General features: G+C 36.0%; 1 protein-coding gene across 7 annotated transcripts; it reads left to right on the plus strand.

Moving 5' to 3' along the window:
* Positions 1-56,831: 56,831 nt before the first annotated feature.
* Positions 56,832-220,477, plus strand: EPHA7 (EPH receptor A7). Of its 7 annotated transcripts, XM_065888512.1 has the most exons (19): positions 56,847-56,943; positions 61,317-61,381; positions 65,090-65,759; positions 115,681-115,836; positions 116,653-116,988; positions 190,327-190,451; positions 193,459-193,642; positions 198,464-198,572; positions 199,220-199,275; positions 201,979-201,985; positions 202,899-202,900; positions 203,661-203,786; positions 204,610-204,795; positions 205,376-205,437; positions 206,939-207,148; positions 207,865-208,014; positions 216,410-216,603; positions 218,067-218,222; positions 220,363-220,477. In XM_065888512.1, exons 1-19 carry the CDS (start codon positions 56,847-56,849, stop codon positions 220,475-220,477), a joined length of 3,006 nt encoding a protein of 1,001 aa, XP_065744584.1. The 7 variants fall into 7 exon arrangements, with proteins under 7 accessions (XP_065744589.1, XP_065744584.1, XP_065744585.1 ...); XM_065888517.1 differs by lacking the exons at positions 201,979-201,985; positions 202,899-202,900 and having other exon boundaries at positions 56,832-56,943; positions 193,459-193,627; XM_065888513.1 differs by lacking the exons at positions 201,979-201,985; positions 202,899-202,900.
* Positions 220,478-288,358: the final 67,881 nt, after the last annotated feature.

The raw sequence follows: 288,358 nt of genomic DNA on the forward strand, positions 1-288,358 counted from the left end.
CTGTAATTTAAAGAACTCCCTACAAACAAAAGTCCAGGACCAGATGGCTTCACAGGCGAATTCTACTAAACATCCAAAGAAGAACTTTTACCAATCCTTCTCAAACTTCCAAAAGACTGAAGAGGAGGGAACACTCCCAAAGACATTCTATGAAGTCACCATCACACTGATACCAAAAACAGATAAAGACACTACCAAAAAAGAAAATTACAGGCCAATATCTTTGATAAATATAAATGCAAAAATTCTCAACAAAATATTAGCAAACTGAATCCAACAACACATACAAAAGATCACACATCATGACCAAATTGGATTCATCCCAGGTTCACAAGGATGGTTCAACAAACACAAATCAATGTGATACACCATATCAACAAAAGAAAAGACAAAAATGACATGATCATCTCAATAGATGCAGGAAAAGGATTTGATAAAAGTCAATATCCATTCATGATAAAAAACATTTGTGAAAGTGGGTATAGAGGGAACATATCTCAACATAATAAAAGCTATTTATGACAAAACCACCGCCAATATAATACTAATGATGAAAAGCTGAAAACCTTCCTGCTAAAACCTAGAACAAAACAAGGATGCCCACTCTCACCTCTTCTATTCAACATAGTATTGGAAGTCCTAACCACAGCAGTCAGACAAGAAAAAGAAATAAAGTGTATCCAAGTTGGTAAGGAGGAGGAAATAGTGTTTATATGCAGATGACATGATACTATACATATAGAAAATGCTAAAGACTCCACACAAAATCTACTAGAACTGATAAACAAATTCAGCAAGGTAGCAGGATACAATATTAACATAAAGAAATCAGTTGCATTTCTTTACACTAACAAATATCAGACAGGAAATGTTAAAAAAAAATCCCTTTTAAAATCACATCAAAAAACAAAATACTTGGGAATAAACCTGACCAAGGAGGTGAAAGACTTATACGCTGAGAACTATAAAACATTAATAAAGGAAACTGAAGATGATTCAAAGAAATGGAAAGATATCCTATGCTCTTGGATTTGAAGATATTGTTAAAATGGCCATACTACCCAAAGCAATATACAGATTTAATGTGATTCCTATCAAATTACCCATGACATTTTTCACAGAACTAGAACAAATAATCCTAAAATTTATATGGAACCATAAAAGACTGAGAGTTGCCAAAGTAATCCTGAGGAAAAAGGACAAAGTAGGAGGCATAGCCCTTCCAGACTTCAGACAATACTACAAAGGTACAGTAATCAAAACAGCAGGGCACAAAAACAGATATATGTATCAATGAAACAGAATAGAGAGCCCAGAAATAAACCCACACACCTACAGTCAATTAATCTTTGACAAAGGAGGCAAAAATATACAATGGGGAAAAGACAGCCTCTTCAGCAAGTGGTGCTGGGAAAGTTGGACAGCCACGTGTAAATCAATGAAGTTAGAACATCCCCTCACACCGACACAAAAATAAACTTAAAATGGCTTAAAGACTTAAATATAAGGCATGACACCATAAAACTCCTAGAAGAGAACATAGGCAAAACACCATCTGACATAAATTGTACCAATGTTTTCTTAGGTCAGTCCACCAAGGCAATAGAAATAAAAGCAAAAATAAACAAATGGAACCTAATGTAACTTATAAGCTTTTGCACAACAAAGGAAACCATTAAAAAATGAAAAGACAACCTATGGACTGGGAGAAAATATTTGCAAATGATGTGACTGACAAGTGCTTAATTTCCAAAATACACATACAGCTCATACAACTCAATAACAAAAGAACAAACAACCCTAACAAAAAATGGGTGGAAGATCTAAAGAGACATTTCTCCAAAGAAGACATACAGATGGCCAATAGGCACATGAAAAGATGCTCATTATCGCTAATTATTAGAGAAATGCAAATCAAAACTACAATGAGGTACCACCTCACATGGGTCAGAATGGCCATCATTAAAAAGTCTACAAATAATAAATGCTGGAGAGAGTGTGGAGAAAAGGGAACCCCCCTACACAGTTGGTGGGAATGTAAATTGGTACAGCCCCTGTGGAAAACAGTATGGAGGCTCCTCAAAAAAACTAAAAACAGAGTTTCCATATGATCCAGCAATCCCACTCCTGGGCATGTAACGAGACAAAACTATAGTTCGAAAAGACACATGCACCCCTATGTTCATAACAGCATTATTTACGATAGCCAAGGCATAGAATCAACCTAAATATCCATCAACAGATGAACAGATAAACAAGATGTGGTGTGTGTCTCTGTGTGTGTATACACACACACACATATATACACACACACAATGGAATACTACTCAGCCACAGAAAAGAATGAAATAATTCCATTTGCACCAACATGGATGGACCTAGAGATTATCACACTAAATGAAGTCAGAAAGAGAAAGACATTTGCCATATGATATCACTTAAATGTGGAATCTAACACATGACACAAATGAACTTACCTAGGAAACAGAAACAGACTCACAGACATAGAGAACAGATTTGTGGTTACCTACCAAGGGAGGGGGTGTGTGAGGGAGGGATGGATTGGGAGTTTGGGACTAGCAGATGCAAACTACTATATATAGGATGGATAAACAACAAGGTCCTACTCTATAGCACAGGGAACTATATTCAATATCCTGTAATAAACCATAACGGAAAAGAATATGAAAAAGAATATATACATATGTATAATTGAATCACTTTGCTTAACAGCAGAAATTAACACAACATTGTAAATCAACTATACTTCAATAAAATACATTTTTAAAAGCTTAAAAAATGGTTATATTCTTATAGAAGAATAAATTTGACTATTCTGAATATTAACTCTCTTTCTAATCATTAATTGAACAAACTTGGTCTCTTCCATTAGGATGCATAATCCATATTCTTGAATAATATACCTAAATGGCTACTCAGCATCTCTACTTGCATGACCAATATGCATCTCAAAATCAGTAAGTTCAAAACAGAAATCTTCACTCAACCTTGGCCTCAAACTTACCCTACCCCCAAGCCACTTCTCCTTTTAGATTTCCTCATCCATGGTCAATGGTTCCTAGATGAGCACACCTAGGCAATATAAAGTATAAAAGGCAAAATTAATTCCTCTCTTTGGTCACCTCTCACATCCAACCCACCAGAAAGACCTCGTGCCTGTACTTCTCACGTATATGCCAAATCTGACCATCTTCATTGAACACTAACCACCTTGTTCATTACCGTCTTCTCTCAACAGGAATATTGCAACAGCCTCCTAACTCATTTCCAAGTTTCCATCATGGGTTTACACGTGGCACATTTTCTACATGCTAGTTGGGCAAACTTTCAAAAATGTAAATCAAACCATGTTACTCTTCTGATTAAATCTCTCCAATGTCTTCCCACTGAAATTAGAATACAATTGAAATTTATTGTCTTAGCCCACAACACACGGCTGGATTTGGCCTCTCCCTGCTTGTCTAACCATTCACCACACTCCAACCAAACGGACCTTCCTTGCCAAGCTCATTCTCTCATCAGGGACTTTACATATTCTGCTTAAAATGTCTTTGTTCTAGTTCTTCAAAAACCTGGCCCTTTCTAACAATTAAGGTCCCAGCTCAAAGGTTACCTCCTGAAAGAGATCTTCCGTGGCTATCTCATATAAAGCAGCTCTCCCTCCTGTTTCTATCCTAGCCACCCCTGATCCCAAATTCCAGTTTTCTTATTACAGCACTTATTACCATACAAGAGTGTCTTGTTTAGTTATTTGCGTATGCATTTACATCTGCTCTCTTTTTTGGAAGGTGATACCCACAAGAGAAATTACCTTTTGTGACTTTGTACACCACCTGGTGTCAACTACCAGACATTTCGTGAACACTCAATGAATGTCATTAAATACTTCAAAAAAGCAGAGGGCAGCAATAAAACAACAAAAATATGTGACAACTGTGGGAAAATGTGCAAATAGTCACAAATATATTTAAGTGTTCTGACTGAAATAGAGAAAATAAAGTGAGATAATTACTTTAAAATTCTAAAACTGTGGAAGAAATGTTAGTATTTTGAAGTATTGATTTAATATCCCTATTTTCCTTTCTAAAATCCTCTTTTCTGCACATTGAAAAATAGTACAGAATCTAATTAGTAATAATGAAGGTATAATATTAGGCAATGGTAATGTAATTATTATGATTTGGTTTACAAAAGAAGAAATATAAGCAAAATAACATCCCCTACTAAAATTTTAACTCACATAAACATTTAAAGATCCAAACAACCATGCAGTAGGCTGATTCATATGAACAGTATGGAGTAATTCCAGCATTAATAAACTAATAATAGTCATTACCTTTAATGAAGGTCATACAATTTCCTTTTTCAAGTCAACATAATTTTGAAACTTTTTAACTCAAGGAAAAATTATATGAGGGCTTGAAAACTATTCAAGCAAGTCATGAATAGCAAGAGTACACACTTTACTCCTGGAAACTTTATCAGTGTAAAATGAACATGATTTTGATTTGTGCAGACTTGTATTTGTGACGACTCCAATGTTGCCTATTAATTCTTAGAATTTTATTAAATATACTCAAGGAAGATTGGATAATATCTCTTGAGATTTCCATGAGAAATAAATGTCTTTTTCATTTGGCTAGTCAGGTGGGAAAATATGAAGACAAAGTCTATACTAATTTACACCGTATACTCTGTTGTTTCCAAAGAATCAAGAATATGCATTTTTCCGGAGAGTAATAATCCCTTCCACTTCATAGTCTGCAAATCACACCACATACATTATTACATTTGAGCCTCATAAAAATAACTATAACGGTGTATTATTTCATTTTCGTATCAATAAATAAGAGAAAACATTTACATAACTTTTCCAAATGGCATGGCTAGAACACGGACAAACCAACAAGAGCCCAGGGTTGAAATTTTCATCCTACCATCCTCCCTTGTTAATTTCTTGATAGGTAGGGCATAAAGTAATTAAAGAAAAGTGCTTTCAGCTACTGCTACCCAAGGAAGTGTCATGACATCCACATTCCCCTGCAACAGGAGAACCAGTTCTGACTCCAAGCAGGAAGTAACTCTTAAAAACAAGGGGCTTAGGGCTTCCCTGGTGGCGCAGTGGTTGAGAGTCCGCCTGCCGATGCAGGGGACACGGGTTCGTGCCCCAGTCCGGGAGGATCCCACATGCCGCGGAGCGGCTGGGCCCGTGAGCCATGGCCGCTGAGCCTGCGCGTCTGGAGACTGTGCTCCGCAACGAGAGAGGCCACAACAGTGAGAGGCCCGAGTACCGCAAAAAAACCAAACAAGGGGCTTAAAAACCCCTCTTGCATCACCAAAGTAAAGAAGAAAACAGTAATTTTACGAAGAGAAAGCAGCTGCCAGCCGACACAAAGGTCTTAGAATAGAAGGGCAGAGAACAGCTGGAAACTACTCCTAGACAGCAGTTTCCAAAACATATTAAAGTGAAGCACCGCTTTCTGTAGAAATCAATTGATAAAAATCCAGTGCTTAAAGATTATACTTTGAGGAAGAAAAACAGAAAAAGACTGACACTATTACATTAAGGAGGCTGAAGCTAGGTCAGGCAGATTTGGGCAAGAGAAACTTGAGAAAGATCAGAACCCAGATGGGACCGTATCACATCGTTGAATGAATATTACAAGTCTTATGTGAGTGGAATTTGGGAAAGTCAGAACCTCTGTTATGCCTATTATAGATCTTACCTTACCACACTGTAAATTGTATAACACTTTCCTTTGGCTTATGGGCTCAGTTACTCTAGACAAAGTTGCTACTGTCATTAAGTTTCAGTATGAAGAGACTTCTCTGGATATGTTTATATGAAGATACCTAGACAATGCAGTTCCTATTAGTGTTAAAATTCTGGAGCCCAGATTAGATTAGTCAGTGAACCAACTTTATACCTTTTTTAATGAGGTTATTTCTGTCTTAGGCTGTGTTCATCCACAAATGGTTCTCTCTAGGACAAGATTATACATGACTGTATCCCTCAGGCTCCCCAAACTTCTTCCTCCCTTCTTCCTCCTGGGCCTAAGTATGGTAATAGTTTGTTTGCTAATATACCCAAGATTACTGCAACAGTCTTTGTGATTACCATAGACCCACACCTTTATAATTAGTATCTCTGTAAATAAATCATTCTAGAATTAACCTATTTCAGGTGTGCCATCCATTTCCTGTTAGTACTCCAGAAGATACAGATTCACATAGTACAAGACTCTGTTACCTGGTTCTCATCACAACCATGACAGATAATGAATTCTAGTATTTCCTACTGACACCAGTGCAACTCGGGGTTATAAAGTAATTTACCTAATGTCACACAGATAGTAAGGTAGCACCAAAATCTTGAAATAGAATAATCTGAGCCAAAACCTCTGGTATTTCCACTGTACTGCATTGACTCTTGAGTTTATTATATATCTTTCCACATATGTATACCTGATTTCTAACAGAATTTGCTATAAGGGGACAGGATGTTTGAGTGAAATAGATAGTACAGATAACCTATCTTAAAAGCTTTATAAACAAATGAGGTAAGAAAACTGAGGAAAATGACGTAATTTGCTCAAATTCACAAAGGTACTGACTGCCAGCCAAATTTCCCACACATTCTTTAAATAAACAGATAAGTGCTATTCAATGACATACTGATACAGACAGGTGACATGACTTGCCAAAGGTGATATACTCAAAGGTTGAGACATGTTTCTTATTCTCAAGCATCTCTTATAAGAGTTGTAGGGGGCTTCCCTGGTGGTGCAGTGGTTAAGAATCTACCTGCCAATGCAGAGGACGCGGGTTCGAGCCCTGGTCCGGGAAGATCCCACATGCCGCGGAGCAACTAAGCCCATGCGCCACAACTACTGAGCCTGCACTCTAGAGCCCATGAGCCACAACTACTGAAGCCCGAGTGCCTGGAGCCCGTGCTCCACAACAAAAGAGGCCACTGCAATGAGAAGCCCGCGCACCGCAACAAAGAGTGGCCCTGCTGCCACAACTAGAGAAAAGCCCCACGCAGCAATGAAGACCCAACACAGCCAAAAATAATAAATTAAATAAATAAAATTAAAAAAAAAGAGTTGTAGGGCAGAGTAGGTGCTCATACCTGTAATAGAGAGGAAATCAATATTTTTAAAACTGAAATATCCATCAATTGCTTTATCTAACCATCTTACAGTTTTGATTAGAAATAACGAATCAGTTTCTGAAGGAAATGGTAATCTGGGGAGCATATTTGACATTTTGAAATGCTATTATTATTATTATTATCCTCATAGAGTATTTACAGAATCACTATCTGGTCAAGTGAGGAATAATTCTGATATTTTAGGCAATTTTGAATAAACCTTATTACTAGCTTTAAAATATAAAATAAATTAGCTAAAGCATAGCTATCTCATACTAAATATAAAACACTAATAAAATCAGGGGTAAAAAAAGAATTTCTAGCAAAAATGTTATAATTTTCATGCCTTTGCAAGTTCTAACCAATACAACTTATCAAAAATAGAAGTTAAATAATAGAAGTGAAAGTATGGGGAAAGAAACAAAATTATCATTTTTATGGATAATACGACTGTATAGCTAGGAATTTCAAAAGAATGAAGAGAAACTACTAAATTAACACGAAAATTCAATACGGTGGCTAGAAACAAACAAAATGACATAGTTTTCTTGTATATCAGTATTAAATAATTAGAAGTATAATTTAAAAACGTATACTAGTATTCAAATATAAGGTACTCAGTAAGAAAATGAACGAAAAATATATGAGATCTACATGAAATCAACTACAAAATTCCTGAAAGCCATAAATACGTTAAAAGTCATGCACTATTTCTGGATCAAAATACAAATTATATAGATATCTAATTGTTTCCAAACTTCAGTAAACTTATAATACAATTTTAATAAAAACTCTGAAGAGATCTTATCCTAATTAAAAAAAAATAATTATAATGTTCATGAACAGACAATCAGAAATCAAACAATTTTGGGGGGGAAATTTACACAAAGGAATTAGTTTACATAAAGGAATATATGATATGGAAAACAATGAGGAAATAATAGATTAATCGACCAATTATCTGGAACAAATGGTCAGCTAATTTAAAAATATCAGCTAAGATTCTATCTTTATAATACATGCAAAAATATAGTATAATTAAAAATTTAAATATAAAATATCAAGCCATAAAAAACAGAAAATATTAAAACTTTCTACTTTTAAAGTCATTGGAAGTAATCATGAAGGATACAGTTAATATACTGGCAAAATAAAAATATAAAACTGAATGTTGAAAGTATTGTAAACATTAAAAGATAAACTGAAAAAATATTTGCAATAGAGAAAGGGTTAGTGAATTTAAAACATAGAGTTTAATCAAGCAATTAAGGAAAAATTTGAGACAATATGTAAATGAAAAAAGGATATGAGAGAATTCATGAAAAAGAAATTTTATGTAATAAATATATTTTAAAAAGGCTGACAGTCAAAAGTAATGAAAGATACTTTACTTAAAATAAAAATCAATTTTTCGGGCTTCCCTGGTGGTGCAGTGGTTGAGAGTCTGCCTGCTGATGCAGGGGACACGGGTTCGTGCCCCAGTCCGGGAGGATCCCACATGCAGCAGAGCGGCTAGGCCCGTGAGCCATGGCCACTAAGCCTGCGCGTCCGGAGCCTGTGCTCCGCAACAGGAGAGGCCACAACAGTGAGAGGCCGGTGTACCGCAAAAAAAGAAAAAAAAAAATCAATTTTTCAACAAGTAGATTTGCAAAGATTTTTTTAAAAGTTAGTTTTACAAAGTTAAGTTATGTACATAGTACCATGTTTGAAAGTATAATGATATAGCCAGTAATTTCATCCTTGGTAATCCATAACAAGGATATATCCTGAAACACAAATATTTATGCACTAAATTCTTCTACACTGCATTAGAGTAAAAACAGCATTAATTTGCATATGGGATATGATATTAACTATGTTCTACCAGATAGGAAAATAGTAGGAAGTTTTGTAAATTGTATTTCATGTTGATTCTTTTTTCCCTATTTTATTGAGATATAATTGTCATACAGCACCGTACAAGTTTAAGGTGTACAGCATAATGATTTGACTTACATACATCATGCAATGATTACCACAATAAGTTTAGTGAACATCAACCATCTTATATAGATACAAAATTAGAGGAAAAAATTTCTTTGTGATGAGAACTCCTAGGATTTCCTCTCTTAACAACTGTCATATATAACATACAGCACTGTCAATTATATTAATCATTTTGTACATTATATCCCTAGTACTTATTTTTTAACCAAAAATTTGTACCTTTTTTTTTTTTTTTTTGCGGTACGCAGCCCTCTCACTATTGTGGCCTCTCCCGTTGCGGAGCACAGGCTCCGGATGTGCAGGCTCAATGGCCATGGCTCATGGGCCTAGCCGCTCCGCAGCATTTGAGATCTTCCTGGACTGGGGCACGAATCCGTGTCCCCTGCATCGGCAGGCGGACTCTCAACCACTGCACCACCAGGGAAGCCCAAAAATTTGTACCTTTTGATCCCTGTCATCCAATTGCCTCTCTACCTAACCCCATCTGGTAACCACAAATCTGATCTCCTTTTATATGAGGTTGTCTGTTTGGGTTTTTTTTTTAAAGTATGATTGATCTATAACACCATGTAAGTTCCTGGTGCATAACACAGTGATTCAATATTTCTATACATCGCAAAATGATCAACATGATGTCTAGTGTCCATATGTCACCATACAAAGCTATTACATTATTATTGACTACATTTCCCACTCTGTACATTTCACTCCTGAGACTCATTTGGTAATTTAAAGTTTTCACCTCTTGATTTCCATCATCTACTTCACTCAATGATCTGTGCCCCTTTCCTCTGACAACCACTTGTTTGTTCTCTGTATCTGTGACTCTGTTTCTGTTTTGTTTGTTCATTTGTTTTGTTTTTTTAGATTCTACATAAAAGTGAAATCATAGGGTTTTTGTCTTTCTGTCTGACTTATTTTACTTAGGATAATACCATCTAGGTTCATCCATGTTGTCTCAAAAAGAAAGAATTCATTCTTTTTTTTACAGCTCAGTAATATTCCATTGTGTGTGTGTGTGTGTGTGTGTGTGTGTGTGTCACATCTTCTTTATCTTTTAACCTACTGAAGGACACTTGAGTTGCTCTCATACTAAGGAAATTGTAAATAATGCTGCAACGAACATAAGGGTGCATATATCTTTTTGAATTAGTGTTTTTGTTGATTTCAGGAAAAAAAAAACCCAGTAGTGGAATTTCTGCATCTTATTGTATTCTATTTTTAATTTTTTGAGGAATCTCCACACTTTTTTCCATAGGGACTACACCAATTTACATTCCCACCAACAGTGCACAAGGGTTCCTTTTTCTTCATATCCTTGCCAACACTTGATATTTGTTGTCTATTTGATAATAGCCATTCTAACAGGAGTGAGGTAACATCTCATTGCGGTTTCAATTTGCACTCCCCTGATTATCAGTGATGCTGAGCATCTTTTCATGTGTCTGTTGATCATCTATATGCCTTCTTTCAAAAAGTGTCTACTCGGGTCCTCGGCCCATTTTTCCATTGGGTAGTTTAATTTTTTGATATTGAGTTATATGAGTTCTTTGTATATTTTGGATATTAACCTCTTATAGAACATGTCATTTGCAAATATCTTCTCCCATTTGGTAGGTTGCCTTTTTGTTTTGTGGATAGTTTCCTTTGCTATGCAAAATCTTTTAGTTTGTTGTAGTCCCCTTTATTCATTTTTGCTTTGTTTCTCTTGCCTGAGGAAACATTAGAAAAAAATATTGCTTAGGCCAATTTTAAAGAGCATATGGCCTATGCTTTCTTCTAGAAGTTTTATGGTTTGGGGTGTTACATTTAAGTCTTTAATCCATTTTGAGTTTATTTCTATATATGCTTAGAGAAAGTAGTCTATATTGATTCTTTTGTATATAGTTGTCCACTTTTCCCAACAGCATCAATTGAAGAGGCTTTTTCTGCAGTAGTATATTCTTGTTTCCCTTGTCATAGATTAATTGCCCATATAAGTATGGGTTTATTTCTGGGCTCTCTATTCTGTTCCATTGATCTATGTGTCTGTTTTTGTATCACTACCACACTTTTGATTAGAGTAGCTTTGTAGTATAGTTTAAAATCAGGGCGTATGATACCTTCAGCTTTTTCTTTCTCAAGACTGCTTCATTTATTTGGGGGTCTTTTGTGTTTCCATACTAACTTTAGATTTGTTATAGCTCTGTGAAAAATGCTATGTATACTTTGATAGGCATTTTACTGAATTTGTAGATTGCCTTGGGTAGTACGGTCTTTATAACAATACTAATTCTTTCAATCCATGAGCACAGTATATCTTTCCATTTGTTTGTGTCCTCTTCAATTTCTTTCATCAGTGTCTTATAGTTTCCCTAGTACAGGTCTTTTACACTCTTAGATTTATTGCTAGGTATTTTTTTTGATGCAATTATAAATTTCTCTAATAGTTTGTTGTTAATGTACAAAAATGCAACAGATTTCTGCATGTTAATTTTGTATCCTGCCAATTTACTGAATTAATTTATTAGTTCTAATAGTTTTTTGGTGGTGTCTTTAGGATTTTCTATATATAGTATCATGTCATCTGCAAGCAGTGACAGTTTTACTTCTTCTTTTCCAATTTGGATTCCTTTTCTTTCTTTTTCTTGTCTGTTTGCTGTGGCTAGGACTTCCATACTATGTTGAATACAAGTTGTAGGAATGGTCATTATTATCTTATTCTTGGTCTTAGAGGAAATGTTTTAAGCTGTTAACTGTTGAGTATGATGTTGGCTATAGGTTTGTCACATATGGCCTTCATTATTTTGATGTATATTCCCTCTATACTCACTTTATGGACAATATTTTATCACAAATGATGGGTGAATTTTGCTCAAAGATTTTTCTGCATCTATTGAGATGATCATTGGATTTTTATTCTTCAGTCTGTTAGCATGGTGCATCACACTGACTGATTTGCAGACACTGAACCATCCTTGCATACGTGGAATAAATCTCACTTGATCCTGGTATATGGTCCTTTTAATGTATTGTTTAATTCAATTTGCTAATATTTTGTTGAGGATTTTTGTATCTGTGGTCAATAGTGATACTCTCCTGTAATTTTCTTTTCTGTGGTAACAAGAGATGAAGTGGAGTGACGGAGACACTCCAGGCTAGGACTCTGAAATATGAATAAAAATATCTATAATAATTTGTATTTCCCTAATGTCTAATGATGCTGAGCATCATTTTGTGCACTTATTTGCCATCAGTATACCTTCTTTAGTGAAGTGTCTTTTCAAAACTTTTCCATGTTCCTATTGAATTATCTGCACTTTTATTACTGAAGTTTGAGTGTTTTATATACATTCTGAATTACAGGCATATAGTGAAGTACCATTCCACATCTATTAAAAGCTATAATTAAAAAAACTGACTGGGCTTCCCTGGTGGCGCAGTGGTTGAGAGTCCGCCTGCCAATGCAGGGGACACGGGTTCGTGCCCCGGTCCGGGAAGATCCCACATGCCGCGGAGCGGCTGGGCTTGTGAGCCATGGCCGCTGAGCCTGCGCGTCCGGAGCCTGTGCTCCGCAACGGGAAGGCCACAACAGTGAGAGGCCCGCGTACCGCAAAAAAAAAAAAAAAAACTGAATGTACCAAGTATCCGGAAGATGTGAAGGAATTGGAACTCTCACACACTTTTTTTTTTTTTTTTACTTTCGGCTGCGTTGGGTCTTCATTGATGTGTGCGGGTTTTCTCTAGTTGCGGTGAGCGGGGGATACTCTTCATTGTGGTGCGTGGGCTTCTCATTGCGGTGGCTTCTTTTGTTGTGGAGCACGGGCTCCAGGCATGCAGGCTTCAGTAGTTGTGGCTCACAGGCTTCAGTAGTTGTGGCTCGTGGGTTCTAGAGCGCAGGCTCAGTAGTTGTGGTGCATGGGCTCATTTGCTCCGTGGCATGTGGGATCTTCCCAGGGCAGGGTTCAAACCTGTGTCCCCTGCACTGGCAGGCGGACACCTAACCACTGTGCCACCAGCAAAGTCCTCTCAAACACTTCTGCTGGTAAGATGGTATAACCACTTTGAAAAGCAGCTTGGCAGTTTCTTAAAGTATCTACTATATAATCCATCCATACTACTCCAAGTATCTACCCAAAAGAAACAGAAGTATATATCCATACAAAGACCTGAATATGACTGTTCATAGAAACTTTATTTGTAATATCCCCAAACTAGAAACAACCTAAATGTCCATCAACAGACCAACAGATAAACAAATTGTGGTAATTCCATACAATAAAATACTATTCAGCAAAAGATAGGAATGATACTACTTACTGATACATGCAACAATATGGATGAATCTCAAAATAATATGCTGAGGTGAAAGAAACCAGACAAAAACTATGTATATTCTATGAATCCATTTCTATAAAACTCTAGAAGATTCAAGATAATCTATAGAGAAAGCAGATGAGTGGCATGTGAAAACTGGGAGAGAGTGAGAGGAGTATGAAAAGGGTGCAAAACTGGAATTACAAAGAGTTATGAGATTAGTTTAGGGAATGAAATTTACCAAAATGTACATTTTGTATATGTAAAATTTAGTGTATGTCATTGTTACCACAATAAAAGCTGTTAAAAATTTACAGTGACCACGTGTTACTTTTCATATTTAAATTATTTTTATTATTGTGAGTGCATTATTCAATATTCAGATTCTGATCATGTAGTAGTAACCTAGTGGGTGAAGAGTTTCCCTCAAGGGAAAGGTTTATGGAGGGAAGTCCTGTGTGGGCCAGTTAGGCAGGGAATGTTATATAGATATCTCTCTATGGTATAGGAGGGAAGACAGAGAAGCAGGAGGGAGGACAGGCCAGAGGATAAAGAAAGATGAACGTGGCCTAGTGGGAGGAAATGGGTTTGAAAAGGTCCAGGAGGGCATGAGGCCAAGGTCAGCAGGTGAAGAGCCAAGAAATTTAGGTGACCAGGCTGGTCACCTAACAGGTACAGTCTAGAGAATCTACTTAGATTTGGGGGACAAGCCTAGCATATTTCATTAGACTAGGGTAAGACAAGTGACATATCTATTCTAAGCTGGGTAATGAATTCACTGGTTAAACAAAGAAGAGATCTCACAGTGATGCTCTTTCAAAAGAAGAGAAGTCTCCATATTTGACTAGGAAGAACACTTCACATTATGTAAAAAGGACTGTTGATGAAGTTGGATTGTGGCTGGAAAGTAAGATATGTGAACACTTTCATTTCCTACTGTGTATATAAAATAATTGCTCTTTGAAAAAGTAAAATCTCAATTTAGTGATAATGCTTAGGGATTAAGATGTCCTTGTTAATTGACTTTTTTATTTATACAATCATCGATGACAATCATAGAATTTCACAGCTGGAAAGGACCTTGGAGATCCTTTAGTCCAACCTCACTTTATAGATTAGGTAACAGAGGACCAAGAGGTTAAGTAAATGGCCCGAGGTGGCAGTCAATTAGTGACAACTGGGATTATAAGAGAAATTTAACTAGAACATGCTTTTGTTTCAATCCTTGTGATTGAAACGTTTTCTTCAAGAATGCGTTCATCTATTTAAATGTTTTAATATGGAAATACAGGAACTCTGAACCTACAGAGAGGTGTGCCTCCAATTTCTACTTTTATCAATTGGTTTAACTAATATTTATTAAATTCCTACTATGTTCTGGGCACTGATTAAGTTCTGAGACTAAAGAAATAAAATATAAATAAAAAGAGCTCATAGTCTAAGGTGCTGACAGAAAGTAAATGTGATTAATGCTATGACAGATGTAAGCATAGGGGCTCTCAAACCACACCAGAGGGATGTCTGCTGGGATGGAAAAGAGTTGTGACAAGTATTGCATTAATACAAACAATATATTAATTAGACACACAAAAAAACATAAGAAAAACAAGGAAATAATTATCACAAAATTTAGGATTGCAATTACCTCCAGGATGGAGTAAAGGGAGGCCATTACCAGAAGCCCATTCAATTATATTGGTCGTGATCTATTTCTTAAAATGGATGGGCGCATGTATGCTCATTCTAAGTGATTTTTCTAAGTAATAATATATAGTTGTTTGTACACAGGCTACGTTACACACAGAAAAAATCTTTTAAGCAACTGAGAGCTAGAGAGAACGAGAGTAAGTGAAAACTACAGTCCCTCTAATGGTGAAAGGAAGAAAGGACTTTCTATAGGAGTTCAAGGGGTATGAGGGGGGAAGAAATAAAGTATTTCAGCTTTTCTGCTGGCCAACAAGAAACAGATTGAAAATTACAGAGGACTATATCAATACATATAATTATGAAAATTGGAGAATGTAAGTTTTGCTTGAGAAAAGTGGCAAGCACTTTCTTCTGTCAGACGAAAGAAAAAGGAAAATTAGTTAACTGTGAGAAACATTAGGAGCAAATAAAGGCATTTCCTGAAGCTCCTCTTGAAGGCTCATGGTTTTCTTAGCAAAAGTTAAGGATCTTATTCCTTATTTGCCCAGAGAGTAAGGGCAAGAGGTGGTAAGGGAGGGATAGGGGAGTGGAAGGGGTAGAGACGGGGAAGAATAGTTCTCAGAAGCTGGAGGGAAATGAAAAAGTATGAAATGGCCTCTAATGAATACAGACATTACCACTCAAGTCTATCTGAGGAGTAAGAGTAAATCTGCAGTTGATTATATTGGCAGTCTTGTGACTTTTTTTTTTTTTTTTTTTTGCAATGATAAGCTGGCTGCAGAAGTAGAGAGCTCAGGTGGCTTAGAATAACATAAAGTGTTCTGTGGACTTGATTGAGGCATCAAGGAAACATAGGGTGTTGGGACATGTCATACATTGGACTGGGTTATGAGATGTAGAGCTCCAAGCAGGCAAACAAAAGAATGGAAAGGATGAAGCCATTTGGACCTTAATCTAACCCCACCAGGGCAGAACAGGTATGGAGATTCTGCTTAAGATTTAATAGTTAAGGTTTATTGTGAGCCTAACTACAAAGTGCAGTTGAAAGGGGAAAGGGGTGTAGGAGGTTGTGAGCCATGTACAAAGAATGTGAAGAACTCAATTTGGATTCAGACAAAAGTCAAAAGGGGGTTTGCAAGAGCAGGTGTTAGGTCCCAGCAGGAAGGCAGAGCACAGCTATATAATCTGGTTGATGACCCAGGAAATTTAGGAAGAAAAAAAAGTCACTATTCAGAACCAGGTCTGTAGATGGAAAATAAAGGCCCATTTAGTAGGTGGGTGTTTAGAAGCAACACTTTTGTACTTCTAGAAGGGAGTAGAAAAGGAGACAGGCTAAAAGGAACTAAGTTACTAATTAGTCATGTTCTGGGAACTGGACCCCTAGAGATAAGGGTAAGTGTGACTCTGAAGTCTATATATCAAGAGTCTTTGGCTGGAAGAAATGACCAAGGCTAAATGTCTGTTGGATTGGTGTCTTCAGCTGTTCAGTCGTTCTTTCATAAGTCAGTTGGTCTTGGAACTGGGGGAAAAGAAAGGTGTACTGAATGTATAAAAGTGGACACAGTTCCATTAGTGGAACTTGGAACAGTAGAGTCAAGAGAACTGAGGTGGAAGGATTAATTAGGAGTTTGGCGTTAAAATATACACACTACTGTATATAAAATAGATAATCAACAAAGATCTACTGTATAGCACAGGGAACTATACTCAATAACTTGTAATAACCTATAATGGAAAAGAATCTAAAAAAGAATAGATTTGGGGGCTTCCCTGGTGGTGCAGTGGTTAAGAATCTGCCTGCCAGTGCAGGGGACACAGGTTCGAGCCCTGATCCGGGAATATCTCACATGCCGCGGAGGAACTAAGCCCATGTGCCACAACTACTAAGCCTGCGCTCTAGAGCCCGTGAGCCACAACTGCTGAGCCCTCCGTGCTGCAACTACTGAAGCCCACATGCCTAGAACCCATGCTCCACAACAAGAGAAGCCACCACAATGAGAAGCCCGTGCACCACAATGAAGAGTAGCCCCCGCTCGCTGCAACTAGAGAAAGCCCACACTCAGCAACGAAGACCCAACAGCCAAAAATAAATAAATTTATAAAAAAAGATTTGTATATATGTATAATTGAATCACTTTGCTGTATACCTGAAACTAACACAACATTGTAAATCAACTATATTTCAATAAACTTTTTAAAAAAAGAGAACTGAGGTGGATATTTTCAAAGAGAGCATGGTAAAAAAAGGATTAACATCAGGTCTAGGAGACTGGCTGAATCTGGGCCCAGATGCTGATGAGATTTCTCTAGGTGTGATTAATACACTATGTTGGTGGACTTCAGGTTTCCTATTAATTCGTATCTGTACCCAGACCGTACCAAATGATTTAGAGTCACCTGTGTTTCTTCTTATAGATGGACTTCAAGATCACATTCATCAGACTGTCAGAGCATGGGTTAGTGTTTTCAAAGACTCGCGTTATTCTTTTTTTTTTTTTTTTTTTTTTTTTTTTTTTTTTTTTTTTTTTTGCGGTACGCGGGCCTCTCACTGTTGTGGCCTCTCCCGTTATGGAGCACAGGCTCCGGACACACAGGCTCAGCGTCCATGGCTCACGGGCCCAGCCGCTCTGCGGCATGTGGGATCTTCCTGGACCGGGGCAGGAACCCACGTCCCCTGCCTTGGCAGGTGGACTCTCAACCACTGCGCCACCAGGGAAGCCCTCGCGTTATTCTTAGGAAGCTTGAGGTGTTGCCCAAAATACATGAGCACCAGTGCTGTCAAAACTTCCGCAGTATATGGAAGTGCCAAATACACCTATACAACACCCCGACTTCACAAAAAATTTAATCAAATTCACCCATAAGCCATGCTTAACAGAAAAATGACAAGCCAGAGTTGCCACCCTTGAGATTGTGGAATGTGGTTAATCATTTGGGAAGGTTAAAAAGAGAAGGGTGGGCAGAGGGCAGTAATACTTGTGAAGACGATTCGACGTGAAAAACAAAAGGAATAATGCTAAAGAAACGTAGGAACAAATACTCAAACAAAATAGAAAGGTGAAAGGTGTATTTTCACTTTAAAATTTTTTCCTTGTTAAAGGAAAGTTACTTTACTTTAAAGTTACTTTAAATATAAAGGATTGAATCTTAAGGAGCTATGTATGGAAACTTCACTGTGTGACTCTTCACTTGGGAACTCTTCATTATAGGAGATTCAAGTCTATCTGGGTATCAACTGGAGAATAAGTATTCAATAAAATACCCAGAGGATCGCAAAATTACTTCACTAAAGGCAGTCTCAAAACAGGAAACGAGTATAGTGTTTTAGCAAAGTTCCAGTATATATTTGTATTTTAACCCTTTGGAATAAAAACTAGAATAATTTTCTCAGGAATTAAAACATAGAACTCTTAAGAAAAACAGAAATAGACTCACAGACATAGAGAATAAACTTATGATACCAAAGGAGAAAGTGTGAGGAGGAAACTATTTGTACTGTATGTATAGCACAGGGAACTATAGTCAAGATATTGTAACAACCTATAATGGGAAAAAAATCTGAAAAAATATACATATATATATATATATATATGAATCACTTTGCAGTAGAAACACTGTAAATCAACTATACTTCAATTTTAAAAAAACCAAAAGACAAAATATAGTACTTTAAGAATCTATGATGAGAATGCTAAGAAGAAAAATCTCTATTTTATTTTCCTAAAAAATAAGGAATACTTTATATCACTATGAGTAATATTTTTAATCTTCACTTTTTAAAAACATACATACAAATATTTGAAAATTATCCAAACTTTTAATATCTCCCTTACTGTTGATTTTAATTGTTACCCACAGAAAGTTTAAAATTAGGTTTTCTGTGCTTAAAGCACAAAACTTTCATGAAAGCTTTTCTCAACCTTATTGACCCTGAGAAATATGTATCTTAATTTGATTTATGCTCTCGAATAAATAATCCACTTAATAGGGAATTTTTCTTAAAATGTAAATGCTATTCAACTTCAATACATAAATTTTTAAACTATTGTTCTGCAATAAAGATACATTTTGCAAAAACATGCCATGCTTATTTTTCAGTTCATTTTAAAATTAATCTTGCACACACACACACACACACACACACACACACTTGCTTAAGGGTGAACAAAACTTATGGTTGTACAATGTAGGGCAAAAACAAAAGGGAAAAAGTCATCCTTATTCACTTTGAATTTTATCTATAGAATAAGCAATCAGAGAAGTAGAAGAGAATTATATCTGTCATGTTCCCAACAAGAAACAGATGTCACACTCAAATTAGGATAATTCAACAGACTACCTGGATATGGGGCTATTTACAGAGATGGGAGTGTAGGGGAACCACAAAGTAGATACAGCAGTGCGGGCTTAGTAGTAACTGTGGAGCTGAGGCCCCTGACCCAAGGGAGAAGGGAGGGAGCGGTTATTGGACCATTGAAGAGAGAGCCAAGAGAACACATACCTGCTTCATCCTCTACCTTCCCCAGTGACCAGACCCAACCCGAAGCCTCTGGGCACAAGAACTCCATGGCTGTAGGGCAAGTTGTTCCCTTTCCTCAGACAGAGAACAGGGTAGAGAAGGGAAGAGAACAGAAAATCCAAAGGAATGAACCAACAATGTCAAAGCCAAAAATATATAACCATAGCAAAAAACTCTTCTCCTAAACTAATAGATAAGATACGTAAATTATAATAATTATTGAATAGTATTAGTAATTACAACCAAGCAGCACATGGTTGAATTGCTTATAATTTCCATTACCATTAATGACTGAGTTCACAATCTGGCCTAACACAAATCCCATCACTAAATCATAGTTAGAGGAGACACGGAGACGCACGCACACACACAATGTAATATATTCAACAGCTAGGTTCATCATTCATTCTTTCAGTCATTAACATGTACTCTGCTAGGCACTAGGGATTAAAAAAGGAGATCTCTGCTCTCCAGAAATTCTCAGTGCAGTGAAAAAGACAAATTTAGCAAGTAATTAGGAGACAATAGAAGTGAAAAGTGGTAAAGACCTCAGAACAGGGAAGCCTTCATAAAATGCTAACTTTTGACCTGAGACTTGAAGGAATAATTACTCTAGACAGGGGATAAAGCTTGTACAAAAGCATGGAGTGAGAGGGTTTGGTATGGTTGGGAAACCAGAAAAAAAAATTCAGAGTGATGGGGAACAGTGTGAGTGGGGATGCAAGATGCATATGAGATAGAAAAGATGAGTTAGGACCAAATTATTAAGGCCCTGTTTGCTATGAAAATAGCATAAATTTCATCCTAAGATAATACTTTTCAAACTTTTCACCATAAAAATAACACAGAGAGAAGACAGCGAACTTATGCACCCATAGGTCTGTTGGCAACATCTGCAGCAGTTTCTACTTCAAGCAAAAGCATTTTTAAAGTCCTAAACCTTACTGTGAAAACTAGTGAGAATTTTGCGTTCTACTCTTTTGTTTGTAATAACACGAAAGGGATATTTTGACACACTTAAAAATGAGTAAAGTGGATACTACAGTAAGCTCAGCCATGGTTAGTTTGGGGCTTCTAAAACTCCCAGGAATAACCTAAGAAAACACCCTCTCCAGGAAGTTTGAAAAGCAGATTTGAAAAGTCTCATGAGGCAATAGAGAGGCAATGGAGATTTTATATATATGTATACATATATATATATATAATATATAAAAATACAGACAGTGATACTACAGAAAAGAGAATGGATTCAAGAAATGCTGGCTGTAGCGTCTGGCAACACTAGGAGATGAAGAATGAGACAAGGATGATTTCAAGTTTTCTATCTTGGGTAGCTGGTCTCAATGGTAATGATATCTTTGAAAATCACAAACAAAGAGAGGAAAGTTTGTCAGTGAATGTGGCGATTATAGCTTGGGAACATAGTGAGTTTCAAGAGGATGCCACACAGATAAGTAGAGCTTTCCAGAGGAATGATACAAAATAAGGTCTAGAGTTCTAAAAATGGAGGTTGAGATTAAACGTCAAATATTAGCCACCCTGAAACCAAATCTGGTCTATACAAGTGTTGTGTTTGACGTGCATAGTGTGAAAATATGTTTTTGAACTAACATTCAAATATTTGGAGACTAATTTCAACTATTCTCAAAATACTTCAAATTCAGGGAACCCTGGACCAAATTACCACATGACAAATCTCCCACTTACGAAGTAAAGGCTGCCCCTTTTGAAGAGGTCTGCACCCTCCTCTAATCAAGGAGGCATATACACTTACCTCCATCTGCCTCACTCATGTATAGTGTTACTTGTGAGACCCTGATGATGTTTATACTTGCAGTGTCTGGTCTACGTGAAAGCTAAGCTTTTATAGTTAATGAAATCACTTGCATGAGAGAAGAGGAGGGAAAGAGAAAGGAGAAAGGAAAAGAGAAGAGAGACAAAGAAAGGAAAGGGGAGAGGAGAGAAGGAGAATGTTCTCCCTGAGAAACAGTTGAACACTTGCAAAAAGAAGTGCCAGAAAAGGATTGTAAGGATGGTCAAGCCAATAAGAAAACTGAGACTGTGCTGTCGTGAGAGCCAAGTGAGTAGAGATATCCAATAAAGAAATGAGAAGTCCCATGCGGTCGAAAGGTTCAATTCAAATGAATTTGGAATTGTGGAGGTCCTTGTTGTTTCAACACGAGTCAGACTGCAGTACATTTAGGGGAGTGGAAAGTGAGAAGAGAGATACAAGTAGCCCAAAACATCCTTTTAGTAAATGATTTTTTGTGTGTTCTTTGAAGTTTAATCCACATGACAAAGTGCATTCTAAAATGATTTCTGAGTTATTTTTTATATTTAACGGTTTGCAAAACAGATGAGAAATTAGTGTCCTAAATTATAAAATCTTTCCTAAACTTTAATTTAAATAAATTTTATTTTCAGGATACACATATCACCAGAAAAAAAGGGAGTACTGGTAAAGAGAACAATGACTTATACCGTATCTAGAACATTGCTTGAATATGAGGATAGATGAGACTTGAAGTAACCCAACTTCATGGCAAGGCTGTGGTGATTTTTTTTTTACTTGACCTTGATACTGACTCTTCTCTATTTTAGAGGAATGAAAAAATATTAATAAAATCATGTATAATGACCAAGATTTATGCAGATTATCCTCTCACTCAAATACTAACAAGTACATTTGTGGAACAGAAATAAGTCCATTTACATCCAATGACCTGTCCTGCAGGTTATGGCAGAAAACCAAAGACACGTTCAAAAGGAGTCTGTGATTGAAGAGGATTTATGGAAGGGACTGTTTTACAAAGGCTTTCACACAGTTAAAGGACAGCAATAAAGAATGGTATCAGATCCAAGGGCTCGTGACAGTGGAAAGAAGGCCAGCCCCAGGCCTGAGTAAGTAAGAAGAGGCAATATTTACAAGAACCCAGGTAAACATGTAACTGTAGGAAAAAAAGGACAGGAGCTTCCAGAGAGCAACAGCTACAGCCAACCTGAATGATGCCTGACAGGAAGGGAGCTGGAGGAATAAATATCTCAAACCCATTGTCCTCCAGATCTCCAATTTCCGGCCATTGTCTCCCATTTTCTAAACCCAGTCAGAACATAAGGGAGACCAGCTGATGTGACCATTAACACCAGCCTTCCCACTAGCAGAGAGAAGAGGAGAGAAGGGGCAAAAAGATATCTCTAGCATATCCTCCAGAAAGTAAATAGTTTTCCCTCAGGGAGTTGCCTAGACCCTACATTACAGCATTTTCTTCAACCAATGGCGAGTTGGTCCCCTTCTGCAATAACAGTGATGTTTCATTTTCTCATTGTTAGGAAAATTGCCATATAAGGCAGCGTAATGGTTAGCGCAGTGGTTTTTTGTTGTCCGCTTGTTTATTTATAGCATCCAACCCCCTTTCTTATTTCCAGAGAATCTGTCATTGTTGACTGTCTCTGTGGGGAGGTGGGGAAAGGTGCTCCTGCCTTTGACTAGGAAAGCTTGAGGGACAGCCCCTTCCTCTTCCTGCCCTCTGCCCACAAAGGCAAGTCCCTGGACCTAAGAGCACTGAATGAGATGTGTTCTCCCAAGACCCTAAATTCAGAGGAGGTAAGCAACATTAACTAGAGTTAGGATTTCTTCTAGGCAGAGGAAGCTGTGCTCATTTCCTTAGCAACGGCAGTAGCAGCCTGGCCAGGTTATTCCTGTTAAGAACACTTGTAGTACTTTCTGTACTTTTACTACTGGGAAGCACTTAGTTCAATCCATTCTGCTAACCTAGGCTTCCAGCTTCTGTGCAATTACCTAAGTTCCAAAGACCCTCCCAATAAACGCTCTTGTTGGCTTCTGTTATGTGTACTCAGAAACATCTTAACATGTATGATTACTGTTTGCAGCACTGAGTGGCCAGTTGGACGACACCAGGTTTTCCCCAGGAGCAGGTTTCCTTCACACCTCTGATGTGGACCTATCTGCATTTGTCCTATCCTCCTTACCCAGCCACTCAGTCCCCATCTCAGTACCTGACCTAGTCATTCCTTTGTCCTGACCCTGTCCTCAACTGGGGCCTTTCTCTCCCTTTATTTTAAAATTAGTACCATTTTTTAATCTTAATCCTCATCTTCAGAAATATTTTAATTCCAAGTCTTTTGATTCTGATATTTGAATTCATTTAGATGTGTATAACTGATAGAAGCTTGACAGGACAAGCAATAGATTTTCAGGTGTCAGAGGTCAGCTGTTAGTTGAGATATCTGAGGAACAGGTAGACTATCCCGGCAGTCCTAAAAAAATCTCAGCAGTTAGATGACTGACTACCCTGCTTAAAAATCTAAATGCAAGAGAAAAAGGGAAAATAACATTTTATATTTGTCTACTAAGTCAACCGCACCGAGCTGGCCACTTTTGGACATTTTCTTTCATTCTCACAACAAGAGAGTTTAGGAAACTTCCCCAAATAACTGCTATTTAGTGACAGAGCTGAGATTTGAACCTGTAACTCCTCCCTCAGCCCCTGCCACACCACCACTCTGCCTAAAAATGACAGCCACCTCTTCAAAGATTCTGACACTCAGAGTGTGAGAAAATAGTGGCAGCAGTCAGTTCAGTGATGAAGGTACAAGAGACTACATGGCATCGTACATTTCAAGATGAATTTTTGACAGCACAGGAGGCGCTTTAGAAGAAGTCATGAATTTGATTGGATTAAGCTTAGAACATCTACTAGAAAACCATTTCTTAAATTACTATTTTCTATGGTATTGATGGAAAGGAAACTGTATAATTTGCTCATGTGTCAGAGGTAGTCTGCTTGTTTACTGTTAATGATAAGCAAAATATCTGACATGTAATAATGTTCGGGTAACACTTAAATCAACCTGATTATACTGGAAACCTAATAAATAATAACTACAGAGGTTTTTTTTGTTTAATATGCCTCTGGCTGCTGAAGTACTGCCAATCTGTAAAATATTTGAATTCCAAACCACAAATGGATGTGTATTCGATTGTATAATCAAAAGAGAGGAAATAAAAAACACAGCTTTGATGGAGTAGCCTTTTAACATGAAATTAAGGGAAAAAACCTGAAAATCATAAAAGTACACTTCAATTTTGAATGTTAATTTTAGGGAATTAATAATGTTTTGTGGCCAAGATGAGTTTCTTTAGCATAATTGAATTCTTTTTGGTAATCGGGTTTCATAGGTGTGACCAGAAGCAGCTGCAAAAGCAAACCAGGTTTTCTCAGAAAGAATATTAATGGCGTTCTGAAATTCCTCATTCCCAAGACAAGAGTAAAACTTTAAGCTAAATACTTGAAAGAATACGCATTTTACATGTTTCTTTTATTAGTGATGAGAGTTGCTTATTAATCAATGTTTAACAATGTAATTACAGCTGTTTTAGTCTCACCAGATAACACAGATTAATAAATGACCTGCAACTAGTGAAGTGTGCAGAAAGGGTAATGAATTCTTTCCATCAGCACACTAATATATTAGTAATAAACAAAGACCATGATGAATTAGGAGTATTGTAGAGTTTCTGAATATTGAAATCAAATTTCCAGATGAAAGCATTTAATCACTCAGTTTTCCTTCATTTACTTCTCTTCATGTCTGATAATGGGCTGGGATTTGCTTTTCTGGACTGCATTAAATAGTGCATCTAAAGCTCATCTCTTATACTATTTTTGCAAGTTTACACTGATCCAACTCTTATTATTTTATATTAGTTTTACCTAACACTGAAAGTAGCGTAACTCTGATATCAACTAATCGAATTATTACGTTTAGAAAGTTCCTTGTTCCAGCTCAACAAGGCACTACTGGATGAGCCCTGTTTTTCCAAAACTGGCTTTAACTATGCAGAATTCTACCTGAAAAATTTAGTTGACTCAAAGGAGAAAGACACAAACACATGTGTTTTATGATAAATATCACCAAAATATGATGGGGAAGGAAAGTTATTAGTCACACACACACCCAAGAGTAACACTGTACAATGTTTAAGAGTCATTTCAAACTATTTCTTTGTTTTAACTCTAGCCTTTCTTTGTTTTAACTTCTAGCCCTTGACGTTCTGTAGCACAGAGCTGTTCGAATATGAACTTTACCTGATGGCATACATCATACTACGTGTTCCTTCAATTACATCCAATTACTACCAAATGCACCTTCCATATCATTTCTGGGGGGAAGACATTCTAAATCTGAGTTACTAAATTAGAAATGCAGTATTAAAAATATTTAGCAGCATAAGATGCCAAGCATTTTCTTAAACTATTTCAGACAAGAAATTATTAGGCCTAAAATATATATGTATGTTTTTTCTGCTGAACTGTATTTTAAGATGTAGACTCTGAAAGAAAGGTATAAATCCCATTAAGACACAGGACAAAGAGTGAGCTACAAGTGGGAAAAGTCAAAGGATAAGAATTTGAAGCAAAGTAAATGTGTGCACTTTCTGCCCATAATGGAAATGAGTTTAGTAAGAAAATTATTCTCTCCTGCTGATAAAGGCTAAATCAGGATTTTTCAAAAACCCTGAGGGTTGACACTGCTTCCTGTACCCACATATTGTTGGAGATACCCTCTCTTTTTCTATCTTGACTCTAGCCTGGTGGAACAGAAAGCTTTTTCCTTCATGTAAAGGATGCAAGTAAGCAGAGGGAGAACTACTTATACATGAGCAGGAGGTAACAGTGCTTTTTCTCCATGAAAACCTCTCAAGGAGGGTGTTAAAAGCTTCAACTTTAAGGCTGGAAAGTGTAGTGGACAATGGCTGGAGAAACTGGAACCATCCTACATTGCTAGAGGGGATATGAAATGGTTCAGGTACTGTTGAAAAGAGTTTGACAATTCCTAAAAAAATTAAATATAATGTATACAACTGAGCAAATCCACTAAGTATATACCGAAGAGAAATGAAAACCGGTACTCAAATGAATACATATTCACGAATATTCATAGCAGCACTGTTCACAATAGCTGAACAGTGAAAACAACCCATCAAAGGATGAATGGATAGACAAATTATTACAATGGAATGTTATTCAGTAAGAAAAATACATGGTACAATTTGGATGAACCCTGAAAACATGCCGAGTGAAAGAAGTTAATAACAAAACACCACACACTGTATGACTGCATTTATGTGAAATATATGGGACAGGTAAAATCCATGGAGACAGAGCTGATTGATGTTTGTCAGCTGTAGGATGGGGAGTAACTGGTTGATGGGTTTCCTTTTGAGTGAGAAAAATGTTTTAGAACTAGATAAAGTTCATAGTTGCACACATTGTGAATGTACTAAATCCCACTGAATTGACATTTAAAAATCATCAATTTTATGTTATGGGAATTTCACGTCCATAAAATTAAAAACAAACCAAGCAATAGATAAAATAATAAATGATGGCTAAATAGTATTTATTCCAGAAAGAATGACCAAATCAGGATATCTACTTAAGTAAAAAATTCATATGATTATACGAAGACCAATAAAGTTTAATAGCCAATGTTAATTTAAAAAAACCTCTAAATAGAAATAGAAGGAAATGATATAATGTTGATAAACATTAATAACAGATATGTAACAAAAACTTACCATTATAGTGAATGGTGAAATGTTAAAATCGTAACACAAAAGTCAAGAACAAGACAAGAATGCCTATGCCAACTATTGTGATTATGAAAATTATTTTGGACAATTTAGTTAATGCAACTGGACTTTAAAAATGGGATTTTTAAATATTGGAGGAATAAAAACATATTTACTTACAAAACAAATGATACATGCCCAGAAAATCCAAGAGATACCAAACTTCTAGAATTAAAAATAGAATTCAGTAAGTTGGGTGGTATCTGAAAAACATACAAAGTTCCATAAATAATTCCCAATAACAAGTTAGATAAAAGGGTTGCAAAATAAATGTCCCTGTTACAACTTTAAAAAAACTACAAAATACAATGCATATTTTTTTAAGTACAGCACCTACATAAAGGAACTGGAACACGGGGCATTCTCACCACTCTAGCCACCAACACCCTTTAGATAAGTTTGTGGTACCAGGTTCCTAGAACGTTGGGGCAGAATGGCACAGATCAACCCACTGTCCATTCCACAGAAACATTCAGGGATTGGGCTTCTCAAACCTACCACAGACACATGAGGGTTCCAGCATGGCAAAGATCTGTAACTGGTCCCAAGTGAGAAACCAGGGAGACTGGAGAGGATGAGGCTTTCACTGAGATGTTTGAGATGGAATCAGAACCTGGCAGAGGAAGCTGGGCCATGTAGCAAATTGTTCTCCATGTCAATTAGGCTGGTAAGTAATCCACAATAATAAGGAATATATATATATATATATATATATATATACATAATTTGTTAAAAGACTACTGACTTAAGTCTTTTCGCTATAAGACAACTTTTGTAAATTTTGACAAGGCACTGTGGTGAGTTATATTTATAATTTCAAATTGTTACAATTATTCTGGGAGATACATATATTTAATCCTGTTAGACAGATGAGGAAACTGATACTAAACATTTGGAAGACACCTGCTCTAAATCACAAAATGGAAAAGAATGGGGACTGGGATTTGACCATAGTTGTGTGTGCATATATCATTATGTATCATTCAACAACATAGCCCAGAGTAAGACTGTAGTAATGTCTTTGATGGTGCTTCTTGAACAGTATTTATGTCCGAGATATATGCCTGGCACTAAGAGCTGGACTTACTACAAAGATCACATTCAATTAGTGAAAAGGCACCATCAACTCTTCTCCTTTCATACAATTTTTCTAACAGTGCAGTCTTAGAACTTAGGCCTGAGTTATTGAACCTGTACTTATGGAAAACTTGAGAAAAATGGATGAAAGCAAATGGTGAGATGTAACAGAAAATTCAATTATCAACTTCTATATGATGGAAACACAGGGAACAGAGCAAGTGCTCAGAAAATTTAATAAGCACGATTTAAGGTTATGTGATGATACAACACATCTGAAAAAGGGACAAAAAGAAAGAGTTATATGGAAGCATCCTTTGAATTGAAAGAACCATCAAACAAACATAGTACTAAGAAATTTACACCAAAAAACCATAAACCAGGAAAGACCCTCTGCTGGGGAACATCACCTTAAAACATACTTGCTTCCCCAGACTGTCCAGATAGTACACATGGCAGATCATGAGTTGATTTAATAATTCCTTTTATCACAGGTGAAAGTCTCTGTCTTTAATAGACAATGATATATTGACAGCATTTTGAAACTTGCCCAGCTGAGTTCAGACAAGGCTATTACAAATAACTCTCAGAAGCTGCAGGATCTGCAACGTGTGGAGAGAAGCTGTTTATGGGTGGCTTTTGGGGTATAAAGAAGAGGATAACCTGTTACAGTCATGTAGAGTGTGTTTCTCTGGTCAACTGCAGATAGACTGGGGATGGGGATGGCTTCTGTCAAGGCATAAATCTCTGGTAAGCTAAAAGAATCTTGCTCCATCAAGCCGTGACAGGAAACGCTACTGGGAACCTCAGCCTCACATTTGTCCTTTTGAGATATTTTCCTTGCAAGAAACTTCAGCCTTGTCATGGCAGATGTAAAGGGAGTTTGTTAGTGGGATTTGACCATCTTACAACTCAAGAAGGGCTTAATTAGGACCTAGGACTTGAGCTTAATGCAATTTAGAATAACAATGTGTTTTTACTTCTGTACCTACTTTTTTTTTTAGTGGGCTGTCTTTTAGCTTCTTTTGTTTTTTGATTTATTCTACTACATGTTGAGAAGAGTGATCAATGAATACATGCATAACACAGTCTATTATGAGAGTAACTGAGCATTAAAGAGTAAAGCCAGATTTACATCACAAAGATATGCAGTCTCCTGAAACAGGTCCCAAATTTGGGCCTTGAACATGTTGCTGTGATTGCTTCATATTAAAAAAAACATTGCCCAGTCCTTTTCAGAGGGAATTCAGGCATGTACTACAACAACCCTGCTATCTGTTTTTCAGAAACACTCAGCATTTCAAACAAAAAAAAATTTAAATGAAACTCCTATAAGACATCTAGGGAGACCTTCAAGATGACAGAGGAGTAAGACGTGGAGATCACCTTCCTCCCCACAAATACATCAGAAATTCATCTACATGTGGAACAACTCCTACAGAACACTGGCAGAAGACCTCAGCCTTCCCAAAAGGCAAGAAACTCCCCACGTACCTGGGTAGGGCAAAAGAAAAAAGAAAAATCAGAGACAAAAGAATAGGGATGGGACCTGCACCTCAGTGAGGGAGCTGTGAAGGAGGAAAGGTTTCCACACACTAGGAAGGCCTTTCGCGGGCAGAGATGATGGTGAGGGGGGACAGGCATGGGGGAAGCTTCAGAGCCATGGAGGACAGCGCAGCAACAGGGGTGCAGAGGGCAAAGCGGAGAGATTTCCGCACAGAGGATTGGTGTCGACCAGCACTCACCAGCCTGAGAGGCTTATCGGCTCACCTGCTGGGGCGGGTGGGGGCTGGGAGCTGAGGCTCAGGCTTTGGAGGTCAGATCCCAGGTAGAGGACTGGGGTTGGGAACGTGAACACAGCCTGAAGGGGGCTAGTGCGCCACAGCTAGCCAGGAGGGAGTCCAGGAAAATGTCTGGACCTGCCTAAGAGGCAAAAGACCATTGTTTCGGTGTTCACAAGAAAGGGGATTCAGAGCACCGCCTAAATGAGCTACAGAGATGGGCACAAGCCGTGGCAACCAGCGCGGACTCCAGAAACAGGCATGAGATGCTAAGGCTGCCACTGAAGCCACCAAGAAACCTGTGTGCGAGCACAGGTCACTCTCCACACCTCCCCTCCCGGGAGCCTGTGTAGCCCGCCACTGCCAGGGTCCCATGACCCAGGGACAGCTTCCCCTAGAGAACACATGGCGCACTTCAGACTGTTGCAACGTCACGCTGGTCTCTGCCGCCACAGGCTCGCCCCGCACTCCATATCCCTCCATCCCCCCCACCTGAGTGCGCAAGAGCCCCCTAATCAGCTGCTCCTTTAACCCCGTCCTGTCTGAGCAAAGAATACATGACTTCAGAAGACCTACAAACAGAAACGGTGCCAAATCCAAAGCTGAACCCCAGGAGCTGTGCGAACAAGAAAGAAAAAGGGAAATCTCTCCCAGCAGCCTCAGGGAGAGCAGATTAAATCTCCACAATTAGGGCTTCCCTGGTGGCGCAGTGGTTGAGAGCCTGCCTGCCGATGCAGGGGACACGGGTTCGTGCCCCGGTCTGGGAAGATCCCACATGCCGCGGAGCGGCTGAGCCTGCGCGTCCAGAGCCTGTGCTCCGCAACAGTGAGAGGCCCGCGTACCGCAAAAAAAAAAAAAAAAAAAATCTCCACAATTAACCCGATGTACCCTGCATCTCTGGAATACCTGAATAGACAACGAATCATCCCAAAATTGAGGTGATGGACTTAGAGAGCAACTGTAGACTTGGGGTTTGCTTTCTGCATCTAATTTGTTTCTGGTTTTATGTTTATCTTAGTTTAATATTTAGAGTTTATTATCACTGGTAGATTTGTTTATTGATTTTGTTGCTCTCTTCCCTTTTTTTATGTATATATATATATTTTTTCCTTTTTCTGTGTTTGGGAGTGTGTATGTGTATGCTTGTTTGTGTAATTTTGACTATAGCTTCACTTTTACCATTTGTCCTAGGGTCCAGCTTGTCCTTTTTTTTTTTTTTGTATACTTTTAAGCGCTTGTTATCATTGCTGGATTTGTTTTTTGGTTTGGTTGCTACCTTCTTTCCTCTTTTTTCTTTTACTTTATTTTTTTTAATAATTAAAAAATTTTTAATTTTGATTATTTTATTTATTTTTTCTATCTTTTTTTCTCCCTTTTCTTCTGAGCTGTGTGGCTGACATGGTCTTGCTGATGTACCCAGATGTAAGCCCCGTGCATGTGACGTGGCAGAGCGGAGTTCAGGACACTGGTCCACCAGAGACCTCACAGCTCCATGTAATATAAAAAGGCAAAAGCTCTCACAGAAATCTCCATCTCAACGTTAAGACCCAGCTCCACTCAGCGACCAGCAAGCTACAGTGCTGGACACCCTATGCCAAACAACTAGCGAGACAGGAGCACAACTCCAACCATTAGCAGAGAGGCTGCATAAAATCATAATAAGGTCACAAACACCCCAAAACACACCACCGGACATAGTCCTGCCCACCAGAAAGACAAGATCCAGCCTCATCCACCAGAACACAGGCACCAGTCCCTTCCACCAGGGAGCCTACACAACCCACTGAACCAACCTTAGCCACTGGGGGCAGACACCAAAAACAACAGGAACTATGCACCTGAACCCTGCAAAAAGAAGATCCCAAACACAGTAAGTTAAGCAAAATGAGTAAACAGAGAAACATATAGCAGATGAAGGAATAAGGTAAAAACCCACCAGACCAAACAAATGAAGAGGAAATAGGCAGTCTACCTGAAAAAGAATTCAGAGTAATTTTCGTAAAGATGACCCAAAATCTTGCAAATAGAATGAATACAAAAAAATGAATAACAAGGACCTAGAAGAACTAAAGAGGAAACAAACAATGATGAACAAAACACTTAATGAAATTAAAAATTCTCCAGAAGGAATCAAAAGCAGAATAACTGAGGCAGAAGAATGGAGAAGTGACCTGGAAGATAAAATAGTGGAAATCACTACCGCAGAGCAGAATAAAGAAAAAAGAACGAAAAGAATTCACGACAGTCTCAGAGACCTCTGGGACAACATTAAACACACCAACATTCGAATTATAGGGGTCCCAGAAGAAGAGAGAAAGGAAGGGATTGAGAAAATATTTGAAGAGATTATAGCTGAAAGCTTCCCTAATAGGGGGAAGGAAAGAGTCAATCAAGTACAGGAAGCACAGAGAGTCCCATACACGATAAATCCAAGGAGAAACACGCCAAGACACATATCAATCAAACTATCAAAAATTAAATACAAAGAAAAAATATTAAAAGCAGCAAGGGAAAAAAAACAAATAACATACAAGGGAATCCCTGTAAGGTTAATAGCTGGTCTTTCAGCAGAAACTCAGCAAGCCAGAAGGGAGTGGCAGGACATATTTAAAGTGATGAAAGGGAAAAACCTACAACCAAGAGTACTCTACCCGGCAAGGATCTCATTCAGATTTGACACAGAAACTTAAACCTTTACAGACAAGCAAAAGCTAAGAGAATTCAGCACCACCAAAGTAGCTCTACATCAAATGCTAAAGGATCTTCTCTAGGCAGGAAACACAAGAGAAGGAAAAGACCTACAATAACAAACCCAAAACAATTAAGAAAATGGTAATAGGAATATACATATCAATACCTACCTTAAATGTAAATGGATTAAATGCTCCACCCAAAAGACGCAGACTGGCTGAATGGATACAAAAACAAAACCCGCATATATGCTGTCTACAAGAGACCCACTTCAGACCTAGGGCCACATACAAACTGAAAGTGAGGGGATGGAAAAAGATATTCCATGCAAATGGAAATCAAAAGAAAGCTGGAGAAGCAATTCTCATATCAGACAAAAGAGACTTGAAAATAAAGACTATTACAAGAGACAAAGAAGGACACTACATAATGATCAGGGTTCAATCCAAGAAGATATAACAATTGAAAATATTTATGCACCCAACACAGGAGCACCTTAATACATACGGCAAATGCTAACAGCCATAAAAGGGGAAATCGACAGTAACACAATCATAGTATGGGACTTTAACACCCCACGTTCACCAATGGACAGATCATCCAAAATGAAAATAAATAAAGAACACATGCTTTAAATAATACATTAAACAAGATGGACTTAATTGATATTTATAGGACATTCCTTCCAAAAACAACAGAATACACTTTCTTCGCAAGTGCAAATGGAACATTCTCCAGGATAGATCATATCTTGGGTCATAAATCAAGCCTTGGTAAGCTTAAGGAAACTGAAATCATATCAAGTACCTTTTCCAACCACAATGCTATGAGACTAGATATAAATTACAGGAAAAAAATTGTAAAAAATACAAACAAATGGAGGCTAAACAATATGCTACTAAATAACCAAGAGATCACTGAACAAATCAAGGAGGAAATTAAAAAATACCTAGAAACAAATGACAATGAAAAAACGACGACCCAAAATCTATGGAATTCAGCAAAAGCAATTCTAAGAGGAAAGTTTATAGCAATACAATCCTACCTCAAGCAACAAGAAACATCTCATATAAACAACCTAACCTTACATCTAAAGCAATTAGAAAAAGTAGGACAAAAAAGCGACAAAGTTAGCAGAAGGGGAGAAATCATAACAATCAGATCAGAAATAAGTGAGAAAGAAATGAAGGAAACAATAGCAAAAAAAAAAAAAATCAATAAAACTAAAAGCTGGTTCTTTGAGAAGATAAACAAAATTGAAAACCATTAGCCAGACTCATCAAGTAAAAAAGGGAGAAGGCTCACATCAGTTGAATTAGAAATGAAAAGGGAGAAGTAACAACTGACACTGCAGAAATACAAAGGATCATGAGAGATTACAACAAGCAACTATACGCCAATAAAATGGACAACCTGGAAGAAATGGACAAATTCGTAGAAAGGCACAACCTTCTGAGACTGAAGCAAGAAGAAATAGAAAACTATAAACAAACCAATCACAAGCACTGAGATTGAAACTGTGATTAAAAACCTTCCAACAAGCAAAAGCCCAGGACAAGATGGCTTCACAGGAGAATTCTATCAAACATTTAGAGAAGAGCTAACACCTATCCTTCTCAAACTCTTACAAAATATAGCAGAGGGAGGAACACTCCCAAACTCATTCTATGAGGCCAACCATCACCCTGATACAAAAACCAGACAAAAAGTCACAAAGAAAGAAAACCACAGGCCAGTATCACTGATGAACATAGATGGAAAAATCTTCAACAAAATACTAGCAAACAGAATCCTACAGCACAATAAAAGGATCATACACTATGATCAAGTGGGGTTTATCCCAGGAATGCAAGGATTCTTCAATATACACAAATCAATGTGATAAACCACATTTACAAATTGAAGGAAAAAAAGCATATGATCATCTCAAAAGATGCAGAAAAAGCTTTCGACAAAATTCAACACCCATTTATGATAAAAACCCTCCAGAAAGTAGGCATAGAGGGAATTTACCTCAACATGATAAAGGCCATACAAGACAAACTCACAGCCAACATTGTTCTCAATGGTGAAAAACTGAAACCATTTCCACTAAGATCAGGAACAAGACACAGTTGCTCACTCTCACCACTCTTATTCAACATAGTTTTGAAAGTTTTAGCCACAGCAGTCAGAGAAGAAAAAGAAATAAAAGGAATCCAAATCGTAAAAGAAGAAGTAAAACTGTCACTGTTTACAGATGACATGATACTATACATAGAGAATCCTAAAGATGCTACCAGAAAACTACTAGAGATAATCAATGAATTTGGTAAAGTTGCAGGATACACAATTAATGCACAGAAATGTCTTGCATTGCTATACACTAATGATGAAAAGTCTGAAACAGAAATTAAGGAAACACTCCCATTTACCACTGCAACAAAAAGAATGAAATACCTAGGAATAAACCTACCTTAGGAGATAAAAAACCTGTATGCAAAAACTATAAGACACTGATTAAAGAAATTAAAGATGATACAAACAGATGGAGAGATATACCATGTTCTTGGATTGGAAGAATCAACATTGTGAAAATGACTATACAACCCAAAGCAATCTACAGATTCAATGCAATCCCTATCAAACTACCAATGGCATTTTTCACAGAACTAGAACAAAAATTTCAAAATTTGTATGGAAACACAAAAGACCCCAAATAGCCAAAGCAATCTTGAGAAAGAAAAATGGAGCTGGAGGAATAAGGTTTCCAGACTTCAGACTATACTACAAAGCTATAGTAAACAAGACAGTATGGTACTGGCACAAAAACAGAAATATAGATCAATGGAAGAGGATAGAAAGCCGAGAGATAAAACCATGTACATATGGTCACCTTATTTTTCATAAAGGAGGCAAGAATATACAATGGAGAAAAGACAGCCTCTTCAATAAGTGGTGCTGGGAAAACTGGACAGCTACCTGTAAAAGAATGAAATTAGAACACTCTCTAACACCATACACAAAAATAAACTCAGAATGGATTAAAGACCTAAATGTAAGGCCAGACACTATAAAACTCTTAGAGGAAAACATAGGCAGAACACTCCATGACATAAATCACAGCAAGATCCTTTTTGACCCACCTCCTAGAGAAATGGAAATAAAAACAAAAATCAACAACTGGGACCTAATGAAACTTAAAAGCTTTTGCACAGCAAAGGAAACCATAAACAAGATGAAATGACAACCCTCAGAATGGGAGAAAGTATTTGCAAATGAAGCAACTGACAAAGGATTAATCTTCAAAATTTACAAGCAGCTCATGCAGCTCAATATCAAAAAAACAAAGAACCCTATCCCAAAATGGGCAGAAGACCTAAATAGACATTTCTCCAAAGAAGATATACAGATTGCCAACAAACACATGAAAGGATGCTCAACATCACTAATCATTAGAGAAATGTAAATCAAAACTACAATGAGATATCATCTCACACCAGTCAGAATGGCCATGATCAAAAAATGTACAAACAGTAAATGCTGGAAAGGGTATGGAGAAAAGGAAACCCTCTTGCACTGTTGGTGGGAATGTAAATTGATACAGCCCACTGTGGAGAACAGTATGGAGTTTCCTTTAAAAACTAAAAATTGAACTACCATGTGACCCAGCAATCCCACTATTGGGCATATACCAGGAGAAAACCATAATTCAAAAAGAGTCATGTACCACAATGTTCATTGCCACAGTATTTACAATAGCCAGGACATGGAAGCAACTTAAGTGCCCATCGACAGATGAATGGATAAAGAAGATGTGGCACATATATACAATGGAATATTATTCAGCCATAAAAAGAAACGAAACTAAGTTATTTGCAGTGAGGTGGATGGACTTAGAGTCTGTCATACAAAGTGAAGTAAGTCAGAAAGAGAAAAAAACAAGTATCATATGCTAACACATATATATATATATAATTTAAAAAACAAAAAATGGGTCTGAAGAACCTAGGGGCCGGACAGGAATAAAGATGCAGATGTAGGGGATGGACTTGAGGATTTGGGGAAGGGGAAGCTGGAACGAAGTGAGAGAGTGGCATGGACATATATACACTACCAAATGTAAAATAGCTAGCTAGTGGGAAGCAGCCACATAGCACAGGGATATCAGCTCGGTGCTTTGTGACCACCTAGAGGGGTGGGATAGGGAGGGTGGGAGGGAGATGCAAGAGGGAGGAGATATGGGGATATATGTATATGTATCGATGATTGACTTTGTTATACAGAAACTAACTCACCATTGTAAAGCAATTATACTCTAATAAAGGTGTTAAAAAAAAGACATCTATTGTGTGTGCATGCACAAACTTTTTCATATGCCATAAACAATGTTTGAGAGTACATATGAACATTTTTATGTACATGATGAGGATACAGTCAACTCCCCAGTAATCTTTTCTATGGATGTACAGGGGGAATGACAGTTGACCCTTGAACAACACAGGGATTAGGGGTGCTGACGTTTCTTATGGTCAAAAATCCGAGCATAACTTTACAGTCATCCCTCTTTATTTGTGGTTCTGCATCCCTGGATTCAACCAACTGCAGATGATGTAGTACTGTAGTACCTATTTATTGAAAAAACATATCTGCCTATAAGTGGCAGAACTGCCCATGCAGTTCAAACTTCTGTCCAAGAGTAAACTGTAGTTTATATATGTCAGTCCCAATCTCCCAGTTCATCCCACCCACTTCCCCGCTCAGTAACCATAAGTTTATTCTCTACATCTGTGTCTCTATTTCTATACACACTACTATGTATAAAATAGATAACTAATGAGAACCTACTGAATAGCACAGGGAACTCTACTCAGTGCTCTTGGTGACCTAAATGGGAAGGAAATCCAAAAAACAGTGGATAAATGTATACGCATGACTGATTCACTTTACTGTACAGCAAGAAGCTAACACAACATTGTAAACAACTATACTCCAATAAAAATTAAAGTTAAAAAGAAGAGTGAACTGTAGTTGAAAATATACATTAGTTGAATTAATTGTTAACCCATATTATCCTGGTTATTATCTCCATCTACTCCTACAGAGTCCCCATCTACTCCAAACTTCCTGCAACCCCCTCTTCCCAGCTACATCCTAGAACCTCCAGAGAAATGTGCCACTCTCAGAAATAAGTTCCATCCAACAAACAAGAGGGGTAAAGTAAAGACAGAGGCAGAAAGAAAGCCTTAGGAGTGATTGATTCCCTGGTTCCAGTTAGTCCTCAAACCATCCCCACTCTTCAATTCCTTATATGAGCCATATGTTTTTAGCTATTTAAGTTATGCTGCTGTCACTCCCAACCCTACAGATGCTACAGTATTGCAAAACTTATCCTGGAGTCAACTTCTCATCTTCTGCTTCTACTCTTCCTTCAGATGCTAGGCTAAGAGACAGGAGAAATTTCTGCCCTCATATTTCTACCGGCATAAAGTGCCTGTGTGTAAAGCCCAGAGCACTTCTCTGTCTTATGCAAAATCTCATTCTGCTTCACCTCTTGTCAGCATTTGGCACAGCTGACCACTTCTTGAAACACATTGCCCTACTGTATTCTAGGACATCACACTCTCCTTTATGCTTTCTTTCTCACTGGTTCTTCCACTCCTTGACAACCCCTCTATATTGGGAACCCTGTATGTCCTCTCCTATACCTATATTCTCTCGCGATGGGATTTCATCAAGTTCTAAGGCTTTAATTACTATATGACAAATGTGTGTGTTTATACCTGATCTTTCCCTTGATCTCCAGATTTGTATCTCCATTTGACTACTCAGCATTTCAACTTGGATGTATTGTAAGTATCTCGATACTAACAAGTATAAAACAAACACTGGATACTTAACACCTCCCAAATCTATTTTCCCCTAGTTTTACCAATCTTGTACAATTTCTCCTATCAAAAAAGTTATATTTGATTCCTCCTCTCTGAGCTCACTCCATACATCTACTACATTTATAAGTCCTGTTAGCTCTACTCCAAGCTGTAGTTGGAATCTGAGCTCTTCTCTTTGTCTCCCCTGCTGTCACCCTCACCCTCATCACTATCATCTCTCACTGAGGGTTCTCCAAGAACCCTCTAGTTTGCGTCCTTCCTTTTGATTTCCCCACATGTGACTTTTTCCACATATTAGCCAATGTGGTCATTTAAAAATGTGAATCACATTACTTCCCTGTTTAGAACCCACCAATGTGATCCCATGGAATGAAAATAAAAAGCAAACTTCTCATCTGAGCCTAGAAGAACCCACATGATCCAGCCTCTGCTGGCCAACCCCAAAATAGTACCAAACTATCCTGCCCAACATGAGCCACACTGACCTTCTATGTCTGATTCAAAAAGGATGTATCTCAATGACAACAAGGCCTTTACATCACTGTTCCTTCAACATGGAACACTTTGGCCCCAGATTTTAGCTCAACTGCCTCCTTCTATGTCATTAATTCAGTATTCAAATTAAATAACACTTTCTGAAAAAGAGCTTTGCTTACGTCCTGATTTAAATTTGTCTTCTCTCCTAATAAACTTGATCATAATACCAGCATTTACTAGTCTCCAAACACGTATTACTCTCTGAGCCTGTATGATTTTTAGTTGTTCACATTGTTTGTCTCCCTCATGCAGAGTATAAGTTCCGTGAAGGTAAGTATAATTTGCAATTGCTACATCCCCAGGTTCTACAACCAAGTCTTGCTAAAAAGGCGAAAGAACAGGATAAATATAAGAAGAATGAAAGGAAGATGAGGAGGAAGAAAGAGACGAGGGATAGAGGTGAGGTGGAGAAGAAAGTCAAGAAATGTACTGATAAATCTGAACCTCAACTCAGAACACTCAAATTAGCCAAACTCCAAATTTGTTAGTAAGTCTGGTACCTGAGACTCTTGAAACGAACTTCCTAATGACTTGTAGAATGCGCCAGAAGAGAGAGGTAGATGCAAGGGTATTAATCTGCCAAAGTTTGCAGTGGTTTTTAAACTTGACTGGGAAGGTGTCAGCAATTTTTAAACTTTGCTGCAGAAGTGTTTTGAACAAATGGTGCTGGAGCAAGTGGAGCATAGTCCCCCCCCCACACACCAAAATAAACCTTTACCTAAACCTCATACCTTATAAGAAGCATTACTCAGAAGAATCACAGACTTAAATATAAAACTGTTAAACTTTTAGTTAAAAACATACGGAAGTGGGAAGCAGCCACACAGCACAGGGAGACCAGCTCGGTGCTTTGTGACCACCTAGAGGGGTGGGATAGGGAGGGTGGGAGGGAGATGCAAGAGGGAGGGGATATGGGGATATATGTATAGCTGACTCACTTTGTTATAAAGCAGAAACTAACACAGCATTGTAAAGCAATTATACTCCAATAAAGATGTTAAAAAAAAAGAAAATATATCATCAATGTAAAGGGGTCAAATGAGAATATCTTAGGGAAAATAACTAGGTATAGACCCTTCATGAGATCTTTTATTCTCTAATAAGAGCAGAGCATAATCACATAGTTAAAACAACGGTAGGAAAAAATATATATATATGGAAAAGTTTTAAGTCTCCAGAACAAGCAAAGAGATTTTAGACTTGATAACAGCACAATTCATAAAAGAAGAAAAATGAAAATTTGAACCTCACCAAAATTAAAAACTTTTTCCTTGTGGAATACCTTGTGAAAAGGATGAAAAAACAAGCTACAGATTGAGAGATAATATTTGTAAACCACATATCTATAAAAGGTCTTACATCTAGAATATATAACACTCAAACTTCAACAGTACAAAAACAAAACAGTATAATTGGAAAATAGACAAAAAATACGAAGAGTCATTTCACCAGAGGAGATTTCCCCAGTTGGCAAATAAGCCTATGGTAAAATATTCAATATCATTAGATATTAGTGAAACGTAAATTAAAACCACAATGAGATATCACTACATACCTAAATTAGTGGCTAATTTACAAAAAATTGTGATAACATCAAATGCTGGCAAGGATGCAGAAAAATTAGATCACTCATACATTACTGTTCAGAATGTAAAACGGTACATCCACTCTGAAAAAGAGTATAGCAGTTATAGTTTCCCACAAAACTAAACTTGTGCTTACCATATGTTCCAATAGTTGTACTCTTGGGCATTTATCGCAAAGAAATGGAAACTTATTGTCATATGAAAACCTGTACATGAATGGTCAAAGCTTTATTTGTAATGGTCAAAATCTGGAAATAATCCAAATGTCCTTCAATGGGTGAATGGGTAAATAAACTGTGGTATATTCATATAATAAAATGTTACATCAGCAAAAAGCGTGAACTACTGATATACTCAAAAAACTTGGATGGACTTCATGGATATTATGTTGAGTGAAAACAGCCAATCTCAAAAGCTCACATACTGTATGATTCCATTTGTGTAACATTCTTGAAATAACTAGATGATAGAGATGGAGAAGTTATCAGTGGTTGCCAAGGGTTAGGAATGCTGGGGAGAGGGGTTGAGTGTAACTACAAAAGAGGAGCATGTAATATCTTAGTGATAATGTAACAATTCTGTATCTGGATTATGGTGGTAGCTACATGACTCTACACACAGGATAAAATTGCATAGAACCACACACACACACACACACACACACACACAGACATGAGTGAGTATAAAACTGGTGACATCTGAATATGCTGTGGATCGTACCATTGTCAATTTTATGGTTTTAATATTGTACAATAGTTTTGCAAAGATGTTAACATTGAAGGAAACTGGGTGAATGGTATGCAGTCCCTCTGTACACTTTGTATACTTTGATTCTGTGAATCAATAATTCTTTAAAAATGAAAAGTTAAAAAATCAACTGAGAATCTTTTTAAAAACTCAAGCCCAGATTTCATCTTGAACCAGTTAAGTCAGAGTCTCTAATTAAGCCAGGTAGTAGTATGTTAAAAGCCTCCCAGGTAATCCCAATTAACAGCCAACATTAAAAACCAGTGTGCCAAAGTGTGGTTTTCATGGTGTGATCCCAAAATGAGAAGCAAAAAAATCATCTGGAAATCTGTTAGTCATGCACGTTATCAGGCCCCACCCTAGACCTACCAGCTCAGAAACTGCGCAAGCTGTGTTTTAACAAAACTTCTAGTTAATTTTGATGTATACTATCCAATATGGTAGCCACTAGTCACATGAGCTACTGAGCAAGTTGAAATGTGACTAATGCTACATGTTGAATAATAATATTTTTGACGTATTAGCTTAAATAAAATGTATTATTATAATGAATTTCACTATTTATTTAAAAAAATTTCCAGCTCTATTGAGGTAAAATTGACATATAACATTGTACAAGTTTAAGGTGTACATGGTGATTTGACACACACATATATATTGCAAAATGATTACCACAATCAGGTTAGTTAACACATCCATCATCTCATAAAACTGTAATTTGTGTGTGTGTGGTGAGACCATTTAAAATATACTCTCTTAACAACTTTCAAGTATATGATGAAGTATTGTTAACTATGGTCACCATCCTGTGCATTAGATCCCCAGAACATATTGATCTTATAACTGGAAATTTCTACTCTTTGACCAACATCTTCCCTCACCTATTTCTTTTAAATATTTTTAGGGTGGTTACTATAAATTTTAAGTTACATATGGCTTACTTTATATGTCTATTGAACAGCGGTGCTCTACAGCAATTATTCTCAACTCCTGTAAGTATTCAGTAGAATCACTCAAAGAGCTCAAAAAAAAAAAAAAAACCTAGTACCCCATCCCAGATTGAGCTATATAAATCAAGTTGCTAATAATGAAAACCTGGGGTCAACCATTTTAGAAAGCTTCTTGGATGATTTTAATGTGTTGCCAGGTATGAGAATCACTGATCTAAAGCTGGGTTCTGAATTTTTGCCGCTTGGATTTTCAACAATTGGATTTGGGAAAGTTCACCCAGAAAATACACATTCACAGACAATTTACATATATTTTCAAGATACTTCTAGGCATCATATAAAGTCCCCGCTTTAGGACTTTCACATGGTTTACTTTTTTTTTTTTAAGATGTTGGGGGTAGGAGTTTATTAATTAATTTATTTTTGCTGTGTTGGGTCTTCGTTTCTGTGTGAGGGCTTTCTCTAGTTGTGGCAAGCGGGGGCCACTCTTCATCGCGGTGTGCGGGCCTCTCACTATCGCGGCCTCTCTTGTTGCGGAGCACAGGCTCCAGACGCGCAGGCTCAGTAGTTGTGGCTCACGGGCCCAGCTGCTCCGCGGCATGTGGGATCCTCCCAGACCAGCTCGAACCCATGTCCCCTGCATTAGCAGGCAGATTCTCAACTGCTGTGCCACCAGGGAAGCCCCCACACATGGTTTACTTTTAAGAAATGGGTTTTAGAGAGTAACATTTTTTCATGTCCTTAGATCTAGACATTTGTTAGCACATTTTGTTTCTAAGTAGATAAACTGGAGCAAGGGTGAGCTATCCATCTTAATCTCAGAGATGATTCTTTTTTAATTAACTAAGCATGTGTAATGAGAACGTATCCTGCTTAATTCTGGTTTATTTCCCCAATAATTATCTGCTATATTTTATTATGTATAGCTGTCTTTAAAAATGAATAAACATCCTCCAACATATTGTTCCGTCTTTTGAATTTTATATATTAGCTACTCTAATGCTTTTCAAAGATTTGAATTGTTATCATTAATGGCACTGCCAAAAATCTCACCGCCAGAAACTCTAGACTATAAGAAATATCCTTGTAGAACATTTTTCTAGAAATAACTTTACAGAGCTGATTATAAAACACATGGTCAAGCTAACTGAAAACTATTCATTCACGTATTCAACTATCAAGTACTTAGTATGTATGTAAGCACTGTTCAAGGCACCATCGAAAGAAAATATTCCCTACCTTCAGGGGTCTTACATTCGAGTTTGGAATTCCAAAGATAATAAATAAGGTAAATAAAGACATGATATTTTGAGTGATGATAAGATCTGTAGAAAAAGAAAAATGGGCATAGAAAAGTCCAAGGAAAACCTTTGTGAGAAGAGACATGAGTAAACCTAAAGCAGGTGAAGGAATCATAGATATAAATGTCTAGAGGAATCACATTTCAGGCAGAGGGAATTTGAATGCCTTGATGCAGAAGCTTGCCTGGCCTGTTAGAAGAGCAAGAAATCAGTGTGATGGAAAAAAGTAAGAAAGGGGAAAAGAGGCAAGAGAGTGGCAGTCACAGGGGTCATAGTCTGCTGAGATTGCTTGGGTCATTAATGAGCTTGACTCTCATCACAAAGTGCGATGGGAGCCACTAGAGAGTTTCCAGTGGAGGAGTGATGTGTTCTGATACACGTTGTGAAAGGATCACTCTAGCGGAGGGTTGAGAATGAACTGAGGGTATGAACAATTCAAGTAGAGAGCCCAGGTTAACAGAATCATCCAAATGCTAGGGGGCAGGTGATATATTTTAAACTTAAATGCTGTATTTTATACCTGAAGTTCTAAGTTCCTATGATGACTTTATTTATAATCACTCTCAGCCTGTGTATGTCCCAGGGGGGATAAAGCAGGAAGGGGAAGAACAGGAAGCAGGAGGAATGCATGGCTCCGGGTCCTTTTCTCTCTCTCAGAAAAAAATGGACATGCCTTTAAAAGCTTCTTTATTTTGCCATAATTAATAACATCACTTGTGGCACTGCATGCTACTTCCTGTCCAGTGAAACAGGAAGAATTAAGGCAGATGAAACATCTGTGGGCTTGCCTTAAGTAAGCAATCTATTTTCCAAAGATCAGGGTAAACTTCAAATGGGCAATAACTAGATATTGTCTCAAAGTATAGAGAAAGGTTTTTGAAGTCCTATCAACAAAAATGAGATCTTTGTGAAGCCATGTGATGGCATAGAATTTTAAATAGCACATTTCCCCGCTACTCAGAAATAAATATGTAAATATTTATTCAGATTTCTGACTAACATGGTTTCTTTGTCAATAGAATTTCACAAAAACTTAGTAGAATCTTCCACACGTATAGTCATCCACCAGATTACGATCAAAGCTCTATTGTACTACAATGCACAAAAGTAGGTCTTTCCAAGAAATGATGCTAGGCCTATTGTATACTCCATGGGAAAAAAATGCATCTTGACCTCTACCTGCCACCAAAAACAAAAACCAATTCTAGATGGATTACAGATCCCAATATGAAAGGGAAAACAATACAGACTGTAGAGGAACACATAAGGAAATATCTCTGTGGCCCTGAATTCGGCAAGGAATTCTTGAGCAGAATACTAATATTACTAATCTCAGAAGAAAATCATGATAAAATGCACCATACTAAAATCAAGAACTTCTTTTTATCAAAAGATTTCATTAACAGAGTAAAAAGGCAAGCCACAAAGTGTGACAAGACATGTATACCCGACAAAGGATGCATATCTAGAAATATGACCTCCTATAATCTATAACAAAAAGACAACTCAGACAAAAAGGACAAGAATATTTAACAGACGCTTAACAAATGATGATATTCAAATGGCCAGTAAACATACAAAGATGTATTCAAGTTCATTAGTCATCAGATAAATACTAAAACCACAATATGATATCACAGAACGGCAAAAATAAAAAAACAGGAAAAATATTAAGTATATGGAGCAACTGAACCCTCATACCTCAGTGCTCTGATAGATGTATGAGGAAACATAAACTGGGCACTTTAAACTGAAGAAACTTAATTTGGAAATTAGATGCCCACAAAAATTTGTGAAAGTCCTTGTATTAGTTTTGTACAACTGCATAACAAATTAGCCCCAAAGTCAGCGGCTTAACATAACAACCAACATTTATTATCCCAGTTTCTCTGGGTCGGGAATCTCATGTAACCCAGGTGGACCCTTTGGGCCAGCGTCTTCCACAGGCAGCAATCGAGGTGCTCATCTGCACTACAGCCATCTCAAGGCTCTACTCAGAGGCTTTGCTTCCTAACTCACACCTGAGGCTGTTGTTAGGCCTCATTCAGATCTACTTTCAAGATCGTTCAAATGAAATTTCTTCAGTTTAAAATGTCCAGGGAGTTTCTGTTTTTCCGGTAAAATATAACATATATGTACCCTGCTATGCCCTTTACATATTATCTCTGCTCTCTGAAATCTCCATCCCCCCCATCACCTTCATGTGGCCAGCTATTCCTTACAACTCAAGACCAATCTGAAACACCGGTTACCGCTAGGATGTTCTCCCCATTCTGACTTACTGCTCTGAATACATCTATCAAAGCACCTATCTCATTTAAAAATCTCCATCTGTTAATTACGTTAATTATGTGTATTTCTGTCACATACTAAAATTTCTGGGGTGATATTTTACATTATACAGAAATATTGAATCATGTTGTACATCTGAAACTAACAATTTTTTATGTTAACTCTACCTCAAAATCATAAACTATGATATGCTAGGAAAAATACAATATCAAAACTAGTTGTAGCTTCTGAAAACAGTTAAAACTTCACACCATATTTCAATTCTCTCCTCCGCCGTCCCAATTTTTTGTTTGTATCATGCCTACATTCTCAGAACATAAAGCCATCATGAGACAGGCTGGGACCTGGGACCCTTTACCTGAGTGCTTACACCTGGACAAAGGTCTCCTTGAGCAACAGAATACAAAGGGACTAAAAATAACTCCCCCCGTGGGAAGGCTGGGCAATTACAAACAATAAGAAACAAAAAGGCCACAAACCAACTGCCACTTCTGAGGTGCTAGGAGCAAAGGAGGGCACTGTGCATGACCCCTGCAGACAGCACCACCAAGGGGGTGGGCAGACCACCTAAGGCACCCCACTCACACCCTCAAGCCATTTAAGGAAACAGCCTGCTCTCCTTCAAGAGCGAGCAAGGGCACCTGTTACTTGTTTTCACTCCCTCGTGCTACACCAATCCCAATAAAGCCTTGCCTGAAATCCTCATCAGACTCCAAATGATTCAAGAGTCCAAGAACCCTAATTCGTATCAATTACCTACTATACTCTCTTCTGTTTAACCCTCATTTAATCTTCACACTAATCCTTACTGTAATGTCTCTTTAGTTATTTTGATTTCTGAAGCGGGTTATTTAGTAGTCCTCAAGGAGGGCTCCTGGAACACTCTCCTGAAAACACTGTAATAAAGACAGGATCAGTACTACCGATTTTTCCTTTTGCCTAGGCTCCAGTATGGCTCCGCATCAGACTGTTAATGAGTCTACCTTTAAAAGTTTGATATTTTTCTCATCAAGGATTTTTGGCATTAAATTTGCTTTTTGAAAAATTATTACATTAAAATCTCATTTATCTTGATTTCTGAGTTGTTTGATGCCCCTTAAATTCTGTGCCAGAGACCTGTGCCTGTTTTCTTTTTTTTTGCTTCTCCTGGTTCTAGCCCTCAGTTGGAGCTTCTCTGGCTTTTGTCTTTACTGTTCCCATCCTACTTAATTTTGACTCCACTCCTTAGAGGTGATGTCCATTGTGGCATCTAGTCCCAAGGGAGCCCTGGCAGCCCAGTGTGAGAATTCAAAGACTTTCATGCCTTACTTTAGACTTCTACCTCACTCGCTGGTGGAGTCAGCCAAGTTCCTCCGCGTCTCAACTGCAGGTGCTCGCCCGACTCCTCCACCGCTCCGGCTTCTCCCCGGCTCCAGCTCCTCCACGGCTCCGGCTCTTCCAAGGCCCTGGCTCACAGCTCTGCGTCTGGTCCTCATTTGGCACCTCCACCCGCGCATGCGTGGGGCTCTGCCGCTAAAGGGGCGGGACAGGGGCGGGACAGGGGCGGGGGTGGGCGGGGGTCGGGAGCGGGGCAAGGGCGGGGCAAAGGCGGGCTCACTCTGCTGCTGTACTGAGTGTGTTCCGGGCCCTCGGGCATCCAGTTACACTGTTGCTTCCTTCTGCTTTCCCCATACTTCTGACATTGGGCAGGTCTCATGGCTGTTGTCCACCCTTTGTATCTTGGGGTAACACGGGGATACCTTGTCATCTACTCTTGTTCTAAATATTGTCCGTGGGTTTTGGTTTTAATATCTTAATTGCTCTGTGTTATGCGGGAATTGTGGAAGACACAAATTCTACGACCACTGCCATCTTCCCAGAATTCTTAAACTTAATTTATTTTTAAAAGGATACTTTAAAAGAAAACAATGAAGAGCCAAAATTATTTTTTATGTACAGAAAGCGTTAAAAAAAAAAAAACCTACATTAAAAAAACCCCAAGACGATTTTTACCTCAAGGCCTAGCTATGTTCTCATCGTTAACAAGGGAGACTACAACTGCTAGGCACGTGACAGCTCCTGGTCCAGGCAGGATGTTGAGTAGACAGTCCAAACACCCTTGTGCTACAAACACCCAGGCATGAGATGGCCTGGCCAAGCTCAGAAGAGAGGAAGGGAAAGGCCTGGGGAGTGAAGAGGGAAGGGAAACCCAGGTGCAGGCTGTGATCCAAGGTTTCAGCTGCCAGGGTCAGGGTCCTGCTATTGGCCCATGGAGCCAGGTGAGTGAATGAGTTTCACTGCCTTTTGATGGGAGAGAAGGCAGGGATCAGGGATGGAGACACACACACACACACGCACAGGCACGCACACACACACACACACACACACACACACACATAGCCAGGTCTGCTGGTGGATTGTGCCCCTAATAGAAGGGAAAACATTCTACTCATTGAGGAGGCTTTGTTGGCTGGGCTCTGGTGGAGGAAGAAAGAGACTCCCCTGAGGGGAAAAATTACTAGGTATCTGCTAGGGACTGAATATTTATGTCCCCCCAAATTCATATCTTGCAATCATAACATCTAAGGTGATGATATTAGGAGGTGGGGCCTTTGGGAGGTGATTAGGTCACAAAGGCAGAACCCTTATGAATGAGATGAGTGCCCCTTGTAAAAGAAGCCTGAGAGAGCCCCCTGCCCCTTCTGACATGTGAGAACACAGAGAAAAGATGGCCATCTATGAACCAGAAAGTGGGCCTTCACCAGACAACGAATCTGCATGCTCCTTGATCTCAGACATCCCAGAGTCTAAAACTGTGAGAAATAAAGTTCTGTTGTTTATATGCCACTCAGTCTATGGTACTTGTTATAGCAGCCCAAATGGAATAAGACAGCCTGGGATTCAGGCAGCCAGTGTCTGATTATAAGTGCTATGGATATAAGTAAAATAGAGGAAGGGGTGGAGGTGGGGAATGGGAGACATTTTGTTTTAACTAGGGTGATAAGTGAAGTTTTGAGTCAGGACGAACATTAAGGAAATGATGTCTAAGGAGAACACTATTTGTCCATCTCTATAGGGCCTGAAAATGCATTTGAGAAATTCAATAGTTACACTGTTGTGTAACTGATTAAAAACCAAAACAACACTTAAAAAAATGGGACCAAAAAAGCATATATATACATCAAAACCCCAAAGCCAGCAAGTATCCACTATCATCAAAACATGCCCTGATCTCACCATGAACAAGAGTCAGCAGATACTACAAATAGGTGGATTAGAACCTCAAGACCTTCATGAAATAGAATAATTTGATAAAACTAAAAAGAAATTCCTATAAATTGCTTGAAGACCTAAAAGATCATATTGTAACCCTAAGTGAATAAGATACTATGAAAAAATAACAGGAAACTTAGAAAAACAAAACAAGATAAAAACAATTTCTAAAACCAAAAAAAGAGTTATGGAAATTAGAATTCTATTGAATGGATTAGATAGCAGATTAACCAAAATTGAGGAGAGAATTAGTGAACCAGAATGTTGCAGAGAGGTAAAGAGATGGAAAATAAAAAGAGGGCAAATACAATGAGACATTAAAGGGGTAAATATAGAGCAATTTTTAAAAACATATTTATTGTATTTTGAGATATCTGAATACATAGAACTCTAACATTGATCCTAAGCTTATCACTGCTTTTTTTTTTTCCCTTTTCATTCAGTATCCTTCACCATCCTGTTGTGTAGCCTTAGGAACAAGTATAACTGATTGAATCACAGCTGTTATTCTCTAAAATGTACATAACTACCATTTAAAATTGATGATCTACTGGACAGTTGCCCTAAAGTATCTGAGGACATGCATGTTATTATAGTATACCTTTATTCAAACTTGGAAGGTAGTTGTTCCTTCAAAAGTTTAACTCAAAGGTATATGTAAATATATGATAAATTGTTAAAATAAAGACAGAGATGTGATTGTATAGAAACATTAAATCCAAGCTGAGATCTGAAAGACCTCTAATGAGGAGTCTCGTCCTTCTTTATTGGAATGCAGGATAAATTTCCTTTCCCTGTACTTGTGAGGTAGGTAAAGTAGGTTTTGCCTTTTAGGGTTATCATCTATCCTTAAATGAGGCAAATTTCTGTCATGTTTTTCACTTCTTTAGTTTCACACACTTTACCACCAGAGCTTGCTGGATAAAAGACTGCCAAGAGAGTGACTATCAGATATTAAAATAGTTAATTAAACTGAGATAGACCTCAGTCATTTCATCAATCTAAAATCAACTAGAGAATGTGCCAGGTTAACTTTGTAGCTTTAGCTAAATCAATGCATCTGTAAAACCAAACAATGACAATAATAACCTCATAGAATCTGAGATGGAGTATAAATTTTCATGAATTTTTTTTTATCTGATCTAAGAGCAGAGAGGGGAAAAGAAAACACCCTTGGACAAGCCAGATGATAAAATCCATATTGTACATTGAATCATCTTGCAATTTATGGCCAAAAGTGTGACTATGAAGATATCATTATTGTTGAAGTGGCCGAAATCAACACTGAGTAAAACTGGCTAGCTACCTATTTCTCTAAACATATGATTTCTCTGTTTCTGAAAGGAAACATGAGTTACAAAGGAATCCTGTTGGTGTTAGGTCTTCTGAATATTGGGCTATACCTTTATTCCTCTGAATATGCCCCCAGTGCCTTTCTAAATATTTAATATACTCAAAAATACTATTTTTAATCAAGGTTTCTATCAGTATTCTTTTTCTGAAATATTATGCTATTTAGATTGTGAACCTGTAATCTATTTGATCCACATCATCGAGGAGAAGCATAGTCACTTGTCTCTTTCAATTTGACTAGTTTAACTTAAGGGGAAATCTAGTATCTCCTTCTTGAGGTTTTCTTTTCTCCATAATTGTCTAAGAATTCCTAGTGGTACAATCAGTCCAAAGGGATCAGATTTCTTCCCAATGATTCATATGTTTAGTCCACTAGTGACTTCATTTTCCTTACTGTCATACTGTATAACATTTGAAACCTACCTTTACACAGAATTGCTATAGTGAAACCTTGTTCTGTCGTGTCACTCAACATTTGAGCTATAACGGTATAGCTCTTTTAGTTCACACTTAGATAATTAATACAAACACCATACTGCGTTGCTGGGTTCAGAGGGCTTCTGAGCCTCAGGCATATGTGTTCACCCAGCAAATTTTAGGCCCAGAATTTTCATTCCCTCACAATAAGTACTTCTCTGAGGTACTTAGGCTTATTTACTTCTCAGAGCCCTTCTAATATTTTAGAGCTTCTAATATTGTTGAAATTCAAATGGGATTGTGTTAGGGACTTAAGATACCTTTCCTCCCAGGAAGGTCCTTGTCTCATATAAATGTGCCAACTTTCCCCACAGAACACACACTGCGGGCCAAGTTAAGGGGTAGTATAAGGCACCGCCTTTGGCAGTGTGCAGAATTCCACCCTTAGTCAGTGGAGAAAGTACCCACAACTTTATATTTTATAGCTAGGACACACTATTCATGAATTCTTTTCCCCATAACATAGAAACACTATTTCTAAATTACTTTGATGCATAAAATTACTATTGTTGAGACTTTTCTTAGACCTCCTTGAGAATAGCCAGGCAAATTTTGACAGAATTTCATTTTTAGTATTAACCATGGCAGAAGACCAGGGGGAGAAGAGGTCTATAAAATGTTCCTCAAGCTAGAGAGTCCTAGGAACATCACAGGATCCTTAAAAACTCAGAACTGTCAAGTTCAAGGGAATACTCAATCCCAGCCTGGCCCTGTTTCCAGGGTAAAAGACTTTGGGTGGAAAGGAAGGAAGAGAATATCTGAGGTCTATCTGGAGATGGAGAGTTGCTCAGATGTTTGGTTTAAAAGAATTGAAGAGAGCTTTTCTGCAATATAATTCACCTTCTAAGGTGCCTTCAGAGTCTCTTCAGTTAAATATGGCCTGAATAGATTGAAATAGGTTATAAAACATCTCACAGATTTTTACAAAGGCCTTTAAGTAAGCTGGCATAGGTACAGAGTATAAGAAACTTAATAGTGTCAAAGGAACAAATAGGTACCAACTATTATATATAAAGTTATATACAAATATATATACATACATATAATTATATATGTAGATAATTTCATAATTACCTCATTTTTATTCAGTGTGGACTTCGTTGGCTAGGACACCCAGAGGTCCTGATGCCCCCTGGTGGTCACTGAATTATCACAGCTCTCCTTGACACCTGAAAATCCACTGGGTTTGAAGAGCTAAAAAATTGCAAGATGAGAAACCGTGAAAGCATGTAGAAGTAATTTGCATAATTTAAACTAGTTCTTCCTATCAGTGCTGGTGATTTATAGAAAAATGAAGTATAAGTAGTGGGAAAGAAGAGCCTCCCCGGGCAAAATCAAATTTGAAAAAAAAAAAAAATTCTTAAGCACAATTGGACATGTGTTAAGTGATTTTGAGTATAATGTGTCACATTTCTCTGCTATGTTTAGTAGTTCTCTTAATAATAGTCAAATAATAAAAGTTATTTGATTTAACACCTTTGAATATTTTAAGCAATCAGAAAATTTCAGAGTTACACCTTAGCAATATTCAATTGGACTCATAATCTTGAAATAAATTGTATTTTTATTTGTTAAGCTCTTTTGAATTAATTCAGTAATTGCAGTTAAAGGATTATAATTTTAATTTTCTAAGCCTCACCAATTTATCTGACGATACAAAAGTGAATGAACTCTTACAGAAGCACAAAATATAGTCTTGACTTATGATTTGATTTCTGAACTCTGACTTCCTGTACTGCTAGATAAATCTGAAATTTCGAAGAATAAGTAAAATTATTACTATGTTTTTTATGAGCTTAGTTTATGCACATTTTACATTGGACTGCAAGTACATATTTTATATACACTACATAAATCACGCTAATGTAAATATGTAAGTGATTTTCCTGCACAGCGGAAAGACTATTTACATTTTGACTGAAATCACAAATAGAATACCTAATTTTCTGTAATATCTATTAACTGAGACATAATGTTTCTTTTCTGTTTATAATCAGTTTCTTCTGTATGGTACCTTTTCTAATTCAGTTTAAATTACCCCCTTTTCTGTGATGAACTTGAATTTTCACATTTACCACCTGTGAATGTATTTAGATAGTAAGTTCAAAAGTAGTAGGTTCAGAGACAGCCCTTTGAGTTTGTTGTCGTTGTTAACTACTTAGTTTGGCAGCCTTGGATTTGTAACATATTGAAGTCTCAGGTTCTTCCTTTACCCTCTAAAGGCCTGTTTAACACACACACACAAAGGCTTTTATTTGAAAATGTATGGAGGTAATTCCCTGAAGTCATTAGAATTTACTCCTAAGTGACTATTTCTCTCTTAAAATCAGAAAATATCTCCCAGAGATAAACAGTGAGGTAAATATTAGTGTTGAAGCAAGTTAAATGAAGATAACAGCTATACCCTCATTTGGAATGTGTGTCTTGAATTTGTACATTTATTTTCATATATGTACAGTTATGTGTGATTATTAGTAATTAGACAGATAAAAATAACATGGTTCATAAATATTGGGCATGTCTTCTTTGCATCTGAAAGTAGGCATTTTTCATCTTTCTGCTATACAATTATGACAGATGTTTCAAAAGAGGGTCTATAAATGGTAATATTAAAGTTTTGGTCTCTTTTTTCCATTTATTTAAAATTACCTAAATATAAGTTGGGTATTATATCAACTGCATTTCACAATGAATACATAAAACTGAAAAAACAGTTTTTAAAATTTCTGCTTTGGCTTACACATGTTGGTTATATATACACCATTTGGTATTGTTCAGGAAAATGATTTCTAATTCATTTTATATACACACATACATTTACTTTTCTAAAATTTGCCTTAGAGATAATATGCACAAATCATAGATAAGAAGCTAAAATAAACCATTTAAAAAGTGATATAAAGAAATTACCTATTAAAAGTTATTTTAAAATATGAAAGTTTTGTGCACTGATTATTTTTCATTTCAGTGGCTTCACGTACAAAGAGGTTTACATGCTTTGCTGTTAGTCAAATACAGTCTAATGCCAATTTATATATTATATTTATATATTATACTATATAATACAGTATAATAAACATTCTTTTCTTGACTAGGTCATTCACTTTTTATTTAAATTCCATGACTTCTTCATCACTATACCTAGATCCAAAAGAAAGAAGAAAAGGTTGGTAAACCTAAAAATGAGTATCACTGTGCAACTCTGCAGGAAAAACTGTCAGCAGTCTGGCACATGTGCATTTAATGTGAAGCCTCTTGTCTCTAAAAATAAAAGTGAAGCTGAACATGCCCTTATGTCTGATAGAGAGAGGGGACACAGTAAGGGGACTCCTTATACCACCTACACTCATCAGAGTGAAGGATGTTACTTCTTTAGTCTCCTGGTTTAATGGAAAGGTATTTGTATTCACATCACTGAGTATTAGTCATTCAATAGATGAAAGGAATATTTTAAACTTTAAAGGCTACCTTGGTGTCATTCTAAGAAGTGGGGATGAGACCCTGGGGAAAGTGTTGAAATCCTGGAGAATTATTTTAACTATTAGAAGTGGTTTAATATCTGTGAGTATGTGAGATTAACAGTTTTATTGCCTATGAGTGGGGATCTATATTTTTAATTCTAATGTTTCACCTTACAATTTTTACTTCTTAAAGCATCTGTTTGTGTCAATACTGCTTGATCTCTGTAACAAGTGCACTCTACATCTTTTTGTCTATTTTCAAGGTTAATCTATTAAGCAGTTTACATTTTCTATGAATCCTCTAAAGGGCACTTAAGATGCTTTTAGATATAATTTCTAAAATATTTAATAGGGGTAATGGCTAGGAACAAGTAACGTTTAAGAAATAAACTACAGACCCAAAGAGAGGTTAGAGGGGAAGGAAATCCCATTTCTCTCTTCTTCGTAATTGCATTAGGCAAGTAAAAACTACAAGAGACAATTTTCCATAAGATAAAAATTTTTAAATTTGGGGATCTGTCATCTCTTTGCTATAAATACCAGAAACAACTCAATTTACTTTTCCAAATAGAAAAGATAGGAAAAGTTTGGAGTCTTAGGCAAAGTCAAACTTTTTGCCTCTCATAAATAGAGGCAAATCGTGAATGACAGATTTTTTTTTTTTAACGGAAAAAATATAGGACAGGAAGAAAATAAAGCTCGTCTTTGACATATGATCAAGTTACTCTGCTTGACCTTTGAATCTGATGATTTGGCAATTAAGGTTTTTAAGTTCTTCCTCTTATTGTACTACCCACATCTTGAATTGCAAAGTGTCAGAAACTGCCTAACGATAAAGGTATTCCTCTAGGCAGTCGTCCTCAATATTTTAGTTAGACGAAATCAACTGTCGATATTGGTAACACTTTTTATTCTTAGTTTGCCTTTGAAAGATAATTATTGAATACTTATTGAAAAGTACTCAATATTTGCGAAAGAGGTCTTGATTTTAATTTAATTTTAATTAACTTAATGCATGGTAGCATTCTTTAAAATTAAATGTAATTTATGCAGCGAAATGGAAAACGATCAAAGTGTGGCAATTCCAGGAAAATCTCAGAAAATGATAAACATGTAGGAAAAACCATACTGAACCTTCAGAAGTTTCTCTTAATGTGCTACTTCGTCCAACCAACTATCGTTAAATGATAGGGCGGGAGTGAGAGGGCACATAAAACAAAAGACTTCCTTTCTCCACTCCCTTTTCCTCTGGTTCTTTTGCCAAAGCTTGTTTCAAACTCTTGGAAACATTGTTTGAACATAATACATTTGGTTACTTTTATTCTTCCAGGGATTGTGTTGGGTGGTGCCTAGAGCTAACTGCCTTTGGAGTTACAGAAAAAGAGAAGTAGTAACCCTTCAAGAAAGAAAAAGAACAAAGTTACCCGACCCGCGGAGGTTGTGACAACAAAAAAAAGTAAAAGGCACTTTACTTAAAGGCACAGCTCATTTCACTGTCCCGGCTCCGTGCTTGGTAGCTGAGAGATGGCTTGCATCCCCTCTGGTTTCTAAAGATCGCGAGGAGCACCGCTATAAACACGACTGTAAATTGGGAGCGTTATTTAGGATTGATTCTGCTCCACGAAAGCTGCGGTTGCTAAAAGCAAAGCTCCCACAGCAGCACGCACCTCGCTTGCCCTCCACGTCCCCCTTCTCGGAGCATCCAGCGCCAGCCCGGAGCTCAAAACCTGGAGGCAATCCTGGACGGGCAACCTGACTCCGCTGGCCGCCGATTGGCCCACGCCCCTAACCCCGCCCCCAAGGCCGGGGCGGCCGTTTCGCCGGGACCCGCCCCCAAGCCCTGGGAATCGCCGCCTGGGAGGCCGGCTGCGCCTGCCACTCAGCCCGAGTGGCAGAGGCTCTCGGCTTGGAGCCCCGCCCCCCTCCCCCCTAATTGATATTATTGGAGTGTGGAGCAAGCGGCCGGTCTGCAGTCGGAGACTTGCAGGCAGCAAACACTGTGCGGACCAAAGGAGGGAAAAATTTTTTTCAAAAGCTAAACGTGGAGCAGCCGGCCGTAGATCGAGAAAGGGAATCGATGCGTGGAGCGCAATAATTTTTGTTTTATAAAAAAGCCCCACATACTCCGGAGCAAACAGCATTTAAAAAGCTGCGACTCAACTGAAACCTAAGATAAAACCTGCTCATGCACCATGGTTTTTCAAACTCGGCACCCTTCATGGATTATTTTATGCTACATCTGGCTGCTCCGCTTTGCACACACCGTGGAAGCGCAGGCTGCAAAGGAAGGTAAGGTGATGGGAAAGCAAAGTTTGTTCTGACATTTATTTAGCTGTCTACCTGCAAGAGCCGGCTGGTCCGCGGGGTTGCCGGCCGCGCCTCCGGAGCCTGGCGAACCTCCCCTGCCGGCTCCCCGCCCCCTCAACGTTCGGGCCGCTCCTGGCGGGCGGGTGGCAAGCGGGCTGCTCCGAGACGCTTGCAGCCCCGCTGCCGGGGCCGTTCGCCCGACGGGAGCGGGATTTCTGGCGCAGACTGTACAGAGGGCGTGAGCAGCAACGGAGGGCAGGGGGCGGGGGTGTGGGAACGGCCGGCAAGCTCATTCTCCGGGACCCTGGGCGGGTCAGATCTCTTCCTCTAGCCCTCTCCTCTTCCTCCTCTCGCCGTTCGTCTCCCTGGGGGTAAGCTGCGGCCGGAGTTGGTCGGAGACTGGGGAGTGCAGCCTCTAGTATCCTGACCAGCCCGCCGGCGAGCGGCTGGAGTCCGGAGCCTTTCTAGAGGCGCCGTGACTTGGGTGAGCTCCGAATGCTCGGGTTACTAATGAAGTGCTCACTACGTCCGAGGAGCCGGCGCGGGCCTGCGGCTGGCGCTCGGCCGCCTGCACGGAACAATAACGCCGCGGAGGTGAAGCAGCGGGCGGCGCGCGCTCCGCGCCCCGCGGTCCAGAGACATCTCCATTCAGCGCGCGCCGCGCGGGTTCCGGCGGCCGCAGGGACAGCGGCAGCCCAGAGGGCTCGGCCGGGCCGGGGAGGCAGGGGACGGGCTGGGTCAATGCAACTGATTACGAGATGCCTCCCGGGCGACCAGAGGCCCCCAAATCTCTGCCCCACAGTCCGGCAGTTAAGGAGTGCTAGTGGTCTAACCTTGAAAAAGACCTGGACCCCGAGGGCTAGCTCTGGTTGACTAGAGCCAGGATTCATTTGGGCAGCCAGATACGCCTGTATATGGCTATTACCCCCACCCCCTTCTCCTTTGAACCATTAACAGAAAGTAAAATACCTTTCGGTGCCTGTAGTTGGAGCTGGGGAAAAATAAATCCTGTCAATGGAAAGGTCTTGCTTCTGAGCAGTGTCACAATCTACCCACCCTCCTCCGTATCTTGCAGGCTGTAAGTCTAAGGTTGATTTCCTGATATTTAAAAGCAGACTACTAATAATTACTTGTTCCTAAAGTGTGGAGGATGGAGAAATCTGTTATCAGATTTAGGTCATGGTGGTCGGGAGTGGATACGTACCGGTACTCGCTCCATCTATCCCTGAAAACTGAGTTATTTAGTGCTGCATTTTTAAATTCTCTTCGTGGACCCTTCTTCGGTCACTCAAAACACCCTCTCCCACAGCCAAACGCCATAGTCTGCTCCTTGATCCAGCCTGACCTTCTGACCCCAGTTTCCGCATCTGCAACCTGTATTGATGCTGAACCCATTCAGAGAAAACCTTAACTTCCAGCTGTTGGTTTCGCGTTTGCTGATGAACCCACATCTGCTAGAAACACACAGCCATACAAACCAAAGCCCACACTTCTACTCGCATGACATTAGCGATTAGGGACATTGAATCCTGGAAACTTGTATTGATGCCCCTGGAAGAGCGGGACCCAAGGAAAAGTTTGCACCGCCGGGGCGAAACCCCGCGCGCGAGCTCGCACAGACCCGGGCTGGAGTTTGAGCTATAAATAACTGCATCACTAGGGGGAGAGGTTCCTGCAGTCAGAATGGCTTGCTCGCCCGCGTTCCTCTTCTGGGTGCGAAATACGTGGAGAGGATTCTGATTCTAGGAGGCCGAATTCTTTACATGCAGAAGTGAGCGGTTTAAAAGGTGGGCGGGGGTGAGGAACGCGCTCCGCTTCTCGGTGGCAACGCACCCGGCGCGCCACAGTGGCCCAGGGCTGCCGTTCTGGGAACGAGCAAGCCCCGAGACGGCGCCGCGGCACCCAGGGGCAAGAGCCGGGAAGCGCCTGGAACAGGTGCCTGGCTCTCCGGAGCGGATGGGGGGTAGTTACAGGAAGAAGGGGCACCCCCCTTTCTCCCCTTTTCCCGCACACGTTCTATCGGGGAGGTCAGTTCGGCTACTGGGAGCGCGCGTGTAAGTCAGTCTGACGTTTGGAGGCGAAGTGCAGCCGCTGTTTTTCCTTTCGTTAATGCCGTCGCCGCGCTCCCTCTGAGGAGACGCTTCCCGATAGCCCCTCTCCTCCTCCCGGTTCCTTCTGGAGCTCGGGCGCCACCGGCTCCCTGGAGTGCCCAAGTCTGGCGGAGGCGTAATGGATGCTTCGGCCGGCGGGCGCGCCAGTCTGGCATCCCCCTCCCCGCCCCGCCCCACCGGCGGCCCCGCCCCGGCTCCAGCCGCTGCCCGCCCGACTCCGGGCTGGCTCCGCCGGGGGCGACCCGCATCTTGCTCCTCACCCTCGCCCCCACCCCCTGCATCCCCCACCCCGGCCCGCGAGGCAGAGCGCAGAGTCCACGAACCCCGGCCCGCGTGTCCTGGGTCCTGGTTGGCTGCCGGGCTACGCCTCTGCGGGCGCGAAGGGCGGCTGGCGCTCGGTGCTCTGAGCGGGAAGGCAAAAGCGCGCACTTGAGGGCTGGCACAGAGAGCGGACGGCGGAAGGGAGACACGGTGAATCGTTCGAGCTGGTTAAACGCTCAGGGGCCGGTTTCCCTTTTGTTTTATTTGTTCATTTGTTCTCTCTTAACTTGTTTGCCATCATCACCGCCCCGCCGGGGTCCCTGGTTCCCACCCCAGGCTGTGCTGAGGGGTAACGGAAAAGGAGTGTTTTAATTCACCCTCAAAAACGACCCAAGAAAGTTTCCTGGGTTTAAAATTCACTTGTCTCTTGTCACTGCGGAAGACCGAAAAAAAAAAAAAAAAAAGTAATTTCAAAAGGAAAGTACCTGGAATCCATGTTGTTTGTCCACGTTGAGGACAAAAACAAAATAAACTTTAAAAGTTACTTAATGTAAGTTCAGTAATCTAAACATTTATGGCTGTTCCTAGTTCGAAGTACAACTTGGTATTTTAAAAGTGTGGTTTTGAAATTATAATTATTATTTGAAAGGGAGTCAAGTGTTTGTAACCAAGGTTTGTGCTGTCATGGTCTCCCTGAGAGTCTTAAGTATAAAACATTTTGGGAAAAATGTGTTTCTATATCCATTTTCAGTTATAGGGAATAACCTTGACTAGCTTGAAGGAGTTGAACACATAATCAACTGTTTCTTTTCTTAGCGTAACAAATTTTCGTTACCTTTCAAAACACATTTTTTTCCCTCTGTTGGTCACTGAAAAGTTTATTTAAGCATGTATTTAATTGAAGTTCAAATTTTAACATTTTGCTGAGGATGATGGTAAGCATATTTACACACTTGAAAATGTATTCACCATTGTTTCTGGACAAATTGATACATTTGCTAAAATGCTATAGAATCATAGAAATATTTTTAAAGAATACAAACTCATGTAACTCTGCAACCGGTTTGAGCAAAGAGTGAATGCTTTAGGAGGGGAATCGTCCTAAAAAGCAATAAAATATATTAAATTGGAAGTATGGTATATATTAATGTATGATATTTGCTGCATTATCTTATATTAATACCATCAGGAGCATTAATTACATTTATATAAATATTAAGTTAAGTGTATTATGCTTTATGGTAGCATAAAAGCAGAATACAACTGTTTTTTAAAAGTCAAGTCAAAGTTTAAGTATTCCATTTTGAGAATTACATACTGCTTTGAAATATTAAGAAATTAAAAAAATAGAAATATTGAAAACAAATGTTTGACTAACCCAATAATATATCTTGTAAATGATAGGAAATTTATTTTTCTCATGATAACATTGCTTAATATAGTTTTTAATTGTATTCATTTTGGCTTAAGAGAAGACACTGTGTGTGGAAAGTTTAAAAAAAAAAAAAAGGTTCAATTCTCAAAAGGCACTAGGAAGTACTTTTGGAAGAATAGTACAAATTAATGACTGGCTGAGGAGTAATAGGGAGTATGCTTTATTATGTTAATGTTATTATATTTGACAAAGTTTAGAGCAGTCAGTGGTTTACAAAATTCTTTACAATATATTGTTACTATAGAATCAGTATACTTCACATATCAATTTTTTTACCCTTGCTTTCATGCTATTTTTGAGTTTTTTAGTTAATTTTAATATTTTAATTAAAAACTATAATGCTAGTGTTTTAATATCTTTTTTCCCCTAAGAAAGTGGAATATATTTGTAAGAGGTAGGTATACATTTTGTCATTCATTAATGTAAATAACTCTTTATTTTAAATCATAAAATGGTAATTATCTTAAAAATTAGATCGACTTTAATAACTTTTACAAACATGTTTTCATTTTTCATCTGACATTTAGAAATGCAACTTTCTTTTTCAGTACTACTGCTGGATTCTAAAGCACAACAAACAGAGCTGGAATGGATTTCCTCTCCACCCAATGGGGTAAGGGCTTCTCCTCATAAAATATCAACCTTTATTTTTTTTAAGTAAGAAATAAAACCTTTTCCTCCTCCCCCAGTGGAATTATTCACATTCTTCATATTTAAACTGTTTTGATCTCCAATATCTTGTTCAATATTTTGTTGTGCTTATAATGAGGCATTGAGTTCTTTGAGTAGACAAGGTATATTTAGAACATTGGAAAATGGATAAAAAATGAGTTCTTATTGTGAGTGGGACCATACCTCAGGTTCCAGGCTATAACTGTTAACTAATTACAGAGAACATGCTTTTCACGAACTCACTTAAACCTCTTTAGTTGCTTTATACTTCCTTAGTATCATCACCAAGTAGGTTGTATGTAGTTCTTTAAAACAGTAGTTCTTTAAAACTGTTTTCCTCTTTTGAAAAACGTTTTAGCATCATTCAAAATATACTTGAAAAGATAACTAAAACTGTAATATGCTCAATATTTTAACATAAAATTTGCTCTAAAATATGATTTGGATTTTCTTAAATTTATATGTTGTGCTGCTATCTGTTGTTATTAATCAGAAGTGATGGCACAGTACGCACATATCAGAGTAAAAGTCTGTTATCATAAATGAGTGAAAGCTGTCCAATAAAATTCTATGAAAATATAAGTAGATTCTAAAAAAATTCTGACCGTTATGTTTCATATATCTGATATATTACTTACTTAAGATATATTACTAATATATATAAGATATATTACTTATATTACTTAAGATATATTACTAATATATATAAGATATATTACTTATATTACTAATATAGATAAGATATATTACTTAAGTTTAGTTCAGTGTCTATGTCTTCAGGTCTTATTTTAATTGTGAGACAGGACACATACTTCATCCCTGACTAAGGAAGGGGGCTCCAAGAAAGGTAAATGTACCCCATTGTTACTTAAGTTAATCTTTGGTACAGTAAAAAATCTGGAGTCAAAGAGCATGAAGTATAAGTGAGGATATAAAAAGTGTAAGAAACTTTGCAAAGACAAGAATGAAAGTCTGAAAGGGATTTTTGAGTATAAGAGCATCATAAAATCAATGTGTCATAAGCTAGAAGTTAAAGAATGCAAAATGTGAACAATGCAAATCTGTTTAAAGTATTTAGGTTTTTAATTAAATTAATATTTGAGAAACGCTTAAGATCATATTGCAGCTATCTGTATTGGTCAGACAAAGCTATAAAAAATGACAAATATTTACAGATTAAATATAAAAAGTATGCTGTTTGAAGTATGAATGTCATACTTTTCTTGAAAGTGGAGTAGTTTCCATGAGTAAAATAACATACACTATAGGAAGACATTCGCAATAAAAAATGAAGCACCTTTCTTGCCAATGACAGATGTGGCCCTTTTTGCACCATCCATCAATTAAAACAAATAGAGATACAGCATGGTTTTTAATCTCTAAGGGGAAGTAAACTGATATATTATTGTAATATTTCATCCATGTAATCCATAAAATGATAAATTATGACTGCCTATGTTATCTTGGACTGAAATGGACATTTTATCAGTCCAAAGTATCTTGAGTTAACCGTTAACCTTACATATCTTTAGGAATCAGCAGATAATATTAGAAAATGACGACTGACAATATATTCCATATATGAAATGGATTGGCTTACATGTGGTTAAATATCTAACTGGAAATAAAATGTTATTAAGATATAAGTGTCTAGAAATAACTTTATAAGCATACTATAAAAGCATGCTAGCCGAATTAAGACTTCTTTCCCAATGGTGGTGTTTGTAGAAATCACTGCGGTCTCTTAGAAAGTGAGATAATAAAACAAAAGTTACATTAAATGCATTTATTTCGTTTCACTCTTTGTTATTTATGCAACAGTTATCTTGAAATTTTCCCCGCAGGAGTAAATTTTTAATTAAACATTAAAATTAACTGAGTTTCATTGGTAGTAAAGTTGATTTTTCATACATTGAACAAAATAATATAATTGTTCTTGGAACTAGAAAAAGGAATTCTTGAGATATAGTCCTTTCTCATAATTAGCCTTCGTTTCTTGTAACTAGGGAATTGTTCAAAAGAGTTCATTTATCCTTGGAGCTTTTCATTTTTTGGTAGATGCTACTACTAGTTTTACTTATTTTAGTAATTTCAACCTAATTAAGAGACTAAAATCTGCTTGTCCAAATGGATGAATTTGGTTATATTTGGCTAAGGGCCATTCAAGCAAATTATAAGCAGCTAACTGAAACAGGAAACTATGTACTCCATCAACTAGTCACAAACTCCAGTTGTGTTGAGTAAAAGCTGAACATGATAATTGGTTGTTTGCTGCATTTGAGGACCTTTGATGATATGTATAATAAAATTGTAGCAAATATATAATATGTCATCATAAGAAATTTCTGAATTACAGTATATTACTAATTTGTCTGTCTTGTTTGTTTTCTAAGAACTATGTTTAAAGTTAGAAATTAATATTTCACAGAGCATTTAAGTAAATTGATTTTTCTGATCGAGTTTTACCAATAAAACTCATTACCACATGCTTATTAGTTTAAAATTTTTCCCATCTGCTTTTCTTGAAACGATAGTTTAAATATTTCATGCTATGTGACTTTGGATTAGAATACTAATATAATTTTATATTTGGCATTTCCTGTTTGGGGAATGAATATAAGTAGGTGACAATTTCACTATTAAGGTATCATAAATACAAACTTGGAAATTTTGTAATGATGGTAAGGAAGGACATAAACAACTGTTCTCTTAGGCTTTTAGGTGAAATGAATTTATTAACTAATGAGCAATATAGATAGATTATACAAGACTTAATCTTTAAATTGTTGCAAATTTGGCTAAGCTTATTGTTTTCCTTTTTTGTGAAAATATATGAGTCTGCTGTAGTGTACATTATATCAGCATATGAATGGACATTTTTAACCATCTGATATTTTTCCTGTCAGAAAGCTTATTACTGAAATATGATCCAGCATGCTGATTTGCCATGTACATTTGATTGTCTGTTGAAAGCAACTTATTTATAAAGATGTATCACACTTTTATAACTACTTATTTATAGTTATATGGCATTATGGATAGTATAGTATATAACACTGCAATAAATAAATAGCTCTGTGAAATGTTCCTCCCTTATATCTCATTTTGCAAAGATCGTAAAAGATTTCTCATTATGATTATCAACATGTTGTGGAATGCTTTTACATTTCAGAGTACTCTTGGCATTTTCTTCCCTGTGTTTTTAGGTACTCTCTAAGTTTAACATCAACACTTAAAATGTCAACGGAGTTATCAAGAATTCTGCCATGTATCTGTATGTATATGCATTAAATGGTAATTTAAGTAATTTTGTTATGTGCTTTAGTCTATAAAAATCCCAAGCTCAGTGGAGACATTGGCATAAGCAAACATGTAAAAAGCAACACTAACACACTTGCAAACAGATACTAAGCAAAATGAAAGATTTATTATATGCATAAACAATACAAGCAACAAAAATGATGTTCTGACACCGGGATGAAGCTGAACTGAGACTCTGTTCTAAAGGTTACAGTGTTCGTCAGGGTGGGAATTCACCTAGCTCTTTGAAAGATATGCATTTGTGCTACACTAAAGATTCCTCATGCACTTGCAAAAGCCAAATGTTATTTTTTGCTGAATGACTGATGACCTTTTCTAAATTTTACAGTGGGAAGAAATTAGTGGTTTGGATGAGAACTATACCCCAATCCGAACATACCAGGTGTGCCAGGTCATGGAGCCCAACCAAAACAACTGGCTGCGGACTAACTGGATTTCGAAAGGCAATGCACAAAGGATTTTTGTAGAATTGAAATTCACCCTGAGGGATTGTAACAGTCTTCCTGGAGTCCTGGGAACTTGCAAGGAAACCTTTAATTTGTACTATTATGAAACAGACTACGACACTGGCAGGAATATAAGAGAAAACCTCTATGTAAAAATAGACACCATTGCTGCAGATGAAAGTTTTACCCAAGGTGACCTTGGTGAAAGAAAGATGAAGCTTAACACTGAGGTGAGAGAGATTGGACCTTTGTCCAAAAAGGGATTCTATCTTGCCTTTCAGGATGTAGGGGCTTGCATAGCTTTGGTTTCGGTCAAAGTGTACTACAAGAAGTGCTGGTCCATTATTGAGAACTTAGCTGTCTTTCCAGATACAGTGACTGGTTCAGAATTTTCCTCTTTAGTCGAGGTCCGAGGGACATGTGTCAGCAGTGCAGAGGAAGAGGCGGAAAACTCCCCCAGGATGCACTGCAGTGCAGAAGGAGAATGGTTAGTGCCCATTGGAAAATGTATCTGCAAAGCAGGCTACCAGCAAAAAGGGGACACTTGTGAACGTAAGTAATGTGTGCTATTAAAATTTCACTTTGCACTTTCTTCTATATCAGAGATTTTAAGTAATAATGGCTATTAAGTAATAATGACTATTTGAACAAGTGAGTCTGCTGTGTACCAGCAGCCCAATTGAGTAGATCTTAAGTAAAGTCACTATTGAACTTATCAATGATTCCCCATAGTGATATCTGCACTAAGGATTCAGTAAATATTGCAATAAATATCGGCGATAATAATATTTGTTACTAAAATTTAATTGGCCCTATGCTTGACATAGAAGACAACAGTTGCACATTGGGCTACGAGATTTAAGAGAGGAGATTGAGCAGAGTGAGGTGAGATTAATCAGGATTTAATGATGTGTGATTCCTCCTGTCTTGAAACCCATATCGTCTGGCCTTGTGGATAACAGGAAAAGGATGTTAAGGGGTCTGCTAACAAGAGTTCTACTAATAGGCAAGACACATGCAAATAGATTTACAAACTTATAGAATTATTTTTTATAAGTACTAAAACTTTGATTAAAAAATCATCAAATTTCCCTTGCTAACTTTCTGAGGTTGCTTCTGCCAAAGCCATATTTCTTTCCTGGACTAAATAATTAAAGGAGTATTTCTCTGATAAGTCATATTATAGGTAGACCACATTTTTGTGGAAGTGGGCCAAAGTAAGTTTTAGTTATTGGAATACATCAGCTGGACGTTTTCTGTTTGTTTTGAAACAATAATAGCATATGAATTAGTGAACCTTTTCCTTTGTATAGTAAAACTGAATTTTCTCTTACATAGCTTTATGTGGTCATAATAATTGGCCAGTATTTTTCTATTTAAAAGTATGTCACAGGGACCTTCAAAATTAATAGATATTTTTCTGTTTGTGGATATCCTGAAAATATAATAAGGTTATATTACTTATGTCTCTTATAACTTAGAAAACATAATACATTCCCCAAAATAACTTTCATGTATTCTTTGTACCCCTAAGCCAACTGCATAATTTTAATATTTGTACATCCTAGTTAATTTAGAGGGAATTGTAGCTAACAATGATAATTATAACTAAATGTTCTTGCTAATTTACTATGTGCAGATACTCTTCTGAGTGCTTTACACATACGAGTTCATTTAATAGATAGATAACATTATCATCTCTATTTTACAGAAAAAATAATGGGGCTGTCAAGGGTAAGTTGCTTATTGCAGCTACTTTAGTAAGTAGTATTTGTCCTAGCTTAGATTCAAGCTCAGGGTGTTCTGATTCCAGAGCCGGGACTTTCGCAACAGTATTGCCCTGGTTTCCATCAGAAAGCAAGGAGAATCCTGGCAAATATTATTCTGTTTCATTGCTGAACTTAAATGCCTTGGTCCTAGTAGTTTGTTATGTAAATCACATTACTTCCCCATAAAATTCTCATTCTAGTAGAACACTTCAAGAAATAATTTAACAAATATTTAGATCTGTGTTGTCTAATAAGGTAGCCGGTGGCCACATGTGGCTCTGAGGTTCTAAAAAGTGGCGATTCCAAATTGATATGTGCTACACGTATGAATTACATACTGAATTTCAAAGGCTTAGTACAAAAAAAATGTGACAAACATCATTAGTAATTTTCTATGTTACTCAGGTATTGAAAGAATCATACATTAGATATATTTGGTTAAATAAAATATTAAAATTATTTCAACTGTTTCTTTTTACTCTTTTTTGATGTGGCTACTAGAAATTTAAGAATTACATATGTGGCTCACATTATATTGCTACTGCACACATTATTTAGGTACAGTAACTGAGCAAATATATTTTTTCTGTCCTGGTTGAAGAGTTAAATACTTCATGTGGATGGTTGCTAGCATATAAAATGCCTATGACCCAGCACTCAATTATCATTCCTGCCATAGCTGACATTGTAAAGTGAACTCTGAGCTAAACAAATAGAGATGCTATAGGTTCTGGTCCCATTGACCAGTTTAGCAGCCTCCTTTGACACTCCCTGAAGGAATCAAACCTGTCTACCCACTGTCCTCTTCTCCTTTCCTTCACTAGTAGTATTTCTTAACAAGTAGAACATCCTGCAGGTTCCACATGTGTGGAAATCAAAAACTGATGGAGATTTATCACTACTAATAGGCAGAATGCTATTCCACTTGGTAAGTACAGAAATATTCTTAATGAACTAATTAATTCAATGAAAAGGAATGTTTTTATTGACTGGAAATGTTTTTATTGACAAGTACTTGAAAATGACAGTGGATTCAACAATAACTATTATAAGAACATTTTAACAACACACTATTACACTTCAGCTGTGAAAGCAGCCGGTTTCAGTAGTATGGAGATTTTGATTGATGTGAAAGTGGAATTTTAAATGTTTGCACAATTAAAAATGGGACACATAAAAATGCGTATAGAAGGACTTATCCACAAGGCCTTTAGACAATTAAAAATGGTCTAAAAAGAAACTAGGAAATAATATTAAAAGTCCTGTTCTTTTAAGGTTTAAAAAATTTTAAAGCACGTTATAGTCTCTTTTGTTTCATTTTGTGGATTTAACTCAATTGATTTCTACATTTACTTGTTAAGAAAAACAAACAGGAACTGTTTGAGTTCTACACTTCCTAAGTATAGAAATTAGTAAGAAAAGCAGTCTTTAACTGCAGTAAAGAGATATATTTACCATGACGACTTCAGTTTCTTCCAAATGAACAAAATCATCTCATTAAATGTGGTACTATTAAGATTATTCACATTCATTTATTTTGGTTTCGAGAATTGGAACCACATTTGAGTACCAAAATTATTGTCGCCTGCAAACTGCACCAACGTACTTAAAAATGAAGTAAAATTAGTTCACTGTCATCTACTTTAATCTGCATTGGAATAGGTAGAATTAGGTATTAATAGTGAGAGTTCATTAAAAATATGTGATTAAAGGACTCAAGATGCCTCCTTATGGTTCAGCCGAAAAAGGATGTGTGCACTAATTCAGGTAAATTGTCTATCGTGTAACGTTCTTAATTTTTAACCTTAGTGATGTTGACAAAGGAATTAAATACCTTATGCTTAACTGTGGCACTATGTTCATTTGCAAAAACACTTCCCTCCTGGGCATAATTCCAACGCATTGCTGTGAGAGTACTTGCCTCTGGAATGAGTTCAGGCCTGCCTTTATAAGTATTTCTCCTGTTTCCTTTCAGTGATCCTGTTAAGAGTTTGAAAATAAATTCCAGTCCCATATAGAGGAAAACTGAAGTGTTTGGGAGAGGATGTTAGTGAGCCCCTAGCCAAATGATGGTGGTTAGCCACTTAATGGCAAGTTTATCTGGGCACTTTCTAGAATGGCAGCCCATTGTGATGTGTTAAAGTATAGTTTGAAATATGAACAACTGTGAAAACTGAACACAGTTTTGATCAGTTGATGGAAAAGCTTTTACTTCTTTGTGATTTTGGAAAAAATAACTCAATTTTGAAAACCACATGTTTGTCAAATCTAATATATAGAGAACTTCTGTCTAATTTTTTAATATAGTGATTTTAAGAAAACATCTCTTGGGCTTCCCTGGTGGCACAATGGTTGAGAGTCCGCCTGCCGATGCAGGGGACACGGGTTCGTGCCCCGGTCCGGGAAGATCCCACATGCCACAGAGCAACTAAGCCCGTGAGCCGTGGCCGCTGGGCCTGCGCATCCGGAGCCTGTGCTCCGCAACGGGAGAGGCCGCAACAGTGAGAGGCCCGCGTACCGCAAAAAAAAAAAAAAAAAGAAAACATCTCTTTACAGTCATTTAAAAATATAATTCCAGATAGCATGCTTCGATTGTCAAACAGTCCTTTTGAAAATATTTAGCATATCAGTTACATCACAACTTCTATGCACAGTACCCAATATATTTAGATAAAAAGTGTAGTCATTTTAAAAAAATGAGAGCAGATTTTAGTTTACATATATAAATATTTTTAGACTAATAAATCGTATTCTGAAATATAATTTGAAATTTTTGGAACTTTTGTACAATTTTATTCCATTTTAAAAGTAGAATAGTATTTCTCAAAATGTGGAACTTGGTATTATAACTTGGATTTGTATAACTGGTTTGTAGTTTACACTGAAAAATTATGTTCATTTTTTTCTCATTTAATCCTTACCACACCGCTATGAGGTAGAAAGTATTATTTTTTCTTTCTTTCAATTTAGGAAGAAACTGAAGCTCAGGGATATTAATAAGTAACAAAATTGGATGAGAATCCAGGATCCTGTTTATCAGTTCAAGTCTTTTTCCCCACTGCACCACACTGCTCCCTAAAATTTGTCCTGAACTTCAACCAGTGGATTTTAGTTACTGAAGAACTGATGAAACTTTATTCTAAGTAGTGTGACCATAAGTCTAGTTTGCTGGGGATAATTGTTTTGCTTATTACACTGTGTCTTTTTGCTTTCAAAAGTGTTCTGATTTGGATGATAGAATATATGGTCAACCTAATTGTAAAAAGTCCAAGGATGTAATGCAGTTTACATGCACATATATCAGAACATAGAGATGTGAGCTGCTTACATTATTTATATCACTTAATTTTAATTTTCTGGGTTAAAGATTTAGTAATTTTTTTGATGATTTCATGTAAAGGGGGACTCAAATAATCATAGATTTCTAGTTTTTATTATAAGGAATTTCCCTAATAGTTTCTTCTTAATATTTTCTATTATCGAGTTAGCAGATATATTATTACTTTAATAGTGTAAAACTTAGACATATAACATGTTATATGTTACTTCAATAATTAAAACATTCAACTTAATAGCATTAATAATATTGAAATCTGTGTGTTGATTAGATTTTTGAAAACCATGTGTTTTTTTCACAGAAAAGAAGCATGTAATTTGTACCATTACTTTTCATGATAACAAATGAGTTTTTGTGATATATAGTATTTATAATCAAATATATACAGAAATGTAAGGTACACTATAGGGTTAATAGCTCAGATGCTGGAGTCACAGAGTTTTTAAATTCTGGCTCAACAACATACCAGGTGCATAAACTAGGACAATCTCTCTAAGCCTTAGTTTCCTTAAGTATAAAATGGGGCTAATAAAAATAGTACCTCCCTCATATAGAGTTCTTGTCAGAAGTGAATGAAATAATGCATGTAGAAACCCTAAGAATAGTATCTGGGACATAGCAAATAATCAATGAATGCTTGCTATTATCTTAGTATTAATAATGCAACTAGGAGTTGGCTAAGTAAAGAAATTTCATGGCAGTGAGTGAATGAACATAGATCTCAAAGGCCACAGATAGTTAAATATCCTTTAAGTCAGTAATTTCATCCCTGGTAATTTACCAGGGAAGATATTTCAGTGAAAGAGAAGAACTTTCTATATAACTTTTTTTCCCCTCCAGCAATGTATATAATTTGAAATATTGAAAATAACCTAAATATCCAAAGTTAAGTGCGTCATCTTGATTGAACTTAGTCCTTAAAGTATCAACAATGTGATATAGGAATTTTAAAACATCTTATTAATAATTTTGAATGAAAAATAAAGAATAAAATGTATACACTGATATTTAGAATTAAGCAAAGTATGCATAGGGAAAAGAATAGATGGGAACATAAATATCGTCACAATGAATGTGTCAGAATGGTGAAATAGTGGGTGATCTTCTTTCTCTGTGTTTTTAAACTTTCTTGAGCATTAACCTTTTTTAGCAATATAATTATAAGTTTTATGTAACCTGGTAGCTCATACAAAGACAACTTGAATTGTATCTCCAAAATATGGGTTTTTAAATTAAGTTAGCATCTGTATAAAATACAGGGCTCAGGCAATAGAACAGTAGTAAATGGCAGGTATAGTTTAAATGATTTAAAAGTGGGGAGAGTCAAGGCATTCAACAAAAACAGGTCATAGATTTTGTTTGTTTTTAAATTATTAATACATGGCAAGAGCTGTTTTGAGTGTTTCACATGTGTTAATTCATTTAGTCTCACAGAGAGGTAAGCACTGTTATCACCCAGTTTAAAGGAGAAAAACATACTTAAAAGTATGTAAAACATAAATGTGTTACATTTTATATATTAAATCATATTTACATAAATGATATGTATACACATTTTTATGTAAGAAAACTAAAGCACAGAAAGGGATGGCTTAAGTACCCACAATCACCAAGAGCATAGAGTGGCCGACTGCTGTTTTATCAAGGCAGTCTGGCTCCAGAATCCCTGCCCCTAACCAATACAGTGGAACACATCTTTATAGATGAGCATATATCTATCACAAGGAATTTTTAAAAGATAAAGTTTCTTTCAGGATGTCTTCATGGTGATACAAATCTGAGCACTTTCTTTCATTTATAATAATTTCAAAATACTTATATCCCTGTCTTTCCCAACATTCTAAATATTTCATCTGCTTTGCCATTTTCTTTTCTATTCCGGTTCTTCTTTCATGGGGCGGTCAGAATGCACTTTGTAAAACACAACATAGACCCTGTTACTGTATTATTCAGAAAACTTCAGGGTCCTGATGACCAATAAAAATTCTCTGTTTCTTAGGGTGGGATTTAAATACCTCCTACTTGACCCTAGTATTCTTTTCTAACTTTGAGTTATGTAATTTATCATCCTTGAGAGCCCTGTTCCCTCTGCTTGGTACTGACTGGTCTCTTGTTCTACCTGAAGCACATCCATAGATGTTTTTATGATGCCCTATCACTCCTAAATAAACAGAAAAACAAATAAACCATCATGACAAATAAACCATCACAATTACCTATTGTATTTTAATCTCTCACATCCCCAATTTCTTCAGTGACCTCTCTTCCAAATTCTGATGGTAGATACTGGCTGTACCGTTCTCCTAGTTTTTCCCTTGCCTTACCTTCTTCTACCAGCAATGCCACCTACCCTATCTCAGGCTGTTGAAATTTTGCCTTTCCTTACATTTCAAATTAAACGGCACTTATACCTTGTTAAAAGATCTCTGTGGGTTTTTAACAATACTTTGCCCTTTCTCTCTGGGGATCTTCATATGCGATCTGATTTTTATCAATGTTTGTAATTTCCTTTTACAGCTCCTAAAGCTTCTTAACAACCAAAACTTACTTATAGTATTCTACCTACCTACCATGGTACCTAGCACAGTTCCTTGCACCACCCAAGTCTTCCAAATAAATGTTTATCAAATTTCTTAAAGACTTTGAGAAATTTGGTTATACACTACCCACTCCCAAGGCAAATATTTTCTTATTTCAAATTCATATCACTAGTTAATTCCTTGTTGTGTAAGTCCAGTCTCTGTGATTAGTCTTAAACTTTGTAAGAGAACCCTATATTGTATTTCATTTTGCTCATAGCATATAGCAAGTTGATATGCTAAGAATTAGCAAACATGAACAGGAGTCTGCTCCAGATATGAGGAATTTATTTCTATGAGAATAATGTAAATATTTATATTTATTCATTATCATATTCCCATTTTCTATTTGTCCATTGTCTTTATGTGTCTTTCCTTTTAACTACTCCATCTGCCTCTTTTAATGAACAGAAAGCCATTTCCCCCTTTACTAATGTAATATTTATGTCTTGAGAAAGAGAGTTGCAAGAGCCTGATACATTTTCTAAAATAAGAAGGTATTAAAGCTTATTTCTCTTATATGGGAAAGTAGCTTTTGTTTTAAGAGTATATTGGTCTTCTTCCAAATTATATATTGTAAATATTGTCTTGGTTTGCAAAAAAAAAACGAAAAATAAGAGAAAGAAACAAAACTGAGAAATCAGTCCCTAAACTAACATTACACTCTATTCTATAAATTGGAAATTATGTAAATTCAGTATCACATTCAAATATATTTCTGCTATTTCAGTTATAACTACATTACATTGCAATTTTTATACTCTTCTTTAAATTATTCACTTCAGAAGCTTATAATACTTGTTTTTTAAGACTTTGTGAATAGGTAATGTGCATAGATCTGGAACAAATGCCATCGCTGTGTGCTGCAGTCTCAAATATCTTTTTCCAGGAACAGCTACTGTTAATCAGTTTCTTCTGTCCTTTGCGAGATATTTGCTCATAATTCCTTAAAAAATATGGAGGGCTTCCCTGGTGGCGCAGTGATTGAGAGTCTGCCTGCCGATGCAGGGGACATGGGTTCGTGCCCCGGTCCGGGAAGATCCCACATGCCCCGGAGCGGCTGGGCCCGTGAGCCATGGCCGCTGAGCCTGCGCGTCCCGAGCTTCGCAACGGGAGGGGCACAGCAGTGAGAGGCCGGCGTACCGCAAAAAAAAAAAAAAAAAAGGAGAAGGATATTTGTGATAATAACAATCATAGCAAAATTTCCTTCTAGAACATTGTAGACTTCATTTAAAAATATACAGCTTTTTACTCATCTTCAATCAACATTGTACGTACCCATAGTACATTGAACATGATAACTATTCAAAAAATAAAGGACAGAAAGAAGGAAGACCTGATGAAAGTTAGGAAAAATGAGGAAAGAAGGAAGGCAATATGAAATTAATATGTGCGATTTAACTTCCTATGATTTAGAAACTCAGTACATGACTTCAGCACATTTCTAATTATCCTAACTTTGGCAAGTATATGGTTACCCTTTTATATTTCTAGTGGAAGTTTAAATTGGCGTCAGTTTCTAGAAGATAATGTTAAAATATAAATCAGTGATACCTTAAAATGTTGCAATTAATTTGATTTTTTTTTTTTATTGAGCTTCAAGCCATTTTCTCTAAGGTAATTATCACTAATCTACAAAAGCTTTTATTTATGATACTAGTATGTATAATGTAATTATTTTGTGCAAATAATGTTATTATTTTAATGGGAGAAATTTAACCCAGCTGTGTATTTGATATTTTTCTCTATGGGCATAAAAATCTGATGCAAGAATCAGAGAGGAAAATTTCTGACAATCCTTTTATTCTAATTTTCCTCACATTTAAGTTAATTCAGGTTATCTCATCCTATGCAAATTATCACAAAAATTTACTTTTATGGAAGCATGTCTTCATTAGGTTATCCACATAGTATTAATATGTGTTAATTCCTATAGTATTAATACATGGGAAGTAGAAGGGCACATACACACATAAAACAAAAACAACTCAACATTGAGTTTAGGTCAAATTAATGAGCTAAAGACATTCTTTTTTGTTTTCTACCTATAATATCAACTTCATTAAAAAGTTATAATCTGTGTATACACATCAAATATTAATCCCTAATAATAGCATTTCACAGGAACCCAGAATAATACATACATCAGTTGAAATAAATGTACATTATTTTTCTCGAAGTTTGTGGTCTTATAAAGAAGTATGGACGGTTTATTATTTAGTGTATTTTGTTTAGTCTGGGGTCAATGAATGACATAGAAAAGAGGGGAAAATACATTCTGGGGCATAGTAGTTTGAAAAGATTTTAACAGTTTAGGTATTGTGGATTTTGAATTTTTTAGTTTGGTTCTTTCATTTAAATTATTTACTGTTGATAATTATGTTATCTCTTGCTTCCAATATATTAGAAAATTAGGAGGCTTTGAAAGGACACATACTGTGGTTTATTTTTTGTTTCATGTGTCACCCAGTTAACATCTAGTTTAGCCCCTCACCTATGGTGGTATCAGCCTCAGACCTGCACTGAAGCTATTAACACTGAATACAGAAACCTAGATCCGGGGAAGGGAAGGGAGCACTGTGATGCTTTTATTAATAAAATATAATATTGATCACATATAATTATTAGCTAGATACCTTGTATTTGTCATTTAGTAAAGTTGATTAACAATCTGTTATGTTAATATTACCTATTGTACTTTTTAAGAAGATCATTCTTTCTAAAAGAGAGAGATCAAGAGTGGGAGCAGAAAGATGTAGAATATATCTAAAGAATCACTAGATATAATAAAAGTTTATTCTGAGAAAAATAAATTGATTATTAGTAAGTTCACTATACTAATCTATGTTTTCCGATGATACATATGTTCTATGTTTATTTTAATAGTAGTTTATTATTTTAGCTAAACCAGTTCCCATATAGGCAATGACACTTAATGGCATTAACTTACCTATGACATTAATTAATGACATTAATTTAAACTAGTAGATAGGATAAATAAGTAAACTTGATGATTTCAAAAAGTGTTTCTTTATATCTTCTATTTTTAAAAGTTGAAATAATTATACTACATAGTGTTCCCATGTTAGTTGACATTTCCTAGTAAAGTAGTTTTATCCTTGAAAAGAGATGTGAGATATGTATCTTACCCACTCAAATGTATACATTCATTATAACATAAATGTTCTGTGGACATTCTTATACTCCTTGAGGGTATAATCTCTTCCTAGACAATTAGAATCATAAATTCTTGAAGGTTGAGTGTACCTTAAATTTTGTTGAAGATAAATTAGAAGGTCTTGGGGGGCTTGTAATAAATGGGACAGCTAAGGACCTCATTTATAGTTCTAACAGTTTATTTAATGACAGATCCCAAAGTAAAATCAGAACTTAACTGTTTCCTGTTTTCTTTCCACTTCAACATCACACACACACAATACATATACATATACACACATGTATGTATATATACATATGCACACATACAGATATAGGTACACACACAGACACACTGCCCACCTCTACTCCCACCAAAAAGAAAACATGCAAGTGAACACAATGGAACAAAAAATAAAGCTTATTGTTCTCCTTGATCCATTTTTAGATTGCTAAATTGCTGTGCACTAATCTCTTAATATATAAGTGCAGAATAGTTAAGGTTTTTTTTCTCTGTGGAAATCTCAGGTGGCAATTATAAAGAGGCTGAATACTCATACAGGATATTCTTGGATTATTGCATATTTTAAAAAGAAAACACAAGACAAAATAAAGCTCGGTAATGTCTTTAAATTTTGCTTCACAAAGCAAACAATTTATAAACAGATTTTTGCTTCCTTATTTTCAAGTAGATTGTTTATATTTCCTCTACTATAAGGGAAGATAAAATTCACTTTTTTTTTAACTTACTTTCAATTCTTATAGTATTTTACCAAATCCTAAGGTAAATTTTTGCAATTAGCGTGTTTTGGATATTGTGACTATTGTAGGTAAATGTGTTTTAAAATGAGAACAGCGAACACCTCTTACATTATCAGAAACCTAGGATTTGGGAGGGAGCAGAAACTCCACTGTTTAACTTTGCAGTTTCAGTCTAGATCTCCCTCTAAGAAACCTACAGACTTCAGCTTTTCAGTCTTTTCAAGGACAGAGGGACAGTCAGACTTCAGTAAAATCTGTTTCTCAAACTGACCTCTAAAATTAACACATGCTAAGCTTAGACATTCAGCTGTGATCTGAAACTGGGAGAACGTGTGGCTCAGTATTTTAGTTTGCAAGGAAAACCTGATCGGAACTTTTAAAAAATTTGCTCTTTGGGCCATGCTTCTTGCTGTGTCTAATGTTTATTCTGCACAAACATTATGTACTTGAGCACTGTGTTTTTCAAGGTTGAACATAATGGTTTGATCATTTTACCCCTTTGTAAATCTTTCCAATATGATGACATTGCTACTCACTTCAAATTCAGACAGCCGTCTCATTGATTTTCAAGATCATTCACGAGGCCATCACTGTACGTGTAGTCATCCTTCTTTCTAATATACTTCATTCATCCTTCAGCATGGTAAAGTGGATGTTCTTTCCCATCCCAGCTCCCTCTGGTTTCTTCTTTTCTTTCCCCCCTACATCATTTCCTGTAGCAGTATAGACTTGGCAATAGCTTTTCATTTACCTCTCAGAAAATTCTACAGTATTCCCAAGTTTAAAACTCTTTAGAACATATTTTCCCATCTATTAAGTGGACTAAAATAGTGAAAGTACATCTTCCTTCCCTACTCTGTGTCTTTATTGATGAAATATAATATAGCTGGCAACGTTTTGCCCTTTTGCCTTTCTGACATGACAGTAATTCTATATAACTCAGTATTATGCATATTAATAGGCAGTTAATAAAAAGTTTGAACCTTATTAATAACTCTTTACTTGTCTTCATTGCAAAGTTTTGGTCTAGTGATGGTATATCTTTCTGTTTTGAACTATTATCCATCCTTTCACATTGCCGGTAGAATTCTTCTTTTTTTAATATATTTATTTATTTTATTTTATTTTTTGGCTGTGTCAGGTCTTAGTTGCGGCGCACGGGATCTTCGTTGTGGCATGTAGGATCTTTCGCTGTGGCGTGTGGGCTTCTCTCTAGTTGCGGCGCATGGGCTCTGTAGTTGTGGCGCGAGGGCTTAGTTGCCCCGTAGCATGTGAGATCTTCCCAGACCAGGGATCAAACCCATGTCCCCTGCATTGGAAGGTGGATTCTTAACCACTGGACCACCAGGGAAGTCCCACTGGTAGAATTCTTAATTAGGTGTAACAGGAAATCTAGTTTTTACCTCTTCTGTCATTGATGATGTTAATTATTTGCAAAAAATATAAAATTAAGCTTTTACTATTGACCAGAGGAGTTTCATAATGGAAAGGTAAAGTGGTAAATTAAAAATTAAAACCACAAATCATAATATATGGCAAAACGTTCACAATTTGTATCCTAACTTGTTGAGTTAAGAACATAAACCACACTTTGATCAATGTTGAAGGTTATAGCCCCTCTTGTAATATTTAGACTGTGAGTATCTAATTCTAGAATTACCACTGACAGGACCAAAAAGGAACTCAGTCAAGATGTGTATATGAATGCCTAATCACTTAAAAGTTCTCAATCCTTATTTTTTTTCAAAAAGCTGTAACAGTTTCTGTTATGGTATGTTTAAATCTGAGAGAGAGAGATGGAGACTTAACAGAGTGTGTAGTAATAATTTAAATAGTTTTTCCTGCCAGGAAGGCAGATTAAGGGTGAATAACAAAAGAGGAGCAAGGTTAGGATACTGACACAACTTCTTCTGATCTTTGGTTTTTTAAGGATTTTCTGTCCTATAATACTCTATTGTGGAGACAACAAACTACGTGTTAGGTCTGTAAAAGACAGCATAAATATTCAGGAGCCTGTGAATACAGCTCATTTAAGCTCATGTGATACAAGCTGAGACAGGGTTGATTTGTCGAAAAGCAAAACAGTAATGTATACCAGAGATCACATTTAGCACATCTTTTATTGCAGCCACTTTTTTTTTTAACCAATTCCTAATATATGAGATGCAAAAACCAAGTCTGCTTTTGCATATAGGCTAATCTACACTGAAAACAGTATACATTTTATTCACATAAATCGAAAGGGCATGGTTATTTATTAGTCATTAATGTCAACAGATAACTGACTATCACTTGCTGTCAGAGTGGAGTCTGATAGAATGCTGACATTGATTGATGGACATGGTCCTGAGAATCTGCATAGACAGACAGTTTAAGTCAGTTCAACATAAAACCCAGACTGGGCATGAGGAATCCTGTTAGTATTTTTATTTATTTTTTAAAAAGACATTGCCTAGTATCCAGAGCTCATTTGATTTTTAAAATTAATTTTAGATTTTTAGCACCATCATTATAAAATAAAAGTAATAACTGATTTGATTTTAAAAATAATTCAGGTTCCTGGTGCTTCTGGCTCACATCTTGGTGGAATAATTTTGATTTTGTTCAGTCTGTCTTATAGAAAGAGAAATCAATAAATAAAAATTGATAGTTGCTTTGCATATGCATACCTGAAATTATTGGAATTTGGGGGAGGAGATACTATTTTCTTAAGACAATAAAAGTTTAGAGTCATCGATGTACCATGTATATGATATTAAAAATAAAAGGGAATGGTGTTCTTGAATTTCCCCTTGAATACCTGTCAGCTTATACATTTTAAAAGCGATTCCTCACCCTAATAGGTATACTTCCTGTAGTGATAGCTGTTAATAATATATTTAGAACAAAATGTTTGGCTGCAGAGATTTTAATTGATGGTTATTTTTAAGTATATTTTCTCAACTTGAGTGAAAGCACTGACACTAAAAAATAATGTGCAGAATTAATAGTTTTTATTTTGAAGTATGGGAAAATGATCATATTATATTTTGTCTGCAATTTCACAGAAGGGTTAACTTGAGTTTGAATTGGTACATCCTTACCTTCATTGTTGTGAAATTTTCTTTTATTCTAAGTTTTCTCTTTTAGTACTGAGATTGGTATATTTTATGTATACATATATTTATTAGCTAACTGTACAATTCCAGATATGCAAATATGTTAAATTATATTTTGCATGGAATAATGTTGACAGTTATGTATAATAATATTTTAAAGCCTCTGAGTTATAAATCCATACATACTCAAAACAGTTATTTTTCATAAAATGTGTTACATGTAAATCTGCTTGTAAGAACTTTTCATCATTTATCATATATGTTTTGAACATTTGAATTTGAGGTAAGGTAATTTCTTTCAAATTATTCAAATATCAATAACAAATCTCCAACATATTAAAATAGCTCACAGGCAGGATCTCAAAGAAACATGTAATTTATAACATCGTATAGCATCTTTGTTAGGTATCAAATATTTTAATGTGTTTTTTAGTCAGGGAAGGACATATTTCACAGTGTCAACCACTGGTAGAAGGCAAAATAGAGTTCTGAAAATTATGTAGAATATTTTCAGGTACATATGTTCTAAAATATGGTTGCCAATAACTGCTTATATAAAATGACTGGGAAGCCCTTTTTTCCTACCCACTGAATAGTTCTGCGTAACATATATTACATACTAGTTAGTCATCAAAATGACAGAAGATTTTGATTTTCCATTTAGAAGTATACTATGAGATTATCTAAGGGTTAATTTCTTCAGACAAACGCCATATCACTTACATTAAAATGACTTTGGGAAACAGAGATAAATAGTTCAGCACTTTCTGTGCTGACATGAAGTTTGCCTGTCTGACTGCATCCTTTCCAATAGACAGCAGAGATGCAATTACAAAAAAAGACATCTGTGCCAAGGTTTAGCTAGCCAAAAAAGGCAAGCTCTTGTGCTTAAAAGGTAGAGAATCTAATCAATGAGAATGTCTGGACCTGTTATCACCAATAAAACTGAAGGCTACTGGGAAGCTCAGAGAGGGTCTTTTGTTGTAGAGCTAGAAAGAGACCCAAACTATGACACTTTAGGGGAGCAAGGTCAGCAAGGAAGATCATCCATCTTCTTCAATGGCAGCTTTCTGTCAGATTCTAACCCTGTTCAGTGCAGGAACTAAGCCTCTACTGTTGACATCAACCAATTCTCAGCCAAGTGTAAATGAAGCTAATATTCACTGACCCTATGCATAGCAAACGAAGCCCTGTGTGTCACTTAAGAAATAATGTTATCTGACACTTCAAAAAGTGAATGATGCACAGAGTGTGTGTGTGTGTGTGTGTGTGTGTGTGTGTGTGCTTGTTTGGTCAAGTAAACAAATGTATATCCCATAACCACTCCGTATTTTTAGTTGATTTTCACAGTAGCCACAGATTTGCCATTTTGACACTGATTTACCTTTGTATTATTTTCACTTACATGTCATGAAATTTTACATGCAGATATTCACTGTGCTGCAGAACAAACTCTTATTTGGCTTACTTTAGTTTCTGATACAGTACCTAGTCACAGAAAGAGAAGACTCAGTTTTCACTAATAAAAGATAAAATTTCAAAGAGAATTCTGAGTTACTAGTTCACATTCAAAACATGATGAAGTAGAATATATGTCTTCATGATTGTAAAAAATGGACTGGTCTCATTATAGTACAGCAAGACAAAATGGGTATACTTTGTTTATCATTTCTAAAGCATTGTCTAAAACCTCTTTTCTTTCGAGTCAGCAATATTGGTTACAACCTAATAGTCTTTCTTAGTCTATAAATCAAGATGTTCTTATACTATGCTTACTGAGGATTATATTTAAATTGCATTTTGTGCACTTCTCATTCTGAAAGATTTTTCATGGTACTTAAAAAAAAATTCTCACAAAAGTGAGGGCTAAAATGTACCAGTGCTCATAAATATCCATTACATCAACAATATTATGTAGGCAGTGTGCTTTGTAAATAAAACAATACCACTAAAAGACTGAAAAAATAGTTGTGATAAATATAAAACAATAATTTTAAAGAATGTGCGGAATTCAAGGATTTAAGGGAAAGATGAGTTAAAGCGTGGTGTTGAATTTTCAGAGTTCCATGGAAGGTGATTTATCTGACATGGATTTCATGAGAATCACCAGGACAGATCTGCATCTAATTGACTTCAATCATGTTCGAACTGAAAATAAACAGTTGTAAAATATCTGGGATCTGTGTATTGATTTTTGTTCACCTCATCAGTCTTGTTTATTTGTACTTATTAAAGGAGTGAACATGTTTTTTGTTCTACCAAACTTAAAAAATAGCATCTGATCAGTAAGGTATTTTTTTCTTCTTTTTTGACAAGGAACTAAAATCAGATGACATCATACACAAAGTTTTCTCCTGGCAGTGTTCCTGAATCTAATCACACAAAGACACTAAACATGTGTTTAGTCAATTCTTATTTCTTTTTCCCCACATTTATCTGAATCTAAGCACCCTTGTAAGTAAAATGAAAGACCAAAGAGAAAATACCCGTGTTGAGAGTAACTTCACTGAGTTAGAACAACTCTTTCTCTGTAATCAGTTGTTTATCTTCTGCAGGATTCAACAATGATGTACATATAAAACACAGGTATTAGAGTTGTAGCTTGTTTATGAATGATATGTGATAGCTGCACATATAGATGGTAAATTTGGTCAGTGACAATTATTTTCAAAGCAGTGCTCTGACAAAGAGTAGCTTCATAAGGTTTGTTGTTAGCTGTGTTGGGGGGTTGGTGGTGGGTTAGGGGTTAGAGTTAGGGTTAGGGAGTGGGCTAAACTGAGCTGATTTTCATATATTTTGAATTGCATGTGTTTGTACAAAGGGTCTTTAAGATAAATCCAGGGGCTGTAAATACATACACACTTACTCCAGAAATGACAGGAGCCTCCTATTCTGGGTATGTTTGTCGGAAGCAATCTATAAAAATTTGTGAAAAGCTCTGTGGAGTACAAATATAATTTTGCTTAAACTTTCTACATTAGTTTGTTATAGATTTTCTTGATTTCTTCAGAAATGTCCTTCAAAGAATTTTCATAATAGAAGAAAGCAAGGGCGAACTTGAAAGCCAGTACATTTTGCTTCATGGAATCGCTGTTTAATGGATTTAGCCAGGTGTTTGAATCTACATTGAAAAGGCCAATTGTACTTTATGATCTGTAGAAGTCAGATTGGATTAGTAACACTGAAGTTTAGAAACCAAAGTGTCATTTCGTGCTGCAAAGTAAGTCTCAGCCCCTTTGCCCTGAGAGTTTACAAAGTTCAATTCAGTTCCATCCTGCTAGCCCAGTAGAGGGTTTTTTATACGCGGATCAGTGTATTATGGTATCACAAAGACTTCTGGTAACTTTCCAAAATGATTCCTTGTTGAATCATTCGAACTCGCAGTGTCATCTCACAGGACTGCTTGGCTGCTCCTTAGAGGCATTGTTTGAATTGGAAACTGAGACAAAGAAGGTACTAAACATCCTTCCTGTACTAATTTAACAGTCATTGATGGAGCTACATCACTCAGCATTATACTAGGTAGCATATTAACATACAATACTGATTTGTATTTCAGATTTTTAGGATCCAAACAATGCCTGAAATAATTGGGATCCCTGGTTTCCTGTCAGAAAGCTGTAATAGTTGAGCGCTGTGGTTTGAGAAAAGATGCCATAGAGGGTTATTAAAGATGCCTAAAAATATCACACTACTTCACTATGATTTATAGTTTGCTAGAGCAGGTCTTAAAATGAGTTTCAAAGATCTTTACATTCACTCAAACTGTAGAATCAAGGCAACCTTTTCCAGAGTTGATTATATTTATTGCCATTATTATTATTAAATGAAATGAGATATTTTATCCAACTAGTATTAATTTCATGATTTTCTCTAAAGTAAGGGTTGCTATAATTTATTTAATAAGTATGTTTGCTTAAATGTTAAACAATAATTCCCAATAAAATTTTTGTTTCTATTTATTTTCAAGGAAAAATTGAAATATATTTCAAGTGAATTAGTTCTTAACTTTACATTTTATGCTTTAGGACCTCACCTGGGAAATATATATATATATATGTATGTATATATATACACACATATATATATAAATAGGCATTATGTCTATTGTTTTAAAATAATAAATGGTGCTTTACTGTGTAAAGGACAGGCTTGACATGCTTATGTTTTTCAATAAGAAAGAAATTACTCTGGATTCAAAATCCCCCCTCCCCCAAAGTCAGTCTTTTCCATGGTATTAATTTTATATGCTGTGTTAATATATATTAACTGTTTCTTTTTTTATCTTCAAGGAACAATTTATGGAGAAATCAGGTAAATGGATAGTATTCAGTTTTAAATGCCATTTGTTTATTCTTCCTGTTTAAAAAGTGAAGGAAAAAAATGGGACGGGTTATTTGTAGTATAACCAGTTGGAGACTCATCACGTGAATAGGGACATCTCTGAGAGCTATGGAAGTTGTTTTTTCCTTTGTGTCAAACTGGAGGGAAAAATAAACAGGCAGTTCCAATACCGGGTCTCATATTTTCCATCTTTTCTTATTGAGGCAGCCGGGCAAAAGCACACACAGCAGCGGAAAAGGTAACTATCCCTTTGAGGGCATGGTTGATTTTTCTTCTGATTCTTATTGTGCTATGGGGGTCAAGGATTTCTGGAGAAGCTTGACCTATGTTTGCTGTCAGGAAAAGTGGGTGATTTTCACTCTCTATACCTGCAGGTCTCTGAAGTTATGTGTAGATTGGACTTTGCACTGCTTTGTCAGCATAGCTGTGGCTTTTTTTTTTTTTTTTTTTGACAGTTGTAAGAGAATCCTGAGATGGAAGGAATTGAGTGTAAAAATTGCTTTCTTCTGTGGAGTGGGAGACTCCTATATAATTTATAGAAATTTAGATTGTAATATGTACATTTTTTAAAAATTTTAGATTGTGCCATTTTATATTTAAGAAAATTGTGTCTGATGCTGACTGATAATGCTCCGAAGTATAAACATTATAATGAGTGAAATCCAACTACAATTCAGTTCTTAGACTTTTTTGTCTTAGATTTTCTGTCTCCTAAATCATGAAGGGTTTAATTTTTATTCTGTTTTTAAGTAGCTGGAAGTTTAATGAGGAAGTAATAGGTTAGAAAAGTAGATTATTTTATTCCATTGTCCTTATCTTTTTTTTTTTTTTTTAATTTTTATTTATTTATTTTTGGCTGTGTTGGGCCTTCGTTGCTGTGCGAGGGCTTTCTCTAGTTGCGGCGAGCAGGGGCCATTCTTCATCTCACCGTGGTGCGCGGGCCTCTCACTGTCGCGGCCTCTCTTGTTGCGGAGCACAAGCTCCAGACGCGCAGGCTCAGTAGTGTGGCTCACAGGCCTAGTTGCTCCGCGGCATGTGGGACCTTCCCAGACCAGGGCTCAAACCTGTCCCTTCTGCATTGGCAAGCAGATTCTCAACCACTGCGCCACCAGGGAAGCCCCATTGTCCTTATCTTTTAGCTAGTTAACTAACTAACCATCGTCTTCCTTCATTTCTTCCACCCATCCTTCTTCCTTTCCTTCTGTTATTTATTTATAATCATAAATATAATATGGGTAGTTTATAATGACATAAATATATTCATAAATATATAGATAGGTTTCCCAGGTCAACAGGGTTTGCAGTAAATCCCTTCTCATCTACATCTTTTCCTTTGTGACTGAGAAATTATTCCTTGAGTTTTTCCCTATTCATGCTAATTCCCTTAGGCCCTCCTCTGATTTGTTCAACCAAGACATAAACATTGACATGAGGCGGTCAAGGTGCTATATTTTCTTCTTGGTAACACCATATAATTATTTTGCACCATTTGAATATTCTGAAATGTTTTCTAGTTTTTTTTTTTTTCTCTATTATCAGTTGTCTGTTTTTGTTTATTTCTTGGACAGTGGTATGTTTGTAGCTTATCAAGTGAAGATGATGCTGAAGTTTCCATTCACATTTTTACACCTATAATGACCTTTCTTGCTCTCAAGGTAGAGGTGCATGTTTTGGCATCTGTTTGAATCTCTGGAGGGCTAGTGTGTAGCATAAAATTCCAGAGGGATTGCTTTCATTAGAATATACTCATAGTAAGGCTACAAGTACTAGTAGACTAGATTTAAATATGTGTTGACAATTTAAATTATTGCCAAAATTTAATTTTATTGGGGAGAATGAAACTGACAGGAATATAAGGAGGATTGGAGATTCTTCAGTGCTGCCTGGAGAGTAGAAGATCAAACAAAAGAAAAATATTGGCATTAACAGGAATTCAGTACTAAAAGGACGGCTGGGGAAAGATGTTTGGAATATAAAACCAATTCAGTTTAGTTCAACAAGTATTTCTTATGTTTTCATTTATTTTTCTTCATTTTTAATTTTTTTTACATCTTTATTGGAGTATAACTGCTTTACAATGTTTTGTTAGTTTCTGCTTTATAACAGAGTGAATCAGCTGTATGTATATATATATCCCCATATCCCCTCCTTCTTGCTTCTCCCTCCCACCCTCCCTATCCCACCCCTCTAGGTGGTCACAAAGCACCGAGCTGATCTCCCTGTGCTATGCAGCTGCTTCCCACTAGCCACCTATTTTACATCTGGTAGTGTATATATGTCCATGCCACTCTCTCACTTCGTCCCAGCTTACCCTTCTTCTTCCCCGTGTCCTCAAGTCCATTCTCTACATGTGCGTCTTTATCCCTGTCCTGCCCCTAGGTGCTTCAGAACCATTCTTTTTTTAGATTCCATATATATATATGTGTTAGCATATGGCATTTGTTTTTCTCTTTCTGCCTTACTTCACTCTGTATGACAGGTTCTAGGTCCATCCACCTCACTACAAATAACTCAATTTCTTGAGTGCTTTCTGTTTATAGATAACTGATAAATTTGTTAGGCAGAGATAAACTTACATGAGTTTATAGATTGCCAAAAACACTCAAAATTAATAATGTTAACAATCCAGCAGTGAACATTTATCTCTTTAATTTCTACCTTATAATATTTTTCTTTTGAAAATGCCTAACCAATGGTAAAAGAATAGTATGATGCACACCCTAATGGTTTTCAATCTCTCCAATTTTTAAAATACTGCCACACTTGTATTTGTTTTCCCCTCCCCACCCCATCTGAGTGTGTGTGTGTGTGTGTGTGTGTGTGTGTGTATGTGTAAGTTTTTTGGGGGTCTGAACCATTTGAAAATAAGTTGCTGTCATCATTATACTTAACTTCTAAGTATAGCTAACATACTTTAACATATTTCTCCAAAACAAAGACATTCTGCTACATAATGCTACATTTCAAACCCCCCAAATTTAACATTTATTTAAAAGTTTATCTGGTAAATAGTACATGTGCCAATTTCCCAGTTGCCTCAAACTGTTCTTTATACCTTAATTTTTTAAAATCCGTGATTCAATTAAGGGTCCCATATATGTTTGGTTGTCATATTTCTTTTTTTTTTCTCTTTAATCTGGAACTTTCCCTCAACACTTTTTTTTTTTCATTTTACTGACAGTTTTTTTTAAGACTCCAGACCCGTTACCTTTAGAATAATGCCACATTCTATATTTGCCTGGCTATCTCCTCATTATTAGATTCAAGTTAAATTTTTTGATAAGGATACAATATAGTTGTTTTGGTTTATTTTCCATTGCATCACATCATGTCACATTGTCCCCTTATTTGTGATGCTGTTTGATGACTTGGTTCAGGTTATGTATACCATATCCTTCTATTGTAGTAGCCTGTTTTCCTTTCGTAATTAATCAGCCATCTATGCAGTAATACTTGGAGACACTATAATTTTCTAATTCCTCGACAATCTTTCACCCAGTGTTTTATCATCCATTGATAATGGCAAGTGGAACCATTTATTACATTGGTAGCTGCAAAATGTCTGTTTTCTAATTTTCTTATTTCTTTTACATTTGGTAGTTTGTTTTATTCCATAAGAAAGAGTTGTTCCTTCTCTGGCCCCAATTTTATTTTTTGAATAGTGCTATGGACTCATAGAATCTAATAAAATAATACTTGTTTAAAGTGAGTTTTTACTTAAAGAAGAATGATTTCTATTTAATGAAGAAAGAAATTGAATATTAATAGTATTCACTTTAATGTCAGTTCATGATTTTTCAGACTGATATTCTAACCCACATCTTCCAGCCTTTGTTCTATTATTTTTTACATGTTTTCCCTCTGAAGAGGAGTTTAATGCATGTTTATTGTTGTGCATCCTTTGTAACTGAGTGAACAAGTATTTCATTTTCAGAGACGTTTTGAGACATCTTTCAGAATGGCAGCATAACCCTATTAAAGTAATTAAATAATGGCTTAAAAATATCTCTTCTAGACTAAAGATACATAGAGGTGCCAGTCCAGAAACCAACACCAGCTAGCTGTATGAATGGGCAGGCTAGTTAATCTCTTAAGACCTTGGTCTCCTACATTCAGAGAGGGAAATACTAACACTATATTATTTCAAGAGATTGTGTGTGGACCAAATGATCTAATATACATAAAACGCTTACACAAGGAAAGTGGACAGTAAATGTGCAAAAAAATGAGGTGACGCTTGTAAAGCATTTAGCACACTAACACATGGTAAGCAATCCATACATGTTTAGCCACAATTGTTATTATTCTAAGAATTTCTGTCTGTGTTTCTATTTTGGTAAATGGGCCTGGGAATGATCCAGAAGTCTTATTGATTCTACCGCCATAAAATCTCTCTGATCTATCCAATCGATTTTTCCCCATCTTAATGCCACTATCTTAGTTTAAGTCCTTTCCATAGCTACCTTAGAGAATATCAGTAGCCTCTTAATTTATTTGTTCGCATTTGGTCTTACTCCCCATCAGTATTTTTCTACTTATCCTCCGGAGTCATTTTTTAAAAATACAAATTCAGTCATGCCACAACTTCCTTCAGAAGGTATAATTGCCTCACGTAGTTTCCAAGTTATTCTTTAACATCCTAGTCAAAATCCTTTTAACTTGCCTCTGCATATCTTTTTGCCCATTGCTCATCTATACTGAATAATTTGAGGTATCCTAAATATTGAATTTCTCCTTCTGATTTTCATATATTGTAATTTTCTGCCTAGATTGCCATCTCTTTTTGGAAGTCTTTTCTAATCTTATCATTCTCCACTCTCCTCCCTGCCCCCTTCCTCACAAATCCATAGCCATACTGGTCAGGCAGGCTTTCAATGTGCATCACCTTTATTGTATGCTCCCCATTAGATTATAGGTTACTACAGAATAATGGCATTTTCTTATATTTTTCACAACTAGCACCCTACCTGAAGGCTTAAACATATAAATGAAGTTATTTAGTTAATTTCTGTACTGCAGGACACAAAGATTACATATCACATCCAATATTCAGTTGTGCCAACAAGTACTTTTGGTGATAAGAATTATGTTGATAATAGGGATTCTCCTCCAAAGCAAGAAAAAGACCTTTGACTCTTGAAAAGGAAATACCAACCTAAATGTCCAAGAATAGGAGACCCAGGCTATTATGAAATATCCCCAAGTTGAGATATCATATAGAGTCTCAAATCATGTCATTGAATTATAATGTTTATATGGGAAAGTGTTCACAATATTAGGTTAAGTAAAAGAGCAGTGAGCAGTAGTGTGACATCATTGTTAGGAGAGACTGGAAAAATATACACGAAGTTGCTAACATGGATCGTCTGCGGCCAGTGGAGATATAGGTTATATTTGGTTTTCTTTGGATTATTCTATGTTCTTTACATTTCCTGCACTGATCATGTGTTACTATGTATGTATATATGTATGTGTGTGTGTATATGAATATATGTGTACGTATACTTATATATGTATGCATTTATCAATCTATCTATGTAATCTGTCTATCTGTAATTTTACAAAGAAAAAAGGAGCAAGGAAGTAAAACATGACAAAATTAACCCATCCTTGCCTTGTTTTTCACTGTCATTAACATGTGCGGTGCAAATACGTTTTTTGATTGTTGTTTAAAAATATGGGACACCATTCTAGTTAATAAATATGGAGTCCCTTATTTTCAGAAATATTTTAGTATTAAAAAATACAATCTAGACCAATTTAGTAAATGCACCGCCATTAAATGTAGAAGGAAAACAGACTTTGGGGGGTTTAAAAAGTTATGAAGTGTTTAACTTTTATGATTCCTTTCTGATTACTGGATGACACAGAGTAGATTATTTAAGCACACTGTATATATAAAATACATAAAACTATCTCTGCCTCCCTATCTCTCTCTCTCACATGTATATACCTGTGTATATATATATACACATACACACACACACACACACACACACACATATATATATATACAATACACACGTATATTTTACTCTTATAGATTACTAGTCCTTGAGCTGTAGCTGTTACTAATAAGCTATTATACATTTACAGTCAATTGCATTGTTTTGTGGCATTAACTATCACTTATAGAATAAGGTGCAAATGGGTAACATGAGTTCTAGTAGGTTTTATGTATTAATTCCCCAAAAGTAAATGTGTCTTTTTGTGTAAGGAAGAAATTGATGTATAACTGCATATTAATTCCAAAAAGGAAACCATATTAATTATAAACTTAACTACTAAAAGGAAGTAAATACACTGTAACATTTTCAATAGCAAGTTGAATCTTGCCATATTCTGCATATTACACATACATTTGTATTTGTACTGCAACTAATTTTTTTGCCTCTCACTGTTGTGGCCTCTCTCATCGCGGAGCACAGGCTCCGGACCTGCAGGACCAGCATGGCTCACAGGCCCAGCCTCTCCGCGGCATGTGGGATCTTCCCGGCGGGGCACGAAACCGTGTCCCCTGCATCGGCAGGCCGACTCTCAGCCACTGTGCACCAGGGAAGCCCGCAACTAATTTTTGGTTGTCTGATATCATATCCAAAATTTCTGGGTTTCTTAGTTCAAGCGAAAAATACAGTTTTTAATTTTCATGCCATTCAGTAGGTCTATTTTAAGGACGCCTCACTAATTTTCATATTAGACTACAGAAAATATTTTAGGGAGATAAATTATCTGGGAATCATATGATAGAGTATAATTTATAAGAGTTTTTTTAAAGATATATAAACTTGTGGCCTCTAGCTCTGCATAGTCCTATATATTTTTTGGTAGATCAGCCTTCTCCACTCAGATGTTTAGGAGATAGATATCATGTCAGGAACCCAATCTTAGAAGCTTCTGCAGCACCAGGAAACTTGATTTCTAGAGTAGGTGGAAAGGGCTGCCCACAGCTTGTGTTTTCCCATCACAGCAGCTGTTGCCCAGCCTAAGACTTACATCAGGAAAATTTTCATCCCTGCTGACAGTTTCCTCCCAAATTATCTCCCCATCCATTAGTTGAAAAAACAAGCCAGAAAAACAAACAAACAAAAATCTGTACTGAGTGTCTATTCTGTGTACCATAGGTAAACTTTCTATTTTCATCAAAGTATGAAGGTTTAAATAACTAGTTACAATATAAGTCAGAAAATGGTAAATTATATATAAATTCTAATTAAGTGAGAAAATAAATTTCAACTTTATTAAAATAAAAGCTTTTAGGAGATGGTATGTACATTGAGATTTTTTTTCATCATGAATACGCACAGAAACTTTATTTATTTATTTATTTATTTATTTACATCTTTATTGGAGTATAATTGCTTTACAATGGTGTGTTAGTTTCTGCTTTATAACAAAGTGAATCAGTTATACATATACATATGTTCCCATATCTCTTCCTTCTTGCGTCTCCCTCCCTCCCACCCTCCCTATCCCACCCCTCTAGGTGGTCACAAACCACTGAGCTGATCTCCCTGTGCCATGCGGCTGCTTCCCACTAGCTATCTATTTTACGTTTGGATTGAGTTTTAATAGACAGATGTGAAATCATATAAAGGCACTTCCAGGCGCCGTGAACATGATGAACAAAGGTGGGGCATGTATGAAATTGCAGGTCATATTTGTTGATCAGATAGCTGGGGTGTGTGTGTAAAGGATTATAGTGATAAAGCTAGGAAAATAGAAGATAAGTTGGATTGAGTCTTGGTGGGGGCTTTCTATGTTGTACTAAGGAATTTGTACTACGTTTGTAGTTATGGAGAAATCATCACAAATTTTTAAGTAGGGTATATAATCAAAGTTGTGCTGTGGTGATAACTTGAAGGGAAGTTGAAGACTGGATTAGAGATGAGAGAAACCAAAAGCAACAGCTTTTGGAGTGACTAGAAAAAAATCTCTGAACGAAGACCCTGTTACTGAAAATGCGAAGGAAGGGGTGTGTTAGGGATACATTAGGAAATAAAACTAATGCTCAGAAAAGGAACAAGATGTTAAGGGTGACACATGACATTAGAGTTTTGAGCTTATCTCTTACTACTGTCTTGTTTAAGCCCACTTCACTTCAGTCAAACTAACTTCGTTTGTCAATAGTTTCTAAATGCAGTCCTTAATTTTTGGTTTCAGTGTTTTCTATTGTGCTTGTTTCACTTTCCTGATACTCCTTTCCTCTACATCCACATAAAATATGTATATATTGTGTATCCTTCAAAACTCAAGTGTTAACTCCTCCAGGTAGCCCTCTCTGATTTTCATGGTCAAAATGAATCTCTTCTCTCCTGAAGTCCCAGAATATTTTATTTGTATATTCTTTATGAAAAATATATTATTGCCTAAGATGCTACATTTCACTGGTAAAGAGCAAGAGCTTTGGAGTCAAATTCTTACTCTACTACTTACTAGTTGTGAACTTGCACATGTTACTTAATCTCACATAATCTGTTTCCTCGTCTTAAATTATGGATTCGTGGTAGAATCCATGGAATCTGAATGATAGCTGATATTATTAATACTAAATCGTGTAATGCATATGTATTACTGAGTAACATCCCAGGAACAAAATAAGTGCTTAGTAAATTTAGTTTAGCTAAAGATAGTATGTGAGTTGATGGGAATTACCTAAAAGCTTTAAGGCAGTAGGGAATGAGGCTCTCCCATCAAATGATGGGCCAGTCAGATTGAGTACTCTTAATGCCATGCTCTTAAAATTGGATAAAGACTTTGGGTACAATGGACAAAGCAGGAAAGAATAGTTTTCCAATACCCAGTTTTGCTAAAGTCTCATCCTTAGTCAGGTCAGAAAACCAGGTAGCCTGGGCTTCTGCCTTAAAATGAATGTGGCTGTGGATGGTGGCTGCATGCAGTGTTAGAAGCCTCTTGCAAATGACTTGGATAAGCTAGGACCTTGTCAGAGATATTTGTGAAAATAGTAGTAGTAGTACGAAAAGCTGGGAAGACAAGCTAGATTAAATCCAAGTGGGAGAGTTCTTCAGGAAGAACCATATGGGGGTAAGTAACGTCTCATTCCATCATCTAGATAGTTGTGAGGGCAGAAACCAAATTCAAGTGAGCCAAGGAATGAATGGTCAAGTGAGAGAATAGCTGTTGTGCAGAAAAGAAAACCAAGACAAAGTAAGCTTGTTAGCAGAATGGATAAAAGTTTATCTGTTTAGTTACTTGGATGGTCCACGTTAAAAGGGTTCTTATTCTCTGCTGGAGAGTTAATGAGACAAAAAGCTTTGAGAGGTTGGCATTAAAGACTTTTTCTATCCAAAGTTTCCTAAACTTACTTGATTGATCGAATGTGCAAAGCTGACTTTAAGATAGATCCTTTTTGTGTAATTCTTAGTAATGTTTGGAACAATTTTCCAAATGCAGTGGGAAATGATTGTCTAGGGTCCTTGAAGGAGAAGGACATAGAAAGCAGGATTAATGTAGGAAAGGAAGAAGATTCAAGGCTGAGATCAAAGTGGGAAATATCAGAGTTAGGGACTGGGAAATGAAAAAATTCTGATTGATGATGATGGCTTATGTATGGCTGTGCTTGTTGACAGATGGAGAGATGCTATCAGTTTATCTCTCCAAAAGATGGAGCAGAAGAATTGGGATGAGAGGGTCACAGGGTATAAGGAAAAAGGACAGGGATGGGGAGAGGGGAGGGGGAAGGGGTACAGAGTGCCCTGTCTCAGAACTCCAGAATGTAATTATCTTTTCTCCTGACTTATTAGCTCATTGGTTCCAACAACCTTTGATATAAAGTTTCTAAGTTTTATAATTTGTGATTTAATTTGTGATTAATTCTATTTAATTTGTAATTAATTTGCTAATATTTATTAATTAACCAGTTGTTAGAATTACTAAATACATGTGTTAATAATCACAGTACCAAAAGAAGCCGCTTTATTTGCCCTACAAAATAAATCAGACTGAAAGGTCTTACTTTTAAAGGACATATTTTGAAACGAAAAGGATTTTCTAAAATAAAATTCTTTAGTTTGTTTCAGAGAAGGTAGTAAAACACAATATGATCTTTTAAAGCCATATTATATTAGGTCTTACCTATGTTCCTCACCATTTATGTTCAGTTCTCGACTTGTGAAAAATGAGATATGTATCATTTAACTATCTAATAACTTAAAATAGTAACTTGTTTTATTGCTTATTTTACTTTTAACTTAAAAGTTATCACCTTAGAATTTTCTCAATTTATAATTATGTTGTCAAGGACAGTCATGCATGAAGCACTGAAAGTAGATGAATTTGTAAGTAATAAATATGATCCTTTGAAATGAATATACCTGTGACTAGAACAGTAAAAATTTTCAGAAAAATCGGCTGTTTTTGCTAAAGAGGATTTCATTATATTTAAGAGGATGCTCTGAAAATGTTCAGGAGGCAATGCTTTAATGTTAACCAAAACACATGAAAAGCAAATGGAAACAAGGCAGTCACCTTCCGCAGAGCTTTTAATAGTTACAGTGAAAAATTAAGGACCACCTGCCACGTTGAATTTTATAAGTATGAATGATGTAGCAGTACTTGCCAATACATTCAGGAATAAGTGAAAAAAGAGGGGTTTTATATAGTAACACAAACCTTCAAATGGAGTTAATAAAAGACAAGGCTTTTCTTTACTGGGTGGAAAGTTATCTGCTATATAGAAAGGCCTACTGAATGAAACATTTGTCCTCAAATTCCTTTTAATCTGCTGTGAGGTTCTGCCTGTTACCTCACTTGGAATAATGTGCCAATTTTGTAAGGATAAAGAGAATTTTATCCTTTTTTCATTCCTTTAGCTTCTTGATGTAACATTTCCTTGAATTTCACAGAACCTACCTGTTTTTAGCAGCTCTAATTTCAGACTATCACTTTCCCGGACTAAAGTGTAAAAACTGATATTCTAATCTCCTTGACGGAGAATATTCAAGAAATGCAATCCCAGTGAGAATGCTGCTTACTAATGGATATTTCTTTCTCCAGCCATCTTTAAAAATTCAGTTTCTGTTTCAACTCTTTAATACCTCCTGTTCTTTGCAGAGATGGATTAAAATGTCTAGTATCTGTGGAGGAATGCTTTTGTGGTAGCATATTGCTTTTGTATTATATATTGTAAGTGGTTATTGTTCATAGCTCACACCTTAATAGTTCGAGTTAAAGTATTTTTCTTTGCTCCTACCAAAATATTTGCTTTGTCCTGTGACAGTTTGGAACTGAAGTGCAAGAATTATGAGAAGGTATAATAGGGTTTGATTAGTTTGGCAACCAAGCTTCGCCTTTCAAAGTTAATTGGGTACTGTTCTTACAGATTGAAAAGACTTAAGTGGAAATGATAATAGATTTTAAAAATGTTATTGAAGATTGAAATCTGTTTGGTGACTGTGGCAGGATATTCAGGTTCTTAGCACTAAACAAGGGCGCTATAGTCAGTGTGCAGGAAGGTTAAACATGAACAGCAACAAAAACTTCTTACAGTTTTAAACTCAGTTTTAAGCAGGTTGTTATTGTGAAATACATTGATTCTAACTCACTTCTAAAAATATTGGTAGATATAAAATGAAATTTAAAAAAATAAAACATAGAATTTCTTTAAAAAAACATGAAATAAAAAATATTGGTAGAGGAGCTGACGGTTATAATTTCCAGAATCTCCAGGTTTCAGAACCTTGAAGTAAGTCTAGGTTATTTAGTTATTTTAGTTGCATACAAAAGTGAATTTTACTGAGCGTCTCATCATTGCAATTTCAGGAACTCTTAGAAAGGCCATTTCCCTTTGTTGTCATCTCATTCTAGTGATTAAGGTGACACTCATTCTGTTGTTATTAATAGCTCCCTTTTCACTCTTGAAAAGGTCCTGGATTGGATGATAAATAATATAGTCACCTTCCATATAAAGTGTTTGACTTCCTCCTTTTCACACATTTTATATGTTTCTAAAATAATCACTTTTTAAAATGTATTCTTTTATCTTTTAGATTTTTTAAAATATAAGGCTATTATTGCCTACCATATCCAAAGTAAAATTTATATATGTGTAACTGGTAGTTATATCCACTAAGAAAAGTAATTATAATGCCCTAACATTAAGTTATTAAACTATGACTCAAGTCTTCATATTTCATGATAGAAATTGACTAATTATAGTTTTTGGAGTTAAATTTAGGGCTGAAAATGTAGAGCATCTTATAGGATTACTTGTCAAATGCAACTAAATGGAAAGAAAAATCATGTTTTGGAGAAAGAGGCAATTCAACGTTTTTTGCTTCTCCGGAGTTAATGTGCGTTTAGAGTGAACCTGCATGAAGGAAAATTTGATTTTTATAATTCATTAAATACTTATGTTCCAATCATGCCAGCCAACCCTTGTGAAACATAATTTTAGCCTGGACAATGCTAATAGATATCGTCTTCCCATATTGCTTATATTAATATAGATGTCGATTTATGATTTTATTCATCCAGTTGTGTTCAATATAATAAGAGTTTATGCTCTTATTTTCATTTCTGTTTGTAATGGTTAGTGAATATACATATACACTAATGAAATGATTAGAAAATTATACTTGACAGTAATCATATGCCAGAATGAGTAGTATACACCAAGCAGCACACGACTTTGGCAGAGGTCTAGATCCAGGAAAAACACTCTGCTAGAAACAGAACTGGATTCAGAAACTGATGGCTGTGTTCTAAGCCCACTTTTACTCTTCAGTAACATTATAAATTTGCACGTTACTTAATGTCTCTGAGCCTTCACTTTCATCTCCCGTCCAATGAGGGAGATTTGCTTGCCTACTTATTTCATACAATGTCGTGAGGACCCTTTTACCTCTTATAAATCAAATTGCATTTTAATTACCAACATTTTAATATTGAATCTGCTGGCATGTGCTAGATAGTTGGAAAGTGTAAGTGTAGAGAATGGGGACTATCTAGTAAAAATCTCTTGATTCTACCTCCCAAAGATATACTGAATGTCCAGGTCTCTATAAACAAACTCGTGCATCCTCTTACAGGCCACCATTACCTTTCACCTGTTTTACTGCAGCAGCCTTCTCTCTGTTCTGTTTTTATGCCTCCTGCTAATCCATTGTAGTTAGAGTGATCTTTCTAAGTGCGAGCCTTGACAGAGCACTCTCTTCTTAAAATTCTTCAATGGCTTTCTGTTCCTCTTAGAATAAAATAATAATTCTTAACTTTTACCCCTGCTTCTTTTTTCCAGCTTCATCTCTTGCTTCTCTTCCGCTTGTATTCTACGTTTCAGCCCATTGACATTCTGTCATTGCCTCAAATGTGCCATCATCTTTTCCCTCTCTGCTCTTTCTTTCCTTGTGAATAATCTCTTTCCACACTCCTTTGAATATTTCTTCCTGAGTCTGCAGGTTTCAGTTATACCAGAAGAACTGTCACTTATCTGTGTTCCTACAGTGATCCCCTTTCTGAACACATCATGAGTTGGGAGAATTGCTTCTTTAATTATTGGTCTTCTGCTGGACTGAGAGCTCTGTGAGGGCAGGGATTTTGTCTGTCTTTCTTCCCACAATGTCTACTGTTCTTCGCATAAACAGTACATAAGAAGTATTGAAAATATTTGTTGAATGAATGAATAAGTGAATGGCTACACAGCAAGATAGTACAGTAAACAAGATGTACCGTGATAAACATTTGACACAGGGTTGCTGTGATCAGAGTGTCGAAAGAATAGCAGACAGGAATTAACTTGATAAGAGAAGTAGCAGAAAGTAGCAACTCCAAGTTTCCTGCTACTGAAGGAATGACAAGTTCAGGGTTTGTTTTGTTTTGTTTTGTTTTTCCCTTTTGAATTTTAGGTTTGGGTAGGCTTTATAAGTGGAGACACTTATATGTAGCTGGAAATTTGAAATACGGGGCACTGATATGATCGAAGAGATAAATAGTGGTAATAACAATAGTTCTGTCAACTGCAATCTATACAGCACTTTTTTTAGTTTTTTAAAAACTTTTTTTAACAGAAGTTTCAAATGAGGTTAATTTCTAAGCAAATCATCTAGAGCTGTAGCTGGAGAGCTTTGAAGAAAAATTAAGTTTATGAAAGATAAAACTAACGTTTGTAACAAAATTATGTACTATTTTTGTATAAATATGAAAAAAAAATCTAGCCATGATCCTTTCTTTATTTTGCCTAGTTAGGACAGAGCTTCATTAACACGGAGATGCCTAGGACTCAGAGTGAAACTGACAGATACCTGTTTGTAGTAAAGCAAGGTTTCTCAACAGCAACACTATTGATGTTTTGTGTCAGATAATCCTCTGTTTTGGAGAGCCCTGTAGGAGATTTAGCAGCATCTCTGATGTCTGCCTACTAGATGCCAGCAACATCACCACCCCCTTATAGTTATAATAAAAAAATATCTGCAGACGTTGTGAAATGTTCCCCGGGGGCAAATTCCCCCCACTTGAGAAGTATTGCACTGGAGAATTAAAAATTACATCCCTATGCCATAGATAGGAAAACTTTGTAATATACTGGAGCCTTGTAATTCCCAAGTAAATTATTTCCAGATATTTATTTGGTGATTATTAGCAAAATGCAAAGGACTGATGTCACTACTCTCAGGTATTGCTAGGAATGTAGAAGTGGTGAGGACTCTGGGCTACTTTTCTCAGAAAGCAAAGACGTCTAAGGAATAAAGGATGGGAACATAAGAAAGGGAAGGATAATTAATTTGTGTTTTGAGCATCTGCCTCAAAGATGGAAGGAGAGAATGTATGAGTCTGCCTGAATCTTTCACTTTATCTTATAATGGAAGGAAACGATTTTCCAGAAAATCAGCCACATATGTTTCTACAGGTGAGAAAAACATCTTAGGCTTTCTCTTCTCATACATCATGATAGGTTGTGTTTTCTCAAAGATCTCATGTCAGTTGTTTGGCTGCAGACTACCAGTGTTGTGTTATTATGTGAAAATGAAACCACAGTTTGTTACTTGATTACTGCTCCTGATGGTATGGCCTGCTTTCTGGAGTGTGTCCTCTCTCTCTTTGCCTTGTTATCATCAGACTTGTTGTTAATTATGAGGAGACCCCACCTCCTTCTCCCCAACTTGCCCTATATCCATAGATCACAAATCTCTTATAATGAAGGTTCTATTGGGCATATGGGCTAAGAGAATGAACAACAGAAGTTCTAAAACACTGTGTTTTTTTTCGTTTTGTAGTCATGAAGGAAGAGAATGGTAGCTTTCATTTTTCTCAGTTTTAGAAAAACATTGGCAGATGTGGGTGGAAAGCAGACTGATATCAAGTTGTATATCGATACTTACATCACTGTTAACGGTAGCAAAGAAACCCCTTGAACTGACCTGAAAAATAAGTTGTATGATTATAGCAATCTGTTTTTTCATTACGTTCCCCTTTCCTTCTCTTTCTCTTTTTTTACAATGAATGTTGCTTCTATGATAGCTGCCTATGAGATATCAGAACCTCTCAAATCTCAGTTTTTATCAGTCTGTCTTATGTTGTTTTCTTTTGGTATTACAAGTTACACAGATTGAACTGTGTGTTTGGTATATTTCCTTTCATTGTATAGTGTAGAGTTGTATCTCCACCTAAATAACATACTAAACAAAGTGAGTTTATCTAGACCAAAACAACAGAAGGGGAAATAGGTTAATTTTCAAATGAAGAATTTTTTTAGAATAATGTCATTTTAAAGAATCTAATATACCTGATTTCTTTAGTTGTTGAAACTATTAAAGGAATTGTTAAGTTGAAACTTTCACACATTAAGCTACTGGATTTATATAGTGATGCAGTTAAACAGATAGTTTGCAAAAATGTTGGAGAATATTCCAAAAGTTTTTATATGTTTTAGTGGAAGCAAAATTATCTTAATTAAAAAAAGACAGTTGTCTTTACTATGTTAACATAATGATGATAATTATATTAACTGATGTGTATAGAGTACTGAGTATGTACTAGATATTGTTATAAGTTCTTTAATTTAGCCCATACAGCATTCATATTAGGAAAAATCTATTACTATTCCTAGGCAGTTTTCTATTCAGTGGTCTAGTGGTAGGTCTAGCATTTGAACCTCGGGTTTGAACTCAAGGTGTTTGGCTCCATAGCCTGCATTTTTAAAGACTGCCTTCTACTGTTCTGTAAACTTTTCCTTATCCATCAATACACATTCACATATACAAATATTTTCTATTTTGGCAAAGAAAATTACAACCTACATAAATATACATAAAACAGCAACATCCTGGGTGGTATTAGAGGCTTGCTTAGTGAGGCATGACGCTCAGAAGGAAAACTTCAAAGGACCAAACTGCTGTGAAATGTAAAGGAAATAAAGTTAACACTGTTCCATTTATTTGGAAGAATATGATAACTATCTTGTAAGATTGTGGTGATGGTATAATAATACCCAGCATGAGATAGGTAGATAGGTAGATAGATAGGTAGGTAGATAGATAGATAGATAGATAGATAAAAGATAGAGATTGAATCTACAGTGCTTAATTTTAGGAAGGGTAAGAGAGAGGAGGGGCTCAGTTGTCTAAACCAGAGGTCAAATATGGCTTCACTAATGAGGTGTGGGTTGAGATTTTAGCAAATATATTTGTAATGAATCTCCTTTAGGAGTTCAGCACCACAGAGCTTACTCCGTAGTATAAATATCTCTAAATATGAGCGTGAATCTAAGAAAAAAATAGTGCTCTATTTTAATACCTTTTGTGAGACTCCATGTTATTTTAGTGCTTTCTGTTAGTTGGGAATTCAGTAGTCTACTATTTATTATTTCTTCTGATATTTGATAAAATCTTCTTTATTTATTGTTATGCTGTTTCTCTCTGAAAGTTAATAATAGGAGTACTTATGAAACACCAAGGTGTGCTGTAAAAGGATTTATTCCTTCATATGTCAGTCTAATATGTAAAATGAGATTTGTAGTAACTTTTTTTATCTTTTGCAAAACCACACACAACAGTATATTAATCCATAGTAAATGATGTGCTTATGTTAAGCTCATGATTCTTCAGAAGGGACTGCACCAGAAGAAAAGGGAGAGTAACAGATATAGCATAACCCTTTGTCATTCTAGAAAAATGACTTTGGAGACGTTGGCGAACACTGAGAGCTAAAAATACCTCTAATTTTGATACTGTCGTTCACGCTCACTAATTAAATTATCTCCGTAACACTGTGGGATAATGCTATGTGGTGGTAAACAGCTGACAAATCAGTGTTATATCAGATTCCAGAGAATCAAGAGTCAAGTATCCTTGATTAATTGTTGGCATGATTGAAAAACTATTCCATAGTATTTCACAAATTATATTGAATAAAAGAAATATGATTTTAAAGTACTTTACTGCATACAAGCTTTCCTGTCCTACTAAAGTATTGGTTGAAGAAATTTAACTGTAGGATTCAGCATTTCCCAAAAGTTAGGGCTTTTGTTTTCTACTTGATACAAATCTGTTTTCCACTTCACCAAATTCTTAAAAATCTAATATGGAGCATCTGGATTTTAAGAAAAGCTAAGGATTATTGCTTTTAGAATTTTCTGTTAAATTTGTTATTTTTGATATTTAAGCAACAAAGTAGAATTTTTGGATTATATTAATAAAATTAAATATGATATATAGAGAAAATATGTCTGTTATTTCATTTTGAATATAAATTATTATAAGTACTTATTGACTATGTCAAAATACATAGATATTGTTCATTTTATTATTATGTATCACAACTAAATATTTGAATGGAAACAAATATATAAACCCTAATCTAGACAGCTATTTTGACAATTCTTTCAAGAAACAGCACACTCTAAATTATAAGTCTGTATACTAAAATTTAGAAGAGAGTAGTATATTTTGAGAATTCTCTATTCCCTTTGGAAATATAACTTTATTTCAGAGTAATCAAAGAATTAATTTAATAAAAAATAATAAATTTGTGATACAGATATTAAGACAATGCCAACATATGAACTTACTCAACTATCATAATTACATGTAAAAATAGAATGTATAAATAACCATATTAAATAGCACTCAAGTTGTTAGAACTACAAGCATAGTACTTTCAGTTAGGTGTTCAACACTTTTCATGAACAACAGAAAACTATTTACAAGTTTGGACAAACTGCATTCCATTTGGGGATATAACTTAAATGGAAAATTTGTAAAGCAGAGATACAATAAAGATAACAGGTAAAGAGCAATGTACCTTCTCTTAATAAAAAACTGTTTCCTCCAAATTCTAATTTTGCAACATATTTTATAGCACTCAATACTGTCTATTTGTATGGTAAGAGAAGATTTTCATTTTGGGAAAATCCTAGAACTTTATTGGCACTGTGGCCAGACATTATCCTTTAACATCTGCAGTTTGAAAAGCTTAACCTTTTAGCCCCTTACTTAAAGGACTACTAATTTAAACTACAAAATAACCATCTTCAAAAATTGCAAAAGGAATAGTCCTATTCTTACAAGGTTTGGACTTCCTCTTATAATTTTTGGCATTTGGCAAGGATCACTCTTGGTCTAATCATGCCATAGGTTTTATGTTCATTATGGTGACACGGAATAGAAGCACATGAAAATTTTCAACCATCAGATACCTCATTTTTCCATTTGCATACATCTACTCACAAAGGTTTTTATGTCATAAATTCTTATACAGTACTTGATTATCCCTAAATTACATAGGACTGAGTCAATAACTCCTTAGCTTTTAGATATTCTGTTTATTTAAACATACATACAACTACTGTTCTTATCAGTCTTTTGTTGAACATTTACCCAAAAGGTAATTCAACTTAAATATTGAAAAAAAAGTCTATTCTAAAAATATTGTCTGATCTATTCCACCTGGTTTCCATCTGTGACAGCGTGTCTTCACAATGTCATGTGCTTTTCTTTTGTATGTTCTTTGGCTTGGATGTAATCTTTGAACTGATGTTTTTTCTTCCTTATTTTCTGTATTCTGATTAGCATAAATTGAAACTTCCAAACCTTTATGTAGGTTTTGAGATGATTTGATTCTAATTAATTAGGAAGATCTAATGCATTATAAGCTCTCTGTATAAAATATTATATTATAATGCCATTAGTATAGCAGTAGAATCAAGCATTATAGTCTTTTTTATTCTTTTCTTTGTAAGAACTTTCAACAGATTTTTCATTTACATATTATCCTTTTCTGTGAGAAAGCAGTATTTCACTTCTGAATTTCTCAGTTATTTCAAATTGACATATGTGGGCGTATATGTGTTGAGTTTGATACTTTGTAGTGTTGACATTACATTTCCTGAGATCACCATTAATGTTAAGGTACTTTATGTTTTTATCCAGTTTTTCTGTTAAATTTAAGTTTTGACTTGAAAACAGAGATATTATATGTGCATATAAACAGGCTTTAACCCTTAGTTTTGTCATGCCCCTCCTCCCACAGGTCATAGGCAAAACAAATTAATTTGAGACATATGAAACTGAATGGAATAATACAAATGTGCAGAAGTGTGTGTGGATATATGTGTGTGTCTGTGATCATAATAAAAGAAAACAAAAGATGTAATAGCCCATTGTATTTAAAGTAGTTCTTTTGTTTACTCTACAGTAATTGTTTTTCAAATTTAAAAGAGAGCCAGTTAGAAATAAATTGAAATCATTTTTCATAATGTAAGAAATATCAGTAATATTTCTGTGTTTTCCAATAGAAATGTTAATTACAAGAATTTATTTAAAAGGTGGCCTGTCTAGTTCCAAATTACTAACAGAAATGAAAGCATTTCTGTACTCTCTAGAATATGGCAATTCTAGATTACCTAAAACTAGAATATTCTTGGTTTTGAGTTTGGATAGATCATATATTTAAAGAAAAATGGTCTTGTTTAGGAATATGAGGAGGACTATTATTCTTGAGATTTTTGTCTTGGAAAAGAGCCCTACACTGAAAGTTTTGTTATGATTTATAATTCACTACTTAGTAGTTTCTCTTTGTTGGACCTTCCTTCTCCCATTTTCAAAGAAAATGTTCTCAATTATACTCAAAATATTTTACATCTCATTCATACACTTATTCATATTACTATGTTAAGGATTCTCATAGAATCATTTTAGAAATCATCTAGAGCATTAATCTAAACGTGGCTGTGCAGTTATTTCCCTGTACAGCATAACAGGGAACCCCTTAGGAGTCTGAGCTCCTGAACTGTCTCTCCTTTAACTGTCAGTACTGTACCACATTCTACTAAGAACGTACCATGTCATTTCCATTGATCTGATGACTATGAAAAATTTACTAAGTGGTGTCAGTGAATTAACCTTTGGTAAGTGGGATGGCTATTACCAGGTGCATACTGCTGTAGGATGAATAAATGTTCTTTCATTCAATAAATGTAGGTTAACCTCCTGCTGTATGCTAGACATTGTGCTGTGGTTTTGGGATCCATGGATAATATCTTAATCCCTGTCCTTGAGGTGCTCACAGTGGGCTGGAGGAGACATACATGAAGAAATAATTATGGCAGTGTTAATGCCACAATTGTGACCAGTTTGTACTGCCTTCTACGTAGGAGTTAAGCTTCTGATTGATTGATTCACAAAGGATGAGTCAGTTATTCTTAAAAAAAGGAACTAAACTAGTTAAGATGTCTTTTTACATGTGTAACACAGCTTTTTCTAAAGCTAAAGACTTTATTAAGAAACATATTAAATAATATCCTGTTAGTACCAAGATTGTCTTTTTGCAAAATACTGTGGCTGCAAAGTAGATAGGATATGATAGAACTATATCAGATTAGTGGCTTGGTGTGGAGATAAAAATTAACAACTAACTGGTTTTCTATTATTAAGAAGTGGAAAGTATGGGTATCCAGTTAGAGAATTCTTACTATTTTGTTTCTCTCTAACCATTCTGTTTATCTAACAGTTCTGTTTATCTCACATATATATATATGTATGTATCTATTCACTTTGTGTGTGTGTGTATGTCTCTTTTGAAAAAAAGATTAAGCTCAACAACATCATTTGTTGTAAGGACTTATTCTGCCTGTTATTTTCTTTTATTTCTGAGAATTAAGGGTTGAGTGAATCTCCTCATTGTCCTGATGCATCTTTTTAAGATGTCCTCCTTCTGGGAAAACTGATTTCTTTATGATCTTCAGAAAATTTTCCTCTAACATAACAGAAATGATTATTTATTTCCCCACATGTTCAAAATGCCTTCAACTGCTTTAGGGTAATTTGCTTCACAAGACTTAGTATTGATCCATATTTTATAACTGACTAAATAAGAAAAAAAGAGTCTCCACAAAATAGCTAGAAAGATTGCCTTAACTGATGATTTCATTTTAATCATTTTTGAAATGATTGCAGAAAACTGGTGGTGAAAAGCCCATATCTTAGACCGCTTAAAATGGAAGCTCTACCCTTTTATTTTAAGAAATTAAGATGAAATTAATTCTTTTCTTTTTGGCTATGGATCTTGCAGACTTTTTCTATATATATGTAGTTTTAAATAGATTGTAGGAGAAAACCAATTATTGATGAGCCAAAAAGTAATCTGATTTTAATTCTTTGAGTTTAACTAAAAATGTTCACTTTATTAAATATAACAAAATCTCTAACATTTTTATTTATATACATATTTCTTGTCCAGCTGAAGTCTTTTGAACTTGAAATAACCTGCCCTTACAGAGTATTCTGATATTGCCAGATCCACTATTAGCCTCATTGAAAAACAAGCCAATAACTGCCACAAATAGCTCTCCAGTTTAAATATAATTGGTCAATAATATGTACCTACACACATTTCCTGCATGTCTACCTACACTGAGTAGTTTTTTCACTTCACATTGATGAAATGCTACAGCTTTGGCAGGAAAGGTGACTTCTGAGTCTATGTTCAACACTGAAATAGGAGATAATTAAGTGCATTGTAAAATATACAAATTAAGGTACAATATTTATAATTTATGTAAGTAATTTCTTATGAAAAATCAGAAATTTAATTAGCTTAAGCACATAATTATCCATACGATTTGACGCTAGGTCGAAAGGTAATATAGTATTGAGAGATCATCATATTTGTCTTTCAGCAGTTATAGCTTTGGTCTATTGCCTGGCACAATGCAAAGAGTTGGCAAACAATAATTACTTAGTCAGAGAATGAATGCATAATATGGCCATATTTGCCTAATAATTAATTTGTGTTTCTTATTTGCATACACCTCTGGTAATGGGGAAGTAGCTCAGTGTTTATCAGGGGTAGAAACCAGAGTGGGATCAAAACTTTGCATGGAAACTGACATTGTGAAATAATCATAATAGTTTACTATTTATTGAGTGCTTATTCTCCACCAGACATTGTGCTAAGTTCTTCACATGAATCATACACTTTAATTCACAATAATCTTTGGAAGTAGTCTTATTAGGTTTTTCTATTTTAGGTATGGAAAAACTAGGCTCAGAGAACTTAAGCAGTTTTACAAAGGTCACACAGCTAGTACATGCTAGAGGGAAGTCAGATTCATAATTTATATAAAGGACAAGTTGTATTGTCTTTTTGAGATTGTTGGAGTGAGAACTTAGATGATGAAATTAACAATGTCTGTAATTCAGAATATGAACTTTATCTTTTAAGAACTATTGTTTTTAATATGATTATGTTAAAACAAGAATCTTAATCTTTCAAAACAGGAATTCTCACTAGTATATTTTACATTATGTTTTGAATATAGAGCTTATATTATCTGACCTTTCTTGCTGTTTTCAAAACAGTGAGGATAATTTAGCATAAGAAGAATGAATAATAAAAACAAATTACAGAAAGTATGTTATTATAATAACTATAAGGGAAATATTTGAAAATACACTTGACAGTGGCCTAAATGCTAGAGTAAATCGTATCCCCCGTCTGAAATCTTCCTAACACCAGTTACTGTTTAAGAACTTACTGCGTCCTCTTGTTCATAATGACATGCCCTCAAGGAAATCTTTTAGTAAAATAAAATAATACTCTGTCCTAAATGTCACATTTTTTTAGTTACCACAAATAAATAATATAATATTCGAGTTTGGCTAGCTGGCTTCCCCTAATTTAAATGTTTTTCACCCATGGGAACCCCATAATTATGTTATTTTGCTATAGACATGAATTAAGGTTTAGGTTACTTTAGTTCATTTCCAGTGGGGTTACTAAATTCTGAGACTTCATAGTTAATTTATGTTTTTTATCTGTAGGTTGATCTCAAAGTAGACCTTTGAGGACAATATTGAATGAGATCCAGAAGGGTCTGATTTCATTTTGAATCTTTCCTTTTATGGGAGTTGACTATTAAGTAATTTACATAATTAAAATTTCCATTTCTGGATCCTTACCTGCATGAACCAAAATGGATATGCACATCTCTGAGAACACACACAGGGTTTGGCAACAATGGCACAGGGAGAGATCGAGGTGAATGGCTGAGCAGAGGAATCCTTGACACAGTGCCTGCCGCTGCCAGTCAGGGATGCACGCAGAGACAGGATGGCCCTTCCAGAACCTGTCTTTCACACTCTTGCTGAGGCACCACTGAAAGACTAAGTGGGTGTGAGTTAGCATGTACCGTTTTGGGGTGGTGATGGTGATAGAAATATACGTGTTTTTACAGATAGCATTTCAACGAAAACAATCGTGCTAGAGTTTAACAGCTAGATAACCAGTTACTGTGTTGTTAAAACAACCTTTTGAAAATTGAAATAAAAAAAAAAAACTAGTGTCTCTAGCTCTTAGTAACTAATAACAAGGAAACAAGGACATCGAAGCCGAGAATGTGAAAAGGCTTTGTCCAAATTGCATACCAGTAAGCGGTGGCGTGGATTTGAACACAGTTCTTTGAGTTAAAATCCAGTTCTCTTTTGAGAATAAGAGAGTAAGAGGAAAAAAGATTTTGAATATTCTAACTTGACATTTTTTTCCTCTTTTAATCATTTTGGTAATGAGGTCAGGCTTATGGTGAGGTTCTGGTACAGTAGAGAGTGTTTAAATGCCAGACTTCAGCAAAATTCCCAGCGTATTTCAAACTGATAATTTAACAAAGAAGAAAAAACTGTTGACACAGTGCTTTGTTTTATTTCCTTTTACAGTCTAAATCCTGAAAATAAAACTTTTAAATCCTTGTTATTTTACATCTGTTTCTTTTCCACTGTATAGTATCATAAAACATGAAGTACTCAATTAAATAACACAAATAAACAACATATATTTATAATGCCCCCAAATTAGTTTTTCTTTTTAGTTTTAAAAATCCCAAAATTATTTTCAGCACTTGAGCACCTTTATATTTCGGCATCATTTCTTTTCTAAACTCTTACAAGTTAGTTATGGGATAACATGGATGGTACTTCACAAACTGTAATATGCTCTTTACATCATGTTGTTTTTATCCTCCCTGCCCGCTGTTCATTCTCAATGTGAACAATCATAACATGTCAATGACAGGAGGTCTGGCTTTCAGGCCAACTTTTTAAATTATTCCCACTGAGGAACTGTCAATAGGATTAAAATACAGATTCTGGATCTGTCCATTCCAGATGAGGTCAGCACTCTGAGCAGTGGGAATACTATTTCTGCAATCTGTGTTTTCCCCTTTGCATGCAGAAGCATAGACATTAATATGACACAAGTATTTGAAAGCTCCTATGGAAACAGGCTAGCTTTGCCTAAATTAAGTCAGTTGTCCATCTGCAATAAATAAAATAACAGCATTCATTAGAATCCGTAGCTATGTATGTGTGTAGATTCTACAATAATATTAAAGCCCAGAAAGTTTCAATTACAGAACAATCCACTTATAGTTCATAATTAATAAACTCTTTGCAGCTGTGTAACTGTGGCCGGAAACATCTGCAAAGCCTCATATTTTACACACAGACACATACACATAATTCCTTCAGGAAAAGTTTAATTGTGCTTAAAATCACAGGTCTGGAAACAGAGTAAGACCTGAGGAAGCTGAGTCTAGTTGTATTCAGTTAGCTCCTTGGAGGATGAGTTGTGGGGGGAAAGGAAACCTGCCCTTGTCTGGCACAGGTGATGTAGGTAAAAAATAAGAATGTTTAAGGTCTATTCATATATTCACTGAAAACTAACTTTGTATATTATGTCGCCTACATATAACTTGGTATTGATAAGCATCTATTTAAGTTATAAAATTACTCAGTAAAATGCTAGTCCTTGGATAAAAGATAAATTATTATTTATAAAACTCTAAAATTAGAAATGGGTAAAAAGAATATATTGATTATATATTTTCCTTTGTTTCGGAATTTATAGTTAATTTTTTACACCTAAATGTAGCTTTATAAAAATAGATGAATATAGAGCATATGTGTTAGAAAGGCAAACTAACATATTTTCGACAGATAAAATTTGGTATTTTTTCTTAATGTTGGCTAACTTAAATGTGCAGTTTGAAGCTGCATCATCAATGGATTTTATTATACATGACACCTTTACTGAGGTAAGATTCACATACCATACAATTCACCCATGCCAGTTAACAATCTAGTGTTTTGTTAGTATAGTTATAGAGTTGTACAACCATCACTACCAATCAATTTTTGAACATTTTCATCGCCCCAGAAAAAAACCCTGCACCCATTAACAGTCACTTGCTATTCCTCTCACTGCCCCAGCTCTTAGCAAGCACTAATCTACTTTCTGTCTCTATAGATTTGCCTATTCCGGATATTTCATATAAACAGAAGTATATATATAGTATGTGATCTTTTGTGACTGGATTCTTTCACATGGCACAATGTTTTCAGAATGTATCAGAATTTAACTTCTTTTGATTGCTGAATAGCATGCCCTGGTGTGTATTCATTTATTAGTTGATGGACATTTTGGTTGTTTCTACACTTTGGGCTATTATGAATAATTCTGTTATAAACATTTAGTTATGTTCAAGTTTTTGTGTCAGTAAGTGTTTTCATTTCTCCTGGGTACATACTGAGGAGTGGAATTGTTGGGTAACATGATAACTATGTTTAAACTTTTGAGGACTTGCCAGTTTTTTTCAAAGTGCACCATTTTACATTCCCAACAGCAGTGTATGAGAGTTCTAATTCCTCCATATTCTTATCAGACTTCTTTTATCTGTCTTTTTTAATAGTCTTCCTACTGGGTATAAGTGGTTTATCATTGTAGGTTTGAGTTTCATTTCCCTGATGACTAATGATCTTGAGCATCGTTTTGTGTGTTTATTGGCCATTTGTATATGTTCCATATAGAAATATCTATTCAGATTCTTTGCCTGTTTTTTGATTGGCTTATTAAGAAATTTTAATGTGTTGATTATTTTAAAATTCTAACTTATTGTAATTCTCAATAATATCTAATCTTATCTCCCTCATCAATTTTATGGTGGACATATCTTTTATCATGCGTTCTTTACAGACTTTGATAGTCCAAGAAAAGACCTAGAACCTCCAGGATGATGATTCTAAACACCTGGAAAGCTTTTAAAATATAGATATATCCGAACCTTAATAATGACTCAGTTATCTTTAATAGGGCCAAGACAGTAGTCTCTTTTCAAAGCATCCTTCATGTGCAGTCATGGGGGACAGCCCACTAAGATACGGAGTTTCAGTGCCTTAATGTTCAGGATGGGTCAGTTATGTCTGAAAGTAAAGATGGAGTTTAAGATTTCTAAAAAAATGTGCCCATTATGGTTGAGGGAATCTTTCTTGGCTGTAGAGAAATTCTAGAAGTATGTGGATTTTCTGGGATAACCAGTTTGTGGGAGAAGGTCCTTAGAAGTACAATCAGATAGGATATCCCCCAAGCTTACCCTTGTAGGTCATAAACCTAAAGCACCAGGGTAAGTGTGAGTATCTACACCCTTGATCAGAAAAAAAAGAGGTATTCCACTTCATCCAACTGCTTAGCCTAAAGAGTGGAAATTTGTCTGCGGATTTTACAGTGGCCTTTAGGATTGTTCATTGAGAACACAGAGTTGTTACACCAGTACCCTGATTGTTCTACAGACTGCCTCATGCAAGTATATACTCAAAGGCCTGGCACCCCATTGCTTAAACACTTGAAATCCATTGAAGACAGCTATGGAATATGCTAATGTTAGGAGAGTTTGAGAATCAGGATACAAGGCTTTTGTATCAACTCTCTTATGTATTTAAATATCTTTGTGTTCAGAATTTTGTTGCTCTTAAGTAATTTACTTATAAATGGGAAACCCTGTTGCACTTTGTGTGTGTGTGTGTGTGTGTTTTAAGAATTTAAATCCCACATATTATTTGAACCAATTTTGTTACATAAGACAATCTTCTTATTTAAAAATAGTTGAAATTAAATATAATATTACAGTTACTTCATTGCAGTAAACAATATAGCAGATCTTGGAATATAGTATATTTTGTAATGTAATTTAGTAGGTATATTACAGTAGATAATCTCGTTACTGTCCAGTAAAAAGAAGTTTCATGTGCTTCCCAGGTTTTCTTTTTCTTTGGTGCTTTTCCATTTAAACAACTGGCTAAGTGAAAACTTGCTCAGTGTATGAAATCTGACAAGATTATGGCTCTTAGCTCTAGGATAATGAACTTATGTTATTTTATTCATTAAGGCCCTGAGGGCTAGAAAAAAAGAGTCCAAAGAATCAGTCCCAGGCCTTTGTGGTAACACTGAAAAATACTGTTACTAAACTCATTGGTGAAATATTATTTTTACAAAAGTAAATATTGAAAACAAATTTTATACATATTCCCAGTCTTCATCAGTCCAGTGAAATATTACCTTAAAACAATGTTCAGTTAAAAAAACAAAGTCATCGAAAGGCAGGAGATTAAAATGGTATGTTTCTTATTGTAACTAATTTTACCATAAGTGCATACAGTATATTAATTAAAGTTTGCTTTAAGTTCAAATGCTGTTGAACAAATTGAGAAATAAAGCAAAGGAAGAAAAAAGTTTTAAAACTGCTATTATTGCACGATTCCTAGAAAGTTATTCTTATATACTTCATCATTACGTATAAAGGGAAGTTATCTTTGATTGAGGTTTCAGAAGGCATTTACCATGAAAAACTTTTTTACTAGTACCTTTTTGGAAAACCAGCTGCATTTATAGAGAGAAGAAATTGCCCTTATTTCCATGTAGGCTTTTGGGAGCAGCTGGAGGGCTCCTCTAAGTCTTCCTTAAGTGGTTAAATCTCAGGTTTATCACTTCACCCCAGTCTCTCTCCCTGAGTATTTTACTCAAGCTATTTCATCTAGATATCTCATCTAAAATTTTAATTTTATGAGCATCTGTTACTTCCTTCCTAAACATTTTACTACGCAATTGCTCACTGCTGTCCTGAGAGATACAGGTTATGTCTTCTCGTGTTCTTGGCTTTACTCTTCACACCATAGCTCCCAAGATTTTGCACTTATTTTTAGTAAATCTAAATTAATAGCTTCCTTAGATGTTAAATGAAAACTCTCTTGTTACAACTTATTATTTTCAATATTAACTGAACTGAAACAGAATAGTACTTCAAAGAAAAAATGTTAAGACTTTTATGACCACATTTTTTTGAGATTGCTTCTCTCATCATTTAATGACGGCCATACATGTACTCCATCATTTTGCAGGCATCTACAATGCCAAAATTCATGGTGAAATTGAGGAGATCTATTTCATATCTCTTCTGTAAGGTGTACTAGGATATCATTTCACCGTTTTCTAAGTTAAAGTAATAGCTTTAAATTAGTCAAAGGGTATAATAAAAGGCAACAGGGGCCCATTGAAAATTCATTTTGGGGGTTGCTAAAGCTTTGAGACCCATTGAACAGATGCCAGACGTTGGCTCATTCAGCAGTCAAGGCTGGTGCAAGAGCATATGGTTGAGTCTCAGCAGTCCTGTGTTCTAAATCCAGTTTTAGCCTAGACAAACAGAATTATTTGAAGAACTCAGGTTAATTTTGCTTCAAATCTGCTTTCCCATCTGCTAAAATGGTAACAGAATTTAATGAAATTTGAAAGTTGAATGATAAGGGTTTTAAATTTCTCTACGTTAGGTACTGTTATACATTCTACAAATCATGTAAGTGGAGCAAGAAATGGACCTACTTATTTGTGGTAAAAGTGGAAGTAAGCCTTTGGTTAGAAGCCTTTATTTGCAATAGGAGGGTGAGAATTGCGAGAGATTCCACTAGGTAGTTTGCTGCCTACAGTTCTGGAAGCCTTACCTAGTGGATGATAAATCGTGTTGCCATTCCTCCCCCATTTCCTTGCTCTCCAACTCCTCTCCCTGTAAAAAGTGAGTAAATACACATAATATCATCAAAGACTCTCAGCATACACCTCTTCTCTCTGTCTCTCTCTCTCTCTTTTTCTTTGTTAATTCTCTGGGCCTTAATGTTATCAAGCTGCAGGTTGTGAGTAAAACATTGCCTTCTCTGTGTTACGGATGTTCTATCTGATTACTGAATTACAGATGATACATGGGGCAAGATACAGTGCATACTTAAAGAAAGGAATTTCCAGCCTGAGAAATCCATGCTAAATCCTTTATCCTACTAGTTAACCATTCTTTTATGTGGCAAGATTGTATCTTTAGAAACATTTTAAAGTGTTATTTTGTTTCACATTATTTCAAAATCGAGGTCGTTTTTCTCTCTGTGTCTTAGATTTGTAGTAATTGCTACAAGAACATGTGAAGATGCATTAAGCTTCGTTGCCTAATATGTTTGTGAGTGCTTCCCTCTTGTATGAATTGAGGAGGCCAACTAAAGGCAGACTGGCTTCTGAGGGCAGCAGTGGATCATAATTTACAAAGAGATGATAGTAGTTCTGTTCACAAATCTATAACTTATCTATCACAATATGACCTATCTTTAAGTTTCTAACTTATCTAAAATACCTGTCTTGTTCATATAAAACACCCTTATATTCTTGAAGCTTAAAAGATAATTTGGAGTTCTCAGTTGTACCAGATTATGTGTTAAATATTCAGCATGTGAACAAAAGCACAGAATGACTTGACTCTTTTCTGGAGAATATACTATCTTAATAAGACAGGATTGTTTTTCCCACCCAAGAGTGAAAATGTGCTTACGCTCCTGAATAATGCTCAAGTTGAGAACATTAAACAAACTTGAATCTAATACATTAAAAGTTATAATTGAATTTATGTTAAATATTCACTTATTTTTCTTTATAGATATGATTTATTAATTTCTATTAAATTTGGAGGTCACTAAAACTTAAATAGATATTCATTTAATAAAGATGGAGGGTAAATTGAATCTATTTCATAGATTCAATGTATAGTACCATCAATTAATTTTAAAATTGTTGAGATAATGAAAATTGAACTTGCTAAATTTTAGTTGAAGATAAATATGTAAAATGTCTGGGGATAGTAAATAGTTCCAGGTTACTTGATTTAATAACAAGTAGTCTCTAAGTGAGTTAGGGCAACTTCACTGGAAGGTGATAGAGATGTCTACTCATTGCTGAGAGCAGTTGCTGGGTTAGTGTGACTATCTTAACCTCTCCCAGCAGAGGAGAAACAGTTACCACCTGTTTGTAGTTGATGGCTTTCTCCTTATTTCTGGCAGAATAGGTTTCTTCTATTCATAGGATTTCATTATTTTTAGTAACAAGGAGGTTCGCTTAGTGGAAAGCAGCCTGCCTTGGAGCTTAAATTGGTTGAAATTATATCTTGAAGTTTTCTGAAAATTGCAGGGTGTGAGGGGGAATACATTTCTATCATTTTCAGATAACAGTTTTTACATCACTATTATTTCTAGTCAGGTAATAAAATTAGTTTAATATTTTTCACTATGAACCAAATTCACACATAAAAACTTAATTTATAGCTATACTAGATTAAGAAAACATAACTTTGAAGTGTGTTAATGCAAATCAACAAGAAAGTTAATTATTACTGAAATCAAAGTTCCCCTGAATTAACTCTCCTGAGACTTTATCTAAATAAATTATGCTTGTGTTTAGTTTTGGGTGCTAGACTTTGGACTCATGCCAACTACAGGTGCAAATTTGCTGTATCATTTGGTTTTTATTATTTTGTTTTAAAATACAGTATTATAAAATTGGGTTATTGATATACACTAAACAGAATTTTACCATAAAGGGCATGTTTTTCCCTTCTTTTTTCATATAATTAGAGACTTATGGTTTATAATTAGTTCCCAGGAAACATGACAACAGATATAAAAAGAATATGTTAGAAATTTCTTATTGGAATCTAGGTTTCTATTGAGTCTGGTGATAGCAAATTTGGAAACCAAAGTTCACATTTTATTCTTTGCTAAATATTACTAAAATTTAAAGAAGGTCTGTTTGTTCTCATGTTTCTATTTTCACTTTGTTCTGCATTCCCAGCCTGTGGCCGTGGGTTCTACAAATCCTCCTCTCAAGATCTTCAGTGCTCTCGTTGTCCAACCCACAGTTTTTCTGATAAAGAAGGCTCCTCAAGGTGTGACTGTGATGATGGGTATTACAGGGCTCCATCTGACCCACCGTATGTGGCGTGCACAAGTAAGTTCATAATTGTAAAATAAGGACTTCCAAATCCCTTCCATTTGTTTGTAGTATTGTGACATCATTGAGATAGGCATGAAATTTATGAGTACATTCCACAAACCGATGAGGCTAAACAATAATATAAAAGAGATACATCTTACATCATCATCAGTGTAATTTTCATGTCTGTCAGATCAAAATGCATTTTAATCATATTTTACACATGTATTCAATAGGAATAATAAAATGTAAAAGTTATTTGAGACTTGCATGGCTGTGAAATGTTATTAAAAAGTAATGGTTTCTGAATTAAAATTTTCCATCACTAAATAGGGCAAATCTTATATCTTGGTGCTTCAATTAATGAATGTTTGAGAGACTCAAATCCAAAGCCAATTCCAGACATTACTATAAATCATTCTTGAGCAGATTAAGAATGAATGGATGTATTCTCTGTTATACGGTTAAAAGGCAAAGTATTTTTAAACAACTGCACAACTGTTTTTTTAGGTGCATTAACTGTTCTTTTTTAATAGCTTGGAAGAAAAATAGCTAAAGACCATGGCAAAAGGACAAAGACAGTTGTTATCCTGTTTTCATTTTGACATATTAAATAGAAAATAAATAAGGCCTCTTGCCAAGTGAATTCAAGAAGGCTTTTATTCAGTTTCTCTAGGAAAGGTAATGAAACGTTTATGAGCAAGAGAGCATTTCAGGTAGTTTCTGTATGGTGATTGAGCCACTAGCTTGATGCCCCATGTGGATCCTTTAGTTCATTTTTGTTTGTTTTTTGTCTATTTTTGTTTATTTGCTTATTTTTGATTTCCAAAGGGCCTCCGTCTGCCCCACAGAACCTCATTTTCAATATCAACCAAACCACAGTGAGCTTGGAATGGAGTCCACCTGCAGACAATGGGGGAAGAAACGATGTGACCTACAGAATACTGTGTAAGCGGTGCAGCTGGGAGCAGGGCGAATGCGTTCCCTGTGGGAGTAGCATTGGCTACATGCCCCAGCAGACTGGATTAGAGGATAACTACGTCACTGTCATGGACCTGCTGGCCCACGCTAATTATACTTTTGAAGTTGAAGCTGTAAATGGAGTTTCTGACTTAAGTCGATCCCAGAGGCTCTTTGCGGCTGTCAGTGTCACCACAGGTCAAGCAGGTATGTTTTTGTGTTTGTCTTGACTAAGTGAAAAATGTGACTACATAAGTGAGGTCTCTCACTTAAATGTCTCGTTAACTTGGCTCTACAGAACTTGATTATTCCGGCTTGTTGATTATTCACACCTTTAGCTTTTCTTTGCTATTTCTTCTGTTGCCTGTTAAACCATTACTAGACTCATTAACATCTCCAGAGATCTGGCAGGAGAAAGAAAAGGGGATAAATTGTAAGCCAATTAAGACTGCTCTAAGAGGACCAACTCTATTAAGATCTAGGAGAGGAGAAGGAAAGTATTGGACAAAATAAGATGTAGGATAGTTCTTGCATTTTTTATTTACCTTTTTCTGTGCTACGTGCTTATGATTAAAATCTACAGGATAATTAGGAATGAAGGAGTTGGCTTCAGTGTCTCACATGGTGTTAACCAGTTTTTTACCACATAAAATGTTGTATTTGTAATAGATGGCACGTCTGCCTTAAAATTTGCATGAGGGAATTTTACATTCCTCACTAGATTTATGATCATATTGATGTCTATAGTATTGGAATAAGTACTTGAGAGATCTCATGAGGCTTTCAAAATAAATGAATTTAAAAATATAATAATCATGATGATTATGAACTGGTAGCGTAGCCTAAAAGCAGTTTTCGCTTATTTTCTTATTGGCATTTAAGATGCCCTGCTTGGTCATTCTTTGCTGTGGTAAGTAGGTTTTGGAAAATATAAATTGGGAAGGAAGCTTCAAACATTGGAGACTTTCTAAACCTTTAGAGAAATATTATTATTGGGGGAAGTTCCAGAAATTGAGGGCTTTTTCAAACTTTTGAAAGTTCTTGCTGCTGAAGGATGATGCTATGTAGTCAGAGTAGCCAAGTGCTATGTCATCGTCATTAATAAAATTGGAACCTGCACTGGAGTACTGAGTTGTGTGAGCATCATAATAAGCTTATAAGAAGGTCTTCTTGATCTTTGGCTAGCTGTCAACAGTCAATATTATCCCACATTCCTGGACATAGACTAATCTATTCTTCATATCTATGCCAATTTTAATAAAATGTTACCTATTTAAATTATATCTGCACAATGAAGCCTATGCATATAGTATCATGCTTACCATTTTGAACAGATTAGTGGGTTCCTGTTCCAAAGGTTTTATTTTGATGTTTGTTTAAAAGGCTATTGCAAATCAGATTTCTTACGTAAAAGCTGAAGTCTGGAGGTAAAACCACATAGAGACGTTTAGATCTTCAAAAACTGGACAAAAGAAGCAACTCATAACTGATATTTGGATTGATTCATTTGATTTAGCCTTACACCATTTGCCATTCTTTTATAATGCTGTTGTTAGTAGGTGTTTTTACTTGTTTTGCTTTATATTGAAATTTGTCAGCGTAACGTTACAGTGAGTGGGTTTGAAACATTTTAGGTCATGATTATGACACTAGAGCTATCTTTGGAGCCATTAATAAAAACTCTTAGGTCTGCTGAGCTAGAATAACTGCTTTATTCTTGCTGATAATAAGTAAAAGAAGGGATATTTTTATTTATTTTTTAATACAACCTAAAGATACTGAACTAATACCACAAATAGGGTTTGCCAGGTAGGCCACTTTGGGGATCTGTTTCCATGATCTTTAAATGTCCATTGTTTAATTGTTCAGGTTAATACTACACAGCCTAAGTAGGTCATAGATATTCCATAAGTTCCTGAATCAACTATCTTATAGTAGTTACGTAAAATGGCTTTGTCCCCTTGATTCTCTTCCGGTTAAGAGCAAACCAGGTTTGTTTGGTTTTGGGGGGGAGGTAATTTAAATGTACAAAAATTAGATTGCTATGATTACACAACTATGTAAATATACCAAAAATTATTGAATTGTGTGCTTAAAATGAGTAAATTTTATGGTATGAAAATGATACCTCAGTAAAGCTATTAATATTTTTAAAAGAATAAATACAATAAAGTTAAAAAGCAAACTAGGTTTGTACTTTTATATTAAAATATTAATTCACAATTGCCTGGTCCCAACTACATCTCAAATACTAAAAACCCATGAATTTACACTCAGCCTTTTCTGCTTTCAAAAAGAAAAGCATTAATAAGGCAGCAAGCTGTGGTAATTTTTAAAGTTTTAATTTATTTTTTAACAGAGGAAATTTAGAATATGTTAGTGACTATTGTTCAGTTAAATTTGTACCCATTCCCCCCACCCCATCGTCAATATTTTTGCTTTTTCTAAGGGGGGAATGATTTGAAACTGTCCATGTTTATGACTATCTGTGGAAACCTGCCAAGATCCTTAAAATTCTCATTCTGTGTTAATCAAACAGCATCACCTCCCACCTAGTTTATGCTGCAGTCCCTTCAATAATGAATTTAAGGATCTCTGGTCAGTTAACAGTTATCGCTCATCAGCAATCCACTGATGCCTAGTACAAAAAGAATCTGCAGGTGTCTGGGCAAGAAGAGAGAGTAAGGATGGAAAATCATCAGGCAGTGTTTGAAAGGTAGTGTGTACTTTGTAGTTCCTTTTCTATTAAGTTTGGAGTCTGGAGCTCAGGACCCCCCATACCAGTGTTTGTGGAAATGGAAGTACATTGAAGACCCCCTTGTCCTTTCCTCAGGGTAGCAGTAGGGTTATTGGTGTTTAAGGACCTGTACCCCACCCCCTGTTGCCACTTATGAGGTATGTGCTGTTGGGTGGACCGCAAAAGTTCTACATGAGTAAGATGGAGATAAGACGGTATCTATCTTCCTGCATTATCCTGTTAAATGAGATACTGGAGAAAACTTAAAAACTTTTTATTGTCATAAAAATGTTATTGCAGTGAGTAGCGTAATGAATGCTGATTAATCCTCTTTTTATGTAACTATGAACCTGTCAAGGCAAAGCACACTAAAATCTTTACCTATTGCCACGTGTCCAGGGTGGGGTGTATAATCGAGACAATTATGTGTTATAACATTGCAGGAGGGAGAAATTAATTTTTTTTTTATCTAGTCACAAGTTATCTTAAGACTGAGGTTCTTATTTAAACCAATAATTAGCTTTAAGATGAGATGTTTATAGAGAAGCCTAATACGTGATATTCATATTTATATAGTTTTCGTACTTACTTATCGGGAACATATGACCTACACAAGCTGGCTGGAATGTATTCTTTTTGTTTCTGTTTTGTTAGGAATGATATTGACCTATTAAGGGTGAAGTCACACAGATCAAACTTAGGTAAAAGCACATGCATTTGATTTATGGCATTATAGTCCTCATTCTTCCTTACAGTGGAAGGCTCCGGGTAATTACACAAGTGTTCTGAAGAGGTAACTATTTAAATTCTACTTTTCAAAACATTAACCCAGCCAACTGTACTGAGTAGTATATGTTAAGCACTGTGCAAGATGCTGAAGATAGGAAGGCAAAGAATGGTCCTATCCTTATGAGGAGCTGTTACTATAGCAGATATATATTAATTTATACAACTAATGATAGGACACTTGAATATAATGTGATGCATGCTATAGAACAAAATTAGGAACAAAATACAGAACCCCAAAGAAGGAATGATTCATTCCATCTGTGGAAAAAAGGGAAGTCCTCACAGAAAAGATGCCAATCAATCTAGAACTTTAGAATGGATATGGTTTTGCCAGAAGGAGGACAAGTAAGTCATATTCTAGGCCCTCAGGCGGACCTGTCCCATGAAAACATAATCATTGCCACTGCATTCCTTCCACAGATCAAGTGCATTAACACACCAAAATGGGCTGCAGAAAAGTTAGTAAAAACGGGTCACCCTAAAATTACTGTCTCTGTCTGTAATACCTTCATTCACTGTGGGATCATTTAGACAACTAGATAATTTTTAACTTTTTTAGAAAACATAATATAAAATTATAATATGTGATCTTTCCCACAAACAGACTTAAAAGACTTAGTCATTATTCTTCAGGTCAGTGATCATGTTATGTTTTTGTCTTTACCATCTAACACAGTTCTTTCTCTGTTCCTAATGTCGTGTAATTAATTCCAGTAAGGAAACTAGTCACACACAAGAAAAGTTAAATGATTTTACGGGAGTGAAAACACTCAGACGTGAATGGAAAAGGCATAGGATTTGATATTTGATGACATGATAGCTTTGTGTTAGACAAATTATTTCACCTCTTTAACTTGAATTTTCTCCTGAAATAGGATCATGTTACTTGACTCCTCATATTGTGAAAAAAAAAAAACTGAGCTTTTAGCTTAATACCTGTTATACTTGTTAGAATAAAAACAAAGTGTTTTTGTTTTCGTAAGTGTGTTATTGTACTACAACAATGATAATAATAGAAGTAATGATAAGGGTTATAAGTGATTGAACACAATACAGTTTTGGTACTTTTTAAATGTACCAGGTACACGGAAAGTGTGTCAAGTTGAGTCACTTAATGTCTGTGGACTCATGTAGTCCTCCTAAATAACGGAGAGGTCTGGGACAGAAGACCTCTAAGAGCCCATCTTATGTCCATAATTAAATGGACGATCATAACACAGTACAAACTATACATTGCACAGTGCAGGGTTGACTGCAAATTATTGATAGCTGAGTAATATGTGTACAGATACTATCATTTTTGATGGGATCCGTGACTTACAATGCTGTAGAAAGCACTGGGAAGGAATTAAGGATGAAAACTGGAACCTCTTGAAAGAGGATATGATTTTCCAAATTGGGCTCCCCAGAAAGCAGACACTTTGATGCAGATTCCTTGCAGGAGTTGTGTTAGGGCATGTACTTGGCATCAGCACCATCTGAAGAGAAAGGAAAGGAGCAGGACTGAGCAGAAGGGAAATTGAGCCATAATGCAGTCTCATTGGGATTCTCTGCCAGCTCCATGACAAGCTCTCCACCCATAAGGGACCTTCAGATTGTCCCAAGTTGAAGAGATAGTGGCAGGCTTTTTTACCTCTTTGTCGTACAGACACTGGCTGCAGACTCCTCTAGCAGGCTCCTCTAGGAAGGTGTCATTTTTCAGACAAGGAAATTCTAAAGGGCAGCAGGGAACTGAGGTTTGCTTTTGCGCAGCTATCTCAGCAGCTAGCAAATATGTTCTTCATTCCTTCACCAAGGGTAATGGGGACCGTCCATCATAACATCCATTACATAGAGTTAAATCATGCCAAAGGATACAAGGGGCAAAGTTCAGAGTGTGTTTAGAGAATAAGTGGTAGCAACTGGATGAATAAAGATTTGTGGGAAGAACTAATGGGAAAGTTTACTTTTAGGAAAGAAGAACTTTCTAATGGAGGGAGGAGATAGTGGGAACTGGATGTTTTTGAACAGAAGAGTTACATAACTGACCCTGGTTTACATCTTAAACTTTTGTGTATCTTCCACAGAACATTTGATGTATTCCATATAGCAGTTTGTTTTAAAAAAAAATTCTCCAGCTTAGCCTTGATTCCTCTGGAAAACAGATATATAGAAAACATTTTCTGAAAATATGAGAAAGTATCAGCCAAGTTGCCATTTTGAGGCAAAATTTCTTAATTTCTCTACAAAGATATCATATAGAATCTCTCTCAAAAAGAACTATTTTCTTTTTCTCATCATCAATTTTGTTGTATATGGGTGGATGGTTTATATAGCACTTATATACATATTATATCATTAAAATTTGAAGTAAATTTATAAAGTTGGTAAAACAAAGTATTAATACCATTTACAGGTAAAAGGTTGAAGCTTAAACTTACCAGTGTCATACGGTAAATTATAAAGTGGCAACCCAAATTATTGTGATCAAGTATACCCCTTACCTCAGAATTATTATGCTCTGTAATCTTCTCATGGACTGCTATCTTAAAGAATTTAGGTCTACAGTCCTTTACATGGGAATTTGCAGATTGATTTAATGGTCTGGTCATAAATTACTCTTCAATGAAAAGGGGACCTCCTAAGAAGTTTTGTTTCCCGAGGATATTAATAACACATATAATCTCTGAGAGGGAGCATTGGTAACTATAGTATTTGCCTCCTGGCTATGATTTTATTACCCTTCTTTAAGAAACTTCAGAAACATCCCTTCATATCTTAATGGACTAATTTCCCTTATGTTTTCAAATCATATTTGAAATCATATTTCAAATCTTATTTCTCTGTCAAAATTAAGATTGGCTTTCAGTATTCCCTTTACTTAGATTTATGATGTTTACATAATGTTCCAAATGAAATATAGCCATAGAGTTATATGATATAACATTATACATAAGTAAAATTCTACAAAAAAAGAGACAATACCAAAAGTCATTTCCTGTATTTGTCTGAAATATCTTCACTCACATTTATTAATGTGACTCAACTGTGATGATTTTTCTCATAAATTAACTCAGATCATCTCTTTTCAATGATTTTAAATAGTCGGCCATCAAATGATGTGTCCTTTAAGAAAAACCAATTAATTCCATTTGAGTTTATATATTTTGAGATTTCTTAATTTTTAAGGGAATATAATGTTAAAATAATATTTTCTTGTTTGAGAGCATTTATTGAGTAATATTAAAAGCAGCTATTACCATAAGGTGAAACAAGATATAAATGCAAAAAAAACCCAACAATGACAAAAAATGTGTGGAAATAGTGTCAATGTTATTAAAACATGCATACATATGTACACACACTTACGCAGTCTGCAGCAGAAAAATCAACTGAATGTGATTCCTTTAACGGTAAACCATTCAAAAATGCATTTCTGTTTCTAGTTATTTTATAAATCCGATGTATCTGAATGGCATAGCAGAATTCAGTCATGCTAATTTATACCAGAGGGCATGACATTTTAGAAATTTTATGCTTTGCTTTGCAAGTAGGAGCTTTAGACTATGTTACTGAAATTTAATTCTTTATAAAATATTTTTGTGACACCACTAATTTAAAAATATACATGTAGATCCATTTACAGTTTTTCTTCAGTGATCAGTAATTAAAAAATATATATAAAAGATTTTTTTGGATACTATTTTAATAAAATTTTCATTATAGGAAATGCAACCATGTGATATAAGTACTGATAACAAGTATTAGTGACTACTTGTTGACTATTTAGTATGTGCTGATCACTTTACGTGTAAAGACCCATATGCCTACACAGTACCTTCACATCCCAAATTCAAAATGAAAATTTGGGAGAAAATTATGTCTTTTTGTGATCTGATCTTACAGTAAGTAACTCATGCATTTTCTTATAATATTTTTCACATATTATGTGTGAAATGTTTGTCTTCCCTGTTAGAATTCACAGTGTAAAGAAACAGTGGCATCTTTGGTCTTATTCTCTAGCCTCTGTAACATATTGGGCCCAGGGTACATGCTTAGTAAACTTGTTGAATTAAATTCATTGCTTATTGTCACGTAAAGAGACTTTCTAAGATTATCAAGATTAATACATAAAGGATTAGTTAAATTCAAATGCATTATAATTTTATTTAAATTATGCAATGAATATATAAGATAATGATTTGAAGTATAAAAATGTTGTGATTTGTTCTTAAAGCTATAGATATACTTAAGATCTTAAACTGAGTTTTTATCCATAACTTGGTATTTAAGTAGAGATTTAGAAAAAAAGCTTCAAATAATCCTATTATGAAATATTAAGATACAAGTCACATTTAATTTTGAAAACTTTTATAATTCTTCATATTTTGAAAACCTGCAGAAGGTCAATTTAATTTTTTTCTTTTTGGACTACTATTTTAAGCACATGACACCAGATTTTTATAGCTTATTTTAATAGTTTTTTCCTTTGTGTAGTTTTGTAACTGCTTAAGACTATAGCGCATCGCTGTTCTATGATTTTTCTTGATTAAAATATATGTAAGGAAATGCCTGTAAGCACCCATGTTCTCACCCTACACCTTCATCTTCATCCCTCCTTCTTGTTCTCCAGTCTCAGTATCTTTGTAAGTTGTCATATCCACCCTTTTCTGATTTGATAAATATTTGTAGTGAACTATCTATGCTTATGTTGTCAGGGTGACAAGCTGATATGCATACTATTGAATGGAAAGACTCTGTTAACGTTTGAAAGAAATCTAGTATGTTTTAAGAGTCTCTTGTGTTTTCATTTCAATATATCTTAATCTTTTCTCAAACTCTTTGATCTCAAAATTGCTGTTTTGTGGGTAATGATATTTAAGTGGGAAGAAAGAGTTGATTTGTGCAATAACTCAGTTATAATACTGCTGTGGACTGAACTGTGTCTTTCCCCAAATTTTTATGTTGAAGCTTTAACCTCAGTGTGACTATATTTGAAGATAGGGACTAAAATGAGGTAGTTAAATGAGGTCATAAGTTTGGGGCCCTGATCCTACAGGATTAGTGTCCTTACAGTAAAAGACACCAGAGAACTGGCTCTCTCTCCATGCACATGCAGTGAGGAGAGGTCAGTGAGTGCGTAGCCAGAAGGTGGCTATCTATAAGCCACAAAGAGAGGCCTCATCAGAACCTGAACCCTACTGGACCTTGATCTGGGACTTTCAGCTTCCAGAACTGTGAGAAAACTAATTTGTTTTTTTTTTTAAATACCAAACCTATGGTATCTTATTATAGAAGCCTGAGTAGAATAATACAAATACTCATCCCTGAGATAGTTTAGTTCCATCCTATTATTTTGAAGGGAAGTATTTATTTTCCATATGCATGAAGACAGCTAAGGCATGAACACGTTTTTGTGAATAGGTCAAGGAGTGGGAGTTGTAGGCATTTTATGCATTTCTGTGATTTTGCCCCATCAAAAAGTACTAAATTTATTTAGTGCAATGCATTAGTAAGTGCCAAAAACACCAATAGTAATATTTTGCTTTTGACATTAAAAACACTCTGTTTTTTAAACCAGAGCCAATTCATTATCTCATAAATTGTAGAAGGTGCTACACTGATGGTAGCAGAACATTCAATACAAAATAAGTTATGAGTTTTGTTCCTGAATATTCAAGCTTGAGCAAGTTTGTCATATTCTTGGCAATTTTAAACTAGCAATTTCTACATGATTAAGAAGTGACTGCAGTTTCAGGATTTTCTAGTGAAAAAAATTTTATAACTCTATGTTTTGGATATTTAAATTTGTAACTTGTTAAATTTAAGCTTCCTCTAAAGAGACTCTTCAAAAAATATGACTACCCATTAGGATCATTATCCTGGAACAGTCCATAATGATGGAATTATGTAAAGTAATTCTTATTATATATGCATTGTTCTTAATAGGAGATCCTTCATTTTGCTACTGTCAGTTTGTAGAGATTATAGATAATTGAAAATATAGCCACTAGAATATTATTTATAAAGAAATAGCTACTTTACTTTTAAAGTCAAGAAGTTTGTTCAAGTGAGATATAGAAAATCTGTTTTAACTGAAATGTGACTAACCAGACCACCTGCTCTTTACTTTTAGGGAGAAAAAGATACAAAAAACAAGTTAACAGTATGGACTGATGTAAAACATGCAAAATTTTTTCAGGTTACAGTCCTGGGTCAATATATATTGAATCCATTCTCTTTTTCTGGAGGTATTACATAATCATAAATAATAAAACAGCAAAATATATGTAGTACAGTAAGATTACTCTGCTAAGAATACAAACTAACACGTTTGTGAAAGATTTTCAATATGAATTGAATCAAGAAGTGATTTTTGGTTGATCCTTAGTTGACCAAAACTGGTTACCTGATTTACTTGGTGGTGTTGCACAATACAAAAAGGTTTTGATCTGTGAGTTGTTTGCTTAGTTCTTATAGAGAAAACTGTCATAACCATTGTCCCAAAGGAATAGCATTATGAAGACAGGCACAGTTTCAGAAAAACTTCAGTTAAGAGCAAGAAATCAATAAGCTGCATTTCGGAGAATGAAAAGTCAGTGGATGGTAATTTCATACATTATTCATGTATAGACGAGTATATATAATGTGAATTGGTAGTGGTGATGATGATGATGACATTGATGATAAACATTCAGTGAAACTAATGTAATGTTGTATGTCAATTATACCTCGATTAAAAAAAAAAAACGGATTTGAAGTACATAAATAGGTTCCACCCAGTCCCATCTCCTACACTGTGCTACACCCGACTGTACACATCATTTTAAGCCATGGATGAGCTGAGGGGCATAGCTTTGAGACAGGTAGGAGACAGTTTTTAAATTGACAAGCATTTAGTTCTGTTTTCAGTACCAGTGTTAAGAGAGAGTAAATGTTGATTATTTTATTCCTTGCTTCACTGGTGATGAATTGAAGCAAATTTGATTCAGACAAGCAACCTGGTGGAATGATGCAGAACCATCCACAAAAACATCTGTACTAATCAACCAATGCAGTAAATTAGAGCTACAAGGAAGAGACATTGATCCAAGAGAATCATTAACAGTTTTAACCAGCCGGTCTAAGTTATAGGGTAAAGGAGAGAACACTATCAAGATCTTGCTTTTCACATCTGTCAGTTACTACTGCAAAAACCTGATTGCTACTTGTTTCAATTCAAACTGTTTTATGACTCTGGTTCCCTTTATGCTATTGTAAGCAAGAAACAAGGATTAAGAGGTAAAAACCCAGGAAAAATTATCCAAATTTCCTGTACTCCATTTACAAAGGAGTCAGTCACAAAGGGAGAGATAATTGCTGCAACTTAACAAAATAATCAGGGAGAAGGCAGAATGGATGATATATGTTCTGTGACGAAGCACGGGGCAGAGATGTGCATGCAGTCCTGTGGTTGCTTGCCTTATTTTAAGACACAAGGACTCGAGAAGATCCGTGAAAAACAATTAGCGTAACTTTAATGCACACAGTTCTTAATTATCCACAGCATGTTGACATCAGATAATTATTGTCCCAAATGTTAATAATATTTGATCATAACCTCAGCATATAGAAAGATGAAGAACACTGAAAATAGCATTCATAATGGCAGTCATGTATTATAGGATGACAAATGCGAGGATACTGGTTAAGCCATATCCCTATTGTATAGTTTATTCAAATGTTGCTAATACTCTTAAACACAACACCCTTAGCTCTGGTTACATTAGGCTGTTACATGTGATCTGATGTATCTACAGACATGTATATGGACAATTATAACTATATGTATGTTTTAACTTCATACATTTTATGAGCATATATACATTCCTAAATGAATGGATTTTAGGATGTTGGTGAGACTTAAAAGTTATAGGTTTGGGAATCATAATCATAGATGGCGAGTTAAGGAATAGCCTTTTGGGGGAAAGAGGAGGTGGAGCTAGAATTTAAAAGTTTGAGAGAGAACTGGCAGAAAATCCAAAGCACATGACAAAAATCAAAAAGGAGTACCCAGACCATTTGGATAGGAGAGCTGTCACAGTAACCAAAGAAGGAAAATTTCCTGAGTCAGTTGATCATAGAATCAAATGTCACAGGAGGTCAATAGAATGGAGACAGAAGAAAGTCCATTGGATTTAACAGTTTCAAGCCATGAGACAATTTTGATAGACAACTTGGGGTAGAGAATGTCATGATCATATTTGTCATGGTTCAAAACAAAGCCTCACACTATGACATATGGGGCGTAAGTGCTCGGTGTTGGCTGAATTGAAATGTAATTACTTTTTATGCTGATTTCATACAACATTTATCAGACTGGTAAAGACTCTAAAATAGGGACTTCCCTGGTGGCCCAGTGGTTGAGAGTCCGCCTGCCGATGCAAGGAACACGGGTTCGTGCCCCGGTTCGGGAAGATCCCACATACTGCGGAGCCTGTGCTCCGCAACAGGAGAGGCCACAGCAGTGAGAGGCTCACGTACCGCAAAAAAAAAAAAAAAAAAAAAGACTCTAACATAGATTATGAGTCTGAATTTTGTTTGAAAAAAAGACTGCCTTTGTTCTTTTCTAATACATTATTGTAACCTTGTTTTCTCCTTGTTTTGACATCTCATCCTGTTTTCACATATCCCTGACATCACTAAGAACCCAGATTTGGCCTCACATAAATTTCATTGTTGAGAACTCAATAATCTCAGAAATAGAGGTCATAAGAGAAAAGATGTTAATTCTGTTAAGATAAACTATGCATTTATCATTCTTAATATAAAATGTTGCTTAATTATTATACTAATATATATTTTCTTCATATAAAATAAAGTATATATAGGTATAGATATAGTTACATTTTATGTTATGCTTTTTGTTTTCTTAGTTCTTTTTCTCCGTAGTTTCTTTGCTTTCCTCAGACATTTTAAATTATGCTCATCTATAAAATTGTAGAACTACCTAAAAGTTTGGAAACTTTATTCTTGCTATTTTTCTGTATGATAATACTAAGCCTTCACCTTTTATTTTGAGTCACATTTCCTTTATCTTTAAAAATTGCATAAACAACAAACAGAAAGCCATGATGCTATTTCACCAAACCTTGGGAATTATTATGATTTGTAAGTCACTTCTCATGCACCTGCTGCATTAAATACTGGTGTTATGTTTGAAAAGATACTAACTGACCTCCTTTAGACTGCTGTCTGACTACTTTGATGTTTCATTATTTTCTTCAATCCAGGGATGAAATGGATGAATGGATCTTAATTATAGTGTCCTGGTGACTCTTTTTTCAGACCATTTTTCTGGACAAGCATCAGCTAATCTGACAAATCATGAACAGTTTACTTTATAGTTTGGCTGGGCTTAAGTTACTAACTGGAACCTGCAGGGAACATAAAGAACAGTGTCTCCTGATAAAATGCATTGGATGTTTACCATGCCTGTCTTCAATTTTAATCAGTAACCTTTAGCAATGGAGAGCTATAAACAGATAATTCTCTGACAGATGTATTTTTATATGTTCACCTATAACACTTCCAACAAAAACAGGCCCTGTGTATCAAATTTACACATCTAAAATCTTATTGTGTCTTTGCCTATGAAAGCTACATAATTATTTGAGGGTTTTTAATAGTAAATCAATATTTACATTATTATTTAAAGATTTTTCTTACACCAAAAATCTTTCAACTTTTATGCTGTTTTTTATTTTTTCTGAGACAGTGATTGGTTGTTTTTGTGAATTTCATATGCAGTCTACTAGATGACATGGTTTTCTTGTTCAGCATTAAGTTTGTTTTTGTAGACAAGAAAACTATTATGTGTTTTCTTTATACAGGTCAGTAAAAGCAAGATGTGTTCATTAGTTAAACAAATGAGTAACATGTAAAACCATATTTTCCAATAACTATCATTTAACTGGACATTTTGCTTCATCTATCTTCTGTTAGGTGTGTACTAAACATACCTGAAAGAACTCAACATAGAAATTAGATGTAATATCCCTCTAAGTAACTGAAATTCCCCTGATGTTGTTATAAAACAGTTTTTAAATTGTTCTTAGATTGTAAATAAATGTATTGACAGTAAAGAATTAACAACACATCCAGGAAGACTTTATATAATTATGATGTAAAATACGTCTTATGCCATTCAGTTTATCTAATTTATAACTCTGTTTGATTACCCCAGCAAGCCTTTCATCTATAGAATTGCACCCTGAGGGCTAGTCAGTTTATTAATTCATCACTTGTTCTTTTATGGTTGCATCCCTATTACAGTATGAACATAGGATGATATTCTTTTCTGAAAGCTGCCAGCCAACTGGTTCCAGTCTAGCTGACCTTTTGTTTGTAACTATGATCCTAATAGTTTTTCTGTTGGCTTCTGTTTCTAATAGGTTGCATTACAATCTACCTTTTTGTCTTATGGTATCATGATGAGGATAGGCCAGCAAGAGTGAATTCCACACCTGCAATTACAGAGTTTTATAAAGAGGAAAGACCTGCCTCAAGTTAACCTGTAGTCTTTTTTAAAATGCCTTTTGATTTATCTGTCACCTGATCCATCAGCAATGAATAATTTTCATGGAAGGTGCACTTTAATTACATTCCCATTTGACTTGCATTATCAAGCCCTATCTAGGTAATTAATCTCACCAAGTATCCAATTTCGGCCTTTATTGCTGGCAGGCAGGCCTCTTGAATTATGTGTGCTTGAATGGGTCTTGGGTCATTTTAACCAGGCAGACCCTGAAAGAGATCTGGGGCCTTCCAAATCCTGGAACCGTGACTCAGAAAGTTTTTTTTTTTTTCTTAGATATTGTGATTAAATTATATTTGACATCAAAAGTACACTTCCATCTTTAATGAGGCCTATAGATTACTGTAATCATGAAAGCCTTCACTTTTAGCTACAGCCAATCTGTACGTAATTTTATATGTGGGGAGCTGTGCTCAGTTGTTAACTGTAGCTAACATCTGTATCAACCTGCTGATATAAATTTGCCACAGTTCACCACCTACACTTAAGCGTGTTCCTTTAGTTCAGGATTTAAGATTTACATGAATTTAGGTGAATATTTGAGAGTTAAAAGACGGTTAGATCAAAATTAGAATCACAATTATCCTGCTTTATATCTAGTCATATACTTTTCAAAAGTTTTCTTTGTTCTGAATTAACAAATAACTCACCTTTTATGTTTCCCCTATCTTTTGATGATTTTCATTAAGGAATTACTGATACCAATTAATGCCAAAGTTCAATGATCTTACCAAGTTAGCTTACACCCATACATACCATATATATATATTCTGAAATATATAACCTGCCTTTCTGTTATAGCGTTGTTTTAAATCTAGTGCAAAAATTTCAGTGTGCTTTGTGATTTTCTAATTTGGAAATTATGCTTATAAGGAATATAGTTTTTACTTCTCTACTCTGAAGACATTTCAAAAAACACTGGGAGCTTCTTGAAAATCAAATTAAAATATGGTGTAAATAGATCAGTTGCCTGTGAAAGTGATCTTAATATCTGTCAATTTTTTAAGCCTTGGATTGCCTGATTAGTAGAAGAGAAGGCTGTCCAATCTTTTGTAGACTAAATAGGCTATAATGTTTAAACAGTACGATATTTTGGAAAATATGGACTGGTGATACTGAAAAAAAAGGATGAGTACTTCTCCAACTTCTACTATCACCTTTGCATGGTTAATCGTGTACATCTCCGCCGCTTACTCTGACCCCTCTCACAAATTCATGCCGTGTATCTCCACAAGGCCATAGGTTATGATTGAATTTATTAGTATTCTGCCATCAAACCAAACGCTACACAGAAAAAAGTCTAACTAGTTTTTAAAAAATCTCTTAATATGTAACTTTAATTTTTGACCCTTTGTTTTTTAGACAAATAGTTCAACACATTTTAATGGGATACATATTATGGATTCCAAAAGCATTTAACACAAGTTTGTAAGAATCACATAGTATTTTTTTATCCAAGTATTAGTTTCCCTTGTCATTTAGAAATGAGTCTTCTATTTTTTTCACAGTGGTTTAATTGCAAGAATATATAGAAATGTTTTACCATTCATAATATTTCTAGAATGGAGATGCAATAATTCAATTTAATCTATTTTGACTAGATATGTTCATAATTATTGCTTACCAGCTACAAGATAGCTTAACTCAGAATTTAATTTGGCCAGGGATATTTGCTGCTGAATGGTTCACTATGTGTGTGCACACACATCTGTATATATACACACATGCACATCCAGATATGTACATACCATGTTGTATGAATATGTATGAATTCATATTAGACTTTTTTTTTTTTTTTTTTGTGGTACGTGGGCCTCTCACTGCTGTGGCCTCTCCCATTGCAGAGCACGGGCTCTGGGCATGCAGGCTCAGCGGCCATGGCTCACAGGCCCAGCCGCTCCGCGGAACGTGGGATCTTCCCGGACCGGGGCACGAACCCGCGTCCCCTGCATCGGCAGGTGGACTCTCAACCACTGCGCCACCAGGGAAGCCCCATATTAGACATTTTGAAAGGAATTATTTCCTTTATGAATACACTATTAACATATATGCCCCTGATAATTAGATATATAGTATCTCTTAGTTATATTTCCTCTTAAATGTTAATAGCCAAACAAGGAGCTTATGACTTTTCAACATCTGTCCCTACATTTAGCTTCTTTTTGACATTTCTGATTCATGATGGTTTGTATTTTTCAGTAATTGTTATTGTTCCCTGTAACATCATTTTGAATTGGAATATAACAAATATAATTAATGTTCACAGATTAAGGAATTGAGACTTAAATGAGAAAGACTGTTATATAGCATCATATAGTAAATCAGTAGACTCTAGTTTAGAATTTAGGACTGGTTTGTTAACTAGAAACATTCTATCAGAGTTATTTTGCTTTTCTTCCATATATTCTTTGATGTTGATCTTTTTCAGTGTATTGACTTACCAAAAATATTTATTGCTTAGGCTGTTTACAGAGCCCATAAATATATCAAAATAAAATCCGTTTCTACATAATAGTGCATGGAGAGATAGGTAGACTTAAAAGACACATTAGATAAGTTTGACTTAGAATGCTGGATTTGGAATCAGTGTTTGAATCCATGCTATACAAGTTGTTTTTTGACCTTGGGCAATTAATGCAATCTCTATATCTTACTAGTTAAGTAGGTATGACATAAAGCAATACATGAAAAAGTTTTATAAAATAAAAACACTTTGCAGTTGTCATTGGGTGGTGTTGATATACTAGAATGGAAATTTGAACAGCTGTGCTATAAATTTGACTGTTGAAAAAGCACTGTCTTGGAAAAATTAGCAAAATAATACTGATTATAGCAAAAATTAATATTGACCTCATTCTCCCAATATGTAGTCTTCTCAATAACCAGGCCTATGAAAGTAAAGGCATTTCTAAAAACCTATTTCTGGGTAAAACCATCATAATTCAGAGAATTCCAGGAATTAATAACAGGTGTATTAGATATAATTGATTTCATAAAATGAACTTTGAATTCTTAAGACCCTATCCCACAATAAATTAAAAACCTATTTTTATTGCCAGTTTTCATATTATTTTACTTTTAGAAAATGATGCTCTGTATCAATGTTAAAATTTAATATGTTTTAGGATTTAATTTAACATAAAGTTTAATTTTCTAGATATATGGAGATATTATAGCTATATACAATTTACTACTCCATCAGAATATAGGGATCTTCCACTTTTAGGCTCAATCTATATTGTATTTTGAGGGTACGATAATATAAATCTAGAAGAAAATGATTTTATAGAAACAAATTGGAAGTATTCTAAAGATCAATAATCTTTAGTTATGCTTTTAAAAGATATCCTAGTATCCATCTCCATTAAATAATAAGAGAATTAAAGTGACCTATTTTTGTTTTGATTATTATTTAATATCCAGATATAGCTGAAAGCTTTGAAGAAATTTTAAATACCTGGGAACATCTATATTTGTAAGTTAAGCCCATTTATGGCAAACTGAGAGTAGGAGAAATATGGTTTATTGAAATAACAGTTTAGAGAGAAAGTTGAATTTCAGTGGTTCAGATATGGTATAGGATCACAAGCAGAGTATTCCATTTTGTAACTCTGTACAAGCTTACTTAGTACCTGGAAACTGTTCTCTTGTTTGGTATATTTGATTGGTTTCTACTTTTCCAGTGGTTTTTTTTTCTGTTGGCTAAAACATGAGCCACTGAATACACATTCTTGCACACACACCCTGCTTAGATAACTTCAAACGATTGGGGGAAAAAATGCAAGAATTAGGAAGCCAAAAGATGTAAAAAAAGAAAGAGGGAGGAGAGCATGACTTTGCACATGCATTCTAGTTTTGGATGGAATAATATATGACAGCTGTTCCAGACTGACCTTTACCTCAGAAAGTCCTTGTCTGCCTTTTACATTTCTACCCCCAGGGGCTGTTGATGGGGACTTTTGGCAACATGACAATATTCTTGGGCCTCCTGTCCTGGAGTTTTATACTGTTTGACATGTCATCTCTTTCTCTTTTCTTTTCTTTTCTTTTCTTTCCTTCCTCCCTCCCTCCCTCCACCCGCCCCCAACCTTTTCTCTCTCCTTTCTGCCTTTCCTACCTTCCTGTTTGATTTGGTGGTGAGCAGCAACTAGGTACAGAAAATAAACATGCTACAATATGAAACCACTATTCCAGTGTCACAAGAGTCGTATAAATGGTAAACAAAGAACAGGTTGTTCCCTGAGAATTCATTTCTTTGCCTCCAGTATGCTGCTGCTTTTTCCATCCTGTGATATTTACTTCTCTTTCTTAGGTACATCTGACCTGAGAGCTGCAGGTATGAGATCAGTGGTGAGAATAACAACAGATTTGTCTCTGATACTGTCCTGTTTGATATGGAAAAATATTGGAATATTTTCTTTTCCTGCTAGCTCTCTATGAGAGAAATTTCTCAATTATTGACTGAATGCATTTATACAAATCTGCACGAGTGGTTTTTAAAACTAGGTGTTTGAGACCTTTTGAAAACAGGATTTTCTTTCCTTTGGGTGCTTCAAAATTCTCTTCAATAAAAAGCAGCACTATGTCTAGACTGATTTTATATTTGTAAAAGTAGCTTTTTCTAAGGGTAGACTTGGTCAGAGAACTACCCACAGAAAAGTAGGTCTCATTTCTAATCTGTATTCCAAAGAATAAAAATAGAGTCTTTTAGTACAGCCTATTCAACCAGTGTGTAAATACATTCACTTACTACAAGATCTTGTGATTCTGACCTTTTAGAAATGGTGTGTGGTCACTGGAAGCTTGCTTTTGATCACAGGTAGTCTTTGACATTATTGAGCAATCTTATCCTTGAGGATCTTTCTCTAGTGTTCTGGGTCAGTCTCCCGTGGGAGAAAAGTGAGGTTTTTGTGGAGTTGAAAACAAAGCAGCAGTACACTCTCCTATTGTTTAAGGTACTTTTCTGTGAAGATTCTCACTGTAGTTAATGTGCCTTCAGCCACATACAGCAAAACCATACCATCAGTCACTTTTAATTACTCCTTTAAACTTCACTCATGCCTTTTTCTTAACCACTTCCAGCCCCCATCCCTAAGGATGCCGAACAAAAGGAACAAGTTAGCTGATATAAGCTTCTTTGTTTTTTTTTTCTTCCTTTTCTGTAGTGTTTAATAAAGGAGATCCAATTTATATCACTCTAAGCACCATCTAGATTTACGGTAAAATTGTTAAATTGGAAGAAGGATGCCATGCAAACAAAGCAAGAGAGATTACTCTTGGCTGCTTGAGGGGTAGCTGCTGTTGGAGCTGGTCATGGGGAAAACTGCTTCTCCTGTTCTTAGAAGGTGTAAAAGGCGTTGTACACCTGTACATTTGACTCCCCATTAGGCTTTCAAAGTGGTGGGCTCACTATATCAAAACAGTTTGTAATAAACAGCATGTGAGTAGAATCTGAAACTTTATGTATGTTTTGCACTTGCATGGTTTACTGATGCTAAACTCATTGAAGAGAGTACGAGGAATATTCCTCTGAGCCATCTTAAGAATCAAGAGCAATGTTGTAAATGAAGTTACACAATGGTTATACGTTATTTTTCTCTCTTATGTTAAAAAGCCTTATAGTAGTTGAAAGGCTTGAAAGTTTTGGTACTCAGTACTCTACATAAACTTTTTAAGTTTTTTCCCTTTTATGATACTATTTTAAGTGTGCTTTTAAAAATGTATAAATTACAAGTAGACCTTATCCAATTTATATTGTGTAACAAGGATAATACCTGTGCCTCTTTTCTAGAGAGAAAGCTGCATCATACATCTCTCATATCCTGTATAAATGTTTGGATCTCTATCCTACCAACTCTATAGACTATCAAGAGATGAATAAGGGAGTTCTTTATTAAATAGCTAAATAACTTCTTTCTCTCTGTTTAAATTTTCACCAAATACAAAGGAAAATGATGTAATTTACAGTGATTCATATTTCAGTAAGAAATTATTGTTATAAGAATTCAGAAACTATAACTAATTTCCAGGTCTCCATTTTACTTTTTATAGATAACATGGGATTTAAAATTAAAAAACAAAAACTGTGGATGATTATCATAATGTCACTAAATTATGGGTTAACTTATGGGTCCAATAGGTTTTTTGCCTTTTGCCCCTTTCTTTATCTTCGTACTCTGTATCTTTTCTGGTGGTCTCCTTCACAAAGCACAGGTGCTTTTTTAATTACAATTATTTCACTGCTTTTTGTTTAAGTAATTCCTTATGTCCCTAATGACAGCCAGAGCTTTAACTAATCCTTTGGAATTATAATGTAAATACCAATGAAATTGTAAAATTTTAAATAGAATTCATGTCCCAGGTTTGGTCAGGCCAAAAAGCTTATATTACAATCCTAGACAGATAATTTATCACACATGTAGATGATTACGCTTTACATTGGATGAAAAGTCTCATTTCGTTCTAATACTAAAAACAGAAGTAGAGAGAATTTTTATATTACTTGAGTACCCCCTTATATTTTAAGAAACAGAAAAAGTAAGACTAAAAAGTAGTTAGTGATTCAGTCCTGCCTACTAACATTTTATTGACTCCCTAGTTTTGTGAGGAATATGTTATTATTAAGAACGCTGGGGAAAGTTAAGCAAATTGCCCCAGGTGATAAGTGTCTGGGTGAGCTGACCAGTGAGGTCAGACTGTGACCCATCCGCTTATCTCCTAGGTTATATTACTTCTTCCTGTTCTTGATTTTTGTAGTTGTGTTGTCTTATTTCTGGAGAAAAAGTCCATCCTAATAAACATGTGATGCATACGCAAACTGGAATATTTCTAAATACAGTCTACACATCACAAATCTATACCACTTTTGGATTAAGTGTAAAAGTATAACATGCAATTATATTCATGGAATTCAGGGGATAAAACGGATTTGCATCACACTTTTAACCTTAATATTTGTGGATTTGATTCAGAATACCCCAGTTATAATGCATGGAAAACCCACAAGGATGTAGATTTCTACCCAGCGTATCAGCCATGGTAACATTTAACATACTTCTTTGGACATTTTTCCAACATTCTATGTTCAGTTTGCTCTCTAGTAATGGAAAGTATTTCAAATTGTACGTGTTGTATATGCAGGTTAGAGAATTATCTCTAGAAATACCAAATTAATGTAATTAGAAATATAAAATTAGTTTCTATTATTTTGATAATTTTGAACCAGCATTTTTCATGTTTAAATTAAAACTTTACACAACTTGATTGCTTTAACTCTTTGCCAGACCACATTGTTCATCACATCAGTTTCTTTGAAAATTTGAAATTCAAAAACATCTTGAATAATATTTTCTACTTAACTGTATTGAAAATTTAAGGCATATTTCTAAAACATCTGTGGCTTTTGCCTTCAGGTGTATTAATAGGATGTGCACATAACCAATATTAATGTTTATATGAACTTGCTTACTTTTGCCATGAACAAGAATATTATAATGTAGCACAGAAATTTAACTTCATTAAAGTTATAATTGAGTTCCTGTGTAAACACTGCATATAATAAAAATATAAGCCACTTAGCAAAGAAAGAAATGGAATTTGCAATGTTTATAAACGTTCATATCAGATTAAAGATTACAAATATACAAAGCTCACACTCTATAAATAACTGTTCGTTGTTTATAGTATGTTCTCTTCATAGTCAGAGCCAGTTAGCAGAAGTGAAACTTGCCAATGAAAATAAGAAGAGTTAAAATATCTGTTGTTGTATATATTTTATGAACACTGTTATTCATTTATTAACCTTCCAAAAAGGCTTTTTATTCGTTTATTTTAATTTTTCGCTTGATTCAGTTCCATTCCTCAGCCCCCCCGCCCCCAGGTCCATGGAGCTTCACTGTAAACATTCTGTGAATACAGTTCTGTGAGAATATTCTTAAACAGGTGCTCTCATTCAACGTGTTTTCTGTGGTCACGCACCTAAAAATGTAAGGTGCATAGTTAAGTGCAAAATACATACTTATTGAGAAAGTAGATTTACTTTCTTCCAGTTTTATTGAGATATAATTGACATACAGCACTGTATAAGTTTAAGGTGTACAGCAGCTTCATGATTTGACTTATAAACGTCATGAAATGATTGCCACAGTCAGTTTAGTGAACATTCATCACCTCATATATATTCAAAAGAAAAAGAAAAAGAAAAAGCACCTGTGAAGAGCTCTTAAGATTTCCTCTCTTTACAACTGTCATATATAACATATAGCCGTGTTAATTATATTTATCATGTTGTACATTACATCCCTAGTACTTATTTACCTTGTAACCAGAAGTCTGTACCATTGGACAACCTTCATCACCATACAAAGATACCACATTATTATTAAATGTTTTCCCCACACTGTACATTTCATTCCTGTGACTCATTTATTTTGTAACTGGAAGTTTGTACCTCTTAATTTCCCTCACTATTTCACTAATAAAATATATTTTTCTATTTTATTTATATATTAAAATAGATACTGCTAATTAATTAGATTATAATACATTATTTCTATTGAATTGAACTATGTGAGTAAATGTGACTTAGAGTTGTCTGTGTTCCCCTTAAGGCAGAGTTGATATAATGGACTCCTTTTCATTCAGTAGTGGCTTGTGGATACTTTGGGACAGACAGAAAGACATAGTGGTTTACACTAGCAGCTGAAAAGTGAAAAATACATACCACTGAAGAAATAATTGATAAACTAAACAATGTATAAAGAGTTGTTGATATTTCTCACGTATACACAAATAATACTGAGAAATTTATTAGGTGAAAAAGCACTGTTGCCTCAATTGTTTGTATATTTCAAATGGAAAAATTATTTGTCCTCAGTTATATAAATTATTTCTTTAACTCTTTGTGATCGTTTCTTTGAAAAAGTTTATGTGCGTACATAAACAAATCTAGTGTGCATTCTAGAAGGAATCTCTTTTTTGAAGTAAGTTCTAAAAGAAAAAAAAGAGACCTATGTCTGTGTTTGATTTGAGGGAGCTCCAGAGCATGCCCTTTATATTTTTTTTTTGGATAAAGATGTAACTCATATTTCAGGAAGGCATGTATTCAAGAGTTGCAGAATTTGGAAAGGGTTTATGGGTGGAGAAAACTGAGAAAGACATTTGGATTTAGCTAGAAGGATATCAATGGAAACCTTAGAAAACATGGTTTTATTATAGTGGTGTGACTATATGAGAAATGACACTGGAGGAGAAACTCTGTTTTTAGGCCATCTCTGTTTACTGCTTCTCCTAAAGTACAGTGATATTCCTTATTTATAGTATTCTGATTTATACATTCTTTGCCAAAAGTTATACCTAAAATCTTATAGTTTTACCACATTACCATGTTGCTAATTTATATTTCAACATTGCAAACTTTTCTTCAAATAGCCATGGTTTATTGAAATGTTTGATCACTCTTAAATGTGAATATGATCAGACAAATCTTCTACTGTAAAGCCATTTAAGAAGTCCTCAATATTGTAGTTAAGTGTGTGTGTTCTCCATAAAGAAAAGTCCTAAGATCAGTTCCAGGGTAAGTCAATAAATGCTTGACACCTAATGCCCAAGCTAACAAGGAAGAGAGGGAATAATATTTTGGGGGGAGCTTTGAAGAAAATGCTGTTGATTGCCTTGGATAAACAGTTTATCCATGATTACCACTTTATGCATTATTTGGAAAAATTTAATTACTGTGTTTACCATTGTATACAAGGACTATTCCAAGCTTCCCTTAGCCATCTCCTCCACTTATCCCACTGATTGTGACATTTTTCTCCACTCCACCAAAAATGTAGTTTTTTTTTTTTTCTTTGCGGTACACGGGCCTCTCACCGTTGTGGCCTCTCCCGTCGCGGAGTACAGGCTCCGGACGCGCAGGCTCAGCAGCCATGGCTCATGGACCCAGCCGCTCCGCGGCATGTGGGATCCTCCCGGACCGAGGCACGAACCCGTGTCCCCTGCATCGGCAGGTGGACTCTCAACCACTGCGCCACCAGGGAAGCCCCCAAAATGTAGTTTTTATTTTGACCGGTGTAAAATGATGGATCTGGTTATACTTTGGGTGAGAGTTTACATTGCTAATGATTTAATTCAACAATATCATTGCTCAGTATCTTCTACTCCAAGACTAGATCTTTGTTTTTGATTTCACCTCAGCTGTTGAGCATAGTAGAAAAAAGATGGAGCCCTCAAGCAAGAGAGACATGGTTTTACTTTCTAGTTCTGCCACATTACTATTGTATGAAGTAAACAATATATAAAGCAAGATTATTTTATATATAACATTATCAGAAGTTCTTGAGAAAATGACAAAAAATATTTGAGAAAATCCAAGAAGTCCTAAATTTATTTAACCTCAGTCATGCTTTCTAAGGTATGGAATGTATACTTCGGGAAATGTCCCCTTATTTTCAATTCTACAGAGAACAACTATATTGGAAAAGTACTTGAAAAATCAAAGATATCAGGATTCATAGTTCATGGTATAGCACTCACATTCTTTATCAGGTGTGGAGTAAAATTCTTGGAAGAGCTCTTGGACCAAATGCTGTTGCTGTGTTAGTGTGTTTAAAAATGACAATTTAATTTCATATATGTGTTAATATCGCTTATGGTCTGGCTTGGACGTTAATTGATAAAACCTTTCAAACTTTTTGTCTGAAATAAAAACTGCTGATAATTGGCTATTAAAAATTTCAGTTATTTCTTCTTAGAAAGTAAATGGTAATTGTTTAGTGGCCAATGTCTCCTTTAGAACTTGAGGGGCAAGCTCTGTAGTTGTTTATCTTAGGCATATATTACTTATATCATTACAATACAGATCTGGAGAAAGATGATATTTGTTCAGTCTGACACTAAAATATGAAATTTCTAAAGGAGACAAAAGTTGAAAGTTAATGGTAATTTAAAAAACTAAATAACTTCGTTAATCTCAGTTTCATGAGGAGTTCGTTATCTGCATGTATTTAAATGATGAGACTTTCACTGTTATGATGTCATCATTACAAGCTGATTTTGATCATGAAAGGTGGTTTCGAACATGGATTTTATAATGCAGTTTTGGTGTTCTTTGTCTACAAAATATTTCCTTTCTTCTTTTCCTTTCTTAATTTTGTTATCTTTAAGAACTTAGAACTTTGCCTATTTTGTTTACTTTATTGTAAACTCAGAGTATTATTTTGTTCATGGTGTGTATGTAGTTTGCTTAAGGAGACCACGCCATCTTTCCCCCCTATGTCCCCCAGTGAATGTTTCTCCTATTATTTAAGTTTTGTGCTTTGAGGGGCACATTGATTACGTAGAGCTTTCATGGGCGTTCTCTAATGAGAATGTATTATTACCCAGAGTGAATAGTGACCCTATAATCCTTTTCAGTTGCTATAACTCAGGAACCAATGTCCTAGGAGAAATCTTGGTATCCAAAAATAATAAAGCTGGGTAAGACCAGCTTACCTCTATTTTGAGTTAGGAAAGAAATCAATAAAGTGTGATGTATGGTGCACTTCTAGGAAGATGAGGATTCCATCACACCAGACCTCTTCCCACCTGGCTGATTGTTGATAATTCACTGGTGACATGCTTTCCCTTAAAACTTTCATTCATGGAATTCCCTGGCCGTCCAGTATTTAGGATTCTGTGCTTTCACTGCCAGGACCCGGGTTCGATCCCTGGTCGAGGAACTAAGATCCTACAAGCCGTGCGGCATGGCCCAAAATAACCCTTTTATTCATTCCTTTATTATGCAAAAATCTTTATTCAGTATATCATAAATTTTATACATATTTCTAGGTGCTGGGAGAAAGAACTAGACAAAAAAAAAAATCCGCTCTTAAGATACTGCTAGTAGGAGTGAGATGCAGGGTGGAACAGACAAAAGTCTATTAAATGTGTGACGTATTTAAAAACTAGATGATGTTGTCCAAATAGTGTAGGAAAGGCATGAACAGAGTGTCAGAGGGGTTGCAGTTTTTAAAACATTGTCAGAAAATATTTCTTGAGAAGATGACATTTGAATAAAAGCCTGAGTAAGATATGAAAGAAAACCAAGGGTAGGAAGAATGTTCCAGTCAGAGAGAACCCTCTGTGCGAGGTCCTGAGGAAGGAGCATGGTGGGCATGTTGGGCTGGGTGGAGGGGGTAGCTGGTGTAGGGAGATAGAAGAGAGTAGAGTGGGTGCCAGAGATTTAATGGGATTGGAGGATATTGTGTTGGTCCTTGTAGGTCATTGTAACCACTGGCTTTAGATGGAGATGGAAAGTTCCAACAGAGGAGTGACATCAGTCTACTTCCATTTTAACAATATAATTTGGCTGCTGTGTTAAAAATGGATAAGAGCTCAAGGGTGGAAGTGGGAAATTAGTTCCGGAGGTTATTGCAATAATCTAGAAGGGAGATGAAGTTGGACTGTGTTCGACTACTGGCAATGGAATGGTAAGGAGTGGTGGTCTGAGTCTGGATACATTTTGAATATGGAGTCCACAAGATGAGTTGACTGTTGGAATGAGGGCTGTGAGAGAAAGAGCAATATCAAGGGTAATTCCGAGCATTTTAACCTGAGCAACTGAAAAGATGAAATTGCTAGTAACTCAGCTGCAGGAGATTATGAGAGGGAAAGGTATGAAGGAGAAAATTAGGAACTCAGTTTTGGATATGCTAAGTTTAAGATGCCTATAGTTGGATATACAAATCTGGAATTCATGTGTGAGGTCTGTGATAGTGATATAAACCTGGAATTATCAGCAAGATATGGAATTTAAAGTAATGAAACTAAATGTGATCATACATGGAGTGAGTATAGCTAAAATCACAAAGAGGGTTCAGATCGAAGTGCCAGGGCAATGGGAGATGAGGAACATTCAGAAAAAAATGACGGAGCATGAATGGCCAGTGAGATAGGAGGAAAATTCAGAGTTTAATGCTCTGAAAACAAAGGAAGTGTTTCAAGGAGAAGGCAGTGATCTGTGTCAAATGTTAAAAGCCCTGCAAGGTGAGCAGTGAGAACTGAACTTTGGATGCAGTCAACTCAGCACGAGTCTGCCGGCCATCTCATATGCCTTTGATTGCACTAATCTATCGTCTGAGGATGTCTGACATTCAGCTGTGCTCTACACTTGTCACCTCCAACTGGGAGTATTGTGTCCAGTTATGATGCAACTCACAATCCTGCCACATGAATACCAGTCAAAAGAATGGGTTTGGCTCACTTGGAGAAAACAGAGGACGATACCATAATAATCTTCAAAAAACTATGAAGCTTTATATCTAAGAAAATGTTTTCCTTATATTTGGTTATAATTTGTCTCTTTGTGGTTTCAGCCCATTCATTCATTTATTCATTAAATATGAAGTGCCTATGATATGTCAAACACTCTGCTGGCCACTGGAGACCAAGTAGTGTGCAAGGAGGGCAAGATCCCTATGTTCGTGGAGTAGATTGTTGGAAGAATTTTAGTCCAAAACTGTGATATGCCTTGTTGAGATTCCAGCTCTGTGGGTATTCTGCATTAGCAGGAAACTCACTCACTGAAAGTGAAAAGGGAAGAGAAAGTATAATCTCACCTTAAAAATTCAAGGAACAAAATATTTGTTTTAAAAATTGCTTTTTTTTTTTTTGCTTGTTTCTGCTCATAATTTCTAGTGAATTACTGAAAATCATCACACATAGTGGATTTAGATCACATGCTAGTCAGCCTTTCTTCTAAGGATGTTCTAGTTGTACTATTCATTAAACATTTAATACTCATATTAAATTCATTTAAAATCACTTCTTATACATGTTTAAATGACTCAGTGTTTTGTCAATGTTGTATTCTGACTTGGGTTGCGTTTTTACTCGTTTGTGAAACAAATATTTAGAGAGAGCTTACTGTATGTCAGGTAGTTTGCTGAGGGCTGGGAATTCTGTGGTAAAATGGGCATAGTGTCCCATGGAACCTAGACTATTGGGGGAGATAGGTATCAGTCTCTTTTCCTTTTTGCTTCAACTTTCCGCGTAACATTATTCTTGAGTGTTCTTATGAGATTTTCATTAATAAGCTCTAGCCTATTAATAGGATTATCTGCTGTATGGCTGTTTGGTGAAGACATCAGGCAGTTTATAAGTCTAGAATTATTGTTCTTGAATAGTTGATGGATCTCACTGATGGCAAAGACAGGATGTTATGTCATTTTTTTCAGTAAGAGTAGGCATCAGCATTACATCTATCTTGAGCCAGCAAAGAAAACAGATAATTATTTAATCTCATGTGTTTGATGATAACCGTTTTTCTTGGCAAGTGTTTGAATTAAGCAAGTTTTCTTCATTGGTATTTCTATGATCAAAGTCCTTTTTTCAGCCAATTAAATATATTCAGAGTCTTCAAAGTGTATCTGAGTATATATAAAATATTAAAGGTACACCAGTATGTTCAAATCAATTTTTCTACTGCAAGCAAAATTGGTTCACTGTATACCTATTTTTAATATTAAAAAGGTGGTAGTTCGGCCTTCCCTAGTGGCGCAGTGGTTGAGAGTCCGCCTGCCGATGCAAGGGACACGGGTTCGTGCCCCGGTCCGGGAAGATCCCACATGCCGCAGAGCGGCTGGGCCCGTGAGCCATGGCCACTGAGCCTGTGCGTCCGGAGCCTGTGCTCCGCAGCGGGAGAGGCCACAACAGTGAGAGGCCCGCGTACCACAAAAAAAAAAAAAAAAATTTTAAAAAGGTGGTAGTTCATTTTGTTGGAATATTTTAAAAATTCCTTTTACTTATTTTATCTTATTCTTCTCCTGGGTGCCCTAGTACATGTATTTGGCAGTGATAGGAATAGGTGTGAAGGGTAGGAAGCAGTAGTAAATAGTAGGATGTTGTATCTTCACTTTTACCAATTTAACCCAAGCTTGAAATTATGGAAAATTTTAGACAATAGATCCTAACAGATGCTTGGATCTTGTGAGTCAGTTACACATCACTGGTTTGGCCCATGTCATCGTACAGCTGAATGGGCCTGGCAGTTGCTTTGAGGAAGGGGCATACTATCTCTTTTAGAAGAATACGGTGAAGAGTTTTTTACTTAGAGTTTTGATGATTAAAAGGAGATCGAAGAAGTAAGATAATGTTGACATTTCTATTAAATAAAAACCAGGCAGGACTAATTCTTTCTAAATTCCATTGGTCCTCTGCTTTGAACTGTATTTTATACAAGTATTTCCCAATGTTTATATATTGCTCTTGGCAATTCTAATTTTTTTTTCCTTTCCTTAAAAAACCTTTTGGTCTACACCATAGGTATTTATATGCATTGTGATTTGGCTCTTTTTTTCTTTCCTGCACTTTCTTTTCACTTGGGGAGGTGCAGAGATGGAAGCTAACAGGTGTTTTTCTCATAAAGATATTTAACTGGGGAAAATCTCCCTCTTTATGTGCTCCCTCCCTTTCCATCTCACTGTCCTCCCACCCATTCCCATACTTTTAGCCTACATAAACCCCAGTCCTAGAAAAGGTGTATTTATGGGAAAGAATGCTTTTTTCAGGATTATTATTAATTAAGTAGAAAATAAGATAGTGAGTTTACATAAGTTTAAGGCGTACAGCGTAATGATTTGACTTACTGATACTGAGAAATGATTACCACAATAAGTGTAGTTAACATGGTTCGGTTCTCTCTTTTCTTGGCCCTGTTTCTCAGAGTCTAAGAGTGGGTCTTCTATTTGCCACAGCATACTTGCAGACATATTTCTAAAGCACGACCATCAATGTTATCTAGAAGTAATGTACACGGTTCAGAGAATACGCAGTTTTCTGTTTCCAGACTTTTCCTTTTATTCATTAATATGTTGTATGAATTTTCTGATCCCATTTTTGCCTCAGTGACAATCCTGTTATATTTTTGTACTTCATACCTTTCATTTGCTCTTGGGTCTCCCAAAATCTAATAATGGTTTATAGATATTTCTTCCCCAAACTGAAAAACCTTCTAGCCGCTGAGGTTTATGGAATATTCTTTAACATCACCTGAAGTTAATCTCATTTTCAGGTAGAAACTTTAAAAAGTTACTTGAGGGCTTCCCTGGTGGTGCAGTGGTTGAGAGTCCGCCTGCCGATGTAGGGTACACGGGTTCGTGCCCCGGTCCGGGAGGATCCCACATGCTGCGGAGCGGCTGGGCCCGTGAGCCATGGCCGCTGAGTCTGCGCGTCCGGACCCTGTACTCCGCAGCGCGAGAGGCCGCATCAGTGAGAGGCCTGCGTACCGCAAAAAAAAAAAAAAAAAAAATTACTTGAGATTTAATTGACCACTCTACATAACTAGAGGCCCAAGAAAAAACATTCTCATAAATATTATAAGGATTCAATCATAAGAATATTTCTTGTTAGTTAATAAATTCGTATGCAGGTAAAGAAAGTTATCCCAGGACAAACTTAATGCAGATTTGGAAAAAATCATATTGGTACTATCCATTAACATTAATGTTGTGGCTTTTTTTCTAAGCCAACAGATCAAAAGATAGTAGCAATACTCCTGTGAAAAATCTCCAAAATATTTCCTGTGCTCAAAAAGTCCATCTCCCCCTTCATGGATGGTTTAAGATAACTTTTGGCAACGAAGAGCAGACCACTGATAATACTTGGAGGTAGTTTTGTATTTGTGATTAAATGCATGTGAAATGTATAAGTGGAAGGACTCCTGGAGTTAAGATGTTAATATTTCAGTGATAGATAACTCTCTTTGAAAACATAGCTTTTTATACAGATTTGGTGTGAAAATGTTTAGTCGAGCAGATGGAGATCCAGCTGGTGGAGTATATGTTTGTCAGGGTATCTGGCATTTAGCTACATCCAAAAATGATATCAAACCGAAAGATGCCAACAAGCAACACTGTATGAAAGCCAGTACAATCAGTTAGGGGTAGCATTCCCTCAGTCTTGATTCTCTAACCTTGTAGGAAGATATTGTAATCCAGATGGAATTTTCCGCTTCAAAAATAAAACCTGAGAAAATAGAAATAAAATTGTCAAACAGCTGCCTTTCCAAAATCATGATTATAGTAGGCCAGGAAACACACGCTGCTTCGTGTGTTGAAATTTGGTACCTAATGAATAGTATGTATCTGTACGCATACAAAATCATACATATTTCCCGGAACTTTATATTCTATATACTTAAAGTCATTATTTTGGTTTCATGAGCTAAACTGTAAGAAGTGGCAGAGGATAATGAGTAGAATAGTGCAAGAAAGATGGAAAGCATTTGGGGAAGAATGACAGGAGCCCCAAGTATATTTGAAAACATTTTACCCTGTGGGATGCCAGTATGTAAGCCCACACTGAAGTGGATAAAAGGCCAGCCTAGTAAGGAATAATACTATGTTTACTCCTAAGTTTTATAACATGTATATTTGGTTGCTTAGTATAGTCAACTTATTCATTTCTTTCCCAAAAAGATGAATTATTAGAAATAAATTATTTTGTCAAAATGTACATGTACATCAAGAAGTCCTATAGTGCACATTTGAGATTGTTTGAATTGAAAGCAATAAACAAAAGTCGTAATTGTAGTTAATAAAAAATTTTACATTGTGTTTTTTGTTTGGTTCCCCTTAGGATACTGTATTAGTAAAATAGAAATTCAAACTTTAAGTTCACTGAAAATGACCAATTTGATTGATGTTTTATATGAGACCTCCATAGCATCAATTAATATATTTATTCATAGAACCGTTACCACACACACACAAGCGTGCACGCACACACAGAGTGGGGGATGGAATGTCCCCTGAATACTCGGAACCGCTTACCACAGTGAGTACAAGTACCTGCAGGTGACTTTTGGGAGGTTTACCCTAGAGATTTAAATGAATCACTGACTCCAAAGAGAATTTTTGATCCTAATTTGATTTAATGAACTCATGGATTTGGGATCCCTGTTTTATAAGTATAAATTCAGAATAAGGTAGTCACTAATATGCCTCCCTGATTCTGCCTCTGATATATCAAGAGCTAGCTATACTACTTTAAAATATCTCCTTACCAAACACTTGGGCAGGGAAAAGCATGTTTCCTACCATGATTTAGTTAGTTCAGATTTAGAAATTGTTTAAGGAAGTATATGTATCTGCAAAACTCTAGTGTATTTATCAGAAAGCACACCTCTGTGAAATAAAAAATTCTTTGGCCTCTCCAGGGAGCTTCATATTTTATAAAACAAGACCAAAAAAAAAAAAGAATTGCTATGAGTAGGCAATAAAAGATATTTGCTTTTTATTTCCATGTAGTTCTTTATTGCAGTATATCTTCCTAAATTTTAAAAAGAATGGTAATGAATACTATATTTCCTCTCTTCAAATATTCCTCTTAAACTTGTTTAAATCACTTTCCTATAGCATAAATTATATATATGTATATAATATATAACTTAGAGTATAAATTATGCATGTATATATGTGTGTGTGTGTATATATGTATGTATCTATTATATATATAAATAAAATGTGTGAATGTGTGCATCTGTGTGGTGTAAAAACCTGATTGCTTAATTTAGTTTATACTGAGTCCTGTGTTAGGTTCTGTGCATACATCATTTCAGTGAATCCTCATAGTATCCTATAAGGCAATGTTAATTTCTCCATTTTACAGATGACAAAATACAGGTGTAGAAAGTTTGATAACCTGAAGTCGTACAGAGGCAGGAATCAAACCCCAGTTCATGCTCTTTATCACTATGCCTTAATGCCCTGTCCTAATTTTCTAGTCCTTTTAAGGACTAGAAATTAAGTCCTAAAGGGCATAGTTTAGATATTGACCTGAGTAACTGACCAATTCCTTTAAACAAATTCCTAAGCAATTAACCTATCAATGTTGAGGCAATTAATGTTGAGGTCCCCATGGAGCCACGTGGACCTTGGTGACCTGGAGAGGGGATGACTCCTTTCAGGTGGCAGTGCCTCCCACCTCTCACTGAAGATGGAGACATTCCCAGGGAGGCCAGGTCTGGCAATTCCAGTAGGCAAGCCAGAAACAGATTTTGTCAGTGAAATCTCAAGATTTTACAGTTCTTGTGGAATAATTCAATTTTAAAACAAACAATACCCACACTGGGTCAACAAAACAGAAAAATAGGAAGAAAGAAGAAGTGCATTAATTTGTGAGCTCAGCAGGAGAGGCAGGTTGAATTCTAGGAGTAAACAGAGTCTGAGACAGAGATGTGCACACAGGAAGTTTCTTGGGGACTGCTCTTGAGATCAACACCTCTAGGGTGCAAAAGTAGCAGGACTGAGCAGAGAGACTCCCTGAGCTAAGATGCAACTGCAACAGTGGCCTCAGTCAATCCCACAGAGCACTTTGGCACTGGGCAGGTATTACAGAGTTGTCCTGATTGGGGCAAGGAGCCAGGCCTTTATGCTGTCTGTCCTCCCTTTTACCATTAAGTAGTCATTGGATATGCACCCACTTGGGAGTATGAACTTGGGCCGTGTGGCTCTTATTAGCCTAGAAAAGTTTTCAGACGGCCACTCAGCCAGTATGAACACAGTTAGTACTAGAGAGGAGGAGCTAGGGAGTCTGGGTGGTACACCACAGCAAGTATGGCAGCCTGTTATCCACAGTCTAGCCCCGGCCACTTTTACCGCCTAAGTCATCTAGTAACTGTTTTCTAACTATTCCCTAATAATCTAGCCATCTCACCAGAAACACCTACCTTCCACCTCTACACATTCAAATTCTATCCATCCTTAAAGAACTTCTCAAACCTCCCTTTTTCTATGACTCTTTATAGATCATATCATATATATATATAATCTGTGCCACTGTGAGATAGATATATAGATGTATATAATCAACAAATAGTATATTGATGTTGCCCATTCTTTGATTCTCAAAATTTTATGTTCCCAAACTTCATGTCAGGTACTTGTTACAAATGCAGACAGTGGTACCTAAGCTCAGGAAGTCCTGATTCTGTAAGTGACTGGGTTGGAGCCCAGTTATGTGCATGTTTATGTGTATGCAGGTGATCCTTAATTTAAATGCATATGCCAGATGTTTATATAGCAGTTTGAGATATACTGATTTAAAAGATACATAAAAATAGAAGTTCATATATCTTCTTCAGGGCGTGGGTTGTGTTTTTGTAAGCCTTCCTCATAGCACTTAGGGTAAGTAAGTAAAAGTTACTGCTATTTTATTTATCTGTTATTAGATGAGAACAAAATACATAAAATATACAAATTCTTTTGTAAACATGAGACATATTATGAGTGAAATTATATTTTAACTAATCAAAATTATTCTGGAAAACTTCTGACTTGGTAAGCTCCCTACATTCCCATATTTCAGGATTTTAATGCTGCCTCAGAACTTGGCTAATTGTGTTGGGCCATCTTGTCTCTAAAGCATTAAATACTAGTAAAGCTGTGTAAGCTTTAAATATAATTTGCCAAATTATATTTTCTGACTAGTGCTTATGAAATTTCATTTATTATCAAAAATGCAACACATTTTTTATTGTAAAATGTATGCACTTCCCTCAGTTGTAATTGCACATCTGACCTGTGTCTAATAGCATCTTTTTAAAACCATGGAAGAGAAAAGTAAGCATTATACTTCTACAGAACCTGGTTTTTCTAGCTACATTCTTAAATATATTTACTAACTATGAAAGGGAATTGCTTTTCTCCCAAGTGAAGCAAAATTGCACTACAAATCATTTTGTGCTAATGATTGTAGTCTTTTAAAATGGCGAAGAATATTCAGTCTCTAATCACTTTACCTATCATGGCAATATAATGTTAATTTTAAAGAATTCTCTTTTGAAATGAAAGAACTAGTATACCGAATCTTTATTCGAATTTTCCTTATGTATCAAAATGCTTCGCTAAGCTTTTGTTAAGTCTGCAGAATATTCCAACATGCTGAATCTTCTTAGTATTAAAATACAACATTTATTAAAGCACTTCTGAGTAAAATAAAACCAGGCATGAAAATATAATATCAGATAAAATTTCTACAGTTTCACAAGGAGGTTAATTAATCAATGAAATGGATCAGTGATTTCTCTTCCTTAAATGAGTAACCCATTAATACTAGCACACAAGACATGCCATGGATTTTACCACTAGGTCACATCTTTAATTATCTAACATACTTATTGTAACATATTACCCAATTTAACACACAGTCCATTGTTCCAGTAAAGAGGGATCCTCAGTATGGAAAATTTATTTTTCAGCTTACCACATAAATTGAAAAAATTTATAAAATGAACGATTTCATTGCCTTATAGATATTATTTTCTATGTGAATTTAAAATGATCAGTTATTGGTTACTAAATAAAGATTATTATAATACTTGACTGTTAATATAGGCAGTCTCTCAGGAAATCCTGTTGACTTTATCCTCAACATATTTATATATTTACAAAATATCTATGTAGAATCTGACCACTTTTTTCACTTCCACGGCTGTTTCAGGCCACCAGTAATTTCTTACCTGGATGAATGCAAAACTTCCTAACAGGTCTCTTGTTCTACCTTGAGCCCCTTATTGTCAGTTCTCAACACAGCAACTAGAGTCTTCTTAAAGCATATACAATTTTATTCCTCTGCCTGGAAAGCCGTTATAACACCCTGTCTCACTCAGAGCACGAGTAAAAGTACACTAGGCTTTCTGTGCTTCCTACCTCACCCCCTTAACCTTTCTGGTCTCATCTCCTACCATTAACCCCCTCACTCACTTACTCCAGCCATATCAGTCTCTTTGCTGTTCCTAAAACACACCAGAAATGCTCCCACCTTTGGGCCTTTGTTCTTGGTATTCTCACTATCTTAGTGTTATCTTCACCTGGATATCAGTTTGGCTAACTCATCTCCCACAAATCCTTGTTCAGAGCCTACCTTCTCAATGCGGTCTATCCTGACAACCCGCTTAATGTGACAACTTTTAAATTCTCAGTACCCTGACACTCTGACCCTGCTCTATTGTGTCTTTATGTCAGAGCACTTTTCACCTTCCACACTATATAATTTCTTTTTTTTTTGCGGTACGCGGGCCTCTCACTGTTGTGGCCTCTCCCGTTGTGGAGCACAGGCTCTGGACGCGCAGGCTCAGCGGCCATGGCTCACGGGCCCAGCCGCTCTGCGGCATGTGGGATCTTCCCGGACCGGGGCACGAACCTGTGTCCCCTGCATCGGCAGGCGGACCCTCAACCACTGCGCCACCAGCAAAGCCCCAGACTATATAATTTTTTTAGTTGTTAAGTTTATTGTCTGTCTTTCTTCTGCAGAATATAAGCTGCAGTGGGGTAGAGATCTTTATTTTCTTTGATTTTATTTCCCTAACAGAAGAGTTGTGTGAACATAGTAAACCCTTAGTAAATATTTGTTAAATTGAGTTGAATTGTGACATTAGTAAGAAGGTGAACTATTAAACACATATTATGTGTTAAATGTGTTACGAGTTATTTGTGTTAAGAATTGAAATCTAAATTTAAATGCCTGCAAAGATTAAGTACAAACACCAGAAAAATTAGTTATATTGGTCAGAAAAGACCACCATTTTTTTCTGTCAGCCGCAAATAATATTTTCCTGATTCTAGAATTTCAGGAAACTTTAAAATTAAGAAAAAAAAAATGAAAGGCTGACAGACAAGGAAGACTTCAGGAAGCTTTAGCAACTAATCGCATTATGGTGTCATCACCATAAGATAATGACATAGACTACAAAGCAAAAAGACAAAAAAAAAAGACTGTATAACTTTATCTCCACTATTTCTTAAAAGCAATTGTGTTTAAAAACTGTATGAGCAAAACATAAAATTGCATGATTAATGGCATCTTTTAAATTTAATACATTTGTCTTTATTTAAAATGCACTGATTTTTAGTATTATCTGTCTTTTTCTCATTTCTAGTGAAAACTGCATAAGGGATAGCACTAGTCCACAAACCTGCACTTAGATACTGTGAACCAGTGAACTCATTGCCTTCAAAATGCCTGATTCCAAGTAGTTTCTTTCTATCGATACATGTATCTTTCTCTTTCTCACCAAGCAGATGGTAGCATAGTGGCAAGCTACAGAGACATGCAGGCCAATTTATTCTGCCATGCAGTGAAAACTAGAATTTGTGCTAGAATGTGTAGGCAAAATAAAAGCAAGAGAAAGAAACTAACATTTTTGAGAGCCATATTATACACCAAGCACTATGTTAGTGTTTTTGCATATATATATTTTATATATATATATATAATTTCATTTAAGAAATCCATGAATTAGCGAGAGAGAGAGATATTAACACATAGGAAAACAGTATGTCTTATAAGAACAACATTTTTCTTCTGGGAAGAGTAGTGCCATAATTGGATTAGCTCTTCATGCAGTGTAATATTTTGATCCGAAGGAAATGGTAGAGCATTCCAGATACAGAACATGATTATGAAGAAGGTATAGAGGTGAGAACAAGAGCTGTGGTTATTGGATGGCTGACTTGAAGGAGGATGAAGAGTTCCAACTCATATTGTAACCTCGTTAGATTAACTATTTCATCTCTTTCTGTAGCTAATGACTCTCCAAGGGGTTCTTAAGCCAGCTGTGATGGCAGCAGGAGCCAGCTTCACATATTGAGGTGCTAGACAGGGTCAAGGATTTCTGCTTTTATAACAGCTGAAGGGATTGGGTGGGAGGTGATGTGAAGGAAGGACATAACTTAGCTCTGTTTTATTCTTGCAAAGTTGGTTCTGCCCAAGCAGTCAATATTTGTACTTGTCATTCTGTATAACTCTGTGACAGAGTACAAAGGCTGCTTAAAATTAAACCTTCATATGACAAGACCTTATTAAAGAAATTTCATAGTTGGATTAATCACTTTGCTAGTGTTAAAACAGAATATCCTGAAAAATGTGTCAGGGAATCCACTGTGGTCCATGATTCATACATAAAAAGTATCAAAACCAGCACAAAACTGGGTCTTATATAAACATGCCCCCCAAGTTAGCACCTTTCCTTTTTGAACACCTTTGTTTCTAGGCTGGTTCCTATTGCTGTTTATACCATACATTCCTAGGACATGCCTCCAAGTATCATGCATGGAGAAATGTCAATTCATTTTCACATTAGCTTATTTAAAATATAATTAAGAGAGTAAATCATCTTTAAAATCCCTATAATGAATTCCAAAGCCAGAAGGTTATGGGTTTTCTGTAAGACTGTTTTATAGCTACCCAGGCGAACATACAACTTACACAGTAGAGAATAAAGCCCTCAAGGGCTTCTGCCCTTAAGCTTGCTTTCATCCTAGCAGAAAGAAAAAGAAGGGAAGAGAGGAAATTCAAAGTGTCCAGCATGTTTGGCAAAGAGCAGCTAGGGAGGAATGACCCTAGTAAACGCAGGAGGTAGTGTTACTAAATGTGCAATATGAAATTACTACATTCCATCTCAAGAGTGTGCTTTAGTATTCTATTGTCAAGGCTAATTACTAGTTTCCTTCTGACTTCTAAACCTTTTCAATATTTGTTCTTATAGCTCCATCACTTACACATTTAGAATCCATACATATAAGGAAATATATCTGAGAACCTTGAAATGAGCACTATTTGTTTATATAAGGTAGAAACTCAGTAATCAACAGGAAGTTCCTGAAAATATATAATTCTTCTATTTTAGAAGTGAAGTGAAAATCTATGCCTTAGGTTTACTTAGTCATTTTTACCAACTGATATAGAAAGTAATTACTTATCTCAATTAGTAGTTTATGTGTAAATTATAAATTGCATATCAAAAAAAAAGCAACTTGGGACCTGATAGGTAGTCATTTAAAAGAGTAGGTATTGCTTAAAAAGTGTAGATGTTTGCAATGAACTTGTATTACACACAACCTAAAAATTCTGTAAATGTAATACATAATCAAATACAAACTATAGCTTTCAAGGTCTCTAAAAATATTTCTAGCTCCACAGGGAAAAACCCTAAATATTTTCAGGCCGATTCTGTAAGAGTAAATCCTAATGTTATAAGCTACTTGACATGTTCAAGAAATGAAAAACTTACAAGGATTTAGTTTTCACATTATTTAGGAAGCTAGAAAGGGGATGTTACACTCTCAGACTTAAACACAGAAAATCTGCTACATATTCATTATTAAATAGAAAAGATTTTTAGAAATCAACTCCTGCACCTGCCATACCAATTGTGGTTTGAGAGAGTAGACTCATCTAATTATCTGTTGCCTTCCCTCTATTATTATCATAACTACGACAGTTCAGAACCTTCCTGTGATAGGATAACTCAGTCATATGCTTCCTTTTACATCGTGTCTTCTCACTGTAGCCTCTCAACACGTTCGAAAAAGGTAGGAGCCACAAAGACAAATATATAATATCGCTTATATGTGGAATCTAAAAAAATGGTAAAAATGAACTTATTTATAAAACAGGAATAGAATCACAGATGTAGAAAATAAACATGATTATTGGGGGCATAGGAGGGGAGGGATAAATTGGGAGATTGGGATTGACATGTATACACTACTATATATAAAATAGAACCTACTATATAGCACAGGGGACTCTACTCAGTACTCTGTAATGGCCTACATGGGAAAAGAATCTAAAAAAGAGTTATATATGTATAACTAATTCACTTTGCTGTATACCTGAAACTAACACAACATTGTAAATCAATATACTCCAATAAAATTTTGTTTTTAAATAAATGCAATATGGGATCCTGGAACAGAAAAGGGCATTAGTTGAAAAACAAATAAAATTTGAATGAAGGCTAAAAAAAAAAAGTAGGAGCTTAGCCATTTCTTCTTTGACTCAGAGGAAGTTTAGGTCCAATGAAATCAACTTTTTCATAAAGCATTACAGGTATATTTTACGGTACCCATTCCAGGAGGCCTAGTCTTCCAGTAGGGCTCTTATAAGAAAACATAAACTGCTTCTTAGGGAGGATAAAACTGAGTGAATTATCAGCACTTTGTTTATCATAAGTAAAATAACACATTGGGAGAAACCTAAATAGCTTCATAGGCCATGAAATTGGTAAGACAAAAGCATGGTGCACTGTAGTAAAAAGTTGAACAAGGGAAGATCAGCAGATACTCAAGGTGTTGCCTTTTAGAAGATTGGCACGTGTATTCTTCTGAGTAATGTTCACTAACGTGGTTTTCAGGTTGTGGTTCTAATTAATGCTTGGTCATGGTTGTGGGTCATGTCTGTAAGGTGGACTTGCTACTCTGTTGGTTGAATGAAGATCTCTAAATGCTCAGTAGATGCATGTTATAACTGATGATTGTGAAGTAGGTTAGGAGATACGATGGAGCTGGGCGGGTCTGGGGAAGTGTCTCTGCCCTTTGCAGTCAGATGTCTTTATGCTACCTTATTAAATCTTTCTCCAGGCCTAAAATTCTTCATCTTCGAAACTGAATCACCATAGCAGTTATTAGGATGGTTACCGTGCCAATTAAATAATAGATAATTAATATTAGACAACATAATAGGAGTAGTGGTAATTGGGTGTATTATATAGGATTTTTTTCCCATGTAACACTTCTTAAAAATAAAGCAACTTACTCATTTAACTGAAACTTCTCAACTTTTTTTTTTTTAAAGATTTTTTTGATGTGGACTATTTTTAAAGTCTTTATTGAATTTGTTATAATATTGCTTCTGTTTTATGTTTTGGTTTTTTGGCCACAAGGCATGTGGGTTCTCAGCTCCCCCCACCAGGGATCAAACCTGCACCCCCTGCATTGGAAGGTGAAGTCTTAACCCCTGGACTTCCAGGGAAGTCCCCTCAACATTTATTTTTTGATGTAATTTATTTTTATATATAGTTTTTTAAAAGTTAGATATTTCCCTCAATGAAAAGAAATATTTCCTACGGGATATGCTTGTTTAGCCTCAAGGGGAAAAATGTGAACCCAGTAAGATTGTCTCAGTATGACTATTTTTCAGAACACCCTAAATAGCCTCTGTCGTGCATGTTGAGACAGCTGTTGTCAAATGAAACTAACATCTTATAGAAACCAGACAATGGAATAAATAGATGAAGACAAGGATGAAGTGGTTGATGGAACAGAAAAATAATGGAGAAAAAAGTATAGACTACAATACAGAAGCAAAAGAACTGAAAAGAGAAGAGAGATAAAAGGACTGGGAATATAACATAGAACACAGGACAAATAGAAAAGATGAAGAGAACGGCCATCCCTAAACTCTTCATTTTCTGTAATGTATTTGCTACCCTCTGTGTCTGGCTGCCAATTATTGCTAGGTATGGAACTGTTGCCTCAAGTTTCCCTCTCTCCCAGCCTGAAGCCATCTTCCTTAGTCTGGCCCTCTTCCTTATTACAGGGTAAGGAAATCTCTGGTTGAGTCTTTATGCTGCTTGTACCATCTCTTTAAGGAATACTTAACTCTGATGATTAATACATATTTTTTAAAATTTTGTCTCTTTAAAACTAGAAATCATATGAGAAGTACCTTGGGTTTAATTTTGCAATCTTAAAATTTTCATATTTGGTAATTATTTAAAAAAGAAAATATGTCTTATTCTGCTTAGGTATGTATATTAAATTTTGTTTGTACCTCTGATTATACCAAATAAGAATGTTTTGCTATATGAGGTTCTCTAATAATAACATTTATTGTCTCTGACTATAAAAGCAACATGTGTTTGTTATAGAAAATAGGAAGTCCAAATATGTACAGTGTTCAAACAGGAAAGAAAATGATCACCAACAGTTAAAATTTTCCCAGATTTTCATTAGTAGTGTTTATTTGATTCTATATGCTACTTTTTCCTCAATACCACATAGGATCATTTTATCTTGAAATGAAATATTTCTTGAAAACATTACTTTCAGTGGTTTTATAATATTAACATATGCAGGATATTTAGATTGTTTTCCAATCTTCACCACAATTGATAATCCCTTCCTATTTCTCTCAAGATATAACTTTTAGCATCTATTTAGGATACGTTTACAGAAATAAGATTGCCCAAAGATTTTGTGCTTATTGTTAAATTGCTTTCACAGGTTTATTTCAGCATACACGGTATCTAACAATATAGGAGAGAACTTACCTTGAGATTTTAGTTTTGTTTTGAACTTGTATGAGACTACTAAGTGAAACATTATGTTAAAAAATTGATGTCATCTACCGGGGGCTTTCCATTGCTGATTTTCATTCAATTTTCAATGTCTTCCACAATGAAACTGAAAAGTTACTTGGGGGTTGGAGAGTATAACTTTCTCCATTGAGGCCATAACCAAAATTTATATGAACTTGACTCATGTCATATGCCAAGTAATTTATTTCAAAACTCAGCACCATGAAAATGCAAATTAACTATAATAATTCATCTTTATTGAGAGTATTCAAAAACATAGCCCTTTTTAGTCTTTTTAAATGTACTTGTTAGATGCCTGATAAAGTAATAAAACTGTCAAGGACTGTGAGCCAAGTATAAAGTGACTAAAATGGCTAAAATTCACCTCTAAACTTGCTTTCCATAACGCTGACCTCACTTTCTTTGTTTGCCTTTTAAAAAGTAAAAACTGAAGAATGTTATTTTCTGATGTAAGTGGGATTAACAGAACATCTATCTAAATTATTTAGTTGTGCAACTACTCATGTTCATTAATATCAGAAGTTATAAAAATATATATATATCAGAAGTTATGTTAATGCAAATTTTAGTTGCTTGTCTCTACATGAACATTTATTTTGTTCTTTACTTACATGTAACCCAAGAATAAAACATCTTAGTATACAATATTTTAATAGTATCATGATACTTGGGTAGGTATGTATTCATTTTCTCATATACTTATGTTTAATTAAACAAATTATATAAGACCATAATTTATGAAATTTGAAAAATGCATTTTATTTGAATAGCATATATAATAAAGACATCTCTGTTTAACCTTATTGGGCACCAGGAATTTTTGGCATTGTTTCAATAAAAGTGATAATTTCTTTATAAGCCATTATTTTTTAAATAAATACTAGCTTTTCAATTGATGTATTAATGTGGTGAATGCTGGAAAAAAGTTTTGACCAGAAAAATTGTATAACTTTGATGACTACAATGATTTCTTATTATCAGTATTTCATATTACAAAGTATTTAATACAGAATATTTTTAAAGTGGCCAACATTTCAAGAGGAATTTCATAAGTTAAAGTTATTCCATTTGTACCCTTCAAGGAAAGATCTCGGAAATTAAAAGATAGTTGAATTATTTATAAAAATTGTCATATTAATTGGATTTTAAAAATCCACATGTAAGTATTCAACTATGAATTTTTAACTATTATCAGAATTGATAGTGCATTGATTATACTACTTATAATAGCAAAAAAAAAAAAAGAATAAGAGTATTTTTCCTCTTGTGTACTGAAATCTGTTACATGGTAGCCAGAGCAGGTGTTGAAGGGCCTGTGTACTCAGCTCAGTGAGCCCCAGAGAAAAGATTCTAGTATCCTAAGCAAGAGGAATGGTCAGAGCCTGAGATAGAGCTCTCATGTAGCGTATCACTCATTAGTGATTAAACCTCAAAAGATTAAAAACGGGCAGCATACAAAGAATATGCTTCCTATTTGGACAGTGTCAGGTTTCTGTGACTCTGATACTGTTTGTCTGATACTGTTAGCTTATTCTGCTCAAACACATCTCTCCCACCCTACACCCTTCACCAGGGAACACTGCCAGTGGGAGAGCTCAGGATAATGTTCTCTCTTTATTCTGAGAGTGCTGACATCCGAACAAAAATGCTCACATCCATATTCATCGTAAAGAAATATTGATATTTGAGAACCAGGTAGAAACTACTTTCACTATTTTATAGTAACCATAGAAGGTATTTTTGTTATTAGTAAATCTTCCTGGTTTCATCTGGACTCAAAGCCTGGATGAGAGCTTTCCCCAGAAGGAGGAGGACAAGATGTGATCAAATAGTCGTCAGGGGATAAGTTATAAAGATTGGTCTGTATTAATATGTAGTATAAGTGCACACACATTTTACCATAATTGTCCTTATTTTTCCAGGGTCTGCTAACTGCTTGATCTGAATGCCTTGAAATTCTATTTGCACTAATCAGCCTAATGGGAGTACACATAAGCTTGACTCAAAAATTGTATACTTTACAGCATAAAATTTAAAAACAGTTTTTTAGCTTTCATTGAACAGATTCAGCTCCTTAAAGAAACATTTTATTATAGGAAGAAAAAAATGGGTGAGGTTAAAACTCTTCTTTCCATAATATCTATTTGCTAAGGTAGTGTGGGAATAATTCAGTGCAGAAAAAGCTGAAAATGGTAGCAAAAAAAACGGTTATTTAAAATTTGTTATCAGAGTCAGAACAACTCAGTTCACTAGCTGAGTTCATTAAAGGTTTATTATCTGCGCTTTAATTCTGCTACATGGGATAGAGAGTGCCTTAACTAGAATTTTATGTTTATATTTGTCATCATGGTGAATTTTTTTCCTATACCACGTATTGTCACACTGGTTGGTTTTCTAACATAGAAAATACAGAGAAATATAACATTTGGTTGATACAATGATAGTATCATTAAGTATTTTCTTTGTAAGGAGATACAATTTAGGTAGGCTTGATAATTTATAGTCTGATTTCATTTTTCTAGCAGTTACATTAAAATCCTATGTTCAAATATAGTATTATTTGTAATTATACTTTTTTATATTAGATCATTCTGTTACGATTAAATTGAGATATGACCAATTCTAAGTGTATCAGTCTACTCTGATATTTTCTGTTAAAATAAATAATAATTGCTATTAAAAGAATTAGGTTATTTGTTTTATTTTTATAGAGAGACTTTTCACTCGTTTAAGAGGGAATTTATTTCTCTCACCTGATGAACCAAAACATCAGTGAGAACCTAGCATTCCCACTGTAGGTCATAGAATTCAGTTCAAATCTATCCTAGCTGGAAATAAACTGAGGGCTGACATTCTCATGCTTTAGAGAATGTAGTTAGATTTTTAGAGGGTCTGTATTATTTACGTATTTCATGAGTATATGAAATGATTTGAGCCGCACATGAATTTAGCTTAGAAGTCAAGGAAAGAAAAAGCAACTTATTTACACTGAGGTTTGTTAAACATTGGAATTAATTTCACATAAAAAATGACTATATTCAGTTCAGTATAACATAGGTTACACGAAATACTATCTAGCTTTAGGTCTCTGTTTTGATCTAATGACTCTGGTTTTATAATTTTTAAATCCATAGATCTGTGCCATGCACACATTACTGGGTTGGGTATATCATCAGGAATTACTATTTAATTAAATCCAGTTGAGTAGTTGAAAAATATATTCCTAAAACTTCTTGGTACTTTGTAGGAACCTAATACTTGGCAGACTCCCTGAGGGCATTTTTTATATTTTCATTCCCACAGAAGCAAACATTTACGGTTTCCTTGTCCCATTAAATGAGATAAAATATAAAGTTTTCAATCTCTGGCATGTCAGCAAAACAAAGAGTCTTCCAACTGGGATTCCTGGAAGGATTTATGAGAGTAGAGAAGAATTGTAGGCTGCTTCCACAATTCTCCAGTCAAATCATATTTTTAAAAGTTCTTTTAAAGTAAGAGACGTGTTTGGACTTGGTTGAGATAAGTATGATTGTAGCATGAATAGTGATGACCACACTAGTTTTTCTTTTGGATATCTGTTAATGAGCATAATGGTGACTATTTTAAATATCATTACCTCTGTGAGAACATTCAGGATATATGGGGTCAATACATTTTTTTAAATCTTTCTACGAGTTTGCAAAGATGGCACTAATGGAGGTGTTGACAACGGGGGGGAAAGGATTTACTTAGTTCCCAGTATTTATTCCCATAAGTAATAGAATAAATTAATGACTTTGATTTTCATCTGCTTGGCAGTTTACAGTGTGTATTTTTCACCGTAACCTAAATATGTCTAATATGTCTAAATTAGCATTACAATTTATGAAGAATTAGAAGGAAAGCCACTTTCAGAATCAGTAGTTATTGGTCACTTAATTGATTAGTATTGTGTTTTGGTTGTGACCAGAGAAGTATTTCTCTCTTACATGGGCATTTTAGCTTGGAATTGCCCTTGTGGTTTTTGGTGGTTAGAGAAAAATTGCAGGAGAAAATATTCCTTACAAAAATTGATTTGTAAACAACAAAGAGCGTATCAGGGCATTATTAGGAGATTTCAATCCACTAAATTCTGTAGAGCAGAACTGCTTCAACCTTTCATATGATTCCTTGGATATTTACTTGCATAATTTCTCTTTTCACTATCATCACCTTTTACTTTCCTTTTTCTCTGCTTAATCAAATCTTCTCCCATCTTTCAAGCTCCAGCTTATGCCTTTCTTTCACGAACTCTTTCAATTGTTCAGTGATTCCATACATATGTATTTTATATCAGGAAGCAACAGAAATACTATAGGAATAGAAACTATAGAAATAGTTGTGAAAAAAACACAAAAACTGAAGCCCTCTTTGGAGCTTCAATGTATGTTCTAAATAACTTTTTAAAATAAAATCGTAGAATTTATTTTCAAATTCTAGAGAAATGAGGGGGATAACCAACAAAATTGATAAGCTATATGGTGATTTAGAAGGTCATAAATAGGAATAGGGAGTAGGAATGTGTAGTAAGGCAGAGGCTGATTGAACAAGTTTAAATAACAGAGTAACATTAATAGCATGGAGGAGGAAAGGGAGCAAACCATGTGCATATCTAAGGGAAGAATGTTCCAAACAGATGGAACACCATATGTGAAGCCATGAGGCTAGAGCATGGCTGGTGAGTTCTGGTCATGGCAAGACTATTACTAAAAAGCAAGGGAGAAAGTAGTGGTCAGTGAAGTTACGTAGCTACTCTGAGGACTTGGGCTTTTTCACTGATGTAGTTGGAAAGCCATTGGAGAGTTTCAGCAGAGGAGTGACATAACCGGACTTAGGGTTTTAAAGAATCCTCTTCCAGGGCCTTCTCTGGTGGCGCAGTGATTGAGAGTCCGCCTCCCGATGCAGGGGACGCGGGTACGTGCCCTGGTCTGGGAAGATCCCACGTGCTGCGGAGTGGCTGGGCCCATGAGCCATGGCAGCTGAGCTGAGCGCGTCCGGAGCCTGTGCTCCGCAAAGGGAGTGGCCACAGCAGTGAGAGGCCCGCGTACCGCAAAAAAAAAAAAAAAAAAAATCCTCTTCTAAATCCACAGCATTCTTTAAGGCATATATCTTATTTTATGCACTTGCATCTTTCTTTCTTATCCTGATTATATTCCCCTTTAAATCAAGGACATAAGGTATAATCAATCTTTTTATACCCCCTGGAGCATTGGGGGTGAGGTATATGGTATAGTGGCATTAAGTAAATAATCGTTGATTCGGTTTGGAAGGCTGGAGTAGAATGGATAAAATAAGCATTACAGCCAGCATTGACAGCCCTGGAAATCTTTTCTACACAGATTTGTTAGTTTACCTTTAAATACAAGCAGCCCAATAGAAACTGTTTTTCTATCTTCAATCTAGAACCAAGAACAAATCACAAACCCTTAGGTTGCCTCTATATTGCCTTTCAAAAGACGTAGTTTGGGCAAGTATCCAAAATTTAGGACTTAAGGTGTTACAACCCCTCCATCCTAGAATGCCTGTTAGGTCTTTACACTTTTCTTTAGTGGATCCTGTGATTTAATCAGAAATTTCTCCAGTGTTCTTTTCATTTGCGGGCAATGAAGGCTGTCTTAAACGGTAAATGCACAACCATCTTCCTCCTATTCATTTCTCAGACATTTATATCTTGCAGCACGTGAGAAGAATATTAAGTGGCTGTTAGGTGAAAGTAGAAAGGTTTCCACAAATAATGTCTGACAATTCAATCAAAGAAAATCAGGAGGAACAATTCATGGAGAAGGGTGACATAGAAGATAGGTGGGGTTCCTGGGGACATTCACAGAATAGAGTGGTCCTTTGCCTTGCTTTTTCATACTCCAAAAATACAACTTCACCTCCCATTTTTACAGAATCAGAAATCACCTATCTACTGACAAAATTACAAAATTAAAAATCTCCAGTTCAAGCTTATTTAATTTCGTTTTAAAATGCAGAATGTATACTATGCTGATTCATATGATTATGTGTACGATTTTGTCTCCATTTATTTCCGTTTTGTTTCTTAAAAAGGAATGAATGGTAAGGTTTTACTACTCAAGGAGGTGATCTGTATGCTAGATCTAAAATTGCAGCCATCAACAATATTTGCCACCTTTCTACCCTGCCTTATTTTTTCTTCTTAGCACCTCTCACTGTTATCATAGTATATATTTTACTTATTCATGTTATTTCCTGTATATCTGCTTCCCACCCCCATTAGGATGTAAGCTCCTTGGAAATATACATATATACATACATAATCTATTTTATTCATTGCTTAATTCACTTAAGAGAGTGCCTAAAACATATTAAACACTAAAACATTTGATTGAGTGAATGAAATAATTATGATTACAAATTTATATATAATTTGATATGTATTTTTATATATGTCTGTATATACACACACCAAATGATTCCAGTTTTTTGTGTTTTAATTTTATATATGCCACTCTTTGACACAGAGAAGTTTACATTTTTATAAGTCTATCTTTTGCTTAATGGTTTATATCAGTATTAATTATGCTTTGAAAAACCTTGCCCATAAAAAATTTACAAAAATACTTATTCAACTCTTCTTCTTTTATTAAATGGCTTAGATTTTATATTAAGATTTTAAATTATCAAGAATATATCTCATATGCAATGTGATGTTTTTAACTTTCTCCTTTCACTAATCTTTTCAGTTGCTTTGATACTATTTACTGTAAAATTCATCCTTCTCATCTCATCCTTCTCCTTTAAAATTAGTATTTTAAAACACTAATATTTTATACCAAGGCCATGTAGAGACTAGAGCCTGTTTCTGGACTTTTTAATCTTATTTAATTCTTCATTGTTTATTTTGTTGGCTAATATGACATTATTTTACTTAATACAGATTTAGATTTTTATATTTTGTAATTTGTGCCACCTTATTATAATTATCCTAATTTTATTCATTCTAAAGTATTTACTTGTCCAACCAAATATTAGTTTCTTTGTGTTGAGGTTTTTAAAAAGCCTCTTGGAATTTTCATTGAGTTGTCATTTTATTGAATTTTTGGATTAATTTGGATAAAATAGAGATCTGTCCAACATTGTGTCTTCCCATCTCACAACATATTCTGTTTTCCTTTATTTAATTGCATTATGTGTCTGTGTAGCTGAGTAAAGGATTATTATTTTCTTCATATAAGTCCTGTTGATTTCTTAGGTTTATTCCTAGGTGATTATTCTTAATGAATAAGTGATTATTCCTGAAGGAAAATAAAATCACTGTTGACTTTCAGAGCTGTAAGATTAAATCTACCATAAGAAAGCCAACTTTTCAATTCATAAAATTTACAGATATGTGCTGCATTTTAAAGGTTATGAAATAGTACACTATAAATGATAGACCGTGCGCTCTTTCTTAGTCAATTTACTCAACAGAGCATTTCTGGAAGGTGCTTCACACCATGCCCATTGGTCCACCTCTTTAAACTCTGTAGCAAAAGGTACCTAAAAGTGGGAATGTTTTTTGTTTGTCTTCTTTGTGGTTCTAATACATGGATCAGAGAAGTACGGTCTTGTGGCTGCCCAGTTAGTAACAATCTGACATACTGGAAAACCCACTGACCATAATACAAGAAAAACTGAATTTTAATCTACTGATCTATTAAGTTACCATTTACCCTTGACAAGTCACTTCACTTCTTGGAGTCTCAGTGTCCTCAGCTATAAAACTCAAGATATTGAATTGGAAAAGATATTTTAATTTATTGACTCTGTTCCCACTGTGACCCTACTACTGTTCTGTTTGCTGGCTCTGTGTCAGTGAATAAGGCAAAGTCTGCGTCCCCATGGAAATTAGATTCTAGTGCACCTAGAACCGCTCTCAGTCTAACGTTCTCTGTGTCTGTATTACAAATTGTGATGGAGTCTGGGGGAGAACTAAGCCTTAAGTTATAATCAAGAAAGATATAGCCACTGGAATTCAAGTACAATTGGCCCTCTGTATCTGCAGATTCCACATCCACCAATTCAACTGGCAAAACTTGAATTTGCCACATGCAGGCAACTATTTACATGGCATTTACATTGTATTTACAACTATTTACATAGCATTTACATTGTATAAGGTTTTTATAGGTAAAGATGATTAAAAGTATTCACACCCACCCACCCAAAGGGCCAAAGAATACTTCCTGTGACATTCTGCCTCCCTCCATTTAGTCCCTCTTGGAAATCCTTCATCAAGCTTGGGGACTTCACCCCAACAAAATTGTAAGCGCTGTTAGGTTTTTGTGTAAGACTCTTGCTGTAGTGTGGATAGCTGTGATTGGTGAATCAACTGTCTGTGACTACCAGTTGCACTGAAATTGTAACAGCATTTTTACTTTCTGCACAACAAAGAAGTTTTGTAAATAAAATCTTAACATTTTGGGTCTGTATAAGAAGAAAAGTATATGACGTATGTAGGTTATATGTAAATACTACCCCATTTTATATAAATAGCATTGAAGATATTGGTATCATTGGGGATCCTGGAACCAGTCCCTCGTGGATACCAAGAAATGACTGTACAGTAAATTCTCTAGTGACTATCACTAAAACCAAGAAGCTCAGGAAATAGCATCAGGTAATATACTAGGCTTTATAACCTGCATATTTTTATATAAATTTAGTTCAACCAGCTCCTGCATGTGTCTGTAGATAAGCTTCCTTACCTTTACCTTTCTAAATTTCAAAATGCTCATTTGTACAAAGACTACAATAATAGCCACCTCAATGGTTTATTTTGAGGAGTGAATGAAATAACATATGTGAACATTTTAGTATAAAGCCTTAGAAAACCTCTGCTTAATAAATCTTAATTTTCGTCCCTGTTCAACATACTCTGAAATTGGAACTTTTCTTCACCTGTGAATTATATTAGGTTGAGGTCAATGTAAAGATCACAGTAGGTCAAAAACAGAGGATGTGTAAGTCACAGAAGCAGCTTTTCTGTTTAACAACACGCTGATCTACCAAATGCCTCCTGGAAAGAGAATTTCTGAAATGACACAGATCTAAAAGCTAAAGCTAATTTTGTTCCCACCCAAACTAAGGATAATTCCAACTCTAATCAATGAGGAATTAGATATAAAATATCATCATGGAAATAAGGGTCAGCCAGGGTATTTTGGGCAGAGACGTGCTGAGGTAGAAATTTTAGTGGCTTAAAAAGCGTTTAGCTCAAACCTTTGTAGTATGTTTTGGTGCAGACCTGGAGATATAGTATATAGGGGCCTCCATTACTGAGTTTCTGCCCTGTAGGTCGCTAAGTGCTATTGCTGACAAGGTTGTATATGAGAAAGCTTTTATTTTAATAACCAGTGACAACTTTACACTTATAAAGAACCCTCCATTTCTCAAAATCCTTTGGTTCAGGATAGCTAAACAGAATTGCAGTCACCTCTAGAATGGTGGACCTAAACCGAGTATTAACACAAGAATAAATGGGACATCAAAGAAAAGGAGATTTTTGAGTAGAAACAGAGCACCAAAACTAATTCTTATAAAATGTGGCTTGGAGTCTTTATGGCCACGTTGAACAAAATGCTTTTCTCAAGATCCATATGCAGTAACCTGCAAGTAATTAGGCTCACTTTCCTCAGAAAGAAAAAGTAAGTTAAACCTAGATCATGTAGACTCTACTTTGTAGTTGTCAGCTCTTGGTGTTGTAGGTTTAGTGACCTTGGGAAAGTTACTTAAATTCTCTTATCTACTTCCTATTTGTAAAATGGTGAAAATGCCTTATCCAAGGACTTTTGATGATTAAATTAGGTAATTATATAGCACACCTTTTTCAGTGAACAGCATACAGTAGTTGAAAAATTAATAAATAGTGGCCAATGAAAAAGCATAATTTTAAAAATGCAATTGGCAGTTGTAAAAACAAACACAAAAATCTGTAAGGGGCCATGTGTTATGCAAGATTTTATAGAAAAAACTACAAAACATTTTCAGATGACATAGAAACGACCCCAAGGTAGAGAAAAGCTGACAATACTTATTGCTTGGAAGTCTTCATACCATAAATATATCAAGACTTCATAAATGAATTTTTATATTCAATATGATTATAATCAAATTTCCCATATAATGTGGGAACTTTTTAATACATCAGAACGGAGTTTGTTTTCTTACCTGTAATTGTCATTTGATTTAAAGTTAGCTTAATTTAGCATGTTGCCCCTGATGCATTGCCCATTTAAGAGGGTAAGGAAAATCTTATTACTACATGGAAAAAAATTTAGTATATTCTATTCAGAGTCCAAACTTAAAACCCAGGGGATATTGTCATCTCCACATTCAAAATCATAGTGTATTAAGACTTTTTCCACACCTAACATCCTTGAGGTTGACACCTTCTTGTGACTGAGTAGATAGCAGTAAGAAATTCAATTACAGCAAGTCGGCTCTGTCATTGCACCTGTCTGCTTGCGCAGGAAATGATTTGTAAATTGGGCTTTATCTTTCCCATCCCATAAATCTCCTGTCCATAATTGACACTTGTCACCATAGATGAATAGTGGGAGAAAGGAAACAGAAAGTAAATGAGTAGCCCACCTGGGAAAACAATGTCTTGTTGCCTTTGGGAGTCATTTACAAACAGCAGTACATACGGGCCAGAGTTTTTATCCGCAAGCAGGTGGCAAACATTTTGCAACTGAAAAATACAATGCCTGAACTGAATCACAATGCAGACAAGAACAAAGGAACGATAATTAATCTATAACATTTTTCCTGAACATATAAACATGTCTTCCAAGGAAATAGAAGCTTTTCTTTACTATTTGTGATGCTCGCTTATTGCTGCCGCACACTTGAAAGCATCGGGTTGATGTCGACCTGTCAAAATGCATTCATGAAGCAAGCATTTCGTCTGTCTTAGGAGTTGATATTGTCACTTGTTACACAACTCAACATCAGTTCAAAGTTGTTTGATACCAGTGTCGACAGATTGGTTTAAAAAAGACAAGAATGATGATGTTTTCTTTCAAATGTCAAAGAAAGAAGGAATTTCATAAAGATGATCTTGGGAGCAAGCACTAACCGTAAACATATGACAGATAAGACTTATTTAATTTTGTGTTTCTTTCTGAAGCTTATCTCATATTGTGAAACACTCATATATTAAACAAAAAAGCATTTCAGAAATTATTAAGAATCTCTTGATACTAAAATAGCTGAGTATTCTAAAACAACATTCTTAAGTTGTCACCAAAATTTTGATTAGTAAAATATAACCACACGGGCTTCCCTGGTGGCGCTGTGGTTGAGAGTCTGCCTGCCGATGCAGGGGACACGGGTTCGTGCCCCGGTCCGGGAAGATCCCACATGCCGCGGAACGGCTGGGCCCGTGAGCCATGGCCGCTGAGCCTGCGCGTCTGGAGCCCGTGCTCCGCAACGGGAGAGGCCACAACAGTGAGAGGCCCGCGTACCTAAAAAAAAAAAAAAAATATATATATATATATATATATATATATATATATATAAAACCACAAGTGCAGATAAATTTAAATAACAAATCAAATACTTTACAAACTAAATTGTGAATTACAAAAATCATTATTTATGAATCATGTATGGCTTGCATAGTCTTTTCTACATATTACCTGATTATTTAATAATTCTTTAGTGTATAAAATTTTTATCAATAGTTTTAGAAATCTACAACTTATTATTAGGAAAACAGAAATTATCATTTCTTTTGAATATTTGCAAGATCCAGAATTATTTCTTTCACTTTATGTTTTAAAAATATATTCTAACTTAAAAGGATAAGAACGTCATCATTCTCTTTGCTCCCACAGATCAGCACGAATATAAAGAGTTATTTCCTCTAAAATAAGAGCAGAAGATTAGAAGTGGAGCAATGGCAGAAGCATAGACTTAACTTGAATACCTCTCCACTATCCGCTCCTATCATCTGTGGTTCAAAGGGTTGTTTGCCTATCTACCTAGCATTTAAAGAAGTTGTCAGCATTCTGTTATTTTTGTACTACAAAATGAAAGTTTGAGTGAGGAAGTTAAGTTGCTTCTCTGTAGGTTATTGTTAGTATAAAATAAATGATTTACTTATGCCAACTTTAGTATGCTGGGCTTGTAAACACAGTGGGGAATTTCTTGGATATTGATCTAAAGCGATAGGTGTTTATAGCGTAATACAGTGGTACTCCACAACTCTTTATCACGGTCAACTTTGTCACTTGGCAACTTAACCTAAGAACAAAGAAAAACCTTTTAACACAAGTTAAGAGTGCTCTCTTTTACCTGCCTTTTCTTAAATCATCAGTTTTCCAATAACAAGTATATGTGCTATTGTTTATCTAATGAGTGTATCAATCTGGCCATAGATATTTAAAATACTAAGGTAATATCAACAATATTAGGCAACATGGAAAACAGAGATGTGGATATTGTTGTAAATTTATTTTAAAGCATCTTTAAGTAGATGCATTGCTTGTCCAAATGTACTGTAACAGAAGAAGGCATATAAACAGGTAATTCCCCTAGTTGAAATATACACCAAGCACAGAGAAGCTGAGCCTTCAGTTGTCTTGAAGTTGTGGGCCGGAGCTTACCAGCAGGCTAGGACATGGGTTTCCATATAGAAGAAATTAAGTAGCCATAACTATGGAGTCATGAAATAGCACGAACTGTTAAACCAGAGAGAGATTTCCCTGTTAAACAAATTTGAAGGCATTTTGCAATCCTGGCAGGTAGGTGTGAGAAGGAAATGACAGGTAAGTGATGCTGGAGAAGTAAACAGAGACCAACCAGGACAGGCCTTGTATGCTGTGCTCATTTTATGACAGCTATCTTTTATTCTATACTTAGTTTGCTAAGCACTTCTTATCTTTTCTCTTTTAATACTTTAGGTATCTCCTTAAAACTTGATATTATTACTTTGGAGAGATGAGAAAACCGAGGCACGATGAAATGAAATAATATGCCCAAAGTCACAGAGCTTAAGTACCCAGCACTAGGATTCTTAATTGGGAGCGATTAAAAGCGCTTAGAAGCATCAGAATAATAAAATCAGAATATTTTCCAAAGGTTATAATAGGTGTTATCAAGAAGTGTTAAGGCCATCCATTCACATAATTTAAAATAATAACAAATCAGTGTATTAGCAAAGACAATTCCCTCTTATCAGAAAATATTACAGTTTATAATTAATATTCAGAATTTAACATATAATAATTTATTTAGTAAATATTCAGAATTTAACATATAATAATTTATTTAGTAAATTTATTTAGTAAACATTAGAATTTGTTTGCATGGATGATGTCACATTTTGTAGAGCATTTACCAAGTCATATTCTTTATTAACACACATAATAAAAAAAATGAAGTAAGATATAATAATCGAATAAGATAGCTGTGCATCTCTGCACCTGGTGCGTGAACATAGTATATCCCCGTGGATCTAAAATAAAATACTCAAGGTTTCAAATGTATTGTATTTAGAATATTTACATTAAATTATAAAATGACAGTTTGCACTAGAAGAAAATAATGTCAGTGAACCGAATAGAAGTGTTTTTTGTTGTGCTGTTTTGTAAAGTCGATTTGGCATGCTTATTTCCTCTTTAATTTCTTTCTTTCATAATAATACTAACAGTTATTGAAAGATTGCTAATTGCTAAACGTGATGTATGTGACTCACATTTATTATCTTTTAAAATCTCCGTAGCACCCATATCATTTCAATTTTGCAGATGAAAAATTATGTAGTTCAGAGCAGTTTAGCACCTTGAGCAAGATGACATAACTAATAAGTGGCAGAGCTGGGATCAAATATTTTCTGTGTGACTTCAAATCTTGTGAAGTTCGGGGGTGGAGCATTTTTATCAATACAGTTTCTTTCCATTTACTCGAATTACTCATATATACATACAAAACGGTGCCCAGTCGTATGTTGTGTTGAGGGTGGAGGTTAATTTCAAGCATGAGAAATCAAATTTAGACTGATTTGAAAATACTTTTCCTTCTAACTCTGGGGCATAATGAAGTTACATGCCATGCATGTGTGTATGTATGCACACACGTGTATGTGTGTGTGTATGTGTGTCCTCAGTGGCCCAGTGTCCTTTTGCACTGTAGCTAAGGAATAATCTACAGTTCTTTTTAAATGGACCAATGGGCAGCTAACAAATGATTCTTGTTCGTTGCACATATAACCTGGTACTTTGGCACCAGAAAATTATTCCTTGTCTGTTATTTAGTGGTAAAATATTAATGTATTCTGAAACTTTTATCAAATACTTTATTTGGTTATGTGGTTAGATGCTTAATGATAATTCTTTTTTGTCTTTGACTAAACAAACAAACAAACAAAAAAAACCCAAACCATAGAACACTAGAACTCTGTTAAACTCAAATGTTCTTATTTTAAAATACTGTAGAAGGAACCTTCCATTCAAAATAAATTCTTAATAAGCACAAACCACACAGAATCTGTCTCTCACTCTTCATTGATATGTAACGCAATATATGTTAGACAATTGCTTTTGTTTGTCATCCAAGACAATTTACAGCAGAAATAGGGATGTGTTCAGAAATATGATGGAGTTTTCCAGAGAAGTGTGCCACTGGACAAATTTTATTACTGGACAAAAGAGAAAATGCACTCATCTTAAAGAGCATTTAAGCATTTATTGGTCAGTGACTTGCAATTTTAAGTGAGTATCAGCAGGTTAATACTTGCAACATAGACAGTTAGAATACATTTCAATGTTACATTCTCTGCCTGCAGTTGTACTTTTTGTTTTCTTTTGTTTTATGATGGTGAAAAGTCAGATTTGTATTAACCAGGAATTAGAATTACCTTAAATGGATTATTCATGCGACTTTCTGCCAGGCTCCTAGTCATAAGATACCAGGTCACTGGGCATTCTGAAGAGCCTGGCTCTAGCATTGAGTGAGGAAAGATTGCTATGTGAACATGTAATGGAAGGTGCTCAGAACCCAGCACTGCTTCACTTCTCAGAAAACAGAAGTTGCTGTTGAGCCTTGGTGCTAGTTTGTAGGTAGTCTGTTGATTTAAGACAAAAGAGATCTACAACTGCATAACTAACCTAAAACTAAGAGAGAGAGAGAGTAGGGAGAGAGAAGAAAGAAATTCTGTGTCAGAGGAAAATTTTAGATCAGAATTTTCTTTTCTTTTCTTTTTTTTTTTTTTTTCGCGGTACGCGGGCCTCTCACTGTTGTGGCCTCTCCCGTTGCGGAGCACGGGCTCCGGACGCGCAGGCTCAGCGGCCATGGCTCACGGGCCCAGCCGCTCCGCGGCATGTGGGATCTTCGCGAACCGGGGCACGAACCCGTGTCCCCTGCATCGGCAGGCGGACTCTCAACCACTGCGCCACCAGGGAAGCCCAGATCAGAATTTTCTTATCAGAATTTTGAAAGCAAAATGGACCATGATGACAGTAGTCCCTTGAAGTTAGACCCACAGAGTTGAGGAAAAGCCTAATGCTATTTCTCATGTACTGGCGATTGTTTGTATAGAAAGCTGAAGAGTTATCAATTTCATACCTTTCTTAAATATAGAGTTTATTTTTAGAGACTATGCACCAATAAAATTTCTGAGACTGCCTTATATCAATGAGAAATATCTTTAATGTACAAGTCATTTATTTCACAATACTCTTCTGTAATTACCACATTTGGAAATCAGTAGTGATAAAATTACCAAAATATGTTGGTCATAAAGTGCTTTTAATTACAGATATGAAAAGTTTTTATATGAGTATCATTATATACATATGTGTATATGTATGCACATTTTCATATATAGGATACATATGTATTTATATTTAGGTACTGTAGATGAAGAACTATAGTATTTTCTTACATGAAAAATTACTTCAAATAAATATTAAGAGGATATATTTTATATATGTATATAAATATAAAGTGTGTATCAATTTTTATAAAAATAATTTGTTCTTTTATAATTTTTGAACATTTTGCTTTTTTATCCCAAGCAGTTTTAAGGCCAAAAGACTAGGTATTAACTAACTAACTTAATGATGACCATTTAAATAAAAATTCAGGGAATTGAAACTAATATTTTGATGGGTTTTGTTTTATTAACAAGTATATTATATATAACCAATGTTTTTATGTCCTGTGATTTTATATATCTCCAAAATCCTGTGCAGACACACAGAACAAGATGTAATGAGAGAACTTGGTTGCATTTGGAAATTATTTTAATAAAATAAAATAACACCTCAGAATACCATAAGCAAAATTATGCTTATTTGAAAGAATAGTTTGAATTCATTGGTATCAGAATTTATCTTACTGATATTGAGATATTGAAAATTATCAAAAATTAATAACTGACGTTTAAGTTACTCTAATATAGGATGGTTTCACTAGTTTGTTTGTCTTTTTTTTTTATCATTTGGCATTTTGTGATGGTTCTCCCTTAGAGAATTGCAATAGATACTGCAAGCAGTAGTCAAAAAAAAACCAGTCTGATCTTAATGTATGTATTCAACTTCGCAAAGTTCTGAAAGATACTTTCACACTTTAATTTGAGAGAATAATTATCCTGGAACAACAAAAAAAAAAATTTTGCATCCTAGAGGAAATTTTTAGATAATTGAGAGTTGTACTTTATACGTTAAGCCAGAATTTAATAGGTACCTAAAGGCTGGGAACTGTGATAAATAGTGAGGACATTTTGTTGTCAAAACCAAGCATGTCCCTCCAACTTTATAGAGCATACAGTGGGGGAGACAGACATTCATCAAATAATTATACTAACGCGTGTCAATATCCACCTCTAAACTGCTGTAAATGGAAATTTTCTAATTCCATGAGAACACAAATAGATTGGGTTGTATTCAGTCAGAGAAGTTGGAAAAGATACTCTAAGAGGAAAAGTCAGAATGATGTTTCACCTCAGTGTGAACAGGAGTTTGTCACAGCTGAGGAACAAAAGGAATAGGTTGCACAGAATGGGGGAATATTTATACATGGTGAGGCCGGAAAGATAGATGGAGGTCAAACAGTAAGTTATGTTAAGGTTTCGGTCCTTATTCTAAAGTCATGGAAAGCCAATTTTTAACAGCTGTCATTAGAATTAATTTGCATACTATAAAATATACCCATTTCAAGTGTATGATTCAGTGATTTTTGGTAAATTTAAAGAGTTGTGTAATCATCACCACAATAAAATATTAAAATTTTAATATTAAAATATTACCATTACCCTAGTAAGATCCCTCCTGCCCATTTTCAGTCACTCCCCATTCCTACCCCCAGACCTAGCCAGCTACTAATCTAATTTTCATCTCTATAGCAGTGGTTCCCAACCTTTTTGGCACCAGGGACCAGTTTCATGGAAGACAGTTTTTCCACCGACAGTAGGGGACAGGGATGGTTCTGGCAGTAATGTGAGCAATGGGGAGTGGCAAATGAAGCTTCCATTCACTAGCCTGCCGCTCACCTCCTGCTGTGTGGCCCAGCTCCTAACAGGCCTCGGACCGGTACTGGTCCTCGGCCCGGAGGTTGGGGACCACTGCTCTGTCTTTCTAAACATTTCATATAAATAGAGTCATACAATGTGGGTCTTATACATCTGACGTCTTTCAGTTAGCACAATGTTTTTTGAGGTTCATTCATGTTGTACCATATAGCAAGTCCATTCATTTTTATGAATTGAATATATAATGAATATATACTATTCCCTTGTATATATTCCATTTTGTTTGTTTACCAGTTGATGGATCTTTAGGTTGTTTCCACTTTTTGGCTATATGAATAACATTGCTATAAACTTTCATGTTAATGCCTTTGTGTGGACCTATGTTTTCATTTCTCCAGCATAGACAGCTAAGAGTGGAATTACAGGGTCATATGGTAACTTTATATCTAACTATTAAAAGAATTGCCGAACTGCTTATTGAAAGTGGCTATTTTACATTTCTACCAACAGTGTATGACAGTTCTAGATTTTCCCACATCCTTTTCAACACTTGTTATTATCTGTCTTGTTGACTGTAGCCATTCTAGTTGATATCAAGTATATAGTATCTTAATGTGTTTTTAATTTGCATTTCCTTAATGACTAATGAAAATGAGCATCTTTTTATACAACCTTCAGGAAATTTGACTTTTGAATAAGGAGAAGTGGCTTGCAAAAGGAAAGAAAAGAATTAGCCAGACAGATAGAGAAAAACTAGAAAATGTGTCATGCGAGCCAAGGATAAAATGAGGAAAAGTTAACAATAGTAATGCTGTTGAGAATACAAGAAAGATGAGGATTGAGAAAAGTACTTCACTGTGGTTAGATGAGGGCATCAGTGGCTTATCCAACCAACTGGATGGAATGAGGTGGACTGAAGCCAGACTAGAGAAGGTTGGAGCATGAATGGGTTTTGAAGAAAGGGAGAAAAAGAATCTAGACAAGTTTTTTGGCATATTTGGCTGTAAAGGGAAGAAGAGTGATTCCCTGGCAGATGAAAGGGGATATAGGCTTGAGAAATAATTTTATTTGCACGGGAGAAATCTGTGAAGTCTATTAGGCAGAATCCAATGGAGAGGAAGAGATTGGTTACGTAAAAGAGAAAGGGTAATTTGTATGTAATAAATGTATCCCTTTACTTAGCATGTACTAAGTGGCTAAAATATGCATGGTGGTGTGTTCCTTGCTAGTACTGTCAATCAATTTGAGACTCTCTATTTCACCTAGGAATTCCTCGTGTCAAATGGCTAAATGAAATAATGTCATTAAAAGGTGTTGTTATAAAAAGTTCTCTTTAGTTAACATGTTATTCATGCTGTCTGGTAAATGGCTTCTCTCCAGGAAAATCTGTTTAAATCACCTGATATGACCTTTTCAGACTTGACCATTGTACTGTTCAGGTTTTCTACAACTATCTGGTCCTATAAGAAAAAGCCTTACCTGGGCTTCCCTGGTGGCGCAGTGGTTGAGAGTCCGCCTGCTGATGCAAGGGACACGGGTTCATGCCCCGGTCCGGGAGGATCCCAGATGCCGTGGAGCGTCTGGGCCCGTGAGCCATGGCTGCTGAGCCTGCGCGTCCGGAGCCTGTGCTCCACAACGGGAGAGACCACAACAGTGAGAGGCCCGCGTACCCAAAAAAAAAAAAAAAAAAAAGGCTTACCTGAAATAGCTCCCCGATGTGACCAAACAAAGAAAAAAATTTTTCTCACTTCACTCTTAAACTTGCCAGATAAAGATTTAGTGATATCATAAATATCTCTCAAGTCCCAGTTTACATGACCTTACTTTTTATCCATGATCTGGTGCCTTCACTTAGGAATCTGAATCACTTTCCTTCATCCTTTCTGTTCTATATTCAGAAGAGAAATTAATTGAGGAGGTTGGAAGTGTAGGAATCAAGTTAAGTGAATGATCTCCCTTTCTCTTGCTATTGGGAAGATGAGGGTGGCAGACACTGCCGGTTTCCTCCCTAATATCAAGTTCTTTCTTCTTATTTACTATCGTTTTTTTAGGGCATCAGTACACCCAGCTTAAATTTTAGAAATCCATGTCCAACCTAGGGAATAAGATGAATGAGACAAAAGCAAAAGACTGCTAGAGCTTGCTGGAATAGTTGGCTTTCCTTATTTAGACCCGGAGTATTCCACACTGCCTTTTCATTGCAAGCCTGCAACACGGATATGATTGCTGTAGCAGCGGCAATCGCAACGCATTGCAACCATGAGGGAAAGGCCAGGAGAATCATCTTTACATCCTTGAGCCACTGGACAAAATATAGCAACTGCTCACCTGTGAAGTATATTCCTTTTTGCATGAGAAAAGTAAAAGACAATTAAACCCTTGTTTATTGGGGTTTACTTACTTGCAACAAAACAAACTCTAACTTAGAAGTGAGCAAACTTATTCTGAAAAGGACAAGATAATAAAAATTTCCTGCTTTATAGGCCATATTTTCTCTGTTTTAATTCCGCACCTCTGATATTTTAGCACAAATAGCACCCATAAGCCATATGTAAACAGATGGATGCAGCTGTGTTCTAGTGAAATTTTATTTACAAAAACAGGTAACTAGCCAGATTTGGCCCAAGGCCATAGACCCCTGCTCTAACTGATAAAAGGTGAAACTAGGGACGTATTGTCCTTGTATTTATGTTCTAGTTAGTTATTGAGATGGTTATTTCCTGGTGGCTGGAGACTATTTAGGAATAAAGTCAAAATTCCCTATAAGGAAGATGAGGGCAGTGGCAGAAGCCTAGCAAATATCGATCAGTTTCTGTCTCTGGCTAAGAGACATCAGAATTTTGGCAGGATTCTGGAAGATTTTAATTCTTGTATTGAAGCACCTGTATTAAATAGTAATAGCAAAAACATTTTTTTCATCCTATTGGTTTTTCTGTTTTCCGTAGTTACTAGTATTGAAGCAGAATTGTTTTTAACTCATTTTCTGAACAAATGTACATATTTTAACAACATTCTGGGTCAAAATGTGTTTGTTGGCTAACCTGGCAATCTAAATGCTTTTTTTGATACTGATTCTATGGAAAATGAAGTCCAAGTTACAAACAACTAAACTACAAATTAACTTTTGAAACCAAACTTATTCATAAATTGGTAACTCTCCCTGTATATAACTATTTAATTCTAAGCCAGATTTTCCCAATGTATAAAAGTGACTCTTTGGGTATTAATTGGCTACTTTAGGAAACTGCATTAATTTTCTCTTGGTTTAGTAAATTAATGCCACGTGGCACCATCGGCATTATACAGGTTTAGGAAACTTAAGGCAGTTTTCATTTATGCCTGACTTCCTAGGCAATAGCAACAACTTTCAAATACAAGCTGCAAAGCTAGTTGAAATGTATTTAGGAGACTCTATTAAACTACGTACTTAGTTTGTAGTAGGTTCTTGAAATAAAGTAATAAATCTTGACTGGTGTTGAGAACTTATTATTAAGCAATGTGAATCTCTTAAGTTTATGCACTTCAGAGATGAAATGTATTCAGAGTACCTGGAGCAATTGGGATGATAACATTTTTTAATTGCACATTTTAAGTGAGATAATTTTAGTGAGGTTTTTTTTTTGTTTTTTTTTGTGGTACGTGGGCCTCTCACTGTTGTGGTCTCTCCCGTTGTGGAGCACAGGCTCCGGACGCACAGGCTCAGCAGCCATGGCTCATGGGCTTAGCCGCTCCACGGCATGTAGGGATTTCCCCAGACCGGGGCACGAACCCGTGTCCCCTGCATCGGCAGGAGGACTCTCAACCACTGCGCCACCAGGGAAGCCCTATTTTAGTGAGCTTTGAGATACTTTAGGTTTCCTTCTTTTTCTGCTCCTCCACCTTCTCCTTCTTCTCCTCTTCCTCCTCGTTACATTCTTCTTCCTCCTTCTTTTCCTTCTTGAATAATCAAACTTATAATAGAACAGAGAATTAAAATCAAATTAGTTGCGAGGAGCACTAGAGTGATGATTTCTGCAAAAAATGTAAAAAAATAAGATAAAACCACTAATGAAGAACAATAGCTGCAAAACAATATTTTTAGATAATATTTAAGAAAATAGATTGATTTGGATACATACAAGTTTTAGGTAGGCCTAGAAAAAATACAGTCGAAAATAAATCATACCAGAGTAGAAGACACAAGCAGGAAAAGTAAAATAAAAAGAAACTGTAAAGTGGAAAAGGATGAGATTGATAGCAGCCAGAATATAATGAAATTGGCTGTTCTCTTCAACTGTTATCAAGAACTTGGGATAGAGTAAAAGAATGGTGTAACAGGGAACTGTCACACTTACTTTTGCTGTATTATGTTTTGTATTGTATCACTTTAAACACATTCATCTCTCTTTGTAAATAGATATACCCTCAATTATATATCATGTAATAAAGTAGCTTTCAAAAAAATTTTAATGTGTTTATTAAAAGTAATTCATAGGGCTTCCCTGGTGGCGCAGTTGTTGAGAGTCCGCCTGCTGATGCAGGGGACACGGGTTCGTACCCCGGTCCAGGAAGATCCCACATGCTGTGGAGCAGCTGGGCCCATGAGCCATGGCCGCTGAGCCTGCGCTTCTGGAGCCTGTGCTCCGCAAAGGGAGAGGCCACAACAGTGAGAGGCCCGCGTACCGCAAAAAAAAAAAAAAAAAAGTAATTCATAGATGCACGTTGTATATCTGTACTTTGGTATATTTATACACAAACACACATGTGAAACCAACATTTTATGAAACCATATCACTATATGCAGTAAACTCAATTTTTATGGTTTCATTCATTTTTTAAAAAACTTTGGTTGTAACACATTATACTCATTTTATGATGATGAGAAATGGTGGTGTACTGGAAAAGGACTTGGGAGTTAAAAATGCAGTGTAGTCACATAGTAAGCACACAGCTGGCATTCAGTAATGTAAGTTTATTCTAATGGGAATTCTGAATATACATTATTAATGTCTTGCTTCAAGGCAAATCTCATGTCTCCTCTTTCTTTAATATTCTTTCTATTAACAATGTTCCTCTTAATAAACAACCTACATGTTATTTAAATAAATGCTATACTGCCTCTGAAAAGTAAATGGAATCTTTGGAATTCCAGAATGTTACAATATACAGAATAATATTTTAAACATTGTGTAGATATTTAGCAAGAGGAGCTAATGAGCTTACTTAGCCACATGGTTATATATGTAAATATTAGTATATGTTATTACATAATTTAAGAATCATTCATATGTGTTCATGATACATATAATAGTATATAAATTAAAATTATTTATCTAAATGAGGGACTACATTCATCTCATATTGTAAGGAAGTATAGTTACAGTATATTGAATTAAAAATTTAGACAGTCTGTGTTTAATATAAATTAATGGAAAGAATATTCATGTTGTAAAAAATGTAAATAGATAACTATGAAAATTATAATTAAAGATAGCCATAACACAAGAATTTGGACTAAATCAACATTTCAAAAATTGTCGACTGATATTACAATATTTTTGTGATTGAAATACAACATGATTCTCTACTTATAATAAAACATGTTCCAAGGTCAAAGAAAATGTTCACAACTGAAAAGCTTATTCTGATGACATGTAAAGGAGGTTTTGGTCATTAACAAATGTGTATACACACACATGTATATCTTATTCTTAATAAAGGTTTATTTTCATTATTGAAAAGGTCTGATTGTGGGCTATAGCTATCCCATACTTCCTTATAAATCATTTCTATAAATAGTTCATCATTAAAGTGAGACTATAGTCACGTAGTTGACCTTATAAATAGGTAGCCTTTAGCTCTAGATTCATGGAAAATTAGAGATGGAGTCAGATTACTTGATAGACCACATGTGAAAGTATGTGTTTTTTTTCTAAAGCAATCAAAATATTAATTTCCCCACCACCCAAAATAGAAGAGATTGCTTCATCTGTATTTTTCTCTCAACTTAATATGTAATATTTTTTTTTTTTTTTTTTTTTTTTTTTTTTGCGATACGCGGGCCTCTCACTGTTGTGGCCTCTCCCGTTGTGGAGCACAGGCTCCGGACGTGCAGGCTCAGTGGCCATGGCTCACGGGCCCAGCCGCTCTGTGGCATGTGGGATCTTCCCAGACCGGGACACAAACCCGCGTCCCCTGCATCGGCAGGCAGACTCTCAACCACTGCGCCACCAGGGAAGCCCTGTAATATTTTTAAAAGAATGCGTGTTGTTGGACCTCTTCCCATTTTGGTAGTTATTTCATTTTTTTACAATGATACGTTCCTTCTAAATTACTTAACCTTAATGTCTTTCTGTTTAGCTGGTGTATATAAAATAGAGAGTATAAATTATGGAAATTGGTCATTTCTAAATGATTGAAATTGAATAAAACCTGTCAGTATTTAGTCGCAGGAGTGGTTTTAAGTATTTAAATACTGATTTCCAGAACAATTCTATTTATGAAGTATGCACTCTGATTAAAGCTATTTTAAAGCTGAGAAAACTGATGCTCAAGAAGTTTGTTTCCTTGTTCAAGATTGCACAATTTGCAAATAAACGCTGGAACCTAGGTGCACACCCAGTAGACTAGCTCATGAGCCCATGCTCTTCAGTCCTTGGCTCTATTGCTTCTCCAAATGTCCTTCCTTCAAGGAGCATCAGAATAGCTGAGGAGATAAACAACTATGAAATAATTAAACATTACATTGTGTAGTACTGTCAGCAAGGGAAATAGGATTTGGGGGAAAAAATAATAAAATAATTCTGTATTAGCCGAAGCAGAGGAAGAATGATTCAGTGAGTTGTAACTTTTTTGTGGAGGCCACTAGAGAGAATATAATGGATCCAATCTTGAACCTGGCTCTGTTATTATTTAAGATAATGGGAGAGGACTATAGTTATTTATAAGCATCTGGTCAAATATATCAGTAGTACATCCACAGAATGGAATACAAAACAGCTGATTAAAGAGTGATACAGATATGTATATGTGGAATGATACAAGTTATAAAATACAAGACAAATGAAAAAATCAGGGTTTTGAACTATTAGAATAATATCATCCCTGTTTTTAAAATATACATACTTTCATATATATCTAGACTATTTTTGTGAGGATACCAAAGAAACTACTAAAAGTAGTTGCTTTAGGGAAGGGTAACTTTGTGACATGGGAACCAGGTTCAGAGGAAGTCTCCCTTTTCAGTATATTCTCTTTTGTACCGTTTGAATTTTGTTGCATATAATATGCATTTGCCATTTTTAAAAAAGTAATTTTAAAAATCGCTGCTCAGATTGACCTCTTCTGGTATCTGCAGGTTCTAGGACTCCTACCTATTGAATAGATCCCTAAGGGTCTTTTCATCATTATGGCCCATCATGGATTCTCAACAAATGCTAAGTGTGTGACTTAGCTTTCCTGCTTCTAGTGCCTGCTCTCAAGAAGTGCCAGCACCTAGAATTATTGCAGCGTAGTTGACAAAAGATAGGGATTAGAATTTGAAAAACATGATTGAATCCAAAATCTGCCCCTTTCTGAGTGGATGCTACTTAATTTCTGTAACCCTTAGCTTTTCCACCAATGAATAGAACAACACTACCTACCTGCACGGTTGCAGTAGGGAAGAAAGGAGGTATATATATATATTTATTTATTTATTTATAGCAAACTGTAAGTTTCTATAGAAATGCCACCATGCCCTGCATCGAGTAAATGCCAAACAAACATTTGTTGAGTAGAACTGAGCTAGTAAAAAAGTATTAACTGTTGATTGAAAAGATAGGTGACATGTATGACTCAATATCAAGGGCTCCTTAACCCTGCTGGATTGTCATGTTCGATTATCATTTAGTTATTCCTCTGTGGGTAGAACTGGTGTGAATAGTACAGCTAGTTCTGGGCAGCTGCCTAATTTATACCTACTGTTTTTACAATATTCTATTCTATTTACATCGATAGTTACAATTACATTGTAATTCTATGAAAATGCAAATGCACCTGGAGTTACAAATTAACGGCCTCATCAATTCACATTTTAGTCAGTACTTAAGCAGAGATGAGCAGAAGTCCAGGTACGTTTTTAGAACCAATTGCCACAGTGGCTTTCTCCACAACCTTCAGCTCTTTGCTCTTTAAAGCTCTTTACATAGACTTTCCAGGAAGTGCGAACTCCTATTGTAATTAATTAAACATCCAAACAATTGGTTACTAATCATCTGATGATGACAGAGGAAACTTTATTTTCAGAAAGATGTATTAGCAGATCATTTTTGCCAAGATGTTGTGACTGTTGCTTTAAAGAACAGCGCTATCCTTAGTTGAACAAGTAGCAGAGTAGTGACGTTTGTTGTTCTGTGAGGAGTGTTATTACCCTACTGAAACGATATTGACTTTACTCACAATATATACTTGACTTGGCACCCCAATCACGATGCTTTCTTTTTCCTGCTTTGTCAGTTCAATATCATTCATTTTTTGTTACAGATCTTTCAGATCTTATTTTTTAGCTCTTATTCAAGTTGTCTTTTCAGTAATTGTTCTTAAATATATTTAGAAATCCATTCTGTGATATGTCATGTATTATATTGTGTATTTTACATTTTTGAATAAAACATCATCATTCTAATTGGTAGGTCATAGCTGGCAATGCAAAGAGAATAATTTAATTTTGAGAAAGATCAATTCATTTCCCACTGATTTTTTCAACTGCTTATTATAGAATGAGATTTATATTTGTTTTAGCCACAAATCATCTTTCTCTCCAACCAAAAACAATTTGATGGGTACGTATTGCAAATGGATTGCTCATAATTCCTGCAGACTCAATTGCCCTTAATCCCTGTGCTTTAATTTTTAGATAAAATTTTATATTCATTGCTCATGATATTATTACTGACCCTTTTTTGTTCACAGCCAGTAAATTGAAGTTTAGTGAAATCACGTTAGAATTTTTTACTTATTCCTAAATACCCTAAAAATTGAATTGATATGTTACGTGATACTCCACTGGATCATGTATACTTTTGGTCTACTCTTTTGTTATTGGAATACATTTACATGTGTTTTTATACGTTTGTCCTGTAGTGCAAAAATGAAACACCTATGGGGAAGAGTAAGAAAGCTAAAAGTTGTGTATTATAAAATCCTAAACTCCTAATTATACACACATTTGTTATTTCAAATGATGACAAAAATGAACTCCATACTATAAAGCAGCAAAAGTGTTCAATAAAAGTCTATTATTCTATAATTGTCAGATTTGCATTTGATTGTGTTCTAAAGATTTCTTCATTTTCACTTTTTGTATTTACCTAATGGAAACCTAACAAGTGTCAATAGATGTAATAATTTGAGGTGTGGTAAATGGTCGTTTCATACTTCTTGACCTATCTTTCCTGATTGTATTATTTAGAAATACAAATATTATTTTTCCACTCACCATTCTTTGTTGAAATTTAGTGGGAGAATTTGTGTAGTGAAAATAATGACTAGTATAAATAAATTACTTTTAAAATCCAAAATCAAATTCATGAACTTCATTGAAGTATTACCACCAAAAAAAAAAAAAATTCTTCCAGATGTATGATGGAGAGTTCTTTTTTATAAGGCATTGTGTTTTGAGTCTTAATCAAGATCAAAATTCCTTGATTCCATGTTATTTCAACATAAATTTCAACATATCACATTATTAAACTATCCTATCACTAACCTTTTTTCATAGACTTTGTTAAAATTCCAGCACGTCTATTCTTTCTTTACTGTATGTATTAGTTTTCTATTGCTACCATGAATAGTTACCACAAAAACTTCAAAACAACACTAATTTCGTATCTCCCAGTTCTGTGGGTCAGAGGTCTGGGCATGGCGGGGCTCAGCTGGAGCCTCAGTTGCCAGCCTCTTGGGCTGAAGTCAAGTTGTCAGATGGGCTGGGCTCTTATCTGGAGCCTCTGGGGAAGATCCACTTCCAACCTCATTGATGTCAGAATTCCAGGCCTTTGTGCTGGTAGCATAGAGGTCTCCATTTCTCTGCCTCTGTCACCTAGGGCATGTCTTTGATCCTTAAAAGCTGCCCCCATACCTTACGTTCCCCAAGTGACTCCTCCAGCAGTGGCGGGTTGATTCCTTCTCATGCTTCAGATCTCTCTGGCTTCACCTTTCGCAAAATCTTTCTAGCCCTGGCTGGAGAAATCTCTCTGCTCATAAGGACTGATGTGATTAGATTGGGCCTGCTTGAAAAAGTCCAAGATAATATCTTTATTGTAAGGTCTATCACCTGAATTACATCTGCAGTGTCCCTTTTGCCTTGTAATGTTGCATATTCATTCATACATTCCAGAGATTAGAGTATGGAGTTTGGAGGGCCATTCGCTTACTATATTGTGTTTTAAAATTGTCTTTTCCTCGCTTTGTGCTAGGAAATGTTTCCATACATATAGGTAAGCTTAACATTTTGGAGGGCATAGGGTGAGGGGGAATGGAGCCCTTATGAGTACATTTCATCTTGTAACTTAAATATAATTTTTGTACTTGGATTTTAATTAAAAGTTGATTAAGATCAAAACTCATGCATGAGTGCTTGAAGCTCAAAATCTCAAAAATGTTGACTGGTTCAGGTCTGTACATAAACCCACCATTCTTACTGATTATTTTTTAGTTCAGAGCCTCATACTAAACGATCCTAGCCCAAAATTTACATTTTAGCCTGTTATTTGACTTTTGCTTTTCTGTTGCATCAACTTTGTTTTTATACTGTTGAGATTTACCACTTTAAACCACAGAAACCATTTCTGTATTTCCTAGGATCGTCTTTCACTGGCATTTGTATAGACTCCAGATATGTCCCCAATAATTCTTGAAAATATTTAAGGGCAAAACGTTCCATCTGTTTCTTCAGTTGAAATTAATTTTTATATCAGAATATTTCTAGAAACTTAGGTGAGAAATTAATCTGTTAATCACTTTTTAGAAACCCTACTACAAATTCATGTTTAAAAGCTTGCCTCTCTGAATTTGTTTTCTTACATTTTCCAGTGCAGGGAATTTACTATTGTCGGTTACTATTTATTAGCTTCACATTAATTCCAATTACAAAAGATTTTATTTAACTTTGATAATTATGAAAATTATAAATGTCATAATACCTTATGGGTTGTTAAGTATGTATATGATTTAATTAGTTGTATGCATATTCTTTTCAAAATGAATTCAGATTGTAGCTAATTGAATATTTTGGTGTAAGAGCATATTCTTAGTGAAATTGTTACAGTGGGATTAATTTAGCAGATCAAATATATTAACCATAGAAATCAATGTTTTTTAATATTTCTTTCAATTTTACTTTTATGTATAACTTCATCTGCAAATCATGACTGTTAGAATCTGATTAGCTTTAGAGATATTTTTGTTTATAAACTGTATATCTTATGAATTATATATTCTCTATGCCTGAGATATTGAAACTCAAGGGAAAATATTATCAATTTTTATGTACCAAAGTGTTGTATTTGAAGGACATAGGTAGGGAAATATTTTTCCTATCATGCAATTTATCTATTCTCAAGGGCCATGTGCTAGTACTTCTGTTTCTGACTCTTTTAAACGTGTGGCTTGATACAGTATTAGCAAGGGATAAATTTTTAAAAATAAGAAATACACAGGAAATCAGGAGTATAGTCACTGACAGATATGGCTCTTTGTACAAAAGAGGGAAAATACATTGTAGAGTACTGCACTGCTAGTGCTGTGTTACGGGCTTCAAAATACTGTACATTTCAAATGTGTTTTTTGGCATCTTTCCCCCCATTTCCCAATTACCATCATTTTATTGGTAAAAGTTCTTTTTCCAGGATGAGATTATGAGTTTAATGTTAATGTGTAACTTGCAGAAATCATGTCTCATTTTACACTTAGATCTTGCTGCAACATATTAGAACTAAATGAGGTACATTTATACCCCAAGTCTCTGCCATATTTTGGAGGATTCAGTGTCTCGTCTCTCTCATCTTGCTCTTTAGGGATAGGAACAAAGCAAAGTGTTTTATAGTTTGACTTACACTGAAAATCACATTAAGCTATGTGTGTTGTTTAAAGAAGACCTAGAGATTGGCACCTAATAGTGCTCCCACCTATTTCCATTTAACCTGTTTCCAAATGGCACACCTCATGCCGTAAACCCTGATCGGAGACCCAGCAGCCTTACTGAGTAATTTATGTATTGACTATTGCAGTATTCTCACCTGTGCTGCATTCTGTTTTTTACTAATTAAAATTAAAATACAGATTTTATGAATGGCGTTAAGTAAATTAGACTATTAGAGATTCCTGGCTAAGTAGAATCTCATCTCACCATTAGCTGGGGAATGTGTTTCCCAAGGCTATGGCTTGGGGATGCAGCTTCTTAAACCACACAGTTGGCTGAGATGCTAAAAACGTTATGGGTGGAGAGATAAATTACTTTAGAAACAAGTTCTTCTTCACTGCATATACCCAGGTTTTAAAAGTCGTGGCAAAAATAAGATTCCTTATTAGAAATTGGCTTCATTGGAAACATCAGAAGCGCATTTAGTCTGTAAACACAGTCTGTTGAGTACTTCAGCTGCATGCCCCTAAAGGGAAAGTTGTTCCACTTAATCCGCCCTAGTTATGCTTTTGTTAGTAATCTGAGAGGAAATGGGAGTCATGCATCTTCCAGGTCCTTCCCTCAAAATCGTCAAGCTAGACAGCAGTGACAAATGTTTTTTCTAGATATTGATATAAGAAAATATTAAGAAGTAGAAGAAACAAAATAAAGCCAAAGGGATAAACATCAGAAGCTTGCTTCAACAGCTTTAGACCCATATAATTGCTTTTCTGTCTGCAGGATTATTAACAATTTTGGACATCTGAAAATTAAATTAACAGCCTGAAAACATTTTACAGAATGAGATAGAGCATGATACATGAAACATAATGACCCCACTGAAATTCAGCCAAGCCAATGCAGCTACTCATTTAGACAGAGAAGATAACTAGTTAATCGTCACTGAACAAATTAGACAGAGCAAATTAGTTTGCTACATTCCACAGTCTTAGCTACCAGAAAGAGTATATGCCACTAATTAGGATGAAAGAGCTCTAGCATGTTATTATCTGTATAGGGAGAGAAAGCAAAACTGTAGCTTGAATTGCTTCTATCAAAGCTTGAAGCCTAGGTTACGTAGGTATAAATTACACGTGGAAGAGTCTGTGTGTGTATGTGTGATCACGCACATATTTAAGTAACAGAAGCCTTAGCGTTTTCTTGCACCTTAACCTAACGAAGTATGAAACACCCACACGCACACACATGCACAGACACACACGTGAAACATAAAAACATTTTTTTAAAGTTTGATTCCTTTCATTGAAAATGAAAGTAGCCATTTCATATACTTTATCTGGCACAGTATTAAGTTATTTGTTTCTTGTAAAAAGTGTATTGCTCTTGCATGTGAAATAAATATTTGGACTTAGAAATCATATTTTGTAGCCTTAATTAGCATTCCTTTGCTTAATTGTCATTCTCAGCCCCATCATTTCCATTTTTCACTAACTTGAACAATGCTATCTTCTGCTGTTTGCACTTTAATTTAAATTTCTATTAAGGTTTATGAACAGTAATAAGGTCCTGTTTGAATATTCATTAGCTTCTGAATTGTGAGCTATGAAAAGGTGCTTTCTTTTACCTTAATGAAACTGGCACAGCATGGGACTGATCAGTTGTGACATTTGATTTGAGGCATCCAGTGAATTTTCTCATTGTTTATTGACACATCTTGTCCAAACAGCTCCCTCGCAAGTGAGTGGAGTAATGAAGGAGAGAGTGCTGCAGCGGAGCGTGGAGCTTTCCTGGCAGGAACCGGAGCATCCCAATGGAGTCATCACCGAATATGAAATCAAGTATTACGAGAAAGTAAGTGCGAAGAACAGCTGAAATGTACAACCATGTACGACGCTCAGTGTGTCTTGTGTCATCCTACTGCACTGTCGACTAAAGCTGGCCATTGTAACAGCTATTTGGAGCTACTTCAAAATAGTTAATTTTAGCCACTTTTAATAACCCTCTCCCTGAATCTCTGGTTCATTACTACAATGATAGTTTCTTTGTATTAAGTTTTTGTGTTACACAGATGAAAATATTCCACTGGTAGTATGTTTAGGTTTTCAAGTTTTGATGTCCTAATGATTAGATGTAGGATGTTTAGTACCACAGAAACCACAGAACCCAACGGGGTATTTTTTTTTTCCCTTTTTTTTTTTTTTTTTTTTCGGTACGCGGGCCTCACAGGCCCAGCCGCTCCGCAGCATGTGGGATCTTCCCGGACCGGGGCACGAACCTGTGTCCCCTGCATCGGCAGGCGGACTCTCAACCACTGTGCCACCAGGGAAGCCCCCCCTCTGTGTTTTTGAAAATGTTTCTCTTAGGGTGTCTGTTTGAGCCCTTGATGATTTATTTTATGTATGTGGTTTCGGTGATAATGACGTGGCCTCAAATAATTTTGTAATTTGAAAAAAATAAGAAGATTTTCTGTAATAAATGTGTAGTGTTCTCCAAACTTCAGAGTCAGGTGATAATACTTCACTCCTTTAAATTCCTCCTGAAATTTATTTCATAGATGTTATACTAATTATGTCTACTACTTCTTTATGCCCTTCTCTCCATGAAAAAAATAGCATGGCTAAAACTCAAGTACTGCCCCTTTAATCCCCTATAAGGGCTAAATTTTAGTAAACAATGACATATCTCAGTGTATGAGTGCATTTATTTCTGACTCGTCTAGAGAAAGATAGACAGACAGACAGACACAACCCTGTTCACAAATTATTTTCTAGGCTCTACCTCTCAGAAAGACCTGATTCAAGGTTTGAAACATGGAAACTATTATTATTACTAATAGTAATAATAATAATGTGTTACTATTATTGACTTAATTAGCTGAAGTACTCTAATATACATAACCATTTTAACCATTTAGACAGAATTTCAAAATGGAAACATAAAGCTTTGGAAATATTTGGGGACTGAATTGACTTGATTGAATCACTTAAATGCATGCAGTGCCTTGGCAATAGACACTTTTTTTTCACTTTGATGGAAAAACAGATAGTTTAAGATTAGTTTCAACGTTCAGATTGAGTTTACAATATTTTTACTTATTATTTCCTTTATGAATGCATAACGTCCATAGCCAAAGTTATATTGTAAATACCTCATTTTTGTACCAGAGAATACATTTCTTGTCTCATCAAATGTATTTCTAAGGGGATCCTTGTTTTTAGTGTTGGGTTTGTTATGTCTGTTTTCCAGTGAACTCTGACAGTTATAAGTCCTTTCTGAAATGTCATCAGATTTCAAAAGCAATGAAAAATAAATTTTAAAAATATAAGTTAGGTGGTAAGTGAGAGTAAAGTTTCTTACAATGCAACACAATATTTTGCAAATCCTTGCTCTGGAATAAATTTGTTCAAATAGTTACTTTTCTATTTTACATGACAGAAACAGTGTATCTACATTCACTGAATTTTACAAATTACAAAAAAACTTACAAATAATACTATTGCTTTATAATGTATGTAAGCCTGTGATCTAATGTATATATCATTATGTCTTCTAATATCAGTTATGCCTAGTTCTTTTATTTGAGATAAATATATATTTATAATATCAACTCTCATTTTTATAAATGCTTATAATGAAGACAATTACAAGTCAGCTTCACTAAATCCAGTTTAAGTGTACATTTATTTACGCTTTTGCAAATATCATCGTGAAGGTAAATCAAACAACCAAACCAACATTTTCAGATTTCACTGAACAGTTTTATTTCTAGACACAGTTGAGCACAGGTATTTATTATTGAACAAGTAAGAACGCGTCTAGAATTGTATATTTTGATGAGTAGTTTTTATAGCATTTTTCATAAACAACACATTAGAATCATATCATCTAAGCTTTAAATTTTTATTCATTTAACTATTGTTTTGATGGAGTGTTTTATATTCTTGATTTTTTAATTATTCTTGATTATTTAATTAATAATTAATAATTATTTAATTAATTATTATTATTTAATAATTTAAAAATCATATGTGTTAATATGATAAACACATTTTTAAACTCTACAAGCCTCAGTTTTCACATCTGAAAAATGGGGAAATTGAACTGAGATGTTTAAAATATTGCCAAATCATAAATTATATGACACTTTAAGTTTTATATTTAAGACATTAACTTTTATATTAATAGTTTTAACTTCCAATATTCCATCAAATGCTATTTTGTAAAAGTGGTTTTATTCTGCGAGAAATACATTTTTTTTTTAGCCGCACTGTGCGGCATACACAACCAGGGATCGAACCCGTGCCCCCTGCAGTGGAAGCACAGAGTCTTAACCACTGGACCGCCAGGGAAGTCCCCTGAAAAATGCAATTTTTAATGAAAACAATTGATATGTCACTATGCTGGTGGTATTAGCTAAGTTTCTTGATTTTATAGATTTCTTCATTTTTAGCCTGTGGCTTTTTGCTTGTTGAATAACATTCAGGAACAGTATTAAGAGAACCACATTATGAAGTGAAGACCTCTACTAAACTGTAGATTTTACAAGTGTACTTATGTTTTGGTCAAAAGAACATTTGATTATATTTATGGCTAAATAGTTCTTGCCATTGTGCCCTCTACCAACAAAGCAAAGGCTCAAAACATCATAAATGTTTTTAAAAAATTATTTCTCTTTGAAATTTATAGAACAAAGGCATGTGCCTTATATTATCTGAGAAACAACTCAGTGTTCCAATATTCCACAGGGTACAATGTAGCCTTTATAAAAACAATGCAGCAAATTGAAATAAATTGCAAGAATTGGCTGTCAAATTGCCTGGTTGCAATCACAATTAAATATTCCCTGTATTGTTTCTAGGATCAAAGGGAACGGACCTACTCGACATTAAAAACCAAGTCCACTTCAGCCTCCATTAACAACCTGAAGCCAGGAACAGTGTATGTTTTCCAGATTCGGGCTTTTACTGCTGCTGGTTATGGAAATTACAGTCCCAGACTTGACGTTGCTACACTAGAGGAAGCTACAGGTAAAATGTTTGAAGGTAATTACCATCTTTGGTTTGGATTCTTACTCTCTATAACTCTGGCATATTTTTTTTCAGTACTGGGGGCGATGATTTAGTTCAAGATGATTTTTACTTTTAAAGGTGAATGTATATGCATATGTATATATATATTCTTTGTAAAGGTTATTCAGAATAATAATTTAAAATTTGCAGTTTTGTTTTGTGATGTTATACCCTTGTGACTTAAATTAGTTTCTTTAATACAGACTGGGTTTATTTTAAAAAGATAAAGTCAGAAACAGAAGCAGGACTTGTTCAAATGTGTATTGATACAGACTGTTTTGATACACCCCAAAATGATCTTACTCTAGTTGTCAGTCAAAGCTGCCCCCAAAATGAAGCCAAATGAAGCCAGGAAAACCCCCAAATGAAGCCAGGATGTACACCAGGTTGGGCCAAAGAAAGGTGGTTTGTAATAATCATGGTTAATTCAAGCTACTTACCTTTTAGCAATGATTTCAAAACTTGCCATTCAAGAAGAAGATCTTAGATCTTGTCATTCTTTTTATTTTTGTCATCTTTTTTCATTTTTATGAAATATTTCCAACATACTAAATGCCATATTTAAAGTATATGTGAAATATTAATAAGAATAATTAATTGAATATCTCTGTATCTACCACTCAGCTTAAAAATAGAACATTAGCAATATCTTGAATCCCCTTTATCACTTTGTGTTTTATAAGGCAGCATAGGAACATAACAAAAATACATGTGTCTATAGTGCATCGCAAATAAGCAGATGTATCTTAGGATGCACGTCCCAGTCTGTTGTCAGAGTGCAAGTTTAGAATAGCTTGAGTACCACTGCTGGTTGTTATTCAGCTAGATTGAAGCCTCAGGGTGTGTTTCTGTGTTTTGGAAGTTTTTGATTTCTCTTGATATTACTCAGACTCAAGGTTCACCCAGCTGTTACTTCCTCCTCCCCTTACCAATCTAGTGTTCCTGTGGAATTCTACACAAATATTAGCTAAAAACTATTATATGATTTTCTTTTCTCAATTTTTAATAGAAAATTTTTAAATAAATTAAATCAATACAATTTTGATCAAAGAGTTATTTTGACTTCGGGAGAATATTTTTCTAGCTCTTTTAAAAGGTAGAATAAATTGGTAAATTTTTTTGCATTAGCTAATGCTTATTAAGTCTGCTAACAGTAGTCTTTTTTCAAAATATTTTATTATATTTTTAAATTAAGCAGTAACTCTCAGAGCCTCAAATAATAAAACATATGTTGAAATAAATTTGAAATATAAATTGTTTATATAGAATTATAGACACAAAAGTCATCAATTGAAAAAGATTTCACATAATATGATGTGATAAACTTATTATCATTATTCTTTGTCATCTTTTTAAAATGGAGTGTGTAAGATTAAAACTGAGAATATCTAAGTTCAGTGGCCCCCCAAAATTAGTGTTTTACACTAATATTTCAACATTTAAACATTTGAGTGGTCTTCTGTTAAATGTGTTGCAGTAGTTTTTCATTTAGACTGGTCTCTTGATATTTTACTTTGTAATTTCTAATATAATAAAACAATTCAAAATATGTTTTCTTTCATATTCTAATGAATAGTTCAAACTTAAAGAACCATCAATCAGCTATACTTACCCAAGCATTCATTATCAGTTAAAAGTTTAGGTTTGAAAACTTTCCAAAATGAGTTTGTACATTTTCCTGACTTTGTAAATTAAGAATATTGGGTCAAACTATTATTTATTAGTGCTGAGGTTCATAGATGTTATTTTCATTATTTAAAAATGAAGTAACTAACCCTCAGAGAAATTGAGATGAAGTGGTAGAACATGAATGAGCACATGAAATTCACGTTAAAAATGAATTTTGCATTAGAAAGGATTTGGTGATTTTTTTTATCATCAGAATATTCTCTCCACTGGAAGGTAAAGTTGATGAAAGAACAATCCATATCTCTTTTTCTTACTTTAGTCTTGCCAGTGCCTAATATAGTGCTTGATGCATAGAAGGCAGTCAGTAAGTAAGCAAGAAATGAATACCTCACAGCCATCAAAAAAACAGATTATCAGGATCAGTTGGAGCTAGTAGACGTATTCCTGGTTTCACATTTCAGCTCTGCCATGTCCATTTGTGTGACTTTGGATGAGCTACTTCTCTGTACAAAAGTTGCTAGGATACCAGTACCCAACTCTCAGAGTAGTTTGAGGATTAAATAAGTTGATGTACACAAAGTGCCAAGTACAGTGCCTAGCACACAGACAGTCTTGAATGTCAGCTTTTCTTATTTAGGACAGCCATTCTCAAGCCTTTTGGTCACAGGAACCCTTACAAGCTATTAAAAACTATTGAAGATCCCCAAATAGATTTTGACTATTTGGGTTATATTTATTTATGTTCACCACTTTAGAAATTAAAACTGAGAAAATTTTAAAACACAAGTATACACAACACACATTTCATTAGCCATCAGAGTGATATTATCACCTGTCATGTAAGTTCTTGGGAAACTCAACTGTGCACTTGTAAGCATGTGAGAGTGAAAAAGGCAAATAACATTAAATGAAAATAGTGTTGACCTTGCAGATTCCCTGGAATGTTCCTGAGGAACCCTTAGGGTTTCCCAGACACCTTTTAAGAACTACTGATTTAGCACACGTTACTGTGCTAAGAATCTGGGATGTACAGAAACACGTGACACATTTGATGCTCTCAGTTAGTGAAAGAGAGAAACTCGTACACAAGTTCTGACCGTAAAATTGAGCACTGGTAGAGTGCATGGCCCAGTGCTATCAGAGTGTCAGGAAACAGTGATCCTCTGTGCTAGGAAGGAGGGCAAGAAGGAAGATGCCACCAAAGAGAAGTTACCTGAGCACTGTTTGGAAAGAGAACTCAGATTATTCCATTGCACATACATCCAAAAATCCACTTCTGCGCAGAGCCAACGCTACTGTTTTCACAATTTTTAAATCATGATGTAGTGATTACGACACATATAAATTACTTTTAAAATGTATTATCCATGAATTAGATGAAAATATGAACCATAAATTTTGACTATGTTAAGATTAAAGTGTGACCCTGAATATATATAAAAACATGTAAGTAAATATTCACATACTCTAATTCATCATTCACCTGAGCTCAGTTTTCTCATTGGAGATCTGTTTCTGAAGCTATGGGCAGAACAGAGCCTAAGACAAGCAAAAAATTAGACCCATGGGACAGATTGAATGAAAACAATTTCTACACATAACATGTTTGACTTTTTTCTTTCTCATGAACAAAACTACTCCATTCTTTTTCCTCTCTTAATATATATTAAAAGACAGATAAAAACAAAAACAACCAAACCAAGAAAAATACTTGAAGGCATCTTTTCTCTGTTTGATCATAATAGGCTGTAATTCAGAAATTAAAGCTGTAAAGTTGCTTTCTTTTTCTTCTTTTTCTTTTTCCCTTGTTTCATTCCCTCAGGGAGCAAATCAGCAGGTGCTGAATTACGGAGTGTGTATAATACCTCTTTTCAGAAACCAATACACCAGAGCTATTTTTACTGTTTTTCAACGTAAGAACTATCTATAGTTAGCGTAGGTATACAAAATTAAGAGATGAGTTGTCAAAGGAGGGAGACGTAGATAAAGTAAAGAAAGGCCAATCAGAAAAATTTATGCTTCCTGTTGGGGCAAGACACACTCTGCCTACATAAAATTTCCTGCTCTGGAGACTGAATCCCTTGCCACACCAAGAAGGAGTAGTATTTTCCATCCTACCTTAAAGATTACAGTTGTTGATTTTTTCAGAAATAAGCAATCTATATTAGTTTGATATTATATAATTATCAATTTGCAACCGGATCAGCGATTGGAATATATATTTTCACTGTGTTGCATTCTTTTGATTATTTTATGAAGTCTATACTGGTATTGCAAATATAATGCTCTGGGGAAAATGTGACACTTGTGAATTGCCAGATAAGTAAAACTTCACTAATTTGGAAAAATCCAAGTGAGAAGGCCGTGTGACTCAATGAAGAATCAGAATCAGAGGCTGCTTTAAAGGACATGTAAACATATACTGTTCCCAAAGAGACTCTCAGGAAGGTTCAGCTGGGCTTGCCTTAATGAGTGTAGAAGAATCACTTAGCATTGTACAGGAAGCGACTACAATTAGATAATACAAAAATGTTTTTTACAGTGCTTGCAGAAAGTTGGCTCTTTCATAAATAGCCTAGCTCTTAAACTCTCAAATGTGTATATTGCCTACTTTGTCAAATTAATACCAGTAATTCTGTTCATTTTCCTTAATTAAGGTGGATTATAAATTCATAATGATTTACTATGATTACATGATGATTTTTATTCTATATTGATGATATGAGAGATAAATCATTTAAGGTGCTTTGAAAAATGCTGAGAGTATATATTTGGGTTCCTTTTTACACACCAGGAAAACAGACACAGAGGGATCAAATACCTCACCGAGGGAAAAATAGGGATTTAATAGCAATTGTAGATGAAAGATCTTTATCTCTTGATTTATAACTAAGTTTCCAACAATTAAGCAGGGGATAGCCATTCAATAAGGCATTTTGTAGGGATCTTTTCTAGCTGAAGAATATAAAATAGATGAAATTATTGTCCTTACCACTTATTTAAAATGCAAAAATAAATGTTTATTTAAATTTGTTACAATAGAATGCATTTAAATTAAAGGTGAATTTAATAGCATAGCTGTCTTGTTTATAAGATTTTGTTTAACCTCAAGTGCTTGCAAGATATTGGGTGTTTTATTGAGCCTTTTTTCTTTTCTGTTTATAGCTACGGCAGTCTCCAGTGAACAGAACCCTGTTATTATAATTGCTGTGGTTGCAGTGGCCGGGACCATCATTTTGGTGTTCATGGTCTTTGGATTCATCATTGGAAGAAGGTAGAAGACAAAATTTGTTCTAATCTCTAACATAAAATGTGTTGATTTTTTAGAATTATGTCAGCCTATTACTTATTGTTTAGTTTAGAATGTTAAATAGTAAATGCAGACATTTGTTGTCTCATATGAAACATTGAAGGTCAATAGATTTCCATTCTCCCAAGGTCAGAATGTAGTGTGAGCTTGATCATTGGCTTTAGTTTAAGAGGAATGAGTATTGTAATTTCTATTGGGTGACTTTTTATTAGCTATTTTCAGAGTTAGATTTTTGTAATAAATAGAGAAGACACCTGGGGAAAGATTTACTCTTTTAGTTAATGGTTTGTGGAAACCATTTAAAATCTGTTGTTGTTGTTTTTTCAGGAAAAAATATAAGCAAATATTCACTCATTGATAAATCTAAATCTATGAAATATGTCCCTTCCACAATGTCTCACGCAAAGACTTTATATTCTCTGCTTTTTTTAAATCATGTGAATTGCTATATTATTATTGAGTTCAGAACTATGGACAGAAAGTTTATGTATTTTGTTTATAGCTCTAACTAGCATGTTGTTAAGTAATTAAGGTATATGATACTGGATTTTAAATATATAAAGTGAGATTATTGGTTGAGAATAATCATCAAAAATCTGATTTTTTTCCAGGCACTGTGGTTATAGCAAAGCTGACCAAGAAGGGGATGAAGAGCTTTACTTTCATTGTAAGTGTTTGGCTTTTCTTTATTATTATTTACCCCAATTAATACAGAAACCTGGTTGTTAATATTGGCATGAATAAATTCCTAATGCATCAGGCTTGAAAATATATCATGAGCTCAAAATGTTACATTAAAACATTTGAACAAGATATGCAGAATGAAGATGGTATGATGTGAATTTTTAAAAAATATATTCAGATGTGTAATCTCTCATAAGAAATTTTAATATAACTGCAAGGATATTCAGTAGCTTTTATGTCACAATTGTTCTTTTTGCAAACTTTGCCCAAGTGTTTCATATCATTCTAATAATTATTCATTAAATGTTGCATGTGCCCATGTTGTAGCTCAGGAATTCATTTCAAGTTAGAAGGATAGGCCCTTTTTTTTCTACCCAATGAGTGATGATATAATGAAAGACTAAGCTAAGGAGCCTCTTTCTCTCCATCTACTGTAAAATGTCCATCACAGATGATATTTCAAGGGACGTAAATAGTATAATAATAGGATTCAATCCTCTGATGTTTTCCTGTGGATCTGGGCTACCTGATTCTTAAAAGTTCATTTTAGAAATAATATCAGAAGAAAGCTCAGGGAACCAAAGAAAATAGATGCCCGACTGCATTAATCTTATCGTTGTTGCATGTGGATGGCAAGCGAAAAACTGAGAGCCATGCAAGTAAATGTTGACTTCTTACAGTCAAAGTAAAATCCTAACAGGGAAATGATTTTAGCTCTGATAATTGATGATGCTCTTATCCAAACCCATTATTCCTATTTTTAATCCTTGAAAATATTGAAAAATAATTTTATTTATTATTTTTCTTAGTAACCATAATCTTTATGAAAGTTTCTCATGGGGAGATAAATTTCCTGTAAATGGCATAAGAATTACATCTATTTTTGTGTTATGTATCAAACTCTTATGTCAGTTTCTAAGAAGATATTGTCATATACCCCTTCTAAAGTCACAGGAATATGGAAGCATCAATCAGGGAAATGTGTGGTTGAAAGAACACAAATTGTGAACACCATTATTATCATTCCTAAGTTTCTTCAGTGTGTTATTAATTGTTGAACCAATAGTTCCCTTAACTTTAGTTTCCAAAAGAAAAGTGGCTTTACATATTACATATCCAAATTGATGATGAAACTCTGTAAAATTTCAACCACTGATGGCAGGAAGGGTATTGGGACACTAGAAATTATAGTGAAAGGTATGACCAAAGGGCGCTTTATCATGAAGTTTAAGTTTCAAGGCCCCTCACTTTCACAGACTCCTTTCAAGGCCCTGGAAGAGCCCTAGCAAGTTAGTGTGTAGAATATTTTTTCTTAAAGAAAGTATCCCAAATTGTAGAAGGTTCAAGCCCCACAAAACTTAAATCTGCCCCTGATTATGACTGAATACCTGTGATTCTGACCCCTCCCCCCGGGATGATTTGATATGCTCCCAATGTCGGTGCGTCCTCTTGCTAATCTGGCAGTGATTTTGTGACAAGTCCCAGTAATGAGAGTACCATAGGCCGTTTACACCTAGAGGATATACAGAAAAAGTGGAAGTTACATTTTTTTTCTCTTTCATGACATGAGAGAATACTTTTAACACTTCCCCAGACAGAAAGGAGAGGATCAAAACTTGAATGCATTAATTTTTGTATCGAGTTTAAAATGTATATAGAAGAGTGACATAAGACTATAGTTGCTGGAATCCTTGACTCTATCTATATGTGAATAATTGGATGGCAAAATCATTTAATAACACCTTAATCAGTATGTCACTTTTCTTTTCTTTATTGAGGGTATCTGAGACATCCCCAAATGATCAAATGCTGCCTCTTAGTTTTTTTACTTTTAGCGTGAAGGTTAATGCTGAAGGTAAATTAAAACATGGCTTACCTAAAACATGATGTATAGCCTAATGCTTAATTGTCATCACTCAGTTTTGATATTTTGATGCCATTCCCTTTGTTTACATTTGACATCCAGTTTGTAATTAGAAAAAAATAAAGCTGCATGTGTTACCTGCTAACATAGAAAAGATAAACTTGAGGTATATATAAACAGTTTTCATCTCTAGAGCAAAATATCAGTGGTGGTTTTAAGATGTTTAACATTCATGAGAAATGTAAATGAGATATTAAAACACAGAAAAGCTCCTACTCTTAAATCAGGAAAAACAATAGACCAAAATATTCAGAAATTACATCAAAATTTTTCTTATTTTAAAGCATCCATTTTGAAACGAGTAATGAAAAAAAAAAGTACACTTAAGATATCCTATCTTGGTAAATCCTTGATATTTTTGAATTACCCTTTTTACAAGGATATCTTTTCTTGTCATTTGTTGAGAACCAGGCATTTTATTTGATTTTATGACTGTATTTACAATACGTAAAGTACAAAACTGTGGTCACCAGCTATTTACAAGTTGGTGTCCTTTTATTCCTTTAGTATAAAAACAATTTCCTTAGGTGCTAAGACACCAGATTGAATTTTTACAGAAACATGAAAGCAACCATTTTACTAGCTTTTAGAGCACTGAATTTAATAGAATGTCCAGTCATTTGTATCAGGCGCCCTCCACTCTCCATGGCCCCAAGTGTTACATTTAAAGATATAAACACGATGGAGGAGTTTAGTGAAGCAATTCCAATTTACATTTTGTTTCCTCCTACCATTTCTTCTAACAATGTCTTTGAATCCAAGCCGGGCAGTATTTCATGTTTTTATGCCAAAATTGCTCTGGCCTGTCAAAATGTTTTATGACAGCTTGAATAAAGAACCATCAGAGACCCGTTTGAGATGCAGAAGGCTACCTCCAATCCAGCTCCCTTATCACAAAACCAAACCAAAAAGAAAGAAAAAAAAAAAAAAAACAATGAAAGAAAGGAAGAGAATAAAAAGGGAGAAGATGGCTCATTCTCCATCTGCCTACCAATCTAGGAGGTTAACCTATTGTTTTCTTCCCTTCTCTCTTTTTCTCTTCCCCCCTTTCCCTGTACTCCTTTTTCTCTCTTTTCTCTTTCTATCCCCTCTCTCTTTTCTTCTTGTGTTTTTTTTTTCATGTTCAGCTTTAGTAACAAATGAGCATCTGTCAGTTTTATAGACTGCAACAGTAATTGTTTAAGACAATCAATTTTGGATAAACAATCAACTACAGCAGAATAATTCAAGATTTTAAAATCCCATTTTTCCTTTATACATTCTGCTTCTTTTTGTTTGTTATATGCTTATTTTAAAAATATAATTTCAATTTGATGTGATGACATAAGCACAGTTAGGCTGCAGTGTAATACATAAAGAAATATATTGTTCTCCAAATAGTAAGATTTAATGAAAAGATTGTTCAGTGGCTTTGTTAAAAACAATAAAGTTTTTTTGAGGATATAGTGTATCTTTTCATTGCATTAATATAACCAAATATATGCCTATCTATCTTATCTTTGTCTTTAACCAAATGATTAGATTTGGAATACATTATTGTAATTGATTTAAAGTTGACATAGCATTATCTGTTACCTGCATGCTTCTGGGTGCATTTTAAGAAGATTTTAACTTTTAAGATGATTCTATGTTGTTTGAATTTTGACTACCTTTTCTGAGGCATATTGGCTACCTCCTCATAGCAGTTAAGATCTTCCAGAGCCTTATAACTGAAAGTTCATATAAACCATTCCTCTTTCAAATTACTGTCATACATGGTTAGCAGATCCCAGGAATATTGTAAATTTTCTAACTGTACTCTGCACTTTGTACATCTGGCCTCTATTGCCCTTCAAGGTGAAGAAGAAACTGTGTCATAGTAGATTTCTCTCTGGTTCTGTGATAGCAGTCCCTCATATCTTGTATTAATTTATATGTCTATGTCAATGGTGGTTGGTCTTTAAAAAAATAAATCAAAAGAATAAGTAACATGTCTAACTGTTTTTAATATTGCTGTCAGTGTAGTAGGCTACCTGTAAATGAAATGTCTTCTTTTCCCAGTGTATTAATTTGATTGATTGACTGAATGATAGATTTACAAATGTGTTTCCAAGTCCATTACAAACCTCAGTATGGCTTGAACTATGCCATGATAGCAGTGAATTTAATTAAACCTCCAGTCTGATAAGAGTCATGTCAGAGAATTTCGGTGATGTCTTTTGTTGATTTACTGGAAAAGCAATTCAGTTAGTAAACTATGAACTGGATCCTATGTTACCTATAGAAGCTTGCAGATAATACCTATACGCCCGCAGACTGAAGTAGTCTGTTAAAACTGCTGTGAATCAGGTGATGTGGAAGCAAGTTCACTGTTCCAAGGAGCACTCTGCATAATGAAATTCCTGGGCTGACTGCACAATAAGTGCTTTGCTTCATCACAGTCATGCTTTCTTACATCATTACAGTTAAATTTCCAGGCACCAAAACCTACATTGACCCTGAAACCTATGAGGACCCAAATAGAGCTGTCCATCAATTCGCCAAGGAGCTAGATGCCTCCTGTATTAAAATTGAGCGTGTGATTGGAGCAGGTAAGGCTGTTGTAACTTCCTTGTTCAACTGTTCCATTTAGCCAAGATCGAAAGTCATACATCATAATGACAGGCAAATAATTATAACTCAAGTATAGAACCTTTGCATTTACCTGAACTGTTAGAAGCAATGAGCCTGTACTTGTTTATGAAATCTTAAGAAAAAAGTGAAAAAGAAGCATGTGGTACAGAGAATCGTGTATCTTTTGTCTTCTGTTGGATTTTTAAGATATCGTTCTGTTATAAGCTATTTCGTAATAGTTCTGGCCTGTCCAAGAAATGACTTCGTATTTAAAATAATTAGAATGTCCCGAATTTTGCTGGAATATACATCTCCTCTGACTTGATTTACCATCTTCCTGCTAAGCTTTAGGTATTAGCCGTTGTGCTGTGTAATTCCATGTAGAAAATTAATATGTATGAATTATTTAAAAGGAGCATTATTTTCTATGGATACAGTGTATCTTCAGAATAATTATACATTTTTGGATCAAGTCCATTCAATCTGGCAGACATAAGTAGATATGAATTCCAGATTTTTAAATCTCTGAGAAGTATTTGCTTCTCAAGCTGTGAGAACAACAGCAATGTTTAGAATTTGCTAATGTGCCCTTATACTCTAGTAAGCAGTGTACGTTATGCAGTGTATTTCAAACCTGAATGTTGTTTCTGAAAGAGTTTTTGTTAACCCAGTTAAAAAAAATAATAGTTTGTGTAACAGTTTAGGAAAGTTTAAAAGTGCTTTTAAAGAATTTAATGCATTTATTTTGAGAGAGGAAATATTTGTGAAATTAAAATACACCTGCCTGTTCTGTTACTTCAGGAGAATTTGGAGAAGTCTGCAGTGGTCGTTTGAAACTTCCAGGGAAAAGAGATGTTGCGGTAGCCATAAAAACCCTGAAAGTTGGTTACACAGAAAAACAAAGGAGAGACTTTTTATGTGAAGCCAGCATCATGGGGCAGTTTGACCACCCAAATGTTGTCCATTTGGAAGGGGTTGTTACAAGAGGTAGATATTGATTATATATTTCATTTATCCAGCAAACTGTCAGAAATTAGTGTTATTTCATAGATACTAAAAAATCAAATTGTAAATACATTGCATATTCTTAATGAATTTTTTTTCTTGATACGTAACTGACTAAATTTTCTTTTGTGTTACCATCTCAGAAAAAAAATCAGGATAAATGAATGCAGGTTTAGAGCTAAAGAATATATCTGATAGATAGATGGAGTGACAGATATTTTCATTTAGCTTCAAAGCCACAAAAGTAATACAGTTTAGTCTTCACATTTTCTGTAAAGTGTCATTTTCTCTGAGTTTTGTTCACAAGGCAGGAGTCAGAAGAACACATTGACTTTTACTGTTTAATTTTGTGAATCATGACCACATTCCAAACAGACAGTTAATGACTCTTTGCATTTAGCAGCACTAAAAGCATTAGAAATACTCACCACTCACCCAGTCAGTCTTTCAAAAGAGCACCATGTGTTTTATCTGGAGTGAGAAAGAGGATAAATACGAAGTTTAGATTACAGTTTTGGAAGCAACACTGTTTTTTCTTATGTATATATTCTTGTAATTTTAGGGAAACCCGTCATGATTGTAATAGAATTCATGGAAAATGGAGCCCTAGATGCATTTCTCAGGGTAAGTAACAAAGTTATTCTCCCATTCTAAATATACATGCTACCAATGTAATTTTCTGAACTTTTCTTTGCAGTGTAAAATGTGAACAGTGTAAACTTTAACAGGTCACAAAATTGTCTTTGAAAAGCAGATTAAAAGAGTCTTAGACTGGATTGAACTAGAATATTTTTGAGCATTTAAGTGATACAATGTAGTTAAAAAATAGTTTCCATTGACATATTACCACAAGTATGGAGGACACCTGAAGCACTGTAATTTGAATACTTGTTGTAGTGTAGCATTTTACTTTTTCAGTACAATTATAAATGAAATACAGACGTAATACAGAGAAGACTGAGAAGTGAGATAGCCGTTCAATGTTGGTAGGATGATCCCAGCTCTGCTCTGTGGAACCATTTCTGTTATATTGTTATGTGAACACCAAGCCTAAAATAAAGAATTATGAACCTTTTTAGAGTTACAAGTATGTTATTTTTATAAATAATAAATTCTAAATGTAAAAACATACGTATTTTTACATGCAGAGACTTTCCACCTAAGAACGTGAACACATGTTAACATTTTTTCAAATGGCAAAGAGAAAATAATGAGAACATACATGATCTAGAATGATAAGTTCAACCCATTTTAATAAGGATTCAGAGGATTTCGAGAGGTCTTTATTGCTGCATCTTGATGATATGCAAGATGCAACTGTCATCTTGCATATGACATGCAAGATGATATGCATAACTGTCAACTCTCTGGAAGAAAGCGTCACCTAGCAAGCTCATCTGCTCGATCCACGGTCCTCATGCACCATATCTGCAATTCAGTTGGAGAAATCTGTGGGTTAAAAATATATGGTGAAAAAATATATATATATATATGGTGGCCAGTTGGTTGCAAAGAGTGCTCAATTCTACTTGCTAGTACATGTATTTTAAAGAATCTTGGTTATAAGTAATGTACCTACGGATAGCAATGAAAAGTATAAAGTGAAAACCAAGTCAGCCAGTATAATCCTTTTCTACCTCTTAGTTTCTCTTCATCTTTACTCAAAAGTTTTTTTACCTTTACATTTTTTACCATTTGGAGAAAGAAAGCTAATATATGTATCTTTATCCCTTTTATATTTTTAGATTATTTGTGTAATTTTTGGCAAGTGAGGAAAACAGTTAGCTGTCAGGGATCACTTTTTTTAATATTCCATTCCTTAACTTCGATTTAAAAATTAGCATATACTTTTGGATTTGCACAATCTGAAATTATTATTAGTTAATGTTAACAACACATCCATATAAATAACTAAATGATTATCAGAACTCTTTTTTATATTACCTGACTATCAAGTTAAATCAGCACCTGTTATGTTTTTCACAAGTGTCTACACTACGTAGAAAATTAACTGGTGATTCCTAGTATACAATAGAAAATGACTAGGGTGCAGACATTTTTCATGGTGATTTTTTTTCCCTTTCAAAGTATAGCTAACTGGACTTTCATTTTTGTCTTCCTGTAGAAACACGATGGGCAATTTACAGTCATTCAGTTAGTAGGAATGCTGAGAGGAATTGCTGCTGGAATGAGATATTTGGCCGATATGGGATACGTTCACAGGGACCTTGCAGCTCGTAATATTCTTGTCAACAGCAATCTTGTTTGTAAAGTGTCAGATTTCGGCCTGTCCCGGGTTATAGAGGACGATCCAGAAGCTGTCTATACAACGACTGTAAGAAAAAGTCTATTACTGCACCTTTTCATATTCCTGTGATTTTCCTACCAAGAAAGCAGGGCCTAATAATATAAAGCTAAATGGGAGAAAAGAGGCAAATTGATCTCAGCTTTTTGTTGTTGCTATTTTTTTCCTTTTGGAAGAATCTTTGTTGCTTTTACAATCTACATATAGGCTAAGATGAGAAGTAATGATAAAAATGAGAACAGCTCATTTTTTATTGGGATGTTCATATAAATAATATACACATACAACATTTGGTTACTAGCAGTCATAATTGTAGCAGAAAAATATAATCCCATTTTAATAAAGGTTTTAATAAAAGATTAACTATGCTAATTCTTATAACTTTTGTAAGATTAGAAAAAGGGAAAATATGAGGATTTACTTATATACTATTAATATTATTCCAATATTTCATTCCATTTTAGTAGCTGTTTTGTCTAATTTGTCATTGTCCTCTCGACTAGACTCTTGCCCTACAACCACATAGGTCCATTATTGATTTGCCTTAAAAATGAAACTTTAACTGTGACATTTTAAAAAACAGATTAGTAACTTTAAATGCACTTAGAGAAATTCAAGATGAATAGACCTGATACTGCTGAATTGCCAACCAAATACAAAAGTGTTTAACTGTAGCTTAATGGTTCTGCTATAAATGTTTTATACATTATTATACATACTTAAAATGTCAATTTCATTTTATACAGGGTGGAAAAATTCCAGTGAGGTGGACAGCACCTGAAGCCATCCAATACCGGAAATTCACATCAGCCAGTGACGTATGGAGCTATGGAATAGTCATGTGGGAAGTTATGTCTTATGGAGAAAGACCTTACTGGGACATGTCAAATCAAGATGTAGGTATTACACTACTTAAACAAAAAGGATTTATTTAATACATTAATATTCATATTATGGGAACGTGTAGGTAATGGCTCATATGAAGAAACTTTTATAGAATCATAAAAAGATGATTGTTGAGTTTTCACAATTATTACCACAAATTACCACAATAATTACCATAAATTAATGGTTCAGTTAATTTCATTTTGTCTTCATTTTGAAGAATTGCTTTTTCTTTTTTAATTTAAATTCTCTGGACACAATAGAAGCCTGCAAAGGATATTTCTCCTTAATAAAGGTAATCAAGCTGAGCTTGCACACCTGTAGTGGGAGAGTCACATGAATAAAAGAATCATTTGCAGAGGGGAGGGTTAGGAAGGTTGTGTTTGATTTTGTTGTTACAGCTTGTCTTTCTTTTCTTTAATTTCCTGATAAAATCTGTTTAAATTATCTATTGTCAATTGATTTACTTAAATTTTAATTTCATGAGATAACCTAGATTTTATGATCAGTATTGGTGTTTCATAGTGATATTTTAGAATGTAATCACAATGGGACTATCTTTGGAAATTTCTTCTAAAAATACAACTTATTAAATGTGTATCTTGTTACTAAGGCATAAGATACGTTGTTATCCTTTAAGAAGCTGATGATAGTTCTTGAGCGTATACATCTCACACCAAGAAACCATTTATAAAACAATATAGCATAAGTGCAAGTAAATATTTGCTTCTCTAAGTTGAATTTTACGAAATTAACATTTTTGTAAGCCAGAAGCTTTCAAGTACTGGCAGATTCATGTGGCTTAATTTATTGAAAATATGAGTGAAATTTAGATAAAAGTAGAGCAAATGTAAAGTCTAGGAAGGTACCCTGGATTTGAACTAGAAATATGGAGAAGACCTTGGTTCATAGTTGATTAGAGAATTTGCCAAGGGAGCCCTTTGGAAAGTCCAGAAATAAAGGCTTAGTGAAGTGTTTGGGGACCAACCAAATAGACTCCTATGCATCTCCTATAAGGGAGATGCATACATCGTTAGTGATTTGAAACGAAGGTTAGGTTGGGGCAAATTGATGAAAGCCTTTTTTTGAAGGAATTTGGAAATGGTAAAAATGCACGCTCTTGAAGAATAGAGTAAAAAACTAAGTGCTGCTTGAAGAAATTCTATATTACCATTGAAAAGAAGGATGTGACAAGCAAACTGGTTTGGAGTAGTCAATTCTCGAGGTACTATAAACATGGACAGCAATAGATGCTGACTAACATTAAAGTTGAGTTATTTTTCAAAAACAGATCATGATCATTGTTATATAAAATTAGTATCCTTTTTTATTTTAGAATTTTCCACATCAAGTTCCTATGGTTCTTAAAACTTATAAATAGCTATTTTTTGACAACTAAAATGAGACAGTTTGTTGGTAAGGTAATTTTCAATACATTTTTAAACAAATTTTTGAATTGGCTGAAAAAGTCACAGCCTAAAGAGGGGGAGTTTGAAATCAGTGAAATCTTTTGCTATTTCGAATTGAATAATGACATAAAATTTTTTTATTTGGGGTTTTTTTTTTTGGTTTTGGTTTTTCAAAGATAAAAGTCTGAATGATGAGTCCGTTTGGCAGAGGCAAAGTTGTTAATATTTGACAGGTCTCAGTGTCAAAGATTTCATGGACTGTCAAAATGTGGGCAAACAAATCCTTGGGGCAGAGAAAGAGAAATATTTACATTTCCCTAGACACTCGGTAGAGTTTCATTTCTTTTGACACCTTCCTTCTGTACTAGATTCAAACATAAAGGGAATGACAGGAATATAAGATGACTTAAATTCAAAGTTCCCTTAACTTCTAAAAATAAATAATAGAAATGGTTAAGAAGAAAAAAAATAAATATCTTCAATTTAGTTTTTAGTATTCCCTACTGTTTTTCTTGAAAATTAAATATCATAAATGTATATTTAGTCTATCAAGTATTAATAAATATTTTTACTGATCAAATGAAATTTTTATAGGCACAATGAAGTTTACTTCTGACCTAGAATATTTTAGCACCATCTTTCTTCTTTTTTTAATCACAAAGGTCGGAATTATTAAATTATTAAATTCAAACACAAGAAATTACCTATGCAGTTCAATTTTTATAGTGAAACTGATATTAATATTCTTCTTAAAGCATAATATTCATTATTTTATACTTATGTTAAACTGGTATTTGAGCAATTATATGTTTAATCTTCAATATACAAATGGTGGGAAAAACTGGATAATTTAAAATAATGAATTCCATTCTAGCAAAAAAATTCTCTAGAGAAAAGCTTTTTTCTTGGAGTCTCTGGGTAGGAGACCATGGAGAGACTTAAGTGACCTGCCAACTCCCTGATGCATATGGAAATCCTCTGTATATGTGAATATATGTTATTTTTCTGGGACTGTTGCTTTCATCAGATATTCAGAGACATTAATGTTTTAAAAATCAGTCTAGATTGATCGAGAGAATCACCCTTGATTGAATCAACTCACTTTATATTGTTTAAATTTAGTTGCTAGAAATTTGTTAGGGATTTTAGAAAGCCCTCAAATTTCAATACCTCGGATTACAGGCGACTTTTCTTAAGTCACCATGAGAACAAGATCTAAGTTGATAGTTAATATTTGTCAGGAACTCCACAGAATTCTAGGCTGAAAGCTAAATAAAGTGAGGTTTCTGTGATCGCTCTGAAGAAATAAAAAAGAGGTACACTAGTCCCTTAGTATCCATGGGACATTGGTTCCAGGACTTTGGCAGATACCAAAATCTGAGGATGCTCAAGTCCCTTATACAAAATGACATTGTATTTGCACTAAACTTGTGCCCATCCTCCTGTATACTTTAAATTATCTCTAGACTACTTATGATACCTAATACAATATAAATGCTATGTAAATAGAGATGAATACAATGTAAATGCAGTGCAAATAATTACTGGTGTGTGGCAAATTCAAGTTTTGCTTTTTGGAATTTTCTGGTTTTCCTTTTTCTTTTGAAATGTTTTCATCCATGGCTGCTGAATCTGAAAATGTAGAATCCTCCCAGGATATGGAGGGCTGACTGTATTGTAAAATCAATGAGGTAGATAGTGCCAGGAGGCTTTAGTTGCACTCTAAAGCAGGGAATAAGCAAGAAAATCTTGGGAAAAGATAATATGCATATGTATGAAGTTCCCCACACCCAAATAGGTTTATCACAGGATTACTCCTCACTGTTTTTCATGTGCCCATAAATTTCCTGAGTTTTAACTGCAATGGAATCAGTTAGAATCTAGGTATTTGCAGTTAAAACCAAAAGGGTAGGCTTTCCCAATAAATTTCCAACTTTCATTCTTCTGTAAAATCTGTAGGTGTTTAGCCCTTTCCATTAATGACCTTTCAAAGACAGAACTTATATGTATAAATGCAGTCAAATATAATACATAATACACAAATTGGAAATACTTATATTTGGCATTCACAGCGGCTGTCTTTTAATTGAATTTATGTCTTAATTAGTCCAAATATAATTTTCATAGTCAAATTATGAAATTTTAAAATTCTTCATTATATGGATTACTTTTTTTCCTGTTTATAGTACTCAACAAAATCATTTCTTCTTACCTTAAGGTAGGCCAATAAATCATCCGATTTACTGGTAGGTAGTCACAAGGATAGTAAAAAATTAAGCACCCATAAAGATAGGAGACATAAAGATAATTCTTTAAAGTGGTCCATGAAAAGACATTTAAGAGCTTTGAAAATATAATATGCTTGTAACTAAGTTTATCCTCAGCTAAACTGTGAGCCCTCAACTTTTCCTTTTAAAAGTCACCACTGATTTATTACTTTTTTTATATTAAGATATAAAAAATTGTGGATTTTTTGGTAAAACTTTGCTGTAATCCTGTAGGTGGGGTCCAAAATATTTAATTGCCTAAAATGTGGGTCATGTTATTGTGAGGTTAATGAGATGAAAATGGGCATAAGTGGAGAACAGAAGCCAATCATGTTATCTCCCATTTTGAGGTATTATAGGCCCATTATCATGGGGTCTGTCTGTGCTCCTTTTTCTCTTAACTAGTGTCATACTGTAGTAATACTGAAATACATCTCGGCAAGCAAATGTGTGTTTTCCAAGTATTTCTCTGCAGTCTAAGAAGTGTCCCCTGTTGGATCCCAGTGTTCTTTTAAAATGTCATTTACCCTAGTCACTTCCTATCCCTCTGGGAATGATCTAGAATTAGAAATTGCTATGAATATTTTCCTTTTTTTCTTTGACTTTTATTATAATGCTAAGGCCATACCTCGACAGGCAAATCCAAGGGGTTTCTAGTAATTTCACAAAAAGATGTTTTAAATGAATTCCATGGATAATCACATAATGCTTTTGGAAGTGTAGGATCAGTCATCTTACTGTGTGTTTTGTTGTTTCTGAGAACGTGTAACTATTTGCACAGCACACTTTTTGTTTTCCCAGTTGGAAATATAATGCAGCTCTCAACAGCATGGGCTCTGGTCAGACAGCCTCCATCAAATTCTGTCTCTTCTACTGACAGCTATGTGATGTTTTCCCGGTGCTTAACTTCTCAGCACCTCCGATTCTTTGTCTCTAGAATCAATATAAAAATACCTGCCTAATAAGGTTTTTGTAAAGATTAAATAGATAATTAAAACAATGCTAATCGTATAGTAAGTATTCAATAAATATTTACTATGATTATTGTATCCTTAAAAGATAACTTGTTTCTCTGGCAGGCTAACCAGATAAAACCTGCGGAACCTCAAGTCTCAGTTCCTGGCTGAATCATCCCTTGAGGGCGGGTTTATCCTCAACAGGCTTGCCTTGAATTATGCCAAACTATGTCCTATAGAGACCAAGGTTCGCAGCACGTATCTCTGGTGCCCCTGTAGGTAGGAGCGTGATTGTTAATGGCAGCTTTGGAGTCCCAAAGTCCATTCCCAGTCCAGAGCGTCTCTTATTTTAATTATACTTTGCTGCTGCTCCTTTAAAAATTTGTAAACCACTGTGTTTTTTGTTTTTGTTCTTTTTTGCGGTACGCGGGCCTCTCACTGTTGGGGCCTCTCCCTTTGCGGAGCACAGGCTCCGGACACGCAGGCTCAGCGGCCATGGCTCACGGGCCCAGCCGCTCCGCAGCACGTGGGATCTTCCCGGACCGGGGCACGAACCCGTGTCCCCTGCATCAGCAGGCGGACTCTCAACCACTGCGCCACCAGGGAAGCCCAACCCCTGTGTTTTTGAGAGCTAGAAGTTTCATTTTGTGTTGATAAATGTTCTCTGTTCTAATACTAGGAATCGTCAAATTTCTGTAGTGCAATAGGATAACTACAGAAGTTTACTAACTCTTTCATTCCTGTAAGAGTTATTTCATGTTACTTTATTCATTGGCACAAAGATTTAAGAATATATTGTGCTCAAAGCCAAAGAATTCTAATTGGAGAGCTGTTGAAGGCTATTTTGTCAAGAGGATCATGATAAGGTTTAGATGTACGTTTCAAAGATTATTTAGAAGGAAATAAAAAAGGAAAGATTTCTCTACCTGCATTGTTCCTTTCAGAGCTTCTGAGAAAAAGGTACAAGTGGGGAAATAGGAGGTGATAGAAAATAGTAAGCATTGCCCCAATCTTATGAGCATGGGGGTGGAGTCCCATCAATTCAGAAAAATACTGCATATGTTCAGATACAGGCAACCTCAAGATAGAGGAAAGCCACTCTTTTCCCCATAAAAATAAATGTTTACTATTTGGTCATTTTGAATATATAAAGTTTTACCAGTTATTAATTTACTTATTCACAACTTGAGCCACTGTTTAAATAACTTAATCCAGCTTTCCAAAGCATATTATTTTTAGTTTTATCTAACTTAACATAGAGCAATTTTGAATCCTAAAATAGCACTTTCCCTGGAGTGTTATACAAAGCCACATGAAATTCTTTGCATTTAAAAGTTTTTTTTTAATTTAATTCCTCCTGTAGTTATATGTTGATGATCTTTACAGAGGTCCCATTTGTGTATGTTTTCTTGTGTGCTTTTTAAAGGGATATTATAGAGGAATGTTTACAATGATATCCAACATTTGTAGTTACAGAGTCATAAACAGGAAAATTTTAAAACTCTCATACGACTTTCACTAGCATTCAATACCAACACTGATTAAAGTCACTTAACGCTAAAGCGTTTTCTCCCTAGCTGTTATTCAAAATAAAGTACTGAAGGAAAGATCCCATAGTGTGAGACTTGGTAAAGACATAACTACAAAACTATGGGATAATGGCTCCATTACTGCAAAAATAAATATATATTTATGTGCTGTATTTTAATCGATTATGTTCATGGTATTTTCTACCACACTTCCCCCCACCCCATACCAATTTAATAAAACAAATATAAAGGTAACATTTTAAAAATTGTTGTATTCAAAATTAATAATAAACTTTAGGGTAAATAAGCTTTAAAACAAAAGTACATAAGCAAAAGTAAATAATTTTCACCAATCCATTAACCTAATTTTCAGAGTAAAGCCATTTCCAATTACAGCACTGTGTATGTATATATATATATATATATATATATATATATATATATATACACACACACACACACACACACACACACACACAGAGATAGAGAGATATCCATATACATATACGAAAAAATATTTCTACCATCTGAGTATATTGTATTTAGGAAGTAGTATCATCAGAAAGTGGTGACTAATTGTCTGTGCATGTAAGAGAGTCTAGATTGTTCTCATTTCAGCTCTCTGGATGGGATGACTGGAAGTGTCATTAAATGAAAGAGTAAGAGCTTTGGGGAAAGGTAAAAGAATTCAATTTTAAATAAAGTATGAAGTTCCTATGGAAAATCCAGGGGAAGATATCTAGTAAACTAATGGACTTACAGCCTAGTGATCAGGGGAGATTTGGGGCTGAAGATTTTATACTTATGAAATTTTTCAAAAATTATTCTATTTAAGTTTATCTCTTTACCTTTTAAACTTTATCAATTTACATATATAAATTTTCCTTAAAGAAAAGTGGACACAGTTTTTCTTATACAGAGGATTTTGTCTAAAAATTGTTGATGCTAGCTACTTCATTTATTCCATCCTACAACCTTTCACATTTTAATGTGCTATTCTTGAATGTCAGCAAGCATCTTAAGGATATGTTTCCCTACAAATATTAAGTTCATTGACGTTTCTTAAAGCCAGCTTTTGTCTGCCTACTTTAGTCCTGTTTTCTTCAAAAACTCAAGGTTACCTCTTTTTTTTTTCCAGAGAGCCATTTTTTCCTACATTTCTATTACTATTATGTTAGTATCAAAGGATTTGTTAATCCCTCTTGAATAATATTTTGATGTTTTACAAGTCCTTCTTATTTGTGTTTTTTTGCTTTCCTATTATTTTCCCTGTGCTGCTCAGATTTGTAACAATGTCTGATTTTAAAATCTTTTTTTGCTTTCCATATAAATAAAAAACCCAAGGCGAAATAAGTAATTTTTGGACTTTCTGATTGCCGTGTACAAATGTTTATGGAGGCTTAGTGTGCATTAACATTCAAAGATTGATACAAATAGCCTCTTAGGCTGTTAATAGATATAAATGGGTAGTGATGTGCTGATAAAAGTTTAACAGCCAGCACTCTGAGTGGGAAACTGATTTGTAACCTTTCCCAATTTCCTGGTATAACACCTTCCTCCCTCCAGCCCCTAAGGCTGGTTTCAGTCTGCCTGTGTGAGGTCACGGGACTTGGAGTTGGGAAGTGATCCAATCACCTTTATGAACAGTACAAATAGGTTCTAACACAATACTGTATCTTGTAACACTATACAGTTCATCAGTATATAAGCTTCATATTGTTTAAAATAATAGTGTGCTTGGTAACATTTTCTGTCATAGTACATTCACATATTTGGATATCTTGTTGAAAAGTATCATTTGAACTCTTCAAAAAGTGAAACTTTGTGGTAGGGGCTAATTCTGGGTAACTCAAACCTTCTTTTTACAACTTGAGGAATCCATACATAAATGTATGGGAAGATATGTACATGCACAGCTATATACAATAAAATGGTTCCGTTAACATCTTCCCTTTTGAAAACCTCTGGGATGACATTAAAAACGTTTCCATCTGTTGCGCCCTGGGTGAGCTTGATTGCTGCTCCCTATTGCTGAATTAGCTAGGAAATGTCATCATACCCTGCGCTTCATGCACCCCTTAACAGCATGCTTAATATCTATGGATGTTTTGGAAAAAATAAGTAAGTCTTTTGCATAGCAGTGTACTTTACTCTTATCTGGATAAATCACTTTGCCTCCTGGGCAATTCCTTTGATTATAATTGAATCTCAGTCAGTAATATTTTAATGTCCTTTTGGCTATTAGGTTATAAAAGCAATAGAAGAAGGTTATCGCTTACCAGCACCCATGGACTGCCCAGCTGGGCTGCACCAGCTGATGCTGGATTGTTGGCAGAAGGAACGTGCGGAAAGGCCAAAGTTTGAACAGATAGTTGGAATTCTAGACAAAATGATTCGAAACCCAAATAGTCTGAAGACACCCCTGGGAACGTGTAGTAGGTAAGAAATAGCTAAAGAAATGAAACCTGGGAGAAATTCAGACTTCATATGAACCATTTATCTCCTCAGCCCCACTCCAATGGCAAACCGACATTTGTGTTAAATTATTAAAGTCCATATTAAATTTCTTATCTTTATAGAAGTTTTTTTTTCTTTTCAGATGGCTTGCCTTAGTTAAATCAGTGTTTAAAGAGATCTATTCATTGTTATTGCCTTAAATAAAATTTATGATCAATATCACTCTGTCATTTTAGAAAACTTTCTCAGTGGATTTGTGTGATTAGGTGGCATTTCACATTTTCAAATTATCAATATTACATGGATTTTTATTGCTGTTGCCCTAGTTTTTTATTATATCCATATTATCTATTGGCTTGTTTTGCTTTGAGTTTCATAGTAAAATGATTCCATGAAGTTAAAGATTATTAAGGTAATTCAATATATGATTTAAGAGGTATACCCATTAAAAAGAACCTAACCGCCCCATGCATGCTTCATGGTAATGGTAATGTAGATTAGTAGTTATTCAGCTTCAGCTGCCAGGTAGACCTATTGCTCTGTTGTCTGTACTGTAGTCAGGCCCTTGCGGAGGTGTATGAACTCACAAGGCGCACAAGGGGTGCCATTAGTACAGTGGGTGCATTATGTTCTCAAAAGCACCCTCTGAACAAGTTAGTCCACAGACAGATGTGCTTTCTGTACTCCCAGTTACTTTCAGAGAAGCAAATGAACAAATATCTACTGATTACAAATATTGTTGGCCATACTCTGAAAAGTATATGGAAGATGCAATCTGCTGGTCATCATATCTAAATAAAATAGAAATTTTGTAGTTAGTAGGGTTTTGGGTTTTTTTGTTTTTGTTTTTTGTTTTTTGTTTGTTTGTTTGTTTTTGCGGTACTCAGGCCTCTCACTGTTGTGGCCTCTCCCGTTGCGGAGCACAGGCTCCGGACGCGCAGGCTCAGCGGCCATGGCTCACGGGCCCAGCCGCTCCGCGGCATGCGGGATCTTCCCGGACCGGGGCACGAACCAGCGTCCCCTGCATCGGCAGGCGGACTCTCAACCACTGCGCCACCAGGGAAGCCCTAGGTGTTTTTTTTAAACTTGTTTTATTGAGGTATGGGTGATTTACAATGTGTTAATTTCTGCTGTACAACAAAGTGATTCAGTTATCCGTATATATACATTCTTTTTCATATTCTTTTCCATTATGGTTTATCACAGGATATTGAATATAGTTCTCTGTGCTCTACAGTAGGACCTTGTTGTTTATGCATTTGGAATTTGGAATTATTGGGCAAACTTTACACATTAGATTTTTATTAGCATATCTGTTTATTTGTTATTACAATATCAATTAAATACGTAATTTTATTTTTTATATCCTTATTTTTGTGGGGCTAAGGCATGCTTTCTTTCATAATTCATGAAAAAATTTGCTTTTCTGTATTATTCTCACCCAGGCCAATAAGCCCTCTTTTGGATCAAAACACTCCTGACTTCACTGCCTTTTGTTCAGTTGGAGAATGGCTACAAGCTATTAAGATGGAAAGATATAAAGATAACTTCACAGCAGCCGGCTACAACTCCCTTGAATCAGTCGCCAGGATGACTATCGAGTAAGCTTAAACCTGCAAAATTATATTGAAGAATGTATCAGGTGCAATCCAAACGTTAGACTTTAGGTCATCTTCCATATATTAAAGAGGTATGAGCCCTAAAATCAGGGAGAAAATTGTCTCTTTAATAAGTGCCTACTATGTCCCAGGCATTTTGCTAAACAGACTTCTGAACATACAATATCTTTTTTAACCTTCATGGCAACAATTTTATTAAGTCAGTAGTTTTACATATGACAAGACTACGGCTCAGAGAATTTAAATATTTGCCCTAAACTGACTCAATCGTAAGTGGTAGCTAATTTGTCTCCATAGCCAGAGTTCAAAACACCACCCAGTGAGACTTCCTCTTTCATTAACCGCTGTATTATCTACCTTTTAAATTTTTTATTTTATACTGGAGTAGAATTGATTAACAATGTTGTGTTAGTTTCAGGTGTACAGCAAAGTAATTCAGTTATACATGTATAACTATTCTTTTTCAAATTCTTTTCACATTTAGGTTATTACAGAGTATTGAGCAGAGTTCCCTGTGCTATACAGTAGGTCCTTGTTGGTTATCTATTTTAAATATAGCAGTATATTCATATCAATCCCAAACTCCTGCTGTATTATTTAGATTCCTAGTCACTGGGGAAACTTTCTCCATTGCAAAAGAGGATTTCTTTCACCATGTTTGTATCAGACATTAAAAATCTCGGAATTTTAATACCAAAATGCATTATGAAATCCAGTACGAGCACTTTCTGAAGAGGTCAAAGGACGCCTAATTCAATTAACCGTCATAAGAATTTAACTTAAGTTTTGGAAGGTTTGTGATTGATTGATTTTTTTTTTTAATTGAAGAATGGCCTGATAAAACAGTATTTGAAATTGCTCTGAACTGGAGGTAAAAAGAAGTAAATATTTCTTTCCGGCTCTATAACTGATTATGTGGTCTTAGGAAATACATTTAATATCTCTGGACCTCAGCTTCCTTGGCTGCAGTATAACTCTTACAGGCAATGCAGTTCCTCTCAGTCAGTGTGTTTGAAAATGGGAAACAATTATCAAGGTTCTATTAGTGGGATGCTATTTATGTACTGTTGGGAGAAGTGTTTCACGTTTTTCAGATGAGAAGAAAGCCAGCAATCACGTACTCTTTCCTGGCATGTCAGGAAATGGCACATATATGAATTTCGGCATGTGCATGCTCTCTCGTTTGGTTTTCTGCTAGACACTACGTGGGTAGAGCTGATGTAATTACACCTGTCTCTGCAAAGTAATCTACTCCCCTGAAAAACCGTGCTTCTCAAGGTCTCATTAGACCACGGCTATGAAATATCTCAGTACTCTACTGTGGCTATATTTTAGCTACTTGTAAATACCTAAGCTCAGTCTTTTTGGCTAATAGATACAGCTGGCGTATGGCAAATTTAGGCTATTAAACATAGGTATTGCACACTTTAAGGAATTTTTTTTTTCCAAAATGTGGTCAAATGATTGTACTAAACTGAAATATACAACCAGTAACATGCTCAGGGTTACCACACGTTGATTAAACTCAGTATAACACTTTGTATGATCCTTGATGATTCTTGATCTACTAGAGCCACGCCATGTTTCCATTCATACTATATCCTATTTAAACAATGAAATATTTTTAACTTTCCTTAGATTCAAGAATACTACATTTCAAGTAACGTTTCCTAGCTGTACCTTAAGTTAATCATAATCTTAAGGCTTTGATAATTTCTTAAATAAAATGTCAAATCAAAGAATTCCCTGGTGGTCCAGTGGTTAGGACTCGGTGCCTTCACTGCCTAGGGCCCGGGCCTGATCCCTGGTCTCGGGGAGCAACCCCACAAGTCGCGCATAGCGGCCAAAAAATAAAGTCACCTCACCCTGTTAAAAAAAAAGGTCAAATAGTTTAAAAATAACTGATCATGACAAACTGAGATCCTGAGTAGCAGGGTAAAGGATAATGTTGATGCAGGTTGCCAATCCGACCCACTGTGGGAACAGGATCTTAATATCCAAGAACACCAAGATAAGATCTGTGTGCCTGAGATAAACAGATTAATTAAAGAGCTGATGACAGTTTAGTACCAAATAAAATTTTTGTAAGGTAACTAATAAAAACCGCATTTGTCTTTTTCAGGGATGTGATGAGTTTAGGGATCACACTGGTGGGCCATCAAAAGAAAATCATGAGCAGCATTCAGACTATGAGAGCACAAATGCTCCATTTACATGGAACCGGAATTCAAGTGTGATAAGCGTTTCTCCCTTATGAGGGAGACTATGGACCACGAGAGAACAGTACTGGCCTTCAGTATATGCGTAGAATGCTGCTAGCAGACAGTTGATATCCTGGGTCCTTCCTACAGTGAAGAGAAGATTTAAGAAGCACCTATAGACTTGAACTCCTAAGTGCCACCAGAATATATAAAAAGGGAATTTAGGATCCACCACTGGTGGCCGGGAAAACAGCAGTGACAATAAACAAAGTACTACCTGAAAAAAACATCCAAACACCTTGAGCTCTCTAACCTCCTTTTTATCTGATAGACTTTTTAAAATGTACATAAAGAATTTAAGAAAGAATATATTTGTCAAATAAAATCATGATCTTATTGTTAAAATCAATGAAATATTTTCCTTAAATACGTGATTTCAGACTATTCCTTTTTAAAATCATTTGTGTTTATTCTTCATAAGGACTTTGTTTTAGAAAAGTTGTTTATAGCTTTGGACCTTTGTAGTGTTAATCTATGACACATTACTACACTGGGTACCTTTGAAAGAATCTCCAATTAAAAAAAAAAGCATAGCATGATTGAAGATATATCTCTGTCAGAACATTGGTATCCCTTTTGTGCCATTTAATTTTGTTTAATCAGTGCTGTTTTGATATTGTTTGCTAATTGGCAGGTAGTCAAGAAAATGCAAGTTGCCAAGCGCTCTGATATTTTTTAAAACGAAAGTTTTTTTGTAAAGATCTGACAACACACTATCTTTTCAATGAAAAAAGCAATAATGATCCATAAATACTATAAGGCACTTTTAACAGTTTGTTTATAGAGTGATTTTACTAGACAGAACTTAATAAAAACTCAAATTGTAGGTTTATGATTATAAAAAGAAAGATGAGGCACTTCATCTAAAGAATGTTGGTGGAGGCAAGTCTCTGAAAGCAAGACTATCCAGTGTTATCTAAAATTTAATCTGAGCACATCACGATTTTTTCAATATCGAGACATTAGGAAATTTAGGAGAAATAGTTGACATATATTTTATATCCTATTCTGTTTAATGCAGTCCAAACATGAAAGGAAAGAATTAAGTTTTATATTAGAACTCTGAAGCATGATAAAAGGGGCAGTTCACAATTTTCACCTTTCAAAAACAAATTTGCGGCACAGAATATCACCACTGCAGTTTTTAAAAAAAAAAGTCTTTTTATATGTGAACGCTGATGTGAGAAGCTTTTTAAATGAAAGAACGCTTTTTACCATGTAAGGAAGAGGTGAAGGGTCTGGCTTTTTCTTTAAGCTTTATTAAACAAGATTATTTGATTACTGTGTTAGAATTTCATAAGCAATAATTAAATGTGTCTTTATAGCTATTTCAGGAATGTATACATATTGTGAGTAATGCTTTCAAAAGTAACGAAAATCATGAACTACCCCAGAATTGAACTGTCGTATTTCCAAAGAGAATTGGGCTGTTTATAATGATTTTAATAGAGAAAGATCCCAGGGATCGGTCCTAATTGGTCTTGTATGATAATGTGGGCACCCACAAACAATCAAATAACAGAAACAAAACCTGTAAATGTTCCTTTGTAAAACTTGTAAATTTTATTTATACTGTCTTGTTTTGTACACACATTTCTCTGTAGTGGGCTCTGAATACATTGAAAATGCACTATATTTTTCTATTTTACTTGCAGGGCATCACAAAAGAACAGGTATTTTCAGTGCTACATAATGTGTTTTCCCACATTTAGGACCAAAGATGGCTATAGAAAAACTCAAAAGGATTGCGTCCCAACCCCTCCCCACCCCTTTTTTTTTCTTTTAAATCACTGTACAGTGTTGTTTGATATTTTAATTTATTTTTTGATTGACTAGAAAAATCATTTTAATTTCACTAAAATGTTTTTTGTCCCTAAGGAGAAATAATCTGTAAAATAATTTTAATTAGCATAATATAGTCACCTAGACACTTCCATTTGTAATCTTTGTAATAGACTGTAAATATATTTTTGGAACTATAACACAATGTGCTTGAGGGTTATTTTTCAGTGTCTGCAGTGTATACAAGTGTTTATACTAAGTACAGCACTTTACAATTCTGAGCAGTAGCATTGGCCTTTGTGAGAATGAGTGAAAGAGTTTGAGTGAGTGTTCTTAATTCCGTTTGGATTCTAGACTCACTAAGAATGAAGTTCTTTTCTTGTTCATAGCTTAAGGTGCTTATTTTTTCTATTAAAATTAAATTAACAAAAAGCCATTCTAGAAATAGAAGACATAGTAGGGTACATGCAAACGGTGTCTTTCCTGCTTTTTTCTAGCACTAGATTTATAGTTGAGTAGTCTTTCTTGAGTAGAAGGGCAGAATAAAAGTTTTTTTGAGTTTTTTTTCAAAAATAACTTTTTCCTTCAGCAATATACCTCATCTGCCTTAAATTTTTTACAGCTCTTTACAGGGAAAGGGAGAAGGGATGGGAAAGACACAGCACAATAGGAAGGGTATTGACGCATCACTCTCTCGTTGGTAGGTTTCTTTTCCCAATCAACATTATGATTTTGAAATACATGTATGTGAAACAGATATTCAGAGAAAAATAATTAACCTTGTAATGCTGATTGTAATACTGTCTTCCAGAAAGAGATGAAACGGTATAACGATAAGAATGTACAACTTGCACCTTGAAATCCTTTTTGGGTTTTTTTTGTTTTTTGTTTTTTTGATAAATTAGTGCTCAGGGGAGGAAGGGTAGAGAAAGCAAACGTCAGAAAGAGAATTCAAACGTAATAAAAATGCAAAAGGAATCGGCCTCCTTGCTTAAACAGAGCCACCTTTTTTAGAATGCTGTCTTCACACATGACTTGGGTTTTGCATTCAGGACTGAAATAAAAGTAACTTTTCTTACATCTGAATCTAACATCTTCTCGGCAGTTGATCTGGGCCTTGTTTCCTAGGACTGGTGGTTTATGCTTGTCAGAGCACTCTGAGTTGAATCATATTGTATACTTATGTAATCTACATTAGCTAGTACTATTTAGGATGCTATTTTAATTGCTCCTCTTATCCGTGTTTTTAAGACAATTAAAATGGTGTAGGTCACCTCTCTTTTTTATTTAGGTAATGCTGATATTCTCCCTTTTGTTTCCTGAGTAGCCTGGAACTGTGCTACTCACTGATGTGCATGTTCAAATAAATTACTGATGTGTATTTTTTTGCTATATGTGGAGAAATCATGGGGAACTCGGGGCGAGATGTGCTTTTTGTTGGTTGAATTTGTCCCTCCTTGCCTAAGAATTACTACAGGGGTCATCCTTTTATAAGGACAAAATGCTTTTGAACAGTGTCTTCAATGTATCAAGCACAAATAACTCTTTCTTCAACACGAAGCATAAGTCTCTTTTTACCAGCTTACAATAATAAACGAGTCTATTAGACAATGTAAAGAAAATCCTGTCTCCAATCATTGGCGGATTCCTTTATGTACCTTACTCGTTCTTTATTTTCCTACACAATATCATGAAAGGAGATGTTTAGAGTAAAGGTTTTATTTAAATATTTCAGGGAGCCGATCAGAATATGAAGAAAATTATTATTCTTTTCATCCCCTCCTTCTGCACACAGACTTAATTCCACTCTAATTATTACAGAATAACAAGTTAAGACTATGTCTTCAAAGAGCTGGACTGTCAAATATTTTAATTAAAACCTCTTTTGTTCTTTTTTGAATCTACAGCTACATGATACTAACAAGAATATTTGCATGGGAAAGGTAATACTTTGTCATGAGACCCTGACAAATATTTCTTACATCTAGTATAATACAGCAACTTGGAGAGTCTCTGTGCTTAAGATGCTGCAGGATGCAAACAGAGTCCAGAGAGAATGGGAAAAGTGATAAATCTGGTTATCTGATTGTTTATCAATGACACTGACTTAGATCAGATCAACTTGCACCTGAAATAAACTAAACACTCCCTTTTCTCCAGCATCACCATTGTAAGCTCTACAAACTCTGAACAAATACCCAAACATGTTTCAAAAAATGAGACTAGGCAGATACCAGGTGACATGCTATCACTAGTTATCACACTCCTGATGCTGAGGCTCAGGGTAGGCTGAACTGAAGTTGAAAGATAATCTTGAAGTCTTGGCTGTCCCTGACTCTTCCACAAGCAATGCCCTCCCGAAGTTCACACAGTGATTATTACATAGCCTGAAACACTGGCGCACAGTCAAATGGTCTCTTAAAGTACTGGATTTATAAGTGGTACAAAAATACACTATTCTACCAGCACTCGTTTTCCTCCAAAAGTATAAAGCTGTTATGAAGGATATACAAGTTCTGTCACTAAGTAAAAATTAGATTTTAATACTTTCAGTGATCATCAGTAACAAGTTTTTGCTGAAGTATTTTTATCTTCTACTGTTACCCTTTGTTTTATGTTGTTAGCTACAGTAAAAACTATCAATTTTGAGAGAAGCTTCTGAGAGGATCAAAGAGGTGAACAAATTCCTAAATTCAATTCAAAAGATTGTAACTACTGATATTAACAAGTGATAAAAGATAGTGCATGGTGATTGGCAAACCTGCAATCTGCTCTGAAGGGAAAAGCATGCTCTTGGCTTTGTGGCAGTGGCCCTTCAATAGCCCCTACCCAGCTGCTCTACTGTTCTGTCTAATGCATCTCAGCATAGCTTGAAGAATACGAACAAGAGAATAAAATATTTCAGTAGGATGCTTCTGTGAACCTCATTAGAGTTAAGTGCTGTAGGGGGGTATTTTTTTCAAGTTCAGTGATTGAATGTAATTAAATCTATTATTAAACAATAAAAGACCTCTTCTGATTGACCTTGAGGTTAAAATAAATGTAATTAATTGATTTAATTTAATTGGACCTCTCTCCCAAAGTTTGGTAAGTAGCAATAAGTAGATCTAGTCTAGTGTTCCATGGGTCCGTGACAGCACTAGAAATCCCTTAGGTATGTAACAGTAGCAGGGATTCTCAAATTGCTGGCATTTGATGATTTGGGCACAGTAACAAGTGAGGTGTTGTCTATTCTAAACCTCCATGAGTAACAAGCAAAGCTCCATAAGAAATAACCTGCAACATGTATTTCATTATTTCAGATATCCCAGGTTTCCACTACTGAAGCTTATCTGTTTCCCTTTTGAAATTCATAGACTTTAATTAAGTACATTTGTAGTTTTATATATAACTTAAGAATGCACAGGGGCTTCCCTGGTGGCGCAGTGGTTGAGAGTCCGCCTGCCGATGCAGGGGACACGGGTTCGTGTCCCCGTCCGGGAAGATCCCACATGCCGCGGAGCGGCTGGGCCCGTAAGCCATGGCCGCTGAGCCTGCGCGTCCAGAGCCTGTGCTCCGCAACGGGAGAGGCCACAACAGTGAGAGGCCACGACAGTGAGAGGCCCGCGTACCGCAAAAAAAAAAAATGCACAGTATATTTTTAATGAATGATTAATCATAGATCTTAAAGATGCTCAGAGGAAGAAACAACAGGCACATTTGTTTTAGGTAATGTTGGTTCTAGTTTAGCAGAAGACAAACACATACTGTTCAAGTCTCACCATTTCATTATGGAACCAAAATTAAATAAAATGAATGACTGGACAGCTAACTTGAGAAAAACAAATAGAGAAAATTAAGCTACATATGCAGAACTGTGTTCATATAAATCACATTTCTAAAATATTTCACAATTCACAGAAAGGAGGCAAACAACTCACACATACTTTTTAAAAGTGACATGAGTTTGCAGGCACTTATTACACAGATGGTTAGACCTATAGTAAAATACAAGAGAAAGTTCTAAGTTTAACCTGGTGTCCCTCTGTCAGTTAGCTAGAGATAAGCACTGTTAAGATTGAAAACCAGACAGAATATGTGGCTAAAATGTTCTTTCTAAATGAAAGAGACCCACAGCTTTCTTCAGCTCTGACATTTGCACGAGTGTTTTAGGGATCTACTGGGCAGGGGATCTGCTGGTCATATGTTATTGTAATTCCATGTTTCCACTTAGATCGTCACCCCTTGCACGCTGAGCTCCAAGTGTATTCAACGGAACCCAACTTAACAGAAACCACACGAATCTGACTTTACAAACATACGTGCTTAGCTTGACCTGAGAAATAGACAGGAGTTAATGCATGGGCTCCTGCTGCTATTTCGATGGCTCTGCTTCTCATAAAGGAATACCTGTTAGCTTAATTGTGGTGCAGGGCCAGCAGACACGGAGCAATTAAACCTCTTCTGATCTACCTGAAAAACAAAACCAGCAAACACCAAAGAATGCCATCCTTCAGATTTGCAAAGGAGCAAGTAATACTGTTTATTAAAGTGTATACAAAAGCGTATATAAAAGGAGCAAGTAATATTATATATTAAAGTGTATATAAAAGGCAGGGATGAATTGCAGGAAATCTGGAGGGTCCGCTAGGAGCAGCTGAGTGTAATGGAAGAGGCCATAAAGAGCTACTGGCAATTCTGACCAGAAAATAAGGATGTGGTGGGAATAGAGTTTACAGAACCAAGGTCTGGGCCTGATGTTTGAAGAATGAATTGATTACTCTCCATTTCTGGATCAGAGCAATAGAATCACCTTCTGTGCTTCCACAGCATTGCTCTCTGTTCTCACATTCTCTCTCACTTTTCTACACGAGGGAAATCCCCGTCAATACACAACTCACAGTTGTTTCCTCCAAGCCTTCACTGACACTCAGGAGGTAGACTTCTCTCTTCTGTGCTTTGCTTCTGCTGCTGGTGCTGTGATTCCCCTATTGTGTTCTGTCAGATTATGTGTGTGTGTGTGTGTGTGTGTGTGTGTGTGTGTCTCTCCCACTAGATCAAGGGCTCTTGGAGGGCAGAAGCCAAATGGAAATCTTTGCTTTATGCCCTTTGGGATTTAGCTGTTTCTGGCATTCGGTAGACACTCTATAAATATTTTAGAATGCTTGAAGTGCAAATTAATTCAAATTGGTTTTTTTTTTTTTTTCCTTAAAGGATAGTGTAGATCAGGTGCTCTGAAGGATAAATGGGGTACAGTGAAGGTGGTAGTAAAACGGGTGTTGAGGGAGAAACTAATTGCAGAGAAAGGATGGATGCTTCTGTGATAGGCTGGGGCAGCTGGAAAGCCCGGGAGACTGAGCCAATGAACACAGTGATGGGGCCCCCGGGGTAAAAGGGAGGTGGGGAGGAGATAATTCGTAAACAAGGCCAAATAGCAGCATCTTCCTGATGTTGAAAAACGTAGGAGGTATCACTGGTTGTAAATAACAGAGCAAGATTAAAGAAGAACTTGAAATCAAGTAGAAGAAACTGGACTTGATGAGAGAGACAACGAAGAGCTATTTACCAATATCTTGTCTGACAAGGCAAAGACATGGTGAGAATGTTTTGTTTTTTTTTGCGGTACACGGGCCTCTCACTGCTATAGCCTCTCCCGTTGCGGAGCACAGGCTCCCGACGCGCTAGGCTCAGCGGCCATGGCTCACGGGCCCAGCCGCTCCGCGGCATGTGGGATCCTCCAGGACCGGGGCACGAACCCACGCCCCCTGCATCGGCAGGCGGACCCTCAACCACTATGCCACCAGGGAAGCCCGAGAATGTTTTTTAAGGAAGAGTAATCTGCAGAAAGATGTGAGCTGTGATTGTGAATATTTTAAAATTAAACCTAGGCAAGGGAAAAGAATATTTTTCTTCTTCTGGAATGAAAAAGTCTCTCACTCCAGCTCTCAATCTCAGGATTGTATCAGTAATTCTACAGTTAAGTAAGAATAGAATAAAGTAGCATTTTGTGGGCTTGCTTGTGAGTCTAGTTACCATTTACATCTTGAAGAGGCGGCAGGGTGTGGTGGGTGATGGCAGAGGGTTTGAATACAGACCATGTGGGACTAATACAGAGGAGACAACTTAATTTCCCTGTATCCTTTCTCCTATCTTACCTGTAAAATGGGACTAAATAGTACCCGCTTCAAGAGTTGTTAAATTTGTTAATTGATGCTTGGAAAGTTACTTAAAACAGTAGTAAGTGCCCAGTACAAGTTAGCTCTTATTATTTCCCTGGGAAATATTTTTGTCTACATTTCTTTCTAACTATCTATTTGACAAACTTATAAACACACCTTTGTGAATTCTGAAATAACTCACTTACAAATACATTTTAGAATATTAATTATACATTTTCCTCCTAAATTTCAACCTTATCTTTTTCTCAGTTTTAAAAAAATCACTACTGATCATATCTCTCAAAAACGATGGTTCACTATATCCAACTGATTTTAGCTTTTCGTTATCACTGGAATCTAGCACCTTTTTCACAGCCACTGCCCTAAACTACGTTTTCATCATCTCTCACCTAGACTAATGTTACACCCTCCAGTGTGTTTGTCTTTCTCTAATCCTTTTTAATTATGACCTTCAGAGTCATTTCTCTAACACGTATCTGATCTGGGTTTCCCCCAGTTTAAAGGACTTTAATGGCCCCTCACTGATCAGAGAACTGCACTCAACATAGCAACAACAGTTGGGATCCTGCCTTTCTGATATTCACCATTATCCGCACCTGCTGGACTAAACCACTTGTGATTTTGGAATACAAAGTTCTTTCATGCTCCCTGTCGTTATGAGTTTTCTGAGAGAAGCAAGTGAGTCTATTTTATTCCTCCTAGTATCGATGGAGCCCAGCACAGATTTAAAGGCTAGTGGTAGCTTCTATGCCTATACCATGAAGCAAGAATATGGAATTATCTTTAAAACAAATACTGGATAAAAATTTAAATTTGAGGAAAAATACACAATGCCCCTCAATTCATAACTGGTATCACAATGTCATTATTCCACTTTCTAAGCATCTTCTTTACTGACTTGGACACACCTCTAGGAACTATACAACAAAACAGATCATTTGTTAATAAGCATAGCATTCTGAGTTATAATAGAAAATTATATCTACATGCTTATGTGCAAATTTACATTTTCTCTCATCTAAATACATGTCTTAAATTTCATCTTTCATTGCTACTTATTGGAGAAGTGGTGGAGAGAATTCTGCATGACTTTATTCTGCCATCCAATCAAGGAATCAGAAAATCTCTAATTTTCCATTACCCAGTAATGTTATATAATATTTTATATTATTTCTTTATCAGTCAATTACTTCACCTCACAGATAGGAAGCAGAATTTTTGTGCAACTCACGTTTCTATTCCAAAGCATGGCACAATTCCTAGCACCCTGCAGATTCCTAATTGGTGTGTGTTGAGCGATTGAGAGTCATGTGACCCTCAAGCTCTTCACTGCCTCAAAGACTCTGATACAGCAGCAGTAGGTCCTAACCTAATGCATGAAGACCATTCTCCAAAACTGAGCCTCTTAACCACTCTCCTTCTATTGAAGTGTCTCTTTTCAATGTCACAGAAGTTTCCCAGATGCTGCACTATGCCATGCTTCACATGGTCCTCATCTTCATTGACCTGAGAGATATGCATAAACCCATCTGAAGCCTCCAGAACACAGCATCACAAAGATCTAAACATCTTTTTTTTTTTTTTTTTTTTTTTGCGGTACGCGGGCCTCTCACTGTTGTGGCCTCTCCCAATGCGGAGCACAGGCTCTGGACGCGTAGGCTCAGCGGCCATGGCTCACAGGCCCAGCCGCTTCGCGGCATGTGGGATCTTCCCGGACCGGGGCACGAACCCGTGTTCCCTGCGTCGGCAGGCAGACTCTCAACCACTGCGCCACCAGGGAAGCCCAAGATCTACACATCTTGTCCAAACATATACTCCAGATGACATCAGCAACTTATGATCACATCTTAATTTCTGATTGGATAAAATCATCATATTTATATGCAATTAGCTGCTCACAAACTCTTTTGAATGAAAAACAAACATGGAATTATAACTTCATCCTTCCAAAATACCATTCTGGCTAGTTAAAATATCACCACTGCCATGACATATATTCTTCTCCCCATCTTTTTCCAAATAATCAAGCTAACAACTTTACGTATTTTCCTAACCTTATAGCTACTCCTCTCCTTTAGTAAGAGGTCTATATGGCCTTAGCACAGGTGATGTCACATTTAGTATTTAGCCTGTTATCTTGACTTTAACATTCTTAAAATGCATACCTTCATGCTTTATCATGTGGGTATGCCGGGTTAAATAAGCAAAACACCTTCTTCTGTAATTCTCATTCTACCTCTATTCTCTGCTCCCAAAGCAGCAGCAGACCCTGCTCCCTGCCTGTGTAACATGTTTGGGAAGAGGGCTGAAGAGGTTTCCCATCTACTGCTGCAACAGAGCAGCACCCTGTGGTCCTTGTCCCCCGCCACCACGTCTTCCACCTGCCTCGTGTCTGTGGAAAAACTTTAGCCAAAGAATAAGTTTAATCAGAGAAGTGAGAAAATGCAGAAACAAAGGAAAACAGTCAAAGGAGACCAAATAATAATAGTTTAGTATTAAGCATAGTCCAGGACCTTTAGTTCCTTCTCAAGGGCTATAGATAATATTCTGACCCATATCCCGTGAGCTGTCTTATAGATACTGAAACCCCAGCATGTAGAAGAAGTTAACTACATGATGACCCAACTGTAGCCATGACAAAAGCTGCCACAACTCCAAGAACTGGCCTCAAGGAAATGGGACAAAACCAGCCCTGGAACTGAAGATTAACTGTACCTAAAACAATCAAGATGACGCTGGTCAGACCACCGATGACCAATTTCAAGATGACGGTCAGAGCTGACTGCGCTCCTTCTGCATGGAGCCCCTCCCTTCACCTATAAAAGCTCTTGCCCACTGGTTGTCAGCTGGGTTGGGGTCGGGGGGGAGTGAGACTTTGGACAGAAGTCCACCCTCCCCTCCTCCCTGCCTAGTTGCCAGCACTGAAATAAAGCAAACTTTCCTTTCCACCAACCTGGCCTCTTTATTGGCTTTTGAGCAGCGAGCAGCCAGACCCCACTTTCGGTTACACTGCCATCACACATTCCATGTGTTAATGATAAGAGCCAACATCTGCTGTTAGAGATATGCATTTTGCCATCTTTCAGGAGTAAATATATCATCATGGCTTTTACTTTCTTTCCTTTTATAAGTAAAGATTTCATTTTCCATTATAGTAGTACAAATGTCCTCTATGCATGAGCTGTGGCCATGGAGTTATTGCAAGGAATTTTTCTTTCCATATATTCACCTAGCACTGCATTTGGGCTGTCTTGCACATGGTAGGTTCATAATCTATCATTTTGACTGAACAACTGTGTCACCACAACTGAAGCTAAATAAATACATTTCACATATAACTAAAATACAATCTTTCGCTTACAAGGTAGACTCTCAATTTTGAGTGCTAAATTTTAACAACCATCATGGGTATCTCCATATACATTTACTATCATTAGAGAGAATACAAATAACTAAGGTAGAGGAAAAAATTAGAAGCTCTCAGTATTAGAAGTTCCCAGCTATAGAAGTATTAGTCCTGGTTCCACCATTTACTAATTCCTTGACATTGGGAGAACAATTTAACTCTATAAAACTCAGTTTTCTGGTCTATCATATTGGAGATATCTGCCTTGCTTTTTTTAAACAGTAACTTTATGAAGAACACATGAAATTAAACAGACAAATGAACTTTTAAAAATATAGAGCAAATTTAAAGTAACATTATGATGACTATTTTTCTTTGAAATGGAATTTCAGATGTTATCTTCTTGCCAATTGCTTTTCCATAGTTTCAGTTGAACCTGGTAAAATTCAAATATATTGTAGGGAAGGATTTGATGCTTTCTTATTTTCAGTGATTATGGTATATGTGCTTCTGATCTGGGTTGGTATTTCCTAACTTCCTTGTGGCCTTTCAAGCTTCATGGCTTGGATGGCCCCTAGTCCAAGAATTTCCCTGCTTTCCTTTCTTTCACTTTGGTGGTCTCCAGTCAAGCACAGTCTCAAATTCAAGGTTTTTCTTTGTAGCTGCTAAAGCTTCCTACAATCTTGCAGCACGTAACCTGCAAGGTCTCTTAATCCCATAAACTCTAAATCACATCCCGTATTCTTCAAACTACATACGATTTATCTGCTCTCACAGCCCCACCTGGAAAGATCCCCACCTGGAGTTTCGTGGCCGTTGTGAATTCTCTGTGTCGGCCCCTAGGTTACAAGTGGCGGGTGTTGCTCAGCACATGAGTAAGCTGTCTGAATTAAAGACCTGAAACTTCTGCATAGATAAATGCTGTTTGCTCTTTCTGTAGTGCTCCAGGGTATAGTAAATTTTGATTTCTTTATTTTAATCTTGTTTGTACGCATATCTAATTATGCTTGTTGGTTTAGCGCTGTGTAGAGAGTGTTATGTAATGTTACTATCCATCTTGAAATGCCAGCCAGAGGACTAGAGTTGAAACAACATGACTAAGGTTGGGTCAGCATTGCTGTTAGGGTCTGTATAATTTTAGAGATTTATACGTTGGATGTAAATATTCACATCGGACTCAAGAAGGACAGACATTTTCTCACCAGGTTTCAGATGATTTGAAAATCAGATAAGAAGATGTCTGGCATTTCTGAAGACTTTTTTTTTTATTCTTAGGATTTTTAAAATTTTAGTGAAGTATAATTGATTTACAATGTTGGGTTAATTTCAGCTGTGCAAAAATTCTTTGGATTTTTAAATGACTCACCCCCTTTAAAATAAAATAGATTGCATTAGTATTTTTTGATTTTAATATATTTCAGACAGGTAGAAATATGTATGCAGATGTAGAAATAGCAATGCTTTAAAGCTAACCACTTCAAAACTATTATGACTGAATAAATTAATACATAAATGTTATTGAGACTAAAGAAATACATTTCAAAGAGTTACTGAAATACACTCTGACTTGCTTGGTAGTTTCTCCACCTTTGACTATAAAATGATAGCTATTATCATGTGCAAATGCATATAATTTTTGATAATATATGGCACATTGTATCTTGATTTGCATTTTACTGTTTCCCAAATCTCCCGCAATTCTGGTTCTCCAAACTCACTCTTTTTGTTATCAAGTTTGCAGCATCTTTTCTCAATTTAATTTTCAAAATCTGATGGCAAAAGGTGAGAGTAGTCCCTGTTTCCATTTCAGGAGTAAATGTGTAAAATTGTAAATTTACACAATTTACAATTGTGTAAAATTGTTACCTTCGTGGGATTCCGAGGTATGACAATTAAGACTCTTCCGTCCTCAGGAAAACTACAAGTGTGAGCAAGGTAGGCATCTACAAATACTTGAACTTGGCTGGAGGAAAAGGTGAGTAATGTTTGTTTCTTCCTTCAAATCCCAGTTCTACCAATTACAGGTGGCGTGACCTTGGGCAAGTTACAAAAATGCATTTTGCCTCATTTTCTCCTTTGTTAAATGGGAATAATAAATACTACCTGTTTTATAAGGTTGCTCTTAGAATTAAATAAATTAATATATGTAAAGATCTTAGAAGAGCCCCTGGCTATTATTATTTCAATCATTAAGCTCTGTGACGAAGGACCCCTCAGTGTAAGTGACGTGGCAGTAACCCATTGGAGGATGGTATGCCTCATTTTAAACTTCCAAAAAGATTTGCTGAAAGCAACTTAAACATCAAGCATTTTGCTAGACCTCTGAGCCCTATGATTATTCAAGAGTAAATGATAAAAAATGTAGAGAACTCAGAAAATAGCTTTAGAGAAGTTTTGAAAGAAAGATCTATACCTGAACATGCAGATTTCCAGAGCAAAGCAAGGAATCCAGAAAGAATGGAAGAAAACCTGCTTAGGCTCTGCCTTAGGGCACAAATGGGAACTGTGGATTTCTTAAATCTCTTTCTAATCAGCTGCAGATGAGACAATTGCAGAGATATGGAAGAAAGACAGGCTTTGCCTACAGTACTGATTGGGCCCCTCACTAATTATGACATTGAGGAAAACACTCAACTTTTTTAACCTGTTTCATCACCAGTCAAATGAGGCTAAAATAATTGCTTCATATCTGTGAGTCTGTTTCTGTTTTGTTATATTTATTCATTTTTTGTATTTTTTAGATTCCACTCATAAGTGATATCATGCAGTATTTGTCTTTCTCTGACTTATTTCACTTAGCATAATACTCTCTAGGTCTAATGGTTATCAGTGGGGAGAATGGAGGGAGGAGGGGCAAGATGGGGTATGGGATTAAGAGACAAAAACTACTATGTATAAAATAAGTAAACAACAGGATATATTGTACAGCACAGGAAAATATAGCCATTACTTTGTAACACCTTAAGTGGAGTATAATCTATAAAAATATTGAATCACTATGTTGTACACCTGAAACTAATATAATATTGTAAATCACCTATACTTCAAGAATAAATAAAATAAAATAGAATACTTGCTTCAAAGTGCTGTTTTGAGAAAAAAGAGAGAGAGAGAGAAAACACAGGACGCTATCTGCTCATATAAGACAATGTTTACTTCCTCCCCTTGACCACGCCAAGGGCGCACCAGGACACACTGAGATAGTGTGCCTTTCCCTTGGTCTTCCAGGATCTGTCCCCAAGGACAGAAATGCTAGCAACCCAGGCAAGCGTAGTAGTGACTTATCTCCACAGTGTATATAGAAACCCTGGCTACTCTCTTTTTCCCAAGAAAATTGAGGGATCAAATTTTTTCAATCTGTCTCCACCCAAATTAGCCTTCCTAGTAAGGAGCAGACAAGGTGTGACACAGGCAAAATCTCTTACCATTATTAGCATGTCTAACTTTCGCTATGGTTAACAGAAATCTTTACGGAGAGAAGTGGAAACAAAACATCCAGTCTCCACCAATAGCCCCCAAATCCAAGGTATAATCAGGCTACCAAAATTTTAAAGATGTAGCAAAAATATTTGAATTAGCCAGAATTAACACTTAGTATATTTTAAAACTCAGCTGACACCACAAACCACAAATGTATGGAATCTATGTAGAAAAAGAGAAAAAAAGTCAAGGTGAAAGAGATTAAAGAGCTAATTGGTTGTTGAAGCAGAGGTTACACACACACACACACACACACACACACACACACACACACTCACTCACAAGAAATACCCTCATTGAATGGAGAATTTATGAGTACATATGATAGCCTGATGCTTATAATCATAAGCCAATCTGCTATCACAGGTAGGGTAGATAAGATAGTTTAACTCTCAAAACTTGATGGTATTTAATAGTGAAGAAATGCAAGCCAAAGAAAAAGAAATACCTAATTAGTATTTTTATAACTTAATTTCCTCTTTTGCCTAAATTCCCTTTCCTTCCACTACCACAACCTATTGAAAGTTATTTTTTTTAAGAAAGTATACCAGCAGCCTACCTTTCTAAAACTGCGTAGGTTTACAAAACCCATTTCTTTCCTATTTTCTAAATAGCTGTAGGCAGAATCATAAAAATTACAGAAAAACACAATCATCTTCTACTTTATCTTGATATGCATTTTATACTGTGTCACCAGTGGGAGAAATAATATCTCACCTTCATGCACAGTTCAGCATATAAAAGGCAATCTACTTGAATAACTATGCAAAGAGCTTCAACTAAGCAACAAAATGCAAGTCAAGAAAGTATCTTACACCCCATCCTTTTACGAATGTTTTAAAATGGGAACATGTAGACTTCTAGTTTGATCGCAGGCAATCATTAAAGTTACAGTCCTAGCTAGGCTCATGTGCTGGGCAAAATCCACTTTTGAAATATTGGGAAAAAGCTTAAAAGTTGTCTTTCAACTTCCAATAGTTGACCTTCTCAGCTGTACTAAGTAATATGATACAAAGTGTCATCATGACTTCTATATTGTAGAATTCCAAAGGTGAGTTCCTATTTATTTGGAAGCATTTCCACCTATTTATCAAGCTTTCATTACTGCGTGTTATCTAACTCCTTTCTTTCATTTGTAGGGTAGGGGTTGAGGTTGGCTTGAAACGTTTTTATAAAGCTGTTAGTGTCTTAAATAATTCTCAGGGAATATCCATTTCCATGCTAATTTAGCTGTAGGGATCTTAAAGATGAAAAATAAAGGAAAGCTAGTCTTGTGTTTTTAATAAACAAAAATAGTCACACAAAACAAAGAAATTACATAGTATTAGATAACCTAAGATTATCTTGAGAGAAGTACAAAATTTTCATGGCACTCTCAAGAAGCGTTTACAAATTGCTGATCAGTCTTTAGAAATAAATAGAAGCATGATTGGTCCAAACTTCTCTGATAAGTAGCACTTTCTCCCACCATCATCAGATCAGGAATCATTTGTCAAAAGCCTTGAGGCACCGTGGAATGTAAAACACGAAACAATTTTACTTCAGAAGAAATCTAAGTAGGAGAATAGCTTTTTGGGTATATTTGGAAACAGAGTTCCCATCGCTTAATAAGCTGTAAGTTAGAAATATTTTATATGACTATCAATGTAAGGCCTACTTTTCCCAGGCACAATCTGAACCCACTCATTCTAATTCTCTTTTTATTTGTTATTATTTATTTATTTTTTTAGGCTGCGCCCTGTGGCATATGGGATCTTAGTTCCCTGACCAGGGATCAAACCCATGCCCCCTGCATTGGGAGCACAGAGTCTTAACCACTGGACTGCCAGGGAAGTCTCTAATTCTCTTTTTAGTCCCATAACTGCTGACATCCCAACCACTCTGTAGCAGCACTGCTTGTCTTACTCGCAAAGCTTGAAATCTTGCCAGATATACTGGTATCTTTTTTTTTTTTTAATTTCCCACTTTACTTAAGTATTACTTCACAGAAAAGCCAAAATTCATGGACCTGAGCCAACCCCAAATCGTTTTGCCTAAGTATTTGCTTTAGTGTAAAACTCTTTAGTTAGCAAAATGATGTTCTACGTAAGAAAAGAGAGCAGAGTCTACGGCAGAGGTCTCCAAGCTCACACTTAAATCACTGATTGGTTTAAACTCAGACACACAGAGGAATGCATTGGGAGTCTTTTAGAAATACTGATGCTTTGCTCCCACCTGCAGCATTTTGATATACTTAGTCTGGGGTGCAATCTGTACATCAGGACTTTTATTTTCTTAAATCCAGGTGATTTAATTGTGCACCAAATTTGGGGAACCACTAACTTGGCCCATGGATTTACAGGCTTTGGGATCGACCCAAATAACACTCTTCTAGCTCTTTCCTCACTTAAAGAAATTTTATAAAAGAGGATTCCTTGCAAGTCTGCTTTCCACCCCCAGCCTTCATAACCTCAGGAAAAATGAAACAGTTGCCTCTGTCTCATGATTTTTCATAAAGCTTCAGACATGTCTACAATAGGGAAATGTACAGGGAAGGATATTCATCTTAATTATGTTAATCCTCCTTAGCCAAGAAATGGGAAGTTGAGATCATCCCTCTGGATCAACAGAGATATGTTTATCATTGCCTTAAAATTGTTTGGGGGTAATTTGAATACATCCTTCGGGTTTGTAAAAGATTCATGAAGTAGCACTATATTTCCCTGTGGGTCACTCTATACCATCTAGAACACCAAAGGCTATGACTTTGTTATCTATTTTTCCAAATGCTATTATTTCAGAGTTCTCAGTGTTTCAGTATGAGTGCACCAATTTAACTCTATAATAATCATCATGGTTTTTTGCCTCCTCCTGGAAAATGTTTTCGGCTGTATCTCTTCAGCAAGACTTTGAAATAAATGGTAATTTTCAAACACGTAATAATAGTGCTTTGTAACATCTTCACAAGAAAAACTTAGAAAATGCTTATGAAGTTTGATTGATTTTTATTGGACACCTGTGAGGTAAATAAATATGTTCGGGGCCATTTCGCATGGGTTAAAATGAGGCAAGAGATATTTCCAGAGATTTCATAGGTCTTTTGCTGAGAGAATAAAAAGGCATATAAGTCTGATACCTAAACTTTGATGCGTGTTTACTGCTGTCAGTGCATTATAGCCATCGATATGAATGACATTGTTAGAATCAGTACGTGGTGTCTTTTTATTCATCATGATAATTCTGTGACGTGGATATTATTATCATCCTCCATCCACAAATGGGAAAGCCAAGTTCAAGAGCAGTTGAGCAATATATCCAATGTTTTACAGCCTTGATGGCTATGTTTGACTCTGAAACACCAGATGCTTCCCTACATACCACATTAACTAAAATTAGTTGCTTTTTTTTTTTCTTTCCTGGTTTTAAATATTCTCCTGCCTGAACAGTGGAGGAATACAGGTATATATCTCTAGACTCTTGTCATAAAAGCTTTCCAGAACCATAGAAAATGACTCTTACATTCTCTGTTATATGGTTGAAAAAAATGGTAAGTTAAGAAATTATCTTATTCAAAATGACCTTTATTTCATGTTTGTTTAGTGATGGGTACATTTTTTTTCAATAACTTCCAATTATAAATAAAGGCAAGTAGCTTGCAGTTCTCAAATTAGAAGTATAGCTTTAAAATACTGAAAGAAAACTTCAATAAAATTCAGTAAGAGGCATCAAAATATTTTGAAAAGTGAATAATCAATAAAAATGACTATCTTCTCAGTATATGTTGCAAAAACCTTCGAGACAGTCTTTCAGGTGCTGGGAGGCATGATGCTTTATTACATTTGGGGAAAAAAAGCATAAGTAGCATAAAATATGAGAAAAATTACAAGCAACTTAAAAGTTTAGAGAGTAGAAAAGATGATAACAATTTTATAATCATGAATTACAAACAGCTAACGTTAATTTTATTGTTGCCCTAATGCTGTAACAGAATGCTGGGTCTGTAAGATCTTCATAATGATTCCAGGCTGAAACCCTAAAGAAAAACACGATCCCGGGACTGTGGTTCTGCCTCTCTGCTTCCGCCCTGAAGGCTTGTCATGCCCCCTTTTTAAAAAAAAAAAAAATTTATTTTATTTTATTTTTGGCTGTGTTGGGTCTTCGTTGCTGCACGCAGGCTTTCTCTAGTTGTGGCGAGCGGGATCTACCCTTAGTTTCTGTGCGAGGGCTTCTCATTTCGGTGGCTTCTCTTGTTGCAGAGCACAGGCTCTAGAGCACAGGCTCAGTAGTTGTAGTGTATGGGCTCAGTAGTTGTGGCCCATGGGCTCTAGAGTGCAGGCTCAGAAGTTGTGGCGCACGGGCTTAGTTGCTCTGCGGCATGTGGGATCTTCCTGGCCCAGGGATCGAACCCGTGTCCCCTGTATTGGCAGGTGGATTCTTAACCACTGCGCCCCCAGGGAAGCCCCTTGTCACACCTCTTTAAGTTTTCACTGCTTTTCCTTAAGGAAAATGATTGCTTAATTCATAATTTAGGTTCAGATTTTAAGTAAATGCTTAGAGATGAAAAAGATAGATAGCACTAGCAAAAGAAACTTGGTTTCTAATCTCACCTTGTGACCAGTAATGACTCTGGTAACTCTCTGAGCCTTAGTTTCCTCATTGGCCAAGTCAAGACCTTGAATGAGATCAGTGGGTCTCAAACTCTAGTGGGTGTCACAATCACCAGGCGGGCTTGTCAATCACACACTGCTAGACTCCACCCTGTGTTTCTGATTCTCTGAGTTTGAGGTCAGGTGGGGACATTTACATGTCTCCCAAGTTCCCAAAGGAGCCTGATGTTGCTGGTCTAGGACCCATGCTGTGGGAACTACTGAATTGGATGACCTCTAAGGTCCCTATTATGTCTAACATTTTGATTTTTCTATGTGAAGATTTCAAAATATTTCCCCCAAATTTCCTGCAGCAATATTATAATACTGACCTCTTCACATTTCTATACACAAATAATAGAATAAGCATATCATTACACTGGACACTTATAGCTAGGCTTCAGCATTTTCTAAGGTTTTTTTAAGGAGAATGAAACCTACATTGTACCTAACCTATTGTCTTTTGTCTATCGTTCTTATTATTGACATTTTAACAGATACGAAGACAGAGAAGTTAACTTTCTCAAAAGATTGCTAGTGAAGAAAACCTCAAGTTTAACTCAAGTTCTTTTCTCCTGGGTCACTAAATTATGCTTTAGTTCAATCTTGCTTTAGAGATGTGCCTGATATTATATCTTCTACTGAGGAAGGATATTGAAATTATTTTGGTATCTCTCTATGCTCTAGATATGAATAGATTAAAATCTGAATCGACACAACAACCGCAAGGTGCAATGTTTCTGGGTAATAGTGTGAACACAATGATACCAATAGTTAGAATAATTATTATCACAGCCCAGCATAGTAGTTTGAATGTGTATCTGATATGTCAGCTTTGATATGAGTTCTGGGTATACATATCAGTTCCATAATGCTTTTTTTTTTTCTTTCAGAAAGACAAGTTCAACAAGAGCTCTTTAGCAGTCATGAGGCTGGGACAAGGTTATATAGTTGCCTGATATTTCAGCCGCTCTCCTGTCACCCGGCCCTTGCTGCAATACTTAGCAAATCATTGTCAGCAAGGAGCCAGAGGGGGAATCCAAGGGCAGACCTATATACCAGGAGTATTATTCTCTCACCACAGCTACAGAGCTCAGGATGCTCTGGTCACAGCAGATCCAAATTAGTTTTTCCACATAGGTCAGTATGAAAAGATTGCAATGCATTTTGCCCCTTTTATAATCAATCCACACAAATTATTGATGTCTAAATTTAGACCATGTCTTTTCTACATGGGGAACACAGGTGTAATTTAAGACACCTTCTCGTCAGGGCAAGCGTCTTTCTTATCTCCTAGTTTCCTGAGGCAGCTGTGAGACTTAGCTTGTCCGGCCCTACATCCTGGGCTGGCCTCACATTCTGAGTTGGCCCTGCCGAGAGGGCTGAGTGGTGAGGGGTGACTTCCTGGGAGGGTTCTCTCAACCAGTCTTCATGTTGCCCTTGTACTTGATTTGACATTGCTGAGTACTCCTGAGTACTGGCTTGGACCTTTATTCTTACAGTTTGGTGTCCATGGTTTTCCATCTGGCCTTTGCCATAATTATCTGCTTCTGGGCAATTTGGTAGAATTCCTTATTATAAATAATGCTCTAATGAATAATGAAAACTGAAAAGTAAGAAGTGTCTGATTGCTGGCAATTTCAGACACACTAGGATCGTTTAGGAGGGGGGACATGTAGGTCTCTAAATGTCTCTCAGTAACCAATAAATAGGTCCTGACCTCAGAATGGTGGCACAAATTGCAAAGAGCCAAGGGTAATGACAGTTCCACTCATGTTGCTCAGTGTCAGGATATACTCCTATTAGATTATCATCACATGAGTAAAAACACACTAATTGTCTGGCATGGAGCAAATGTTTAATAAGTGAGGCCAAGTACCATGCTCTCCAATTAGGTATATAAACTTATTTGTGATGAAAGTCCTCTATAATCAGGCTAAATATCACCTCAGGGCACAGCCCATGCTTCAGCCAATCGTGTTTCCTGCAAAGAGCCCCTAGACTAGAATGCTCCCTTTCCCTTCGTGGTTGTCATATGCATCCTGCACACTCTGGTCCTGCAAAAATGCTTCCTACTTCTTACCTGGACAGCTCTCTTCCTCCTGTCATACCCCCATGACATTTTGTTCTTCTCTTACAGGCGTTTAAATAGGGTTTTTTGGAGCTGACTAGTTCAAATCTCAACTCTACCACAAACTAGCTACGTGACTTTGAGAAATTCATTTAGCGCTTCTGAGTCGAAGTTTTCTTATCTAAAAAATGGGATAGTAATACCTGCCTCACAAAGTGGTTGAGAGGAATTAAAATTAAGGTTTATAAAGGCAGAGATCACAATAAATAGACATCTTTTATTATTAAGAAAAACACAGTAAAGCTTGATTATAAAGGTTATCATAGAGAATGTTAATACTATATAGAGTACAGAATTGGTTGAGTGAATCTCCTAATTTAAAACCCTTTGCAGATTCTCCTTCATGTCTGGACTGGACTAGTTAGATATCATTGTAGTCGGTATATCAAAGGTAAATCTAGTCACATGTGCATGTGTATGTGTACATACATATGTTTTTATGATTTTTATTGTACTAGGGAAAAATTCATATCTGAAAAGTTCCCCCACTTACATTTTCATGAATATTCTAACAGTTACTTTAAGAGGGGTAGACATTCAGTCTACAACTTCAAATAAGGTTTACGATTCCAAGCACTTTGGGGAGGTAACACTGAGCTAACAAGCACATACGTACCTGTGGTCCATCGTTAGAGCCTTTCCCTGAGCAGCTTTTCACAGAGAGATGGCTGAGGAAGAAAGCATGATGACAGAGTACATGTAGGCTTGGGACAAAGGAGTCAATGGTCCAACATTAACACACTTCAAGTTTTGTCCTTAAATGCTCCAATTTCCCTTGTGAGGATAATATCCTGCCATGTTGAGTATTTGCCAATTGCTTCCTCCTCCTGGTGCTCAGTTTCCAAGAGGAAAGCCCTATTTTCTTAAACTTTTCAATTTTATTTTATTATTTGAACTTTAGGTACACAGGTTTGGCTTAACGGCCCTTGACTTTTGATGCACTAGTTTCATCGGTCTAAGCATGGTCCGCATTTATATATTTAGTCAGTTAAATAGCCTAATACCGTAATAAGAACCCATGAACCCCAAATCTCAAGGTAAAGGGTGATTCGAAGCACTGAGCAATTAAAAAGGAGGAATGCCCTATTAACAGATGGAGATAATAATACTGGAAGAGGAGCCTGTTTGGGGTAGGTGGAAATCGGTTGGTTTTTGGAGATGTTAACTTTGGGGGCTATTAGATATCCAAATGGAGGTGGCAAGTCATTGATCAATGGGTCTGTGGTTTAGAGCACACAGAGGCTGGGATATAAGTTCAGAGGTGTCAGCATGTAGATGGCAGCCTAAGCCATGAAGCTGGATGAGGTCATCAGCAATGAATGGAGTTAGAGAAGTGGACCAAGGACAAACGTGGGGCACTCCTGAGTCCAGAGAGAGAAAGAGGAGCCACCGAAGGAGATCAGAGTAGGAAGAAGAGGGTGTTGTCCTAGGGGACAGGGGAAGAAGGGGCTTCATGCAGGAAGGAGCGAACAACTGTCCAATGTCACTGATGAGTCAAATAACATGAGAACTGGGAATCGACCAAGGGTGACCTTGACAGTAGCTGTTTGACAAAATCAACATAAGTAATAATGACCAACATTGTACATAGTTAGATTGTACATTGTTTCATACTTAGATCTTTGAGAGTTGGGGTTCATGGGTGATGGGGTGAAATATTTACTGGCGTAGATTCAAGGCAGAATGAGAGAAGAGAAAATGATGATAGCGAGTATTGATGTTAGGTTTTCCCCTTGAAATGTACATCTTAATCTTTTGCAAAGATTTACTTGCTGTGAGACATTTTACTAAATGTAAAACTTACATAGCAATTAATTTAATAAATTCCTTCTTAACATCTAATAAAACATCTGTGCCTTTTTGTCCACTGTGATGACTGAGATGTATGGCATGCAATAAAATTATTAATAATGTTATCCTTTCAAGTGAGAATCTAATCCTTGATTCACACCATTAAATAACTTTCTAATCTTTGAGCCAAAATGTCAACCAATACCTTGGACTGGGTCCTAAGGATATTGGTGGGTAAAGAAGAACACTTCTTATCTGGTTTATTTTTCTTTAGTATTAGTGCTAGCTTGACTCATTTCAACGTCTGTAGTAAATTGCTGTTTACCGAGGAATTTGAAAATAATTTAGCCAGAGCATTTCTAACCAGATGTATATATATATTTCTTATTAAATTCTGGTTTGAATCCATCAGCTCTGGAGCTGTATTGTTTTATAGATTTCATGACTGTTTTGTCACAGAGAGTAGAACAAAATCCAATCTTTTTCTTTGTTTCTGGGTATCCGTTTCTCTTGGCAATGCTAGTATTTCAATAGCATCTACAAGATGCCTGATGTTGGGTCATGGCTGAGGCTGAGGCATTGTGATAACACACATTCATGAGCCTGAACCCAGTGTATCACCAGACAAACCAGAAAAGGTCAGCTTTTCTGAGCAATATGTCCCTAGCAATCTACTTTGTTTCAACATCCATACAAACAGATAGATTTCAATAACATACACAAAACAAACCTACAACTTGGGGATGAATATTTACTTTTTTCCCTAAACTGTTCTGGTTGAGCATTAATGTTTTCCACTTAAAATGATTAGTAAGGATAGACAAATTTATAATTACATAGGTTGTAAGAATTTTAACACAGCTATTTTAAATATGTGTATCTGGTGATGTCAAACTATATGATAACTCCATTATTTATTTCTAGGGATTTCTAGATGCAGGCATAGATAATTTAAATAGAAGTAACATTCATATGGTATATAATTTTTAAAATATCAGATTTTAGGTATTTATAACTTATAAGTATAGTCATAAAAAAAGGAAATCAATGACTATTAAAAATTAAGGACACATTTATGTAGAATTGTACAGAAATCTGTATAATCTTCTATATTAGTTTGCTAGGGTTGCCATAACAAATGCCACAGACTAAGTGGCTTAAACAACAGAAATTTATTTCCTCACATTCCTGGAGGCCAGAAGTCTCAGATCAAGGTGTTGGCAGGGTTGGTTTCTTCAGTGGTCTTTCTTCTTAGCTTGTAGATAATCATCTTCTCCCTATGTCTTCACACAGTCTTCCCTCTATGTTTTAGTTTTCTCCTCTTTAAGAACACCAGTCATAGTTAATTATTTTAACTTAATTACCTCTTTAAAAACCATATTGCTGAATACAGTCATATTCTGAGGTACTGGAGGTTAATAATTCAACACATCAATAGGGTAGGGGGGAGATTCAATTTAGCACTTAATATTTTCTATCATATTAAACAATTTAAAATTTATTTCTAGAGCAGTGGTCACCAACAGGGGTTCTCAACACATACACCCTACGTATATGTGTACACACACACACACACACACACACATACACATACACGCTATGTATATATATATATATTTTTTTTTTTTTTTTTTGCTGTACGCAGGCCTCTTACTGTTGTGGCCTCTCCCGTTGCAGAGCACAGGCTCCGGACGCGCAGGCTCAGCAGCCATGGCTCACGGGCCCAGCCGCTCTGCGGCATGTGGGATCTTCCCGGACCGGGGCACGAACCAGCGTCCCCTGCATCGGCAGGCGGACTCCCAACCACTGCGCCACCAGGGAAGCCCAGCGTTATATATTTATATACATATTATGTATTTTATACATATTATATAATATGTTTATTTATTTATAAATTGAGACATCCAAACATAACAAATATGGACAGTTTTAAAAAGTATCTGACGTTGCAAGTTATTAAATGTTTTCTCTTTTTCATAGGTTCATACTATCATTATCTAATTTCTCAAAGAGTAATATGCATTTAGGAGGAGGTCTATCATGTCAATAATGAATATAATTTTATATTTCAAATAACCTTGTTTGTTTAATTCTAGGGGAGAGAAACAAATTGTCATTGTTTTTCCATCATAATGTGGATGGAGACGAGCCCAGCTCTAGGGGAAATTCACTGCTCTAGTAACTGGCAATTCAGACAAAATCTCTGGCTTCGTGAATCCTACCTTCTAGCAGGAATACAGACAAAACAATAAACAAATCCATATACAGTCGACCCTTGAACAGTGTGAGGGTTAGGGGCGCTGACCCTCAGCAGAGTCGAAAATCCGAGTATAACTTGTAGTCAGTGGGCCCCATGCATTCGCGATTTCTCAGTATCCGCGGTTCTGCATCCGCGGATTTAACCAACCCCAGGTTGTGTGGTACTGTAGTATTTACTATTGAAATAAATCCGTGTATAAGTAGACCCACGCAGTTCAAACCTGTGTTGTTCAAGGATCAATTGTAATTTTTTAAGCAATACGTATAACGAAGAAAGACTCAGCGAGATCAAGCGAAAGAGCTGTTTGCCTTGGGATATGCTTGGAGGGCCTCTATAAGATGACGTAAGACCAGAGTATAAAAAGTGAAGGACAAGGCTTGGGGAAGGTTCGAGCAGTGCTCCAGGATGGCAGTTGGTTTGCTTGTTGTCTGTCTCCCTCAGGAAAATGTAAGCATCACAAATGTAGGACATCTTGGCTGTCAGGCTCAATGCAGATACCTCAGTACCTTAGCAGTGCCTGGTACAGAGTAAAAGTTCAATACATAGTTGATTAAATAACTCCACTTTATTTATCTTTTGAAAAATAGTTTAGCTTGATAGTAAGTTAGGGAAGAATTGTAAAAATGCAGTGGACAAATGTGTTTCAATAATAAACCTGCCGAGATTCTATGTGAGCAATGATGTGAAAACAAGTCCAATATAAGCCACGAGAAATATGCAGAAAATGGTATGTGGAATGCTGATGATTAAAGGTACAAGGAAACAAAAAGTAGGCAACTAAATAAGCAAAAAAAAAAAAAAAAAAAACAATAAACGGGGAGGGTGGAACAGATACTCTATTCATTCAGTTTCTATGGAAACCTAATTTCCAGGTCCCAGGTTTCAGTTTGAAATCATTTTCCAGAGATGCCCTCTATGTCATTTGAGTTCTCCAGGAAGCAGAAGCTGAGCTGGAGTTAGGGGTTCACAAGCTTTATTGGGAGGTAAGTCCTGTGAAAGGTAAAGAAGAATGAAGCAGACAGCAAAGAAAGCCTTCAGGCCTCAGTGCCTCAGTGCCAGGCTGACTTCTAGGACAGGGAAGGCAGAGGTTGGGGGACAGAGGTGGGGAGAAGCAGGATTGTGCAGGAGTGCCTCTGGCTGAGTTGCACATCTGGAGGTGTCTCCACCACCCCACAGGGTGCTCCAGAGCAAAGATCACCCTCGGAGGGGTCCTATATTGGGCGGAAATGGCCAGGCCCTCTCCTCCGGCTGTGCTCGGTCATTGCTGGGGGCCCCAGGGGAGAGCAGAGGCAGACAGCTCGTTGCAGCCCCACTGCAAGCTCTTCCTTGAGGGGAGATCAGAGACGTGCCCCATGCCTGCCACTCTGACAGAAATAGCAGCAGCCACACTGGCACATTGTGTGGCCTTCCAGGGGACTCACATTAGAGGTCTCATTCCCATCATTTTTGTTGTCCTCTTGTGCTGGCCTTATTAATTTTATTAAAAGTTAGACTTCTTTGTCAGACATCTTCTTTTTTTTTTGTCAGACATCTTTTTAAACTCTCTATTTTGTGAGTGTTATTTTGTTAAGTTCAAAAATTCATGCAGTTGTTCACAGGTAAGCTGCAAATACTACAAGCGGCTAAAAGCAAGAGGACTAGTGGCTAGTGACGGTGTCACATCCCACCTTACCCTTTTCTCAAATTCCTCATAGAATCTTCATTACGTGTGCTCCTCCTATTACTGAAACAAACTTGGGTCCACTTGCCCACGTGCAGTGAAACCAATCTACTGACGCCAGGTTGTGGTGAAAGAAAGTGTAGCACTTATTGCAGGGCGCCCAGCAAGGAGTCCAGGGAACTAGCGCTTAAAAGGCCCAAATTCCCCAAAGGATTCCAGGGAAAGGTTTTTAAAGACAGGGTGAAGGGGAGGGTTGTGGGGTGTGTGATCAGCTTGTGACATTCTTCTGATTGGTTGGTGGTGAGGTAATCAGGAGTCAACATCACCAAACTTCTGGTTCCAACTGGTCTAGGGTCTACAAGCTTGCGGGCAGCAAACCGTTGATTTCTTCCACTTGGTAAGGTTTTGGTATCTGCAAAACAGCTCACAGGATATGTCTCAGAATATTATCTATAGCCCTTGAGGACGAATTAAAAGTCCATGACTTTGTTTAATGGCTAAACTATTATTATTTTGTCTTGCTTGACTGTTTTCCTTTCTTTCTGCATTTTCTTGCTTCTCTAATTAAATATACTCTGTGGAAATCAGAGAAAGCCTAGGAGGCTAAAGTTTTTCTATAGACAAGAGTCAGGAGGAGGATGTGGGATGTGGGGTCATTTCAGGAAGGCCCCGTAGGGCCCTGCTAGGTTACACTTTCAAATTAGTGAGGGGGCCAGTTCAAGACTGTATGGATATTAGCAGAGCCTACTTTCTTTTGTTTTTTCTTTTCTTTCTTTTTTTTATACATCTTTATTGGAGTATAATTGCTTCACAATGCTGTGTTTGTTGTACAACAAAATGAATCAGCCGTATACATACATGTATCCTCATGTCCCCTCCCTTTTCAGCCTCCCTCCCACCCTCCCTATCCCACCCCTCTAGGTGGACACAAAGCACCAAGCTGATCTCCCTGTGCTATGTGGCTGCTTCCCACTAGCTATCTGTTTTACATTTGGTAGTGTATATATGTCCATGCCACTCTCTCACTTTGCCCCAGCTTCCCCCTCCCCCCACCCCATGTCTTCAAGATCATTATCTATGTCTGCGTCTTTATTCCTGCCCTGCCACTAAGTACATCAGTACCATTTTTTTTTTAGATTCCATATATATGTGTTAGCATACAGTATTTGTTTTTCTCTTTCTGACTTACTTCACTCTGTATGATAGACTCTAGGTACTTCCACCTCACTACAAATAACTCAATTTTGTTTCTTTTTATGGCTGAGTACTATTCCATTGTATATATGTGCCACATCTTCTTTATTCCCCCTCCCAGGCACCCCTCAGGGGCACTGGTCCTGTCTGGCCTCCACTTCTCCTCCCCTCTCAATACCCCCACATCCTACCAGTTCGCTTGGAAGTTCCTCCCATCTCCTTGGGCGTTGAGGTCCCCCACCAGCATCCAGCAGGCACCCTAGTTGTGGGGAGATGCGAACTCCATGACTTCCCATGCCACCATCTTCTTGTAGAGATCCTGCTTCCTTTGTCTTATTCATTAAGATGTACACACATGCAACTGGAAATTTTATTTCCTCTCGGTGCCCATTTGGAGAGTGGGAACTATCTATGACATGTAATGAGGAGATGCAGGAGATACAGAAGAGAGTGAACAGGTCTTCCAAAGACAGGATTCTGTGAGGGGTTTTGTTTCCTGCACCCACCGACTGCTGATATCAAGGGGAATCCACACAGTTCAGAAGCTACCCTTACCACTGGCTCAGGTAACTCTTTATATGGCAACTTAACTACCAGTTTTTCAGGGCTTAGTGTATATCGGAAGCTTCTTATGTATTATTTTTTTGGCCTGAAGTATAGTAATAACATTTCTTCCATTTTGTAGATGGTAAAATTGAGATAGAAAAGGTGATTAAATGTCTCCTGCAAATTTATGCAGCTAGCATGTGAAAGAGGTGAGATACAAATCAAGGGTGGATTCCAAATTTCAAATTCTACCCACTAATTATTTCTCAGATGAGAAATTACATGGCTTACTAAACTATTATGTTAAAAAAATAGAAAGAAGAGTATAACTTTTTGTGCATAGACAGCATATGAGGAAATATGCATGTATTTTTCTTTGTTTGGAGTTTTTTTCTACCTCATTACTTCAGTTCTTGCTTGCTATGGGCAGCTCCCCTCTCTAGGTCCTATTTATATTTCAAAACCTCTCGATTGCTGTGATACTGAGAACAGGTTTCTCATTAGTATTCAGGTGACAACGAGAGGAAGCTACCAAACAATGCACATGATGGAGGCAAAGCTCTCATTATAAACTGAGCTTATGAGAAATGGCAGTCAGTGCTGGTTGCTTGTAGGTTTTTCATTCTTTCTTTCTTTTTTTTAAACAAGGGCATCGTTTAGAAGCAGCCTCTGCCTACATGGCAACATGCTGTGAGCAATGGTAGTATCTGGGTGGGTTGAAACCAGAGTAGAGAGCTTAAAAGAGATTCAGGGAGCGTGCCAGGTCCACAGAGCCAGCCTCTGAATCAGGTGGGGGTACAGTTGACCTTTCATGGAGGGCAACAAGTTCTGGTCTCTTTGTTCTTGGCAAAATTACTCAGCATGCCAGGTTCATGTCAAAAATTCGTGGAGAAAGTTCTGCTTTGACACCCTAATAAGAGCAGCCATCTCTAACCAGCTCAACATTCACTGAGGGGGCAGGACCCAGAGCAGCAGTAGCTCCCCGCTGGGTGGTGGGGATCCTCTTGTGTTGAGGTGTGTGATTTCCCAACGCTGTGCAGTGAGCACTCTCCCGGAGCAGGGATCTTGTGTTGGCTTCCACCGGCTCTTTGGTGTGCTCCTACAGTGGGCGAGGATTCCTTTGCGATCCATTTAGAAACTATTGAGTGGTCATCTCGAGATGAGACAAAGGCAGGTGGAATGGCCCCCTGAATTGGGGGCAACTGTCACAGCCCCAGAAGAACTCTCTTTGCCCACCCTCGAGCATCTGTGTAACCCTGCGTGGCTGGTGATAGGCACACAACCCAGTACTTCTGCCCTAGAATGTAAGTTCTGTGAAGGGAATAACTGGGTCAGTCTAGGTATGTCTATATCCCCAACACCCTGGCACTGAGTTCATCATAGGCAGGTGATAGATACTTCTTTTTATGATTAGATGGACTGAGGGAAGCGCTTTCTATCTGTGTTGGCTGATGAACTGGCATTACCCACATGACAGACTACTTCCAGACCTGCCCAGGAACTCCTGCAGATCCATCTGAGGTTCTCCACTGCTAGCTTGGCTTTCACCACCCTCCTGGCTTGTTTCCTGTCCACATATTACTGGTTCTCTGTCACTATTTAAGTCTCCTCTGGCTCTGCCTGACCCTCCAGGCTCTGTCTTCCTCTAAACTGTCAGTCCTGCACGTTTCTCAACAATCTGACCTCTGCTTCCATGATCTTCACTTTCTAGGGCCTCCCAGGCCTTTTCATGACATCTTGTGACTTTAAAGCTGAGTGACCAAACCCATCTTTCCCTTGAACAACGACCTTCCTGTCACTTCTCCTTCCCTAACCTTCATTTGTGTCCTTTAGGTGGAATGATGTCATGGACACCGGGGATTTTCTTTGAAAGCAGTGACACTTGCTAAAGTGCCATGCTTCTCCAGGAACAGAGACTAACAGGTAAGCACAAGTAAAGAACCCTTGCCCAAGGTAGAAATAAAATGCAGTGTGACTTTCCATTCTCTGTACTTCGAAGATATGCTCTTGTTCAGCTGACATCTGAACAGCTATTTTGAGTGCGTCACTAGGCCAAGTTCTGGGAGGAATACAAAGAAGCAGGTTCCTGGTCGTTCAGCGGTTTGCAGGAAGAGCTGTGTAGTTGGGCATACACGACTAATGCTGGGAAAAATAACAGGATGTGGCGTGCATGTGAGCACTACCAGTGTAGCAGGAGTTTTAGGAGCAAGAGGATGGCTAAGAATCACAAAGACCACAAATAAATGCTTTACCACGGGCTGGTCTGGTTTCACTCCTAAAGAACTGCAATCATCCTGGGAGAGTTTTCATAAGCTGGAAACCTCCAGTGGGACAAATCCTAAAACCTTTTATCTATCGTATTTCAAAAGGAGATAATGGAAAGCGTTTCTTTTAAAATGTGTGCATCGCTGCATAGCACAGGGAGATCAGCTCGGTGCTTTGTGACCACCTGGAGGGGTGGGATAGGGAGGGTGGGAGGGAGGGAGACGCAAGAGGGAAGAGATATGGGATATATGTGTATGTATAGCTGATTCACTTTGTTGTAGAGCAGAGGCTAACACACCATTGTAAAGCAATTATACTCCGATAAAGATGCTAAAAATACCACAAAGTGTTATCCATCAGTAACTAAAATTCAAAATTTTTATTAAAACCGGTAAGCAGGTCTATTAAAATGTTAAAAATACAATTTAAAAATTTTGTAACTATTGTATAATGAGTTGGTTTGTTGGCAGATGAGTCATTTGGTGATTCTGCTTGCTTCCGTGGAAAGGAAGATAAAGAGAAATACAAGATCTGAGCCATATTTAGAAGATACATTGGATAGGAATCCGTGATTGACTAAAATGTGAAGGTTAAGGGATAAGAGATGTTATGGATTACACCTAAGTTTCTGTTTTAGACAACTGAATGAACTGGCAATGCCATTCATTTCATTAAAGCAGGAGGAGGTGTGTACATGCAATAGGACAGGACCTCAGGGTTTAGGCAGAGGACTGTCAGGGAAAATGATAAGTTTATGGAATCTGAGAAGTCTGAGATGTTTTGTAGGCATTTGCATAAATGGGGCTAAACTTCATGTAGAAGATCTGGGTTGAAGACATTGATTTTGGGGTGCTAGGCTTGACGTTATTTATTAACCATCCACCAACCATACCCTCCCATCTTCCTTGCTAACAGAACTCCAATTTCATTCAGGCAGTGATGTACCCAGTTCAAAAAAGAATGAACAAAAATTGGTTAAGTCAAAAACATAGATAAAATAAAATTTTATTAAGTAAATAAAAAATAAAATGTGTGCATTCAAATATTTGCCTTTCCAACAACTTATCCCGAAAATATTTTCCCCATGTGTTTTCCATACGTATCTCACTTTAAAATAAAAATTGAGGAAAGTGACCTGCAAATATATTATTGTTATTTTTAGGAATATTGAATATGCAAATATTTGCCCAACCCAGACCACAAGTCATGTGAATTATTCACAATTTTTCTTCTTCTTTTTTTTTTGCATCCCGAGAGAGTGTTGTCTTCCACACTCTAAGTAGCAAAGGATTTGGCTCCTTAGTCAATGATGTTATGCAAAGGGAATGGAGGAACGTGGGGTGATCTCCAGGGTCTATTATAATTTGAGAGGTGGACATCTCTGCCACATCTCTGAAGTAACAATTCCTTTCTTCGGACAAAACAAAAACCTTTTTGTATAGGCTACCTACTGTTGTGTGAGAAAATATCCCAAACCTCAGCGACTTAAAACAATGTATTCTTATCTCTCACTCAGAGTCTCTCATGTCGCAGGCAGATGGGGACTGAAGCTACAGTCATCTGAAGTCCCAACTGGGTTGCATATCCAAGATGGCTCCCTCACATCTCCCAGGACTGGCGGTTTAGGCTGGCTGTCGGCAGAGGGCTCCTCCAGGGTGTTGACGGGAACACATACACGTGGATTTTGGATGTGGCTTTGGGGCTCCCAATAGCATGGCTCCTAGGTTCGGGAAGGATTATAACCATTACATATATGATTATTATATATATGATGTATATTATATGTATTATATTATATAGTATATTGTAACCACCATTGTCCTTTGCTCCCAACTTTGTACATCAGGAGCTTAGGAAGAGCTTGGGTGGGAGGTTTGTCTCTGATCCATGTGATGCCATGTGGGGCTGATTCCAAGAGGCTCAAGTAGCACTGAAAAGCTTCTTCTGTTCTAGCCTCAGGAGCCCCAGAATTTCATTTCCACTATCCTCTATTAGTCAAGCCACTGGGATTAGGCTATCGTATTCAAAGAGTGGGGCATTAGACTCCACCTCTTGATATGAGAAGCAGCCTGCATTTAGGGAGAGAGACTACCTACCAGTCTGCCCCTGGCCATTACACTTCACGCTTCTGCCACGTGCAAAATACACCCCTGCCCATCTCAAGGCCCGTATGTTCTCATTCTAGCATGACAGTAGCTCAGAGTCCAGAAGCTCCCCATCTAAATCAGGTCCAGGTGTGGTAGAGGTTTCTCAAGTGTAGTTACTCTCAATCTGAGACCTGTGAACCGAGGAGCAAGTTATCTGCCTTCCTCACACCCAACATACAATGCCGATGTAAGAGTAGGATAAAGTAATGAATGGTCCAGCGCCCAAAGTGGGGGAGTGTGAGATGACATGTGTGTAGCATCATTGTCCTAAAGCATTTCTGAGATCTAGCCAGGCACATGTTGGCTTTTCCCTGACACAGGCTCTGATTCCGCTCCCTGGGAGACATTCTCTGTGTATCTAGACTCTGCTCTCTGGGCTGTTGCTCTACGTTTGCAGTTGTGTTGTTTTCTCAGCCTGCTTCCAGCCCTGGAAGACTGGGGACCCAGAGGTCTTTTTTTATACTGTACTGTCCTTTTCAATCCAAGCTAACAAGTAAAATTCTCTTACAAACTATGAGCTGCCTATAAACTACATCAGCGTTTACTCTATTAGACAAAAGCCAGATCTGTCCATCTCTTAGATGCAGGTTCCTTTATCTCGAGAGTCAGGGTGCTGTTGGACAACACCCTTAGGATCCATAAAAATCCTTTCATCTAGCTGAGTATCTAAAAGCCTTATCCTCAAGATTCTTAGAAGCCTCATTGTTTATTTCCTAGAGAATCTTTGAGGAGACTCTTAAATCTTCCTGAATTCTCAACAAAGGCTCTTACTGTTGTACCTTTTTTTCAAGGCCTAAGCATTTTATTTTTGTTTTTATAATTGAAGTATAGTTGAGCTACAATGTTGTGTTAGTTTCAGGTGTACAGCAAACTGATTCAGTCATACATATACCTGTATCTATTCTTTTTCAAATTCTTCTCCCATTTAGGTTATTACAGAATACTGAGCAGAGTTCCCAGTGCTATACAGTAGGTCCTTGTTGGTATCTATTTTAAATATAGTAGGAGTACATGTCAATCCCAAACTCCCAATCTGTCTCTCCCCTCAACGCTTTCCCCCAGTAACTATGTTTGTTCTCTTAAGTCTGTGACTCTGTTTCTGTTTTGTAAATAAGTTCATTTGTATCGTTCTTTTTAAGATTTCGCATGTAAGTGATACCATGATATTCATCTTTCTCTGTCTGACTTACTTCACTTAGTATAATAATCTCTAGGTCCATCCATGTTGCTGCAAATGACATTATTTCATTCTTTTTAATGGCTGAGTAATATTCCGTCGTATATATGTACCACAACTTCTTTATCCATTCATCTGTTGATGGACATTTAGGTTGCTTCTATGTCTTGGCTATTGTAAATAGTGCTGCAATGGACATTGGGGTGCATGAATCCTTGGGAACCATGTTTTTCTCTGGATACGTGCCTAGGAGTGGGATAGCTGGATCATATGGTAGCTCTATTTTTAGTTTTTTAAGGAACCTCCATGCTGTTCTCCATAGCGGCTGTACCAATTTACATTCCCATCAACAGTGTAGGAGGGTTCCTTTCTTTCCACACCCTCACCAAACAGCATTTACTGTTTGTAGATTTTTTGGTGATGGCCATTCTGACTGGTGTGAGGTGATATCTCATTGTAGTTTTGATTTGCATTTCTCTAATAATTAGCGATATTGAACATCTTTTCATGTGCCTCTTGGCCATCTGTATGTCTTCTTTGGAGAAATGTCTATTTAGGTCTTCTGCCCATTTTTTGATTGAGTTTTTGGTTTTTTGATATTGAGCCGCATGAGCTGTTTATAAATTTTGGAGACTAATCCCTTTTTGGTCTCATCATCTGCAAATATTTTCTCCCATTCTGTGGGTTGTCTGACTTAGGCTTTTTATAGCATGGTGCTCTTTGGTAGTGCCACTTGTTACATGGCACATGGCTTCCAAGAGAAAAGAAATAGAAGCTCCCAGGCCAGATAAGGTCAAAGCCTGGAACTGGCACATCATTATTTCTACAATTATTTCTATCTGTCAAAGAAGTCACAGGACCCACCATGTTCTATGAAGTGGAGAAATAGACTCCACTCTTTGATGGGCAGTGTCAAGGTGGCATTGCATGAGAGCATGTGGGTTGGGAAATAGAGCTGTGAGCATACCTGAAAGTACAGTCTGCCACTTTCTTTGGTGTTCCTGCCAAAACTTCACTCCATAGCACCTCGTGGCCATATTCTTCCACTGTCTACCCCTCTCGATGCCATACAGAAAAATTGATGTTATCTTACCCCTATTTGCATGGAAGCTAGCCTTTAATGTCAAATTGACACTTTATTGTACTTAAAATCGTATTTTTAAGAATAAAATTTAGATGTTAAAAGTAGGTTCTGTGCTCCATCAAATACTCGCTCATCTGTAATTTTTTCCAAATGTGATGAAACTTCGAGAAAGCCCAAGGATTTTCAGGTTAAATGAGATGAGATCAGGTTCTTCCTTACCTTAGATGTATACAGTGTTATTGTGAGATGTAAAACAGTATTTACAGACTTTTGTATGAAAGAGAAATTTACAAATTCTTTGATAAAATTTGGCCATCTACATTTATTTCTGAAGAAATTTTAACATCAGAAGATTGCCAAGGAATCTGTGAAATGCACAGTTTTCAGCATATATCTACATATTTTATTGTAACTTCACATCGTGGTTTTAAATTTTTCTCAACTTGTGATCTTAAGAATAATTTCTTTAAACAATGATACAAACTTGTCTTAGAAACAAAATACAATTTGGGGTTTGAAGAGGATGTTACTATGAAGTGGACACAAATAAACTAACTTCCCTCTGTTTAAACTATAATATTTTGATAACATCTCATAGCAACCAAAGAATGAAAGAAAATGTGTTTAAGCTTTTGTCTTTTGTCCATTGATCAGGATTCATTTACACTTGCACCAATGTCTAAATAGTATATATGGTTTTCCTTATTTTATATTTGCTATTCCCATAACTTAATATTCTTCTGGGCCACTTTCTTCTGAGAACTGCATTTTTGATGTTATCTAAAGAAAATCAGAATGTGTAAGGTATGTTGATTGGAATTTGTTCCTTTATCATAGCTCCCATTTGTAAGAATAATTTATATACAAAAATGCTAGAATAATTTGCACCATCTAGACCAGGCTGTTATAATTAGAAGACCAGGCTATTATAATTTTAGGGAGCAAAACTTCATAGAGGATTTAGTAGATTGCAGGACCCACTAACAGTATGGGAGTGAGGGATCAGATAGCTCTGTGTGTAGCAAAAGTGAAGACCATCTGGGATTTGGAAAACATAATGCCAGACATTCTACCCTTTATCTTACTGAGTTAGGAGTATTTTTTAAGGTCTTTCCTCCTCCTTCTCTTCTTCTTCCTCCTTCTTCTTTTAAAATTAAAAAAATTTTGTTTAAAAGCAGTTCAATTAGTGCATAATTTGCATACAATAAATTGTACCTATAGAAATAATAAAAACTGCATTACTCCAAACTTTTCCCCATGTACCTTTGTAATCCCTCCAAAACCCCACCTATCCTCCCAACCCAGGCAACTACTGATCTGATGTTACTATGATTAATTTGCATTTTCTAGAATTTCATTAAAATGGAAACACATAAAGGTGGCCAAGATGTTAGAGTAGGAAGACCCTGAGCTCACCTCATCCCAGGGCACACCAAAATTGTAACTATTTACAGAGCAACTATCAATGAGAACAATGTGAAGACTAGCAGAAAAGATCTTCTATGACTAAAGATATACAGAAGGAACCACACGGGATGGGTATGGGGGGGGAGACGTGGTATAGTCAAAATACATACTGTTAGGTAGATGGCCCCCAAAGAGGAGGATAATTACAATCGCGGATGTTCTCTGCAAGGAGTGAAGGGTCTGAGCCCCACATTGGGCTCCCCAGCCCAGGAGTCCTGCACCAGGAAGGTGAAAGCCTAGAACGCTTGGTTCTGAAGGCCGGTGGTGCTTACTTTGGGGGAGACAGAGAGCTGTGGGAAATAGAGGCTCCACTCCTAAAGGGCTCACACAAAATCTCACACTTTCCAGGACCCAGGGCAGAAGCAGTAATCTGAGCAAAGCCTGGGTCAGACCCACGTGCTGATCTTGGAATGTTTCCCTGAGAAGCGGGAGGCAATTAGGACTCACCCTGAGGACATAGACACTGGAAGCAGCCATTTCAGGGAGTTCATCCTACCATGGGGACACTGATGCTAGCAAGTGCCATTTTGGAATCCTCCCTCTAGGTTATTAAGGCCTGGACCCTGCCCTGTTCACCAGCCAGTCTACACCAGTCCTGGGACATCCCAGGTCAAGTGGCCACCTGGGCAGGCACAGAGGCCCATCCACCAGCGGGTTGGAGGTCACAGAATCCCCTGACCCCCAGCCACCCTGAGATGCAGCCCCACCCACCAGAGGGTCCAGGACCTGGCCCCAGCACCCAGTGTGCAAATACTAGCCCCAAGACCTCTGGAGTCTTGCAGCCGGTCATCAGACTCAGCCATCAAGTGTACAAATATTTACATTATAGGCTCCCAGAAAGAGAAGAGAGAAAGGGTCAGAGAACAAATTTAAATACATAACAGCTGAAAACTTCCCTAACTTGGGAAAGGAAACAGACATCCAGGTCCAGGCAGCACAGAGAGTTCAGGAAAGGATCAATCGAAAGAGTACCACCCCAAAACACACTGTAATTAAAATGGCAAAAATTAAAAATAAAGAGCGAATATTAAAAGCAGCAAAGGAAAAGCAACAGCTGCACACAAGGGAACTCCCATAAGATTGTCAGGTGACTTTTCAGCAGAAACTTTGCAGGCCAGAAGTGAGTGGCGTGATTATTTTAAAGTGATGAAAGGGAAAAACCTACAACCAAGAATACTCTACCTGGCAAGGCTCTCATTCAGATTTGAAGGAGAGATCAAAAGTTTTACAGACGAGGAAAAGCTCAAAGAGTTCAGCACCACTAAACCAGCTTTACAGGAAATGTTAAAGGGACTTCTCTAAGTGGAAAAGAAAACTCTACAACTAGAAATGTGAAAATTGCAAAAGGAAAAATCTCATAGGTAAAGGCAAATATACAGTAAAGGTAGTAGATCAACCACTTATAAAGCTAGTAGGAAGATTAAAAGACAAAACCAAGTTTGTATGAGCATCGGGTACTGTGCTCTCTAATCTTTTTGTGTGTTTCTTTCTCTGGTATTGGGGAGTTTCCTTACTCAGGTGTATTAATACTGTGTTGAGTAATCAAGAATGCCCCTGTTTAGATCTTCAGAATTCTCTTCTGTGTAGCACTCTCTTATCCACCAACTCTGTCTGGCTCCATGGGCTCCAGACTCTCAGCCTGGTCTCTTGGACTCAGGGAGTCTGCCAGGGTCTGCCTGCATTCCCCTCCCTGAACGGCAACCTGGAACTTTCTAAAGCAGAAAACTGGGGTAATTGTAGGGTTCACCTCACTTATTTCCGTCTCTCAGAGATCACTGTTCCTTTGTAGCCTGATGTCCAGTGTCTCGAAGTCCATTGTTTCATGTATTTTCCATTTTGGGGGTTTGCTTCAGTAGAAACATAAATCTGTTCCCTGCTGTTCTATTTCGGCTGGAGTGGAAGTCTTCGCTTTTTCTTTTATAAGTTATAACACCCACCTCTATCTAGCCCAGGCAGATTGTCGTGTATTGTTTTAGATTAAGAAAACAAATTTATATAAACCTTAATATTATCCCATGTTTAAAGGAGCTTGGAAACATTCTGAGCATTTTGCAGAGAGACGTAGGAGGTACCAGACAAGAATTCCATTCATGACCGACTTATCTCCTTGAAGTCTCCCTTCGGCTGGACCCCAACCCCCCCCCAGCACTGGTTCTGCCCTGGAACCATCTGCAGACCCAGCCTGAGCAGGATCTTCTCTTTCTCTCCCCACCTAGCTGTTTGATGTATCTGTCTTTCTAATGTAAAATCAATGAAGACTTTCCAGTCTTCTTTCAAAATTCTCTCTACCACCCCATTGATATAGATTAAAAAGACCTGCCTCCAGAAGAGGTAAAAACAGAAATCTCCTGATAAAGTGCTGTGTGTCTATGTCTGTATGTTCATGAGTTTGTGAGAGAAATGTTATTAATATATCTTCTCTCATTTTCTTTAATATATCACATAACTTAAGCTTGGAAGAGTAATAGGCTTAATTAATCACTCTTGTAATTAGACAAATAAAAGGTCTGTCTGGTCCTAGTTTCCTGACTGCTAAGATTCTCCCAGATTTAAACTTTTTTTTTTTCCCCCATTGGATCTCTTCCAATCCTTCTGTGTGGTTCTGAAGGCATTTTTCAAGGACTGGAAATCTGGAGTGACAGGAAGTGTTTCTGTGGGGCATGACAGGAAGGCAGGAGTCCTGAAAGACCACTGCATATTTTCCCCTAGGATCACCTTACCTGGCAGAGGTGCACCTGTGTTCATGGCCGCAGGAACTCTCTAGTTTAAAGGTAAGGCAAGAGTCAGCAGGGGAAGTGTAACTTTGCACTTTCCTGACAGTCTGTGAAATAAATGGCCCTGGCCTGTTCTCTGACACTGAACTCAGCAGGGAGAAAAAACCTACTTGGAATAAACAGTCATATGCAGCTATGGAGTCGAGAAACCTTTCCTGGGAGGAACACCTAAGAAGGCAAACAGGGTTGTCATCCTGAAAGCTCTCACATGATTTCATTTTTGTCTTAATGTCTGTGTCATGCCTTTTCTACAAAAGAGAATCTTCAAACGTGAAAGAGTAAAACAGACAGTGTTAAGAGTAAATTGAAATTCAGAACAGGAAAGAAAACTGTTATGCATGATAGTAAGACCGCACTTAAATATTTTAAATTCATGTCTTCAGGCAGAAACAAATTAAATTCCAGTTTAGTTGTAACAATTCATTCATTGATTCAGGAAACAGTTATTGAGTGCCTACCAAGTACCAGCCCTGTTCTGTGCATATGTTCACGCAGCTGGGAGAAAAAGAGATAAAGATCCTGCCCTCTCAGTGCTTTTATTTGTAACTGTGATTGCAAAAACCTTTCCTCCACTCTTTGAAATGTCATAGGGAACAAGAAACTGCCAGTTGAGAGGAGATGCCAAATTCCTTCTTAATTTTCAAAGAAACGGCAGAAGCAGAATTCAGAAACTGTGCCACTGATAACCTTAGGTAAAATTAGAAAATAAAGTTGAGCCCCTAAGACAAGAAAAAGGAATTACCACGTGCCCAGTTATACAAAGTCATGTGAAAGAGCCTTGCTTCACTTTGTCATTGAGTTTTTAGACAGGTAAGTCAGGAGAATTCTATGTGCAAAGTATACCTTGATTTCCAAAAGACATTTCTTAGCTGTTTCATATCACTTTGCAGATTGGTTAGAAGGGTATGGACCGGCTGAGTAAACACTCTCTAAGAATCTAGATTTAATGGATTGATATAAAGTTGGAAGGAGATTTAAAATTTCAGCTGATATAAATATACTTACTTTCCTGTAATACAACAGGGACTCTTGACATTAAAAAAATAAAAAGAATATTAGAATATTTAATTGTGAACCATGGGCACAGGTATGAAGTGAAATAAAAACATCTACTTCAAAAGTTTATATGAAGATTAAGAATTCATGGTCTTGCCACATAATAGGAACTCCATAAATATCACTCTGATCCCTCACTCCCTGGCTCAAAACGTAGTGTTTACTTTTCATCCTGTTCCTGAAGATATGCTTAGATATCACCATTTCTAAAACAAAATATATGCATACTATGATTCGAACTTTGGTAATATCTGGTGTTCTGTTACCTTAAAAATGACCTAAAACCACTCTCCATATATTATGCTATATAATATTATTTACATTTAGAATGTTGGATATAAACTTATTTTGAAACACAAATAACTTAGTAACTTTTAATAATTAATATTTAGGCTTTTTGATGAGTTAAAATACATAAACTACTCACTCTTTTAAGTACCTACATTTTCTCATAAAATGAAAATAGAAAGCATACTTGACCATGTTCTCATCAAAATCTATGTCCTTGGTTTCTTTTCCTGTTAATGTTAACAGCAGAATGATGGCCCCAAAACGATAAATGTACAAGAATGCGTTTTACAGCACTATTTGAAATTGGAAAAATAAAATAAAAGTGTCCTTTTAGGGGAGTGGCAATATAAGTTATAATACATCTATACCATGGCGTTAATTATATGCAATGATAAACAATAAGGAGGTGGACCTATAAATATTGACTTGGAGAGATCTCAAGACAACTAAGAAAATAAATAAAGCCTTAGTACAGTATACTTCCAACAATGTAAGCAAAAGGACAATGGATGTGTGTGAGTGTGTGTGTGAGTGTGAGTGCATAGGAATAAGGGTTAGAAGATGGTACTTAATCTTTGTAAAATTTTATTTTACTTTTTAAAATTTTTACTGAAGTATAGTTGATTTACAATGTTGTGTTAGCTTCTGGTGTACAGCAAAGTGATTCCACTATATATATATTCTTTTCCATTATGGTTTACTACAGGATATTGAATATAGTTCCCTGTGCTATACAGAAGTACCCTGTTGTTTATTTTATATACAGTAGTTTGTATCTGCTAATCACAAACTCTTAATTTATCTGTCTCCCCACTTTCCCCTTTGGTAACCATAAATTTATCTTCCTTGTCTGTGAGTCTGTTTCTGTTTTGTAAATTAGTTCATTCAGTACTTAATCTTTTGATAGCAGCGATCTCTGATGAGGGAATAGGGAATCGGTACAAATGAAATGAATGGGACATTTATATTTTATTCTCGTTATTACTGTATTGATCAAGACTTTTAAACAAAAATGCATGAATATGTTTCTAGTATAAAAATAATAAATAATGAAAAATAACACTGATATTATTTATGGGGATTTAAAGTAAAAGATTGACAAACACTCAGTCATTGGTCAAGAGAAGGATTTTTCTTTAAGCCAGGTCTCAAAGAGCACAGTAATAACCAGAAGAAAAATTAAGGACTCAAATCCAATTTGCAATTTGTTGTTTAAAGAGAATAATGAAATAATATTCTGATGATTAAAATTTTCTTTAAAAGTCTAATTTGCCTGTACAGAAAAGCAATTTTACCATTTGCAATTAGTCTTCTTTAGACACTAAGAGCAAATATAATTACCATACTTTCTTTTTTTGCAACTATTCACATGAAAAGATCTAAACCTACAATATAAAAGAGGGAGATTCATTAGCTAGATTTTATTCTATATTATCATTTTAATCAATTTGTCTAGATTGACCCCCAAAACAGTAAGGGCTCATCTCCTACTTTTGATATTCACAGGAGGGATTCAGATGCCCTAACATTGATTGTGATCAAGATGCTCTCCTCCTCCACCTCCAGTCCCTCTTCTGCTTTTTCCCTTTGTCCTCCTCCTTCTCTTCCTCCCCCTCCACTTCCTCCTGCTTCACTTTCTTCCCCTTCCTCCTTTTCAAATGGCACTTCTTTCATTCATTTAGTTACCAAATCAGAACGTGTAGAATGGATTTGCCTGTTACCTGTATTAAATGAATCAGCATCAATGAAAACATTTCTAAACATTCTTTCAAAGAAATCTTTGGAGAGACCATCCTCAAGCCCAGTGTCCCCAGCAATACCTCAACCACATAGTCCAACATTTACTTTTTCCATTTTTGACCCATACAATTTCAGAGATGTAAAATAAGAGGTCTGGTGCCAATCAGTCATTGTGCTTGTATTTAGGTATGTTCCAGAGAACTAAAACTAATTGGTCTTTTTTTAGGGCAATGCCTTTGATGTTGTTTGTGTCAAAAACGTCATCCCCTCCTGCTAGAGACGTGTATGCTTCTGAACAGGTCGTAACTTTTCTGTCTATCTTGGCAAGTTATATCTGCTTTTAAAGAGGCTGTCAGTTTGGTCATAGGTCACTTAAAGCACTTATTTTGTAAATTGTGGGTGTTTGATTCTCTCAGAGGTGTCAGAGCACTTTGTTCTTATTCCTTTCTAAATTTTGCCATGAAGAAAAAGAGCTGTCATAAATCACCTTCTTTGACTTTCACTGGGCAAGAACTGTGTCCTTCAACTTCAAGAAACAGTTACTGCTACATAGATTTCTTTGTCCCGCCTATTATAAAGAAATAGACAAATATTTGTAAAATCATATGTAAACATCTGTGTGATAAGTGCATAGTACAGTAATTGTGTAGCCATCCATGCCAGCCTACATGGAGAAGGCCACCCTGCCCCATTCAATAGGGGTGGGAACAAGGCTTCTCCATTTTCAACATGCCATCCGTGAAGACTCCACCAATGTTCTTAATCTGTTTGCAACACTTTTCCCATGAACCCAAAAGTAGAGTGGAGGGAGAGAGATTCTAGATTTGAACTTGACATGTATTCATCTTTAGTTGAGTTCCATGGTATACACGTGCGTGTCTAAAAATTGTTCTTATGTTAGTTCAGCCAAAAATCCATACCTTGGCTCAGCATAGATCTTTATGCCTAGAATTTGTCTGGATTCCAGCCGCTTGACACAAATGCAGTGAAAGAGAAAGCATGATGGAGGCTAAATTTTCAGCCATCTCATTTGAAATCAGAATTTAGTGAAGTTAGAGGAGATAAACTGATGCTTTACGAACTCAGCAAATATTTATTGAGTGTCTCCTCTGTTGCAAGCACTTTTCAAAGCTTTTGAGAAACCAGATAGAACTTTTGTGCATGGTTCCTGAGAACTAGCTGCCATAGCAAAGGAATTCCAGTGTCCTAGGCAGTGGGTGTGCTCCTTCATGTGCCATTTATGTGTTGGCCAAAGGTCGGGATAAGATTAGGCTGAACGTTAGCCCATAACCAAGAATCGTCAACCTCACAAAGAAGGTCAATATCATGAAAAAGACATTAAAATTCCATGGAATGCCCCATGAAGCAGAGTTAATATGCTAAGCACCCCATTAAACAGACCTAATAGACCAAATATTGAATAAAAAGGAGAAATAACCTTAGGTAAAACACAAAAATATTATGTAGAATTACATGTCAATAAAATTGAAAATATGGGTAAATCTGGGAGAAATAATAAAATGTTCAACTTGGTGCAAGGAAAAATAATAAACATGAATAGATTGATAACCGATAAAGAAATTTGAATGTAATAAAAAGGCATCCTCCTCGAATAGTTCTAGGCCTAGAGAGTATTACAGGTAAATATTGTCAAAATATCAGTGAGCTGGGACTTCCCTGGTGGTCTAGTGGTTAAGACTCCACGCTCCCAACGCAGGGGACCCGGGTTGGATCCCTGATCGGGGAACTGGATCTCACATGCTGCAACTAAGACCTAACGCAGCCAAATAAATAAATATTTAAAAAATGTCAATCAGCAGATTCTATTTCTTTGTCAACATGCTCCTGTAAATTAAATCCATATATTAAGTTGCACAAAGTGTCCAATTAATTTAATTATGTATGTATAACCTTGATACTAAACTATCTATGAAAACAAAATTATAGACAAATTTCAAAATATAGATGCAAAAGTTCTAAATTAACATTAGGGGATCTACATTATAATTGAGTATATTTTTTCTTGGAAATGCAAGGATGATTAAATAGCCGAGTATTTCCCAATATTTTTCACCACATTAATGGGAAAAAAGCCACATACTTTTTCATACATGAAGAAAAGTCATTTGAAACATTTCTGCACTTGTTTATGCTCATAGAAATTAGGCTTATAGAAAGCAGGAATAGACAAGAAATTCTTTAACTTAATAAATGTTGTCTCCACAAAACCCAAAGCAAATGACAAGGAATTTTAGAAATATTATCTAAGGTTTGGAAGAAGGCATGGATTCTTGGTATTGCCACTATTGTACAATGTATTATGGAAGGTCTGGCAAAGGTAGTATGAAAACCAGTATGGAATAGAAAAGATTGTATTGTCATTATTTCCAGAAAATTTGGTAGTTTACCAAGAAACCAAAGGGAATAAACAGAAAAGCTATTAAAACCAATAAAATACTTCAGCAAGATTGTTGGATTCAAAAACGTAGCAGTATTGCTACGTTTGTTGGATTCAAAAAAGTCAGCAGTATCCCCCTACACCAGCAATAATCAAAGATAATATAATAGAAAAGGTACAATAAACATGTGGCAATTAATCAAACAAAATTCTATTAAAACACACCATATAAGGCCTGAATAAACGGAGAATTACATTATGTTCATAAACTGGCCAATTTAACATCATGAAGAAGTGAATTTTTTTGGAAGTAGGGAAGTTTTTTAAAACAAGTCCCAAGAGTACAAGCAATGAAAAATCTACATTCATTCTACAATACCAAACAAAATGCCCCACTTAAAGAAAAAAATCTAAAGATAAGTGACAGCTAGAAAATATCTGTAACATAGATGACACAAAGAGTCAATATCAATAAAATATAAAAATTCTAATAAATAAATAAGTAAAAGAAAGCAGCCCATTAGAAATCTGGTCATGTGATACAAAGAGGCAACTGCAGAAGTCATTATAATGCCAATAAACATGAAACTATGGTAAACCTCACTAATAATTAGAGATACTAATTTTAAAAACACCTATGATTTTTTCACCTATCAGATCACTAAAATTGTAAATTCTGACATTATTAATGTGTTGGCAAAGCTATAGGGCACTGATTCTCAAACATTGCTGTACATTGTAATCACCTGTGGATCTTTGAAACATTCTAATGCCTGGCTCCCACCCCAGTATTCTGATTTAATTTGAATAGACTTTCAAAATCGTGCCTCTGACTTTAGAAAAATATCATGTGGGATGTGCTATAAAATTTCAAATATTCAAAGGGATGTTAAAAGATTGGATTGCCTAATGTGAGTCTAATAGGAAGAACAATTATTCATAAATGGTGTTTGCAGAAATACATTAGGAAAAACTTTAACAATAGTGTCCAAAGAATGAAGGATCTGCCTCATGAAATAGAAAGCTATATGTCAGTGGAAGTATTAAAGCACATGTTGGACAATAACTTGGTAGGGTTTGTAGAGAAAAATTCAGGGTATTAGATTGGTAGATGGAATAGATGACCTTAAAATGACCTATAAAATGTGACAGTAGAAAAGCTGGTGAGTCCAACCTGAATCTTCCTTTTTACCTTTTTTTTTTTTTTCTTTTTACCTCCAAGAATTCCTGACTCAAGGCTTTCTCCTGGGGGGGGGGGGGGGAAAGCATAACCCAGAACGTGGCTGTGATTTCAATTCTTGTTCCTCCATGGTTTTATTGGTCTCTCCAAGTATGGAGTTAGATGGAGAATAGGAATATCACACCGTTCAGGGTACATTTAACAAAATACTTCCCATCTTGGAAGTGAGTGAAGATTTTCCTCCACTTTGTAGATTATGCTTTAGAGCTTCTGCTTTAGAACTCAGGCATTTAGTGATTCCTCTGCTGTTCAGATGCTTTGGAACACTGAGGCACGTCCTCATACAAGACATGAGGTTTGGCAATGTGAAGCTAAAAAAGCCCCGCATTTCTGATGCTTCAATTGTTTACTAAGAACAAAGGTGACTAAATCCTCTGATGCTATATGCTGAAACTTTTACTTAGGGTCTGGCAAGAACAGAGGTTTCAAGGTAAATAAGCATATACCACCATTCAAACAACCCCTTGTATTATATATATAATATATTGTATGTATATATATATTTCAATGATTATATAAATAATGATTTTCTTGCTAAGGACATGGAAAATTCCTTATAAGATTTAGTGAAAAAAAAGACTACATTTGGTCCACATATGTGCATGTATATTAACATGTATAATACTCTGTACACATAACTTTCCTTCTGATAATTTACTCCAGGTGGTTATAAATATAATTACAGGCAGCAGAAAGAAAATAAGATATCTGTGACTACCAAAAGAAAAGTACTCAAGCTTCTGAAATAGGTTATGAATCGGTACACAGTGAAGTTGAGTTGATTTGTGACTTTTGACTATCATCTTGACTTCTTCATCTATTTGATCATTTTTAATACCTAATTTTACTAAATTTCCCAGTGTCCTTGTTTTTAAAGAAATTAACCTCAAGTTCTTGGCTAGGTGAAGAAGTGAAGCAGGCAGAAGAGAAGGACTAATTGGAGAGTTAGCATTCAGTGTGAATTATGGCGTGGTGGGCATTTGCAAAAAACTTCCCACCAATATTTTATTGGAGCCTCACAACTCCTCCGTCAAGTGTTACTATTATGTTCCTCTTACATGAGGAAAATGAAGCTTAGAGAGATTAAATAATTTGCCCAAGATCACATGGGGTGTGACAGAACTGTGGCTTGAATCCAAAAGATCTGACTTTGCCGTGAATCTATTAGTCTGTAGGAACTTGTTAAACACTGGTAGGAGAGAACTTCCAAAAAACTCCATATTACATATAAAAAGAGATAGGACCAGGTATTTTTCAAATCAATTCACTTTTATGTGAAAATATTTTATAAAGGAACTTTTATTGAATTTTATAAAATACTCAGCAGTGACATAAACCTGAACTCAAATGCTGAAAGATATCACAGATTTTTAATACCTTAATTCAGAATTTGTAATTAATTATACCTAAGCTAGATAAAATTTACCTGTGCACATTTTTAAGAAAAGAGCACTGTATGTAAAATAACCATAAGTGATATTTTAAACAAAGTTAAAGAATAAATTCTTCCTGTGTGTTTTAGCATATTCATTTGCCACTAAACGGCACTGCTAAAGTTAACGCATCTTATTAAATTTAAGCCTGATATGATCTTCTTTTAGAAATATATAACAACTAGTTCAAATTAGGCTACGTACTTTAAAGTAAAAAAATATATAATTCATTCAAAAATATTTAATAGTTCAGACACTTTTCAAAATCAAACGAAAGTTCCATTCAGTAATTTCAGATTAATGAGGTTTTATTGTCTATTTGAATGAATGCCTATGATGTCTATTACTTTCGAAGAGATACTGGAGTTGTTAGGATGTTTCAATTGTAGGATACAGTAAATGTTCATTTTCCTTTTAATAAGCATTTGCTTTTATTAGTTAAAGATAATGTTACAGTATTTCTTCATTTTCCGTTTTATACTCAAATTGGTTTTAAGTCCAAACACCTGAGACCAAAGTTACCTAGTATTCTTGAACTCCAAATTATACAGAAGTTTCTAAATTTAGAAGGTGTTGTTCTCCCTCCCATTTGGGGGATTCTGTTTTATAGACAAGTAATAACTTGTCACAGCACTTGAACAAAATTACTGATGCCATACCCAGTGATGTTCTTATTATGTTATACCCCTGACACCAAAAGTAAGGGCTAAATCACAGCATAGGTGCTTGTTCTCAGCCTGATCAAACAAGCTTAATTATGACCTCCAGATAAAGGTACTGCCATTAAGCCATTGAATTATCACAGATAAGGCTGAGTCTCTGTTACTGTCTGATGATAAATCACAGCTCACAACGGTAAAGGAGTCAGAGCTCACACAGCTAATCGTTCGAGGGCTTGGATGGACCGGTTCTCCTACTGTTTTGCATCTATTTATATTGTACTCAGATCCCCCAAATGGCCTCTGCTTATCTGCAGCTTTAGATAATTTATGTTTTTTGGTGTGTCACCTCACTGCTGAAGCTGTTATCAGGAATGAGGAGGTTTAGGAAATCGGATCCAGTAAAATACTAATCCTCCTGCCAATTGCTACACAAAAACAAGTTTTCTTTGCTGATTTGCTTTTGTTTATTTGATACTGCAAATGTGGATTTTATGATTACAGTTTAGGACAATTGTTTAGCTCCAAAACAAGCGTTTAATTTGTCTAGCTTCCTCTTTTCACAAGAGTGGTTGGGCAATTTACACTGATTCAAATGGCCAGATGGTTTCCTCTCTGTTTGTCACTGACTAAATAGATGTGTAAATATTTTTATTTTCATAGAGGGCTGGTCTTGAGAAGAGAATTTGTTGAAGCCCCTCTCAATGGTGGGCTTCTGGTCCAAGATGCACTCACCCTAATTTAGATTCTTCCATGTAAAGTGTCTTCTATGTGAAACTATTTCGTATAGAAATATGATGCCTGTCTTGGAATTGCAGTAAGATGAAATTTTTTCATCCCTTACTGCTGTCCAAGTTTTATGAAATCTTATCTCTGAGAATTTTATGAGGTTGTTTGACTAGTAGTTAAATGTATTACTTTCAGTGATAGGAAACATTCCTAAATGAGTAACTACCAAGCCCATAAAATTATCATGTGCTTATTAGCATAGTATAATGAAAATTTGAAATGCAAGGTTAGCCTGTACTTTCAAACAGGCGAATTAAATTCATACCTGACATAGCTATGCTTTTCTATTTACTCTTTTCTAAACAAGCTCTCTAAGGTTTTAAGATTTGGGAAGGATGAGGTCACCCAGTTGTCCTGATTGATCACCAATTATTCAAGTCTTCTTGTGTTGGCTATTGATGCCAGTTATTGAGATAGTAATCTTCGGAGTGATAAGGGAAGCTACAAAATTAATTCAACCTTGAGATTCCATTACACTTAATGTCGCCTAATAGAACATTTGATATTTTTAATCCTAGTTAAAGGCTTTCTCCCTAAGCTCTTGCCGACGGCAGAAATGATGGAAAAGAAAAATATCTGACTTTATAACTTCTGTAATTCTTTTTCCTCTGGGTAGATTTCAGTGTAGAGCATGTATGTAGGTGGCTTCTCAAATGGCTCCTTGATTCTTCTATAGAAATGTGAGGTGGGTGTCTGTATTTTAAGTTAAAAATGAAATGTTCATATTCTCTCATATATGAAAGTTACTTCTCTTAAAGGACTTGTTTCTGTAAGGTATTCTAAATGTTAATTTAGAAACTTTCTTACCTTTTTCTTCTAAATTATCAGAATTAAAAAAAAAAAATCTGGGCTAGTAGATCCATGCCATTCCAGAAACTTAGTAGTTTTGACTTTAATAAATCAAATTTTAGGTGAGATTTAATTTATTAGCATATACCTTGAAGATAAAGTCACCAGCCAAATAGTACACTTCATTGCTTGTTTTATATTTATCAGCTGTCACATTCCTTTCGAAATAGTCATTTTTTGGGTTTTATTTTGTTTATTTCTCTCCTATTTAACCATGTTTTTGGATATCAAGTTCAAATTCCTCAGGTACCAACATGCTCCACTATGAACTTTCATACACGTTTTACTGGAATCTATGGTCCTATAACTCATTGCTCGTTATGGAAACACATAACAATAGTCAAACAGAGCTGCCACACCATTTGCTTCTCTATACTTGAAATTGAGTTCAAGGACAAGAGCAAAAGCCCTCTCCATTTTGTGGCACAAGTAACGATGCTGTGAGCGGAAAGTTGGTATTACTTTGATTTTAGAAATAACAATATCTTTTGCCTTATTTGGCTGTGATGCAAAACATAGAAATTAGGTAGCATTAAGGAATGTATGTGTGTGTTTATTCATCTCACTCCATTCAACTCTTCTCTAACATTACAACACAAAGTTAGCGAGCTCACGTGTCACAGGGTCCTGATGGATAGGATTTCTCTCACTGACTGTAAAAACACAACACAAACAAAATACAAAACACGTGAAAACAGAATAATTTGCTTTCTAGCTGGTGATAATGATTATTTTTACAAAAACGGAGAACAAATACGATATCATAAAATAAGCGTGAAGGAGCTATAAAGTCCCATTTTGCACAACGTAGAAGACCGTTCTGAGTTTTTTACTGGTCTGTTTGTTTTTAAAGGATCGCTTGCCTATATCACCTCTACTCCCAATCACCACCTTTTCTCTCCTCTGTCTCTTTTCTCTAAGAAAAGCTCAGCTTTTTTTGGCATAAACTTTCTTAACTCTGCTACAGGAGGAGCTCATCTTTTAAGATACACATTTTCTTCTTATCTCAAACATTTGTTTTCTCTCTCTCTGATGCCTTTACCTGCCTTTCTATTCCCAGCCATGCAGCTTTGCAAATAGCCCTGCTTGGCTCACATGTCACACGTGGACCTCACAGTAGCGATGCCTCAAATGGTTTTACTATGAAAGTTGTCCTGTATGTGATAGTAAAGCCTTAAGCAAATGAAAGAAAAATTCTGACCTTAATATGAAAAGAGTTAAGCATTCGAGTTTTTAAAATTATGTTTCTGAAAAGATGTACTATCCTTATGACCCAACCTAGCACACATCATTTAAATATCCCTAGGCAAATCTCTGTAAGCTGAGAGTGACAGAAAGAGAGAGACAGGGAGAGAGAGGAGAAGGGCTGAGAGGAAAAGAGAGGTGAGATTGATGTGAAGAGGAAAGCATGGAATTTGAATATTCTATTTCACATGACCTAGCTAGTAAGTCAGACAGGGATGTACCCTTAAATAATACATACAACTACCAACATTGCAACTTTTCTCTACCTCGGACTTGGCTCCCTTGGGATCAAGGAAAAGATTATTAAAGGCTCTTTATTGATCTCTCACAATTTCAAATTTTTAGCATATTTATTGTCTGCACTGCCTGATTTAGGATTGGTTATAAGCTGTCTCGTAGCAGTCCTTAGTTGTTCCATATATGTGAATTTTTTTCTTCCCCCAAAGCTTCTGCTATCCTTGAGAGTAGGAATGCATCTTCTTATTCTTCTATACCTTCCTAGCACTTAGAATAGCGCTTGGCCCATAGACATGGGCTATCAATATATATATGGGGATGGATCGAGATGGAGAGATCAGAGCTGAAGATCAGTGGACAGCTGCTCAAAGGTGATGTTCTCAGGGTATTCTGAGGTCTTGGGCTCAAGAATGATGCATGTCTTTGCGAGAGGAGTTTAAAGGAGATGGCAATAAAAAGCATACATTTTGATGTTTCTGATAGACCAAGTGACTAGACAGCAGAGAGTTGGAAAGCCACTGGAGGATTGTTTAGGATACATGACTCCCTTTGTAACCTGCACAATTTAAACTCACAGCCGCAGGTACCTGAGATAATACAAAGAATTCTACTTGGACACTTCCTTAGTATTTCCCCCTAGATATTTTTGGCCATTCAAAATAGAGCTGTTCTGTGTTATGCAAAAATACATAACTATGAGAGTAGAGACCTTGAAAACTATATTTAAACCAAGAGTAATGGGAGCACAAATTTTGGCACTGGCCACAGGGAGTGAGGATTTTTGTCATACATGTTTGTTCCCAGGTCTATAGAGTTGCAAAGATCATAAAGTCAAACAAAACCAAATGACCACATGTTGTGGTTTGAGTTAAGCAAACAAGTAAGGAAAACATGGAAATCACCAGATATCTGTGTCTGCTTGCAGTTTGTTCTCTGTTTTATGTACGTGCATTCATGTGAGGTGTTGACTCTGTTTTATGAAAGACTGCTGAGAAAAAAATATTGGCTTTAGGATTTTATGAGATTATTTTTTCAGAGGAAAGAAGTCCAAACCTTTTATAAATCCTACCAGCCTCTCTAAATCTGCGAAAAATATTAGAATACTCTAGAGCAAAGGTGAAAGTACTTGCGTTTCTTTTTTTCCCCTGTTTTTCAACAGGGAAATCTCAAAGGCAAAGACATTTCTGTGCCTCTCACGTTAGTGTTTGGTACATTGGTATGGAGACAGGGCTGTTTCTCTGGAGACTGAGTTTCCCTTTTCCAATCTCTCCCACGTTTATTTCCGGGAGATATCAATTTAAAGAACAACCTTGAGTGGAGGAAAGGACAAATAAAAAATAGACACCAAAGCTCAAAAGGCAAGCAGAGCGAAATGGGGACAGGAAGAGGCAGCCAGCTTGATGGAAGGCTGGAGTTGGAAGAGACTTTAGCAATCTGATACCATGGCTCTACAATGAAAGAATCTGAGGTCCAGAGTCTGTAAGTAACTTAAACACGCTCACACACACAGTCATTTAGTGGCCAGTATGAAACTGGATCTCCTTTTCCTAGCTCGTACTTCTAAGCTTTTCCCCCTAAATCAGATTATCTTTCTGGTTGTAACGGATGTTACACAGTTTAGGGCATCTTCTAGGTTTTTAAACTGTTTGTTCTCAGAAACCAGAGCTTTGCCTCTTCTTGTCCCTGCTGAGAACAAATCTCCAGCCCAATGGTCAAGCTCCATAATTGACTCTAACCTAAAGAAGGTTTGGACCACAGGCTAAATAAGGAATATTTGTAACCGATGGAGTGACTACGGATTGGTTTGGAAAGTAAACTTATGTTTGCTCATCCCATGTGGAATAGGAAACAGACTGTGATGTGTTGTGTAAACAGTTCAGGACCTGTGAGCAGGTGTTTAGATCTGTTTTGAGGCCCTGAGAGAAGGCAGTGTCGGGAGGGGAGGGTGGTGCTTGCAGCCAAGGCCTGACTGACATCAAGGCATAGGGAGTTGAATGAGCTAGTTCCTCACGCCTTTGTATTCCGAAAAATGGCAGTGAACAGGAAAGATGAAAGTTTTTGAGACAAACAGTGAGGAGAACGTGTAAAAAATTGCACTGGCAAGGTTGTGTGATAGCTTGGAAAGAGACATAGAGTCAAATCTTTGCACAGCGTGGCTAGTCAATTTCTGAAGAGGTGGGATGCTATAACGAGTGTTCATCCCCTTGTGAACTGAGTGAGGGATAGCTGACCGAGTCACTAATATTTTAAACATTTACTATCTTGGGTGCGTGGTCTCAAAAGCAATAGAAAGCCCAAAGCTCATAATCGCTTATCTTTGTGCCGTTAATGCATGATATGCTGCATGCGTCTTTTTGATCTTTAAAGCAAGTGAAGAGGAATGTTCTGTTCTGCCTTTCCTAGCCTCGTGAGCACTCCGGAGCGAGCCCCTGGGTCCTGCTGCACCTGATGTTAGCTGTGTGCCTGCAAGTGCCGCTGGGATGTAACCAGATCAAACTACCCACAGGAGAAAGAAACGCCAGTGCTCTTAACGTGCTGCTTTACTTTGGTGGCTTTGTTATTGTTGTTCATGGTTATTTGTTTTACTATTTTTTATAGTTTTTATTTCAAACATTGTGAAATGTACATAACAAATCATGAACGCTTTTTCTAATCCTGCCCCAAACATCACTGTTTGATATATACACATTTAGCCTTTTAACTATTATATAGTTAGCAAAAAGTGAGACATAAACTTTTGTTTGTAACATGTTTTCCCTTGCAATATTATGGATATCTTTCTAGATCCATACATACCAATTTGCTTTACTGTTTTTTATTCTTTTCTCTTTTTATTGGTTGAAATACTACTGAGAACCAAAAGAAAAAAGTTACTCATAATTCCACCACTCTTTAAAAAAAAAAAGTTAAAAAAAAGAACAGGTAAGCATCACGTGAAAGTCTGCTCTCCACTCATCTGATCACCCACACTTATGCTGTGATAGTAAATACTATTACAGTTGGGAGAATATTCTTCCAGATTTTGATCATACTGGTACTGACATATCTATATACACATCTGCATATATTGTATTTTTAAATAAAAATAAAACAGTGCTAAAATAGTGGTTTTACTTTGGTATTAAGTTTGCAAAAAAATTCGGTTAACTGTCAACACGAAGGAAACCTAAACATACCCCAAACAAAAGAACAGCATGTAAAAAAGGAAGTTCCCTTTTAGTGTCTGCCTAAAAAAATTTTCAGACTGATGGAAATTAAACATAGAAGCTACGTGGGACCAACAGGAAAGTATTTCCTCAGTCATTCATTCATTTATTCATCTGTGTTACTATCTGTTTGATGAGCCACACGTTAGATCTCATTCTAAAATGAGATCTGATAGGTGTCTCACATCAGTATTAATAAATATGTAAAATGAGTTCCTGTGTTTTCCGTTCCTTGCAAAAAACACAAATGTAAAATAATGGGGACATAGGTTATGTTTCCTCTCAAAAGCACATTTCCTCTCTCTCTCTTAAAAGAACCCCTAATCATTGTTTCATCATGGGTCACTGAAAATGACACTGGGGGCTGGGGAGGAGGAAAAGATATTCTGTGAGCATCTGTAATGGATTTTGACTCCATTTTTGATGTTTGGCCGCTGATAGCTTTCAAAATCCTGTCTTTTTCTTTCTTGCCTCACTTCTGGGAAAATCAATAAGAAGGCTCTAGAGCTGCCTGTCTTGTACCAGTGGGAATTTCAAACTAGCAAACTACCTGCCTGTGCCCGGGACCCCTCAGTCAAGACCCATCCACCAAGTCAATTGCCTCTCTTTGCTCCCTAAGTCCTTTTCAAACTTGCTTGGGAGCACCAGTCCTCCCTGGAAGCCCTCATTACGTGACCAATAAACTTTGGCAGACCCCTCTCGGTGCAGGCATGGTGTCATCTGTTTCAATAACTGAACAAAATTTGGGGTGACAGGTTGAGCCGCTCACCCCATGGGGCAACAACAAAGGTAACATTTAATACATGCAGGCCTCCATGGGGTTTTATATAAACTATCAAATGTAACCTTTATCACAAACCAATGAAGTAGACGAAAGAGCAGACAATGTGATCAAATAAGTTGAAGAGATTCCATTTAAATTTAGATCTGATCCAGTGTCCATATCCATATTCTTTTTTACAACATGTGTTAGAGAGATTGTTTTTAGCTGCAAGGGTTGGAAGATCCATACAAATGTTCAAATAATTAAGAGATAGTTCACAAAAGAAGAAGGGAACCAAAATTGGTAAATTCAGGAAGTAGTTGCAGGAGGCATAATGATATCTAACGAATAAGATGGGACATTTCTCATCCTGTATCTATTTTTATCAATGAGGAAGACTTTTCCAGAAGCCATTCAACAAATTTTGTCCCCCAGGACTGGAGTCACATTTGCAAGCCTCAACCAGACACTGGCAAACCTTGACTAGCCCATACAGGTCATGGTCACCCTGGGAGGAGAAGGGGTTCTCTACACCGAGCATATGCCAGGGTGGCCATCTGAGAAAACTTGGGGCTTTGGCACCGAGAAGGAAAAAGAAGTGCCTGTTAAGCAAGTAACCAGCTGTACCCACTATTCTGTTTTATTCTGCCATGTATGTGTCATGCTCATGTGAAATCTGATACTCTAGTTTATTATATATTTAATATATTTTTGGTTTCTTTTACATGGTAGTTTTTACTAGCTCATATGTCCCTAAGTTAAACAATAATAACAGCAAGGAAGCAGCCTAAAGATCCCCCCTTTCCTCATGCTCTCAGTTGTGAGCCGTTTATCATTTTGAGCCTGGTAACTCCTGAGGTTTGTAGGCGACCAGGGCTGAATGGACCCCTGGCTCTGTGTGGGTCCGTCTCCTGTGCGCTACTGCATTGACTGAAGAATGGCAGCAAAGCCCAGAGGATGGGCAGGTGAGTGGGGGGCCCTAAGAAGACCTTGGTGTGCGGGAATGTGTGGACTCTGTCACCAAAGGAAGGGATGTGATTACTCCTTTTAAGTGACCCTGGTCACCTTGACTCCTAAAGGCCAGAAGTAGAGTTTTGGCTGATTCTTTTCTGATCCAGCCCCTGTGAGAATGCAGGGAAAACAGAAAACAGAGGGACCACTTTGTGCATTTCAGGAAGAGGCTGATAGCCTGACATTAAAAATATGACAAGATTAAAAATAAAAAAGATAACCCTTTGGCCTTTTGTCCTTTGAGAATCCCTGTCGTAAATAAGTTCCAGCCACCAGAACTGAGCTCCGGTGAGCTACTTGAGAAAATAACTACCCATTTAAAGGGCCAGAGCAGCCAGAGAGAAGAGTGTCAGGTTGAAATTCAGAATACACGCCCAGTGACATATGAGCAAATGAGCAACTGAATTTCTTTTAAAAAGGAAAGGAAGGAAGGAAGGGAGGGAGGGAAGGAGGGAGGGAGAGAAGAAGATAGGGGGAAATGCATTGAAAGACATACAGATGCAACACACACACACACACACACACAGAAACTAAATTCCTGATTTTGGAACTAATAAATCAAGTGTATTAAAGAAGAGAATAGCTACTATTGAGACTGGATGATTTAAGTACAAGAAATATCTCAAAACATGGAAAAGAAAGATAAAGAAAAAAAAATACATGAATATAGCTTTAAGAACAAGGACAGCCAGAAATGATTTAGAGGAGGAAAAAGGAGTGGATGCGAGTGAGGTAATTATGAAACAACTTCTAGAAATAAATTTTCCTGAACTGAGAATAAATTCTAGTCTAGAAATTAAAAGGGCTGAGAAAGTTACAGGCTGATTTAATAAGACATACAAAACCAAGTAAATCCTTGCAAAACGTGTGAACTCCAGGGATAAAGGGAAAAAAAAAAAGTATGTTTTCAACTTAAGAGAACAAGTTACCAGAAAGGAAAAATAACCACATTGGCATAGGCCTTATTATTTGACATTGGGAGATAATAAGCAGTAGGGTTTCTATTTCAAGAGAAATAAAAACCAGCATGCCAAGAATCCTATACTCAGTCAGCCATTTTCTTGTAATGACTGAAATATCCATTATTTACTGATATTTGGCTCAGGCCACTGGGAAAGATTGCAGTTTGAAGTTAGGCATGGCAACTGGCTCTTCTGGCCAGTGAAATGTGACAACTGGTAACACGCGTCACCGTGCAGGAAGCATTTATCGCTAGTGTGTGTGAATTTCTATCTCTTCTCTGCCGTGGTAATTGTGGAAACGTGTTTAAATGTCACCATCGTAAGATGATGGAGCCTGGGGGCAAGATCAGTGGTAAGACACCTGGGCAAACCCATCTTTTTTTTTTTTTTTTTTTTTTTTGCGGTACGCGGGCCTCTCACTGCTGTGGCCCCTCCCGTTGCGAAGCTCGGGACGCGCAGGCTCAGCGGCCATGGCTCACGGGCCCAGCCACTCCGCGGCACGCGGGATCGTCCCGGACCGGGGCACGAAACCGTATCCCCTGCATCGGCAGGCAGACGCTCAACCACTGTGCCACCAGGGAAGTCCTGAGGTCAGCTATCTTTATTGTCCATTTCAGTGCTACTCAAATTGTGGTCTATGAACTGTTGTGCCTAATTGCTGGTAACATATTTACAAAAATTGAGAGTGTTTAGAAACTTTCATGTTTGGCATTGCTCGTGACATACAAACACAAGATCAGTGGACTCGTTTCACCAAAGAAGGAATAAATTAGTTTCTGTTATGTTTAACCTCTGTGAGAGTCCCAGGTTAGCTCAGTCCAAGACAGACTGGGGAAAAAAATAAAATAAAAACTGATTCTTTTTTTTTTTTTTTTTTTTTTTTTGCGGTATGCGGGCCTCTCACCGCTGGGGCCTCTCCCGTTGCGGGGCACAGGCTCCGGACGCGCAGGCTCAGCGGCCATAGCTCGTGGGCCCAGCCGCTCCGCGGCATGCGGGATCCTCCCGGACCGGGGCACGAACCCATGTCCCCTGCGTCGGCAGGCGGGCAAAAACTGATTCTTTGCCATGAATAATTTGAGAAGCACTGGTGCTCACCTCATAAGGTGGATGGTAATCTGAGGTCGAGACAGTTTACTTTTTATTTTTTGTTATTAGCATTTGTTTAAGTGATTTTCTCAACTAAACTGCAGCTGACTATCAATGAGTAAGTAGGTATACAAAATGCTGCCTATTTTCCTTGTAAATAATTGGTGTATACTTGAATGTGGTTATCAGTGAATTTATGAAGTTACACATGGATGGTTTTAATGACTAATAATAATAATAAATATAACAAAATAGCTAGCAATTATACAGCACTTACGACATGCCAGGTGAAACACTTAAAATCATTATGTTTTTTAACTGTCACAATAACCTTAGAAGTTAAGTACTATATGATCCTCTAATTATTTAGGAAGCCAAAGCACAGAACAGTTAAGTAAATTACCCAAGGTTACCATATCTAAGAGGTGGTGTTCCAGGGATTTGAATCTTAGCTCAATAATATGTAGGCTCTGTACCTCCTAACAGTGTTTCTATATTTTAGCAGACATTGTTAAAGAGATCCTTAGTCCAGTAAGTCTGGGAAGGCTCAAGAATTTGCATTTCTAGCAAGCTCTTAGGAGATGCTTGATGATCACACACCGGGAAGAATTCCATCGTTCAGTCAGAGAGCATTACAGGATATTCGGCTAGAAAGAAACTGAGCAGCCAGGGATGCCTTTCTCTTCTTACCAGGTACGCTATCCATTGTCAAGGGTAATGAGACCATCACACAATACCTTGAATAAAAAGCACAAAACAATATATTGCAGGAGAGCTTTGCTGGCCAGGCACAGTCTCTCTGAGCAGAGCAGAAGACTGATCTCATATGACTTTTGGAGAAGCATGGAGTACAGGCATTGACAAACATTCACGAATGCAAGAGGGCTGACGTCATCTTAGATGCTTAGTTAGTGGTTACTTGTAACCATGGCTACAGAATAATCAGTCTTTTCCCAAATCTGTGGCAACTTTTTTATTTTCACCACCAAACCTATATTTGTGTGTCAAAAACATACTGTCACCAAATTCAACCATGATCTTCTTCATGCCACTGTATCCGGATTTTGCAAATGTAGTTGATAACCAAGTCTAGGGGAGCACAGCTAATTGTATGACAAAGTATTTATCCATCTGTTTTTAGAGAGTTCCTCATGGATTCTTAGGAGATGCTCAGTGCATGCTTTTTGAAATCGTAAATGTGATAGAATTTCTGAAGCAAAGTAGGATTCCTGAGAATCAAATAGCAGGAATGAAAGAAACACCCATGGCCATATTTAGTAGATGTGAGAAGAGGAAGGCTCTTCCGGAAGCTTTTACTTATATATTTCATAATTCCATATCTGGAATGCGTAATTTTAAACATTTTTATTCTTCTATTCATTACCAACATAATCACCAATGTACTTAACAGAAGATGCTGTGTCTGTATGTATATAAACATGTGTATTTATACGTAAGTGTGTATATGTGTATATATTTTATATACATATAAAATGATGGAGAACAATTTATCTTTTTTAGCCTATGTTATTTTTATTCTTCTTGAAGTTAGACACTGAGACTTATAAATGAACTAGCTCATTACTGAATACTTAAATACTAACTGAAATATCAACAATGCCATAGAAATTCTGTGTACCATGTAGTTAAGGTCAATAAATGGCATCACTGATTTGTTCTAGCTTTTCTTATGGGTTTAACTGTGTAATGGGACTTACTTTTAGAAATGTAAGACCAATGTTTAAAGGTGACAAATATGTTAACTCATAATTTCTATAACTACATGTTTTGCTGTAGAGCTAATCATTTTCTCTATGAAGTGTAATCTTGCAATTATTTTCTTATTTAGTGCTCTGTGGCCGATTAAATGTTTTTATGTGTTTTCTCCAGGGATTACACTGGAAATAGATATCCAGAGAAAAAGATTACTCTAACTAAAATACTGACTTATTCATGGCTACTTATGTAATACTGCCATTTCACCCATTCTGAACAGGCAAAGAGCAAAAACTTAATGTAATATGTAGACCATCAAGCAATTATTGGCTGCAAGGCTACTCTATTTGTTTAAATTACGCTGCTTCACCAAAGAATTAACAAAGATAATGTATCAAAATTTTCTGTAGAAATAATATGCTTTATTCGTTTATAGACACTAGGGGTTAAGCCCAACAGCTCCACTAAAGCAAAGATTTTTGTCTGTATTGAGAGGAGCCTTGAAGAGTGTCTGGCATATAGTAAGTACTCATGTCTTGATTGAGTTAATAAATGCACTTAGAAGTAGTCACCAATGAGAATCTAAGCCACAGAACCCATGAACACAAAGGCAGGCCCATTATGGAGAAATCAGCATGGGGTTGTTTAGTCATGATTTATAAATAACCGGGTGGTCTTGTTATAATGCAGATTCTGACTTAGTAGGTCTGGGGCCAGGCCTGAGATTCTGCATTTCTAACAAGTTCTTAGGTGATGCCAGCGTTCCTGAACTTGGGCCGTAATTTAAATTGTGAAGGTTTAGCCACTTTTGCTTGAAACTGGTCCTCACCCTATTCTTCCAAAGCAGCTCTCATTATTAAAAATGGCAAATAAATTCTATGCTGGGGATATCAAAGAAAATCAAGTACAATACCGTGTGACCATTTATAGTTCTCTTTCCAAATTTGCTTGGTTGAACTGGTAGTCTTGAAGATTATAAAGTCATGGAGAAAGTGTACACTTTCTTCCAACAAAGGAGTCTAAGTCCTAACTGGGAAACAGATTGGAGCAGCTGTCAGTTGAGTTAATTGATGGTTCCTACTGGAAACTGCAAATTTCCTCCGTGAGCTCTGTGGAAAAATCACTCTGTTTTAATAAATATAGTTGGTTTACATTTTTGGTTCTCACTTTTTCTTCCCACAAATTAAAAAGTTTGTGTTTCATGTGCCTTATTTCCTTTATCCCTTTGAATAAGACTTGCCTCTTTAGGAAGTTGTTTTTGTTTTGTTTTGTTTTTGCGGTACGCGGGCCTCTCAATGCTGTGGCCTCTCCCGTTGCAGAGCACAGGCTCTGGACGGGCAGGCTCAGCGGCCACAGCTCATGGGCCCAGCCGCTCTGCGGCATGTGGGATCCTCCCAGACCGGGGCACGAACCCATGTCCCCTGCATCGGCAGGCGGACTCCCAACCACTACGCCACCAGGGAAGCCTGTAGGAAGTTTTTAGAGAGTATAGACAGACAGTTGGCAGAGCTGGCCAAATTTCTTTTGTATGCGTGTAGAGAAAGTAAATGTTTTGTGTTGGCAGAACTGCAACCTATTCCAAACTTATGGAACAGACAAGAGCTATAAAATATGGTCATCTGGAATGAAGTAATCATTCTCGGGATGTAATATGCAGAAGAGGAATCTCTGAGCAGGCTCTGGGAAATGTTTGATCACCCTAAAAACAGGATTTGAAAACAACACCATAACATCCTGACGCTTTTCAAGTCTGGGTGGCTTGATGATGCAGAGTTTATTGAACAATACACCAGATAATCCTCAAGCTACCTCTTCTTCAAGGTCAAGTCCACACTAGCAATTACAGTAATGTTTGCTGAAGTCACTTGAATGGCAGGTATAAAGGCTGCCATTTAACCAAACTGGTTGATCGGGTGACTTTGTTTGTGAATTTCGCTCCTCACTTTTGCTTTAAAAGAATCACTTGTGTGGAAAGGAAAACAAGTTATTGCCCTAGTCCAATTAACCATAAAGCTAACAGTTACCTGCAGATAAACCCATCAAGCATTCTCACAGAATTAAACAAAATCCATTCACACTTAATTGAACACAATCTCTAGATTCTTACCATATTGACAGCCCAAGATTTAGAAATAAAAATAGTCACTGGTGTTCTTCTTGTGATCATATCAACTAAAATAGAAACCAATGAGGACTTAATCTCAATATATGTGATTATATTTTTAAATTTGGGAACTGGCAGGGTTTTCTTTTGTTTGGGCCTCTAAGTCCTGACATCTTATTTCTTCCTCCTGTTAACTCTTGGTTGCTTGTATCTATTAGATGATCTGGGAACAAAACTCACACTGACTAGCACCTGGCAAAAACAGAAAAAATAATTTTTGGAAACTTCTACTTTTTCTGCATAAAACAAGTATGTGAGGAAGAATGATATTTTAATGGTGATCTTAAATGAGGAAAACGAATCTTTGAAATAAACTTGAAATTTATTGTGAGTTACAGTGTTTATTTTAATATAATTTATTATAGAATTTATAAAATAAGCCTTGATTATCAATATTATCACAGATCATCATTTAATTGAACGGGTTTTATAGGATAGTTATAAATATCTATCCATTACGAAAGTAAACATTTGTTCTGAGTGTCAGCTGCTCATTACATGCTTTGTTAACATGCAAGATGTAAAATCCTTCTTGGGATAACCAAAAGATATTGTTGCTTGTGAAAGCAAGTTGTAAATTAGTATTCATACTATCATCCCAATTTTGAAGAAACAAAAATAAAAGTATTTTTATATAGTCTTTGTCTTTATATGTATGTAATAGACATAGGTATATTAGTCAAGATAGGAAAGATTTTTCTGTGGTAATATGCAATCTTTAAATCTCAGTGATTTAAAGCAACAAGAATGTATGGTTTACTGTTGTGAGCTTATTATGGTTGTGGCCAAATCTACAGGGTAGCTGTCCTCCCCAGTGACTTGGTGATCCTGACCATTTAATCTTCTCAGCTATCGGAACGATAGGCTTGATTGGTTGATCTAAGCAGGAGAAAAACAAGTACTAGAGAATTGAAAGGGCTTTCAATTCTTCCAATTCACTGTCTTTGCTTGAAAGGGACACATTATTTCTACTCGAATTTTATAGACATAATTAGTCAAAAAGACTTGTCTAAGTACAAGGAGGCTGAGAAATGTAGGGGAGTCCGTGAGACGCTCAGTACCCCATATTTCCACAATGGGAGAGGGTTAAAAGGAGACAAGCCTAATTGTTGAGAATAGATAAGTTTAGGGAGTGGAAGAGAAGTAGCAAAGGATGGTTATTTTTTCAAATCTAAATACCTTGCTTTTTCAACAATACTATGTTTTGTTTGATTAAAATAAATTTTAATTCATGAATTCTTACAGTCACTACTGAGGGAGGAGGGGAATCCTCTGGCTTAATTTTTGTAGAAAGGCTGTGACTAGTTCAGCATCTGGTATGACATTTAGACCTCTCTTCACTCATCATTCTCCTTTTTGTTTTCTTTCCTACTTAACATTTTTGTAATGTTGTCAATTCTCTTTCTATAACTAAAATGTTCTGAACTTTGTTATGGTAGGTCAATGATTTTCAATATCCAATTTGCTCCTAAGTCCTTAATATAATCAGAAGGTGGACTGACTCATCTAGTAAGGCCTCCATGGATTCCAGTGCAGTTCCATCAAATAAAGAGTGACCTGTAACCATGGGGGTATGTTTCCAATGATAAAAACTTCAGATACATTTTATATTTAGTGTGATTTAAAAACTCAGAATCTAAAATTGTATACGTTGGGTAAAGTCCTGGGAAACCTTTTACCCCAGGCTTTCAGTGCTCACAGTAGGAAAGAGAAAGCTAGCTGGTGAATTTGCTTAGAAAACGGGCTTCAGGGAAATCCCAGTTTGTCTTTGCTTAGCTAATTTAGGAGTGTGTGACCTTATCTGGGCTTTTATGTTTCCCTAGCTCACTTTGAAGGTATATAATGTGTTATTCTTTTAAACATTTTCTTTAGATGTGAATAGTGTCATATGAATGTAATTCTTAACAAGTGCTACATAACCACAGCTATATTAGGTATAATATAATTATTAAACACTCCCAAGCTTTAAAAAATCTGTATAAAGTCAGGCAAGATAGGACAGCTGAAGGTAAAAAATCATGGGGGAAATTTGAGAACTCAGTATTCTTCAAAGGATTTTGTGCATGAACTAAAGGAATATTAGGCTGAGGTAACCATACGAGGAAGTGTAGAATTCATTCAAAAGCAAACTGAGACCTAAGAGTGCAAGCAAAATGCACGCTGAAGTCTGCATTTAAAATAATAGTGTGACTGAAAGTCTGATGAATCCCTGACCACTGGATAATATTATCAGGAACACATTTTCATGTAAGAACTGTATTCACAGACTTCATTGTAGCTACTGTAAGAAAAAAGGGCTGTGTAGTTCACAGAATCTTCAGAAGACTCAAAGAATCAAGTTTAGACAGAAACAGAAGTTCTGTGTAACAGAAGTTACACAGAAAAAACACAAGTAGAAAAAAATGCCCAATAACCCAGGGCAGTGCTCCTCAAGGTCTGGCCTGTGGACCAGCCTCTGATCCACATAACTGTTACTAGTCTGGGGTGAGGAAAAGTGCTTGCACCAGATTGTAAATGGACCATGTCACTAGGCATACTATTTAGTTTAGTTGATAATTGTTTTTATAGTAAGATTTCCTCAATAGAGAAGTAACATGTCAATTGACATTTGGGTGCAAGCTCTTGTTGTCTGAGATGGGAACATTAAGCAACACTGTTTTATGGGTGCACCACTGCCTTCACCATTAGCTGCGAGACACCTGTGCTCCTGCAAAGTGGAGACCAAAGCACTCCACCGCGGCAACCCCAAGAAGAACCAAATGACTCCATCACCGTACTCGCCAGAAGATTCAATCCTCTTTTGAGGTATAGAAGCTCCCCAGGCTTCCTTCTGCTTCCAGGTCTGATGACAAATAAATAGTAGTAAAAAATAAAGTGTACTGGTTTAATCAAATATTTTGAGAAATGAAAAATTATCATCTAGAACACTGCTTCATAACCGTTTTCAGGTCGTAAATCATTTTGAGACTATGATAAGAGCCATGGATGCTATTCCCAGCAAATTGTACATTCATGCAATTGTACATGGACTCGTAGAAGATTTACAGACCCTGCAAAGGCTATCTTCAGACTGTAGGTTAAAAAATCCTGATCCAGAGTAAAGCAGAAATTACTAATTTTACCAATAATTTGATTTTAATATATAACTATATTTTTCACAAAATGATACTTCAATTTGGAGCTGAAAATTGCAATTTGATTTATAACTCTTACTGGCAATATAATCTAGGCATATAAACTCTTTGGATCTCAATTATCTCACTTGTAAATTGGAGATGATAATAATTATCTCATAAGATTACTGCATTTCCTTTAGGTATGTGTCTAGCATAACACCTGTCACAAAAATATTTAATGAATTGTTCATTTACTCATTCTTTCATTTACTTATTCATTTTTGATATATTAATAAGATTGCTTAGAATCTCTCGATTATTTTCTGGTTTTACAATTACGTCTAACAAATATTTATTAAATGCTCACTTTGTACCAGGAGCTATGCTAAGTGTGTGCATAGTTGATTAAGCAGAAATCTCTGCTCCAGAGTAATTTATGGTACAGTGGCATGTGAAGAGAAAATGTCAATATATTGCAGTAAGTGATATAAGACATGGGCATAAGGTTGTATGGGAGCCCATAACAGGAGCAGTGTAACAGATATTGAGGATCTATTGAACAATCTATGATGGAGATGAGAGCAAGTTGTGCCAATAATATTAATTAATTTAATTAAAATTAATTAAAATTTTAAATTTAATTAAATTTTAAATTTTAATTTAAATATTTAATTTAAATATTTAATTTAATTAAAATTAAATATTCTATGTACTATATAATTTGATGCTCATAAAAATTATATATGTTTTTATATATAAAAAATTATATATGTACTATATAATTTGATGCTCATAAAAATTCCATGAAAACTTCTATTTCCTCTTTTTAAATACCCACTTAACAGATGTGGCTACTAGGCTAAAACAGAATGAACAAAATTTCAAGAGGTATATAATATAAATCAATGGCAGAGTTGGAATCAGCTTTGACTTCAAACCTAGGTTCTTTAACAATTAGTTGAAGGAAGTTGGGAATAGTGTTTCAGTTGGGGGAAGTAACTCCAAAAATTCCATGGAGACATGGAACGACTTTTTGTATAAGGGAAACTACACAGAATAACAATGATAACAGTTGTTATGAACACAAATTGTAAAGCATAATAAAGAGATAACCCAGCCTAATATATAGATTGCTTGATTGTAAAAAAAAAAAAAGAGAGAGAAAGAAAGAAAAAGAGCAAGTGGTTATAATTAAATTACAAGTATCTAATTTGTGAATTCTAGATCTAATGGGTCAGGAGCTAGCTTAGGTGTGGGAAGATGATGCATCCGGGGGTTGGGGAAATTAGGATAGCCAGGAGGTAACTGTATATATATGAGTTCTTAGTCCAGAGATATGGGCAAAAGTGGAAATGAACTTTGCTGACATTGGTTTAAAGATAGCAATAAAAATCATTAGTGTGTATAAAAACACTCAGTAATACAGAAGGAACTTAGCATTGAACTGTGTTTATTTTGACCAAAACACACCTGTATTTCAAAACATACACATGTAGTTTCTTATCCCTTCTTTATGAACTAACTAAAAATTATTTTACACTGTCTGTTTGCAAAAAATGTGGTAAAAGTAGAAGCTATGGCTAAGGAAATCTTTGGCTGAAAATTAGTAAAATTAACAAATTAACATGTTTATGCAATGAGACTGTGCTCAACAGGGAGAACTCTCTATAGATGAGTTTACTGAAGCTCCTATTATAATAAGTACCAATTAAAACAAACAAAACAAAAACAAAGCTAACAACAACAGCAAAACTCCCTGTGCTTTTTACTGGGGATTTAAACTAAGATAGGGAGAGATGATTAACAGCTTATTTTTTTTGGGGGGGGGATCAGTTGTGACCAAATTTCTTCAGATGATGCGGTTGATATTTTATTTATAAATCCCTTATGATGTTTTGCAAGTTTTACCTTATTTTTAGGAATATCTGAAGGTCCTATCTGGAGGCTGAAGGAAATTTGAACTGTTTCCTAAAAAAATACTCCCTTAGTAGAATATTCTATTTACAACA

Source organism: Phocoena phocoena, chromosome 12 (assembly GCF_963924675.1).
Source record: "Phocoena phocoena chromosome 12, mPhoPho1.1, whole genome shotgun sequence".
NCBI classification, from domain to species: domain Eukaryota; kingdom Metazoa; phylum Chordata; class Mammalia; order Artiodactyla; family Phocoenidae; genus Phocoena; species Phocoena phocoena.

Excerpts from the sequence above, each read along its gene's own strand:
- EPHA7 (XM_065888512.1), top strand. The coding sequence starts at position 56,847 with ATGGTTTTTCAAACTCGGCACCCTTCATGGATTATTTTATGCTACATC. Across the intron at positions 115,837-116,652 it reads ACCGTATGTGGCGTGCACAA|GGCCTCCGTCTGCCCCACAG; the intron begins GTAAGTTCATAA and ends TGATTTCCAAAG. Across the intron at positions 204,796-205,375 it reads GGAAGGGGTTGTTACAAGAG|GGAAACCCGTCATGATTGTA; the intron begins GTAGATATTGAT and ends TTGTAATTTTAG.